The sequence below is a fragment of the Takifugu rubripes genome, chromosome 21, assembly GCF_901000725.2.
Source record: "Takifugu rubripes chromosome 21, fTakRub1.2, whole genome shotgun sequence".
Classification (NCBI taxonomy): Eukaryota; Metazoa; Chordata; class Actinopteri; order Tetraodontiformes; family Tetraodontidae; genus Takifugu; species Takifugu rubripes.
Window position 1 is genome coordinate 17,183,501 of NC_042305.1, and position 256,250 is coordinate 17,439,750.

Genomic DNA, 256,250 nt, shown 5'->3' on the forward strand with positions numbered 1-256,250 from the left:
GTCTCTGTGATGTTAAGCAGAGGGTCTCTTGTCTTGTCTCATTTACTGGCTCTGTTTGAACGTGTGTGTGAGAAATGGGACTGTTTTTTTCTCTGATATCTTTTTTTGATGAATGAGTTCAAACCATCTGTGCAAAAGCATTGGATGACTTTATCAAAAGAAGTCTAGAAGCTGTTGGGGGAAAACCCCACGCATTTTATTTTTAGTCTGAGTAGTTCAAAGTTTACAACCACACGGTTGAGTCTGGGGGTGTTTGGACAATGATCCAGTTATGTGCTAATTTGACTCAATTGCTCATTGTTTATGAGAAAAACCAAACAAAATGTCGGTTTCCCCTGAAATTTATGAGGTTTTACAACTATTACATTTAGCAATAAACCATTTTATTTGCACTCAAAATCAAATCATTTTCAGTAACTGCAGGGAGCAAAAACAGTAACATTTCTGTGACATTTTAAATTTAAATTCCTCATTGAAGGTGTTTTTTTTAGCTCTTTGCTGTAGCCACATTCAACTAAAAGGAATTAAAAAGGACACAATCTGCAATTTGACAACTTTTGGGTTATTTTATTTCAGATCCAAATTACCCAGAACCATTACTGTTAAGTACCAGTAACAGTAGTGCAAAATGGTAAAAAATAAAATCAGGTTTATGGCCCCCAGCAGTTTCGTGGCTTCAAAGGCTTTTAAAAATCTTATTATTAGTATAAGAGGTAATAAGAATAATACAAAGCTCTCATGTGGAAAAAGACCCCTTCTTCAGTATTTAATGATACAACACAATATCTTTAAGATTATGGAAATAAACACCAATTTCCTGATGTCGTGTGCTTTGACAGAAGTCTAAATTAATTTGAAAGTTTAGCAGGTTACGACAGGCATCAAAGCATTAATGAGGATGGGATAATAACCTTCCTTATATTAGCACATGTTGAATGAAACCAGATATATTGAGCAATATTAACAATTCCTGCATATGAGCTCGTAAGGCGTAAGATGGTTCAGCAGGTTGGTTTTATTGGTTTAGTAGCTTTACCTACATTTGTATTTAAGCTACTGCATAAGATAGACCTGCACCCTCCACTTCTGTGCAAACCTTTCATGTAAAATTTGTATTCCTGAACATGACGTGTTTGCGCTTGTTTCAGCACTTCATTGTAGGTCTCACTGAGTGAAATATTCATCTCCTGTGGGTATGAGCGATGCTTGGCAGCGCGTTGCTTATGAAGACACTAGAGGATTGAGACATATGCATTTTCATTACCTGGAGCGTTTCTGTATCTGCTTCCCCCCCCCGCACAGCGATCAGCTTGAGATCAGCAGAAATCACCAAAAAGACAAAGTTATTATTCAGTTGGTCCAAAGTTACCAGCAGATTGAAGGCTGTCCTCCAGAGAATGAACCATCCATGAGAGGAATTTATGTATTCTGATCATGTGTGCGCATAACGCCGATGTTTTGATGCGCATCAATTATTAACAATGTGTCGAAATCCATTCCTCGGAGACCCGGCCTGCCTGTGCAGCCCTTAAGATGCTGCTCTTGTAGATGCCAGGAAATGCTGCTTCTCAGCTGCTTTCTGCCAGCACCCGGTCCATCCCTGGTTCAAACAGTTTGTACTTTCTTTTTATTTGCATTATTTCCTCCCTCTACCTCTGCCCGTGGGGGCCGTTCCCTCTCTCCATGTGGTAAAGCGTCTTCTCCTCCCCCTTCCTTTGGAAGGGCTGCAGAGGATTCCATCCCACCAGGCAGAGATGCACTGGCACAAAGGTGTAATGCTGCAGGCAATGTATATCCACCACATCCATTTGTGTAAGCTTTCATTGATTTTTGTGAGTGTGCAGTATATACAAGATATTGCTTTACCCTTTTTTATTCATTATTTCGGCACGCCAACATACAGATGTTTCCCTGACAGCAGCGGTCTCGTGATGGCGCAGTACAAGGATTCACTCACTTCATCAATAACCCATCAATATTGATGGTAGCTGAGCGCACTCTGGCCATCGATATCTGATCTGAAATTCAGTGGATTTGCTCATGGAGCTCTGAGTGGGGGCTCCAAGGCCAAAATGGACACATATGGACATAAAATCCATTCAATATACAATCTTGATCTCATGAGTTGGACAAACTTGCCCTTTACCAACGCAAACTGCCTCAATAAACAGATCCAGGTGCAGTTTAGGCTCTTCTTTCGGCTTAAAATGATACAATACCTGTGTGTGCCTCCTCCTTTCAGCCCTTTTCTTACCCTCCCGCTCAAGAAATTCATCTGTTCTGTCTCTTTTGTGTTCTTCTGTATTCTTTATTTCATGAGGACTCAGCCTCAACTGAACCTGGGCTGCTGACTCACAGAGCGGCGTACGGTGAAAGGCAGAGAAAGGGAGACGAGGGAGCGGGAGAAAGAACTCGGCAGGTGGTGGGCACTGCAACAGCTTCGGGCCACGGAGCCTTTTCAGCTGGCACACAACTGCTCTCCTGCCACAGAGGCCCTGCTTTCCATCAGAATATTCCCCCTCTCTTTGCCCCTCTTTAAACCATAAACGAGGAGAACAGGCTTGGGCTGGAATAATAGGATCATTTCTTTCTGCCTCTGCCATGTGTAAGGACAGCAACAATGGCAGGGATCGGGAGGGGAAATGATTCAAAGTGCGATTTTCACCTGCTCCCTTCAGCGAAGGCTCTGCTCCTTTCAGAGCATGCTAATGTCCGTCCATTTACAAAGTGGTACTGTAAGCTCTAACACATAGGCCCTCACAGAAAATGCAACCGCTTCTTTTATTCCTCTTGTGATGGACAGTTTAGATTATTGTGCTCCAGCACATCCATTTCCACTAATAATGCTCATTAGCATCATTATCCCAATTTGGTAGCTCAAAAAGAGTTTGAGAGGCCAATATGCTTCTCTTGTTTTCAGTTTCTTTGTTGGGCTAGGATGGCAGTTGAGACTATTTTTTTAAAGGTGAAGTCAAAGTTGCTGTATCCAAAACTTTCTGTCATCTGTAAAGCACTTGGCATGCTGTATGACTTGATCCAAGGACAGTTCACAAGCCCAAAAGTTCTTCACTATAAATTCAGACCCATTTTTCCATCAAGGGGTAATCCCCCGAGGCTGTCTAAAGGACCCTCCCTCACTCTCCTTTACTTATATGGAAACATGACACGTTTGTCTCCATTAATCGTCATCCCTTTTTCTGACAGCTGCTGGGCTCAAGGCCGATGTCATTTCTACTCTTTCACTCCAAACATCAGCTGTTATTTGGTTTAGACGGTTATTGTAGTGAATTTTCAGCAAGATTTCATGATTGAAAGCGTGGAAACATTTGACTTTATTACAGATAGGGATGGAGGAGAGATTTCAAGGACCAACGTGCTCTAATCCACCCAGAGCTGATGAAGCACACACTCAGCCAGAGAGCAGGACCTGCTCTACCACCGAGCGCTCTCCTCATAATGCCTTCCGCTCTCCTCATAATGCCTTCATTAGCATATACTGATAAATGTACGGACCTGGGAATTATACAGGATAAATATCGCAACATAGTCCAATCATAAACAGGCTAATGTATCATGAGAGGAAAGATATATGTGAGAGATTAAGCAGTGTTTCATCTCTTCTGCTTTGGACTAATTTGTTTACATACTCTGTGTGTGTGTGTGTGTGTGTGTGTGTGTGTTTACTTTGCAGCTGTAACTCATTTTTGGCGGTGGGCGAAGTAAAACTGTTGTAATTTATCATTCAACTGACTTTGAGGGTTACTCATTACGATATTGGCGGCGTTTCATCTCAGACATTCACAAACACAGTCGCACAGATAATACGGCGATTAAAGTGTGGGCCTGTGCACGCGCAGCGGAATGTCCCTTTAGCAGCAGCGTGACACGCATTACTCAAATGTCAATACGTCCCTCCACAACACGTCTATGATGAGTAACAGATTACTCCCCATCATGGTAAAATGCCTCTCTGTGTCTCCAATTACTATTTCTGACCCCACATACAGCTCAAACTACGATAGGGGCAAAAAGAGCTCAAGGTAATGATTCTGAGAGCATTGGAAGGAGGAGGCACAGACACCAGAGAAGGGAAAAGCAGCCATTTGACACGAGACGTAAACACGGGCGTGACTAAGCAGAACCGCACAAATGACAACTGACGTTGTGTTTAACGAGAAATGAATTTTCAACTGAATTTATAATCGAGCCACTTTTGAAAGCCTGTCAACACCAATATGGACATGAATGAAAACCTCTAAAATGGATCAGTGTGTTATCTCTTTATTAGTCATTGTCCCCGTTTGTCTCTTGCGACGTTCACTTCGGGTCCAATTACGTTGTGTCCATATATAGAGGAAGACAATGGCCCTGTGGTGAGCAAAAATAAAGGTGTGGCCTGTTAGGTGGTGGGGATAAACCTCCCTCGTGGCAGAGAGCTGCACCCTTTGCCCTGAAGCCACCAAAATGCATTGTGGGAAGCACACCAGTTACAGGCTTACCCCAGGGACCACCTGCTATTATAGACTATTGTCTCCAGAGCAGGAACACTCATGCAGCCATGCATTTCTTTGAATTTTTCCTTTAAATGGATAATCATTGTGCAGACTATGCATCTGTCCCACTCCTGATCTTCTTTATCTGTCTGTCCACTATTATTATCAAGTAGTTGGAAATAAAAGGATTTGCCGTTCTCGACTGGCAGGAAGCCTGTTCTGTTTGTTCTTCTTTATTAGCATGCGGTTGTTGCTCATCGGGGTGGGTGGGTGGTGCCAGCAGCTGAAGCTACCCCATCTGTGATTGGACAAGAGGCAGGTAAACACTCACACTTAAGGGCAGCTCAGAGTCTCCAGTAAGGCTTATGATGATGTCTTTGGGACATGAGAGGAAGCAACAATGCGAGTTCATCACTTCAACAGTGCAGTTACTGCAGTTTGTTGAAATATTGGCCTCGAGGAGGAAATTCTCTTTAGAATAGCAATGAACGAATGCTGCTTTTATGTGAGATGGTGTGTTCTTGCTGCAGAGGCTTCTCCAACAAACACATTTCTTTCATTGTCACATTGTTAACCAAGCAATCATTTCAACCACTGGGAATCAAGCTGGCGGAGCTGCAGGCTCCTGTTTGCGTCCCTTATGTTGCCTTTTTCACACAGCCGCAAATCTGAAATTGTCTCTGCTTACATTAAACATTGCCACTTTGCAGCACCACAGCGGTGCTGATCTACGTGTAATTGCTTACCTGATGAATTCCAGTTATGGGTGTTGTACTGTGGATAATCCTGAAGCTGACGGCACCTACAGAGGCTCTAAAAGCTTAAGAGCCTCGCCCAATGTTCAAGATGCCACTACTACGCTAATGCTGACGCAGCAGTTGAAGCGACTTCCCATAGCATGTGTGTGTTACATGTACATGTTACATATATGTAATGAGGACATGTGGACATGCCCGTGTGTACCATCAGCTCTCAGTGCCTTGTGGAATCAGATACTTCCGGGGCTGCCTTGCAGGAGCTAATGGAGCCCACAGTGTCTGAGTGAGTGGCAGCTTCTTGTGACCCACAGACTCATCACTTCTTTCTTCGCTCCTGAGTTTCTCAATGCCCCCCCCCCCCCCCCCCCCCCTTTTCCCCCATCCAGTCTCTTGCCCTCATTGACAGCTTATGGGGATTGGCTGAGCTGAGAAGATGTTATACTGTATGAATAATTGAGAAGTAGAGAAAGAAAGAGGGAGAGAGATGTGTAAACTGACCCTTCTCTCTTCACCCGGAGCCTCGTTGAAGACTCCACGTTTAACACCGCGCATCAGGGCATCAAGATACACCAAGTTAAGATATAAATAGAGACGGGTGATTGTTCGCAATGCAGAGCTCGAGCCAAGCGGAAACGTGTGCGTGTGTGTGAGAATTCATGCACCTTAACTCAATGAAGGATGAGTTTAAGGTTGAATTGCACTTACCCTCGCTCTCCCATGAGACCACCGCGTTCCACCGCTGCACGTGAGTGCATGTGTGTATGTGTGTTTGAGTGTGCGAGCCAGTGAATGAGTTTTATGCCCTCCTGGTTTCTTTTAAGGATCCCAGTGAGCCACAAAGGAAGGCGAGATTGTTGCCATGCAGGCTTGACCCTATTCATCTTCTGAAAGATGTGGAGTGGCTCCAGTGAGGACCAGTGCACTGATGGGCACTGGGGATCTTTAAAAGCAACTATAACACACCACCCACTCTTGCTATTCCGGGGTTGCCATGGTTTCTGGGGAATGTCGTTGGGCAAGTTGAAGCACATCTTTGGTAATAACTCCCTGCCTGGCAGCAATTCTCTCTCTCTTTCTTTCCATCTCTGTCTGTCTTTGAGTGTGGGCGTGCGTGTGTGTGTGTGTGTGTGTGTGTGTGTGTGTGTGTGTGTGTGTGTGTGTGTGCATTGCAGCCAGGCAGGAAGGGTAAATATGTTAAGGCTTGCAATCTGTAAGTGTTCTCCAGATTTGACACAAGTGACAGAGCACAATCTTATCTCTTTCTTTTCTTTGTTCTGCGGACATCTCGATTTTACCCAGATGTGGATGAACAAAGTGTGGATAAGCCACATCCAGCTGAGCAATTACAACCTAAAGGTGTCCGTGGGGTAATCCAACCAAACAAAACGTTCCCCTTCTTTTTGAGAGGAAGACTTTGAACTGTTGTGTGTAAAATGTTACAGAGCTATTCGTGTTAATGATTATTGATTTGGTGTGGCAGGGAGGGTATCAGTCATAAGATCTTCTACTGTGGTATTTCATCACGTCACGTCATTGGTTAATTCTCCATGAAAGAGCCCTTTTGTCTCTGAAACATTCAGTATGACAGTTCACAGCTGGTGTCTGACAGGGTTTCATTCCACATTTCTACTGTAAACGGTGTCAATGTTCTCCTCTGAGTTGAAACACCTGAGGCTTAAACCAAAAGTTGTAAATGAGCTACAAAATAACAATATTTTGTGATGAAAACATTATCCATCTGTCCTCCTGTTGGGAAAAAATGAAATGCTTCAACCTTTTCACGTGTAAAAGTGTTCTGCAGAAACAACGGTCCAAACTGGAGTGGTTCATGTTGAACACTTGTTTGGTGGAAGATAACAGGCTCTGCAGGACAGCTGAAGAGATACATGTATCCTGTGTTGAATGACTATGGGATGTTCCTGAATGCTGAGATAAAACACTGCAATAAAGTAGTGCAAACTCATCTGCTAGTTCCTGGAAAAGGTGAGTTCCAGCGTAGAGTACAGTTAAAAAGCTCAGCACCGGCTGTGCCAGTGTGCACGTGTGAGTTGTCTCCTTGCTGCAAGAGAATTAACATTGTCTGCTTTTGTTATCAGATGCCTCCTGTGTATAATTGTCAGCAGAGAATTCACATGACACCACCCGTCCATCATCTACTGCTTTATACGGGAGGATACGGGAGGGCTGGAGCCTTTGGGTGAGAAGTTGGGGATTGGGCCCAGCTCATAGCCTGTAAGGCGCATTACCACTGCTGGAACTTTTACGGGGGCCGGGGCCATTGGTGCGTCTCCACTGCAGAAACCTCCCCCGAACGGTAATTTACAGGAACGTTTATGGGACCTAACCAACTCAAGTACTTAAATCAGCCCAAAAAAACTCCTGGGTGGGGCTTGAAATTTACTCGGCACCGATTGGTTCAACCAAGAGCAGGATGTGACTTGGAACCCAGCAGAACATGAGCATTAGCCTAACAGCCATCACTTCTCCTCTCATTTACAGCAGCCACCACCATGTACACAAACCAGAAACTCAGCAACCGTCAGTCCGGTTTTGTATTTTAAAAGCATCGCAACACAACACACGCTGTTTAATATTTATTAACACCCTAGATGGGTCCTACCCCGCAGTGGAGACAACCACATCCCAGAATACTGCCCTCCAATATTCAGCAGGAACTCCTGCAGTGGAAACGCACCTACAGAAACAAAACCGTTCACACTCACATTCACACCTAAGGCCAATTTACATTGGGCAGATTGCCTATTCACCAAAAGTAATGGAGTGTGGGAGGAAGCCAGAGGACCTGGAGAGAGCTCAGGCAGACACAGGGAGAATGTGCACAGTCCACACTCCCTGGCCCCAGGGGGGCTGGAACCCAGGCCCTTCTTGCTGTGAAGTGACAGTGTTAATTCCACCAGTGAAATGCCTTAAGTGTAACCCTGCTGCTTGTTGTTTCATTACCAGCACAAACAGGATTTGCTCATATTTATATGGTTTGCACTCGCAAAGTTTTCCTTCTGGGCCCGCATGCTTTTATACAACAACACACACGGATCTGTGCCTGCAATGGGTTGTCAGCCCAATAAAAGTCTATCCTGCAGCAGCTGGACAACTACACCACGACAATTAGCCGACAAGAAATAAAGTCAAAAGATACCTCAAGGGGAAAGAAGAGTACACACACAGATGCACATAAATGGATTTTATTAATCCCAGCATCATGGAAACGCATGTCAGCCCTCAGGTGAGATCAGCATCTTTCCAGTGTTTCCTCTACTAAAGCATATTCTGCTATTGTTTCTCCTGCATTCTGTTGAGCGTCTTCCCCTCAAGACTTGACTCTGTGACCCTGAACACGCACACAGTGGCAGCATACCCTCTAAGTCTCGTCTCCCCAGCCTTCAAAAGAACTCATACTCTGTATCATTGACTGACGTCTCATTAGCAAGTCCTTCCTCTGACATAAAAGTGCTTTAATGAGGTTTTCCATGTGGGAACGCAGGCACGACTCTGAGCCGAGGAAGCAGGCGTTTTCGTGGGGAATGCTTTTCCTGGGTCCACCTCAGCAGTTGGGGGTCTCAGTGGCCCTCTCACCTTCACTCTCCCGTCCACAACACCCACCTTCCCTTTCACTTAATCATAGTGACCCAGCCCACCTTGAGCCGATGTGCTTTAGCATGCTCAGCAGTACTGCGGTAATCAGTAATCAGCCTATATGTGTAAGCCTCTCTCCACACCAGCGGCCTGCGCTCCTCCTCATCTCAGCCCGGTAAGGGAGGCGCAGGCATCAGGCTGCCTGGGAAAGAGACAGAAATGTTGCTTTGTTCATCTGGAGCTCTCCGAGTTGTGTTTGTTTTACATACGTCATTTACATTCTATAGGCTCTCATGCATTTACTCCAGACAGACGCCCGAAACATTGAGTAAACAAGCGCAGCGCGACCAAAACCGTGACCTAGAAGCAGAATTTCTGAATTTATATTGGTCTGTAATGTAGACAATCAGACATATCTGTTTACTTTCTATAATTGGCAGTGTTATTCAGGTTCAGATTATCAGTGTTCAAAGCTTTTAAATACAGTGTTGTGATAGAAATGAACATAATCAATGCAGAAAAGCCTTTTAAATTGCCTTTATATTTGAAACAATGTGAAATAAGAGGGAGGAATTTAACTTTTGACACATCTCATCAGGGTCATACACACTGTTTGCTTCTATAGTTGGACTGCAGTAAATCAAATAATAAGAACAGGCTTAGTGGTAATGAGTCACTTGGATTGTTTTTACTCAAGCTTAACTAAAAACCAGCGAGATCTTGTCCTGTGATTTGTTTGGCTGCAGACTAAGAATACAAATCCTAGAGGAGAAATTAAAGTCTCCGCTGGATTTTTTTTTTTTGAGTCACCAAACATCACTGCACATAACCTGAACATTGGATCAAATCTTTTTTGAAAAGGATTTGAGCTACTAGTGTAAATGAAATGGCCAGTAAAGGTGTTGCTAGTACTGGAGCTGGGTGCTGGGTGTCATTAGCGCTGCCATAGCAACCTCCATCACCCCCACTCCTTTATGAATTTCCCTCAGTAATCTAGCCCAGATAGGAGGAAGCTGCAGTCAATGATTTATTAATAAGGTGATGGAATTATTCCTAATCATCCTTCATGGATATTAATTCTCAAAGTGCTCAAATGTGACATTGAACATCCACCCGCTTGCTGCACAAATAGACGTTTACTGGTTGGATGATCACAGAGGCCATAATTACACTCTCACCACGGTTCTTTTAATTTAGGAGAGAATACAGGAGCACGGCGTCTGCAACACTATTGAATCTGCAGGCTTTATCATCTCAACAGTGCGTGCTGATCCCAGCTAAAGCATAGACTGAACAAACATGTACCGGTACTAAAATAATGTATTTAATTATAATTTATTTGATTTCCACCTAATTAACTTATTGCTTCAAGGACTTGTGTGCTGCTTTTCACGCCCAGGCTACCGTGTCAGTGTGTCTCACTGTCTGTCCACACCTATAATGCAAAGACAGACTTATTCTCTGCTGTCACACAGTGATGCCTCACGCCATCTGACGACCATTAAAAGACTCAGCAGTGGTCATCTTGCCTCCAAAAGTGTGTTTCATTGCCTCGGATAAGGCAAAAACAAGGCTGAAAATAATGCACGATTATTGATAAAATGTTGATTATGCTCCAAGAATCCAGCAGCATTTAATCACAGACACATCTTTTCCTCCTGTCCTGAGAGGCCAGAGTGGAATGGACTTTATCACGTTTTCTCCGCCACAGGGCCAAGATGAGCTCAGCGCTCTGCTCATATACCTCATCGTATTGATCTGATGGCTGATTACTTCAGCTCTGGTCCCTTTCTGTCACCTCTGCTCTCACTTGTTCCCCTTGTTAATATCCTCTCTCACATCTTGCAATCTCTGATGCTGCATCTTTTCATAAACACTCTTTTTTCTCTTGTGCTCTTTCTTTATCTGCTCTCTGGCAAGTTCATTAGTCTGAAAGAGTGTTGTTAATCGTGGGGAGTGGAGGAGAGCGATGGCTCAAGGTCCATTATGGCAACCAGCATGGTGTATAAGGTAAATAAACACATCAATGCTGTCTGTCTGCAGAAGACTGGAACAAAGAGAGTATCTCCTGCAAAACAACCATTATTGTTGCCGGTAGCACGTACGCACACGACTGAGATCTGCCTACAGAGATATTTGTTCTGGGCAATATAGATATTTACTGAAATAATCTGCAGCTCCATACATAATCAGCAGAAGTGACCTTGTTTTAGTCTCCCTCCATTTTAAAGCGAGGTCAAATGTATGCTTCATTATTTAAGATATTATTATATACACATTATGTATATTTTGTGTTTGTTTTTCTTCGTGTTTGGGGTGAGGCCACCAAAAAGGTCGCTGCTTCATCTTTGACCTTTTATTTTACGTGCCTGCAGCCATTTACACTCATGCACGGAGGTGACCTGACAGGGCGTCACCCGCTCTTCAGGAGGATTTAGCTCTTGTTCAGGTTTGAGAAAGCACAAATTCCCCTCTTAGGCCCCTCATGTGAGAGCTCTTTGATCACCATTGATGGGAGCCTTGTTCACCTTTTCCTATTTATTTATTCTTTCCTGTCTCATTTTATTGCCCTTGTTATACCAGTCAATCTCTTGCCCTTATTATTAGTATTATTATGTCAGAGTTTCTGTCAAACATGTTGAAATAGAAAATGGCCAAATAAACAAACATCTATGAACAAAACGAGCGCCCAACAAAGGCTGCAGGTTTTGTGCTATAAATGTCTTGTCTTTGTAATCCCCCCACTTTCACCTCCATACAGATGCATTTGCAATGAAAATTGGGGGATACCTCCCCTCCTCCCTACCCATTTCAACACCTGCATCCACTCCTCCCCTCTCTGGCTCTCCCCTCACATTATCTCTCTCTCCTTCCATCCTCTCGCTCCTGCCTCCCCCTCCGCTCCCTTTTCCTTCCTTACCTACCTGGTCTCCATCTTGTCTCTCCTTGGGTTTTCTATGCAGATAGCTGCCTCCACTCGCTCACTGGATCCCATGTTGCTGCTGAAACATTGCGATCCAGCTCCATTCATCTCTGTCAGACTGCATTAGTGCCACAAGGAGCATGCACACACACACACCACACACACACTTCCCTGGTCTGGTCTGCCATGGGGGGTAGAAAGGCCATGACAGCAGGCCACTCCAAAGCTGGCCAATGAATATAGATCACCTCGCTGTTCTCAACAACTGGGGCCTCAACGGCCCTCTGGGAGCCTCCGCACACAGAATGAGTCAGGCCTGCTCTATATGGACGCACACATCATCAAAATAGCAACAACAGTCTACAACCACCAGTCCTACCAACAGTTATACCGGTTTACCTCACCTTATTCTGTTTTGTCTAAGAATGAAATGAGCAAGCATGAGGTTGACATTTCCGTGAACCGTGTTTGATGCGGTCGCCTTTACAATGTTTGTAATGTAAAGAGCGGTGTTAATCTTCCCTCTATGGAAAGATTACCGTCAGATGATCCGGTCCTGTGTGCTGGCATGTGCTCGCATGCGTGCATGTTCATGTCGGCGGGCGCGCACGTGCACCTCCTTTTGTGCGCGGGGGTTATATAACTGATCTAGTGTGTGTTTATAGATGCATGAGTGGTTTTACCAACCAGCACTGGGCTAATAAGTCTTTTCAGCTGCTGTGGCGATTCGTGTGCCACAGCGGATCCGTAATCTGTCTTATGGCTGTGCAGTGGGACTCGGTGCTTGTGCCCAATCCCCTGCAAGCATGCAGTAGGTATCTTAATCTGCTTGGTCAATTTCCTAAACCAGCTCTAAGCTGCTGTTTCTTGAAAAATAACGAAGGGTCAGAGAAGGCCCGAGCGCTCTGACCCTCGCTGAAAACTCCTGTCAGTGGCTGAAACTTCACTTATTTAGTATTTTATCCGGCAGATCTGTCCTAACATTTCATTGCACCCCCTTTACCTTAGATTACGGGACACATTCACATTGTTGTCATAAGCTTCTGCGATGTCACAAGATTTATTTCTGTCCAGTGTTTCATTAAATTCTCTCAAAGATCTCGTACCGATGACGGATGAGCTGGACCCCTGTGCCAAGCCGTCTCTCGCACATCCCAAAAACCTTGTTGGGGTTAAAGTCTGGACTGTGTGGTGGCCAATCCATGGGTGAAAATGACGTCTCATGCTCCCTGAACCACTCTTTATCAATTTGAGACTGATGAATCCTGATATTGTCACTATGCGCAGGCCATAAGGGAGGAAAACACCCACTGGTGGAATAATCTGATTATTCACTATATTCAGGAAGTCAGCTGACCTCTTTCTTCGGGACACATTTTGCTGAACCTGACCCTGACCAAACGGGAGTTTCTTCCAACTACATTTCTTCCTCAAAGACAATGTTCTCCACTATCATCCATTTATTAATAAGGAGTTGATCAGTAATTTTAGTCGTTTCTGCAATCTTAGACGCTTTCTCTGCTTGATTCTGCCGATGCTTTGATTCTCTCAAACAGACGACCATCTGTTCATCAACCCCAGGGTGTGTCTTTCGACGTGCTGGTTTCAGAAAAGAGAAGCTCCTCATTGCATCAGTTGGGGTTAAAGAACTTGTTGCCAGCTGAAAGATAATAACCCTTGCAGTGATTACGCAACAGGAGGCTCGTGTCTATTTGCTTGGTTACATTCGGGCGTATAAAAGGCAGTTTCTGTGATCATAAAAGAGTGACCCATCATTCTCTGATCTCATTAGGGGCACATGACCCAAATGGTGTAATCAGATTGCTCATGTGACTAAATGCCAGCAGCGTAAAACCAGGCCAAAGTACTGGCGGGACAAGGAAGCTTTTCTTTCTCTCATTTTTTCAGTTTGGGGTTGTGTCAACCAGGGAGCTTTCTGCCATCAAAATGAACATTTACAATGAAATTGAAGTAAAATGATTCATTATTGAAGCACTGAAGTGAGATGTTGACACGAGACGTCTCCAGTCTGTTGAGAAATGACCTCAGACGGTTCCCTGCACACGGAAACTCCCCGGAAACTTTGCATTTCATGTTAAGAACATAAACACAAATGTTATGAAGCTGATTTTTGGAGACGGTCCCAGTCGTTAAATGTTGCAAGACAGCAACCGTGTGTCTCACACATGATGAATGCAGACAAGTACCCAAAAGACTGCACGCATTCTGGCAGGAACCAGTTGTACCGCTGGTCCGTACACACACTGAGATCAGTCACCAGCATGGTGGAAACAAAGAGATGGGGAAATTGTGTTTGGGCAGTCCCATAGGTGTCACATTTAAAGGTGGTGTATTATGTCTTCTAAAGCAGTATAATTGCCATCTTCACATGAGCAGTGTATCCCTGGGCTGTTTGAGATTCAAACAGACAGTTCAACTGCTTACACACCCACCTCTGACATGCAAATATAAAGGGACTGGCCCACACACCCTCCAGGTGAATTGCAGCGGGTAGCTATTAGAGAGCAACGAGGATGGGGGGATCACGAAAAGAAAACAGACAGAACCAGAAAGAGATGAAGCTGCATTCCTTTGTTCCTCATCAGTGTGAGGAATTCAAAGAGGCAAACACTTTGTCATGCCTGTCAGTCTGAGCAAGTGAAATGGCACATTAGAACCTGTGGTGCAGGTCGCCCTGCCAACGGCCCCTTCGGAGCAGCAGAAAGTAGCATTTGCATTTAAATTTGCAATGCAATGCAGACCCTGCATCACGTTCTGTTGACACAGAAGCTTTGAGGGGACACGTCTCTGTGTTGCTGTCGGTCCAACGGAGGGAGGCAAAATAGCCAAAAACGCTCGAGACAAGCTAGCACAGCAACGGGACGTTCTGACGTGAGCTGTGTGTTGACTACTGAGGAATCTGTCTGACAAGAGTAAGACGTAAACGTGCACTTTCTCCAACTCCCTCCCCTCCGTGCTCCCATGTGTGCGTCTATAAGTATATATGTGTTTTTGAAGGGGGGGTGAAGAGGGAGAGTTGTTGCCTGCTCTGTGACCCCTCTCATGTAAACACGGACACAGTCAGGCGAGGTGCTGAATGGCAGTGATTATGAGAAGAACACACACACACACACACACACACACACACACACACACACACACACACACACACACACACACACACACCCTGGGAGCTGTGCCAAGAAGGGAAGACCTGCAGAGCAAGGCTTCCCCTGGCTCACTGCCATCAGTCCATTAACAAACTGAGGAGATGAAGGGAGCACGAGGGGGAAGAGGAGGCGAGGAAGAAAAAGAGGGAAACTCAAAAGCAGAGGGGAAGGGATGGGAGGGGAAGGCGAGGATAGAATAAACCTCTCTCAGTAGCTTTATATTCCTTTGTAATCTGAGGATTAGAGCTGAGTTTATAGGATAACGTTAATGGAGCAAATGACTTTAATGAGATTAAAGTACAGTTGAAATGTGTTTGTCCTGAGCTTACATACAGAAATTGATAATATTTTTTCCCAAAAATTTCAGTTTTATAAGGTCATCCTTGCAGGAAGAAAACTAATCATTGTTTTGAAGAGACAGATCCGCGCAACCCTGAGCTTCTGCAGCGGAGACGTTCATCACCATCCTCAAAGGAGCCTGACACAAAAATAACACGGTTAAACAAGGAGAGAAAAGCGAGATAGCTGTCCGGGTCATGTGATGTTTGCCAAGTCATGCTCTCCTTGTCCTTTGCCCGTCTGGCCTGTTATCATACTGTGGCCTGTCAGCTGACTACACACATGTTTGTGTGTGTGTGTGTGTGTGTGTGTGTGTGTGTGTGTGTGTGTGTGTGTGTCTGTGTGTGTTGCCCCCTTCAAACCCCTCAATCAAATCATATGATTGTGTCATTTGCCCCTCAGGACTGCGGGCTGGACGCATCAACCGCCACAAGAACGTAAGAATCCTCAAACACAATAAAACAAACGCAGCTTCTGGTAATTTTAAATAAAAGAAAAAAAAGGAAATAAAACTAAAATAAAAAGTTAAACCAGGGTACCAGCCGCCAGTGTTTATGGATTAAAGCAAATGCTACTGGTCCTCATTGATCTTCGATAAAGGTTTGATCTTTGAGGACCACCTCGAACAGAATGGGGGTGTCTGGGTAGTAAATGCGTCTCACGTGTGGGTCTTCTCAGAACCTTTCCATTTCTTGAAAACGACGTAATATCCTACGCTCCGTCTCTTTTGACCTGTGGTAAAACTGTTGCGCGCACCCAATGGATTCAAAGCTCAATTTTCTTTGATGCTTGCGAACTGAATCAGCAAACTGCAAAATGGAATTTGACCCCTCCTAATGTCCTTTTTAATCAGAAGTAATTGACACAGATGGACCTTCATCATGCCGGGATGTCCTTGCCCGTCATGCTGCAGCGCAGCATCGCCCCGGCTCTGTGGCACTTACAGCAGATTGGCTGAATAAATTCAAAGAGATGAAGGCGCCGGCCTTTTATCCCCTCAGACAAATAACTTTGATGACAGAAAAAGATGTCTTTAACCCAACTAGGTTCTTTGTGCATCGTTTTAATCTGGAATGACCTCTCACCGTTTCTCCCTGCGTGTGGAAATGTGCTGCTTTTCTCTTGAAGCCCACTTTTTTATGGGCTGTTGCTGTGGGAACTTTGTGCCACTGGATGTTTCAATTAATATACAGTAACCAGTTTCTCCTTTTTACCCTCCATTCTCCTCCCTCCCCTGCTGAGGGGAAAAATGTGTCTCATTCCAATTTAATGCATGGCCAATTCCCACCTCGACAGAGCGGTAATTAAAATCCACACGCAAAGGCCCATTCATCAGCGCATATGACAGGAAAGGGGGGGGGCTACAGTAGATCTCCAGGGTTGTACCCTTGAATTTAGGAAGAGGGAGAGACGGATGAAATTTTACTTCTGCAGGACTGTGATCCTGTGTGTTTTTAATCTGGAATAAACACCCCTCCAGCGGGTTCCTTCTAATAAATTCTTGCACTCATCACTGTTAATGCGGATGTGCTTATTATGTGCAGCAACGACAGGACCCTCCTGTTTAGGCTCCGCCCCCTTGGTATTTACTGAACACCTTTCGCAGCTGATGGAAGATTTTGTTTTGACAGGAGTCCTGTTGTGTTGAATTGACTTTTTGGGCTGTAATACCTTCCCCAGCTCCTTAACCTTAACCATCAGGACTAACCCTGACCCTAACCAGCTACTAACCCTAACCCAATACTAACCACACCCTTAAAACCATGTCGGGACTCCCAAACAGTCCTTTGAAGTTCTGAAGACCAAACTTCCCACTTCCCCAAAATAACCTCACTTTGCTAGTAGAATGCGATTTTTGAAACACAACTGTTATGAAATTCCAAAATATTTTTGGAATATGAAGCCAGTACTAGAACACACACACACACACACACACACACACACACACACACACACACACACACACACACACACACACACACACACACAAGATCTTAAACTCTCTTGTATCCCAAAACAATGTGTGTGTTGCCTTTCAAGTTAACGTACTTACTGATGGCAACTTTAATGTTCGTTAAGGGCAGTTAAAGAGAGGGCAACTAAAAGGAGAACCGACTCCTTCTCAGCAGCGGCGGCATATGTCCGGGGCCTCTTCCACTCCCCGTCACACCCTCGGCTCACAGCCTCCTAGCTCTCTCTCTCTCTCTCTCTCTCTCTCTCTCTCTCTCTCTCTCTCTCTCTCTCTCTCTCTCTCTCTCTCTCTCTCTCTCTCTCTCTGTCTGTCTGTCCGTCTGCCTGCCTGTGTCTGTGACTGCACTTGAGCCTGAATGGCAGGAGTTGGACAGACTGCGGCTCTGTGCTGCAGACAGAGGAGAATGGGGGGGGCACACATTTTTAATGAGATGCACAGTGTCAATGGCCACTCTCTCTGAAGAGGGCAAGAAGAAAAGGGTGCTCTCCCCCATTTTCTCCACTCCCCTCTTCTCTGTGCCCCTTTCTCTCTCTCTTCTGCCCTCCTTCCCAGCTGGCGAGGGGCTTTGTTCGACGCCAGATGATACCCCAGATGCCCCAGCCCAGCCGCCCCTTTTGGCTACATTCACCAGGCTCCCATCGGGTCAGAGGTCACCACCGGGCATCTGAATGGGTCTCCGTGGCAACAGTGTCCATAGCGGTTGAGAGAGTGGCAGAGTTTTCGCCTGGTTGTCATGGACGGTGCTAATTTAACTATAAGCAGGGTTATAAAAAGAACCTCAAACTCACAGAAAACACAACAGCTAAAACTTTAACTATTATTGAGTAGGTAAATATTAAAGTCTAAACTTTTTCTGCTTTAAAAAGTACAGAAAATGTGATAAAGGAGACTAATTCCTCTGCCAACCATATCAAGAAGCCTGAAGAAATAGTCAAAATGTGTTTTTTATACAAGCTAGGGAGCAATAACAGAACAAGTGCATATTACAAGTGGAGAAAAACATGTTTTAAGGAGTCACAAAGCAGTTATCATTAAATAAATGTGGACAGTAAAAAGAATAAGGATGAGCGACATGCGTCAAGCCTGACCACCGGACCACAACGATCACAAGACTCTCCTGTTTCTGGATGAGTCTGGATGGACGGCGCTAATAAAACACAGAGGTATAACTGAAGATAAGATGATGACGAGTGGACGGCAGAAAGGCAGGAAGATCAAACAGCTGAGAGGGGAAACGGCTGAGTAGCATCGCTGAACAATAATTACACGTGTGACATGTGACTTGTCATACGAGCCACACAAATGTCCACTCGAGTGTTGTTACACGCCCCGGATTCAGAGCCTCTGCAGCCGCGCTGTGCCCAGTGTCCTCAGGCCGGACTCGAGTGTCTCCTGGTTCTGCTCTCCTCACAGGCTGAGTTGGTCATGCTGTCCAAACAGATCAAAGGTCACATGATAAGGTGGGGGAGAACAGGGGCCCATTCAGCAGCATGTAACCAGTAGTGTGTCACATGTGGGCACCGAGTGCGTGTGCGTGTGTGTGTGTGTGTGTGTGTGTGTGTGTGTGTGTGTGTGCGTGTGTGTGTGTGTGTGTGTAAGGATTTTTCGTCTTTTTGTTAAATGCTTTTTTGTGGGTTGCAGCAGCAAATGTGATCAACAAGATTCTGGCAGAGTCACAGTTCGCTCGGGAGGTCCTCTCCTGCGGGTTTGTGTGAGTAAATGTGCCGTGTTTGTTTACCATGGCCTTTAGCTCGCAGGTAAACAGCAAACTTATGAGTGCGGCGCCCCGGCCCCACCCTAGAGTCATCACAGCATCAGATAACACAACTGATCAACAGAAGAAGAGCGGCAGACAAGAGGGTGAGGCCCCCGTCGGCCTCCTCCCACAGTCAGCGTACGGAAGAGCACAAGATGGTGTTTCTGGTGTTCCTGATGTTTCTGGTGTTCCTGATGTTTCTGATGTTTCCGATGTTTCCGATGTTTCCGGTGTTTCCGGTGTTCCTGGTGTTCCCGGTGTTTCCGGTGTTTCCGGTGTTCCTGGTGTTTCCGGTGTTTCCGGTGTTTCCGGTGTTCCTGGTGTTTCCGGTGTTTCCGGTGTTCCTGGTGTTTCCGATGTTTCCGGTGTTTCCGGTGTTTCTGATGTTCCTGATGTTCCTGATGTTTCCGGTGTTCCTGGTGTTTCCAGTGTTTCTGGTGTTCCTGATGTTCCTGATGTTTCCGGTGTTCCTGGTGTTTCCGGTGTTTCTGGTGTTCCTGATGTTCCTGATGTTCCTGGTGTTTCCGGTGTTCCTGGTGTTTCCGGTGTTCCTGGTGTTTCCGGTGTTCCTGGTGTTTCCGGTGTTCCTGATGTTTCTGTCTTACTCAGGGGAACTTAGACAACAGTTCAGTGATTTAAGGTGGACTGAGGCACCAAACAACCACAGGGCCCGATCAGGCCGAGCATAGCACCAACAGGCCCGGCTGTCTGCAGCGGCTGAGTGTTCATTATGGCTTGGTGAGGGTTAGGGTTAAGGTTAGGGTTAGGGTTAGGGTTAAGGTTAGGGTTAGGGTTAGGCTTAGGGTTAGGGTTAGGGTTAAGGTTAAGGTTAAGGTTAGGGTTAGGGTTAGGGTTAAGGTTAGGGTTAGGGTTAGGGTTAAGGTTAGGGTTAGGGTTAAGGTTAAGGTTAAGGTTAAGGTTAAGGTTAGGGTTAGGGTTAGGGTTAAGGTTAAGGTTAAGGTTAGGGTTAGGGTTAGGGTTAAGGTTAGGGTTAGGGTTAAGGTTAGGGTTAGGCTTAGGGTTAGGCTTAGGGTTAGGGTTAGGGTTAGGGTTAAGGTTAGGGTTAGGGTTAGGGTTAAGGTTAGGGTTAAGGTTAGGGGTGAGGGTAAGGGGTTATGGGTTAGGGTTAAGGTTAGGGGTTAGGGTTATGGGTTAGGGGTTAAGGGTTAAGGGTTAGGGTTTGGGGTTAGGGGTTAAGAGTTAGGGTTTGGGGTTAGGGGTTAAGGTTAAAGGTTAGGGTCAGGGTTAAGGTTAGGGGTTAGGGTTAAGGTTAGGGGTTAAGGGTTAGGGTTAAGGTTAGGGTTTAAAACTTTGTTGCACTGGCTTACTGATCAGAATAAGTAATTGACTTGGGAAATGAGTACATTAATGTATTCCACCATAAGAGAGTTCTTTAAGCGCATTCCTGTCTGTGGAAACTAAAATAATTTATGCGTCATGTCCTCCGATGAGCTACATGAGTGGGCGAGGCAGGGGATGACATACACTTGTTAATTCATTCAAAAGTTTGTTTCTGTTTTTCTTGCACACTCACACTCGTGCACGTGAGGCTACACGAGGCTCTGTGGACCAAATCAGCCCCTGCAGAAACACATGGGGCAGCCATGACATCCGGTGATCTGGTCTCATCAAAAATACATCAAGATGTTTCCTCCGTATGCAGTGAAGCATTAATTAAACAGAGCGAATCCCCGTGCAGATGACCACCAACACCTTCTTCAACATATGTGCTTTTATTAACACTTCCTATAGATCAGCTGTGAGAGCTGAAGCTCGCTGTGTCCTCGATGAGCAGTTTCAATCTCTCGTTTTTTTCCCCACAACACTTTATGAGATGAACTGTTCTGCCAGAATACTCAGAGCGTGTGACACGTCTGTAGGTTGTGTGTCACCACAAGCAGGCACGCACATGCACGGCCGGGTTGTTGCTGTGGTGCTGTCAAAGGGCAACAGCTCCTTCAAAAGCAGTCACTCAATGCGTCTGCAGAACGCTCCAAGGCTCACTTAAGGCCTTTCTCATTATCTGACAAAACCAATGAGAGAGCAGTAACAGATCTCTTTTTTTTTTCCAAATTCAGCAACCCTGTTGACCAGGTTTTGTTTTTTAACATCTCTTTTAAACAATTTAGGACTCAGAACACTGCAGGTCTGCTTCTTCCCCCCTTCTGCTAGAGGAAAGGTGTTGGCTGGCAGGCTTGGGGGTGTTGCCAGTGGGGGTTTTTTTGGTTTGTTTTTCAAATTTGTACAATTTTCAGTCCCAATTTGGAAACCAGAGCCAGCTGTTAGCAGGACTTCAGATGACTGATAAACATGGTATGTGGTGTTGCAATGCCAACTGTGGCTGTGGAGATTCCACAGTATTCACGAGTTTCTCAACCCAAAACTAAACAAGTCTTAACCTTTCCCAGCGTCCTGACAAGGAGGCTCATACCTGGGATGAATTCACTGCTTGAGTGGTGCTACCTATAAAACTGAATGTGAGAGGGGTCCGGGATTAAGAAGCGATGAGGGATCGGGATTATTTTCAGGAACCTGCCTCATTAACCGTTTAATGCAAACTAGCACGAGTTCTAGTCAGTTGTTGTCTGCTGCCCCCTGCTGGATATGAACTAGAACTTAGAGCCAAATTGTGACAGAAATACGGTTGCTGTCAATTAAAAGTGAAAAGAGGTCTAGAACTCTACGAGTTAAACGTGTATCTAAAAAAAATGTACAAAAAAATATTTAAAGTCTGGTAGTACACGTTATAGATTGTTTTTTTATGGTGCATTAACTTTTTTATGGTGCAATAATCACATTAACTTCCACTGTTCATTTCCAATGTTAATCAGCACAAATAACTTTTAGTTGTCATATCTTTAATTTATATGTACATTCAAAAGGGCATGAGGATAGAAAAGGAGACGGAGAATCATGGATAAAAATATACAAATAAAGGCCATTCTTTTAAACAAATCATTCACATACATAAAGGCCAAAATTATCCATATTAAAATTTTTTACAGCACTTTGGATTACTAAAACAACTTTTACCAAAAGCCATATCACACACAGGCTACATGGTTTATGGTTAACCTCATGCAGCTGGCAAACATTCAATATGCCTCATATTAATAACTGTAATCATGAACAACAGCCTCAGTTTGAGGTGCGTAATGCTGAATACACAAACCTCAATGCTAGCATGTTCCAGTACTGTGTGAAATTTCAAATGACAGCAAATGTTGAAACTCCAAAACACCGACAGCGCGCAGTCTGTCACCACAACTGACGAAAACACAAGCATCATGCTACGGATTGAACACATCTGACTTCAAGTATCCAATTACAGTTCAAACTCCAGTTAAAATGAAAAGCATCCAAAACCCACGTCGACAAACATTACAAATGAGCTATAATTGGCACAGACTGATTTACTGGACGTGCAGCTCGTCACGTATTTCTTCTCTAAGTGCACAGAAGTCAAGATGCTAGTGCAATAGTAATAATAATGCAATTGGTGTCAATGTCAATAAATAAAGGATGCAACTAATTTAAAAAAAAAAAAAACATTTTAGAGGAAACATTAAAGAAATCAAGGACACATCAAAATATCATCAGAGATAAAACCACATTTTCCAGTGGTGAACATTAACAAAAGGCACAAACACACATGTTCATACATCATATACACACAGACACAGGCACGAATCTCTAATATGGGATCTGATTTTGGTAATACTGGATCATGTCATAGGTTTTACTCCTGTAACGGACAAAAAGGAGACAAGGAATAAAGATTAAAAAGGTCTTTTATGGAGATTTTGTCACCAACAATACACAGCTTGTATTTGCTACTGACCTGTTGCTCAAGAAGCAGTTTTGAATCACTTTGATGATGAATGAAGCTGCATCTTTCTCACTTAAACCCGGATTAAATCGCTGTCTACAAATGGCAAAGACATTTCATTCATGAATGGACATCATAAAAACATTTTTGTGGATATTTTTACACATATGCAGACAACTCTGTACTCACTTAAGCAACTTAATGGTCTGGCCTCTGAAGCAGGGGAGGCCAGTGTCCAGCATGAGCGTTACCAAGGAGACCACCGCATCCATGTAGGGTCTGATGCAGCACAAGGATGTTAGGTTGGTTAATGGTTATTCAAAAAATACTGAAACAATTATTTTCAAAAAGAGATTAGCAAAAAAAAGGGAAAGGAAATCAACCAAGAATCCCTGTACTGAGTAGTTAATTTAAATGGGTTAATGTTGCATCACTATCATTACCATCATCACCATCTGTAGAACTGCTAGTGAATATATACCGGTGCATAGTCATAACTACACATATGCACGTTAGGTAAATATATACCTAATAATACCATACACCAGCTGCTATACCTACGAATGATAATTTCTTTGTATTTTTTTTAAAGCTTATTCTCTCAGTTCCACTTCTAGACTGTCCCATAGTTTCACCACCAACAACAGAAAAGCAAAGCTTGTTTCTGGCTCTGCTGATCTGAAATCCCACCAGATCAGCAAACCTCAGTAGATTAGAATGGATTTGAATGATCCCTGTACGCTGCATTATGGAGGTTGCGAATTGCTTTTATTCTGAGGAATAAACAATGGCCGTATTGTGGATTTGTTATATGACTTAAGTATACTCACCGCACAGCCAGATACCCCCTCACACACATCTCCATGAACCATTTGAAGGGAGTCGCCTCCATTTTCCCACCCATGATCATCACCATCTCGTCCGTTAGTTTGATGTCCGGCTCCCAGCCAAGGTTCCCACCAGGGGAGCTTTCAAACATGAAGCCAAAGTCTGGAAACACAGACACCAGCAAAATGACTCAAACCGCGAGGATGAAGCGCTCCGAGTCAACCTTGCACCTCTTCAGTTCATAAAAACCACTTGAGACGTGGTCAGGAACGCTCCTGGTAGGAGTCATTGATGATCTGAGACATCCAAACAATGATGGAGCATGATGAGATTCCTAAAAAGAGACCAGAGGTAAACAGAGAGAGGAGTCTACGCACCGATGTGGATGAGGTGGCCCTGGCTGTCCAGCATGATGTTTCCATTGTGTCTGTCTTTGATCTGCAGCAGGAAGAGCAGCAGGCTGTAAGCCGCCATGCTGCGGATGAAGTTGTATCGCGCCTGGAGTTTGGAAAGACGGGCGAAATTTTGAGCCCCGACAGAAACGGTTCAAAGCCTTCGTGTTGCTGGCGCGGCCTTTACCTTCTGGAAGGCTAACGTGGATTCGTCTCCGTACTGGTTCCTGAAATAGTCGTACATGCCGAAGTCTGTCTGCCGCCCCAGCTGGTCGCGGGACTTGCAGTCTGGGATGCACTCGATCACTCCGCACTGCAGGGACCAGTTGGATCAGTTGTGGTTCGCTCTCGTTTTTGGATAAAGCTTATGAAATAGGAATAATGGAAGGAACATACTCCCGGAGCCGTAGCCACCACCCTGTATGGGAAGACGTAGAGATCCAGACCCACCAACTGGAAGATGTTTTTAAACAGGCTGATGATCTGAAGAGCCAGCATGTCCTGGGAACAGGCAAAAGCAATTGAGTGAACAATGTGACGATCATAAATCATAGACACCATAAACTACGGCTGAGGAGGGCGAGGCTCAGACCTGTCTACAGTCATCTCCCACTTTAAAGATGGCCGCCTGCCAGCAGATCTTCTTGGCCTCCTCTTCACCTTTAACCTCCTCTATGGAATCTGAGTGACACTGCAGACCTGAGGGGAGGATGCCATTATGAACCATTCTGTCTCTGCACACGAACTCTCACTTTTACTGCAGTCACTGTTAGCAGTACCTTCTTTTTCCAGCTCGCTGACTCCACACCTCTTTACTTTAAACTTAGCCAGGTAGGGAGCTTTAGCAGCACTACGCGCAGGCACAGACAGTATTTTAACAACAGCTTCTTAAAACTAGCTTTATTTGTGAATCTCTAAGTGTAACAAACATGACAGAAGACCCACCTCTGCATGGGGGTCCCAGATTTGTAGTCTATATCCAAAACAATGGCCTCTGGGTTACTGGGAAGATAGCACCCAGGCTGGACTTGGATCTGTGACAAGGTTTCCAGGCAGGCCCTCTTCCTCTCCTCCCCTTTGGGAAAAGGTCTAATTAAGACAAACAAAAAACAACATGAAAACACCTCTGTAAGTGACATTAGTGGGAATATTATGCACCGGCATCTGACTGAATGACTTCAGACCCAAAGTGACATTCAGTCCCGCCTGTTATTCACAGAGGGAAGTCGCGGGGGAACGGAATGATGAAGTGAAAGCCGGGGGACACAGCGCTTCTCCCCTGGATAAATGCAATTAGCGCTGTAATGAGCGCTGAGGAGAATACTTTGTGTCTCTGGCGAGCAGATAAAGCGGCTGGTGGAAGAGACGGCCATAATGGGAGCAGACGGTAACATAGACGCAGGATGATTTTCCAGACCGGTGCATAATCACAGAGACAAGACAACGGCCAAAAGTCAAAACAAAGGAACAGCAAAGGGATCTGGAGGGCAGGCCGCCGGTGGCGCATTACTGGAAGAGAACAAAACATCAGGCCTCAGGAGAGGCCTTGTTATCTCTTCGTTAACACCTTCGGTGCTTCCAAAAGGGTTGTGTTTAATTGTAGTGCTTTTTTTGGACAAGTTAATTATCTAGTTTTTGTGCTTTGCTCACCCGAGAGGGCAGTTTTTAAGCAATTGGTGTTTTTGACCCCTTATCAATGCGTCTAATTTAAAATTTCACAGCCAGGCACATTTCAGAAACAAACTAAAAACAAAGATTATGTTGTTAGTTTACATAGTGACCTATGTAAACTAGAGTCATACTTAATAATAGCAGAGACGTTGGTGATCTTGTTGAAGAAGTCAAATTCCCTCTGGTAGAAGTCTTTGGCTGGTCCGGACAGAGAACCCGTGATCTCCTCCACCATTTGTTCAAGCAACTCGCCGATATCAGCTGCAGGGAGAGAAGATCTGGAGCTGTTACAAACATCCGGCGCGTGTCCGAGCGAGGAGATAGAAAATCTCACGGTCTTTCTGGCTTCCTTCCTCATCCAGGAAGATGTTAGTCTTCATGTTCCAGATGAACTGGTGAGCAAGAAGCTGAGACTTCTGAGCAGCCCACAGGATGTACTCTCTCACGTAACCCATCTACACAGATGGGACAGAAAAAGACAGAAAGCTGACAAAGCTCATGTCTGAATGCTTGTGTCAATCCATTCTGAGATCTACCTTGTCGTATCGCAGTGCCTGGACAATCTGAGGAATGTAAAACAAGATGGCATCCTAGAGATGGAAAGAAACCAAAACTACTAAGGATTTGATACTAAAGAGACAGATGACACCTTTAACCTAAAACACACTTTCTGTTTGATCGACAAGCAAAACTGTCACTGAAAATATTCTCTCATTTAAAGGGAATGTCCAGAGTAGATGCGCATACCGGTGGAAAGGAACGCAGAACTTTGACCCCATACTGGGCTGTGAGGGGGTGAGGAGGATACAGAGAGGAGAAGTAGGATAGACCTGTCGGGGGATCTGCTGGCGCCCAGCAAAGGATGTAACTCAGCTCCGGAGAGTCGGCGTCGATCGTGTGCCAAGTCACCAGGAACTGTGGAACAAAGAATGACAAAAAAGGAGAAATCTAAAAGATGGATACCAAAATGTTAAACCTAAGACAGCTTCTTTAGTAAAGCTTCACTGAGTACACCAGTGGCTGCCACAGGCATCACAGGATCCATATCTGCATGGACCATGACAGCAGTCTGACCCTAACTCATGGCGCGTTAACAGGACTCCAGAGGAGGTCGCGCTTATTAGCTGCTAAAATGACAGGAAGAAATTACTCCGAGGCGTCGAGAAGATTCATAGCCTGAATTATGGCTGCCTGCGGGGAAGCGTGTGCGCTGCCTCTTTACAGACATTTGACTCATGAAGAGCTCAGGCAGATGAAAAGACTGAAGCGGCTGAAAAGATTCCTCCAACAAGACCACCAATTCTCAGGTGAAAAACAAAATGTCAAACTTCTCGTCCACACTCCACGTGTGCTTTTTACGATAAATGTCTGTGCACGTAACGACAGTACTTGATAATAAGGGCACGTGCCTGCACATAGGGAACTCACCTTGACAGCTTCTGGAACGTCACACACGGCGGCGGGGTCCATGCGTACAAGACGAGTCACCTCAGAGACAATAGCCTCTGTGTTCTTAAATCTGAAATTTAAAAAAAAACAAACAAACAAGCAAATAAGTAAACAAAAATGCAAAGGGGACATTTAGATGTAAGATTACTTAATGGGAAATGCGTGTGTGTATTTTCTGTGAGCCAGAGCACTGTTTTTGAAAATATGTTGGCACACATAGCGCTTCGGGGTGTATTTCATGTTTTTAAATCTCAAACAGTCTTATGTCTTCAATGTCACAGATGATGTCCACAGCAAGAGATTTTGGGTGTCATCTTGGATGGCAGCAGTTTGGGCATCTCCTAAAATGTTATACTTTCTGCAGTAATTCTGACTCAAAGTGCCTCTTTTTATTAACTGATGGTTTTTGGTTAGTTTTTAAAAAAATATATGGCTACTTATTTTTCAGTGAGTGGGTCTCCAATGGGTTCCAAAGAGGAGCATAAAAGCTTAAAACCTATGTTCCTTTGGTATCTAAAGCAGATCAACTATATTTTGTCAAATTTGATTGAAGTTGTGCTTCTGTTGAACTAAAGTGTCATATTTCTTTTTGTCCATGTACCTCGCAGGGAGCTGCAGAGCGAGGTAAGGGGCAATGCTCCAGGCCAGGTTGACATTATCTTTCCACTGTTTCTCTGTCAGACTGATGTATTTGGACCTCCAGTTAGCGATGCTGGTCTCCACCGACTGTTCCGTAGCAATAGCGAGCTCCTGGGTGGATAACGGGTTGTACCATATGGTCAGACGCTCGATCTCATTGGTCTGGAGACAAATAGAGTGAACAGGAATCCTCTTCATCATTTGATAAAAACAGACAAAATGTTGCTTAGATTTGTGCTCGTGGTCACTAAAGGCAACAGACAAATGAAAATACCAGTAACGCCAGTAAAAGAGTCCGGCGTTTCATGTAGTACTTGTGAAGCTGAGAACCTCTGTTGCTTTTTTTGGACAATCCTAAAAGAGAACATGAACAGGTGAACAATTATGACCTTTTTCCTTTTAGTCTGAGAATCCTTGCTTTATTCCACACATTTAACAAGCGTGTTTAACACATTAAGCTAATGTGAATTTAACACGCATGTTGTACCTGATTTTTTAGATATGGTGGACATCCCAGAAGACAGCGGGTAGGTGTTAATCCATCCTTGTGTGACCTGCTGTCTCTGGCCCACAGCTGCATCAAGACTGCTTCTGCTCTCCGTCACTGCTACTACAGACAGGCTGTTCACCGACATGTCTTGGGGGTCTAGAAGAGAAAAAGTGCCCTTACTCCATCATTTTTTCCTTGTTTACATTAAACTTTGAGTACATTTAGGACTTTTCAGGACATGCAAAATATTCTGGCTTCTACAAAGGTTTGATGGTCAGATATATGAAGGTGTTATTGAGTAAACATACTGTAAAAAATAAGGCTGCCATTGTATTTGGTTTGTACCTGGGGGAACGAGCTGGTGGGCATTCAGATACCTCTTGTCCGACTGTAGACTGGTGTAGAACTTGATCATTATACTGATGTCTTCTCTCAGCCTCTTATCTGTCTGAGTGGGGAATTTGGGAGTGGTACTACACACGTGACAAAGAGGAAAGAGCTAAATAGCTAGCAAGATGGCCCAAAATTGTTTACATTTTGTTTAAGATTTTTTCCCCTCTACCTGAAGTAGTCAAATGCCGTGGAATAGATCTTTTCTCTGAGCACATTTCTGATGGTTGCATTTGTGACAACATCAGCATGGAGGAGAGTGAGGCCGAGAGTTAGCAGTCTGAAAATGAAGCAAAGCGGTAACAAAACGGCGTTAGTGTCTCTGTGGTGATTAAAAATATTTGAACAACAAAGCCTTCAAACAATAAAATGCTGATTGTTTTTTAACAGAGCCTGTAACATCATCAGTAACTCCAGGGGTCCAATGCCTCTGATCTGGCCTGATGTCTAAATCTAGGCCTGGTTTTTAATGCTGTAGCTGATCTTTGCACAAAATTAAACTAAAGTTCTGTTCACGGTACCTGAATCTTGGTCCAATGGCAGCGACGTGCCTGTTCAGGCTACCTTTAGGGCCTCCGACACTCAAAGACAGAGATCTCTGCAAAATGGCCGTGAAAATCTCCACCTGGTCAGCACTGCTATACTTGGCAATCTCAAATCTCTGCACCAGAAACTGGAAGGTACAAAGATGGAATAAAAACACTTTCCAACCTCTTTATTCATAAATGATTATCCCAGCTTTGATGAAAATATATCAAGTGAAATAACCAGTGATAGGAATTTTTTTTAACAACAGTTAATTTCTGCAATGACATCCTGAACTGAGCGCAATAAACGGACCTCTATCCAAAGCAAGTGAGGGATGATGTCCGGTGCACAAGGCGTCGGCTGGCTCTCCTCTGAGACGGCCAGAGGTCCCGCCTCAACCTTGGTCTCTGAAAACAATCCCATCTTCAGCTCCACTGTCATCTGCCACGCTCCCGCCATCTCACGCATAAACTGCGCAGGTTGGAACAGAAAACAGCAAACGAGTTTTTGGACATTCATTTGACAACTCAGTGGCGTGAGGGTGCGGAGTGATCGAAACCTACCGGCACTTCCACCCCGTTGTGTGCAGCCAGCAGCCATTCCCAGCAGGCAATAGCGGTTTCCATACTGTGTTCTGTAAACATCTTCAGAGGAGACCAGCAGAGGTGGTGCAAGAGTAGAGGATCGCAGTCTGAAAACATACGGTTGTGAATTTAAAGGGACACTAATAACGTCTTCATTTTACCACGTTGCACTTATTCTCACTTTTGGTAGTTATGAGCAAAGCAGCCATCTTGAACATGGCCTGGGTAAAGGCCTCGGGGTCTTTTTTGTCCAGCACACTGGCCATCTGATAGATCATAAGCCTGCTGAGATCTGAACGGGTCTGAGTCGCCTCTGAGAACTGGATCATACCTGCCACCTGTACAGCACCCATCAAAGACAATAACGAACGCAGCCTTTTCAAAGGGACTCGTGCAGGTTGCGTCTCAGTTCATATAATCAATGTTTCACCTCTCCTGTGTAGCGGTTGCGCAGATTGAGTGACGCCATGAAGTTGGAGTAGTCTTTCTTCACACACGCCGGTCTCTCTGTCAGCTGAGTGGCCTGAAGATACAAAGTTTAAGGTCAAATTAAAGCTGCACAAACACAGCTAGAGGTTTAACATGGGATTATCTCTGAGCAATGACTCTGTTCCCTGTTCAGACCAACCTGAGGGAAAGCAGGCTATGGTTGGACACATGGCGGAGGACAGCATTACAGGTTAGCCAAATGGACAACCAGAACCAACCCACAATTCCAATGCAGGTAAGTAACCAGGTAACAGCAAATCCATAAATCAGCCAAGCAACCAGGATGATGCAGTTTTAAGACAAACATAAATGAAGCAAATGAAGGATGGACAGTAGTACAACGCAGTCGGAAGCACGAGGTAAATGCATAGGAAGCAAAAAAAAAAAAAAAAAGTCAACATGCACAACAGTAAACAGCAAAGCACCCACTTATAACACAATTCTATCATGCATATGGAAGAAAGTACAAAACACAGATCGTAAGTGAACAAAGGAGAAAGCACTCAACAATCACACTGCTCGGTCTACAACATGCTTCTTTGTCTAATTTTTGGTCCAACTGCAGATTACTTCCTCAGTAAGTGTGTATGGAATGCACAAATGTTCACCGAGCGTCTGATACTCACTCCTAGAGTGGTACTCTGTCTGTTGTAGCCGGCAAAGTGCAGTATGCTCTCCGTGGCCATGGCAAGGCCGGTGTGCTGCGAAAGGCCCGAAACCCAGTTCTGGTGCTTGTTTAAGTACTCCTACACAACATCAATTTAAGATAAAAAGGTTGACACAATAAAAAAAATGGTTGTTTTATGACAATGTTAAATATTAGATCGATCATTTAGATATTATTAACCGTAGTTAGATTCTGGGGAATGACAGAGGTAAAGAAATTTACCTGTAAGTGTGACTTTGTGACAGAAGGAGCCCATTTCATGGCCTCCTTCAGGATTTCTCCACAGCGAGCAGCAAAGTCCTTCACGATATTCTGCGGGTTGATGCACATCATAAACGTAATTAAATACATAGATTTTTTTTTCAAAGATGGATAAAAATGCCACTGAACTGAGCAAGAGACCTACAACATTTTAAAATCAGTGCTGTATTGCCCTCTAGTGGTGATGCATGTAACAAGCTCACCTCTCGAGCCTCATATGTGTCAGGAACAGTGATCCTGTAGGGAGTGTCTGGAATATCGTAGTATGGCTGATCCTTGTGAATATCCTAAATGGCAGAGGATACAAAGACCATAACTTCTAACTGCCCTAAAGGAAAAACTCATGGATTGGACAACAGTAACTTAAAGCAAAAAACAAAGCAGAAAAAAACAATGAAAAAAACCCAAACTGGGATGTACACTAGTCCTACACTGCAGTGATACATACGGCACTTAAGGAGAGGGAAAGGGTCTGTAAGATGTCCAGCATGGTTTTCAAAACACGACCACTCCAGAGGAGGTGAGGAAATCTAGAAGAGAAATGGGATCCATACAATTCAGATCATAATGAGGAATACAGGCAGACGAGGTTTTCAACTAGTTAATACCCACGTGTCAGCCAAGCCAGAGAGGTATTTGTCGGCCACTCTGCGTATTCTCTTGTGTGTGTGATTAAAGTTGACCAGTAAAAATTGAGCATGCCTCTCCAGTTCTTCCTCATGCTCTTTGGTCTTGGGCTAAAACAAAATAGTGACAAGAATATAATTCTCGGCCTTTCATATGGATGTAAAGTAAACTTTAAAGTCTCCGTGCGACTGAAGCGTTATGAAAACTACCTTTTCTGCCATCATCTGGAGAAAGACATTGAAGACTTTATCACCAACACAAATAATGCACTGCATCATCCCTGTGAAGATAAAGAGAGTATGAGAAAGTGACCTAAGCTGCATTCGTACACATATCTACATTTGTCATGGACATCAGATTCCCACCAGACTTGTCTTTCTGGATGGCTTTGTCCTCAAAGTATCGAAACATGACCTGGAACCTGTCAGGATCATTGGATCGCAGCATCCTGAGATGAAGCAGAGGGGATATTGCAGATATTATCTGCACTAAAGACACAAACGACTATTTTCCACACTATTAAAACAGCTGATAAAAAAAAAAACCTGAGTGATCACTACCAGAAGAGTTATATTTAGTGTAGATAAAATATTGATCAAATAGGGCAGACCTGATGTGTTCTAGTCTGTAGACTGACAGCAGGTATGTAGACATGGCAAAGTCCAGCTTGTTAATGAGGGCAGATACTTCAGGAGTTGGGTCGAGGTGATTGCTAATGGTCGCCCGCAGTTCATTCAGCTCAGCCTGGAGGAAAGTAGAGTTTTAGATCTGAAACTGCGTTTTCTCGCCTATCTTAATTGCTCTTCGGCATGACAAAATTGTGCTTAATGAAAACTTCACCGGTGTGACAGTGTCATTCTTCAGGGCTGAGTTATACTGCAGCTCAGAGCGAAGCGGTTCTCCACTAGGAAATGTGAGGAGAGGAGACTTGGTGGCAATCTCACAGACACCTTCATACCATTCCTCAGGCCAAAGCCCTGCACGAACCAAAGAAATCCTGAGTGATTCATCATTCACTATTGGTTGCAACACCATCAATTAAGCACGGCTGCTCACCTGAACCTTCCACAGCAAAACCCATGACGACAGAGTACAGCCAGAAATCTCTGAACAGCTTCTGGAGGCGAGGCTTGGCTTCTTTGATTGGTGGAAGTCTTCTGGTCAACTAAGGTTCATAAAAGATACAAAAGTGATTAAAAACAGGTGGCGACAGATTTTCTTGTGTCCGTTTATGTTTCAGGTATTCAAGAGAAACCCTCCTGCGACATGGGCTCTAAATCTACCTGGATTTTAGTGGTAAATCGGTCATATTTCTCATTTATCTGTGTAGTTAAGGCATAAATCCATCCAATGAATAGTTTCCAAAGCTGATAAATAAGAAATTAATCATTAAATTGACATTTTAAAGGAGTGATGCAATATAAATTGTTAAAACAGATAATAATCACCTCCGGCCATGCTGTTATGCACATAACAGCTATACAATATGAAATCTACTTAACAGATAAGTGGAAATGTGATGAGTTAATGATTTCAGTCAGTCACAGCACTTTTTGGTCTGTTTGATCAGGTCTATTTGCTCAGGAAGAGCCCACATCAAAGTTCAGTTTTGTATTCAATCCTTTGCTCTTAGCCCTGTAAACAAGCGGCGACATCACAAGTCGCACCAGCACACAGCAAAGGTAAGACCGTTTACTCACAGTTTCTATACTTCACATGGGACTGGCCTGATTTGGTTCCTATCTGTAATTCACACATTTTTTCTGTCCAGGAATTAGCGACCAGCCGATTAATGAGGCCGGGCTAACGTTCCATTCTGTTTTCTCTAGCCTCGACAATGTGGGTCATCTCCCTCGTATGTGTGGCCTGTCTGATGGTCAGCCCATCTCTGGCTGGGAACATAGACCTCAGCTCCGCTTTCAGTGATCCCAAACCGGATCCCAGAGGATTCGAGGGGGCAGCAGTCGATATAGAAGCCATCCCCTTGGAGTTCCACAAAGAAAATACTGTCACGACAGAAATTCTTTTTGATGGCTTTGAAGATGAAGATTATATTGATTTTGATAAGATCCTGAGCAGCGACGAATACTTGTGAGTGGTAACTGTTTTACTTCTGGTACAAGATTTAAAGCAAACACTATTTCTAGACCTGACGGCAGTTTCTCTATTCCGTGTTCTGAGTTTAAACATGCAGCGATTAAGGGCAGAACTGCTTAGCAGCGATTCAATATTTTCCTAAACAATGATTTATTTATTTATGAAATGCTTGTGACATGTTGCAGCGAGGGAGATAATATCGATGACATCGCCACACCGGCTCCAGACATCGACATCTTTGCTGAACCCTCGGATCCAAAGATCCGCCGTGCGAGACTCCTGAGGCTCTTCCAGGGCCAGTCCCGTCTCCAACGCCTCAACATCATTAACGCCCGCTTCGGCTTCAACCTGTACCGGAGTCTCCGCAACACCGTCAACCAGAGCGACAACATCCTCCTGGCTCCTGCTGGGATCTCCATAGCAATAGGGATGATGTCTTTGGGGACAGGGGCTGGAACCCACGATCAGATCTACAAAGCTATGGGATTCTCCGAGTTTGTCAACGCCAGCCATCACTATGACAACACAACAGTGCACAAGCTTTTCAGAAAGCTGACGCACAGGCTCTTCAGGAGGAACTTTGGTTACAAACTCCGCGCTGTGAACGACGTGTATGTAAAGAAGGATGTCGCCGTGAAAGATGTCTTTCGCGCAGAGACAAAAGCTTATTATTTTGCTGAGCCCCAGTCGGTGAACTTCAGGGATCCTGGCTTTTTGGACAAGGCCAACAGTCGCATCCTAAAGCTGACCAAGGGTCTAATCAGACAACCACTAAAGAGCATTGACCCAAATATGGTCCTGATGTTGCTCAACTACCTGTACTTCAAAGGTGAGTGAAAGCATTGACACACAGTCCTGACTTCTATAGTAAACATGGGTTGTTGTTTTTTTTACATACCAACAGGTACATGGGAACAGAAATTCCCCAAAGAAAACACTCACTATCGCAATTTTAGAGTTAATGAGAAGACGAGTGTTCGTGTGCCAATGATGATCAACAAAGGGAATTACCTGGCTGCTGCCGATCATGAACTGGAGTGCGACATCCTACAGGTGGGAAGATTCACATTTGGCATTCTAACGCTTGACTGGATGGGGACTGATGGGCCTTAACGTTCTTATTTTCAGCTCCCATATACAGGAAACATCAGCATGCTTATCGCCTTACCAAGGAAGATCACCGGCATGAGAACCTTGGAGCAGGAGATTTCCCCGACTGTTGTCAGCAAGTGGTTCAAAAACATGACCAACAGGTCAGCCGGACCCTCCTAGTGAATAAATCGCTTGTAAACGCAACATTGCTGAACCCATCTGCCTTCAGGACAAGAGAGGTGGTGATACCCCGATTTAAACTGGAGCAGAGTTACGATTTGATTGAAAACCTGCAGGAGCTCGGCCTCACTGACATGTTCAAGGACAGTGGAGACTTCTCTGAAATGACCTCTGAAAAGGTTTCAATGAATTGGGTAAGCCTAAAACCCTCAAGTTCAGCCTTGACAGGCAGTGCAGCAGTGTTTGAAACGCCTGCCTCATGTTCTCCCTCCACAGCTGAAACACCAGGGAACCATCACAGTGAACGAGGAGGGGACAGAGGCTGCTGCCCTGACGCAGGTGGGCTTCATGCCGCTCTCCTCTCAGATCCGCTTCACTGTGGACCATCCCTTCCTCTTCCTGATCTATGAACACCGTACAGATTGCCTGGTGTTCATTGGTCGGGTTTCTAACCCTTCACAGAGTTAAAACCTGATCAGGAATCCTTCAGAAAAGAGTTAAATAATCTATTTAAATTCCAGCTTCAGCTTGAAGATCCAACTAAAATATCTGTAGGTTTCAAATGCAACCACTGATGGTTTTATGGTACAATATGTACATGTGACCATAAGTAATGCAGGAATGTGCACGTAGTCTCTTAATGAATAGTCAAGCTTCTCCTTTCTAGTTCTAAATGAGTTGTAAGTGAGTCGATCCAAGAAATTTTGAAGAGATTGTTTGTTATTTCTGTATCACTGTTGTATTTTATGCAGCAAACATCTAAACTAAAATACAGGCTGTATGCATGAAGTTTGTGCTGCATGGCACAAACATGGTAAATATTTGTAGATAAAGTTAAATGCTAACCAACCACCAGATTCATAACAAACACTCAAGTAGATGATTATCCTGTGCTCTAGGGCACTATTTTAACACAAGTTCCTGTCTTCTCTGAGTGGACACATACTATGAAGTGCTACAATATACTCACCACTGCAATTACGGGAATGAGCACGCCAAGATTTCCAGCACTACTTGACGCCTGGTGGGAAATAAAGAGCGGTCAAAATTTTCCCAGGATTAGCATCTTATTCATTTTATTGTTGCGTTTATATGTTATTATGGTCATTTGCACACCTTCAAAGCTGGTCCCTTTTCAGAGGCTCTCTCACTCGCTCGCTTTCCTTCCAGACCCAGTTGGACAAACAGTTCCAAAAGGTTCACCATTAACTCGTCCACAAGTTGCTCCCCCTGTAGGTTTGCAGCTATATTCGCCAGAGCGTTTATCACTGCCAGAGAGCAATGCCTGCACGCCACAGAGGGAACACGTATATAGAGGCAGCGAGGACTCACACATACACGAGACACATTTGAAGTGGATAAAAGCTCAAAAAGTAAAAAGTAAAACAAACACTTATGATCCGTCATCTACATCCTCTTGTGTAAACTGGGTAGTGAACAGTAAGATCAGATGCTGACCTGTAGCCGTAATCTCTGTAGTCTCTGGTAGCTGAATAGACCACAGAACTAGCCTTCACACTAATCTGCTGGAACAGGTTCCAAACCTCCTGATAGATGTATTGCTGAAAATAAAGAAAAAAATGTGCAAGAGTTTAAGAATTTTTACTGTAAGAACAGTTATTACTGGAACATATGATAGATCTTTATCAGGGCATAGCTCAAGACTCCCTCCCCCCGGTTCTTTGTTAATTGTAGCCTCTCACTTCCAGGCGATGCTCACTGTAACACTGCAGATGGGTTTCAACTGCAAGGCTGAAAACTAGAAATTATACACAGTGAACTGAGCAGTGATCCAATAATTACAGCTGGCAAGCCCCTCCGAGTTCGAAAGGGGGTTAATTGATCCTATCTGATGATGTCACAGTAAATTCATTGTCATTGGGATGCTGCCTGCCTTGGCCGATACACCCTTGAAAATTTTTCCATTCGCGATGGTGACTGCCCTGGTTAAATAAAACTAAATCAATTGGATTTATGCAGCTGAACATTGTAACCATGGGTTTAAATCCTGAGGGAGAGCGTGAACATGTGATCGGTGTATTTGCGAACCCACATTTCCCGTGATGACCATGCAGCCGAGCTGATCGATGATGAGAACGTCCAGCTGGGAGGGAGGTTGGCAGAACTTCTGCTGAAGGATTTGCAGGATGTGCTCCATGACTTTGGGCGTGTCTCTAAGAGCCACAGCGATGTGACCCAGTGATCGGATGGTGTGATCTGGGATCAGATGGGCATCCCTACCAGAGGCAGGTTTGGGTTGTGATTAAATATTGACCAGCGATAAAAGTAAATTGTTTGAGCTGAAAGAAAAAACTCACTTGTCATTCTCCTGTGAAATATATAAACGGTTGGACAGACTGGCGAGAAAGGCTTCCACTATCACATTGTCCAGTGTCAGACCAGCTTTCAGGCACCTGCACGACAATAGACATGCTGGGATTTGTGCTTCAAATATAAAAAAACATATAAAAGAAATATTAAAACTGTATTTTCTTGTTACAGTGGTGCTTGCTATACGTTTCTGACCTGCATATGTTATCGATGGAAATGTCTCTGAGCTGCTCGTACATGGACGGCTGGTCCTTCCTGGACGACTGGAGGCTTAACGTAGGCTGGGAGTGCTCATTAGTGACATTAATCCTGATTTCTCCAGTCCCTTGAAAGCACAGAATCAGACACAATTAGACAGAAGCACTTTAGAAGCAGTTAAGAAATCATTAACAATTTATCTCAGAAAATGGAAATCTTTAAAAACAGGCCAGCACGGAAGCAGATCAACAGACAGAATCTGTAAGGATAATTATGGTTCCAAGTGTCAACTCAATTATCAAGATCAATTCGGGATGAGAGACGAATGCGACAATGACCTTAAATAGATGCGGATTTGCGCTATCAGCACCATTCCACACTTAGCTTTTGGTTTTCCATGTAAGTGTTGATTTCACGGTTACAGCTGGTTAAACAGTGTCTCACATTTGGCCTTTTGGGCGCTTCAGAAACATTTTTTAGGGTGTCTACCTGTGCCGTATTGGTTGTGGTATTTGTAGAGTTTAAGAAGAACGGGGGATGGAACCACCAAGAAATCCCTGAGAGAGGCTGTGGCAGAATGAGCAACGACTGGAAACCTCTCGCACAGGCGGCCAAGCCCCTGAAGCAAAGGAACACCTCGTCACACAAAAATGCCCAGTACAGTTTCGATTTTGGCTCAAAATTCCCCATTTCTATCATATAGGCTCATACCTGCAAGCAACAGATCAGCAGGGGCATGTGAGCAATGATGATTTTACTAGACGTTTTTGACTGGAGCTTCTCTGATAGTTTGGTACATAAATTCTCCGCTCCTGAAATGAGACACCCAGGAGGTTATCAGTGCATCCTGCAAACAGGATGAACTAAAAACAGCCTGCCCGATCCTATTGAACTCAGTGCGACGGATCATTACCTTGCTCATCCTTGACGGTCCACACCATTAGATCCACGCACGCAGCATTTGCCTGGCAACGGAGCTTGAGGGGGCTCTGCTCCAGCGACAACCCCGTGGACTCATGAAGCACGCGCTGCAGCTCTGACTGGCTGCTGCTGAACTGCTCTAGCACAAAGTCGTGCACTTCCCGCACAAATGACAGCTGCAGGGCTAAGAAAAAAACAAGAGGATGATCAAAATCGCTGGTCAAAATCGCACCCGCGCGTGGCTTTGATAAGGAGTAAACCGATGCCCGTTTTACCTTTCATGTAGTACAGAGTGTCCCTCAGCATTTTAAACACACACACGTAGAGGGGGTCACTGAATGTTTTGTAGTACAGGTTGATTCCAGGATTAGCCTTAACAAGAAAGAGAAAAAGCCTAGAGACCAACTTATTTATATTAAGCCATTTCCAATTTAATTAGTTACCTCAATCACTTCTGTCAGAGTTGCATCCAGACTTTTCAAGAAAGAGTCAGAAACAAATTTTTTCACCTAGAAAGAAAGAAAAAGCACACAAGGATGGGTAATGGTGATGACGCAGTGTCTTAAGAGACTCATTGCATGCGGATGGTGGACTCCTGTACCATGGCAAGGAGCTTTCGGAGCAGATCAACTGGAACCTCCAGCTCGTTCTCTCCTTCTCCCACGAAGAGAGGGGACACTGAGAAGCTAGAGCTGATTGTAGAGAAATAGTAATCGGGATCTACAGTGGTGCTATCTGGAAGGTAGGCACCTGGAATCAAGGAGAACAGGGGACATGACGGCCAAAGTTTGAGACATTTCAATAGCCTCTGTGAAGTGAGAAAGGACCTCTGGTTAGAGAGGCAAGCACAAAGCTAATGAAGCGTTTTACCCTCAAAGTAATGTGGGCCTGGGGCTGTAGGAGAGCAAGGTGAGTGGCCTCCAACATCTGCGCAACCCTGTTGCAAAGTACAACAAAATGGCGGTCCTGTAAACTCTAAATTTCATCACGTATGCTACTTAATAATTCACTACTACACACCTGTGCAGAGGCCTCTAGGTTGGTCCCAGTGCTTCTACGCAGAGAGTCACTCTGACACACAGTTAGCAGTGAGGATGGCAGGATCGAGCGAAAGTCATTGAAGGACCTTCGCCGCACACCCTCCGTTTCCTCCGTGACATAGTGGGCCTGGGGAGAGTCTTTGGGGAACAACTTAGACAGAAGAGCTTCTTCTGTGTTGCTGTACCGGCCAAAAGCTCGAGTCATGCCAAGCAGGCTGGGGACAATATACCTGCACAGGTGGACTAGAAAAATGAAGGAAATTTAAAAGTTTTGACACACCTTTGTTAAACAAGCGTATCGTTACCTTTGTCATGATTATCAGGTGTTTGGCACATGTCCTGCAATGCTTGCATGACCTCCATTATAGTGTTCAAGATCTGGAAAATAAACAGTAAAAACAAGCAATCAAATGTGAAGAATCCTATTAATAGGATATTTTAGTGTCATTATGAAGCAAACCTCTTGTCTGGAGTCCAGATCTCGCTGAGCTACATCTGCTAAAAAAGTCACTAGACAGAAGCTGAAGTTTTCTGCAACTGGGAGAAGTTCTGAATGGGAAGAAATTAAAATATGTAACAAGATATACAAAACTCACTGGAATCAAACACAGTAATGTAATATTAGGATTATCTAATAAAAAAAAACAAAAGCTCCCTCTATAAGAGGATTGTTTTTACCCTTTCCTTTCTTTCCTGAGCTCTCTTCGATCCACTGAACCCGTGGTAACCCTCGCAAAAGGCTCAGTAAATAGGAAACAAGAGTGTCTTTGTGCTGCCAAAGTAAAGCATATCATTACACACTCAACATAAAAAAATGCACTTGAGAAGCATGTCGGTTAACTCTGACAGGTGCCTAATTCAGAGATATGGAGGGATAGGTTTGTTTTGAAATAGAATCAAATCCGGCTCAAAAATAATAGATCAAACATCACTGCAACTCAAATGAAGTTCATCACTTTGCTCTTTTAATTGACACACCACATAATGAGGTTAAAGGCTTATAAGGCTACCTGTATGTGCAATCACCACTTTAAATCGGATTAGGAGAATAAGCTTATCACTGGGATATGTGGAGACTCGTGAGAAACCTGGCAGCAGGTCTCTAATCCAACTATTTCTCTCTATATCAAACTCTGTAGATTAGATGACCCGCAATAAATATGTGCTGTCAAGACATCTTAAGCTTTTCTTTCGGTCACACGCACCTGTAATCCAGATTCCACCAGAAACACAGCCAAAGCTATAACTGCATCTCTCCGACGTACATCTAGAGTATACACACCTCGAGCTTCCACTGGACACATACATTGTAGCTTCCGGACCTTCAAGAGAACAAAAGACCAACTTGAATGCAGTTTTTGGGATTGAAAACATACATACTTAAAGCCATTATATTTGCAAGAGGTTAGTAAATATGTCACGCAGAGGAGCTCAACCTCTCCCCTATCAAACATAAACCCGTTTACCTGCAGTGCTAATCAACTCGGACTAGTTTCATGTGTACTAACTAATGCAATAAAAGCCAGGGCATAAATGGTGAGGATACTTTTCCCCCTTTTCTCTTGTAGAATAATACTTAGAGGAAAATAGAAGTGATTCAAACTTCAGTGAGTTATGGATACAACTGTTAGCCTTGCCTGTTAAATCAAGCCACCGACAGTGCGGAAGCGGATTTGACCGCCCTGTTGCTCCACGTATCTAATTAACGCAAATTTCCCCTTTGGAGCGTTTGGATCATGCGGCTTCTTATACCTCACCTTCTCGATGGGTGCGAAACGGTGGGCAGCCAAAGAGCGGGCCAGCGAGAGGACTGTGTTGAAGTAAAATCCCCTCGTACCACCACCCATGACAGACATGTTTACCCCTACATGAAACGAACCTGTCAATAGCTCTATTCCGCGAGCAGAAGAAGAAACATGCAAATACGGCAACAGGCGCTGACAAAGCCGCAGTACGGCAAGCGAAATGGGACAAAACTGCTAATAAGAACTTGTTGGTGCTTCTCGAGGACTTTGACAATCTATCAAATCAGCATCACTGGATACTGCGTTAGTAATATAAGAGTAAAGCAAAGAAACTAAAAAAAGTTATGAGTTATGTTTTTATTGTTCCAAAATGTTGCGTTTACTTTGCGTTTTTTTGGCGCAGCACTGACTATTGCTACAACAGGCGACAACGTCACCAACTTGACAGGAAGTGTGTGATTCCGAGTCAGCTGATCAGAGGAGACCGTCCGCTGTTTCCGTGGTTAAAGGTTTGTTCAATAAATCCCTTTTATTTGTGGCTAGATCCAAATGACCAATCTTTCTGCGGGAGCCAACATCAGCGTTAGCACAGGCAGCTGTTTATGACTTGCGTTTCCATTGCTGGAGCAACTTACGTCAATTATTAGCCAACACCCTGGCTAACCTTATCTCTTACGGAGGATCATGGTCTGCATCGACGATATTGTTTTAATATTAACCTTATATTAAGCCTAAAAAAACTTAGTGTGTTAACACTAGATCTTTTTTTTACCCCCCACTGGCTGAGAAATTATTTTATGAACGTTGTATCTAAACTAACCTATTCAACTAGATTAAATTAATGTTGTCCGATGTAATCGGAAAATGTGTTTTCAAGCTTTATTAGAATTATACGTATTGTTTTTGACTCTCTTTTTTTTTGTTGTGTTTCTGCAAATTTATCAAATGCAACCATCTGTTGAGCTGTCATATTCCTTGCTCCACAGATGGCCTACCCCAAATCCCACAACCCATTTGCAGATGATGATGAAGACGAGGGGGATTTCCAGCCTCGAAGTAGAGGGTTTGATGAAGACCCTGACACAGGGTTAAGTGACGCAGAAAGGAGACAAAGATACTTTCAGCAGGAGGTGATGCGCACGGCCCAGTCTGCCGTGGACAGCAGTTACCGTTCCCTTGGTCTCATCTATGAGTCGGAGAAGATAGGTGTGGAGACCGCAGAGGTGTGTTGGACCCCACTACACAGACAATCTTTTTGTGTCAAGCGCTAATTCAATTCCTGTGTCTCTGTAGGAGCTGATGCGACAAGGAGAGGCTCTGAAGAGGACAGACAAGATGTTGGACAACATGGATCAGGACCTTAAGACCAGCCAGAGACACATTACTAGTATCAAGAGTGTATGGGGTGGTCTTGTGAATTACTTCAGAACAAAGCCAGAGACCAAGACGCCAACTGAGCAGCCAAATACCTACCAGGGCAGTGACGCGTAGGTTTTATATACTTATTATAAAAAGCATCACAGTTAGACCAAACTGTGCTTGTTAATACAAAATGAAAAGATTTATTCCAATGTAGATTTATCCATACGTATGTAAAAACAAACATGCCACTCTTCCCAGTTCTTGAATAACCCTATAATGTAATTTATCCTCTACACTGAAGAGCATTGTCTTATTTTGAGGATCATTATTTATGGCCATTGTTTATGGTATGTGTGGGCCCTCTCTGGATTTCTGACCACTAGTGTTTCTGCATGTAAAATGATCCTGCAGTGTGTAAAGATAATTTTATGCGTGTCCCCACAATACTGATTTGGTGTCTTCTGCACTGTTCTCTACAGAGCAACATTTAGAGAGAGAAAGTTACATTAAAAACTTTGCCCAAATGTGACAAACCACCTGTAATGTCTGTGTGTGACGCTCATTGTTCTGTGTTCTGGAAGATTGCAGGGTGCCATCTCTAGCAGCAGAGAACACGAAGATAAATATCAAGCTAGTCACCCCAACCTGAGGAAGCTGGATACCGGAGGTAAGCATGCTCGTATGGACGGCAGTGACACCGTTGACAACAAACTGGTATAATTTCCTTATCTTTTGTGTTCTAGGATTTGGAACTGCGTCAAAAGAGGACGGCTCATCAGGGCAGAACGGATACTCGCAGAACAGACACCTCAGGGAGGCTCACCAGACCCTTGACAAAAACCTGGGTAAACCAAATTCACTTATAAAATGGTCTGCTTTAGTGTTAATTCCCCCCAGATGGTGGCGTTTTCTTGAATAACAACGTTTTTGTATCATTTAGATGAGATGTGTGATGGCTTGAGCAGGTTAAAGAGCCTCGGTCTCGGTCTCCAGTCTGAGATTAACAACCAGGAAGACCCCCTCGATTCTCTGCTGAACAAAGTGGACAAGATGGACAGCAAAATCCAAAACACCAATCAGCAGATGAAAAACCTGAAGTAAAAACAAAGACTTGGACTCACAAAGGTTCTTAATGGCTCTTTCTGATTACTGGACAAATGCTACTACTCAGACATTTCACTCAGATTTACTTTTGTGGCTTTTAAAAGAATGTCCTATTGTATATAAAATATAAAGAGCACTCACTATCCAGATAAAAGCTGGCCACCATCAAACTGCACGGCCCTTTTGTTTGAATGTAATTCTGCTGAATTTGCATATTGAGCAGCTCGTCAGCGGGGAACGCCAAATTTATCACTTGGATTTTGGGTATTTCATGTCAGTTATTCTTGCATTAGTCTAAAAGCTGCATACATCTATATAAAAAAACAAACACTTTGTGCATTTTTTCAATTCACTTATGCCTTATACTTGTTTAAATTTCTTTCCTCGAAATGTGACCGTGTGAAAGCCCTTCCAATTGTGGTCCTGGAAGACGTCTGTGATCATCCTTGAGAATCCTTGATCCTCATCTAGATAAAACATAAATTTCATATTAGTAGCCAGTTAACAATTTATTATTTACATGTAAGTCATCATCTAAATGCAAAGAATTTCTAGCTTGGTTAAAAAATAAATTCAGTTTAACAGGAAGTCAGAAGGGCCACGAGGTGGCGCAAGACCTCGCGTTATCTGATCATCAGACCTAGTTTATGCTGTTTCTTTTTTTTATGGCCTGAAATAAAGCATCTGCTTGTGATTTTAACGTTTAAGGTATCAAACTGTCCAATACGCAGCCACCCACCTGTTCACGATGCACTCAGATGCGTCTCATTTGCATTTATGCACATTGTTCACTACAGTTGTGTGCGTGATTGTCGCAGGATGCATGTGTCTGCGTTTACCTGCAGCCGTTGTGCTCCAGCTGTGCTGCTGTGTGGCGCTCGCGGTGTCTATTCATTAGCATTCCACTGAGTCGGACCAGCTGCTGCGATGGAGGCCCTCATTAGGGCGACATGCTAATTACAGTGCACGCGTCCACTGAGTAGATTTAGTTTTGGATGCTCTCAAGGAGCTGCTTATAAAACTTACCTTTGTTTTTCATTGGGGGGAAAATACCTTAAAGAATTGAAAAAGTAGCAACTGTGACTTGAAACAATGTTAAACCTCCAGAACCCTGTTCAGGAAAGTCCCGCAGGAGGTCGCTTATTGCAGTAATCAGTTGTGATTTGCAGTCATGCTCTCAATCCTGCATTGGAACACAGCTAAGGTGACCCCCTCCCTCGCCACCCAGAGACGTGTAGGCATGAAAACAAGGTGGAGAAGAGGAAAAGAGGTAGATATAAAGCACTCACACCCAGTTTGCTGGAGACAACTAAAGTACGGCGTGACCTCAGGTGGACGCTGCACTGACACCCCTGCTAATCGGAAGTCAAGTTCCTTCCTTTAACCGCGCCCGTGGGGGCCGGGAGGGCTTTGAACAGCTGTCTTGTCAAAAGCAAACAGTGACCGTGTCAAACAAAAGTCCCCGGCGATGGAATGCCCCCCTTTTCAGCGGGCGTAATCCCAGAACACACTGCTGTCCGAGCCCATCAGGCACTGGGCCAGAGAGGGGCCTTCCTGCCCTTTGGTAAGCGGGTCTGCAGAAGGGTAGCTGGGTGGATCTGTGTGTGTGTGTGTGTGTGTGTGTGTGTGGGGTGGGGGGGTCGGGGTGACCGCACTGCTACTGCCACTGTTGTAGGAAGAGAAAATAAAGAGTTGTGCTGACGGAGGGAGGTTTGTTAGGGAGGGAGGGAGGAGAGCAGAGAACTGAGGGAAGAGAAGTTTAAGTGCTTGGGAGACTAAACTCAGCGATGTTTGGAACTGGAGTTGTGACGAGCGCTCCTCTTTCTGCTAAATAATGCGGCCTATTTTTGGATGTGTGGATCCCGATACGCACGTCCACCCTCCTGCACTCACACATACACAAAACACTGCGTTTCACGGGGACGTTGCACACAAGTATTATTACAGACATCACTTGTCTTCAGCGGTCATCATCTCACATCACATCAAAGGGTCAACGCTGCAAAAAAAAATGCCAGGAATGCAGCATAAAAATATTTATGGGTACAAGTGCTACATGCAAATACCGTTCAACGCCAGAGATATATTTAGCTCAGGCTCCAGGACAGTAATTGTAGAGAGAAGTCAAAAATGTTAATGATGGTCTGGTGATAAAAGTGTTATTTTAACGCAATGAAGTGATGAAATGAATACGACAAGAGAAAGAAGCTTTACTGCAGTTGTTTATTTCCGCTAATGGACAGTGTACAGAATACGCAGTGCTGCTCTAATAAAATGATCGCTTATTTTGTAATAAATAAACAAAAAAAGAGACAAACATACAAGCGTGTGCACCAATAGGACCTTTGAGAGGTCCTCGGATATAATTGTGCTCCTTGATCCTCTTGTTTTAATTTAATCTGTTTAAAGGATTGTTGGTATTAGCCAGAAAAACGCACCGTTATCTGGAAGTCCAAATTCTTTTTCGACTAGTCAGGAGTGGAAGTGCTGAGGATTGAGAAAAGATCAGTCGAGGAGGATTACAGATCATGACTAATCAATTGGGTGATACGTTGCAGATTTAACTCCCTGGGAAGAGACAAGGTCAAGAAAACATGCTGCAGAAACAACACCAGGAAACTCTACACAGACGGGAGAGGATTCTTGAAGTTAGCTTGAACTACATGTGTGATTGGTCACCAGGAGAAGAGAGGAGTTGTGACGGGAGACGAAGACAAAGCATCTCAGCACCTGAGAATCAACCTCCCGACAGTCTCGCTGGTAAAAGTGTCTTAAGGGACGAGTGTAGATACGCTGACTTTAGCCACGAATCCAGTATAGAAGAGCCAACCAGCAGGTGACACGAACGGACACGATACATCGAACACAAAAAGTAGAAAATGTATAAAGCAAAATAATATCTTTAGATATTTATACATTATGCATTAGCAAATTTGCAATGATGGAGGTAGATAGCAAAGACGTGGAGGTAAAAAAAATAATGCTGTTGCTTTGGAGCGTGTGGCGATGGAATAAAAATGCAGTGATTATTACTGTTTAGCTTAGCAATTGTGTATACAGTACAGATTATGAGGTGAAAGGGGGAAAAAAATCAAAAGTGGCAGGATGTCACAGATCTCTGAGTTACCCGTCGGTCGGAGTTTGGCTTGGCCGGTAGCGCTCTCCACATTAGCGGGAGGAGTTGAGCGAGATCTTGTCTCTGCGTCGTTTTGTGGAGGTTATGCGGCGCCTCACACAAAGAGCACGGAGCGGGGGGGGCACCGGCAAACCTCCGAAGATGCCTCCCGCACCCAGGACCCGTGGCAGCCCGGAACTGAGGCTGCTGACCAGAAGGTCCTGGGAAAAAGAAGGGATTCGTTGTAAAGTTTACAACTAGATACTTTACAGTGTAAACTATCCACTGATGTTATGGGCTATGACACTGAAGTGGGTGCTATGTGTGTTAATGTATGGATGCTGGATTCACACTGTGATGTCCAACCAACATGTTACATCACCCAACAACAAATGTAAGAATGCTTTCCCACCACATTCACTCAGAAGCCGTTTATATTGCTCTGCACATTGTTTCTTTTAAGTGCATGTGAACAACTTAGTTCTTATCAGTCACTTAGAGTGACGGGTCACTGATGCAGCACATAGAAGCGAACCCCGTAGATCTGCCCGTGCGGCTCACCTGCTGCTCTGCATGCCGTCGCCTCCGCAGCGGTCCGACTTGGACATGGCGTCGCTCTGACACTCGGCACAGATCAGCTGCTCCCTCACCAGGTGTGCGCTCCACAGTCGGAGTTTACACGGCGGGCTGGCCTGTTTCACCCTCAGGTACACACAGTAACTGAAAACAAGCAAAGGAAAGCGATGATGAGCGATGATGCTTCTGTTGGGATCAACAGCTTTCCAAGACAGCTCAGCCTCTGATCATTTAGGATTTGTTTTTCCCCAAGCTTTTGGGTTCCTCTCACGCCACGAACACCAATATAAACAGTCAAAAACATGAAACTGGTTGGATATTTAAAGATTTAGACAGTTTTTAGATGCCTCTCTGCCTACAAGGGTTAAAAACAGTAAAATCTGCACTTGTAGAAACCAGGAGCTCCGCCTGAGCAAGGCTGCCATGTTTGATTACAGACTCCAAAATGAACAAAGGCAAATTAAACAGCCAAAATGAGAGATTTGCTGATGGCCGGCGTCCCCGTGGCCTGAACCGTTGCCGTATCAACAGGGCTCCCTCAGCGTTCTGGAAGCAACAATGTTTCTTTGTTCTCTGGGTTCTCTGGCAGGTCCTTTGAGCGGCCGAGCTATTTTTTTAGTGTCTGATTCATTCAAAACAGCGTCCCCGGTGGGGCGGCTTGTCAAGAAAACATCAAGCTTTTCCACGTCAAGCTACTTTTCCCAGAATTCTTTGCACATCTGAGTCTGTTTGTTTTTTCCCTTGGTGTCATTTTATTAGTCTTCTTTGGAGGGTTCTTCTTTCCAGCAAAGCCCCTTTAAGTACAGTAAATACCGACCTGCCCCGTCAAAACTTGCATCACATGTTCAACAACATGTTACTTTAACCCCTCATTTCCGAGGTCAGCTTTTACAAAAACGCCAGGGACCCGTCACGTCACCAGATGTCTGCCTAGCATCGACCCCGCGCTGGGACACTCGTGCTGATTGGCTCCCAATCATGAGCGGCGTGCCCTCCGTCCCCCGGCGCTTCGTCTTCCAGTCAAAACAACAGCGTCTGACATCCATTTTAATCAGAGCTGAAAAGGCAGCTGTGTGAGCAGTTCAGGTCGGAGACGAGCAAATCGCAGGGCTGATTTGTCTTTGACTTGGATTATGGCGGCCTTGTGGGCCAAGGCCAGCAGCCCGTGATGCAAATATTCAGTGACCCCTGTTAGTGTGTAACAGTCAAAGCAATTTACAGGCTCTGCGTACAGTTCAGCCTTGGCCTTGGCGTGCTGGCTAATCTTTTAGAGCACAAAGTTGACTTAAAAAGACCTTTGAAACCACGTTTAAGAGCAGCAGGTTGGAATGCAGCTCGGAGCTGAAAATAGAACAAGCTGAAATTCCTCTGACAATCAGACACTGAGCAAACCTGGAATAACTGCCTTTAAAACCCAAAAGGCCCGGCCGACTGGGTGGAAAGCCGCCGGTTGATGGGTGTTTGCAGTGGAAGCTCTTACCTTTCCTTCTTCTCCTTCATCAGCATGTGTGGTCGTCTCCAAGGGTCCTTGAAGTTCCTCTTGAAAGAATCGGGCAGGATCTTCGCCACCTCTGCAGGTCAGGTGTGAGGGTTAAAAGATTAAAAACAACCCCCCAAAAAACCCTCATCCCACGAATACCTCCGACAGCTGATGTCATGAGTCAAAAATTAACCTCAGATTGTTTTCTTAGAAGCATATATCTGTGTTCAGCTGTGTTTTCTGGGAAAAGCCCAACTGGGAATTTGGAGAAAGTGCAGCTGGAAAGGGCTTGAGCACAGATGTGTTACCTCAGAGCCTGCGAGGACCCCCGGAGAATATTAAAACACCACATTAGGTCCCGACAACAGCGTGTCCGGGAACGAACGCACGTTCTCACCTTTCCCGCTGCTGCACACTGCGTCGTTTCCGAAGCACCCTCGACGCTGTTTGAGGTCGGGGCACGGTCGTCCTCCGTTCCTGGGTGGAACCGACACCTGGCGGCTGCGCTCCGTGCTGCCGACGCCACATGACGACGTGCAGGGCGACCAGGGCCCCCACGAACCCACCACGCAGTCGATGGCTGCTGGGAAAACCGTCAGATCAGCGGGAGGCTTCAGCAGCAAGGACGACAAAAACATTTCCACCTCATATGAAAGCATTAATAATGGTGATAAAACCTGAAAAATCCAACCTTTGATTTTGAGTTTTAGGCGGTAACAATGTTTCCACAGCGTCTCCACTGTTTCTGTGGTGGTTAAAGAGGGTTTTTTTCTTTCTATGGCTGCTTTTAACGATGTGTAAGCTGAAGGAATTAGTCACTGCCGTCGTTCTGTCGAGAGTCGAGATAAATAAAAGGGTGATTCAAATCTCTATATGGATTTGATTTTGGAGGTTGTCATCGGTGGATTCCATTGATGGATGGGGCAAACTACAGCCAAAGAAATGACTCCAAGTAATGCAAAACAGAAATAAATCACCCAAGTTGGGTGACTGACCTCAAACCAGGCAGGGCAGGCTTGGGAAGCCAGCCCTCCAAGAAAAGTTTTAGGAAGAAGAGGCTAATTTTGCATCCTGCTGCCTTACAAATAAACACACACACACACACACACACACACTCAGCCCTCCACATAAACACAGCAGCAGCAACAATCAGGCTTCCCCTTCAACTCAAGCTGATTTAGCCAATTATATCAGGCTAAGAGGAAGCTGTATTAGTGAGATGGCTGCTCTGATCAAAGCATCCAGCCTCAAACGGTAATCAAGGCGTGTTGAACACCGACATTTATCAGAGCCAGACATTTTACGGCTTTGCGGGCGGAAGTGCCGACTCCATAAGTACATAAACAAATGAGAGACACCAGATTAATACAAGCACCAATAAAAAATAACAGAATCTTCAACAACTTTAACTAACTTTTATTAATATTAAAGGCAGATGATCACAGATCACAGTGTGTTCTTGGTTTATTTGGAACTACATAGAGGAGAAGGTTAAATATAATATAAAATAACTGAATGTTATTGTCCCTTACCATCTAAACACGGTCTTTATAAGACACACCCTGCACACTGCACAACACAGGAGGAAAAGAGAGCTTTTAAAGTGCCGCCTCTTAGGTTCATTCCCAGGGTCCAGTTAGACTTTGGAGTGGAATGGCAGCGTGTGTGTATGTGGTGTGTGTGAGTGAGTGAGTGTGTGTGTGTGGTGTGTGTGAGTTAGGGAGCAGTGACACAAAGCCACACTGGAATCTCTGCATTCCTGCACATTAGTGCTGCCCACCTGACACTCGATTTTCCCAGATTAATGCACACACACGCACACACGCACACAAGCACATCAAACGCAATATCTGTCAAATTAACCCACCCACTGTTCCACCTTCAGTCATCACCCTAAAATACACAGGCGTATACATTACACTGTCGCCCAACTTCCCAGTCTCGCCGTGCCTCCTCTTCTCATCCTCGCTCCTGCTCCGCACCTTTCATTCCCTCCTCGACGTTCTCCGTTGCACGGGTTTTGATGTGGCTGATGCTTTTTTTAATAATTGTAATAAAGAGCAGCGCAGCAGAGTAGCTGAGGTTGCTGCAGCGGAGGGAAGTTTCAAGGTTTAGGAGGGAATTTCTGACCAGGAGCCTCCCACCACCCACCAGCGGCAGGACCGCCACCCACACGATAACCCTCCTGACAGACAGTCTGACACAGCTTGACCCGTTGAGCTTAAAACCGCCGTCGTTCTCCCTGCCCATTGTCACGGGGAGAGTCCCCAGTTTGAAACACGACATCCCCTCTGACCCCTGACCCCTATACAGGAAACAAGTGCTGCGTGTTGTCAGGATGTTCGGCTTCATTCTCCATGATGCGTTTTTATAACAATAGAAATGATCGTGTCGCACACCAACGGCAACAGTCTGCAAAGCTTAAAATGCAACTGCAGCGATGCAGCTCTACTGAAATGGGAAAAGCATTTTCAATGCTGAAGGGAGAAACGTCTACCTGGCCACATGTCAATCAAATGTAAATGAAGGAGGTTTTGATAATTGGGAATATACCTTCGTACGAAGCCACCTGTAGGAGCTTCTGCCCTCTGAACCACAGCATATCTGCCTGTATCAGCACTCTTATCACTTAACTTGTCACGCAATTTTCTGTTCACACTTGTTGCCCCCAGATAAATGCTCCCTATCTGCTGTTTCGCCCTTTTCTTGTGCTCTCCCTGAGCACTACTTCCATGTTAGGGTTTCACAACAAAAGAGACCTGACTGCCTACTTTGCTTTATCTTCTCCTTTATCACAGTGTTCCGGCAGTCTCTTTTTTTCCTGCCGCATTTGTCTCCTTTATTTAGCTTTCCTTATAACCCCCCCGTCCACCGCGTGCAAATCCTCCCCCTGCTTCTCTCTGATAGGACCCAGATGTCCAACTGTTCTGAAGGACCACTGCACCCCAAACCTCAGCCCGACAATCGTCCCTCCCATGCAGAGAGCTGGGCCTCTGTCCCCTCAGACAGGCCTAATAATGTTTGGCAACACAGGGAGGGGAAAGACACAAGTCTGCTAATAGGGCTGAAGGAAACAGGTCTCAGCACTAATAACAGTTTAGCACATAAACGCTTCCTGTGGAGACTTAGAAGGACGAACTGGAGAACGTTGTAAGCAAACAGATCTGATGAAGATCTGTGTTTAAAATTCAAATCTGTGTGTGTGAAACACGTTCCCACGGCTAAGAGGGGGGAAAAACTTTTTTGGGACATGTAGGGAATAGAAGCAGATGTGTGGACTCTTGCTCAACAACACTGACTCAGTCTTTACGGGTTTAGCCAGAGATCATCTCCGCAACCTCTCAAGTGTCAAATAGCGAGGCTAATGAAGATGTCTGTGTGCTAATGGTACGTTTACTGGCAGGGTAGCAGCAGCTAGCTAGCCCATGCAAGTGAATGGAAGCGCTAAAATAAACACAAATGAACTCCTCGCTTGAAAATCCAATTTCGTCACTTTTTAACGAACATTTGTAATCAGAAAGTGTTCAGACAGTTTGTTTTACAATCATAAATGGAGGACATGAAGCATATGAAGGGAGCACCCGTTTTGTTACGCTAAGTCCATCAGGTGGATGTAGGTGTGAACCGCCTCAACCTGCACGTTTCGGCCATAGAATTGTGAAAGAATGCGTGGGGAGGGCAAGAACTGGGGGGGGGGGCTCTGGTGTTGAAAACAACCAGGCAGCGAGACAGGAGAGGAGCTGCCTCCTCAGGGAGGGATCACCAATTAGAGGCTGTCTGCGGGACGACATGATAGTTATGTGGCGTGCCAAATTTACTCCTACAGCAGGAAGAAACACCCTGATTTAAAGTTGGAATATTGCAATGACAATTGATGCTTCCTTAATATCTAATCCAAGTCGTGGTGATGTAGCGCCAGAATAAAAACCTCTGCTAGTCTATCATAACCTAAGGTGCACAGGTTTTGAGTGTTTTGTAGCATTTTTGTAGACCATATTCTTAGAATCTAACGAAATTTGATTTAATGTATCGCTGCATCGGCTATAAAAGACTTACAGACTCTCTGATTGGCAACTTGCAACAAGTGGATTTAAATGAGCCTGGGAATGCTGGGAAGATCAGTTTGAGCTCTCTTCAGACATTCCTCCATCAAACGCACCTCTTTGAAGCCGATGCTGTACAGCTGTTCAACAGAGAGATATAAATATGAGGTAAGAATCCTCCCATCGCATCGCTGGGAGAAGGGCGCCACACCTGAAAGGCTTCGTTCCCGTCTCTCTCCCGTGATGTCACTCTGAGCTCTTGCTGATGCCTAAATTACAGAGTGTGACAGAGTCCCTGATGTGGTCCAGAGCTCTCCAGTGAGCGGTTTGACTGGGATTCTGACTGATGTTTCCTGTCCAGCCTGTAACACCTGAAGCTGGCCCGTGGGCCTGCTCAGGACCTCCCCTGTCACGCAGGTGAGCCCATGCAGATGGTGGACTTGGTGTGTCCAGCTGCTTTTCTGCAGCGGAGCGATGACTCAGTGCTGACCTGAGGTGCTTTCCCATGATTGTTCTGTTTGGCAGACGGACAGGATGGATGGAGTGATGCAGGATGGCACCCGGCTGGCGGATGGATGCTGCCTCTACGCGCCTGCCAGGGGACGTTAATACCGCCGAGCTTTGCCCAGAATGTAATCACATTTATCAAACACCGACATGCAGAACTGCAGTTCTGTAATGGCAAGTTTTTAAAATGCTTAAGCTCTTTAGTGGATGACTTCATCTCTCTGCAGAAAGTAGCACCCTTTGTTAGGAAGATTGTGAGCTTGTTTAATGCAGGACCTCAAAATAGCATTTTTAAAGTAATTAAAACAGAAGTGATCCATTTTAAGGCCTCACTTTAATTAGAGTCGGTATACTGTTAACGTTAAAGGGGCTTATAAAATCATGGCCGTGTGCTTTTAAAAGTTCCACGCTAATTGTGAAGCTAAACTATGTTCCCCTCTTCAGTGGGCTGCTGGTAGGCAGTGGTTAACTGGTGGTGCAGCTATCAACTCCAACAATCGGTACTTCTGACCAATACATGTTTTTAAGTGATTTAGTCCTGTCAGGACAAAGCAGCCCGTCAAAATCGCAGCATGGAAACAAAGAACGAGTCACTATGTATACACTCAATGTGCCTAAATAAAGGGATCGCTGCAGTATTTTAAGTGCTCTTTGACTGGACAGAACGACCCCACAGGTGCTTGTTAGCGTGCATTTAAGGCGCAGGTCACCCTGCGAGTGTATCTGTACACAGATAATCACTCCTTTGCAAACTGGTGATGGTTCAGAGCTGTTCCTGTCTCATCTCTCACACACTAATCCTGACCATCTTTGGCAGTCCGTTCCCATGGTATCCATTCCTTCATTTCTCCTTATATAGCAGGAAAGATTGAGGGGAAAGTGTTACACAAAGTCTTATTTTTAAAGTTCTCTCAGCAGTCTCGATCTCAGTTAAGCAGAGCCGCTCATTGTTGTGTGTTTTCCCAGATTGGGGTCCTTGTTTTCAGCCCTCACTCCGCTTCCAACCACTTAGTCGGCTGGGTCATGGGTCGCCCTATAAACATGCAGGCGCGCACGCACGCACGGGCACACAACACGCTGCTGAAAAGACCACCATGAGGACAAGAGATGCCTCAAGTGCCCCTGCATTAATGGCCAACTGTGTCTGGGCTCTGAAGACAAACAGCATTGATGGGCGCACTTGAGACAGCTATGTGCAGTATGTCTCACTGTCTCCGCGTCACCTCTCTGCCAACAGCGTCCCCACCTGACATCTGACGCCTCACTTCTAATTAATTCACTCATTTCGAGCCTTTCCAGTTGAGGCTACAGCCCCGTTTCGATGCGCAGAGTGAACCAAAGCACTCACCTGAGACTTGGCACACGCGTTGGTAGTCCTCGCAGCAGTCTCCTGTCTTCTGACAGTAGGTATCGCAGTAACACACCGTTTTCCTCCTCGTGTACTCGAAACAGTCGTTGTTCCGGCCCGTGCAGCAGTTTGGGTTCTCCCTCTCCCTGCAGCCCGCCTCGGCTCCGGGAAACAGTTCCCCGCAGAAAAACGCAACATATCCACAAACCATTAAGCCCAAATGCACTGAGCTCCATCCGTGCGCGCCCATGATGGAAACTTTTTTTTCTCCCACCACGCACTCCCGCCGGTGTATGCTGGATTCCCCCGGATGGTGCTTAATCCCTATTAACACAGAATATTCTGGTGCTATTCTGTGCGTAAAATCCAAATCTGGAGTAACAACAGCATTGAGTCTGACGAACAACTGGTGCGTAAAAGTGGAGCCTGTGCGCGCACCACCTCTCGTGTGTCGGACACCGCCCCTCGGCGCTGCCTCCGGGTTATTAGGTAAGACCTCTGCTTCCACACCCTCTCCCACCAATAGTTGTGAAAATTGCCCCCAAATGTGCACTTTTATTTGTTTAGTTTTACGTGTTTGCAACAGGCATCACAGTCGCGCCAAAAAAAATATTTGGGGCGTTTTAAAGTCTCACTAACAGGCAAAGGCAAACATGACCAAATGTGGGGGGAGGAAAAACAATCTTTGCTATTTAGGGTTCAAATCGGATAAAATTCAGCACCGCGGACAGCGGCGCGGCCTGTCGATATCAAAATACGTTAAACCCGGAAAAATACAGGCTGAGGGGAAAATTACAGTTTATGTGTGTGATCCTGGCGCGCCTGCACCAACAAAGTAATCCTGCAGAACAAAGCGCAGCCCCCCCACAAGAACAATGACATTAGTGATCCTTCACTGGACTTGAGTGCATGGAGAATCTGAGCTATAGGCAGTAAAACAAAAACCAAACAAAATGCAACAGGAAAAAGAACAAATTTCACTGAAAATAGCAACATTTAAAAAGAAGCTTCAAATGGAATGCCCATTATTACACTATTATTATTACATATTATTATTACACTGATGTCTGTTCGAATTTCTAAATTGTGTTTCTGGTACTACTTTTGTACAGTTGAATTACATCTAAGTGACACAAAGGTGTGATTAAAGTTGGGTTTACTTAGATAAAGTAGCAAATTAGTAGAAAAATTAGAAAAAATAGCAATTACAGGAAACTGGTTTGATCATAAAAGATTAAAGCAGAAGTACAGCAACAACAACGGGTGACGCTTGAAAACAACAGGGAAATGTAGGAGCCAAACACACCTTCTTCACTTTGATTTATATAGTGGCATTAGTGTGTCTATATTATCTGGAGACACAAACATTTAATTATTTCAAAAGCTGAGGGAATGTCTGGAGTTTCTACAAAAGCAGTAAAGGAGGAGGAGGAGGAGGAGGAAGAGGAAGAGGAGGAAGAGGAGGAGGAGGAGGAGGAGGAGGAGGAGGAGGAGGACGCAGGGGTGTTGATGTTAGGATGAAGGGAGGTTCGTAGGTTCTTTGGCCTTTCTAATAAAGCTCTATTGTGCAGGTCTAAAGAGAGATGAGACCTCTCTCATCACCCCGTGTGTGCACGCGCATGTACGAGGGAGAGAGAGACAGACAGACAGAGAGAGAGAGAGAGAGAGAGAGACAGAGAGACAGACAGAGAGAGAGAGAGAGGGAGAAACACCAAATGAATGTACACTGAAACTCTCTGATGGTTCACATTCAAACACCTACACAAAGTGAGTCTGGTACTATCCATTAAAAAGCCTCTAACTAGAGACTTTAGAGGGAGACCCCTCATCAGGTAGCAGAGAAGGAGCTGCATCACCAGCTGTCGACTCTACCAAGACCTCAGAGACGCCTCCGTCCCCCAGATCACACCATCGCAAAGACTTTGAGACCCTGAACAACCACAACAAACTCCCATAGCTGCTGGGTAAACTGCAGCAGTATGCAAAAACAAGGTGTGTGAGCTCTTGTGAGGGCAAAGGAACAGCCCACGGACTACAACTACCATCTGACGGACTACAACTACCATCTGATGGACTACAACTACCATCTGATGGACTACAACTACCATCTGACAACTACCATCTGATGGACTACAACTACTATCTGATGGACTACAACCACCCTGAGCAGGACTGTGAGTCTGGCACCTACTTCCTCCTGTTCCACAATCCTGTGACGACACTTTAAGAAAACCAGACACTTTAGTTTATATTCAACACAGCAAAGATAATTGCATGTGATCTTCCTCTCTCTCTCTTTTTCTCTCTCTCTCTCTAAATAATCCTTAATTTTTAAATAAAAAACAATGTTGTATTCCATCCTATTTCATTTTTTCATTATCTATTTGGTACTTCTGTGTAGTTTTGTTTGCATTTTTACCATTTTCCATGCTTTATTATATTGTTTTGGCGTTTAAACAATAGTTTTCAATACCAATAAATCTCTTTGATTTTGATTGACCAGAGCGAGAGAGAGAGAGATTACTTAGACTCTGGCAACAGCTCCACCTACTGGAACACTGAGCTGTATGTTTGATATCTGCCTTCCATATTTACAACTCAATCTGTGATGTAACATCATCTTCATCATCATCATCATCAACAACAATAACAACAACAAAAGGCTCCATGGTTTCACAGTTGCACATTTAATGTCTTTAAATATCTCTTAAATAAAGAGCTTTTGACCATGAGCGACAGTGTTAGTGTACAAGTTATAGAATAATGAAGTACACACACACACATGCACACACAAAGTAACAACATATTTCCATGGCAACCTGTTGTATTCCTTCCAGAACAACAGCAGCAGTGTGTTTGGCCAAACAGAAAAATAACTAACACTATGACATAAATCCACACTGTAAACCCGTCTATATTCCAAACATATTTAAATGTTTGCAGTAACACACACTTATGCACATCTGTACATCACTATAGCGATCAGACATTGAAAGAAATTGGAAAAAGGCACATGAGTTACAATCAAAAACAAAAGCCCGACCAGGAAATGGCACCGTAAATCAGAACTGCACAAAGATATAGATTAAAAAAACTCATTGGAGGTGTGAAAGGGACTCACACACACACACTCACACACACACACACACACACACACACACACACACACACACACACACACACACACGCCCCTGCTGAAATCACAGTGAAATACAACAATTAAATACAACCTTTTAGAACATTTTCAGTCCCTTGGAGGAATAAAAACTATTATATACCAGCACCAGTAAAATCAACTCTCTCCACATTCAAGGTTAAAGAAAGACACTTAACTGTTCTCTTCATGCTGTTCAGCTACTTCTGCATATTTCTCTGGTTTGGCATTCGGCACAGGAATGAAATATATAATATCTTAAATTGAATCATAAAAAATAAAGTGGAAAAAAATGTCATCTCTACAGTATAAAAATAACGAATATATTCTGAACTAAAATCCTTCTACTGAAGACACGATCATGGAGTCGATGTGTTGGGCAGGGCTGCGGCCAGCTGCGATCTGGCTCTCCCTGCAGCTCAGTCGGTCTTCCAGACCACGTTTAGGACCTTGACCACCTCCTCGTAGATGATGAAAACTATGGCAACATCCAAGCACACACGGCCCAGACGTGGGACTGTTCCCTTATAGAAGCTAGAGATCGACACAAGGAGGGAAAGTAATGAGGGGAAAAAATGTATCAGTAATAATGAAACACATGCAGCTTCTCATCAGTGCAGGAGTAATAACTGTGTTTACTATTCATACTCACGCTGCCAAGCCTTCATATTTCATTATCTTTAATGCGCAATCCCACGTGTTTTTATATTTATGTGCTTCCAGACCCTTTGGGGGAAAAAACACACTTTCAGTAAAATGTGGACAACTTGAAGAAAATTAACTAAGACCGGAAGATTTTGTGCCATATTATATCATGTACCTGCATCCTGGTCTTGATTACATCGAGAGGAGTGTTGCCAAACACACTGGCTGCTCCTGCTATGGCTCCAAAGGTCCCTGTCACCAGTGGATTGATGGATTTATTGGGGTCATCACCTGGTGACAGAACACATAGAATACGTCAGGAGCCGTGAGAACATACATGTAGACACAGATGTGGCACTGGATGCAGTCTGACCTTTGTACCAGTTCTTGAGAGAGGTCATCACGAAGAAGCGGATAGCTTGATTTGACCCCTGTTTAAGGACTGTGGCAGTGAGACCCTGGTATGTGCCTCTTATACCTAATAAGATGAACAGGGATATCTTAGGAATAATGTCAGATGCAGTACCCCATTTCACCAGTAGATGTCAGGCATGCACAGAAACTGGCCATTACCTTGTTCCCTTATGATTTCTCTGACTCCATGGAAGAAGCCCCTGTATCTGGGGTTAGCTGAGGTCTGGTCATGGATAAATTTCACCTTGAAAGACAAGGAGACGGAAGAAATGCAAATGTTTTGTCTCTCTCAAGAAGTTCAGCTAATACGAAGACAAAATACTGAAACATTTTACTTAGAATGTTCAATGCTTGTGGACAACACGGGAAACTTTGGTTTGGAACTAGCGAGTATTTGCCAACACTTGTGAAATGAGACAGGAGTACCGGTTCAAACTTATTGACCCAGTAATCTGTAGTTAGCATACCTTGACAGTCTCCATTGGACACACCACCAAAACAGCCTCCATCACTCCGGCACCAAGCCCGCACAGCAGACCCCTGGTGCTATTCAGGTGTCCCGACTTGTCCTTCGCGTGGTTGCTGAGGTATTCAAACATCCCAAACCTGAGGAAGGACGAAAGAGCCAGCAGAAGATATGAAGAAGGTATTATTTCAGTATTTCAGTTATATAGATGAGTGATGGGAACTAAAACTGGAAAGAAACAGTTGCCTATCTTTAGAAGATATCTACACACCACAGTTCACAGAGCACAAAAGCAGAACTCCGCTGCACCTCAAGATAACCAACTTCCTTAAGACAGTTGCCATTTACAAAAAAAAAAAAAGAGAAGACACAAATGGCTCAAAGTGAACAATGAGCGTCGGGGTTTCATTTTACAGTCGCGTCTGCATGGTCATAAAACTGCAGCAGCTCGGTAGCCAATAAATGACCGGCAACAGCTGCCATGGCAGCCTCTCCACTGTTTGTGTGTGTTATGTATGTGTGTGTGTGTGTGTGTGTGTGCGTGTGTGTGTGTGTGCGTGTGTGTGTGTGTGTGTGTGTGTGTGTGTGTGTGTGTGTGTGTGTCCCCACAATTTGATATTGTGCCAGTGAATCCTTAACAAGAAAGGATATTTATAGATGCAATTGAATTGTGGAGAAGGCAAGACGCTGCCCAGTACATTAGGCAAAGAGGTGGTGGTTTGGGGGGGTTCTTGGCCTTGATGGATGTTTTCTCCTCTGTCTTTCCTCAGTCTGCCTGGACTCTTTCCATGGTGTCCTCCTTCTTTCCTTCTTTGTTTAGATTTGACTTATTAGAGATGTTTTCCATGGCGTTGCTCTGCTCTGCTCGTCATTCATGCACATCTGCTCCTGTCTCGCTCCTCAGAGAGAAGCTGGGTGCCGCAATTAACAAACATCCCATAAACATAAACCCACCTGACACCGTCTGGGCTCACCTCTCCAAAGGGGTGTGTGTAAAGTTAAAAATAAAAAAGAGGGAAAGAAACAAAAGAAATATGCGTAATTAGCTGTGTGGCGTCATCAGGACCCGTCATGACGAGGGGGGGGGAAATAAATGCTACTAATTAAAACGACGGAGGAGAGAAATATGTCACTGGCAGGTCGAGTCCATTTAACGGGTGGAATAAACTTCACAGAATATGACATATGGTGTTTTGGCTGCCCTCCCTAGTCCGAGATGAATTACTCTGGACGTCTGAGTGCTGCCCAATCGTCATTAATAGATTTTTCTACAAGGTCAGAGTGAGGAGACGAGCCAAAGAAGAGAAAATGAAGGAAACTGGAAACACAGAGGGGGAGATGTAGAGTTGGGTGAGCGGGTTCAGGCGGTAGTAAGGTCAGAAGCGCTCGTGTGTCGTGTCTCCCCTGGCAGTTTGTGTGATGCCTAGAGTGCAATTAGTTAATGGAAGGGGGGTGAGGAAGGGGGAGGGAAGGACAGAGGAGGCAATAAAAGGATGGAGATGCAGGAGAAGCAGCGGTCAGAGGAAAATGTGATGATGTAGGATTGAAACTGTCACTATCAGGGTTGGAAAATGAGAACTTCCCTGGGCTCTTAGATGATTTAGTTCAGCAGGGAAATCTGAGAAAAAACAATTTATAAAAGTCTGTAAAAGAACTAGAAATATCAATGTCACATAGCTAGCTGTCATTGGTCTGTAAGGAAAACTGTTTGCAATGCAGAAACTCTCTCTCTCACACACACACACACACACACACACACACACACACACACACACACACACACACACATCTGCCAACCCCTATGAGACATAGAACGTGTGTGAATGGCATTTTGCGCTGCCTGGATAAACCTGTCGCTCAAGCAAACAGATGGATGAGTCTTCTAAAACACAAAGAAAGCAAGAAAGAAAAAAAGAAAAAAGAAAGAAGGTGTTTGTGAGGGAGAGAAGTGTCAGAAGGAAAATGTCACTGCTGTGAAGAGAATAACATAATTACAGTGAGGGGGAACATGGCATTCTGGGTAATGGAGCAGAGCAGCCACAGCCTGAGAGGCTCCAGTGGAAATCACCGAAACAGGAAGGCGATGGTTGGACAGGGCTGAAACCACGTACCTAACAGCAGACTTTGGTATGGATCCATACAGCAGAGAGCTGAGTCCTCTGTACAGGCCTTTCACCCCATGATGCTGGACTGTCTGTTTCACGCAGTCACCTGAAGGACGACAGTTCAGAGCTTAGCTCCACCTGTCAAGCTGGTATCTGCCTATTATAATTCATATTCAATATCTAGTTACAAGGCTACAGCACAACAACCGTCTTTGCTTTATTTGTGCTGTAAAATCAAAGTTCTGGCTCTCGGAGGCATCCCAACGAAGAGCAGGAAAATAGCAACAGCTGGTTTGAGTGCTCATTAGCATCATCTCAGAGCCTTCGCCTATAGTAACAGATCCTAGAGAGCGTGTGCGTGTGTGTGTGTATGTGTGTGTGTGTGTGTGTGTGTGTGTGTGTGTGTGTGTAAGGAAGTAAACACATGCACACTGGTCCGTTACAATAACAGCAAATGCAGTGACAGCCTGCTAGAATCCCTAATGTACACAGGGACGATGGGTGATTCGATAATGAGCTCCTGAGAGGCGAACACGCAGACGAATGGGTGGATGCTTGATATCAAACGAACCCGTCTCAAATCATTTCTAAATAACAGCTGTGAGCAGAGTCGGGCTCCTTCACACTCACCTATGCCTCTGTATTTGGGCGGATTCGCTTTCTCGTCCAGCTGCAGCTGAGTCTTAACATACTCTGTTGGGAAGGTGATGCAGATCTCTATGCCACCGGCGAGTCCACCTACACACACACACACACACACACACGGGTGGTTAATCGACTTTAAGATATCCAAAGAAATGGTGGCGTCTGAGGTTTAAGCGACATTTCAGATGCAGCATCTTTCTCTGGAGCGCAGGGAGCAGTCGTTACATCACGGCTCATTAGAGGAACCTCGTAAATGGCTCTCCCTTCGTCAACATTAAAGGCTCCCGAGAAGACACGAGCGATGAGCCAGCAGAGGATAAATCAAGCATCGCTGCTGCTAAAGAGATTCAGCCGTCTGAGGGACTGAAGAGGTGGAGGTCTGACATGGAAAGAGGACCAAAAGGGGAATTAAGATAATGAATATGGGGGGCGGGAGAGGATGAGTGTCCAAAATTGGACACCATTGTCAGGAGGAGGCGGCGGGAGGATGATGCCAGAGCTGACAGTAATGAAATGATCCCCTCAGTCTGCAGGGAGGGGCTCCAGCACCCGGGCCAAGACCCTCCATTAAGCAAAGGAGTCGCACGTGTCGTGGGGTTACAAAGAAACGCTCGTCCCTAAACCAGTCAGAGAAGACCGATGCTGCTGGCTCATTTACGATGAGGCACATTTGGAGGGGAGTCCAAACCCAAGCGTTAGTAATTTTATATATTTATGGAATGTCAATGTCAAAACTCCACTCCACTAACAATCCTGTGGTTAAATAAGCACATTTCACAGGGGCACCGTCAGAAGCTGAGTCATGTCTTTAATTACTTGGCCCGTTGTGCTGTCACTGATGCTTAGACAGGAATCACATGAGATTTATAAACTCCATTCCAGCCTGGCCTGGGATCAGTGGGTCAGTGAGGCTCAGGGAGAGGAGAAACAATAAAGCACATTCATCCGTTTCCCTCCCCAAGAGTCGCCAGTCTCTCATGTGACAACCAGCCGACACCAGCTCGGTACCCACAGCCAGCAAATGCGCCCATTTATCACCGCGCCTCCCGTGGATTCTTTATCTTCTTCTCCATTTTCCAGTCTGCTTTCAAGGGAACGCAGCTTGTTCTGCACACGACAGCAGAAATGACCCCAACGTAGCTTCCATGAGCAAACCCGCCATTAATCTCCATTCCTGTCAATGTTTTGCCCCCTCTAATGTCAGGGCTCTTTTCCAGATTGGGCCATATAACAAATGCAGCCGAATCGAACTCCGACACCGTCTGTTCCAAGAACCCAGGAGGGAAATGGAACAAAACCAATAAGTGTTATTTTGTTGTCCTTATGTGTGTATTTTAAGTAGCTTTTAGTAGGAACAAATGAGCCAGGTGCCTCCCACCACTGGCCTCTCCTGAGCATGAAACACCGCTGGTCCAGGCAAATGTTGGAAAAATCAGAGATCCTTTCAACACTCTTGGACCCTGCATCCATGTTGTTGTGGAGTTTTGTTATGTTGATCACCTAAAACTGCCCTCATCAGTAATCCCATTTGTGCCCTAAAGAAAGCAGCTAATTAATTAGCAGAATCAATTATTCATCCAAATGTTCCTTATTTAGATTCTCCGTTTGCCGGTCTGGCATGAAAAGCACCGATGAGTCCGGTTCCAGAGGCCTTCCAACTTTAAATGTCTTATTAACAGCACGGCAATGTGTGTTTTTTATTTTGTGTCTTCGGCTTCAGCAAAACATAAAAAGAATAATTCATCTGAAGTCTGGCATCCGCTGTCCTGCCCGACGCTCCTGCGTGTTGATTACAGGACGGATGCTGATGAATCTGACCCTGCTCTCGCTCCCCACGAGGAGGGAAGCGTGTTGCAGGCTGTTCCGGCCGTGTGCGCAACACCTGATTATTTGATTGATTACAGCAATTAGCTCACTCAAGTAGCAACTTGCCGCTAAACCTGAATCCGTTTCGTTCCCAAACATCACAAAGGCTTTTTTTTTTGTCTCGAGTCAGTATTTTTTGGGCCAACCTGAGATAAACGTATCTGTCTTCGTTGTTCTTGAGTTCTCTCGAGATTCTTGGGATTCTGTATCATAAAGGAGTGAAATAAACGCCAGTAGAAGGCAGACTGAACCACAGCAGCAATGACAAGCTGCTTCCTAGGTGGGTTCTGGGAGTTGGATATTGGAGTCTGCTGTGATTTATTATTATGCCTCCAGCGAGGGGGGGGGGGGGGGGGATGCACGTGTCATCCGTGACGGGACGTGCGGGGGGAGTAAGTGCACAGTTTGACAAGCCCTCTGAGCCTGAGAGGAGACAAGCATCCCCACAGTTTAACAGGCTGCCCAGAGGCTGGAGACAGAGCACAATGGAGGGAGGGGAGGAAAGCTGAAGTCACGTGAAATCCAGGTTCCCGATCAATCAAACCGCCGTCAACTCTGTTCGCATATTCAGTGATGCGCAGCTCTAAGTGACCTTTCAACAGTGAGAGGCAGCAGGAGAACTGGAACAAAAACAACAAAGGACCAAGGACCCATTTAGACCCCGTCTCTGTGCCGGAGGCTTCTTCCTGGTGAAAGCCTCCCTCCTCACTGCTCCACTTCAGCCCTCAGCAGAGGCCACTGCCAGCAGACCTGAGCGAGCCAATGAGAGGCAGCTAAAAGCTTTGGATCAGTGTCCATGTGAACCCCCCCCCATCCATTATGCTGCAACCTTCCACTTCTTGCTTTGTCTACCTAGAGGCCTGAGCCACTGTCCAAGGCAGATGTGGGTCTCTCTGGACCTATGGGCCCAGAACCATCGTGATAAAGAGGCAAAAGAACCATTCGCACCATGCTGTGGTCACTGATTAAGGCCTGTAATCAGCAGCAGGTGCTGGAGCATCGCTGAGGGGGCTCTTCATCAACGGTGCTGCTGCTCGGTGCAGCCTCCTCATCAGCGGACAGGAGCCTCTCGTGGAATCCCCCCCTCCCCTACTCTGACTGATGTGTGGCCCTGCGCGCTGTCATCCAGAACCAGCCTGTGCTGGTACAGGGCTGCAGCTCCAGCACAGATTGTCCCCCCCCCTGTGTTTGGTGTCACTATGATAAACTGGGAGAGAGGCTGCTGGCTGGATGTTGATTAAACAGAGAGAAGAGGGTGGCTTTGGTGGCGCCTTTCTAATGTGATTCGTGTGGCTGGAAAAATAACTGGATATAAAAAAAAATGACAGGCTGGATAAATATTAGAGCAGATCAATCACAGCCTGTCGGAACGTCGTGATTAGGTTCGACTAAATTAAATCTCAAGACGTCACAATGAGCGGATCATTTGCCTCATATAGGGAAAAAAATTTCACATTTAACCACCTGGGGAAACATGTCGGCTTTGCTTCGTTGCATCTTATCTTCTCAGACCCTTCACTTTAGATTCTGATGGACAAACTTTTGCCTACGTGCATCCATCAGTGCCGCTCTAATAACATTAGTGGAGCGCAGAGATAAAATCACATCAGGACACATCAGGACAGGAGGACAGGACAGAGGAGGAGAGATGGAGCTGTTCTCCCGTCTAAAAACCAATTTCTGCTCCACAGTTTAGGGAACGGGGTCAGGTTTTGCCACTATTTAATCAGTTCTACGAAATACACGCAAATTAAAATCGCTCAATCTCTTGAAATACATGAATCAGGAGACATCCATTAGAACTGGATCATTAATCCTCGTCTATACTCGCTCATTTGGTGCAACAAACACCCAAATCATCTGGCTGATTTATAGCAAAACTGCACCTCAGTGCTCCGGTACTGGGAGTGGCATCCTGTTCTGACCGGTCCATCAGGTTAGTTGAGCCCTCAAACTTTATTTTCTTATTTTCTCAGCTTTGACTCCATTGGTTTGAACAGATTCAGATTGTAATACTTTGTGTCAATATATGTCACCCATCCTCCAACAACGTTAAATCAACAACTCACCGGCCAGAATCGCCTTTCCCGGGTGGGTAAGTTTGGCTTTCCCCGCCGGCGCCGCCGCCGCCGCCAGACACCGAGGTCTGACAAATGCGCCTTTTTCCTGCATAACCACAAATCTCCTGGCGTCTCTCCTCTCCAAGTGTGGACCGCAGCGCGGCGCGCAAGCTCTGGTGCGCCTTCGGTGCGCGGGTGATGCCTGTCAGACGCGCACGGAGGTTCCAGCCGCTCCGTTTCCTGACAGCGAGCGAACACCGGCGCCTTCGAGGAAGTTCGGATGTTCTATGTGCGACGTCTGTTGCCGGTCACCATGGCAACGCCGTGACGCGACAGAGGGAGGACGACGTGGCCTGGGTAGGGCGCCTCCAGGAAACACGGGAGGTTTTATGCGCGCACGGAGCGAGAGGGCGGAGCGCAGCGCTCCCGTCTGTATTCTGATGAAAATGCCTCAGCGGCCCGGATTATGACCTGTAGCTGAAGCAGCCACACCCTCCACCAACACAACAGAAACCAGCCATCTGTTGTAAAGCGTCGACCCGGTTCCTGTGGAGAAGGTAGGACCGGGTGTCCCGGTGATAGGTGCAATTACAAAGGAAGAGTTTCCACTTCATTTGCTCTTCAGTGAACAGTTGTGAGGGGAAAAAAGGGATGCAGAGAATCAAGTGTCGGCTGTGAGCACACAGTTGCAGCTAAAGATCCCCCTCAATTTTATTAACTTGTTTTTTCATTTTTTTGTTACAAAAATCAATGTTTTTTTTTAAAGACTACAACACACTATAGACAATACATAACAATAATCCACATTTGATTAGTTTGGTAATTTCATATCTGATACTTTTAAGTACAATAAGGATTTTTCTTCTGTTTTTTTTTCCACCCTCTGGATTCTGGTTGAACTTCATCACTGTGTTGTTAGTTTGGTGAGAACATTTCATTGAACACACTGGTTATGTATGTATACTTGAGTGTAACATGAAAATTGTGCTCCTGTTTGCAGCTCTATAGTTTTGCAAGGCATGCAGACTACAGCATATAGCATTTTCTTAATTCAGCCACCTCTGAGTCTTTTCTTTTAATCCTGAAACTCCAGATGTCCATGTCAAGAGTCCCAAAGTCGCCCTTCTGATCAAACCGGGTGCAACTGTAAGGGAGTTTTCACTGAGTGTCTTGTGGTTTCGCAATGCATCTCTTCAAGGCTTCAGAGGCTACAATCGCATGTACACACACGCGCACACACAGCAGATACAGTATCAAGACAAGTGTTATCAGTCCACATACAGCAAACACTTTGTACCTGTTGTGAGAGGACACTATTGCACAGAAACTGTCCTAATCGGAGCAGGAGACAGTCGTGAAATGAAAACAAGAAATGAGCCCGTTTTTTTTTTTACACCTCCACAAAGTACGTAAGGCTGTAGCAGTGCTTTACGGCGGAGGGGGGAGCCCCACACACACACACACACACACACACACACACACACACACACACAGATACACACGCGCGTGTGCGCCCCTCTGATTTTCGGTAATAAGTCTCTTGTCTATTCAACAAAGGCTCTATGTCTATTCAAGTCTACGTTGAACAGCAACAGTGGTTCCGTGTCGCTAAGGTAGTTCTCTAAGAGCTGACTTCATGCTGTTACGATCAATGATGACAAGTCGAAAAGGGTGCGGGGATGTCCACCAGCCTCGATACCATCCTGAGCGCGCACGTGGAGAAAGTAGAGGCGGCGGGTTTCTATTGCAGTTTCAGTGCTGAGCGGAGTCTCGCCAGGTGATGGAGGGCCTGGGTGTGTTTCAGGTACAGTCGTTGGCCAGTTGAGAGCCAGAGCAGCAACAGTTCGGTGTGAGTTTGAGTGTGTGAGTGTGCGTGTCAAGGAGAAATGGTGGAAATGGGTAGAAGAGGAACTGTCAGGCCTTTACATGTTGAAGCCGTATGCTGGGGGTTGAGGGGGGTAGCCAGCAGCGGGGGCGGCAGGGTAACCTGCGGGGGGGTAGGCATAGCTCGGGTAGCCCGTCTGGGGGGTCACTGGAGCAGGTGAGGCGGTCAACATCAGCTGCTGGCCTGAAACACATATGCAGTCACTGTTGGGCTGTTTGCTACCGAGACATGTATTCTGTAGATAGCAAAAGACGAGCGAGAGCACCCCCTGGTGGTGAATTGAAGAAACTACGGATAAACAGTATTTTAAAATTGATTTTTTTTTTTTTTAAATGCTAAATAACATAACATAATGGACAGCTGAAGCGCTATTCCAAGTTTCACTTGACTGCTGTACAGCTCAACCTACCAAACACCATCGGCTGAGGTTCTGTCACCTCCTCCTCCGTTTTTCTCTGGCTCTCTGCCTCCTCCAGTTTGTCCACCTGAGGGCAACAGAGATAAGAACACAGATGAGGCAGGGTTGCATACATAAATCAAATGTTTTACACTGTTGTCTTGACACTTAAAACCACATACTGACTTTACAGAAGCTGGAAAACAGCGTAAACTGCTCTATCTCTTAGTTTTGCTGGACACCTACCACAGTTTGTAGATTTGACTACAAATTAATAAACCAAACCTTTGAGCTTTATTTGTAGAATGCAGCATTGTTATTTCATATGAAACAAGTATTCATGGAAGGGTAGCACAAAGGATTTATCAAAACAGTTTCCTTAAGACAACTAAGTGACAGAATAGCTAATGTTACCTTAGACAAGATGCCATGCTGGTTGTTGGAAAACTTCCAGTTAAGTTTCAAGTAAAATGGTTACGTGGACAATTCAAGGGTCCCATCACCCACATGACAGAACACAGAACAGTACGCTCAGGCCTCGGTGGTATCGTTTCCTGCAGGCAGTGTCTGCTGACTGTTTAGTTTTACTATCAGCAACTACGTGAGCGTTAAAATGCGCCTTTAATCTGGACAGATGTCACTGATGAAAAACAGACAATAGTCACACAGTGAAACCTGCTGATGTCAAGAGCTGATTCCACCGAGGGCGAATTTACTGTTTCTTTACTGAGGTTAAAGAAATATTATTAAGGTAAAGAATAATCTACACATGCCTATATTATGGTTCTACAGTTCCACACATTCACGCCAAAATAATTGTCACGTGCAGCCAGTTCAAGGCTGTGAGCAGGAGCTCCAGCACAATCACTGTGTTTCTGATCTACGCCGGCTGTATGGAGCTCAGAGTTTATGCTCATCTCGGCTGTTCGGCAAATTGGTCACCTGGTCAACTGTCCTGGATTTGAACTATTCCACAAAATGTGAATAAAAATGAATTCAGATGTGAACGGATCGTCCTCGCTTTCATATCGGAGCAGGGCATCGGTCTAATGTCTATGAAATGTTGTGTGATGTTTAAACCTGGAGTTAGAGACATGATCCAGCGCGTCTCCTCTCCCCATTAAAATTCTTGTGTTTGCGAATGCAGACGGATGCATTTTGAATTTCATGTAATAAATAAATCTGCTGCACCTTAAAAACGACACGAGACACGGCCCTGAGGGAGTGGCGTTAGCAAGCGAGAGGATTCTGTTAGACCCAGAGAGGATAACTCCGGTCCTGAAGAACTAGCTAGTGCACAGGCTTAAGCTCCAGCCACCCAGAAAACAATTAAAGTCATCGGGAATTACACAGCGATGGCCCGAACTATAAGATCTCAGTATTCCAATATTAGGAAATCCCCATTTAATTCCAATGAGGCACGTGTTGGTGCTGACGTGAACAAAAGCCTGAGCGTACTACGGCAGTTCTTGAAGGCCAGAACTCAGAGGCCCGCTGGTTCTACAGCCCATGCTAGGCTCCTACATCAGAGATAAGTAACAAGAACAGACAGGACACATAAAAGGAATAAGAAAAGAGGGCCAGAGACCGTCACCTTTGCTGCAAACGCATCGACCTGGAAAAGAACCCAGAGAGATGACCCCCAGTGACCTCACAAGTCTACAGGGCAACATTTTCAGGGAATTGCCAGGCACTTTATTGTATGACTACAGAAAGTTTTCTTCTTTTACCTTTTCATGTCAGCGTGTCTGTGTGAATCAAATCAGCCAGAAAAATCGTAAAATACAGTTGCAGGGTACAGCATCTGCTTTGCTTTCTGCTGGCGTACTGACCTTTGTGAGGTACTCCCTCATGACCTGGATGAAGTACGGCATGGCGAAGTCCATGATATTGTGCCTCCAGGCCAGCTCCAGCACTACGTCGGGATGCAGCAGGTCATAGGATGCAAAGAGGCAAGCAGCAAAGCACTCTTTCCTGCCTTCCTCCAGGAACCACTGAAGCAGATTTTCTGCCAGCTCAGCATCCTTCGACTCTGCAGCGTACAGCATGGCATCCTGGGAAAGACAGAAACTCATACATGAATTATCCCCCATCCGGAGAAACAGTCTTTTATTACAAGTGAAGTCTCCACAGTATGTTAGATACAAGCCAACTCCATCCTCGGGAACAGTGAAAGAGTTTGTTGTCCGCGTCCCAAATATTTTACCTTGTAGAGTTTGTCCTTCTTGCAGAGCTCAACACTCTGTCTCCAGCGGTTGTTACCCTTATAAAGATAAGCAGCAATGCGTCTGAACTCGATCAGGTCGTGCTTCTCTAATCTCTGCGCCAGGCCAATGGTATCAAAGTTGTCGTAGGCATCGATGGACGCTCTCAGACCCTGTGGAATAACACGTTCACATGAAGACACGTTCCGATTCCAAACCCGGTGACACGAATCACTGCAGAACATTGTGAACATCATATACATCTTCTCATCACCGTCTTTGATGTTGGTAGCTATTTGACATTGTTCTAAATTACATACAGTGATTAGATTCTAAGCTCCACCTGAATTCATTGTGTTCTTCCTCATCGGAGGTCAACACACAACATTGGGAAAGACCCAACATTTAAAGTTATCCAATAATATTTGCCAACGCGCATGAAAAAGTGTCGCACCCACCTGATAGTCTTCCTCCTCTGTCAACAGGTTGTTGAGTGCCTCGTTGACAGACTTGTTGTTGTGGTTCTGGACTGATCTCAGGTAAGGCTTAACCAGCTTCAGCTGGTTCATCTGGAGACACACAGGCAAACACTCGATGTCCACGTTTGGCAGCGCACGTTACAGACGAAGGAGGATTCGCACTGGTTACCTTTGAGAAAAACGAGACCGCTCGGCTGTGATCAAGCCGTGGAGACAAGATGGTCAGCAGGTCGTTGAGTAGGAGCGGTTTATAGTCCAGATAGAAGGAGAGGGATTTATAGTACAGTTCCACATTGGCCACCTAAAAAAAAAAAATACATAGAATTAGAACATAAAGGTGAAGAAGCCTGAAAAGGAACCAAAAGATCCAAAAGCTCCTTTTTGATTACTTTTGGGATAATGTCTTTGAACAGCCCTTCTTTCCAAGCTTCAGTCGGATGAGACATCATCGTGAGGACTGCGTTGTCGTACTCCTCGTATTTATCGTAAAGGAAAACCAGCTCTGCCCAGAGGTGAGACTGCTCTGCTGCACGGAGGACCTGTCACATCACAGGGCATCAAAAGACTGTTGTTCACGAGTGCACCCCACAAAAACAGCATTTGTAAAATCTGGGAATGTCCGACACAACATAAACATGGAGAACGGGGGCTAATTAATGTTAGCGTCATCTTTTGAGATGATGGAGAATTATCCCTAATATATATTATTTTTAAAAAAGGGTCTCCTGGCACACAACCTTTGGAATATTGACTCTGGACCAGAAGAGCTCCAAGTGTTCCCTCATCTTCTGAGGTTTGAACTTGGAGTAGAGGATGGCGAGCTCTGTGAACATGCCCATGTGAGCCCGCTCCAAACCCAGCGCCGCCTCCAGCAGCGCAATGAGTTCCTCGAAGTATCCGCGGTCCTGATAGTAGCTGATCAGGTCTTCCAGCTCGTCAGCGTGGATGACGATGTGGAGGCCGCAGATTTGCGCCAGACGGAACTCCTCCCCATCCACGCACGCAAAGCAGACCTTGTGATCAGAGACGGTTTTAAGTTAGCGCGCAACTTTCATTCGGAGACACAGTTTCAGCATTTCTTAACATCCCTAAGTCAGTAGTGAATATCATTATATCATATAGAGATCAGTAGATGTTTCACAGCATCAGATTTAGCTGTTGGATAATCTGAATAACCTCCTACCTCCTTCCATGTCCGTGTGCTGTTGGCTTTCCTGGCACTGTCCACGGCCGCCTGGTACTCCCCGAGATGTACGAGTGTCGAGGCGAGACGAGCAAAGTTGGAAACGTTGTTATACAAGAGCTTCGCTGCCTCGTACATGCCTTCCTCGTAGCATCTATCGCCCACCTGAAAAAGCGGGGAAGCACAAAGATCAGATACAATAACACAAAATCCCGTTCATGTATTCCTTAGATGAGTCCTACCTGCTGGATGTGAGCATTGTTGGGTCCACTGACGAACTCCTCCAGTTCGGCCAGACGGTTTGTTTTAGCCAAGGCGAAGATGAGCTCCGTCTCCACGTAGGACTCTCTGGCTTTCTTTCGAGCCATCTGGAGGAATTTCACCAGATCTTCCCAATTATCTGCAAACCACAAAAGACAGAAGATCAACCTGCACCGGGAGACTGCTGGAGTGAGGGAGGAATCCGAAGCTTACTGTTCTTGCTGGCTGCATTGACCACCTCCATGTACGCAGAAGGGTCGACAGCTTTGATGTACGAGTCGATGGCCTCCTTGACGAGGCCTCGGTGCAGCTGAGCTCTGCCCAACTGGCTCCACACCGCAGGTTCGTTACAGCGCTCTGCAAACTCGTAGGCTCGGTCCAGGTTCCCTATGTGCTCTATCAATACCTACAGATGTAATGATGCACACAGGTGGGAATTTGTATTTAGGACGCTGATATTAATGTTTTTATCTGTCAAAACTAAATCACACACTTAGGATACCTGTATTGCAGAGGTGTTGACATCAAACTTCTTGAAAATGGCAAACGCTTCTTCAAATAGCTCATTGCTGATGGCGATATTAGCAATGTCCGGAGCGTCGTAGTTGTCTAGTCTGTTAATGTACTCCATCACCCGAGTACGGTCGGCCTTGATGGCAGTCAGAATGAGCAGGTTCTGGAGGTTTCTGGAAAAAACAGCCACACCAGAGGGTCTCACGTAAATAGAATCTTGGGGTTTGTAACTTAAGAGTCCTACTAATTCCTGCTCTACCTGTGCTCGCTAAAGACAGAGTTGTCGAGTACGATCTTTTCCAGCAGTTCAATCAGCTCATTGGGAAGGTCTGCAGTCATGAAGGCCTTGACGGTTACTGAAACCTCCTCTGGGTCCTGGGTCTCTGACAGGGCTGTCTGCACCACCTAGAGTGAGGTTAAAAAAAAAAAGTTTGGTTTGGCAATATTCTAAAAGAGTCTTTATTAATTAAAAATTCAAAAACAAAGTGAAGCATTTAAGAAAAAGTAACCTGATCGATAAGTTGTCGTCTGAATGGGTTGTTTTCTTCAAGCACATTTGCCCAAAGCTCTGGGTCTTTCCGATGGACCAGATATCTAGCCTCACTCTTGAATAAGGAGTTTTCATTGCACACCTAAGAAACACAAAAAGGAAAATTCATATATTTTTTTAATCAGAAAAATGGCTTAAAGCTATACTGTTGCAATTAGCTCACCTTTATAAGGTCCAGGTCACATTGTCCTCTCTCATAAGCTACACAGGCCAGGTGAGGGTCTCTCTTCTCACAGTATTTTCCAACAACAGCGCTGTCGTAGAATGGGTTCTCTTTCAGGAAACGCTCGGGCGTATTGTTGCTATCAATATAGATCTTGGCCAGCGCATTGTGAGTGGCCGGTTCCTCGCACCCTTCATGGATGCGAGACTCAAGCCATGGTAACAACAGCTTTAACCTGAGAGGATAATGGAAAGACTGAAAAGTGACCTTCATAAAAAATCACATGCAAAATTATTTGTTTTTCCTACACACCTTAGGTGTGTAAATTGTAATATGGTAACACCTCCGCTAGGTGGCAGTGATGTAAGTAAAGCTTTTCCACGATATATTTCTGTTCACATTTCTGACTTGGCCACATTAATGTTTGTGCCAGGGTGATCTTCCCAATCACATTTTTTTCCCCCAACATTTTAATTCAATTGTCTGAGAGTCTGTTAATAATCTAATAAAACAAGGTATTAAACCACTAATCAAATACCTGTTCCTCTTTTCTACTTCCTCTACTAGCTCATCAGTGGAAAACTGCCCTCTGACCACAATGATCAGGTTCTTGATCACATCCTCAGCACAGTCGACATCCAACAGTCCACCTATAACCACCGGTAAACGACTGGGATTCACCTGAACAGGACAGCAACATATTCTTAAATGAAGATGTCACCGTGGAGCAAAAATAAGGTGGATAGTGATGGTATCTACTTATTAAGCCTAATTCAGAGACTGTTACCTTTTGCACGTAGATTTCAATGTATTTCTGGAGATTGTTGCGGTAGAGATAGAGCACCAAGTCGTGAACAAAGTCAAAGCGATCACACACGATGATCAGAGGGAGCTGATCTGTAAGCTTGGCCTCCTACAAAAGGGAAAATTAGAATCAAATGCATTAAATGTGTCATGTTGTGGAAAACGTCCAGTGAGACGCATCATAACTGCAAGTCTTTTTACCTTGAGGAAGTTTTTGACTCTCTCTGGGTCGTAGCAGTTGCTCTCTCGACAGATTCTCTCCACTTCCTTGATCTGACCTGTTTTGCAGGCAGCCTGGATGTACTTAAAGTGAACATCAGGCTCCTGACTGAAATTCACAATCGATCCAAGGAAGTAAAACAAACCTTTGATCAAGACATCAGAGGAGAACAGCAAAAAAGGTTAGCCCAATCTCCCATGAATAAGAATTTCTTTGGCTTTAATCCAAATCTGCACACTGAAGCCTGAGCAGGCGTGACACCTACCCTCATAACTCTTGAAGGATTCAAAGAGTTCCACTAAAGACTGAGTCCCCAGCTGCTCGTGATACTTCGATGCTACCTGGACGCAGAGCTGCAGGTTCTGCCTGATGTTAGCTGACAACATGGCTCTCAGACATTCCAAAGAGTCTTCAACTGACAACGAGCCAAAAAAGTTCACCAGCCACTAAAAGAAGAACCGAAGCAAAGAAGAAATAACACAGAGGATGAGGAGGGTAAAGAGACGGGAGGGAGGACAACGGTCCCAGGCGGGAGAGAACACCCGCAGGCGTACCTCAGGGTTGAGCAGATGCGTGTGCACCACTGCCCGTTTGATGTCGTACAGATCTGTGTAGTGTTCAAGAGCTCTTTGCAGGAGACCTGCCTTCTCGCACAGCTGGGCCACATGGGCCCGGTCATAATGGGTGAACATCTGGTTCCCAAGGATGGCATCCGCGACCTTAAAAAAGTATTCACACACAAGTGGGGGCACAAGTCTCGTTTTAAATGATTCCACCTGAATACTCCGAATACTGCGAGTGTTTACCTGGGGGGCATGTATGAGGTTCATCTCAAGCAGGCGAGTCTGTAAGTGTCCTTCGGCGGGACGGTTGTTCTTCAGAGCGTCCAACAGGAAGGACGTGCACTGCTGGATCAGATTTCCCTCCATGAAGACGTCAACAATCTAGCAAAGAGGGCAAGACAAAAAAGAAATGAAAAAGTAGTTTTGATTCCCACCATTATAGGAGACAAATACAAAGTCAGACAGGAACAATTAGGAATCAAAGCCACGGCAGCATGTTGCATGACTGTAATCGTTTAAATCCAGAAGTTCTCTGCTTGTGATTAGAACTGAGAAGAGTGATGATGTGGCTTTAAAAGGGGGGGGGGGAAGTCACTGACTTAGTAAATTCTTTGCATTGCTGGCACATCTGGAACAACACAGATGGAGGCTCCCACACTGGGCACTTTGTGCTCAAGTGAGTGTGTGAGGGTAAACTCGCAGCTCTTAAAAGGGGAACATGTGGACCTGTTGAGTGAGCCCATTTGTGCATTACCTGGTTTATGTTGGCCAGCGGCTCCTCGTCCTGGACAAGCATCTGGGCGAACTGCAGGCCCTGGTCTGGATTTACACGCATCACGTTTCTCAGGAGGAAAACCCAGTCAGGGGTGTAGCCCACCTACAAACGTCAAATTGGAGAAAAATGCAGTTGACTAGTCGAAGTTTTACTTCCCTAAATCCTAATGAAGAATCGACCATAAAGGCTGACCAAGCATTGTTTTGCAAAGTAATAAACTTCACAGCAGTTTTTATTTTAAGTTCTAACCTTTTTGGCATAAAGCACAATCTTCTGGAACTGGCCAGTTTCAGCAAAACACTGGATGACCTTGTTGGGGACGTTAGCTCTGAGGTACACGCTAAGAGCTAAAGTGGGATCCGATGCCTTCACCAGGTCTCCCAGCTCTTCTGAGCACTCCAACTACACACAAACAAACACAGGTCTTACTCAGGAATTGTGATGGTGGAGCCGGTGGGAAAGTTCAGTGTCTTGATGTCCAGCATCATGCTGATTAGAAGCACTGCTGCAGTGTCCTGATCCAGCAGGCCTACCTTGTCCTCCTTCAGCCATTTCTCCAGCAGTTGCTTGCGGCCCTGCTGCAGGACAGGCCGGCACAGCTCCAAAGACTCAAACTTGTTGAGCTGACCCTGGTCCAGCAGAATACCAAAGTACTGCAACAATGGGGAGGCCTGACCTGGCTGAGCTGGGACGCTCTGGAACTTACGAATGGTCTCTGCAGTGCGGAGAATTCCCTGAGAGGGGGAAAAGATGGCAAGAAGAATTCCTTCAGATATCTTCAGACTACAGAACGGTCATGGTAACTTGGTGGTAAAAAAAAACAAAAACATACCTTAGGTGCCGAGGCAGCAACCTTTGCAGCCTCTGAATAATTTCCCTGGGAGAACAGTGTGTTGAACTTCCTCGCAAAAATCTCCTCCGCCCCAGCGAGATTGGACCTTAAAGCTATCCTCAACGCCAGGTCTGGGTTCTGTAAAACGTTGGTGGCGTAGTTGACGATGTTTTCCTCTTCAACGCAGACTGAGAGGACCTGGAGCAAAAATAAACAAGAGAAATCTTGTTTTAATATGCAACCTAAAAATGGCCGCTGAGCCATAACTGGTAGCTCCTCACCTGACCCTTCTTGTTCACCCCAATGATTCCTGAGGTGGCTTCATGTGGAGCCGTGACAAAAATGGTCTCCGCGCTAATTCGATTCATGTAGATGCAAACTCCAGACTCCAGGTCGTACAAGTGAATGTAACCATACTTTGTGATCAAATATATGACTCCATGTTTACTTCCGATCTGTAAAAAAAAATCAACCAGAGAGAGAAAACGTTAACACAAAGAAGTGACTATTAGTTTAATAATAGCAACAATGCCAACAGCTGTTTCCTCACCTGCATGGCTACGGGAAAGTCTGTCTGCGCCTCTGGAGGGAAAAACACATCAACGGCTTTCTTAGCAAAGGGCTGGTTCCCTGCAGCTGGCTGACCGACTTCAATGATGTGCAACTGTATGAAGAGCGTCAGCATATAAGGGATGAATTATGCTTCTGCGTAACACCAACAATACACTACACTAACCCAAAAGACTCTCTACAGACAACAGCCACCAAGGAAAGCAACTCGTTTATGATGTAATTCCACTTAGGTCTTTTCTTTTTTTAGGTCAACAATTACTAATTACCTACAGTTAACAGTCTATAGTTTGTTCAGTTTTGCTCCTGATACAGGATATATGAACGGGAAATAATGCTGGGACTAGTTTCTTTGCGAGGACATGACTTAGACGTAGCACCATCACCTTTCCCCCAGCTTGCGAGCGCACGGCGAAGCAAAAGAGGGTGGAAGGTTTGGTGTTCCCCTCCACTTTGAAGTCTCCAAAGGCAGCAGCGTGTCCCTCGATGGGCTGGGACACTTTCCTGTCGACTGAATACAGCTGCATGGCTCCAACCACGCGGTTTTGCTGTGGGGCACAAAGTTTGGAAAACGGATTTGCTTTCTGTTTCCGTGGTGCCAGAATGAGCAGTCCTTTAATACGGTGCATTTGTGCACGGACATGTTTTCATACCTGCGCGGAGATCCCGATCAAAAGCAGCCACTTCTGTTGCTGATCAGTTCTGTAGTTGATGATCTGACAGCCTGCCAGACTGGCGTGCCGGTCGAAAACCTTAGCGGGCTGAGAGTCTCCCTCCATGCTCCAGTGATAGACGGCTGAATCAGTCACCAGGGCGACGGTGTTCACCGATATCCACTTCCAGAACATCACATCTTCTGTCATGGTGTGAGCCTTTAGTTTACTTTTCATCTCAATGTTAAAGATCTGCAGGGTCTTGGCAGCTAAGTGGAGGCATGAAAAGAAGTGAGAGAAGCAAAGAGAAATACAGATCACAGCCAGGAAATGTAAAACAGTATTATAGTATTCATGTGAGAGGAAAAGCAAAGTACTTTGTCCTTCAATTTACACTGATTATTCCTCATAAAAAGATAATAAATTGCTGGATGCAGTAAAAGAAACAATGGAGATTAAAACCAGATGCTTAAAAAAATACTGTATATCTCTATAAGCAAGTTTTTGAATGCAAATGAGGCTCAAATGAATGTGGAATGTTGAATGAATGTAAAAACACAAGTGTGCTGTATTTTTAACAGCAAACATAACATCCCACTCACCTCCACTATAATGAGGAACCTTGGGAAATCTCAAATATAACAGATGCAAATAACATGAAGAATGTGCCGAGCTAAGTGCACAGGAAGCACTGATGAATGCTACATTCTTTGAGGAGATGTGAACTGCCAAGAATGTCTGCTTTTTTAAAAAGAAAGCTGGAAAACGATTCCTAAAACCGGTCACTTGGATCTAAAGTGATATTTCACAGCTGTAGAAGAGAAGAATTAAAGGTGTGGCTGCACACACTTAGTGTCTCCGTCATTTTTTAGAGTAATATCTGATGAAGCAAACCACACACACACTCTACCAGCACACAAGTCATGCCGACACATGTATAGTTCTCATAAAAGTACGATGGCTTCCAGTTTGTTGGCGCATGGCTGGAGAAGTGCCGCTAACAGATTTGTAGCTGGAATTTCAATTGATTGATGACTGGCCAAAATCGTTGGACATACTTGAGATGCAGGAAGCTTTTATGAGAGAGACATGGCTGCTATGTCACCACAACAGAGGGCCAGATGGGCAGACAGACACAAGGAAACTCACCGTCTGAGAAATGATGAAGCAAGGGAGAAAAAGCAAAGTGTCAATCAGGTGAGTATAAGGAGAGAAAGCCGAACCAGAGTGGAACGGCGTCGTGTTAAGGGGGAGAGAGAAGCATTAAAAGAGAACCGTCGTGATCAGCACTTGCTCTTTGTGGGCTGAGTAGAAGCCATTTAGTAGATTCAGCTACACACCCGGTGTAGCCACACAGCACTGACATCGTGGCTCTGAACCAAACGTGCTGTTACCTTTCAGTGCGATGACTTTGCTGGCAGGGTTCATGATGGCGCTGTCGGCAGAGATGGGCCTCCTGATGGGGTTGGTGGGGTCGGACATGTCCACAATCACCACCTGGTTCTGGTCCCCCACCTTTTCTCTGATGCAGATAAACTTGTCCGACTCCATGGTGAGATAGCTGAACCCGATGTTGGCGGGGTTCACGCCCATGTTCTGCAACTGAAAAGGGTCCAGCATTAAACCAGATGTGATCAGATGTCATCTGGATTAGTTACTGTTAAATATGCAAGGAATGACATGTAATCCTCCCATGTAATTCTTCATCTCGTGATGTCAATTCATGATTTGGTTTCATTTGAACTATTTATGAAACAGCATTTTTTTTTTTTTAAATCATGAATTACAGCTGCAGCGATACAGCAAGCATCCACCCAGATTTGAAGCCCAGGCTACAAAAACCTCCCTACATGTTTGAAATTCCTCTTTTAAATATTTTCTAGCTGCGTATATCCCAGCTACAGATATGAAAAAACATATAGCAGTAAAGTTAGCAACATCTGATCAGGAATATTCCAACTTTTTGAAGCATCCACGTTGCCTCGACAGGGTAAGATATAAAACACAACCTTGCAGTGAGAGAAAATAAGTGGCAGGTAGATGAAGCTGTGTTTTAATTTAAATAGCAGCAGGTCTGCCCTAATTTTCCCAGAATCTCTGTAAAGGTTGTTTTCCCAGACAGGAGGTCTGGCAGATCATGGAGCCAGGGGACGAGCGTGGGTAAACCTCAGGCAACAGTTAACATTAACAGACTCCTATTTTATACCCCTGTAACAGCATTTAATCTCCTGAATTTACTGTAGCTTTTTAATCATCTAAACCACAATGCTGCATTTAATTCTCCCTCTCAGCAGCCAGCTGTGAAGAAGTTTAAGTATCACTGGATTATAGCCTTAAAAAAAATCTATTACTGCTTAATAAATAAAATCAGGGCCACCGACAGTACAAACTTCGATTCATTATTCAGTTAAATCTAGTTTGTGATCATGACAAAAACTACAAAACAAGAAATTTAAGGATACACACACACACACACACACACACACACAGATGACTGAACCCATTTAATTATGCAGTCTGAGACCAGCAGGCATCCACAGACAGAGAACAAATCATAACCGAGGAGTTATCGGGATCCAAAGCATCAAAACAGGAAGGAATCTTCAGTGAGAGATTGACTGAGGGCGTCCAGTGAATCTATTGTGCATGTACATCGAGCTGCGCCTCGCTGCCAACTCGCTGCAGCGCGTGTGCCAGATAAAGACAGCATTAAAGCCAGAGAGAAGACCTGAGGGAGGACTGGAGCCATCTGCTGCACTTCCGCAAGACTGCCAAATCTATCAGTGTAAGGAGAGGGTTGGGAGTCCGCAGTCAAGACAGCGGAGGTGCAGACACAGACAGGACATGCTGCAGCATCCTGCTAAAGAAGAGTCCTCCATGAACGGGCCATTGTGGAGGACAGAGGCCGTTCTGATAAATATGACTGTTAGATGGGAATAGAGGAGGAGGAGGGATGATTGTCGGTCTGTACTGAGCAGTTCCAGTAAATCCAGGCCTGTTTGGCTTCAGTAAAAGGTTGTGCAACCGACGTCTCCCACCACTTTATCGCAGATAAAGACCGTAAATAACCGAGTAAAATCAGACAGACACCTCCAGTGAGTTACCGCCGCGTGCACGGTTTGCTCGCCATCGTCTCGGCACCTACGGGAAGGGCGGACACGGGAAGCCGCATCTTGGTGACAAAGGCGGCGCAACTTCTCTGATGATACAGAGCTGACGGTATTTGGTGAGTCACAGACGGGGCGGTTGTTCTGCTCAAGCATGTTCCAGCAACAGCTGAAGGATACCTCGGAAATGCAGGGGAAGAAAAGGCAGCGAAAGGCCCGGAGCGCGTGGCCTGTAGTCGATACTCCTAGATGATGACGTAACAAGGTGAAATTGGTAAGGGGGGGGAGGGAAATAATTCAATCATTTCATCTTATCTAAAAAATAAAGTCCCAGTTGTACCACACAATGGTGCAGAATGTATGCGAATATATTGTTATTGCATTTCCATGAGCGAACGCAGATGCGGCCTGTTAGCGTTCTGCCGCCCCCCCCCCCATTATTGTGTCCTATCGTAATGACATTTGCAGGACGCAAATAGGGCCTGCTTCCCTCATCAATCTGGCACATCTGCTCGCCTGAAGTGGTGGCATCATTTCATCAGGCCAGATGCAGCAGAGCACCAGGGCGCTGTTCATAGTGTCGAGGCAGGTCGGCCTCTCAAATGGAGTCAGCAGGACAGCGTTTTTGAGCTCTGGGGCTGCAGCACAAGCTGTTCAAACACTCGGTCGCAGAGATACTGTCGCTCCAACATGAGTCAACAACATCTTTTTCCTCCCCTCATCTTCCAAGCATCCTGACTGCAGCTCATATCCCCCATATCCCTCGCGACCCACTCATTCCACGTGAGCACTGATGAATGAGAAACTGACATGACCATACGCGTCCCTGACCTCGTCAGATAAATCAAAACAGAAGCAAACACGCGCATGAGGACAGAGAGTAATGTCAGGAGGGGGACCTTCCCACACGGGTCACCGTTCGTGATGGTGTCATGTAGCCATGGCTACAGGGGTTATGTCTGGAAATGAATAAGCCTGAATTCTATAGCAGCTCTCAGAAAATCCAGAAAATATCCTCCTTATTGGAGAGGAAGAATGAAGATGTCTGGGACAAATGATCTGCTGTTGTCACGCACAATCGCTAGTTTGTAATGGCCCTTCATCATCTGGGTACATTATACTCTTAAATCCTGGCCCAGACTACAAACACTGAGCTGTAAAAACAAGGCCAAGGGGGGAAAAAATGAAATGCTACACAACTTGAGGCCCAAAGTCCTTGGATTGCAAATTCCAGGCATTTTTCACTCTGCTGGAACCACCTTGATTCACAGAGGGGATAGCTGGCGTTTCATGGTAGAGGCGGAACATAAAGCGGTCTGCTGCTTATCACCACCTCCAGCTTTTTTCCTCAGCGCAGAAGAAAGAGGTATGTACAGCGGAGTGACATTTCAACTAATGACCCAGACATCGTCTGGTACTGCACTGGCCTCCATCAAAGCAGCAACAGCGCGCAAGTCTTGTCAGTGAGAGGCGTCTTGCAGCCTGCAAGCTCACAACAGTGTGGTAGATAAAGGATCTTTGGCTGGCAAAAGTGGGGCTTCTGGTCGGAGGAAGGGAGCGGGGAGAGTGGGGGTGGACTACTTTTTTCCTCTGAGTGAAAGGCCGTTTCACTGCCTGATGTTACCATAACAACAAGCTACAGACCCAAAAAAAGGGTGCAGGGGTGTGTCACCAAAGTTTTTTAGGGATGCAGGTCATGGAGGTGCTGTGGGATGATCTGTATCAAAAAAAAAAAAAAACAGAGTGGGAAGGGAGGGGGGGCAAACATGGAAAGAATCCTTCCACAGATGACCACATAACTGGCTGTTTGTTTCCTTTGTAGTCGCAGTGTGTAAAAGGACATTTTGTGCTGCCAACCAAAGACTGCAGGGCCTTTTGAAACTCCCCACACCATAAACAGAGCCTCTGCAGCATAAAAAAACCCAAACAAAATACAGTCTGCAACTAGATTAAGGTACTTTTGGTCCCACCTCTAATGCATTGCAGCTGAACGATGACCAAAGAGGACGTTGGGAGACATGTTTCCAGCACAACAACATTGCAACCACAGAGCTCATGTGCAAGAGTCAGAGAGTCAAAAAAAAATCAGCTGTGTGTGTAGGGGGGGGGGGGGACCGAGTTAAAAACCCGCCGGTGTCAGACGAGCAGGTTGCAAATGACAGCAGCGTTTTCCATCTGAAACAGGCTGGAAAGAAACTGCGGCGTATCCGAACTCTGCTGGTCCGCATTGGGGCTGTGTATGATCTGACTGGTCAATTTCTACAAGTCATCATCTGCCCGGCAGGAGAAAACTAGGCCTGTAGCTATATTGAGCACCACCCTGCAGCCGGATTTCAGATTCCATTTAAATGCGACATGTGCTGTTTGTGCCGGCCCACACAGGCAAGCAGACCGTGGAAAGCGAATAGTCTGGAATGATTTTGGAAGTCTTTATTTCCCCCCGATGGCTGCTTACCTGCAGATGTTCCTGAAATCGTATCGGCAGTATCTGAGCCATTTCTGCGGGGGGGAATTTCTCTGTTTTGAAGAATCCGTCAGGAAGGAGAGGGGAAAGGGAGAGCAGGAGGAATGTATGTGTTGTCCTTTCTGGCCTCAAATTTCCCCCAAAAGTCAAAAATGTGATGGGCAGTACCGGCGTACTCCGGTGTCTTGCGTTGTTATCACACGAATCCGGCGTCTGCTCCCATTCAGAAGCCCCCCAACACAGTCCTGAGTCCAAAACTCCGCGCCTCCGCTAGGAAAACTAGTCCACTGGAACTACTCCACAGGCAAACGCGTAAACCGTTTTCTCTCCGGATCATGCAAAGACACGGGGCCGCCCCAAACTCCTCTGCTGGGTTACGGTAAGACGCCTCCCTCAGAAGAAGCACCGTGGGGGGGGGGAGTTAACTGAGCTGGTAATGGAAGCAGTCGGACGTCTGCTTTGTACCCCTCCGCCGAAGCCCCTTCCCCCTTCCTCTCCACCAACTTCGAAATCAGGGCTCGTGACACGCGCCCCACCTTTGCACGGTTTTTTGCGCGCGCACGCCCATAAATAATTCTTCCAAGTGATGATCAGAAGATTAATAGATTTGACAAATATGAGCGACTACTTTAAAGTCAAACATTCACCCTGTATTAACCGTGTGACGTCTCCACCGTGGTGGTTAAACTTCACATTGATATGTATTATATTCAGTGATATATTCATTTAAAATGCATTAGAATGTTTGGGTGCATTAAAATGTAGTTTTTGTTAGTTGGTTTCCATGATTGCACCAGTGTCAGACACCTGAGGAGAAGCGATGCCCTAATTGCCCCGAATGCATGGGCAGCATCATTCAGTCCAGCTCTTTCTGAACCTTGATTCTGTCATGGAAAGTTCAGTTTTTTAAGATTTGATCCAATGTGGTGGCGAGATTGCAGAGTCGTCATTCACTGGATCTGTCAGTAGAACTTGAAACGCTGACTTTGTCATTTAAAAGTGATTCATGATGATGTTGTATTCAGTACAAACTTAGCATCCACATTTATTCCAATATCATCGTCCACATGAATAGAAGCACAGTGATTGCCATCCTAAGGTAATTGCACTTTGTAAACACATGATTATCTGCGCTTAAATGTTTCTAAGAAAACTCTACTGGACCTTTAAATCATACTTGAATTGGCTCTGCTTTGTTGCAGGATTAGGATGGGGCTTCGCAAAACAGACATTATTTTACAGACAGGAAGCAAATGTACCCAGAATCATCTGATCAAGAAACAGCATAAACACACACCCACACCCACACACACACCCAAAAGAGACCAAAAATCCAGACCTTGGTCTCTAACGGGCAATTATCAGGCTTGTTAACAATGTTAGCGCCCCAAGCATGATGTCACATGTTTCATCAAACTCAAACTGATCAAATTAGCAAAAGGAAACACATGAAAGAACACGACAAAGTTTAATTCGTATACGTGGCTCCTCCCATAACGCACAGGGTTGAAATCTGCGCCAGTCTTCTGTCTCAAAACCTTCTAACATTAGAGGAAGCGGACTGAAGAAAATATATGTGCTTTACATCATTTTGAATTAAATCATTTTCAGTGTCTAATGCAACAAGAAAATAGAGGTTCTTCAGTAAACTAGATAGTGTCACTCAGGTGGGAAACCTTTACAGCGGTTTCCTTATCTTTAATGACTCTGGTGCTCCTGACTCTGCAGTGGGATTTCATGGGCAGGCAGGATGGGTTAAAAATGTGGTGTGCTTGGCCTGACTCTGGCTGTTTATCAGAAGCAGCCGGTTCTGTTGGTGGTGTGAAATCATCTCGTCAAGCGTGCAGAAAATCTGAGACAGCAAAAAAGACATGAAGACGTTACGTTAAACAAACACAGTTTAAATTTCTCCGTTTCTGTCTTTCCGTCTTCAGGGAGGCTCTTTTCACCTCTTCATTCGTCTTTCCCTCTTTTCCCAGGGCATACCCTCGGAGCTCCTCCAGGAAGCGAATGGGAATGTTGTAGACCTTGTTCTCGTAGAGCACGGCCAGGGTGTACGGCTGCCGGCTGCTCTGGGCTGAACTGTGTCGAATGAGAAAAGCGCCGTCCTGCAAGAACAAATGAACACAAAAAGGCAGGAAATCCCAGCAAATTTCAAAGAACGACTAGAAAATTGAAAAAGAGAAAAACTAAAATGAGTGGTCTCTTCCGTTTAAACAAAAAGCCCCCCTGCTAAACCTTCAGTTCCTTGGTGTTTTTGTTTAAAATGAAACATGTTTTGTACCTTTTTGACCCTCAATAAAAGTGCTTCCGCCGTCTTCCTGTTGCAGTCTCCAGCAAACCACTCTTTGCCCTGACATGACATCTACATATCAATAACTGGGAAAATGGTCACAAACTCAGGCGAGATGCCTCCTCCAGGTGGACCACGTACCTCAGTCCCAGACTGTTTGGTTGTTCTCACACCGCTAGGTAAAACTTTAGACAAGTACAAGTTGTGTAAAAGTTTAACTCCTGCAATATTAGCAATGAAAAATAAACCTCAGTCTCACCCGCAGTCCTCGTGTCTGCCACAGGGATCGGAGAGCTGCAACCAAGACAGAACGCTGATGTTAAACGCTGAATTGAACTGTACTGGCATCAGCTGCAACACCAAAACAAACACTGGACCTCTCCAGCCTCTCCTCCCTGACTTTGGCCTCCATGTTTACAGGCGGAGGGGGTCTCACGCTGGGGGCTGGCGGTGGAGGGAGGGTGGCGGCCAACGTAGCGCGCCTCATTTCAGCTGTGGGTTCAGAGACGAGGGAACGCCATCAAAATGGTCTCGCCGATGTGATTGGCGGGAACATTTATGCATCAAGTGGAGGGTTCTGGTAAACGAGCGCACGTGTACCTGTTTTTTCCACATTTAAGGAGGGCAGGGTGGAATGCTAAAACAAAGAAAAGGAAAGGAACGTTAAATGGAAATGCTCGGCACCAGCGATCGCGAGGCCTCGTCAGGGAAAGGAAAACACTGAGCTCAGCAGACGGACTCACAGACTTTGCCCTGGGAACCGGAGGCTTCACCCTGCTGAGAGAGAACGCTGATTTATCATGTGTGTTCGAGGGGATTCAGCCTGAAATGACTGTTCATCCAAGACGGATGAGATGTGGACGTGTTACAGTTTAGTCCAGGTTAATCTGTGTCATCACACACTGGTGGCATCAGGATGGAAGCACTCACATGGGTGCGGCAGGCGCCCCGAAGTGTGTCTGTGGAGATGGAGTGGTCCTCATTGGCCTGTGAGGAGCAGGACTGCAGGCTGATGGTGAGGAAGAGGAAGGGAATTGTCTTTCACAACATATGCAGCCGTTATGGAAAATGCTGATCTCTGATTTTCATGATCAGAGACGGTTCTCCTGAAGTCTGGTGCAACTTACCCTCAGTGGGCTCTAAATACACGTCATCTTCCTCCTGGAGCAATAAAATGGACCAAAGTGCGTTTAATATAACTGGAGATGGTCAGTGTGGCTTCTGTACTTAACCCATCTCGTTGGGGCTACATAAGTGTGTTGCAATTAAAAAAAGATTCAATCTATGGTTAGATGTACCTGTTCTTCATTTGGGTCCAAGTAGACATCTGAAATGCAGACGCATGAAGTGATTTTTGTAGCATTTGTGTCACACAGCCAATCAAAACACAACACCGAGTGGCAGAAACAACAGGGCCTGTGTGTCAAGTGCTATAAAGTGTCATTGTGATTTCACAAACATGCACACACGTTGTATCTGACGTTTGTGTGGGATGCTCGTGTAGCTCAGGATTTTTGGCAGACTTGTGCATCTCCGTGCAACCGTTCGGTCCATTCAACGTGCAGTTCACGGGTTTTACACAAGGTGGCGATCGCTTTCTTCCAAAAAAGAACCCTGTTTCTGCATTTGGCCCGGTTCTTTCTTATGATTTTTCCAGTTTTAATTGATAAATAAGTCATTGTAGGCTGTAAATAAACTTTGTAGGCTAGAAATTTTGTGTTTCTGGGGTTTCTGCACCTTCCTCAACTGGAGGGGGTGGGAGACTCTGCACCGGCGGAAGCAACAGCCTCTTTTTCCCAGGCTTTTCATTTCTGTCTATTGCAGGTGCTGCGACAAAGAAAAGGTAAAGGTTAAATTATTTATGCATGCAGACGGTGAAGTGAGAGTAAGCACAGGTGAATAACCCACGTTTCCTGCCGTTGGGGTCATTAAATGGATCCTCGGCTTGTTGGTGGGATTTCTACAAGACAAGTCCCATTATTTTAATTCTTTTGACATCTTTAAGAAAGCCTTCAGTATTGGGATGGTGGGGGAGGGGTCATCTGCTGTTACCACAAATCTGCCAGATGTGGGTGGAGGTGGCGCCTGCCTCTGTGGAACAGCAGGTTTGGCCACTGACCTTTCTGAGGAAAGCAGCATAACAACGTTTGAGATTTGACTGTTGCTCAGGTTATGTCCCAGCCTCGGCTGCAGTAATGAATGTTACCCAGATAAACATTGTCTGCCAACTGCCTCTGGGGCACTTTTACAGCAGCACGCTGACACGGAGGCGCTTCATACGTGTCGCCGTCTTCGTGACCCTGGCATCACAGAAGTCAGATTTTACCCTCAATCTCAATCATTTACCATTAGAAATCGTCAAAAGAAACAATTGCATGTAGGAAACAGCAATTTCAGAATACATTTGGGAAAATACCATGTAATTAAAGAATAAATAAAGGGAACGTGCTGCCTCTCAACTTACATAATCGCCCTGCGGCCATCCCACATTGTTTTCTGGAAGAGATGATTCAGTAAACGCACTGATGACAGTAAGTTGATCAACTAATGAGGAAGTAGAGAGGAAAAACGCTACATTCGCACTCTAACCTGTCCTTCTGGCTGGTGCTGGAGGTCCACTGTGCCTCACAGAAAGAGAACAGTTAGGATGCTGCAGTGCAGTTTGATTGCAGGAACTAATGCATGAACTGAAACTTACGAGCCCTTCAGCTTTCCAAAGAATCCCTGCAAAACACAGAAACCAGACAAGGGCTCAGCCTTTCATCAGTAAACACAACCACATTCCTGGCCGATAGCCATTTACTTTTAGTCATTGATCATCTGAACCTCGCGAATGAGGAAGTACGCTGTCAGGCACAAGGCTTTTATTTCATGGGTAATCTCCAAGTGCAGATTCAAAGGTGCTTTTTGCTCCACAACTTTTATCAAAACACAGAATACAACATAGTCTAGCTATAAATGTGCTGTCATTTCCTCAAGTTACTAATATTAACATATTAATGAAGCATGTCTACAACCATAGATTGTCAGAACAGATGTATACGACCCAACATAATCAGGAAATGCATCAATGCACAGTATTGAAACAGTTGCCCTTTTTTTAAATAGCAGTAATTGACACCCGATTCTTGCACAAACAGCTACGTTCATCAACACCGTTGATTGCAGCAAAATTGGGAAGTGGGGATGCAGCGTCTGTTTTCTCACAGTGGTGCTGCCATAGAGGAAGTGGTGATGCACAGGTTACTAAATAACATCTATGTAAAGAACGATGGAGGTGGCGAGAGGTCGCACAGCTTCCGCTTCTTTATCAGGTTGCTGTTCACAAATTAGAGCAGATGATAAGGACAAAGACAGCTACCCTTTTGTTTGTGTAGTGTCGAGTTTCTTTTTATAACAAAAGAAACACGTTTTGAATGATAACTGCATTCAAAACCTGCTTTTGGTGAAAACTTTGGTTCTTTTCCTTGTGAAATTTGAATCTCATCCTAAAATCAAATGATCAGAAAGCCAACAGGAGGAAAAATGAAGAGAATTCTGATGCAAAACAGGACTAAAAGAACACCTTTCAAATGTTTGGGTGCTTTGCCGATGAAGGGGAGGCAATCATGAGATTTGATATATTAACAGAATATATAAATCCATCAAATAAACTCAAGCAGCACAAAGCACACATGACTTTTGCCATAATACCAAACATCTAAGTATCACACCTTAACTACAGAAGGAATTATGTTGGTTCAGTTCAAATGAATGAAATGTAAACTATCTAAAAATAAAGCGGTAAAAGAGGATGCATGATACGTACTGGGAGAGGTCGAAACAAAAGTGAAAGCCAACAAATTCAAGCAAAGTCTCACAGAAAAACCAACATCGCTCATTTCTTCACTTCCCTTTTAATCCTCCCAAAGTGATCCAAAAGCTAAGAATCCCCAACAGTACTTTACCATGGCCATGATGTCAGGACGGGTCTCCCGGCTCAACTCATTATTTTCTTGGATGTGAGAGGTTGAGAAGTTGGAAAGTGCGTGAGCGAATGAGTGAACATGAGCGGCAGCTCTCACCCTCTCATTTGCATTTCCGACCTGTGTGACTAACCTACTATTGTTCACCTCTTCCAGATCCTCAAACATGCCTCTAAATGTCCCGCATCCAGATCTTCTGTGCCCTTAGCTCACTCATCATGTGAAGTAAAGTAGTATCACATTGACTCAAAAACAACGGTGAAAGGATATAAAAGCACCATAAACACTCGCTGCATATATAGAGATCAATGTCGATGAAATAGGACCGTGTTGGGAACGATTCCCTCCACAGATTTAAGGAGAAAAGGATGTAACTATGATGGAGAAACTTACAAGTTGTAAGGAAAATGTGTTGTTTTCGGGATTAATTCCAGCAGGACAACAGTGAGACCTTGTGTTTGTTGGTGCGAGTGCGTTTGCATGCTGGCTCACTGATGATATTGAGACGTGCACATACAAACATGCAAACATGTGCAAATGTGATGTGTTTGATAGCGTGTTCCTCCATGTGCTGGTGTACATGTTTCCTATATAACTGATGTGTGGGTTTGCAAACGTTGTTGAGAAGAAAGAACCAAAGAACTTCTGTTTCTTCCTTTACAAAATACAGTACGAAACATTGTTTGTTTGTTTGTTTGTTTTTCCTGCTTAAGTAAAGGTTTAACAGCTGATTTGGAATCAGCAAAACCGTATAAGTGATCTATCCATAAATTGTTTTAGAGGATGAAAAAGTCAAAAAACTTTTCAATAAAAAAGTTTACTGGCTCAGAAAGATGATGGTAGATGGATTCAAATGACAATTATTTGTTTAAGTTATTTTACACACAGTACAATATTAGTTACTCCAAAAATGGACAGAAATATTTGATAATTATTTAAGAATTTAAATAAAAATTCTAATGAGTTTCCTGTTACATTCTAGGGTCAACCCAGGGTTTATATATGCAAGAAAGAAAAACAGGGGAAAATGGGAGATATTAGCTTCCCCAATAACGAGGCTCCATCACACCTGCATCCATCTTTGGGGCTAGAATGTAAAAAGAAACCTTAAAATAAGCAAATCCAGAATATGTGATGTTTACAGTGACATGACATCACCCACATTCCTGTTCTGAGAGAACTATGTGCTTGTGTTTGGTGAACAGCTGCTGACGGAGAGTCAGTTAGAAGATATTTCCTATTTTTCCTGCCTGAACCCTCAGAACACGGAGGAAAACATGGCTCAAATTAACGAGGGGTAAAGTACAGACATATCAGCATGTCCAAGGTTTTCGTGTTTAAAACCTCCAAATGAAAGGGGCGAGTGTCCTGCAGTCTTCCTGGTTTATCTTATCTTACCATCAATTTTCAACGTGTCCCCCAGACAGTGGACACTCCTGTTTTCTAGTCCAAGCTTCCTGTAAAGAATTCCTTCCTCCGCAGAGTTCCTTGTTCTTTGATACTGACGATTCTCCAGAGATCACTCATTAGAAACTTTTAAGGCGTTTATATGTGGGCAAATTATAGCACATCCACCTTAAAGAAGGCAGAAAAGTGAAGTTGGGGGCAAATTTACAATTTATATGCGTCAGCTCCAAGCCCTCTTCTCTATAAAGAACACCTTCAGCTTCGGTCCAAATAGGATTTATTCTCCAAAAGGAAAACACAGATGCAGTTATTTCTTGCTAAACGATATTTCTTTAAAGGCTGGGGATAATGTGGGAAGGTTGTTAGCACGTTCCGGTACCCAGATTAGGTCACATTATCTCAGATCCAATGAATAACCTATTTAGTTGCCTGCTACTTTTCACATCTTTGCACTGTTTGCATCTTAATATTGGACTTACATTGAGAACTGTTCCCTTTCGGGTGAGGTGGAATTAGGGGAGGCATAAAAAGTCCTCTCTGTTACCTTACACCTTCGTGTTGCTACCAGTGAAATTGCTCTGTATCGGAATTTGCATGGATTTTACCCTCATGGTCACCAAACAATACTCGCTTTGTGGTCTCTCTTTACGTTACACCCAGTTGGCTTCAGACCCCGGATAAGCGGTAGAGGATGGATGGATGGATGGATTTTTGAAAGAGAGGGATTTATATTAAATTTTCACTAATCATTCTCCATAGTTTTGATGCCAGAATGGCAAATACTTTACTGCAAAATGCAATAAAAGAACGTACAAATAATTTTCTTGATTAATTCAGTATCTTCTTACAGTCTATACCAGCATGTATTTACAGAAATAATCTTTATTAAGCATCTTCTCTTCCCCATATGCTTTAAAAATGTGTTTATTTTTACAGGCTAAATAGTAACTAATATTAAATAGAGTTTTTTTCTCATTCTATTTTTGGACACCATTGTGGTGTCTGTAAACTGTGATGGTCTCACCTGTCCTACCTCATTCAGGCCTCAGGTATCACCTGCACAAGACAGCATATGAGGTTCCTGTGGCAACACATCAGGTGCACAGCGATCGTTGGACCACAGGCGAACACGGACCTGTCTGAACCCGCTCAGAATACTCTGCAGAACCTGGATGGAACGTACAGTATGATTATTTCCCCTTCGGGCCTAAAGTATGGAGAAACAGTGCCCTCTGCTGGACAGCTCTATGAGTACCAGCAAGGGTGGAACTGCGTTACCTAATCTATTAAGTAGTTATAGCAAATAGTGAGTTAGGATAAACATTTAAAGTGAAAATATTTCAATCACTGGCTAATGAGGTACGTTTTAATTTCTATATCAAAGTGATATCATGATCTTTTACGCTGAGTAAAATACACAAAATCGAATAGTGATAATGGTGAAGTGAGCAAATTTACTCTTTCTCTCTCTTGAAAGTGTGTATGCACTCAGGTAAGTGATCAAGACCAAGAGAGTGTAGATTTGAGCAAGATTGATATTAAGGACTTTAACCCTCATTAACTATGCTTTAAATTAGCTGTGGCCTTTAAAAATGTTTATATTACCGGTATTTAGATATATTTAACATGTCAGCTGATGCAGCAGTATAGCATCTGAATCAAGTAACTGGTGCAGCGCCAGTAAAGGAAACTGGACTTTAGAGAGGGTGACAAGTCCTGGTATTGTGGCCATTGGTGACGTAGCTATTTTATAGATTTAAAACCACCAAAAACAAAACATAAAAACAAACCCAATCTAGTCTCCAGGCCTCTGTAGTGAAAAATGATGGAATAATCTTATGAAAGTGCACAATCGTAACCTCCTGTAGCCATAATGACGTTTTTGACATACACATTAAAAATGACCTTAAACACCTTTTTGAACACCTTTTTGAAACCATTTCAAAAACATTATAATCAGTGTGTACCTGGTCTATTTCGAGTGCTTTTGCGTGCATGCTCTGTTGTGCACACCTTTCCCTGCTACCTTCATCCCTCTCTGTCATGTGCTATTCATAGATGTGTGCACAATTCCATTATGATGCTATTGTGGTTCAGGGCTACAGTGAGCTGAGTCATCTCCCTTGAGAACTCAGCAACTTTGGACAGAGCTGGTGTGTTGCCAACCTGTTAGTTAACCTTCTGTCGATTACCTTTATCATAAATGTGTGACACACGATGAGATGTACACTCATGTAAAGCTAGTTATCTTTAGATGTTCTCTGAAAGGTATGAAAATGTGGGACAACATGGCTCTTCTTACCCCTGAAAGGACACTTATTTTTGGCATTAATGGGAAATGAAGGCATTTTTCCTGACTCTTTATTGACCATGGCTAAAATCCAGAAATATTACCAAAATAAAACAACAAAATCAGCTTTGGATCCCTTCAAAGTGATTAAACCAGGATGTTTATCCTGCCCCATGTATTTAAGTGCCCCACCACCCGGTTTAGTGACGAGTGAGGTCTCTTGGATGCCAGAAAAAGCACGCACGTGTGGGCACAGCTCCCCCACTTCAGCCGCAATGCAGTGCACGTTCAGCATTGTCGGCTTGAGCCTCATTCCCCCCCCCCGGCGGGGAAGATTCCAGCAATTTAAACAAGTGAGAGAAGATTTTGTGCATTTGATTTTTCTATCTTTATTCAGTGGTTTCTTATTGCATATTCTCAGCAGTTCATACATGACGGACTGGAATAGGGACTCGCTACAGCTCAGGTCAGGGGAAGCTCCAGTAATGTGCACAAAAGCAAATAGCTCTTTATACCAGAATACCACATCTGCTTAAATATATTTATTCTTTATTATCTGTCACAATCCTTAGCTGTACATGGTTTTGACACCTGGGTGAAGGCTTGTGTAGGCACCGCAGGTCCCTGTGGTGTCCGTCAGCAGGCTTCGGATTAAATGCACTTGTTATGTCATTATTATGGTCACATTCAGATACAGAGTTTGGAGGATTCTGTGTTAGTCAGACATCCCAAGTGTCAGAGATTTGTAATCTTCGCAGGGTTTCTTTGCTCCACAATCACGATATCCACTCCCTCGTGTTTCTTTGGCATCGCTCCTCTTGCTCTCATTTGCAGCGAATCACTCTTACTTGCTTGTTTTCTCCTCCTTAAACTCCTTTGACTCGGTGCCAGAAGATTTTTCTGCTTTCTCAGCCTTCACCTCTTTACTCTCGTCTTTAATGGTGTCCTTTTTCTCTTCTTTCTTGTTCTCTGTCTGCTCAGGTTTGGCCTTTTCAGACTTCTCCTCCAACTTCTGGTCGTCCATCTTATCTGTTTTCTTAGACTCAACCTTTGGTGTAGGTTCCACAGCTGAATCTGCCTTTGAATTCAGATTCACTTCAGGCTCTTCCTTTGCTGCAGGTTTTGTTTCAGGCTCTTCTTTTGGTGCAGGTTTTGTCTCAGGCTCTTCTTTTGGTGCAGGTTTTGTCTCAGGCTCTTCTTTTGGTGCAGGTTTTGTCTCAGGCTCTTCCTTTGGTGCAGGTTTTGTTTCAGGCTCTTCCTTTGGTGCAGGTTTTGTCTCAGGCTCTTCTTTTGGTGCAGGTTTTGTCTCAGGCTCTTCCTTTGCTGCAGGTTTTTTTTCAGGCTCTTCCTTTGCTGCAGGTTTTGTCTCAGGCTCTTCCTTTGCTGCAGGTTTTTTTTCAGGCTCTTCCTTTGCTGCAGGTTTTGTCTCAGGCTCTTCCTTTACTGCAGGTTTTGTCTCAGGCTCTTCCTTTACTGCAGGTTTTGTCTCAGGCTCTTCCTTTACTGCAGGTTTTGTCTCAGGCTCTTCCTTTACTGCAGGTTTTGTCTCAGGCTCTTCCTTTGCTGCAGGTTTTGTCTCAGGCTCTTCCTTTACTGCAGGTTTTGTCTCAGGCTCTTCCTTTACTGCAGGTTTTGTCTCAGGCTCTTCCTTTGCTGCAGGTTTTGTCTCAGGCTCTTCCTTTGCTGCAGGTTTTGTCTCAGGCTCTTCCTTTACTGCAGGTTTTGTCTCAGGCTCTTCCTTTGCTGCAGGTTTTGTCTCAGGCTCTTCCTTTGCTGCAGGTTTTGTCTCAGGCTCTTCCTTTACTGCAGGTTTTGTCTCAGGCTCTTCCTTTACTGCAGGTTTTGTTTCAGGCTCTTCCTTTGCTGCAGGTTTTTTTTCAGGCTCTTCCTTTGGTGCAGGTTTTGTCTCAGGCTCTTCCTTTGCTGCAGGCCTTTCTTCAGCCTCACTTTTTGCCTTGTTATTGTTAGTTTCAGACTTTGGAGCAGATTTTTTCACATCTAGTGTATCTGTTTTCTCTGGCTCTTGCTTCTTTACCTCCTCGACGGGTTTCTCATCCTCATTTATTTCATCCTTGTCAGGTTTAGACCTTTCCTCATTTTCCACCTCTTTAGGAGGGCCTTTGACATTGGGAGACTGGACCTTCTCTTTTTCTGGAGACCCTGGTTCGGGGGTCTTCAGACGGGATGATTTCGACTCATCGCCTGCTGGGGAGTTGAGAACTGGTGAGTTTGGAGGTGATGTAGACTTTTCTGGATTTTTGAGATTTTCTTCTTTTTTTGCATGATTTTCTTCTTCTTGTTCTCCAATCTCTTCAGTTTCATCACCTTTCTCTTCTTCTTCTTTTTCTTCTTGCTCCTGATCTTCCTCCTCTTCCTCTGCCTCCTCTGTCACCTCGGTCACCTGTGTCTCATCTGTCTGTTCCTCCACAATAACTGTATCAGAGATCTCCTCCCCTTTTACTTTATAGTGGGTGGAGATTCTGTGTAGGGGGTAAGAGTACAGACCTCCTCCTGAAACAATGCGGTTCTCCTCCCCTTCTAGAAGCTTCCTGTTTTGAAGATACAACCACACATTCAGTGAAACATTAGATACTAAGAAGCCAGGGAGCAGCAGGAATTTGCATTTCTTTTAAACCATTGACTCACCTATAAGCAGCAATCTCAATATCCAGAGCCATCTTCACATTCAGCAGCTCCTGGTAGTCTCTCAGCTGGTTAGCCATTTCCCATTTGGTAGCTTTCAGCTCGTGGTCCAGCTGATTGATAGTTTCCTACAAAATGTCTTGCAGCTCATGTGTCGTGCATGTGACTTGTACAATTCCTCCTATGAATGACATATGGATTATGCTGATTTTCTACCTGAAGCGAGTTGAGTTCATCATGGTTTCTTTCTTCATACTCCACACGCTGCCGCTCTAGTGACTCCTTGGTTCCATGGAGAGTCTCTAGTTCAATGGTGCGGCTCTGGAGCTGGCGCCGATACTCCCCGATCTCCTCCTGGGTCTTGTTAAGCGCATGCTGGTTCGACCTCGCAGCATCGGACAGATGCTCCACACGCACTGCGGGAATAATTGATAGCTAGTTTAGGAAGCTGCTGTGCCACAGCACTGACCAGAACATACGCAGTCAGACGTTTTATAGTGACGCACATGACCTGCGTCAGAGAATCACTGGGAGTAACCTTGATAGTGTCCACCTGTCAGTCAGCCTGACTCAGCACCGTCCCACTGCTGCAGCCAGCATGACACTGGAAGGTCATCTTTCTGGCACCTTCCAATGAATACAATGAAGCCGCACATCTTGGGGCGATCTGTGGATCATTCTGTACTATGCATACCATAGATATGCAACAAAAAATGTGCACAACTTAGCACAAATGTCAGAACTGTGAATTTTCTTGTGTGAAAACTGATAAAGGTGTTGTCTGGTTTTGGCAAAAATCTATCCGACATTTGCATTTGAGCCATATCCACTTCTGATCGTGCCATTTGGAACAGCACGAAGCAAACGCAGGACCTCAGTGAAATAACAGACTGAGCTCAGTGTTGAAGCATCATCTGTCTGGTCTCTGTGACCTTGAAAGGAAGATTCTAGTTGTAGTGTCAGGTATATGAAGGAGCCAAAAAGCCAGGAAACACCCACTGTGAACCTGCAGGAGTGGAAATGAACAATGCAGTGTTCTTGGCCCTTGTAGCACAAAAAAACATTGCAACATTCCTAAAGGTTTATAGCCATTTCATAGCTCTGACATGCGTCTTTATGGACAGTAGAACTTTGAATATGTTACAAAAATGCCAATTAATAACCTACAGCTTTACTCAACTCACATGACCCAACTTGACCAGCAACAGAATCATTGTTAAATGGCATATTTGATTTTTCTGTAATGTTTTGAACTTTATTGCGCGATTTGAGCTTATTGTAACTTAACAGACCTTTGAACCATTCTTCGGCTTGCGTGGAACTCCCAGTTGCGTGAGAGTCCAGCTGCGCGCGGATTTCTCGGAGCGCCCCGGTGATGTCTGCCCTCTGCACGCCGCGTACGTCGAAACTCATTTGCACGCCTTGAATCTGTGCCAGGAGCTCGGACACTTCTTCCTCGTGGTTCTTCTTCAGGAAACTTTCTTCCTCTTCCAGGGCGCTCATCTTCTTGTCCAGCTCCAGCCGCGCCAGCCGACACTCCTCCACGTACTTTTTCATGGCACGGGCGGCAGCCTCAAGTTCTTCCCTGTTGCGCAGCTCATCCTCCAGTCTGGCCGTCAGCTGCTGGATGTTCTCCTCTCGGTGATCGTGCTCCAGTGCCAGACCGGCCTTCTCCCCGGTCAGCTGCACTAGGAGACCCCTCAAATCTTCCAGCTCTCGCTCATACTGCTCGTCAACAGATGCGCGCCCTGCCTGGTTCTGCCGCAGAGCCTCCGCCTCCGCCTCCAGGTTGCGGTTGTGCATCTCCAGGTGCCGCACCTTGTCAATGTAGCCGGCGAACCGGTCGTTGAGAGCCTGCAATATCTCCTTCTCGGTCCTCCGCGACATGTCACCGTTGATGGGTCCCAGGTCCATGGAGGACGGCTGGCTGCCGGTGAGATGGCGGCGCTGGGCGTGAAAGCCGCTGGAGGGCATAGCGACGGGCCGAGCCTTGCGGTACGAGGTCGGGCCAAAAAGATGGTGCTCCACTGAGAAACTCATTCTGTGGCCGGACGAGCACTGACTACAGCAGGATGGGGGGGTGCCGGGCTTATAAAGCGGAGAGTGAAAAGCCACTAGTCAGCACCGGCGCACCACTTAAAGAGACATCTTTCCTCAGGCAGCCTGCGCACGAATATATTAGCACCTTGTTGATTCATTCTGTTAATATGTTAGTGATTGCAAGGAAGCAAAAAGAGTTTATGTAATTAAAATTAAGCATCACTCTTCTTTTAGTACATTTATGGGAGATGCTGGGAACGCACCTGAGGGACTGGAACAAAGAAGATCTTCACAAAAAGCCTTTATTTTTATTTCTTAAAGTCACATCATTGTGTATGCATGTAGTTTTTACGTGTGTTTGCGCGTGTGCGTGCGCCTGCAGTCTTGCTGCAGTGTGAGTTTGCAGATCCATGCGCCTCTCCTGGGACTTTGCTGGGCCATTGACAGATTCTCTTCTCTCGCACTTATCCTTCGGGTTTTGCATCAATACTTCACGCAGATTGGATCTCGTTTCTCGAATGATTCCTTTCCCCCCTCAAGTGTGTCGATGGTGCAGCATGGCCAAATGTGACAACGGAGGCAATATGACACAGAAAAAAACTGCAGGATGCACAGAGTTGAAAGAACTGGACCTGACCTGTGAAGACACCCCTCCCCAAAATGAACTTACAGCATTTATTGATTACTCAGACGGGGTGAACGAGTTGACTCTTAAAGGAACAGAAGGTGTCTCTTTCTGTCTTTTGAGATGTTGATGGATAGAGAAATGACCATGCAGATGCTTTTTTTGTATGTACTTATCAGTGTCAGCCATTTTTTGGCACCGTGAGCAAAGTCTTGTAAGCCAATGATGCCCAGGGGGTTTGACACAAGCGGTTATCCTCCTCCGCATCAATTGCCTTAGATGTGTCTGTTTTGGCAGAGAAGCTCAGAACAGAAACAACTGGTATCATTCTTTCAAATAGAATGTGTTCTCAAGACCTTTTTTAAAATGTCAGTACATCTCTTACCATGTGTTCCATGTTTGCACATTGAAGGCATACATGACAGGGATAACATGTGTCCCCTCCCTCCTTCAACATCATGTTTTATAAATGAGGCTAAAGCAGCAGAATGCAGCAGAATTCCTACTTAGGTTTCGTGTTAAAGTATCCTGCTGCTACTGCTGCAATTTCTGGCTATTTAAGCATATTTGAAGCAATAGTGTGTGGTTTGGATTTGAGAGTTTGTGGGCTTCAGAGAACACGCAATAAAGTTTAAATCAAATCTGAAACATTTTTTTCCTCGCAGTTTGGGCTGGAATATAACTAATCAGCAGTAGTGTCTATGGTTAAATCTGAGCATCTATTTACATTTTCTATCTATTTTTGGATCTGTGGATGTCCAAAAATTGTCTTGAGAACACAGAATTGAGAAGCAAGGAGGCTGCAATGAAGGCAAGGTTATTGATGACAGCTACACAGAAGGGTGACATGGCCGCAAAGGAGAAATAGGGTGGCACCATAAGAGGGGGAAAAAGGGAATCACCTTGGGAGGGACATTTACAAAATGGATGTACTGGCAGACTCAAGAATGACTCAGCTATAACACAATTAAGGCACCGAATTGTGTTTGCTTGCAACAACCGTGCGTGCGTTCATGCATCTGTTTGTGTGTAAATATCAATTTTGTTTTTTCCTGTAATAAAAACTAACAAATAGCGTTTCACAACCTGATAAGTAAAAATAAGAATGAAGCTTCCAGAACACTGCTTACATGTTGACCTTGCCACCATCTTCTGTATGATTGTCAGAGTGTAGTTGTAGTTCCCAAGTTCCTTCACTAGGGGGCGGTAACGTTTTTACTAACCCATCTTTGTCTATTTTCGGTGTGAGGTCACATCCGCTGTTCACAACCGAGGGAAGGTTTAAAGAAAACACAGCTAATAAATGCTACCATGCACGAACAAATGTCTTTTATAAACGGGTGGATCCAAGACAACAACGAACTTGCAGATAAATGCAGGGTAAGGATGTTAAATATTTGGTACGGTCAGAGAAAACCATTAACCCGTGACACTTTGGTTTGCTGTTGAGTGTGATTTTACTTAAGAAAAGTCCATGTTATACTTTAACTTAGTTGCAAATCGGATTGTACTTTCGACAAACGACCTCCCACTAAACCAATGCATTGTAAATATTAAGTTACAAATTAATTAAACTATGACTTTTCTGCACCTGGACGTTGCATTATTACCCGCAAATTCCAATGTATTCGATTTACTTAACTGTCCACTTCATGTTGATTCTTTTTCTTTCAGCAGCTAAAAGGAGTGAGCCAAGGCCAGAACCATCGCCGAGATTGTTCTTTTGAGTTTCATAAACTTTTAAGAATAATTCAAGGTGCTTTTCATAATACAACCTCATAATTCGACAAGGTGATGACCCCACCTCAGACATTGTGATCACAGTATATCCTTTTCACTTATATCCTACAGGAATTCCTCCTCTTGTCGATCATGCAGAAGTGGAGCTGACAGTAGTCTACAATGCCTGTTTATGCTCTTTTGCAAACTCTCGATTCTCAGAAGCGGAGCTGGTCCTGAAACAAGCTGCAGAGAGAGGTAGACCCATGGGACACCATGTTGATGCAAATTTACAATATTTGTTCAATACGTCAGTCCAGGGAAACTGGAATTCTATTTCCATTGTGTGAAAACCTTGGGGATGTGGACTTAAATGCCCTAAAGGAAGAAAAGTCCAGTTGCCCTCATTGTAGCACTAAGTCATAGGACATGAGGATTTTGTTGCCACACGTGTTACCTGAACTCTGCCTCTGTTGTTGCTTTCATTTACTGTAGTTCTTCAGATGACTGGAGCTGACCCTGAAGCGTCAGAGCTTTGGAAATCAGTTCTGGAATCAGCCAGAAGCACAGCGCTCACACCTTCTGTGCAGTGTGTTGTTGGTCTGCAGTGGGCTGTGTGGCTGGCTAACTGCCAGCTGGAAACCATTCAGGAATATCAGGTACACTGCTGTCTGCATCCTGCGTTTGTGTGTTTGGTGTGTTACTGCACAAATATGTTCATCATTTGTGTGTATCTTTGTGTTGTCGTGTCTCAGGGTAACGTAAAGATTACAGTGTGTATGTTGTGGTAATATTGGGCTTTTTTGTGTTGTGGGATAGGAGGAGCTCTTCTCTTTGAGTGAAGGATTTTCTGCTGGAGATGGGAATGAACAAAACTGTGGGAAGGACCCTGCCGTTCCCCTACCGGTGATGGATCCCAGACATCTCTTTGAGCTGTTGCTCATCTGCACTTTGATTGCTCAAGGTCAGAAATAATGAAGCAGAATGAGTACAGTTTTTAATAACTGCCTTGGCAGCGTTTCTATTGCAGCAGAAAGATTTTCCTAATCAGAGTAAAACTAGACGACGGATGTATTAATAGGCTTCCTGTGTTTTGCGGAGTGATTTGCATCTGTGTGTGTTTCACAAAGCTGCAGAGATGTTGAGTGAGGCCCAGAGCTCAAAGGCGCTCGCCGTCCTACAGAGAGCTTCATCCCTGCCGGCTCCCAGGACACTAGTCGCACACACGCACATTCTGTCAGGAGCCTGTTTCAGCTCAATGGTGTGTATTTAAAGCATAAATAGAGAGATGACGTGGAGCCATTGCAGGCCTGGCCAGACAGTTCTGTCCTATTCAAATATCCAGGCAAATGCATGTTTGCGTTTATCCACAGAACTGTCCTCAAATGGCACTTAATTGTTACAAGGAGGCTCTGGAGACAGACCCCCGGTGTGTGTGTGCCTTGTACCAAAGCATCCTCGTCTACAGAGAGCTGGACAACACACAGGCTGAGATTCAAGCTCTTCGGCTTCTGCACTCAGTGAGTAACACAACAGTCAGTAGGAGGTGGAAGATGCCAAATGTGCAGATAATTTTCGACTTCTTTCTAAAGTATTAAAGATCTCTTGTCCCACAGATGATGTCTTCTAACGCAGAATCCAGACCGGCTGCGACTCCTTTCTTGTCTCCAACCTCACTGTTGCCCAGCCGATCGCTGAACCGCCTGCTCTCGGTTCCACCTGCCCTCTCTGTCCTTCACTGTCTGGCTCAGAAGAGTGTACTCCACGGGAGGTGAGGAGAGCCATGTGGAGCTCCGAGTTTGTGCTGCCTATTGAAGTTACTATCAAATTTTAAAAAAAAACCTATGTGAGGCAACAAATATGAAACTCCGGACTCGTGTTTTTCAAGGGTCCTGGAAGGAGTGGAATATTTTTTGGACCTGCTGGCGAGTCTCCACTCTGATGATCAACACGGAGTAAGACTCCACACCCCGACAGGAATAAACATCTCATTGTTTTGGTCTGATACAGTCGTCTCCTCGCTGTATTTCAGGTACATGCTGAACTCTCTCCCCTCCCGAGGTTGCCTGAGCTCTACCTGGAGGCGGGCGCTGCCTTGCTCATGGCCCAGAGGCCTGCTGATTGCATGGCGCTGTGCGACGAGGTCATCGGTTTGACGCTGGAGCTGCTGCCAGAGAAGCTGGTGCTGGAGGAAGAAGAGGAACGGGGTGAAGCTGGAGCTGTTAATCCAAATGAGGAGAGGATGAGGATGATACTGTGGGCTGGAGCTGCCTACCTGCTCCAGGGTCACTGTCACACACATATGAGAGACTGGAAACAGGCTGTGACTCACTACACGAGGTGTGTGGCAGGAAATCGGTGTTTTTATGCTTCATATCTAATTGGAAACTCAGGGTTGTGCTCTGCCGTCCAGGTGTATCAACCTCCTGGTCAGGGTGTTCTTTAAACACAGAGGTGAGCATTTCGCTGACTCGCTCCCCATTTGACACCAGGTACCATGACTGTTGATTGTAGGTTCTTGATTTCATCGTGTACAGGCTGCCCTCCGCAGGTCCCGGATGCAGATGTGGTTGCCAAGTGTGGAACATCTGTGTGTGTCCTACAGAGGCTGAAGGGGCTTTCGTTAGCTGGGAGGGGCATCAGTTTCTCACAGACGGAGCGACTGAAGGAGGCACTGAGAGACTTGCAGCACAGCCTACATGTCCTACCAGGTACATCAGCGCTTCAGTTTTACGTTGTTTTAGACACAACTACAGAGTTAGCATGCTAGCCAGCTAGTCCCAAGCCGACCTCCCCTCCTTCCTCTGGAGGAAAGAGTCCACCTGATGTTTGACCTGCGGTGTTCTGTGGTTCTAGTATTTAGTGCGACTTGTTGTCAAGTGTCTCCAACTCTCTCCGTGTACCATGTTTGGTTTGGTGTAACGTGTCTTTTTATGGGGGCCGTGTCAGACTGTGTGGGGGCAGGACTGTGGTGTGGCGAGGTGCTGCGGAGGCTCGGCAGGAAGCAAGACGCAGCCGCCTGTTGGGAGAAGACGCGGAGCTCCGCCACACCATCCTCAACCGAGTAAGAGAGCCATTCTGAGAAATCAGCCCTCATTCGTAACAAATAACGATCTTCTTGTGTTGCAGAAGTGTCTCTTTGTACCTCCTGGAACCACAATCTGGCCCCGTCTGGGATTCAGAAGAGCTCCGCCACAGAATCGGATCGGAACAAAAGGGTTCCGAAGAGGATGAGCAACTCCCAGATGTGGCAAAGATGTGTTGAGGACAAGAACGTGAAGAATCTGAAATATTGATGCACATGTGTATCGTTGAATGTGATTAAATTAATTTATTGCTGATAAAGTACAACAGTGTGTTTGTCTGTGAACTTAAGTTCTGGGTGGATCTTAATGGAATTTTCAGGAAACAGCAACAACGTTCTGAATTCCGCAGTGTCTTTGGTCTTCCAAAGATCAAAGCCCGGATCATTTATTTCACGTAAATGACCTGTATCGATCCGAAAGGCTCGGATCAAATTAAGAGATTCTGTCGGTTCGAAGTGAGGCGGATTTTAAAGGAACAACGCGGTGCGCGTTCATTGGCTGAGAGAAGCTTGGCGACGTGTCAAGCCGACCAATTACAGCGAAGCACCAAAAACTGCAACGCCCACCGCGTCTGTGACCGGTCGGACTTCCAGAACAGTCGCGTGGAGGTCAACTCCTGTGAGTTTTGATTGGCTGCTGGCATTGACGGACAGCTTTCCAGCCAATCAGAAAGAAGTGTTCGTCCAGCTCGCGGCGTGGGCATAAAGAGTGCACGGAACTGCTGCTTTTTAATGTGTTAACGCACAACGTCCATTAACCAGAACCGGTTCAATCGCTGAGTACTAGCTAGAATTTTCTTTATTTATTATTTGTAATCCATTCGGGACGACCATGGCATCCGGAGGGGAGTAAGTACAATCCCTTTCATTTTCTAAAACCAGAACAGTACAGTAGGAAAATCTATTTTAATGGCCGTTCGAAACATTTGACGTTAGTTCACCGAAGTTAGCAAGATTGCTAATTCATTTTTTTGCTGGTCAACGTGCTAGCGGAGAAGCTTAATCAACAAATTAAGAACATTTCTTATTTTGCTACTTTGACAATTTAGTCGAATATTAATCCTGCGCCATAGTGGAAAACAAACAATTGCCATTATCTACACTGTCGTCTTTGTTCAGTTTACCTTTTAGCCTGCTACATGACAGCGAATTGACAAAACCTAGTCATTCCCGTGCGCAAATGCTAACATTTACATAGCAACCGTATCAAGGCCAAAGCTAACATACAGTCAAGTTGGCCTATACCCCGGCTCTTATACCGTGTTTCGAAAGCGTGCCGATGAATAAATTAGTCGATGTTGAATGGCTTAATGGTCATTATTAAATGTGAATAATTCACTTGACTAATCTGGACGCATGATGTGTAAACTAGACGGGTCGCTGACTCTAGCAGTTTCAAGCTAACTGGCTAATTGGAGAAGTCTATTCATTCTGTTGACAATTAGCATGAATTTGGCTATCGTGATATATAAATATTTTTTTGCGCAATTACCCAAATTTCACACGCAGTGTTTAGCCCTAGTATTATATGGGATAAATGTTAAAATATGTCCCGCAGCCGCAATCTTCATGTTGAAGAGGCTAGCTAACAAAGTTTTTTTCTAATTCTTTGCTGTGTCATCCGGGATCGCTTGCTCGCCAGTCAGTTAGCGGAATATTAGCCTTAGCATGCTAAGGCCATAAAAAGAGAGCTAGTAGAGCACTACCAGAGAATTCTAGAAACTTGTGGCCAACAACATGAAAGTTATCGGTTCGTTAACGGTGTATTCTTGGCTCAGTAGTCACTGTTATGTATGTGACATTTACCAATCTTAATAGGCCCGTTGAAACCGTCTGCTCGCTCGAAATCTAGAGCCACGCATGTGTTTTTGTTTTATGCTAATACCGATTACTTTGACCCGGTGACACACAAATGGGTAATAATGTGTCGTTCCGATTGGTGGGAAGAATTGGACCACATAAATGAATCTATTAAATACTACAGAAAAGAAAAGACTTCTGATTCCAATTGTGAAGTTGTCAGACAATCTCAACCAACATCAAACCCATTTTCTGCATCTCGTTGTCATTTATTGTCAAAAACAGCCTCTTATGGGCATTTAATTCACAGAATATATTGTTTCACTTTGTCTGGAGATCCATCCATATTAATTATATCTCAAACCAACTGACTTTCTCCACTTGAATAAAGATGTTTGTTACCATCTCAGTTTGTTAACCACGTTTTTCCTGTTCTTATAGTATATCTTGGATTGATAAATTCATGGTATTTGTCCATAATTGTCATGTCCTGACTTTTATTTTCTGTTCTTAGATCTAAAAATGATGACTTATCCACTGCGATTCTGAAACAAAAGAACAGACCCAACAGACTCATCGTAGATGAATCCATCAATGAAGACAACAGTGTGGTCTCTCTCTCACAGGTAGAATGGAAGTGGTGTCTTAAAACGCATGTTTGTTGTTGATCTTCTGCTCCTAAGTGTGTGAAATAACCGGTGTTGTGTCTAGACCAAGATGGATGAACTTCAGCTCTTTCGTGGCGACACAGTGCTGATGAAGGGGAAGAAGAGGCGGGAGACTGTGTGTATCGTGCTGTCCGACGACACCTGCTCCGATGAAAAGGTCCGCATGAACAGGGTGGTTCGCAACAATCTGAGGGTGCGGCTGGGTGACGTCATCAGGTGAGCGGACGCTCCGACGTCAATCGGACCTTTAAGAGCTGCTGTTAAATCCGACGTGTCCTTCAGTATTCAGCCGTGTCCCGATGTGAAGTACGGAAAAAGGATTCACGTCCTTCCCATAGACGACACAGTAGAGGGAATCACTGGCAACCTGTTTGAAGTCTACCTAAAGCCATACTTCCTGGAGGCCTACAGGCCGATCCGCAAAGGTGGGCTCACTCACACTCACGTTTTATAAACCCAAATCTTCAAATGTGAAATTGTCTTTTTGTTTTCCCCTGCGAAGGCGACATTTTCCTGGTGAGAGGGGGCATGCGTGCCGTGGAGTTCAAAGTGGTGGAGACCGATCCTTCTCCTTACTGCATCGTGGCTCCTGATACCGTCATTCACTGTGAGGGAGAGCCCATCAGGAGGGAGGTGTGTAACGGTGCACGGGCACGCTTTCAATCAGGATAATCTGGAATCAAGGAAACGAGCCGCTTTCTTCTTGGTGATGCAGGATGAGGAAGAGTCGCTGAACGAGGTGGGCTATGATGACATTGGAGGAGTGAGGAAGCAGCTGGCTCAGATTAAAGAGATGGTGGAGCTGCCGCTGCGACACCCCGCTCTGTTCAAGGCCATCGGAGTGAAGGTACGGCAGGAAGTTCCTCTAACGCTCGTGTGAGCCTAAGAACGGCCACACCTGCGTGTCCATTCTACTATTGCAGCTCCTCTTTCTGGCCATGCGGCAGATCCCATCGAGACTGATTCAGCTAAATTAGCTCAGGTTTCTTCCTGGTTTTGACCTTCAAAAAAAAGAGTGATTAAAAAAGCTCGAAGCTGGAGTTTATTTTTACCCCTGGTCAGAAGGGGGTTAATTTAACTACCTAAACCTCCCAATAGAAACAAAGGCAGAAGTTTAGGAAGGTTCAGATGTAAATCTGCTCTTTTTTGCTGCCCCAGCCTCCTCGTGGAATCCTCCTGTACGGACCTCCTGGAACTGGGAAGACTCTGATTGCCAGAGCTGTTGCTAATGAAACGGGAGCTTTCTTCTTCCTGATTAACGGTATGAAGAGTTTTTATTAAGGATTCTTGTTGTCACTTCACCTGCTGTGTACTTTAGTCTGGAATCTTTACAGTTTTCCTGCCAATCCTTTGTTTCACTTTCATTCCGTTTATTTCAGGAAAGAGCTGCGTCATTCCCGATAACACCGGCTTTAGCCTGAGCTCAGATTTACCTAAAGTGCTGTTGTCTAAAGGTCCAGTCTGCCTTTATTTCAGGCCCTGAGATCATGAGCAAGCTGGCCGGAGAGAGCGAGAGTAACCTGAGAAAGGCCTTTGAAGAAGCAGAGAAGAATGCCCCTGCCATCATCTTTATTGATGAGCTGGATGCTATTGCTCCTAAAAGGGAGAAGGTGGGTGTCTTCTGGGTCGATGTCAGCTTCCAGACAGACCTGAACCACTTCTGTTGCTGGATCAACATGTCGTTCATGTTTTATGTCTGATAACTAAAAGCTTTCATAGTGAGTTTCAACCGAGGCTCCTGTTCATACGTCAAGATTTTATATTTGCTTTCTGGCTCCTGTGGTGATGTGATGGGATTTAGCCTCAATGCAGCATGAATATGTGGTTGAAAGAAAGCCAAGTGAACCTGCGCAGCCAGTTAGCAGCAGCAGCAGCACTGCAACCTGAGCTAATATGTATTTCTGGATGTGCTAAAAGTACCAGATGGAAATGATGCAGTCGCTGGCTCCCAGCTGGAGTCAAATCAAATCAATATTTATTTATATAGCGTCTTATATAATCCAAATTGTTTCAAGGCGCTTTCCAGAATCCCAGGGCCTGACCCCAGACAAGCAACAGTGGCAAGGAAAAACTCCCCTTTAACAGGAAGAAACCTTGAGCAGGACCAGGCTCATGTAGGGGGTCCCTCCTGCTGATGGGGGGGGTGGGTAGAGAGAGAGGAGAGGGAGAGTAAAGCCCATCTCTTTGGAAAGAGGGATTTGTGATTAAACGTAGTGTTCTAGTAATTGATGACTGAACTCCCAGTGAAGGACTAAAAGCCTCCCAAGACCTTTAAAGCTAATGTTGAGTGTGTTTTTAGACCCACGGAGAGGTTGAGAGGCGCATTGTCTCCCAGCTGCTGACTCTGATGGATGGTCTGAAACAGAGAGCCCACGTCATCGTCATGGCTGCCACTAACAGACCCAACAGCATCGATCCAGCACTCAGGAGATTTGGTGAGTTACTTTATCACTCGGTACTAGTCGTGTGTTCTGTTTGGGCCAGAATCCGGCGTTAAAGGAGCTGGAGATCAAGTCCTGTGTGTCTGAATCTCACCTCCTCCACACGCAGGCCGTTTTGACAGGGAAGTGGACATCGGCATCCCCGACGCCACCGGGAGATTAGAGATTCTTCAGATCCACACCAAGAACATGAAACTGGCTGACGACGTTGACTTGGAGCAGGTCGGTGGAAACGTTCTCTGGCAGCTTCAGCAGGCTCCCAGGTTATCCTGGCGGGCTGCACGCCAGGAGCTGCCGATTAAGCCTCTTTATTGCTTCTAATCCTGCATCTGTAGGTCGCTAACGAGACCCACGGCCATGTCGGTGCAGATCTGGCTGCTCTCTGCTCCGAGGCTGCGCTGCAGGCCATCAGGAAGAAGATGGACCTGATTGACCTTGAGGATGAGACCATCGATGCTGAAGTCATGAACTCGCTCGCCGTCACTATGGATGACTTCAAGGTGAGAGCAGCGCCGACGGCCTGAAGCCTGACGTTTGCTAGCGCCCCCCTCCTTTAAATAACCACCCCCCTTGTGGATGTGCAGTGGGCCCTGAGCCAGAGCAACCCATCTGCCCTGAGGGAGACGGTCGTGGAGGTGCCCAACATCACCTGGGATGATATCGGAGGTCTGGATGATGTCAAGAGAGAGCTCCAGGAGCTGGTTCAGGTACAGATCTGTTTTGGGTTTTAGGCCCAAACGCTTTGCATTGGTTCCACTACTTTAACGTCGACGTCCTCATTACTCACTAGTACCCAGTGGAGCATCCAGACAAGTTCCTCAAGTTTGGAATGACGCCCTCCAAAGGCGTGCTGTTCTACGGGCCACCTGGTTGTGGTAAGACTCTTCTGGCCAAAGCCATTGCCAACGAGTGCCAGGCCAACTTCATCTCCATCAAAGGCCCCGAGCTGCTCACCATGTGGTTTGGAGAGTCGGAGGCCAACGTCAGAGAGATCTTTGACAAGGCAAGAACGTCGCGTTCAAAGAGGGAGTCTTGGCTCCGCCGTTGGTAAACGGCTTCATCTTGTTTTCTCTGGCCTCCAGGCTCGCCAGGCGGCGCCCTGCGTTCTCTTCTTCGATGAGCTGGACTCCATAGCTAAAGCCCGTGGCGGCAACGTGGGAGACGGCGGCGGAGCGGCCGACCGTGTCATCAACCAGATCCTGACTGAGATGGATGGAATGTCCAGTAAGAAGAACGTCTTCATCATCGGCGCCACAAACAGACCAGACATCATCGACCCCGCCATTTTGAGACCCGGCCGCCTGGACCAGCTCATCTACATCCCCCTGCCCGACGAGAAGAGCAGGATAAGCATCCTGAAAGCCAACCTCCGCAAGAGCCCCATCAGCCAGGTGACCCTCCTGCTCTCCCAGCACTGTGCATCACCTTTTGTCTTCCCTCCTCCCGTCACAACGTTCAAACGTCTGCTCAGATTTAACGGCCACGGACGCCGTTTCTGAGGAAAACGTTCGTTTTCTCCTCAATCTTTCCAAACATTGTGAAACCCTTTTTCTTTTTTAATAGGACGTGGACCTGGACTTCCTGGCAAAGATGACCAATGGCTTTTCTGGAGCCGATCTCACAGAGATCTGCCAGCGAGCGTGTAAGCTGGCGATCAGAGAAAGCATCGAGAGCGAGATCCGCAGAGAGAGGGAGCGGCAGACCAACCCGTCGGCCATGGTCGGTGGCGCTCCGCCCCACAAAACTCCTTGGTTCCCTTTGAACGTCCTGCCTTTCACACACATCTATTCCTTCTTGTAGGAGGTGGAAGAGGACGATCCCGTTCCCGAGATCAGGAAGGATCACTTTGAGGAGGCGATGCGTTTTGCCCGTCGCTCAGTCAGCGACAACGACATCCGCAAATACGAGATGTTTGCACAGACGCTGCAGCAGAGCCGAGGCTTCGGCAGTTTCAGGTACCTTTTTTAGTTCCCGTTCTTATAAAAAGGCCAAACAGGAACTCCGTCGACAAATGTTTATGCAAATTTCTGGGCTGTTTTTGAGCTGCTGTGAGATGCGTCGTGGCCTCATCACGTCACTCCGCTCCGGTGCAGCTGGGGAACACGAGACCTGTGGGAATAACGAGCCTTTTTCCTCATTCCAGGTTTCCCTCCAGCACCGCAGGGGCCAGTGGTCCAAGTCATGGCACTGGTGGAACTGGGAGCGGCCCAGTCTTTAATGAGGATAATGACGACGACCTTTACGCTTAATCTAACCGTGCACCATAGTGGTCAGTTTGGGGATCACGACCTGTTCAAATTTTCATCCGATTCCATGTTTTAGGACTTTTGTGTTCTTGTCATGTGTTTTTTGTTTTCTTTCTTTCTTTTATTTTTTTTTTTCTTTTCTTTTTTTAAACTTCCCTCAGAGAAGCATGTAGCCTGTTGGTGAGAACCAAAGCGGACTCTAGTTCTGGACGTAGGATAGCTATGATCGGGTTGCATCAGGACGACATTCTGTGCACAGTTGAGGAGTTTCCACTGAGCACGTCGGGTGTGCTCTGCTAATCACAAAAAATAAACAGTGTTACAAAACACTTTTCCTAACTAACACGAGTGATTTTAGCTTATTTGAGTTCCTATACGAAGATAATTCCTAGACACAGTAACGTAGAGCATCGGTCAAACCACCCTCGCTTTTCAGAACTGACCGAGCTGAAATGTCACTCATGGAAAGCAAATTCTTTTCCTCCCTTTTGTTTGAAATAAGCAGCCGTTCAAGTCTGATTACCGGGTTTGTCCCGTCATTCCACCACTGGAAGGTGAGGGCGGTAGCGTTCACACCAAGATGCACCACCAACGACCCGACCAGCTGAAGATTAAAGTGAAACTCCAAATCAACCTGGGCTGAACTGCTGTGGGCGGAGCTACACAAACACACACACACACACACACACAAACACACCCATACCAAATGGCAACAGTTTAAAGAACGGCCATTTTAATTGTACATACTTGTCATGCCCAGAACAATAAAAATGACTGTAGCTTGTAAAGGGTTGGAATCATAACTGGAGCTCAAATTGAAACCCGAACACCAGCATTAAAGAGCTGCTTCTCACTGCACGAGGAGGTTTCTACAGCACACACACACTCTCTCACACACACACACACACACACACACAGACGTGACCCTCACTGGATTTACCTCGCTGATGGCCACTGGTGGTTGATAACTGAACAAACTGAGCTGCCGTTTCCATTGAGCCCGATAGGGGAGCAGCTTCGTTATGGCCCCAGCCTTTTGTACATAGCTGCCTTGTTTGGCCTGACCTTAATGTTAGTGGGGGGGGGGGTTAGGGACCTGGAAGGTTGGTGAGTGGAGCTGATAAGGAGGGAGGGTGGAAAGGTTACTGAGAGGCCTCATTCTAAATATATCATAACCAACTTCAATGGCTTTAGTGGTGCGATTATATGCTAGACTATAAGAAAGGAGAGATCTCTGCTGATGACTTCCTCTTTTTGAAGTATAAACATTGCATTTAATGTATTGTCAAGGATATGTTGAAAATAAAGTTTTCCAAAATTCAAATGTTACCACAGCCTGAAATGTGTTTTTGGTTCAACATTAAGGACGGATTTAAGTTTGGATGAAACCATCTGTGTTACATGCAGATGAGGCTGATGCTCATGAGCAGGTGGGGAATCAACACTCCAGTGGGCTGAAAAGGTCAAAGGTCAAAACCAGGTTCTATTATTCTGGATACAATGGGCCAGTTTTTGCAAGTACAGTATTGAAGGTAAAGAAATCTTGAGCTCTTTCTAATCAAATGGCTTCCATGATTGAACGTTTTCTCTAAGAACATCAGACAAACGGGCGCCAGTTTGATCCAAACTGCTTTAATGTTTAGAGCTTTGAAAGCTTTAATGTTAAATCCTTCAGGCGTTGCCTCAGTAAGCGTCATGGAAGGGGAAATGAGGATGTTCTGCGTCTCTCCACACTCGTCTCCCGTCTCTCTGTTAAAACAAAGCAGACTCCAGGCAGTTCCAGGGTTGATGTTTCAGCCATGGGGGGTCACCAGTGAGTCCAGCTCACCTCCACCGTGGGAATGATGAAGCGCTCGCTGCGGTTGAAGGACGAAATCAGCCTCACGTCGTCATCTGACAGGGAAAAGTCGAACACCTGGAGGTTCTCCTGGATCCTGGAGGGGGTCACGCTCTTTGGGACGCACACCACACCCCTCTGCACGTGCCACCTTCCAAAGGGAATAAAAGCCCTCACCCCATCTATGCGACGCCCGAGGGGGTGCTCTGACCTACCTGAGTATGACCTGCGCGGGGGTTTTCTGGTATCTCTGTGCGATGGCGCCCAGTCGGGGGTCCTGCAGCAGGCGGGGGTCGTGGGCAGAGGCCCAGGGTCTGTCTCCACTGCCCAGAGGACTGTAGGCCGTCACACACACGGACACTGACCTGAAGCACAGCAGCACGTGCGGTCAAGCACATCTGAGGCAGGTAAGAGTGAAAAAACAACAACACTGTTTTACTTACTGACAGTAAGACAAAAGGTCTGTTTGGGTCAGATAAGGATGACACTCCACCTGTGGGACAGTAAAAAACACACACACAACTGACAAAAAAGCCACTTAAATCTTGTTGTTGTGTTCCAGAACGTCACGCTCCACCTGGTTGACGACAGGTTTGTGCTTGGCTATGCTGATGATGTCACCGGTTTGCCTGGCGTTGAAGTTGGACAGTCCAATCGCTCTGACCAGGCCTTTGTCCACTAGTGTCTCCATGGCAACCCAAGTATCTCTGTAGTGCGTGTCTGAGTAACAGATACTTCCATCCTCCCGACGGGGCATCAGCTCCTTCCCTCGCCTAAACAAAAGAGACTTGGAGCAGCGGCCGCGGGTATAAAAGGAGAGGATTGTGCACAGACGCTCACTGGAACGCCATGGGCCAGTGCATGAGGTACAGGTCCAAATGGGACAGGCCCAGATGGGTCAGGCTGGTCCTGCACGCTTCCTCAACATCCTCCGGGTGGTGTTTGGTGTTCCACAGTTTGGATGTCACAAACACCTCCTCGCGGCGGAGACTCTGGAGGAGAGACGTCGCACCAAAATGCTGGAGTCCCTATTGAACCCAAGGTCGCCTCACTCGACCGGCTCCTCACCTTCCCGGGTCCGACCCTCAGAGCCAGGGCCTCTCCCACCTCCCGCTCGTTGCCGTACGCGGCCGCGCAGTCGACGTGTCTGTAACCGCAGTCCAAAGCTGCCAGCACCGCCTGCTTCACCTGACAACACAGGGACACACACTCTGTCCTTCGACCCTGTCCTGAAACATTCTGGTCCCGGGACAAAGCCCGCGGCTCAAACCTGTCCGGGCGCGCTCTTCCAGGTCCCGAGCCCGACCGTGGGCATCCTCCGACCCGTCGACAGAGTGACGAAGGCACTCATGCTTCAGCGGGGAAGTCCTGACGGGCGACAGAAAGTGGCAGAGACGCCTGTCAGGTGGCTCCATTTAACCCTGCAGCAGTGGACCGGTCACCATGGTAATGGAGTCCTGGTTATTGATTTACACTCGTGTCTGAATTCATTAACCGCTGAACTGACGTGCGCAAAAGCCACGGTCGTCGTGTCTGCAGGCGGGACGTTTGTCTGTCCAGCAACAAAAACGGCGGAATCTTAGCTCGCATGTCAATAAGAGCACGAAACTCCAGAGACATAAAAACAATAAAAAGAGTGATGTTGCCAGTTTAACCCTGGTGGGCAACTTTTTTGGATGGATGCTGGAGCAACCGTCCCTTGTTTCACCTGTGCACAAGGCAAATTGTCCAAACGTGGGGACAACTGCACATGACAGGGCTGGACAGTAAAGTAGGTCACTTGTCTTTGTCAACCCAACGCACGCGGAGTCCGTGACCTGTGGTCTCGGAAGCTGTCTCGCCTGTTTACTGCTGCAGCTCTGAACCTGCGCAGGCCTGACACACGTGCACGTACAGTGTTCACCAACGTGGGTTCGATTAAACCTCTCTCAGCCCTGAAGTCCACGGTCACCTGGTTGATTTGGTGATATTCAGGACCTGATTGCTGTCCCAGATCAGTCACCTACTATATATATATGTATATATGTGTGTGTGTGTGTGTGTGTGTGTGTGTGTGTGTGTGTGTGTCCATATTACATCAATGTTAAACCTCTTAAAGTTGGTAATTAAATGCTGCGTCGAATGTTCTGATTTTTTGATTCTGTCTTACCTGTGTCCACTCTGCTCGTCACGCTGGTTCTAAGCTGCAGGGTTCTGCACATCTGCATTTTAACAGGCTGAAGTCAAAGTCTGCTGTCTTTTTTTTCCCTTTTTTTTGGCAAGTCATACTGATGGAAACTGTCCAAAGTCCGCCCAGTAAAGTTCGGCACAGCTCGACACATTCTATCCGGATTCTGACAAGCATTTCCCCCTCTTATTAATCATTATTCACGCAGCCGCAAATGAGCAGCTGGATGATATCAGTGACCAACCGTCATGATTTCACGTGAGAAATATGATCCTCGCCATCAATAAAAGGAAAAGTCTGGCAGGAAGCAGATGCGTTCCAGACAATTGGACTTTTTTGTAACCCCAAATGATTACTCATACAAAAATGTTGGATGTAGAGGATAAATCTGTCCTTGTTCTTATCTCCTGTTCAGAGTTGTCAGACTTATATGTCGAAGTACCAGATTTCAGACACTTAAAGACTTCACACATTTGGTTTATTTGTTGCGATTATGGAAATAAAAACCCATAAATACTGAAAGACACGTGTGCGCACTGGTTTTAGCCACAGTCCAGCATCCCCACGGGCTCGAAAGATGCTTCACCACCTTTTACGGCCTAAAAGTGCATTTAGAATCAGGTGGCGTTCAAAGGCTTTCCTTCGTGTGGGATAAACCAGTGACGACCGGGGCCGTCCGCACAAACCAAGCTCATATGTACAGTACGTCGTTTATCTGCTGCAAAACTACAAAACCTGTTTCCTAAACAGGGTTCTTCTACGGATAAAACTGCTGTAAATTACAAGTTACAGAAGCACTGTTCAATCATAAAATGAGGACCCCAAAGAGCCCCCCCGCCAGAGGTTTACTGTTGGCACTGGTCACAGTAGCACCGAGACGTTGCCTTCACGCGGCACAGGAGAAAGCAGAAGAGAAGGAACAAAGCTAGTTCTCCCAGAGAATTTCATTAACTCCTCCTCTGGGATGTTTAACCTGTGCTTGTTTGGCACTTAACAGGAGAATATAGACACGGTTGTTTTTGTTTTTTCTTTTAAAAAAAACGTTCACATGCAGAACGCCAGGATTAGGGATTTTCTATTGCTTTCCAAGAGTCCCACCCTGAATGCCGGGTGAATGTTGCACATGATCGTATGGCTGGTACAATTTTTTTTAAATCTGGGCGAAGGCACCTGTGTGTTCCTCCAGTCCGGAGGAGCAGCACAGCTCAGAGAAGGAAAGCACCCATCTTATTTGCACTATTACAGCACCTGATTGTCATTTCCAGATTTCCCCCGCGCAGCTAAAATGTGCCGTCGTTGTGGAGGGTGAAGGTGAGACGAGTGTGCACGCAGCGACTTTAGGGGGACGGGTCTGTCCGAGCCGGGAACAGCGGGAAGGCGGTGGTTTAACGGCGGCGTGAGCCAGCGGCGAATGCTCCAAAAGCTGCTGGCCCGCTCCACGCCTCCATTTGTCATTAGCTTTTTTTTTCAGACTTCATTTTTATCATGACAGCGTATAACAACTACTGATAAATCCGTAAAAAAAACAAAAAACATTAAGAAACGAGCCCAAAACACTTGGATTCCGGGCGCTTCTTAGTGTTTTTGGGTCGAAAGACCTTTTTAGGAATAACATCTGTCCTGAAACGAGCGCTGATTGTGGAAATCTTCATCCGCTTCCCACTGAAAAGTTCACAGAAACGAGTGTGTTCGACGCTGCATGCATCAACATACAGGAAATTCTACATGGACGCGTCTCAGCTGGCAGCTTTCTGGTCTGGGTCCAGAGTCTGTGACAGCAGAGGGCCTGGGGAGGGTCACCCTACGACTGGGGGAGGTGCTGTCTGATGATCTCCCTGGACTGAGGAGGGATCCTGTCGGGGAAGTGGACGGAAAACTCCACGATGAGGTCACCTCGCTGTGACGGGTTCTTGGGAAAAGGCAGGCCTTCCCCCCTGAGTCGCTTCACCATCCCCGGCTTGATGATGTCGTGGCAGGGGAGGGAGATGACGCGGTTTTCCAGTGTGGGAATGCTAACGGTGCAGCCACACAGAGCCTGGAGAGGAGAGGGGGAGCGTTAATATCTTAAATGGCAAAGCTGTGAATAGGTCAGTGACTTCATGTTCCTGTCAGCTAAAAACATGAAGTTTATCAGCCCCCAGCCAGTCATCTGACTTCTATATGTTGGTTCAGTCTGAGCACGCTTTACACGTGTGTGTGTGTGTGTGTGTGTGTGTGTGTGTGTGTGTGTGTGTGTGTGTGTGTCGCTCAGTGGACTAATCTTAGCAACAGTCGCATTCCCGGGGCTAACGAAGAGAGGCAGGAATTGGCTAAGCTCATAAATATTTGGAGGGCTTGTCAAATCAGCTGGCAAGTGAAAGCTGACGCGCGCGCACACACACACACACACACACACACACAGACACAGACACACAGAGCGAGCCTCATCCCTTTATCACAGCGCCTGATGAATCAACTGTGAGTGTACATGGCACTAAATTAAACCCGCCGCCCTATCACGACCTATTGTTCCACTCTCCAGGATCACTGCGGACAGTAAAATCCTCTCAACTGTGAATGAAGCTCCCAATGAATGGAACTCGTTATATTTATTATCAAAGACGAACTGGTTGTGTCATAAATTGCTCAATGGAATAACACCACCAAGCAACGGGAAGACACAGAGGCAGAACCTAGAAGGGAAAGAGTCACAAAACTCCACGTTAGCGCGACGGTGCTCACAGGAAGGACCAACACTTGCCTTCTCGTCTTCTCTGGTCTCTTTTTTTAAGGAACACACACGGACAGATGACCGGTGCAGCTGTTTCGGAGAACGGACACAGTTTTCCAGTCATGACATCAGCCTCCTCTTATCCACAACACACAGACATTAGAGGGTGATTTAGCCCGTGACTGTGATACGGGCTATAACGATCACTTCCCTTCACCAACACTGGTCCTACACACACAGAGATGGGTTGCCATGACGCTGGATACACAACGCCAGCTGATCTGAGGTCCCACTGATTACATAAGCCTGACAAGAAGAAACGCACACCGAGAGCAGCTTAAGTGTCCCTGCATACTGGAGGTGTTACAATAACTGTTCTAGGCACCAAATGTTAGAACTCTGGACAAACCTGACCAGCAATAAAGCCCAATGTGTCAGCGACCTTCAGCATCTGGGCCTGAGCCATATTTTTTATGAGTAATCTGTAAACTCACTTGGGAAAATACGGATTAAAAAGTGCAAAATTTGGCTGTATGAGGCGGCAGAAGGTGAAGGATGTGGTCACCGATACTGAGGTGACGGCTGAGCTGAGGGGGGCTTGGAGCATCCATGGAAAAGAGCCGCTCAAAGCCTACCAAAAATAAACCCCTGGGAACAAAGGAGACGCAGGTGAAAAGCAGAGCACTCGGCTCGGCTGTGCTGAACTACTGTCGCAGGCTCCTGAAGCTGGCGCTGCTTTTACGCCTCTTCGGGGAACCAGGAGGCAGCGGTAAAATACGAGCTCGCATTTGCTTTGGATCCCGAATCATCTGACCCACTTCCCTACTATCCCCCAGATAACAACCCCCCCCCCCCCCATCCTGGTCTCAGCTTTACTTTAGCTGCATCAGAGTCTTATCATCTGGTTCCTCTTATAGAGCCGAGCCGTGGGAGGTGTGCAGAGCAGCATTAATCACTGCAGCCCCACGTCGTGCTCAACTCCGCCGTGTTGACAGCTGTTTGTGCTGCATTTGGTCAAGAGCTCCTAAACTGCTCGAATCAAACGTCCCCCCGCCCACCCACGCCACATCGAGTCGTGGACCCGTTGCCCTCCCGGGAAAGGTCGATAATAACAGACGTTCTAAACGGGCCCGCTGGCACGTGATGACCCCTCGCTGTCAGATCCCTGAATGCCGCGTGCACTCCTGAACTCGGGGAGCTTTGTTCCTGCCTGACTGCGCGCGCTCGTTTATGGGTGTGAGTAAAGCAGCCACGAGCACGTCCAGGCTGCTGGGTCGCACCAGGACACCATATTCCTGCTGCCTCTTTCACGCTGCGGTGAAGTATGTTCACACACACACACACTCACACACACACAGCTACAGCAGTGAAACCGGCTACTGGAATGAGACAGTATGGAGAAGTTCAAAGGAAAAAAGGGGATCGACGCACCTCTTTTAACGTGATCTTGCATTTATAGATAATGTTGGAACCATCTCTCTTGAAGTGGGGATGTCCCTTGTCCTTCAGCACGAAGGCTATGTCGGCAGGAATGTTCTCGGGGGTCTCGTCGCCCTCTTTTGGGAAGGTGATCTTGGTACCTTCCTTCCAGCCCTTTTTGATGACAATGTTGAGGATCTTGTCTTCTGTCCTCATGCTCCGTCCATCGGGGTTCAGCCGGCGGCGTGTGATCTTAATGCGCTTGGTGCAGCCGTGGAAGATCTCCTCCAGGGAGACCTTCAACTCGTGGACCACCGGGGGGTCCTGGTGCTTTGGTACAGTCCCCAGGCGCTCCGACGGCACGCCTCTCCTCCTGCGGGCGTCCCCGTTATTCACCCCCCCTGGGAAGCCAAAGTGTCTCCCGAAATGAGCAAAGGGGTCTTCCTCGTCCATGTCCAGGTCTGTGTCATGGTCAGTGTGGAATGAGAACCCATTGGAGCGGCCGTGGCCGCGGTTAGAGCCAAAAAACATGTCGAAAGGGTTGGACCCGCCGAAGAAGGTCGCAAAGGTGGCATGGGGGTCTCCATGGAAGGTGTAGTGGTGTGTGGTGCTGCCTGGAGCACCAGAAGAGCTGCTGCCTCCTGTCTTTAAACCTGGAAGACAAAAAAGGGAACATCTCACCTTCCGCGTCACCTGTACTGAGTATGAGAGCCAGCGTTTCCCTGTTTTCCTTCTTTTTGGATGAACATTGCGTTGTAGCCTGCCCATGATAGCCCCACAGTATAATCTGGTCAATGATACAGTATGAACACCCTGTAGACCCCCCACGTGGATGACAACAGAGGGGAGCTCGCGTAGGTGGGAAGAATCCCACAGCATTGTTGATTTTCCAACCGTGCTGCTGCAGGAAGTCATAACATGCCAGGTTACTCCATCCAACACACAAACAAACACCAAAAAACACCTTCACAGCTGCTGTATATGAACAACACCCCACTAAACTAAAGCAGCCCCTGCTACTTATATGGCACACTAGAAAGATGGTTTAAATAGTCCTAGCCGCTAACACAAACACACGGAGACACACGTCAGCTAAGCTAGCAGCTGTTGGGGCCACACCTATCAACCTTTGTCCACCCTAAAGAAAACCCGTTAGATGCTGGGATGCTACTGAATGACTTTAGGTGAATTCAGCCGTCTCAACCCTCTTCCTCCCTCCCTCCCTCCCGTCTCACCTTCCTCTCCCAGCTGGTCATAGACGGCCCTCTTCTTGGGGTCGCTCAGCACCTCGTAGGCCTCCGCGATCTCTTTGAACTTCTCCTCGGCGTTGGCGTCCTTGTTCTTGTCGGGGTGGAAGCGCAGCGCCATGCGCCGGTACGCCTTCTTGATCTCCTCCTCGTTGGCACCCTTGGGGATGCCCAGCGTCTTATAGTAGTCCTTCCCCATCTTCGCGCACAATCACACACCTCTCTGGACTGGGACCCCCCCCCTTCCCTGCCCTTGTGAGCTCCAGCTGTGGTCAGTCACTGGTGAGAATGGGGAAGCACAGGGCCACAGTTAGGGGGGGGGGGGGGGGGGGGTGTCTTATAATACAGTCGCTGACCACAGCAACAGACTATATCCGCCCTGGCAGAGCAGCAGACCGCTCGGTGGATTCCTGTGCAGACCGTTAAAGCTGGAAACTGATTTAAATAAAGTGTTGCTATGGTGACGTGCTTTCCTGCACTGAGGTAGAGTCAGACAGGATGCAGAGGAATCCCCTCCATCAGTAAAGCCACGGGGCTGCACCAGCAACTCTTGGGATGATTTGAAATGAGAAACTGTGGCGTGAAAGTGTCTGATCAGTGGTGCAAATGGTCAAAGCAGCTGAGGGAGTCAGACAGCAGAGACACTGCAGTGGTCCGGAACACCATCCAAACTGACACCGCTTCTCGAGCAGCACCCCTCCAGTAGGGAAATCTCCTATTATTATAGTAGTCGTTATTATTCTAGGGTTCCCACAACAGATTAAAAAAAAAAGACATGTAAATTCCGGGGTTAGACATCTTGGGCCAGTGATCGGACAAAGCGAGTCGACGGCACAAGCAAATCAAAACCCAGAAAATCCTACCGGAATGACGAGGAGCAGCCGGATTCATGGATTCATGGTCGTGCTCGTCGCTGCTGCTCTCCCACGGCCATCGTGGATGTGTCCGCCTCTCCGCCACCGCCGGCTCCTTATAAACGTGACGTCAGGACGCGGCGAGGATCACGGATCGGAAATAACCGGTGAGCGCACCGATGACGTTGCATCGGAAAACGTCGGGCAGGAATCCGTGCGCGCAACCTGCAGCTGTCGCTTCAGTCACGGATCCGCCGGGAAAGTTGGGAATGTCGGTCCACGTCGGCGCGTATTGGAAACTGTGGTTTGAAAGAGTGTGGGATTGCGGATCGGACGGGTTAACCCCTCACAAACCCACGTTCAGTTGACACTAAATACCTAATCTTGTAAATATAATAACATAAAGTAAATAACAGAAGAAATAAAATCCCAAAATAATCCAACATACCCCTGACCTGCAGCCACCAAGGCTGTGGTGCCTTCAAGTGGCAAATGAGGCAACAAAGCCTAAAGTGGCCTAATGAGCAATTCTGAATCACCATTTCCATAACACACTGTGGGCTCTTGCTTCTCTGCAAAGGCCTCATCTTCAAGACGCACGACATTTATGTCGCCACTTGAGGTCTGAGTCACTGTTGATGTTTAACTGCACAAAACTGTACTTTTGGAAAGTGGCAAAGCGCTCCGGTTTTAATGTGAGAAGCGGGGAAAAAAAGACAAATGAAGACTCATTTTAGGCCTGAGTCACCATCCCTACCGACCCGGTGAAGAGGTGTGAGAGACGTGGGTGTTCTCAGTGGAGGAAGCTGTCTGACACACACACACAACACACACACATGCTCTCCTGCGTGCACACGAAAGGTTCAAAACAATGGGATTGTGCAGCGAAGTCCCAGAGAAGGAGAATGCACGGGGACATTCCCGTGTGTCCAGCTGAGCGCGTGGTTTTGGCAGCAGGGTGGAACAAGTGCAGCTGTCCCAGAAGAGCAACTGGTCAGCAGTGAGGTGTTACCCCCAACCAGACTGTGATACACTCAGGAACAACAGCCATTACTGCTCCAAAAGTCAGGCTAAAACAGTCTTAAACTGGGCTCAGTAAACTAAATGTATCTGCATCTATATGAAGCAGACTGGAAGATTAGAGTTGAGCGGCTCGTAATTACCCCGACAGACAGGTCAAAATAATGACAATCAGTCTGGAAACGGGTAGAATTGGGTCTTTTTCTACAAAGACGTCTGAACACACACACACACACACACGCACACACACACACACACACACACACACACACACACACACACACACACACACACACACACACACACACACACACACACACACACACCTACAGCAGTCAGACATGTGAAACCGGCTGCTGAAGGGAGACAGTACAGAAACATCAGATGCGACACCAGTGCTGGATTGGATCATTTCTTATTCTAAAGCCACTCTAACCAACAGTGATTTGTGATTTGTGGGTGTATCTACAACCCTGTCAGTCAATAAAAAATCTCATGATTGTAAATGAGCCTTCTGACTGGGACGTGTATGCAAGAGTACGTCGCCCTCCTACTGGCCTCCCAAAGCTTTAGTATTCATTTTTAAAAATTGTATTATTGTGCAGTTATTGCATCTTTACTAGCTTTTGTATTGGTTTTTATGCTCTTCTGCTAGTTGCTTATTATTTTCAGCTCTTAGGCTGACTGGGTTGTATTTATATACAACATAAATGAATATGTATTGGACTGGATTAGAATATAATCCCTTAATTAACTATGATACCTATTAACTATGCACTAAAATGTGTCTGAAGAGGGCAAACTGGGAGATTGTTGGTGACGGCTGATCCACGACACGGCTCCACGTTCTAATAACCTTGAAACAACTATTTCTGACCTGATGATTGGTTACCATAACAACAATGGGACCTGCCAGACACTGATGTGTCTGACACAGTAATCCAAGCATGGAGACGAGATTACTGTGCTGGTGGTCTGTAAGGCAGTTGTGTTCCGCCTCAGGGTCCGAGATGGCGGGAGAAGGGAAGGTTGATTGGGTGACAGACGGGACGGTGTGTGTGTGTGTGCGGGGTTCAGAAAATAAACCAGACATTGTTGGTGCTTAGGCGTGAGGAACAGGCAGGCAGTCACGTCTGCGAGCGTCTCCCGCCGCCTCCTCTCGAACAGGCGGAACATTTCGTTCTTTCCTCCTCTCTCGCTTCTATCCGTCCGGTAACCATAGAGACCACCGTTACCTTAAGTGAGGTTGTCTCCCAGATGGACGAGGTGTCAAATGAGGATAATGGGTTTGTGTTACGTGAGCACACTATTGTTGCAGCTTCAAACTTCCACCCTTCCTTCCCTCAAGTCCATGAAAAAACTGTCACACACACACAAACACACACAATGAATAACACACAGGTGACAACTGCTTGTCATAACAGGCTTTAAGTTCAGTTTGACCCTCTGCAACATCATGTATGAAGAATGTGAGGGTTTGTATTTCTTTAGCTCTCATGTTTCGACCTGTCCTGCAATCAGAGGCGCCGCGGGTTCGACGCTGGGCGGAAATGGTCAACTCCAGCTGGGAGACATTTAGCTCCTTCTATTGAACAAAGTCTCTTGCTATGTTCTGTACTCCAGCAGAGCCCCCATTCCTGATCACTGAGAGAAGGGGTTTGACATTTAAGCCTCAGAACAGAGGCAACAGCTTCAGGCTGCAGGTTATTACTGTGATGGCACAGAGCAACTCGAGTAATCAACCAGCGGCCATAAAATCAAACCCACAAACTATATTGAATCGTGTTGTTCGGATTAGTGGTGGGTTTTACAGTTCTGGTAACATCAACCACACTGGAGTACACATGACTTTATAAGGAAGCCAAGTGATGCGGCCCATTGCATGTGGTATTTAGCCGGGCCTCTAGTGCCTGTTTATTTTCCAACGGCAGCTTCTGAGTCAAAACAGTGACGGATGGAACAAGCACGCAGGCGAAAATATGCAAAACAAAAAAGCTGAACAAATGATAATACACATCTTTGGCGGAAAGAAGGAGAGCACTTAAGGCTGGACATAAAAATAATACTTGCAGTTGTTGTTCTATTAGGCAGCCTGTGTGTTACTCTAAAAATCAACTTGGATTTCATGTTGTAACTATCCCGTACGGCAGCAAAGCACGTTTTTTTGGTTTTTATTTTCTCTATGGACCCTTCAAATCTTACTTTTCATACTGATATTGATTGATATAATTTGAGCATCAATAAATATGTGCAACATCCTCTTCATTTGAGAATCAAACCAAAAAGGCAACTGACATGAAAAAACACAAAGGCAAAGACTTTTGAGATGAGAAGAGAGTCAAATGTCACCACAGATCAGCCTATTTTATAGACACTTGCTAACAAATCCCGTATTTTCACCCCAACCATCATTGCTCACACAATCCACACCGCTGATAATAAAAAGGTAAAAACGATTCACCACTGGCAAAAGAATTGTGCTCCAGCAAGATTGTTTTTTTGTGTGCATAAAGTTATTTTCTGGGTCACTGAAGGCAGACATCCTCTGATCTCCAGTCGAACAAGTAAAGTCGCATTAATGAATAATGTGCAGGTATCTGAGGTCGGGGTACAGGAGATTGGCCAACAAGGCCAGCAGTCGGGGTCCATCTCTGAGACAGTGTCCTGGGTACCGGATGAACTGGGCCGCTTTAGTCACAGACTCCTCGAACTCGGCGTACTGCTTGCTGCTGGCCATGGCCTCCAGCATCCCCAAGGTCTGCAACAAAGAGCGGTTATTTTTAGATAATAATTGCAGGCTATAAACTGGAGAGACCTTATTTGCAGATATTGTTACATACTTGCTGTGCTTTTGCGGAGAGCTGCAAGTCACTGGTGGGCTGGAGTCTAATCTCCTTCTCTGATGGAACCTGAATGGACAGGAATGCTGCCAGACTGCGCACAACCACCCTGAAACTGCACATATACCAAACATACGTTAATTAGTGGTTGAGCTGTCAACATCGCCCCCTATATCACATAAGCTTTCCGATCTAATGTACCTATTAGAAACGGGAGACCTCTTTCCCAGGCCTATGGCTCCCAGTAGCCCCGAGTTCAGTCTTTCTTCTCCCAGTTGCAGCAGCCTGGTTTCCAGCTTCTGTAGGCCCATGACGACTCCTGAAACTTCAGTCTGGCCCGACTGTGGCTGCAGCTGCTCTGCTGACAAATTCAGCGCCTTGTGCCACCACAGAAACAGTTTGGCTTCATCACCTGGACCGCTGGACACCCAAAAACCCCACAAATAGTCACAATACAGCCACACACCGTAGACACCAACATGCTTACTGGATGTAGCGTGGTAGACTGTATGATGAGAGAATGATTACACCAAAGTAATGAAGCCAAGTAAAGAGACAAGGAGGTTCCAACCTGGGAAAGACCTGATTGGTCCATGTGTTGATCAGGGCCAGGATTCTTCTCTCATTGGCTGCTGTGTATTCAGTGTTGAGGCGCTGCAGAATGAAGGCATAGAGCGTCAAGAAGCTGCCTCCCGACTGGCTTTCCGACAGGAAGTCCTCCACGGTGAGCTCGGGCACCTGCAACGACGCCAACACAGGCCCCCAACCTAAAGACTCCTGCTCAACTGAAATAAAAAGAGACATAAAAACACCCCACTTACATGTTTCAGTCAAAAATAACTGAACGCAACGTTTGTTCTATAGAAGAATTAAGAAAAAGATTGATATTGTTCTGTTTGAATAAACGGAGGCTAACAAAGCTACCGTGGTCGAAGTACGCTGTGATGCATGCCTCCATGATGCGCGTCATATGCCGCACTGAAGCAAGGCAGCGGGAGCAAGCTGTGAGGAGAGGCAGGATTGGAAAGCCTCTCCCCTTCCGATCCAGCCAGGTAATAACATGGGCAGCAAGTGCCTCTCCAGTGGAGACCCCGACGCCATTCAATAGTGCCAGAGTGTCGCTGAACAGGCCGCAGAACGCCATGTGCCTCCGCTCCAGTTCAGTCTCTGCGGAGGAAGAACGCCGGAACCATTAAAAGTCGAGCATAGAGGCGTTGCCGTGATGGTGGGCGAGGTAAATCACCTGGCGGGTTGAAGGTGACGATCCCCTCCAGCAGCGTCTCCAGCTGAGCCTCCAGACTGTTGAGGCTGATGTTGCCTCCCTGTTCCAGAGTCACCAAAGACTGGACGCACCAGCGCACCAACGCTCCAGCCTTCAGAGTCTCTTCCTGTCCAAAGCAAAGTAGCAAATCAGGTTTGATTCAGGCATTTCTAAAATACTGCACAACTTTGTCGTGATCTCACAATGCACAGGAAAAGGTTTCCTCAAATTGAAAGACATTACTTCATTAAAGGCTATTTTTGAGAATGACATAGTAGCAGAAAATATAATGTGGCATCACAGACTGGTTCTGTTTATTATACAGCCCAACTATCTTAAAACTGAAACACTCTCGTCATCTCCTCTAGGATATATATATTGGCTGAGTACTAAAGAACCAGGAAATAACACTAAATTGTTTAATCCCACGTGTACACATGAGGTAACCACTAAGAGCTCTTGCACGTGCAGATGCTGTGTCTGTGTATTTCCCGGCCTACAAAATAATCACAGCTGGGAGATGTTAATGTTAATGTTCTGCTGAAATCTAAAAGGGACATTAATAAACCTGTGATCTGACTTGCAAAAGAAGCAGCACTGCGTTTTCTCACTGTGTTTGGAACTTCATTAGCGCTGTGTTGAAGCCCAGCAGCGCAACGCAGCACTTTCAGAAGCAGCTGAGGTGCAGAATCACCAGCGAGCAACAAAGACGCGGGATAGTGGGTGCTGACATAGCCCAGAATGCCCTGGTAGGAGGTTAAGTCCACTTGGTAGCAGGGAAGAGAAGTGGACTGGACCAAAAGACTGAATAGAGGGGAGTCCTGGAGGTTGAGGAGGAATAAAAAGTCATCACTAATCAATGAATGAAAACAAAAGGATGAATCCCAGATTCAGGAATTGTGGACTTACCTTTTGACTCAGCATTTGTTCCTCCTTGGCTAGAAAGACAAGCATGTACAGAAGGTAGACCAACATCCTGTGTGACTCATTGTGGGTGTCTGGTGGAGCTGGACATGCTGCTGACACGGGAGTTGCTCGAAAGTGGTCACTCAGCACGCTGAGCCAGTTAACCTCACATAACACCTCTCCCAGATAGAGAAAACAGCTTTTGGGACTTCCTCTCTCCACCTGGAGACACGGGACAAGTCATCTCATGTAATCACACTTAGTAACAGATCTCCATTTGCTTGTCACAAATAAATATATAACCCGTTCTTCTTGCTTAACGTCCCCTCACTTGCCAGTTCAGTTAGCATACAAGGATACAAAAAGTTCAGATATTTTATGTTTCTTGTATCCATCTGGGTGTAGAGGAGACAGTTTACTTCCAGGAATAGGATGTTGGGACTTTTTGTACAGGAAGCTGAGCTAATAATAGAAACTGGCAGGCAGGGATCCAAGCTTCAAATCAACAGGCTCGCCTGGGCGCTGCATGTCTAGACCAGTGTGCAGTGCTGGGGGTGCCAGGGTTTAAGGTGATGCAGGGCCTCACTTTGAAAAGCTGCTCCATTAGCAGAGTGTCGGGGTGCAGGTGCCTCCAGGGCAGGCTGCGGAGGTGTGTGTGGTACAGGTATAGGAGGTACTCGGGCGTTCGTGGAGCGGTGCAGCTCTCACAGTACTGCATCAAACACAGCCACAGCACACCTCTCTGACCAGGCAGCAGACGTTCTGCAACACACGAGCACAGTTCAAACCCCAGCAGCGCTTATATGAAGCCGGAGGCGCTGGCCTCACCCCCACCTCTGAATTTGTGATGCAGCGTTTCAGTGAGTTGAGCGTACAGGCTGACCAGCTCCCCTGCTGCGCTCGCTTCAGTCTCCAGCCACGGGTAACACTTCAGGTCACTGAAACAGACTCTTCCCCTCATAAACAAGCCTGTCAACCGTGATCACGCTAGCATCTGCTGCTCAAAGTTGCTTACCTGCTATCGCTGGTGTCCAGAGGAAAGATCCAGGGTTTAAATAATCTCACAATCTTGCTGTGGAGGTCGTGTAGAGCTGCGATGAAATAATAGCTCCATCAGTTGAACTAACTTTCGTCATCAAACATGAGGTGTTGCCCGTACCCTTAGTTATTTTGCTGCTGCCCACAGACTCCCTGGCACAGCTGCTGAGCTGCACGTTAATCAGACGGCCGATTAAATGCTCCCAAAGGGAAACCACCTCGTTCACGTACGGAGTCCAGGCCGAGTACAGGCCGAAGCTGCGAAGCTCTGGATTACCAAGACGACTCCGGAGAAAGTAATCACTCAGCCAATCAATGGTCTCATCCACCTGTTAGCAACATATAACAGTACTTCAGAATTAAACCTTTTAATTAGAGAGAATATGTGTTTGAGGTTAGGTGATTACTTGTTGAGGGGAGAGACTGATGGGGGATCTGTAAGGAGGAACAAAGGGTCCGACTGCACATCCCGTGACATCAGAGACGGAATGTGTCTGTTCAGCTTTGATCTTGGTTTGATGGGTGGGTGGTAAACACCCAAGCACTTGTAGGGTCACCTTCCAGCACTCTGGACTCAGTAACTGGTTTGATGAACCTGAGGATGTTAGAATACTTGGTTAAAACACTCACAAGTGATGAGCACAAGATAAATATATTTGATAAGTATGAAAGATGAGACCTATACCCCCCACCCAAACACACACACACACACACACACACACACAAACATACTTGTCATTAGGAGACGTAGGCAATCACTGTAATGGTCAGGAAAGTGGTAGCGTAAAAGGCCCGTCCAGTGTTTTGTAAACAGGTGAAAAGGTATAAGAAGTTCAGGCTCGGGGTCTTGACCGCAGACACAGAGAGCTCCGTGAACCAACTCCAGCAAACGCGTTCTCTCCGAAAACACGGGGTGAGTTTCATTCAACCACTGTGACAAATCAAACTATAAGGACAGAGAGATGCCATTACTGAACTGGGTAGTCAAATTCTGTTAGTTCATTATATATACTTGGCTGTATGAGTCCTCTCTCACCTTTGTAAGCAGTAGGAATACAACATCAGCACTGCTGAGGTCTAAAGACATCACTATATCTTGATAAAGGAAGACAAGCTGACTGGGTGCAGCATTGGGAGTGAAGAAGGGAGCCACGAGTGGACAAAGGCGTCTTTGATCCAGGATGGTCCTCAGGACACGGCTGCATTCATCAGCATTGCCCTGTATGAACACCTTGGTACAAAATATGAAAGTAGTAGAAATGTAAGAAAACTGCTATGTGCACTTTACTGCCTAAAACGGGGTTGACGACACAGTGAGGACCAAAATATACATTTGCATGTGTGTACCTGGCCGAGAATCTCCACACACGAAGAGAGGTACTGGCGGGTTGGGGGATGTCTCAAAGTGTCCTCACAAACATAAGCAACGATTAAGTGGAAGGCTGTCACACCAACATGCTGCGCTACTGGGGATCTCTGCGCCTTGTACATATTCACCAGGGTACTATGTAGAAAGCAAATGTTTTGGTCAAAATGGTCGATTTTTAATTCATTTTGACACATTGCGTAATGTTTATACTGATACTGACGTGATAAAGTTTTCTGTGTGGACAGCAGCCTGGGCCAGGCTTTGTGGTGGGGGAGCCACTGCGTCTGTTTGGAGCTTCTTAATGTCCCGACACAGTGATGTTATCTGAGTCTGCACGGCCTCCTGCCTCTGGACCCGCTCACACTAGAAAAACACGGATCGAAGACAGAAAGGACATTATGACAAGCACAGTCAGGGACTATATTTCGCTTTTCTCTGGCATACAGTGACACTGATGTTTGCTGCTCCCTGGCATGGCTGTCCTCCTTTCCCTTTACATTCCAGAGCCATTGTGACCTGTTCTGATTGGTTCTTATATAGCAGTGGAAGGCTTTCCAGCAACTCCTGCTCTAGTGCCACCTGCTGGGCTTCGCGTGCCACTGCAATCCTAGAAAACAAAGCATTAGATACATTTTAGTGCATGTATAAATAGACTGTCTGCAGCTGATGATATAGACATATACCTAGCCTGCTCCTGGAGGATACTGAGGTCTGTCTGTATTAGATCAGTAGCGGCTTTAGAGTCAGTGAGGCACACAGAAGGGATTTCAGCAACAGGAGCCTTTTGCTTTTGCAGCTCTGGAGCAGGATGAGGTACTGGATGGTTCTGCAGGTTGGAGAGGATGCGGTCCTTTGCTGCACACCACAGTATACACTAGATGTCAATAAAGCAGTAACAAAAAAGAAACCTCTATACAGATTTCAGATCTGTTGTGTTTCCTTACCATTGGTCCGGTTGGTTTTCTCAGTGAGATCCAAGTTTTTAGGCTGTAAAAAAGCCGGTTCACTCCGCACTTTTTCCCACAGTGACAAAACCTCTTTCACATCATACAGCAGTCGCTCCTGATCCATAAATTCCAGCCATAGTTCCTAAAGTAAAACATGGCAAAAAAAAATGTAATTGTGTGGGCTCCATGTTGTTCAAATGTTGAGTTTATCAAATTAATGCAAATATGAATGAAAATAGAAAATGAAAATAGAAAAATGAAATAGAAACCCACTTGCTGTCGCTGCATGACCTGTGCCAGCCTGTGGGGATCATACTCAGGAGGAAGAGAGGGAAGGTACACTTCCTGCTTTTGCAGAATCTCATCATCCAACCACAAAGCAAATACACCAAACAACCTGTAGACATCAGTCAGGTGAGTACTGAGATATGTTTAACCCACAATAAAGGCTGATGCTGTCTGTCAGGAAGGAGAATACAGTGTGTTAAAGATACCTGACCAACTCTGTGTGCAGCTGTGGAGAAGTCAAATAAGGCTGGAGTGGATTGTCAGGACTTCCCTGGCTGTCTGATGAAGGTGCATGTGGCAGAGGTACCCTGAGAGCCTGGCTGGCAGCATGGTGGAAGTTAGACACCTCCTGTATTCGCTGTCTGAGGTCTCTGAGTAGAGCAGCCTGAGAAGAGGCTTGGAAAAACCTTCGGCCAATACATCCACCTGCAGCCAGCCTAATGGACAACACACGTGCTGATGTGGTGACATGAAATCATTTCTTTTGACCATTATCAGAAATACCAAGTGTACATACCCATATTCAGGTCCTGGCTGTCTGAGATAGAGCTGTAAGAACTTCTGCCAAACCAGGGGAAGCAGGGGGTGATCAAGAGGTGTGGCTAAAGCCTGACAAGCCCAGCGATACACCTGCATCCTCAGCAGAGATGGTGCTACTGGCAATTTCAGCTTCTGCTGTGCCTTCTAACTCACACACAAACAAAATGTTAACACTAAATGCAGTACATAGGATCATGAACGATACAATTCCACAATAAGATGTATTAATCTGCTCTTTGAACTACCTTTACCACCATGAATTAATAGAGTAAGGAATTTTTCTGTATACCTTTAAAGCTTGGTCTGGAGAAATGTTTGTGTCCGAGAGGAGCTCATTTTCTACACAACGTCTCAGCTGAGACTCATCCTCAAACACGCCCTCCATATTCATCACCAGCCAAGCGAACCAAACCTACAGACGTGACATTTACAAAACCGTTTATTAAAATATTTGGATGCAAAGCTGATGCTTTGAGAGCACGTACCTCTGCACTGAGGGATGGGCCCTCGATAAATGAGGGTGTGGCATTTCCAGCAATCCAGTCAACCAGAGAGGAGAGCAGACCCCGATCTCCATGATAACCTAAGGCATTCTACATGGAAATTGAAATCAATACAAAATCTTTATTAGCTCTCTAAAATTTTCCAAGCAGTGGAGGGACCTGTTTGCATTTAAAAGTGAAACCTATAAGATAAGATATGATTGCTAAATTATTATTAAAATCTGATAAGACTGTGTGAAAACCTTGTGTTCATGGTAGAGAAGTCTCTGCACACATTCTTCTTGGTGGTGTTGGAATGCAGCACAGCAGAGCTGATCCATGAGGAACAGGACTGTTTTGTCCCTGAACCAGAAGTTCTGCTGAATCAAAATCCTGACCCAAAACTCCAGGACAGCTGCCACGCCAACTCGACTGGGAAGAGAGCTCTCCACAACGTGATTCTGGAAAATCCCAATTTTTCATTGGTTACTGCTTTGAAGAATAAAAACGTTTTCTCAAAAGTTTAAATAGGGTTATTTATTGTGGTAAATAAGGCGTTGACAAAAAGTTCAGTTCAAAGTGGCACACCTGAATGACGCTATTCAGCAGTCGAATATTGTCTCCATAGGTGGCTCCTGTGAGGAGCGGTGCCACCCGATGAGTGACTTGCTGTGTCACACCTTGAGGACACACACTGTCATACTGCAAAAACAGCTGGATGCAACTTACAAACCTGGAACGATCAAGAGTTGGAGACATTGCCCATGCTATAATTAACCTTTCTTGTATACATCCTTTGTTTAGGTTTCTGTCTTACTGAGAGTTGTTGAGCAGGTAGAAGCTGAGAGGGTACGTTGGTGGGAGAATGTTGTCCAAAAGGTGCACAGCAGCTTTCAGGTGGCGCGACTGAATCAGGCTCTTCAACAAGTCAACACCATCCGAGCAAAAGTGCTCAAGACTAGAAAATTATAGAGGAATTAAATTCACAGATTAACTTAATTTGAATTTTATACATGTGATCAACTGTAATTAACAGTGTGTGAGAGTACAAACCTATGGCCCACTGTTGTCATGGCGATAGACAAGTAACACCCAATCGGAATGCCTGCTTTTACAGCCCTGATGACAGAGTGCATGCTGGGAGAGTGTGTAAGCTCTTGAGGGGGGTTAGATGTTAAAGCAGGGACTGACCAGGCCCCTTTGGGGTTCTGGGCATTGGCGTGAAGCTTTAACCTTAGCAACAGTTGCCACGCCCATTGGTTAAAGGATGCTTCAGGTGATACACCCAAACGAAGGACACTGGCAAGGTAGGACACCTGAAGGACAAAGAACATTGGTGAAACAGGGATAAGATATGTCAAAAGAAGATGAGGCAGCTGGAAGCAAAGAGTGTGCTTGGTACCTGTTTGAGTCCCTCTGATATGAGGCCACTGTAGGGTTTGTCAGTAAGGTACTTCTGATAGGCTTCAGCCACCAGCAGCGCTACTTCACTGTGGAGTGATGGAGACAAGGCCAAGGAGCCATCCTGCAGGAGACACAAGACATCTTTAACAGGAAATGGATGACAACACTGAAGACATCTGAACTAAAGCATTTATAATCACCTGAGTGTAACCCCAGTTCAGGCCCTCGAGTATGACACAAGCCAGGCGGTTCTCCACCGCAGCCAGGGGGTGCTGCAGCAACCAGGCTCCGATCACACAGATCTCCTCATGTGTCGGCCTCCACAAACTGAGAGGAAGCTCTTTGCATAAGTACAGAGCCACCTACCAAACACACAGGTGCACATTTCTTTATGATTGAGATATCAATTTTTAAAAAGCGGCACTCTCCATTCACAATAACTTTGTAAACATGTAGGTTGAGTTTTAAAGGAATAATAAAACCAACCATTCCTACTGTCTTTATAGTCTCCCTCAGTCTTTCCAAGAGCACAGAGATAATGTAGGGATGAACTGTTGCAATGGATGCCAGCAGCTCTCGCCCCACTTTCGAATAAGTTTCTCTTGTAGACACACTGACATAAGACACCTGAAACATAGAGGTGGCAAAAACAATATAATAATATAATAATAATACCCCATATTTGTTAACTTGTGGAGCAAGGTGATGAAAACCGTGCCCTCATCGGGTTGACCCAAACCAATACCCCGGCGTACCTGGTAAATCAGCAAACTTATGGTTGCGATGAATGAGGGGTCAGAGTGCCGAGTGGGCGTGGCCATTTGTGCTAGGGCGGTGAGTAGGGAGATGCCATCGGAGCTGTTCACTTCACACAGCCAGTGCTCGAACCTCTGCTGGTGCTGGGGGTCTGTAGCAAGTACACAAGTCTAGATGAGACCGAAAACCTTTAGACTGCTGTGGTTGGTTTTAAATTATTTTTAATGTTCTGTTATTTTTGAACCTTAGCAAAAATTCCAGGCATGTTTTCAGACGACAGGTAAGACAATTTCAGTATAAGTCGGGCATTGATACCTCTAAGGCCCATCATGCAGGAGTGCGTATCACATGTGTTGCTCAGAGTTTCCAGCTCAGCTGTCTCTGCACACTGCATGACATAAAGCACCTTCCACAGCATGGAGCTGGACAGAGTTCCATATGGCATCTCAGACATAAACAACCAAATGCCCAACCTGTGAGAGGACCACAAATCATTCATAGTGAAATCACTTTTTATCAAAATAGAAACTAGGGCTGATTTCTTACCTTTTGTTTCGGAGCACGTGCAAAACAGCTCTGAGAAAGAAATAATCGTACTCCAGCTGTAGTTTTTCCAAAGACAGGGAGTGTAAGCCGCTTACGTCAGCACCAGTTAAGCTCACATACTCAGCCCAGTGATCGCTGACATAGCACACTGTCATTCTAGGGAAGAATATGCTTTGATTATTCATGTCGTGCTCCGTATACTGGATTTGACAGTATGTATTGTCAGTGTACTAGCCTTATCATGCGCCCAATCCGTTTCACTAGCTGTCTGTAGCGTGCCCTGTTATAGGCTTGTAGTCCAAGAGCCAGAACTTCAATCAGTGACGATGCAAAACCAAAAACACGCATCATCTTCTGACTGGAGCCTGTCTGTGCCTCATACCCACCTGCAGGGACAGGGACAACCATTTAGGCTTATTAGTATTGACACATGTATGCATAGTGAGTAAATCACCTACCCCTCGTGTTAATCCCCAACATGTGTGAATACAGCTGCTGGAATGGGAACTGGGTTAACAGAGAGATCAGATCCTCCTCACAGAGCAATAACCAGCTACTCTCTGGGTCTTCATCCTAAACAGACATCAAGAAGGTAAGAGCTTCAATTGGTCTTTTTTTATCCACATAAAAGTGGACAAAAACAATTACATATAACAAGCAAGTTCTTCAGTTTAGTATTTGACACCCTTTATTCATCTTTTGGATCGAAATATCTAAATTTGGTTATTATCCAGGCTATTAAGTTTAAGGTTAAAATGCATCCATTGCCTTGCTACACATACTTCCTCTCCCCCTTCGTCCACTAGCGTCCAGTTGCCAGATCCAGGTCCAGAAGCTGTTGAGCTCTGGCTCTCGCATGGTTTCAGATGTCCCAATAACTCGGCACGGTGTCTTAGAAAAAACAGACAGACGCTTTTTAGACAGCAGAAACCATATTTTTGCAATTTAAGGAAAACCTATTTATTGGAATCACACAGTCACCTGACAGGAGACATTAAGATGGTAAGAGCCTGCATGAATTGCTGTACTCCGCAGCTGGTCCCCCAAACCTGGATCGGAGACAAAGATTTTCAATAAAACTCTTCACGATTATTTACATGACAACAGTCGCTGGCAGCCAGCGTTCCTATCTGACCTGGAGGAAGTGTGCGGCCCACTTGCCAACTCCGGCAGGACAGCACAGAAGATGGCAGAGGAGGAAGAGACGCTCATCTGATCCTCCACTGTGCAGGAGGACGGCCACCTGCAACCACAGAGTAAATAAAAATCTAAAATACGATGACCTATGGAAAGCAGAGTAAGCAAAGTGCGATAGTGAACATGTGGATTTACCAATCTTTCAAGCCAGTGATGGACATCTGTTTGAAACTGTGTGTCATCCAGGACTCTGCGAGTGAAGCTGAAGAGGACGCTGATGGCCTCCTTCAGGGGCTGGAGGGAACAAGGCTGTGTTTGGCTGCCAGAGTAATCTGATGCCCAAAGTAAGCAATGCTTTAAATTTCACGTGTTTCTTACTCAGCATTCCTGAATTAAAGGTTCATAATTATTGGATGTAACAGTTAATGAAGTAATGCATCACAGTACTCCGGTAATTATCTCTCCTAATTAATCAATCGTATTGACTAATTTCACAAATTCGCTTTGCTCAAGAAAATATTATTAAGTGTTTTCCGTATCAAAAACATGACAGCCACACCAAGGCAAGAATTCAAAAGTCCATCACCTTTGAGTAAATGATACAGGTATGACTCCACTTGCAGCCGAGACAGCTGAGCAGTATAAGCATGCAGCGCCACCTTCTGATGGAGCAGCTCACTGCGGGCTTCAAACAGCTTCCTCAGCTCAGTCAGTACTCCCTCACTGAAGTCTGCCTGCTGGAAGCGGTGGTAGCCACACACCTTAGACTGATCTGCACATACACCCTGTATTGATGAGACACATGCATAGATAACTGACATGAACCACTGGTTAAATGCTTAATCTGCAGACCATAAATAGTGTAGAATCAGTCAAAAGTCTGGATACACCTTCTCATTCAGTGACTTTTATTTCTGTTCTATCAAAACTATGAAGGAACACATGTAGAATCACATATAAAGTTATAAATAAACCAAAATATGCTTAATATCTTAGATGGTTTGACTTTGATGTAATTTTTGCACAAATTAGGCCGGATTCACGCTGTCTCCTCTGAGGATTTTGAGATGTGTCTGCTACCTATACTCTGTGAAGTGCTGCTGTGGGCTGTAATCTGAGGCGCTTAAGGTGAACCTGGACTCCTCTTTACTTTGCTGAGTGCCAAAATATGGGTAATAATAGTAATGACAGGGCTGATAACTGTGGATCAACCCTTCTCATGCACAGTGCAAGTGATGGTCCTAAAACACAATAAGAAGGCAAAATTTCCAGAAATTAACTTATGACAAGGCAAAACTGTTATTTGAAACCAATTCCAGGTGAATTCCTCACTAAGCTGATGCAAGAATGTGCAAAGCTGTCATGAAAGCAAAAAAACAACTACTTTGAAAAATCTAAATTTGAACAATATTTGACACCATTTTGTTCACTGTGAGGTCCCATGTGTGTTGCCTCACAGTTTTGATGCCTTTATTATGAATCTACAATGTAGAAGGTGACAGAGATGAAGATAAAGTCCACACATTGAGAAGGTGTGTGCAAACTTTTAACTTGGTGTAGCTTCTGTTTTGGTCAAACCCCCACCTGAAGTGTAAGCTGTTCCTCCCTGAAGCTCCAGAGGCGATTCTGCGTGCTCTTGCATTCAGAGGACTGTGTATGAAGCTGTGTGTGTGACTGGGTTAGCTGTCTACGACAGCGCCAGTAGTTTTGCAGCAGTTCGGTCAGTTCGTGGTTTTCCTGCCGCGCTAAAGCGTAGAACTGTGTCGCACAAACCTCGACACTTTCAAACCAGGTCCGTAAACCACCGGCGGGCTCCCAGATGCTCAGCTGCTCTGGGGTGAACGGCTGTAGATGGTAACATTAATATGGGACAGAATAAGCTAGACGTGAGTAAAGAAGCATAGGCTAAGTTTCAGTTTGAGACCACCGTGACTAACTTTCACAAAAATGTAAATGTCCATGTCAGTCATCTGATCTCAAATTGAACAGAGCATCTTTTTATAAGAGAGGACAGGCAGATGCAGTCCTAAAAACTACAATTCTAAGGTTAGCTTGCGTAAGTAACTTCACAAAATTGGGATAATTAAAACACATGTACTGCAATTTCCGATTTTATTTCAAATCCCCTGTGGTGTTTTGTAGAACCAAAAGGTTATTTTACACACAAATAGTGCCTAACTAATTCATGTGTTGACTATACCAGTAAAAGGCTGTTGTCATTAATCACTAGTTAAAGTTACCTGCATTTCTGGAGCAGTCTTGGGTAATTGGGGGTAGAGTTTAGACCTTGAAATTTCAGCTACAGACTCCAGCTGCAAACTCGGAGGTGAGGATTCCTGTTCTGGAAGTGATAATACTGCAGGTTCCCACTCTGGGTTTTTCACATTTGCGTCACATAGATGAATCTCAGAGCTCTCCTCCAGTGTTGCAAGACAAGGATACAGCGCAGGGGCCGTAGGTGCATTTGGGATCTGAAACTGAACCAGATTCCAACGCTGTGTGTCTTTTACTAGGTTGGTGGTCTCATCTGTAGCTTTGTGCTCCTCGTCCTGTCTCGCCGCTCCTTCATCTCTGCTTGATTCTGTCAAATCACCTGGGTTGGGTTTAGTCTGCTTTGACTGTAAAGCTACATTTGACAGTGATGCGGCTAACGTATGTGATGACGAGGCTTCCAGTTCCTCAGAAAGCTCATCTGATGGATGTGTTGTAGTCTCAAGTTGGGCATCGGGCTCGTGTCTCTCCTCTTCTGGGCTCTGATATGGTGAACTTAGAGGGATTTCAGTGAACTCCGAGGAGGTGGCATCATCCGGGGCGGCTGGAGGAGCGGTGGATCTTGAGTTAACCTCCGCTGGCTTTCGCTGAAACCATTTAACAGACAAGATCGATTATATATGGTTTAAGCACGTGTCATGCTATACAATTCTGAAATCCTGATGAATGCAAAAAGCATCAGATGCTAGTTTTCTAGGTAAACGACTGTTGGGTTGACTAACCTTTGATTTTACGACGGGTTTTGCCTTTGTTTTCTTCGGTCGAACTGCCTCCATGATGATCAATGACGGTCCCACCAGCTTTTTACACAGCTTGAATCATCTCGACAAGCAATCCGACCGTGTCAACTGGTATAAACGATGCAGATGAGCTGAAAACGAGCAGCTCACATGCGTAAACCAGTTGTGTTTAAGCAATAATCAATAGCTGGAGCAGTCCGAGAGGTGGATCGGGGGTCAACAGCGAGGCTGTGGTTTCAAGATAAACACGGTGCAAACTAAAAACTCTCGTAAGGTCTGTGGAGATAAAACACTGGCAATATCCGAGACAAAAACAAGCATGTCCTTAACGTCATTACATCCAAAGGAGAATTTTCTGGAAAAAACAACCACTCCTTCCTGATAAAAGTCCAGTTGGCGACATATCAGAAGGCGAGCTAGGCTAAAGGAACGCGTAGCTCTTGATACGCGACGGTCTATTTTCCTCTTTAAATGTCTTCTGAGAGCCAGTGGACAATCTTCTATGTACTGTGTTTCCAAAACATTACAAACGCGATTTCACTGTCCAAGAAAGCGACGCGACGGAGCAGCTCACTAGCTGTCATTCGGTTTGTTTATTAGAGGAACTCAGGGACGCGATCTTGGTCCACGTGACCACTCCACCTCTCTACGGGAAGCCAGGGAGTCCAAACTACTGTCACACTTCAAAGATGGCGCTTCTAATGTAATCTCGTTACAATTTATGTGTACGTAAATTACAACTTTTTATATTTTTTTTTAGAGCTTCTATTAATGTTATATGCATGTTTATTACATTATTGATGTAACACTTGCAATAGCAGTCACCTTTGAGCATTTTGGTTTTTGCTTTTGTTATGTTTATTAAGTTTCAAAGATGAAATAAAAGGAATTCACAGGGGAGGAATGTCTATATATTACAAGCAGCATAAGCACACATTACAATTTTGGTTTTAGTCTTTCCCTTTAAAGAGTGAAAACTGTCATGACCATTACTATTCAAAAAAAGAGGAGTGTATTTGATCACAGAGAGCAAAATGCAGTTATAATTGCTGTCTCTTTGCAGTTGATCAGACCAGCCATTTTTAACACTACACAAAAGAGGAAGGAAAAAAATGTTACTTTATACATATCAGCAAAACATTTGTTTTTTATGCGCAACTTTTTACTACAAGTCCTCATGCAGATCTCAGTTTCTTCTAGATGTAGACTAAATTTGTAGTTAGATTTACAGCTCTACAATTCTAAGAAAGATGATATATATTCAGTATTTTTCAAATAAGACAAACATTTTATAAGAAGAGAATGACAAAAACCATAACAAAATAAATGAATAAAGTAAAAAAAACAAACAGATTTGATGAAACCCCTCGTTAAATTGTGTAAATAGTGTTATTAATGTTATTCCTTGTAAATGACGCAAATACAGACCTGTCTTTAAATCTTATTTCTCTATGGACAAGCATTAATGGGATTAGATGACTCTTAAAATCCTGTGAAGGCAGAACATGAAGAGCTTTTAGCCAATTCACAGACACCAGAAGCAATTTTCATAATTCATTTTTAATTTTCGGCTTCAGTCTATTTTTCTAAAAGTACAAAGGTCTGCTCTGTGTACACTGGGGGACTCCCCGAAGGTCTGTGCTTGTCAGAGGTTTGAAAGAGTGTTTCCCTTGAGTTTTTACGGAGGGTCGATGAAAGACTGCAGGGTGGGGTTACCTGGACTGCTGTGTCCTGGTGATACAGTCTGTGTAAAGGTAGCTGTTCTTGTTGGTCTGTGGGAACTGGTGTTTGGCTGAATGCATCAGGCATGTGGTGAATATAGGTCTGACTGAGAGCCAGGCTCAGGATGTCAGTTTTTTCCTTGTAGAAGCGCAACTCGATGCCTCGTCGCCGTGCCAGCACCAGTTCCCTCTGCGCCACCTGCAGTTCTTCTCCGAGTCGGCCAGGTGATCTCTGCTCACGTCCGAGCCAGTCCAGAGCCAAGCTGCTGCGCATGTGCTCATCTAACCCTCGCTGAGAGTAATAGCTGATCACACTCTGATGGAGGAGACAGGCAATAATCAATTGTCACAGTGAGGCTTAATCAAAGGCACAAATCAGATTTGGTGAACTCTTTACCTGACGGGAATATTGTCGTTTTCTCAAAGCTTTCAGAGTCCCGTTCCAGTGCAACAACTGAAATACAGTCATCATCTCCTAAAAGCAGGAGACAGAGAGAAAGAGGAGAGGTCCTAAAAGAGAGACTTAGATAATAAAGGTCAACATCCATCTCTGCTGGTGTGACGATGGAAACATATTCTGTTGACATTGGTGAAACACACACAAGTGATGTTTGGTTTGGGCAGGAATTATAGCGTAGTGTTTACCCACCAGGTAGGCTTTACCCCGATTTATACGGCACTATGTGGCTGAAGAGCTGCCACGTGTTAAGAGCTGTGGCATTATGGGTTTACAAAAACAGTCGAATGATACTGATGTACTGCTACAGAAATGGAAAATGTAACACGTAGTTTGGGGCGATGTTGTACATGGTCTACCTAATATATAGGGATATTTTGCCCGTCCACCAAACTCTGACATCTCCAGCATTGACTGCATGGGGAAAGTGAAACAATTATATACAATATTGACTTTTTAATAACACTTCTCTCTAGGTCCTTGTGAGAGTAAAGTGGCATGTTAATAATCAAAGGTATAACAGTGAGGACTGATCACGGTTAGATTGTTTAAAACATTTTAAATGCTGTGCAACTGAAGATATTTTGTGAATCACAAGGTGCACCTTCTTTGTCACATGCGTCACACTTTCAGTGACTCCTGTGACAAAAGAAAGAAAAGCTTTCTGCGAAACAAATGCCATGTTTTACCTGAAACTCCAGCATGGTTCTCCCAATGTAGGAGTGGAGTAACAAACTGTAGGTTCCTAAACTGGTACTGGAGTCGCACACATCTTCCACCGAGACCTTTACAAACGACAACGAGCATAAAAAGCATTCCTCCTCATCTGCATTATAATGAGCAGTGTGCTGCACTCACAGCACAGTGGGTGGCCGCCTGCTGCAAACTCTGAGTGATGAACTGAGCGTCGATGCATCGACACGGCAGCTCGTTCACGAGGGAGTTCATCAGAGCCACGCGGGCCGCGTCCCGCCGAGCCTCAGCTTGACTGTCACACACCTGCAGATGCGATGAATGAGGGGTGAGAGGAAAAGGGTGAGAAAAGGCGCCACTTACAACAGAAGCGCTCAGATATTATTTGCGTGACGCTAGAGCTGATTCGAACACACATCCTTAGTTCTGTTTCAGCGATTTCACACTTGATTAAAGCTACAGGATCAAAGCTAAAAGCAGCAGTGTGATTAAAACATTTGAGGCATCCAATCACATGCCTTCTTTGAGCTGGGGGCTGTTTTTTGAGTCACAATGAGCCCATTCACTGGAATTGTGAGGTTTGAACAACACATATGTGTCAAACAAACCTTATAGTTCCCGAAACAGCTTCCGCCAGGCAGGGTAACATAACAGACGTATGGGGGGCCCGGGGTTGGGGCGGACTCATACAAAATCAGGCTCTCCGCACGGACGTCCCCGTCTCCAAGCGACCCATTGGAATCACCAGAGGAACCCTTTGAGCGCTGCACCTGCTTCTGCCCCCAGTAATGATGGAGCATGGCCACCACATTCACTGTGCACATTAGAAATAAAACACAACTATACTGAACGCACATGGTGGAGTTACTCATTGACAGGAATAAAGATTATAGCCAACCATTTGAGCTTGAGCTGATCTCCAAACAGGTAAACATGGACTTCCTTTATCTTTGTGTGCCAACTCAAATGCAACTAAGGCTTTAACAGCACTATAAAAGTAAGGTGAACACCTTCTACACCCCTGGCCCCACTCGTAAGATGGTAAGACCGGTTACCCACTCTGCAAAAGGTCAGAAACACAGTGCAACAATTGGAATTTGATGTCGGTTTACTCACAGTCTTTGGTGCTGCTATCAGTCTCAGTCTGCAACAGGTATGACATGATGCTCTCCTCTCCTTTCACTTCCTCTTTACTCATATTATTCACACTGCAGTCCACTGTTTTCCCCCACTCAAATTGTCCATCAAAATATCATTCATGATCCTGGACATAAGCAAAAGCCACCATCATCAAAACTCTGAATGGGAACCTCGTCAGTTACAACCTCAAAATCTGAAAGCCACTCCTCATCTCTGTCTCCACCTACTTAACTCCTCCTCCTTTTGCATCAACATCTCACCAGGCTTTGGCTTTTGAAGTGGACCACCTTTGTCACCCTTGCTGCCAATTAGCTTACGAGGCCCCTTCCACCCACCCACACCCACCCACCCACACACACACACACACACACACACACACACACACACACAGAGGTGCAGAGCTGGAATGCCGAGTCCCTCCCCTCTGGCTGTGCAGCTGGCTAATCCTTGAACACATTTTGACAGTTAAAGACCTGACCCAAGTAAGCAAGTTGAACTGGACGGCACAATTCACCTTCATCAGTGAGGAAAATGAGACCCTTTCATTTGAAGTTGTGTGATACATTGTGAAATGCTCACCATGTGGCGATTTTTGTGTGTGTTTTTTAAAAAATGCAGTGTCGTGGGCAAATGGGGGCGGGACATTTCACACTAATTTGAAGCCACAGAGCTCAGGGCCTGAGCTCCATTCACACTTCAACATGAATAGCTATTGTTCATGTCTGAATTCATCTACTCTTTCAAAGCTTCTTACATAGAAATGAACAAAAATCTGATAGCATTTTTAACCAAATTTCTGTGCTGTGAAACAAAACTACTTTGACTTCCAGTATCTCTGCACATTGGAAGCACCGGTGTACCCCGGTGTGTACATCCTTCCACATTTGTGTCCATCATTAGATTTTTGACTGGTTGCTAGGGGAATGGGGGTGGCAACCCATTGAAATTATAAGAGTCAAAGAACTGAAATTCCTTGAGACTGTATAAATTAACATCACACACACTTTTTTCTGAACAACACATGCAGACCTCCAATCAATGGGAAATATGAGATGATAATAAAGATGCTGCTGTGTTATGCTTGAAATCAGTTTTATTACTGATGGTGACATAATTGTATTACCTTTTATAAGGTTTCAGAAGTTTAAATTGTCCATATTTACATTAAAGAAATGTTGGATTCAAGCTCTCGATGAATCTTTCCACCAAAACTCATAAATGTCCAGAGAGAAGAATTAGGCAACTTTCCAGTAAATGGTGATCAAACAGGAGACACGTTGTCCTAATATTGTTTGTCCCTGAAGTTTCTTTCATCCCCAGAAGGAGGCGCTCTCCACGCTAGACTTGATCGTGCTCTGGTTCTCTCTCCTGGATTTCGTCACCAAGTTGGCTTCTCCTTTCTGCAGGCGTCTTCTCTGTGCTGCCTTCTGCTGTTTGGTGAGCTGCCTGCGTACCTTCTGACGCACCACATCCTGCAGGAAACACAGAAACGACAACAGACGAAGGCAAATGCTGTCAGTCACACGACAGACACGACAGACAGCAACAGAACGTAGCCTTGCAGCTTCAGCTACAGACCAACTGTTCTTAAGCAAATTTTGACACCTTGAGGACAATGTTGAGTCACACATACAGATGGCACATGTGATAACACATTTGTCCTGTTGTACGCTGCTACCTGAACTGACTTGTGTGTTTATATTTTAACAGTCTCTTGCTATAAGCCTGTCTCTTCTATAGCTGTATTGAATAACAAACTGATTTATTACCGGTGGTATGGTGGAACAGCTCCCCACACTGCCCATTGTGGCCTCACTGTCTGTCCGCATCCTCCTGTGTTCTGCTACGTGCAGAAGGCTGCTTGAGTCTCTGCAAGAGACAAATCATATAGGAAAGTCTGTGAGCTTGAGTCAAAAAAAGCTGAATTATAGTAGGAATTTCCATACCTGAATGGCTTAAAGTCTTTATTGGAGGTAGACAGGTCAAACAACTCTGGACACTCATCCTCTGCCTCTTTAAACTCTTCATCATGACCGTTGTCTGCCTCATCATCACTTCCAGTAGGTGCTATCCCAGGTTCCTCTTCATCACCTTCACTCTCCTCGTCCTCATCCTGCGTGCGTGTGTGCGAGTCACTGACTTTCAGACCTTCCAACTCCAGAATTGCAGCCTTATATTCTTCTATGTCTAAGCTCTCTTCATCTTCTTTTTCTCCCTTCTCCTCTCTCAAATGTTTGTCCAGCTCCTCATCTTCATCTTCATCATCATCATCGTCATCCTCTTCTTCTCCATCAGGTCCAGCTGGATGTAGCAACGCTCCATCTCTCTCCAGATCTTTGGTGAAACCGCTGGCTGAGACTTCAACGTCGAGAGAGTAAGATCGTCTATGAAAACAAACAACAACCTTTTACATCATCAACTTTTAGATCAATTTTCACAACTTGCAACAGAGGTATATAAAAGTATTCTTTGACAATGTAAACAGTAAGACAGAATTTCTTAGGGCTGAATTATAAAAACTTACCTGATGTCCTTGAACGTTGGAAACAGTTCACTCTCGTAATTGAATCGCCTGGCAAAGAAATCTCGGATACATTTGACATCTCTGTCAAAATACCTAGGAAGGATATTTTGAAAAAAGACAACCGATAACATGACTGAATGGATGGTTTTGGCCCTCATTCATTATTAAAAATGAGACACCAACCATTCCGCATTAGGATGTGAAGTGGACACCATCTGTGGGAAGTCGATCATCGTTATGTGGTCCTGGTTGTCCATCATTAGGTTGAACTCATTAAAGTCTCCGTGGATTAAGCCATGATTAGCTAGTTTGACTATAAGATCCATGAATTCACTGTAAAGAGCTGATGGGTCCTGCAGTTCATGCACTTGACACCTGAGGGATGGAGAGAATCCACTGTGACTGTGGACAGAAACCAAGAGCAGAATGTGTCACATTCAGTTGTTCACATACAGCGGATATCCATTGATTAGCTCCATCACCACAGCATGTCTGTTATAGTCCACAGGTTTGGGAACAGGAAAGCCTTGATCGTACAAAGCCTGGAAAAAGAAAAGAGAACAGTCAAATCTGCACCAGCCTGAAGTCTTCCTGCGAGACACACCTCATCCGATTGGTGTTTGTACCTTCATGTAGGCAAACTCCTTCGTGGCAGAAAGACGAGAAAGGTAGAGCCAGGACATGTTCTTCCGGTGTTTGTGATAATCTCTCTTGTTCTTCAGATTTCTGAAGGAGGTGCGACCCAATCTGTGAAGTTTCAGAGCATACTGCTCCCCATCTGGACTTGCAACAATATAGATGTCTGCAGGAGGTAAACACAGGTCTCCTTTTTAAAAACAATGCGTTGTTGAGGTTTTCAAAGCAGCACAGAAATCGGTACTTTATAACTTAACTGCAGAGTACAAATTAGATCCGTGTGCTTTCTCACCTGACTCTTTACCAACCCCCATCTGGTTCCCAACAGAAATAATGACTTCTCTTGAGCACAAGGTCTTCAGAGCTAAGTAGTCATACCCTCCGTAATTCAGCCTGTAACCCTGCACCGCTGAAATAATCATAAATATTAGGAAAACATCTCCAAAACAAACCCTCAAAAGAACAACTAAAATGATTCTTACTCTTGGTGCGTTCATAGGCCACAAGTTTATGTTTGACGAGCTCTCTGAGGACTTTGTTGCAGCCACCATGTCTGAGGCTAGCGATGGAGGACAGAAGACTCACCGGAACAATCTCATGGTTCTTCATCCCCATTTCAACCTATGAAGTTTTGGGTAGAGTCGTAGAAGAACAGTGTGAGCATAAGCATGCCAAGTGAAAAACAGTTTACAGAAACAGATTGACGATATCAATACTAATGAACTACAGTGCGATTGAAAACACAGTGATGACACCATTACAAGCTTACTGTGTTAGCATGACAAATATATTCAACGGAAGCAAAAACCTCTACCATAACAGATGAAATTACATCAGTTACTACATTGTCTGTCATAAAAAAACATGATTCTAGACTAGTAATTGAGAGTGGCGAACTACCATAGCAAAGGCTAACTGCAGTGGTGACTCTTAGCTTAGCTACTTAGTCGCTACTTACTGCTGTCAGGACCCGAAAGTCATCACGAGATAAATATCGCAGCACAACGACATTCAGTTTTCCCATCTTTTAACCGCAGCACAACCTCTGACGGTGGATTTTAGGACAATAATCAGCCCTCAGATTTAGACGTCTGCACCACTGTAAACACACGTGCAAGCCGGAAGTTCTGTCGACAGAGAAGAACGTCACTGCAGTTTAACGTCGGCGTTAAATGACATCATCAGGGCACGACATCACCCTTTGTGTTTTGCGTTGGAAATCTTGGATGGATAATTTTAGCAAAAAAACAAACTTAAAACATCTTGATAAATAAAAAAAAGCAACAATTTGCGGCTCTATAGACTACATAATGAGATTCCTAGATTGGTAACAGCAACTTTCCCAGATGCAAATTTAGTTACTGAATAATTCATCATAATATTTGATTGCTATTCTGTGTAGCTGATCTTTATTCCTTGTGTGTTGAATTAATTTAGGAAATTATGCACTTGTAGATAAAAATGAAGACAAAAAGACTTAACAAATACAAAAATTATTCAAAGCCTTCAGTCAAGAGACACTGTGTGCGTGTGCGTGCATCCGTGCATGAGCGAAATTAAAGAGATTTACTTGCAGTTTTTTTGTTGCCATAGCAGCTGGATTTTGTGCATTCCGTGAACAGGAAGGTGTGTGTTTTCAGGACTGCCCTGTGACAGACACCACACTGTTCTGCTATACACGCGCGTGCACACGCACACCGGGCTTTCCACATGTTCAGGTTATGTTGACATAGTGGAATTCTTTCACTGGTTTATTTAACATTCTGTGGTTCAGAAAGTGCCTGTGTCCAAACAGAGGCCTGGCAACTTAGCTATGTGACTCTCTGTGTGTGTGTGGGTGTGTGTGTGTGGGGTCTCGATTACTCTGATCTATCTATCTATCTATCTATCTATCTATCTATCTATCTATCTATCTATCTATCTATCTATCTATCTATCTATCTATCTATCTATCTATCTATCTATCTATCTATCTATCTATCTATCTATCTATCTATCTATCTATCTATCTATCTATCTATTGCATCTTTAATAACAACTGCAGAGTTCGTGACACTGAACGCATTTTAACGTATAGATAGCTATGAACTCTTAATTGTGGTGATTCAGCTTACTTTCTGTCATCCACTCACTGGGCAAAAGCTTTCAAAAGGAAACTGGTGCTATTTTATTTCATACGCTAGGTGGTGCTATAACACCACCAGAATGCGAAAAGATGTAAAGAACAACTTTTGTCCCAAATAGTGGATTAACAGCTCCATCCATGCGACTTGACAGTGATGTTACTCCAATATCTGTATCTGGTTGGAGCGACAGCAGAATACAAACTGATGGGGAGAACACGCAGCCTAACATCAGATGGCGGTGCCATGCTCCATATGTGACACATACAGCATGTTGATTAGACTTAACTATTTTTTGACAATAAGAATTTTATCCTATGGAGATGTGCAGCCAAGCTGTAGCAATACATTGGGAAATTAAACAGTTTTTAAAGAAATAGACCAGAGGCACAATAAATGTAGTATTATACAGCAAATTGACTGCACATAACAGTTAATGTAATAAAATACAAACTGTGATTTTCATTAGGTTATCAAGCCATTCCACGAGCCAATCCTTCACATTAAGTGCTTTAATTGTGCTTTTACTCCAGCGTGACTTTGGATTTATATTTAATGGTCTTGGATGAGTATTTCTCAATGATAAATCTACTGCAGTCAGGATGATATAGAGTCGGGAGGCAACATTTCTTCTTAAACAGTGCAGGACAGACAGACGGACGCAATTGCTTGGTTCAGTGAGCCTGGGCAAGCACAGGAAGGGGGGGGGGGGGCAGAGAGAGAGAGAGAGAGCAAGATGGGGAGTGTTGAGGGAGAGTGTTGACCACCTGTGTGAGGAATTAGCTGGAACATGGCTGAACAGCCTCATGCACGCACAGTGAGATTGTGTCTTCTGTCTGCGCGTGCGTGTGTGTGTGTGTTTCTTCTTTTGCTACGCTTCAACAGAAAGCAGCTTTCTTTCCAGCCTTCAAACCCTCACCTCTGCTTTCCAACAATTTCACCTTTTTCTCCTTCTGTGCAGGTTTGGCTGCGTAAAATCGAACCCATCTTTTTAATAACCGACCAGTATAACCACAGACGGTGCACTGTTCTAAATGTGATGACCCATTCCATTTTCTTTATGGTGAGGGCCTCAACAGGCCCAGCAGGATCCTTTGATTAGAAATTAATGAGCCTTTTCTTGTGCAGGATGAAAGTGTGCGCCAGATAGGTCAACGTGATGAAAGGACCTTTGCACCACTGAAGTGAAGTACACATATGCATCAAAGCAAACAACGTCTCCCCCTATTATTTCATTCTCATCGAAATTGAAATAAGATATGAAAACGGGTTGAATTATGCATAAAACTCCGATAGAGGCCCCGCTCACAAATATGTGACGTGGTTATAAATCTCAGATGTTACAATACGTAGGAAACACCAAGTTCTCACGTGATTCTTTTAATGCTTGAAGTCAGCATAAGGCAGCCGTAAAAAGAAAGAAAAATGTAAATATATGGCACAAACATGTCGGCACTTCAGTAAGGGACAGGAGAAAGCCCCATGCCATAAGGTCTCAACTTCTATGGAAATATTATGAGAAAAATATCAGTTTAGTTGTTGCTTTGGGTCGCACAGCCCATAAAATATGTTGGAGAAAAGGCCAGGACAAGATTTAATAGACAACAGAGGACAACCATGATTCTCAATGCCAAACAAGGATTCTTTCAGCCCCTTTCTGAATCTTTGCGTCACTGCTTCAGCCTTTGTGAAAATGCCAGCAAAGTCCTCCGGGAGACAATTAATGAGGGGGGTGTCAGCAATTATTCCTACTGCAGACAATGCAAATGAATTTTGTTATTGTCTCTAGACACAGGAAGACTTTCCATTGAAATTCACTTGTGATATTCAAAAACACGTGTGGGATTTTACAAAAGGAAGGAGGAAGACTTCTCTCCTGACAACAGTTTCAGTGTGCGACCAGCCTGCAGCCTTCAACATCTTGAGTAACTGTTGCCACAAGAGCTCTTGGCTGTGGCTACTGAAAAGGATCACAGATGAAATAACAGTTATATAAGAAAAGAAAGAGTTGGCTTTCCTTCTTTAGTTTTGACGTAATACTTCAGAATCCAGAGTCCAAAACTGTCCTTGAGTGCTCTAAGTTCTGCATGAGGTGTTGCTTTGAGATAAGAAGCAGGCACACACACACGCGCACACACACACACACACACACACACACACACACACACACACACACACACACACACACACACAGTGAATCACAGTAATCACACTGCAAGGGATGCTGGGTAATTCAGTTAAAGATGTCAGGAACGTAAATCACCTCCAATCAGTGCTGCTGGGCCATTGGTCAGCCTTCCCTCCTCCTGGAGAGCTGAAAAACTTTGATGTACACTCCTTCAGCTTGACTGTTATGTTATTCATATGTTGTGTCTGACAAGCGACATTTCCTGGACTCCATTTAGGATGTAACCAGGGGTCAGGGTGAATTCAGAGAAGCAGTGTATCACTGTAAGCTCTTGTCTTTTACTCCTGTCACTCCTCTTTGCTGTTTGACTACGCATCATTGGACCGCCAGATGAACCTTTATGTTTTCCTTCACTGTTTACCTCAAATTTCTGACCACAAATGCAGCAGAAGCCTCCATAATGCACGAAGCATGTGCTTGAAATTCACTCCACATTTCAGCTATAGCCGCATGCACGTACGCACGCGCGCAGGCACACTGGCCTGAGCTAATTCTGAAAGCTTTTTCCATTCGGTCTCTCTCCCCCCCCCGAGGCAAGAACCTTCACCACTGACCATTACAGCTGCTGATACACATATATGCATTGACAGACACACGCGGGCATATCTGTACATGGGGGACATTACAGATCCTTTCAAATTTACCTGCCAAACCTACTAATTTTCCCAGTCCTGTGGTCGCGAGTGTTTGCTTTTGTGGATGGTAGCAGCGGAGGTGATGGGCAGTGAAAGCAGCATACAAATGAACAGCCACCCACGGGGTAAGTCAACCCACCCTGGATGTTTCATGCACAGGAGCTGCTCTGTGTGAGACTACGGTTGTCAGTAAATATTCCTGGTATGTCTGTCTGTACATAGTGGTGTTCGCTCTCAGGAGACTCTGCCGTGTTGAGTGTTAGCAATGCAGCCAAATAAGAAATGCAATATATAGTCACACACAGACACGCGGCGCACGCGCGCACACACACACACACACACACACACACACACACACACACACACACACACAGATATTGTAGGTTTGGCTTGAACCAGATCGATGTGGTTCTATGCTTCTAATCTTGGTTAGTTTGATGTGATTGAGTACCTCATAATCCAAGACAGTACACAAAGCCCACTGAGTGTGATGGACTTGCACACACACACACACACACACACACACACACACACACACACACACACACACACACACAAAGATGATAGAACCATGCTTTTTGATGAATGAAACATATCTTAACTTCAAAAAATGCAATATCTGTCAGTGCAGGTTGCAATGATTCTCCTTTGTGTTTGTCGCACATCGTCCAATATTAAGTGAGCAACATCTCAGTGCTTTTACGTTCATGTGAGGGTGACTGATTGCGCAACGCGGATGAGAAGTTTTACCCTGTAAAGCTGTTGAAAGGCGTCAGCCTAAGGAGTTTGTCATCCACATGTGGCGGCGTTCTGCCCGACTCTCCATATTTAAAAGGTTAATAACACCTGCAGCTCCAATCCCTCTGTACTATTGTTAATCATAACCACACAATTCTCCACTCAAACACACTAATGAGTTCTTAAAATACATATCCAACTATTTAACTAATTCAGTTATTTCGAGTAATAGCCTCAACTCAAATGTGCCGTGAGGGTTAGCTTTACAGTCCTCTTAGGACCTTTGTTTTCTCTTTATTTGGATTTGTTTTTGTAATCCTCTTTGGTTTCTTCCATTGTGTTTCCTGCATTTTTGAGTCCTCCCATCTCCGTTCCACCCGTGCTGAGTGTCGGCCTCCTCCTGACTGCCTAACCTCCTCCTGCTGGTTGTCCTGACTGCTCCCACCTGTCTGAGTTGCTCCCTATGTTTCCACTCCAGCTTCTCCCTCTCTAATCTCTGCCCTATTGGATTGAATTTTCATCCTGTATTGTGACTATTACCTTTAAGTCTGTACAACTCTGATACAAAGAATATCTTCAGGTCCTCACTTGTGTGGGTCTCCAGAACAGCTCAGATTGCCCAGCCTCTGGCTGCGTCTTCTTGTCTGGGTGTCGTCTGACCTGCCGCCTCACGCAGGGACACAATCGCCACGCAATCAAACACAAAAACACCACTCTGACTGACCACTCTGCTGGATTTATCACAGCTCGTTTTACTCACCAAACGCACAAATCTCTCCCCGTCTTTCCCCTCAGCACTGCCCCCCACCGCCCCCACCCCCCCGTTTGGACCTGTCTCGCATGCTCCATATTGTCTTTTTAATCTCTCTCCCAGTTTTTCCCCATCCCATCCATCAGTCTGCCTGCCTTGCACCGTGGGACAGAGGATGATCCTTCATGTTTTGCCCAGGTCTGCCTCTATGAAGCGACTGTGTAGCGGCATGAAAGAGAGAACCCAAGCAAAACACGCCATTACAGAGCAGGTGTCCCTCCATCTGTGCAGATCACAGTTAACTTTTTGTGTCCGTCCCTTCTATCTCTCTCTCTCTCTCTGTGTTTTTTTTCATCATCCCACTTAGTGTTTCTCTTGTGACATACATCTACACAACAATGATGGCTGCATTGCATTACCTGCTGACAAAGAGCAGCAGCAAAGGAAAAAAGAGAGAAAGAACAGGAAGACAAGGTGAGAAATAGGAGGCAGAAGGTGTGAAGCAAAAAGAAAGAAGTAAAAAACTGATGCTGCAGAGACATAAAACGCAGGTACATGTGAAAACCTAAGATAGACCACAGTGGAGGGTTTTACCTGAGAATGCATGTAATTTAATGCAGTCTGACGTGAATTCATGCGTGTGCGGGTGTGTGTGAGTTCACAGAAGAGAAAGCAGGAGATATACAGTGCAGACTCTTCATTAAACCATGTGTGAGCGCAGCAGGAAGCAGCTGAGCCCGTCCCATGGGAGAACGGCTCCTGCATGCATGGATTCTATAAACGTTCACACGGGCGTTAGCATGGATGAATAAACATCAGACAGATGCAGGAATACAGATGCCTACCTGAAGGGGAGGGTGAGGTACTGAAAGGAACCTCTGTATTACAGAGTGATGGGGTTTTTACCACCAATAATCCTTCACATGATTTATAAGAGCACAACAATGATGATTTATGCTTTTTTTATGAACTGTGACCAGACCTGTGACAGCTATTATGTGAAAGATGTATTGATGATGACTAATATTTGTAAAGCTGCTCTAGTTTTATTTGGAGATGTAAATCAGACCAGTTGTGACCTCAACCTGTGCAGTCAGAATTTTCCCTCTTTAATAGACATAATAAAAAATGCAGCTTTGGTCCCAATTATGAAGCACGTGCTAAATATAGCATCACAATTATCATTGTCATCAAAGTAATAAATCCCCCAACAAAAGAAAAATCCCATTTACGCCTCCATTTTTCAACATACGATGAAAACAAAACCCGGTCTTTCTAATCAGCTCTATCCAGACACGACCTGCTTTGACCATTTTTAATGTCATCAATCATCATCAGTATCCTCGAAGAATCTAATCTTTTATATTGACGTTACTTCAGTCCGGGTTGTCTGCGTTGGTAAATCTGTGATTTACTGTGGACCCCCTTGGCAATACTGCTTCAGCTGAAACCCTACAAACACAATATCAATAATAAAGATAACTTGTTGTGTTTATCATTGGAGTGTTGGCGAGCGTGTGTGGCTGTTGGGAGCCCTTCAAACTGGTTCAGGCAGTCAAACGAGGACAAGCAGTAGGTGCGCAAATCAGCACTGGTGTGCCGGCAAGTGCTGGGATTTAAGGGCACTCTGCAAGTGCACGTTGGCCTGCACTACAGTGGCTTTTCCTGAGCACTTGACCCATATTTTTGTGCATTTGCCAAAGCGTCGTCAACAAACCGCCCATCCAGACACCGCTCACCCCACAGCATCATGGAGCTGCACGCGCCGCAGCGCTCCTCAGAATCACGTCTGACATCTCAAGACTTCCAGCAGCTCCGGGTCACCAAAGGGCCAACCAATCACAGGCTTGGAGTCGAGTCCTTGCCACCCCCCCCCACCCCCTTCCTGGCAGAACCAAGCAGCATAACAGTGTATCATCTTAATCAGACAGACATCTGGAGAGTCTGGGGCTGCATTCATTTGTCCTGCCTTTGTGGTTTATGTGCGCTGTAAATATCTGTTCAGCACAACACATTATTTGATCTAAATTAGTCCGTCCTCAGAGGAGCAACTAAAGACTCGCTGTTGTTCCACCTAGGAGATGATTTGAGGGAAAGATCAGCACTCAAAATACGGGTTGAGGAGTCAGACGTCTGGAGGCCTCGGCTCAACCATGCGTGTGTGTTGCGCGTTCTATGTTCATCAGTATGTGTGACTGAGTGTGTAATCCCGTGTGCTGTAGCAGGCACCTGCTGGCGCACATTTATGGGCTTGACCTCACAGACACACTCGCGGCGTGCACATTTAATGAACCCAGTCGGCTGGTGGTAGCGAGACGGAAAAAACGGGCCCACACTGCCTGCTGCAGCCGAGCAGGTTGATTTTCAGCTTTTCTGTCTGGATACCAAACTCCAGGGAGGAGAAGCTTATTACCATGTTGTAAAGTGTTACTTGCTCAGTTGTAGCGCCATCCATCCTTTTTATAGGCCTTGGTTACAATATGAAAAAATGTATTTTATAAGCGGCGTTTGCCAGCTGCACATAGTTTTTCCCCCGCCTTTTTTTTTCTGAATTCTTGAAACATTTTTCTGCCGTTCTGTTTCTGTTTTTACAGGCCAGATGACCAAAGATTTGGCCTGCGCATTGTTTAACCGTAATTAACTGGCGGACTCTTATGGGAATTTTAATTGATTGCAAACTTTTATTGGTGCAAAATGGGCAAAATGCTCTTGAAATAAACACATTGTTAAAAGTCTGATAGTTGCTTTATGGAAAACAAGCTAACGCAAACTGATTTATTCGTAGAAAATGGTCGAAAAATGTGTCGAGAGTCGACTGCAACGCAGTTTTAATTGTAAATGCATAAATATTTTCTCCTCTCAGGTCTGTAATGTTTCAGATAAGAGCACAGTTCTATAACTGACTTCTCCAACTCCACCACGCAGATTTCAAATCACGGTGTGATGTTTCCAATGGCGACGGCAGTATTTTTCTGATATTAAAGGTCAGAACCCAGGAAACAGGAACCTGCACTCGATTGCCTTCACTTTCAGAGAGGTGAAGAACCTCGGTGTCAACAAACTAAACTGTTGCATCCTCACATTTGCAGATATTTCCAGTCCATTTGTCATTGTAGAACCATTCAGAAATTAGGCCCGTAATTTTCTTTTTAGCTCTTGTTCAGCCAAGTCAAATCACGTGACTGAATGTTCTATAAAAGGACCTCCAGTAAGAAAATGGGGATTGATGAGACAGAAAAGACTTTAAAAACCTGCCTGCGTAATGAACATTTAAATAAAAGGGAAAAGTCTACAATTGAGTTATATATATTAGGTTGGCCATTGTCCAGATGTTTATGAAGTTTTTGCATTTAAAAACCTTGTAAAAGTTTCTCTGTGTCTCAGCTGTGATTCCGTCCTTTAAATGGAAACAAAAGGGAGCCGATAGAAGAAGCACTGAGATATAAAGCTGCAAAAAGCACAGTAAGTCATACGCCACAGCTCCCTTTTATTTTTCTACCCAATTCTTCTTTACTTTAGCGTTCTCCATTTTGCTTAATGTTTGAGAGAGCTTTTATTCCACAAATTCTCTCCCCTCTCATGAATAACACATGAGCATCAATGGCAAACCCACATTCACCTCATTCTGCACACACACACACACGCACGCACACACACACACACCCACACACACACACACACACACACACACACACACGCACACACGCACACACACACACACACTCCACTCACAGATGGCCTGGTCCAGGTCATTTCCTCTATGGATGCAGGATAACTGGATTTACCAGTCTGTTGTGTTCAGTCGCTCTTACAGATTTGTGTACTGACAGAAAAGGGCAAAACCCAGTCACCTAATAGTGTGTCCTGTGCACGGTTTTGTAGCTGCATCAATCCTTGCAGACTTTCCTGCCCGCAGCAGCAGAACCCCACTGATGATCACATCGCTCCGGTTGTCTGGTAACAGTGGTTGAATCAGTATATGAACCACCTTGGGACAGGATAATGTCGAGTTAATGTGTTTAGCAGATTATTTCATCGGGGGCCATTGATGATGTTGTTTCTCCCTCTGCTACAGTATCAGTCGTCTGTGCAGGTTATATCACGCTAAAGCTACTAATCCTTCACTGTAAAAATAGTTTCCAACATAATGGCTGCCAGTGTTCAAATCTGTCTTCTTCCACCAGAAATGTGTGAAACTCTTAAAGTCAAATTCCCGATATATCTGTAAAGCTGCATTAAGGAAGAGTTTAAGTCCTGGAGACGCTGGTGGGTCCTAATCCTCATTTCCTGTCTCTTTCAGTCTGCATGTGCAGTAAAAGGGTGACATTTTATCACATATTTGGGTGAATATGTCTGGCCTGGCTTTAGGTTTGGTTTGAAGCAGGTGTGTGTTTCTGTAGATTATATTTTTGCATGTTCCCGATTAAATTCTGGCATAAAAATAATGAAGCCTTTAATTGGGCTTGAAGTCACCAGCCCACACAGCCCCACCTGCAAATTTAATGGCCCCTAAAATAGCGAAAAAATAACCCACCCACACACCCACAGACACGCGAACGCGTTTAAACAAATCATTAAAGTTAGCCATCCTTCCAAAGGGTGCTGTCTGCTGGGTGAGCAGAAACACAGCAGGTTTCATGCGTTTTGATTGATTTATTTACTTTACATAAGCTTCAACATTCCCGTCTGAGTCCTCCCGACATGAAGACAAAGATACGCAGAGCTGGAGCGTTTTCCATTTCATGATTCAGATATAGAAGGAGACATGCTGTGAAAGAATAATTTAGAGCTCATAACATCACTACCTTTCATTTAGTGGTGATAGGAGAGGCTGGCATTTAGTCATCACAGCCTGTCTCCTTTTGTCATTTGCACTCCACAGTTCAATGGATGTTGTACAAAAACGGATCTGATATCTGCCCGGAATGCTTGGCTGGTCTGTCAATAAGTTGTGTGTCAGGTGGGAAAGTGGACTGGTTGAATCAAAATGATTATTTTTGGACCTCCAAGCACCTGCTTACACACACACGCGCACGCACGCACACACACTCGTGTGGTATGTGAATCCCCCGTCCTGTGTTTGACTGTTATTACAAATGCATACATTGTGTTTCGGCAGCACAGAGCTCCATTCATATGGAGATGCATCTGATGAGTTGAGGCGTTGACCTGCCACTACCTACCTACTGCAGCATATCCCCCACAGCTGCCCCTCTTTAATCCACCCCCCTTTGCCCACCTCTGCCTTTACGCTCTTCTTTTCTATGTCGGCTCTCTGTCTAACAATAGGCCTTAACTATATGCGCTGACAGGAACTTGGATTAAAAGTAATGCACTAATGCTGTCCCGGTTGTTTGCCTTTGTTGGATGTCGGATGTATAAATGATGCTAAATTCAGAGCCAGTGAAAAGCACCAAGATTGGATGAAATATAAATGCATGGTGCAGCGAAAATGGCACGAGCTCCCAGATAGGAGGGTCCCCTGCATTTTTCTCCCCTGCCAGCAGATAAATATGACAGAAATGAATGTCAGAGAGGCTCATTGTTCAGCAGCCACGGGAGGGATAAGCAACACATCATCTCTCTCTCTCTGTCTGCCTGTCTCTCTCTCTCTCTCTGCTAATTTTATGCACGCTCTGAGCTGATGTGCACGCACCTTTATGATCGTGGGGTGCAGATGAAGAGGAGAAACAAAGACTGAACTCAGAGCCTGAATGAGGCTCTTTTCTCACTTTTGTCGGCGATGAGTGCGTGACTTTGTCGAAACAAAGTAGAAACCTTACCATCACAGCGCACCCGTTGCTTAGCAGGTGCAGCCTGACCTGCCAAACTTCCTCCCACCACCCCCACCTGCATCGTCCCCCTTTCTGTTCCATCTCCCTCCCAAACAAAGGCACGGACGTCTGATTTCACTGACGTGCGGGCGGAACAAAGGCTCCTCATCTATAGCGTCGCCTTTTATCTGCTCTCCGCTTCAAAACATGCTCCATGGCAGCACCATCATTGTCTATCATTCCTGTTTCCACGCAGGGCAGAAAGAAAGTATGTGCTGCTTATTATAGCGCATCGGCGACAACACTGCTGGCATTTCAGCCCAATCTATGCTGATGCGGACAGTTGCTATGTATATTTGTTCTACTTCCACCCCTCGCAGCACAAAGAAACACGCAAACTTGCTTAAAGATCAGTCATTGATCTTGTCTCTCTCCCGGGCCTGGGCAATTATCTCCCTAATTATTCAGAATCCATCTTCTGCTCAGTTTAGGCCATCAACCAAGAAATTATGAGTGTGTCTGTGTGTGTGCACATATGTTGCTGTGCGAGGATGTGTCACAGGGTGTGACAGAGACGGTTTCCCTAATTGCTTTTAAAAAAAAGAGAGGGAGCCTGCTCTGGTTGACATTTGCTTGCAGCCTGCAAACAGCAGCATGCAGTCTAAATCGGACACCGTTGGTTGCACACACACACACACACGCACACACACACACACACGCACACACACGCACGCGCGCGCGCTGCCACATGGGCAATGTGTCAAAGGTGTCATGCTCAGGGAGTTATTATAGAAGAGTCAGCACATTGGCTGTTATTAACGTTATCTCTGTGGTCAGTATACGGTATTAATGATGTCAGAGCAAGGAGTGAGTTACAGCAGCAGGCATTTTTCAGCCTGTGTGTGTGTGTGTGTGTGTGTGTGTGTGTGTGTGTGTGTGTGTGTGTGTGTGTGTGTGTGTAAAAGTGGAGCAGCGCTTGAAACATGGTCCGACCTTGATGCCAGGGAGTGAACAATGGGGGAGGGGAGGAGGAGGATGAGGAAGAGGAGGAAGGGAGAGGTGTAACGTCTCTTTGTCATCACTCTCCTGTGGTTTTCCACTCGGCCCTGACGCTCTGTTCCGTGGTGCTTAAAGCGGCACAGCATTGCTTTGTCAGAGCCGTTGTCCTTGGCTTTCCATGTGCGGAGTGTGTGTACAAAGGCTCAGACACTAGAGCAACACCGGAACATTCCTCCAACCTCAATAGGATTACATCATGCAGTCACACAGAGCGGGATGTTGGGGGTGAAAAAAGCACATGTGGAAGAAGCATCCCAGCATGTGAGAGGACGCTGAAGTGGCGTGACTGCTATTCTGGCCTCCAAAAGCTGATGTAAGAGCTTTACGTGAAATTGATGTCAGTCCAGAGGAGTTTCAGAGGACACAGGTCAGGTTACGGTGTGTGTATGCGCTCGTATGCGTGTGTGTGTGTGTGTGTGTGGACCCATAGATGCTGACTGCACTGTTCTCCTATACTCGAAGGATTAGTGTGAACAAACACAATTTACAGTGATTTATGTCTTGATTCACGAGGACAAGGTTACTGAGAGGGCTCTCTTTGTTGCTTTGTACAGGCTGGACAATAGATGTGTGCACAATTTCACTATTTCTCCACCTCCCCTTCACCTTGCCTTTTTCATCCCCCCCCCCCCCCCCCCCCCCCTCCTTTTATAAAAATTCAATATCCGACAGTTGTACTGGGTGGGAGAAATGCGATGCTCTGCCTACTGCGCTTTCTGTGATTGCCTCGGAACCTCAGTGGGGTCCGAAAACCCCTCCCGGCAGCGTTATTAACATCTGGAAATCTGGATGTATCTCAGGTTGTGGCTCCTGCAGCTGCAGACTAATGATGCTTTTGACCTGCTCTTTGTCTGGAAACAAAGAGAGGCTTGTGGCCCCGCTCCTCTCTGTCCCACATCGCGCGCAGTCACTAAAAGAAGCTCTTATTTGTGTGAGTGCATAATATGTGTGCGTATGTTTTTGACAGCTGCGTCTATGTGGAGGACTCTTCACTGAAATCCACTGAAATTACTGTCGTTGGGTGTGTGTCTGAATGGGCTCTTCAAACCAGCACAACTCTTGACAAATCAGAGAGGGACGGAGAGAGAGATGAGAGAGCCAGAGTCTGCATTTACTGTATGTAATATGTAGCACTGGCTATAATATATTTAAACAAATGTGCGTAGGACTCTTTTAAAACCTGCAAAAATACAAACCATTCCTCATTCACAATTAACCCGCTTCGCATCTGTGCCTCGGGGTTTCCTTTAATTTCCTTTTCCTAAATTACTTTATTGAAACCAATTTTACCCCAATGCGGGGGCAATTTATGGAGCTAACATACAGTGTTTTAGGAAGCAGTGAGATTAATGGTGCCTTTCACCTGTCCTTGAAAAATACAATTTTTTGTAATAGAGTGCACGTGTTGTGTGCACGGTCCTGTTGCAGTGTAAAGTGATTCCACGCAGCAAAGTTAGGATGCACCTGAAGTGAAATGTCAAAAAGGGCCGATCTGGCTTTTTAAAAGAGTACATTCAAGAGTTTATCATTGCTTTTAATGTATATTCCTCACAAATAAAAATGTAAAGGAGAACTGCCATTCTTAGAGACGCACGTCTTATCAGCACATCAGTTCCAGAACGTCAATCCTCTTTAATCATAAAACAGCTTAAATTAATTGGTATTTTGCTTGACATTACTTTGCACAGTTCAGCTTAACAGATGGGTGACTATAGGAAAAGCATGCATTATGTGACCCCCCCCCCTTCCTCCACATCCCATTGGCCATCTCCAACAGACTGCACTGGCGAGCACTGGCCGTGCGCAGCTCTGCAGAAGTCTGTGTCTATATGTGTAGTCAGGGTTAGCTATGGGAAAGGATTAGGACAGCTTTAGACAGGCTTTGTTTTCTGAGCAGCACAACGGCTGCTCCGGATGGGAAACCACCCAACTACACACACACACATGCACACACTGATGCTGGAATATAAATATTGTAAAAGAAAAACAACCAAAAAAACAACGAAACAAACAACCCACTTGGCCCTTTGATTTAGGTTGTTGCAAAAAAATAAAAAAGAAAAGCTAACAGCAAGTGTGTGTGGGTGTCTGTGTGTATTTGTGGTTTTTAGGAGTCTCGATTTTCTGTTCCGGGGATTGGGGCTCCTGACTCCAGTAACGGGACCGATGAAGCAGCAAGCGAGGGATGAATCCGGGGATAAAGGATGGATAAATGGAAGGATGAAATGCAGATTGCCTTAGGAGCGTTGCACTGATTGGCTCTCCGTGACCCCCGTGAGTGTGTGAGCGTCTGCAGATGTGAACAGCTTAGTGAGTATCTCAGCGGACCAATTAGATGAAGGCAGTTTGGTCCCCATATATGAAGGGTTCCTACGGAAAATACAAGGTTGATTAGTGAACGCATTAACTGTATTATTCTTTGGGAAAAAGTGTGTGTGTATCTGCAGGGTTGAATGCTTTTCGCTCCCTTTTTCAACTCATTTCCTTTGGCTGTTTGGGAAATCTGACTCCAGTCTGGGGTGTGATGCTAATTCTGGTAAATCCTCCCTCCCCTCTTAATACATGCAGACAGATTTTGGTTTCCGGAGACTCTCTTCAGGCTGATTTCACGACATTGTTCCTCAATTAGGTCAGTGGGATCAGGCGGGCGAGGATTAGGAACTCAAGGCAAAGAGAGAATTAACACCAGTGTATCGCTGCCACAGCAGGCGTGGGGGTGTCCCGTTCCCAACAACTGTCCGGATGGAATGTGATGGGAATGAGTGACAGGAGAGCATGATCAGAGCTAGAGGAGTGAGGTAAGGCCTACTTCTGAGCGCCACTCCAGGGAGCCTAAATGCTTCCTCATAAGTAAACAGTGAATAATTCATCTAGTTACCATACAGAGCACACTCATTCGTGCGCATGCATGTGTATGAGCGCCGACACACGCGTCCACACTCTTGGCAGAATCTCATATTCATGTTGGAGGCAGACCGGCAGCCAGCCATCCAGCTCCACCGTGGATCTTTTATTATTCACTACCTCATGAACTCTGCAGGACCCTTCACTTTTTGACTGTCTGCACATCTGTATGTGTGTGTGCGTGTGTGTGTGTGTGTGTACGTCAGAGTTTCATTTTTTATGCCTCATCAAGGGTGAACGGGAGGACAGAGAAAAAGATGCACGCAATATTCCCTTGTCCACACCCCTGGGGCGCATGCACACGCACACATGAATGCACGGAAACACAAATCACAAAATCTGTGCTGTTTGATGGCCTAAGAAAAAGTACAGGTGGCAGCGTTCTGTCACCATAAGTGACATAAACAGTGGGGCCATCCGTGGTAAACTATTTAAAGCACTTCGGTGCCATTTCTTTACTCACTGATGGCTTTTTTTTTAGATTAAATCAAATATGAAGCAGCCGGTTGAACTATAATATTAAGCTGGGAGTGCTAGAAGGAAATACTAGGTTTGGTGTCTTGTGTATCTGTTGTGTGAGATGACTGAAGCACCGGACCCTAACCTTTGCCCCAGAATGCTGTGGACACCTGTCTTGATCCTCTCAGACCCGCCCAGTCGATGCAGGCCTGATTTATTGGGCCCAGAGGTCTCTCTTCTATTTTTCCCTGCCTCAGCCTCTGACACACACTCTCATACATGCAGAGAATCCTCATCCTGAAGGGCTGCAGAGAGAAAGAGAGAAATGGCTCCTGTCATTTCTCCTCTTTTAACTGGGACTCTGCAGCACTCTCTGTCACAGAGCCCCCGAGGGGACAACATCAAACAAAGGAAAAAACCTTTCACATTTTATTGTCTTTTACCACAGAGAGCTCATATCTCTTTTCTCACCCTGTCTTCTTCTTTTTTATAGACTTCTCACATATTCTTCCTATTTATCCTTCCCTCAGTCTCTGTAGTCTGCTCCTCTTTCTGTAGTTTATAAAGTTTGACATTTTGACAACACTCTTTAAGTAACACAAACACAGACACCCCCCCCCCCATCCCCCCTTTGTGTATCTTTGGGTCAAAGATGAAAATAAAAGCAGAGAAGCAAAGGCCACAGAGCCCCCCCCCCCCCCCCCATCCAATCTGATCAGCAGACTATCTTATGGCAAATATGGTAAAAGATCTGCTGTTTTATGCAGCATGAGTCTTCACTTAAGGTGCTTTAGTCTGGTTACTTCTGGTTTTGATTGTTTTTTTTTTACAGTTTAGTAATTTGATCCCATATAGATGATTGACAGCTGACCTGAATCATCAATATCACAACCAGTGCAAAATTACAACCTAACTTTTGAACAATTGCAGCCAGTTGAAAGGTATCACCACAACACAACTGGTTGCATTCTCATTACAGCGAGACCGATTAATCACATGACATCACTCAGGCAGGCACATGAGAACACGCGCAGCAAGATCGCAGTTGAGGTTGAAACAAATCGCTTGAGGTGACCTTCACTGGAGTAACTGGCTCCCTGTGGACATTCTGCCCTTTTGCGGGATGGAGAATTTCTGTGAGCAGAGTGGCCTGCAGCATCATTATTTTCATCTTCCATGCAGAGGCAAAGTGCTCCCGGAAGCAAAAGTCTTGACACAGCTGGTGTCTTATAATCTGAGTTGGGGGTGTAGGCTAATCAATATCACCGAGGGGATCAGCCGTGCTGCGTCTCTTAGTAGTTTTCACACTCCGTGTGTGTGTGTGTGTGTGCATATGTAATTTCCCAGGTGGTCCTGGTGTCATCCCTAAAGGTGGACTTTCCTACAATTACTGTTGCTCATGGTTTCTATCTATCTATCTATCTATCTATCTATCTATCTATCTATCTATCTATCTATCTATCTATCTATCTATCTATCTATCTCTCTAAACTTTATACAACAGATTATATAGAGTTCAAATATATAGATATATAGAGCATAGAGTATCTATATTAACATTGTACCCAGGTGCACTGCCTGAAGGCTGATCTGTGTGTGTGTGTGTGTGTGTGTGTGTGAGAGAGAGAGAGAGAGAGAGAGGATTCTGACAGGGTGTGTCAGGAGGATTGTGCTCCCAGTGTCCCTGAACTGGAAATAAGGTCAAATTTAAAATATTGTGTCAGAAGAACAAAGGGAACGAAGCTGCTGGGAGGTATTTTATGTAAATCAACATTCTCTGTTGAATTAGAAAAACTAGAAATGTCAGTTAAGACCTTTGGAGTTGATTGTCGCGTGAAAACTCTTCCCATTGTGCTTTAAGGATGGAAGCTGGGGGAAAACATTTGTACTGCGGTGATGAACACAGCTGCATCTGCTTGTCTGGAGGGATTCTTGGACTAATGAGAGCCAAGCGTGCGTGGAAAAAAGAGTTTAACAGAGTTCACACGTTTGCTTTATTTTGCTCATTTGACTTTATGAATGAAGACACCCTTAAAAGGACCTGGCCTGATTTCCCCCCACTGTTGTCTTTTATTTGCTGCTAAACTGAAAAGAAAAATTTACATTAAATTGCAGCTGAACATGGGAATTTAAATGTATATTTATCATTATTCTTGCTTAGATGGAACAACTCTACTTTTAGACCCATAAATGAGGTAGAAAGACACAAAGAGACAGCGAGCAGGCACCTGAGAGGCACCTCACTCCTTCGGCTCCCTTATTTTCTGTAGCCTCAGGAGACTGGGCGCGGGCGTGCATGGGAGTTGGACAATAACGAGGGAATCGCTCTGCGCACACACATGCCCTCATGTACACATGTAGGTATAATGATGACTGAACATGTCGCCATATTTGGCCTTGAGAAAAAGCACAATCGCTCATGCGTGCAAACGTTTTGGTGGGCAGCCCGAGGTTCCTTCAGAGTAAACCATCAGCTGGAGCTGATGTGAGCAGGTCTGTTGGGTCTTCTGTTGTTACATCAAACAACTCATTATAATCTATAGTAAGTAATTTGGGAGCTCTGAAGAAGAGGAGTGGGATGAGAGTGGGAGCGTATTCTGTCATTCTGTCATCAGTCACTGTGGGGTAAGAGATTTTGCCTTTGGCTTTTCCTCATCCCTGTTGTTGACCTCAGCTGTTAAACATCTTTAAATTTAATAGGGATTACATATTAGTCTCGATTAATTAGAGCTCCTTTTCATTGGCAATGCATCATGATGATTAATGGCCGACCACCATGCAAATTTCTTTGGCTTTTTTATTATTAAATAAGAAAACCTGACATGGGAATCACCTCTGATGGATGATGTCTATCTAACTTTGAATTTGGAGCCCTCTGCAGCCATCGTCAAACTGGAGCACAACCATTCATTTTATGGAAAGAACTAAAAATAAATAGATAAATAAATAATAACAATCGCTTCACTGCTGTGAAGAAAACCATCTGAAATAATCACTTCAGAATCTCCCCGTTCCTGCTGACGTGTTCATTTAAACAAAGTTATTTCCATATTCTGCTTCTAAACCATTAAAAAAATATGTATTATTACTATTTCAAACGCGGTTTTATCACACAGATATTATATTTTAAGGGCCGATTCTCGTTTGCTCAAGAGGAAACACTGACCTAGATTATACCACATTCATTTCCATGATGTTTATGTAGAATCAGTGCAACCAGACTGTTGCTAAAGAGATTTTGGACAGCACACGGCACCGTCCTCCCAGCCAGGGTGGGCCGGCCCCTCCGCAGGGTGCCAAGCAGGGGGTCTGTGTCCAGTGATGTGGATTGACGTGCTGCTTAAATGTGGATCCGTCTAAATTATTCAGTCTGTTATTTCAGTGTCAGCATTCGATGGCGATGTCTGGTTGTCACGGAAACATAGTCCCATGATAGAGCGTGCACAGCTGAGTCCTCAGAATTGAGTGTGCAACAAAAAAAAAAGAAGCGCGAGTAAACACTGTCCCTACAAGCTGAAATCTGCTCAAATGAAACGGGGAGAGAGCGTGCTAGATGCGAGATATAAGACAGGGATTGAAAATGATATAATATATTGTGGCCTGCGCTGCCAGCTTAGATGAAGTGCACGCCAAGAAAAGAGACAGACTGTTCTTTGGCTTTGTCCTTCTTTCTCTTTAAAAGAAACCCACGTACACACACGCACAAGCACACAAAGGATGTATTCCAGGCTGCGTCAGTCAAGATTTATGGCTCGCCACTGAGAGATGAACACATGGAACAGTCATCTAACTTCCAGCTGCTTTTGTGGAGTTTCTCTTTGTCTCCCACCAGGATCCTCCGCGTGATGTGAGGCTGCTTTCAGCGCCGGCCGTGGCTCTCTGGACGCTTGGCTGCGGAGCAGAGCTCTTCAGCAGGCTGCGCTTCTTTGACTGCCTGGAAGTCAGAGCGGTAAACATGTCTTTGTGAGCAGCAACGCTGTCAAGACAGAGGAAGGCTGCGCGAACAGCTGGGGAAACCGACAATGATCTCTTCCACCTGAGAGCAGGGATTTATGTGCTGCCCCGAGACCAGACGCACAGGCCTCCTCTGCCAAGATGAACATGCATATGTATGTAATCATGCTCTCATGCACAAAGGACTTCCAGTTACAGCGATTGCATCATGCATTTCAGGTCGTTTTATCATCTGTTAGTCATTTCTCGTGCTCTTTCAACCTAAACAAACTGCCATGATAATTTAGTTTCCGTCTGAGCACTTTGGTGTAACACACCACCTCCTGCTTCAATTCATTACACAAATTAACAAACACAAGGTGTTCTTTTTCCTTCATAATTGGGATATCAAGAGAGTTCAAGCAGGGAGAAAAAAAACTCTTCTGGACATGCGTCAAAGTGTAGCGGTAGCACTCGTGTTTATCTATAAACTGCTGCAGTAGAGAGAAAATAAATGTTTCACTCATCGCTTGATAAGTGTGAAAGCTATGTAGCACACACACACACACACACACACACACACACACACACACACACACACACACACACACACACACACGCACGCACGCACAAACATACTCAAGGGGGAAATAATGGCTGTCAGAATATTGCCTCCCGCCGCAGCTATTTGGACACACACAACCTGCTGTTGTCACAGCATGACTCCAAATCCCAACGTCCCTCACTGCGCTCCTCCCAACCTGTCAGCGGAGGAGAACTCCACACACCTGCAGCAGCCCACGTTCCAGCCTCTGTGTTAGTGTTTAGCGCGTTCCCCACCGAGGAACTTGCTGCACAAGCACATTCGAGAGCCGAATTGTTGACGAGTCTAATGAAACTCTGGAGAGTTGCCGTGTGCCAGTTTATTCTTGTTCGGTCTTGTCTATGTTCTTCTCTATGTCTGCGCTATTGTTTCCCTCTTCTGGGCTCAGCACATCCCGTGAAGAGCCAGGAAACACAAATCCAGGAGTCCTTTCTCTTCGTCTTGTACACTGGAACTTTTCTAAGAACAATAGCAACTGATTAACAGATTTTTTTCCTTCGAGCTGTGAAAGGGAACCCCTTTCCAGACAGGAGGCTTTAATTACGCTCACTAGTTCCATATTAGTTATGCTTCATCTCAGCTTGTCTTTTTCAAAATCCATTACTTATGCCTGAAAAGGCCTTGTTAGTTCACAATTGAGTGCTAATTACGCAACATTATGATACATAGGCCTCATCCTGGTGTAATCACAGTAATTAGGGAAGTAAAGTCAGCCTACAAAGAGGAGGGGGGATGGGGGCTGGGGGGCACAACTGTGCAGAACAAAAGACCCAGATTCAGTCATCAAACTACGCCAAGCACGCACATATATATACATACGTCTCAGACGTGGACTGGAAAGTTGTGACTGCGTCATTGATCTGTTGCCTCACATGAACCGAGGGGGATCGTGGGTAATGAAACGCTTCACACTCATTTGGCTTTTGCACTTCAAATGCGATTGGCACGGCACAGCGTCTAAAACACCGCCATTAGATCTATAATGACTCTACAGCCTACTCCCCCAGGATTTAGCACGCACACACGCATGCACGTACACCCCCCACCCCAAAATAGTCTATGTATTATGCATTCCGCCCATCTGGCACTCTGTGAGCACTCTTTCCCAGGGGGAAGATGGGGGATCGACGAGGGAGGAGAAAGGAGAGAAGCACTCACAGCTGGATGGAGGGAAGACAGGGGTGGAGGACTTTCTCTCTCTTGCTAGCCCCCCCCCCCCCTCCCATCTGTAATGTCTGACAAGTTGCATGAATTCTGGAAACCTCACCTGTGTTTCAGCGATATCCTCGTAGACAGGTACGAGCATATGGCTCAGTAGTTTGACTGATTTATAGATGCACAGTTGTTCTTTCTGTCTGGTTGCTGCTGTGTGTTTGTGAGTGTAATCGGGGGTTGGGGGGGGTGTAGCCCTCTTGGAGGATGTAGCCCAGCAGGAGATAAAAGGTGACCATCTGTACTCCGAAACATCAATGCGGCAGCGGTGTGTACATGCGAGGGAAGCTAAAGCGTGTGCACGTGAGCGAGAAAGAGAGGTGTGTGTTACGTGATCACAGAAACCACACATCCATTATCAACCCCATTGGCTTCGTGATGGATCAGACTTGACTATGGTCCAGTTTTAGCCAGTAAATCACTCAGCGGTTCACGGAAATATGCATCTACTGACACGGGCAATGAATCATAAAGTTTCCCTTCCTTCATGTCGGCAGGTCAACGAGCAAAACAAGTTCTCTAGTGTGTGAGGCCAGGGGCAAGAAACAAGCAGCTATGATAGCACGTCTTTGTCTCGTACACGGCAAATATTCACTGTGACCTAAATCAAACAACAACCCCGTGATCCTCATCTGCCCCATTACATCCTTCAGCTGTTTCCGTCCTCATCTGTGTGTGCGTGTGTGTGTGTGTGTGTGTGTGTGTGTGTGTGTGTGTTGACCTGCAGAAAACAGAGGCCGTGTTGTCAGAATGTTGTCCGTTGCAGCTGTGCAGCACTTCAGATGTTTTCACGACTATGATGAAACAGGCTGATGGGGGGAAACGGAGAGGGGACGGAGAAGTTCTCGGAATCAAATGTCAAGTCTTCGTAATGCCGCATTTCTTCACCTCTCACTTGCTACATGCTCTTTTATGCATTCTTTTTTCGCCATTGCAGCAGCTCGTCCAGGTAAACACACTCCCACCAGTCACGCTTCACAGACGTTCTGAATTACATGTACATAGAGAGTGTGTATGAAATATTCATTTCCTTTCACAAACAAGCCCCCCCCCCCACAGCACAAATGAAAAATATAACCAAGTCACATTCAAGATTGGGCATTCTGTGTACTCATAAACTCATATTCAGCACAGCTACTCATGAGCGCCTGAAGCCATATTTATTAGCAACAGAGGCGGCTGTAATCATGAATTCCATAAAAACCCTGACTCTAATGCTTAAATATTGTTTTTGCAGAGCCTGAACACAAAGCAATATTGGGATTCTATTTCGTTTCAGTACAGTCGATTGACATCGATGGTGCGCGCTGGGGAGCCTGCTGATGCTGGGGGGGGGGGTGAGAAGAGAAGGAGCGCTGTGCTGAGCCTGTGTTAAAGGAATCCTCACCCACTGATCAGAGCGCTCTGATCACACCGGCCCCTCCTTTTAGATTTCTTTTTAAAGATAAACTGACCTTAACATGAGCTCACCAGCTTTCCTCTCTCAAAGGACGCACCTGAAACCAATCTGGGTCTTTATCACGCCTTTGTAATGGTGAGGTGAATTAATAGACTCGTGGGGGTCGGATGAGGTAATTTTAAGAAAGATACAACGTGGGTTTGGGGGGAAACAGTTATCGCAGCTCTTGAGGGGGTTAGGTATCTCCTCACATTACAAAAGGCTGCGATAGCTGGATTGTTATCTTTTTGTCTCCCATCAGGAATATAAATACACACCTGCAGCCCTGGCTCACCTTTACCGCTCAGCTGGGATGACGCACTTGTGCACGTTGTTTGGTGAAGAGGAAGAGCGACTAAATAATGAGCGCACTTGCCTGGATTGTTGCCTTTTAATGCTTTTCTCCAGCACAAATCCAAAATTCCTTTCACTCACACCAATCAATTAGTCATAAGCAGGGTATATAATATTAATTATCATTAAAGGGATTTTCCCCCAAGGCCAGAATAATAAATACTATAAAATTGGAATTTTATGTTCAACTTATGCAGTTTTTTAAGATCGTTTTCCAGCTGACGTTTGTGTGAGTTTGCTCAATGCATATTCATGTCAGAGATTCATTACAGCCCTTTTCTTATGAGCGCAGCAAGAGTAATGCGAACCCTCAGCGTGCACATGCGCTGACACGCTGCATGCACAGGTGTATGTGAAGCAGCCAGAGCCATTTGTTGAATGATGGACTGTTTGGAGTCGGGGTGTGTTGAGAGGAAGAAGTGGGGAGGAGAGCCAGAGGTGTGGAGGTGAAGACAAGCTAACGTACCGAAACAGACGGCCTTTGTGCCTTCGGCTCAGGAAGTGGATGTGTGTGCATGTGCGTGTGCATGTGCATGTGCATGTGCATGTGCATGTGCATGTGCATGTGAGTGCCCGAGACATTGGGGGAGAGAGCAAAAGAACGCCTCAGCTGTGGTGTAACTGATTAAATTAATTAGTATCAAATAAGAAATCATTCCATATAAAAAGAGTCACATGTTTCCCTCATGCCTCATGCGACGGGAATCAAATATGAAATTATTCAGGATGAACAGAACAGAACGCGCTCGTGTTATTGAGTCAAGCATTCTGTGTACGGATCGTTAGCAGTAATTAAATGATTACCAGTCATGTGGATCAGAAAGGTCTTTTACTCAGTACACATGTTCTGCTTTGCCCACCAAATATAGCCCATGTTCTAAGAACGTAGGGCTATATGGGGAATATGAGGGGAAACATGCACAGAACGTGCCCCCGAGGGACTGAACATTAGTCTTGCACCATGTGACTTTATGGATAAGAAATGAAAAAGAAGGAAGGACAGAGAAGAGAGAAATTAAATGGATTATGCATCAAAGGGCCCTGGTGTGAAGCATGGATTCATGGCCGCGAGGAGGATCCAAAAAAACAACAAAAACACATTTTATTTATTTTATTTATGTGCCCGGCTTTATATTTACTGGCCCAGTGCTCATTAATAATCAATGTCTGAAATCAGCCAGACTATCCATTGCTTCATTAAAACAACGTCAACTATGTTTTGTTTAAAAAAAAAAAAAATCAAAACACACAGACTAAAGAAAATGGGATTAAGACATGCAGTCAGACACTTGATCCCCAGGATTTCAGGCTGATTTTAAATCAGTGTCACCGTTTCTGGTTATTACTGGTGAAGAGTTCTGTGAAGGCTGCGCTCATTGAAAATGCAGATTTCCTCGCAGGTGTGATGCAGTCCCCTCTGCCTATGAAATTGCTCCTGTAATAAATCTCCTCATACATCTCTCCTCAAACGGTGCACTATCTCTATCACACACCTGTCTTGAGGGTTCATCCCAAGCTTCAGTCCCGTCCAGCATTAGTGTCCCCACCGGGAAACTCCTCTCAGTGAAATTGACGAGTTGGCAATATGACACCCCGCAATATGGAATGGAAACGAAAAACCTGAGACCCCAACACGCACCTGTGTGCATGTGCCGCATCGGGAGGCATTTGGAGTCTCTGCACAGTCGTATTTAAAGAGTCTGTATATCCAAAGCAGGAAAGAAAGCACAGTTCTGCTGAGCTGAGCTTCACTATCAGCAGCACAGTTGAGACTCTACATTACATGTGGCTTATTTATATATTTATCTTATATATTACGCAAATTATCTAAGGACATATTTGGACATGACACCATTGTAAGCACAAGATGATACCAAATGAAGCGACTTCCTGACTGTTAGACAGCCACACACACATCCAGCATTCCTCAATGGTGAGATCAGCGGCTTCTGGGACAAACAGGAAGCTAAAATAATCTAATAGTTGAGCCAATTTCTGTTGCTTACATTTTAATCTCTGACCACATTACATCAACGTCTCATGAGCTTCACAGTGACAGCCTGCGTGTGTGTGAGTGTGCGTGTGTTTATTTTGCAGCCACCTGGGGTCTGTGAGAGGTCGTGTTTTAAGAAAGACGCAGTAAATCACAATGTTCTCCTAAAAAAGCTGCCAACTTTCAACATCTCTCCCCACACTTGTCTCAAAGGGGGAAAACTGAGAGTCCAGAGAAATGAAGAATTATCTTCTGGCCTCTGATGTGTGCGCCACAGGGATCCGTTTTGAAGCCTCTGCTGTTTAGCTTTTACATAAATCATTTCCCTGAGGCATGCAGCGGCGCTGACATCCAAATATATGCAGATGACACTTCATTTATGCACATGCAATGACCAAACAACAAGCTGCATCTAAGCTAACAGCAGTAAAGTCCCACAGGTCAGAATCAGAGAGCAGTTTATATGATTTTTTTTGTCTAACTGCTGACTGAAAATGTCATGACTGATGTTAATGCTGCTGGTTGACCCCCGACTACAAACACCTTGTTTGCCCGTTAAAGCTGCCAGGCTGTTTTCACAAACGGTCGTGTCCCACTTATCCCACTGCAGCCAGATGGATCTCATCATACCTGTGAGGAGATCTGCCGTTGGACCATTCACACTCCCCTTCAGAGCAGCGCGCTCATCACCTCAGCAGTAACAATCAGGAGCTGCGTTCTTAGAAAACCCAGATTCTAATCTCACTTATGTCTCCCTGTTTTTAGTGTTGCTATTGTTTCTCTAAAATACATACGTCCTTACACACACACACACACACACACACACACACACACTTATACTTACATAACGTGACCAGTGTGCATGTGCTGTAGTTGAGTCATCTCCAGGTGAAATGACACGTATGTTATGACATGCAGCACATAAAATGTCCCCTCTGTCTGCTGCACCTCCGTCTCACACACGCACACACACACACACACACACACACACACACACAGAGCATATCATATTGACACATATACACATGCAAACAAGGTGAGCCGGGGTGGCACACTGTCAAAATGCATCAAGCAGCAGAGGATTACAGCCTGTGCGCGTGCAAACAGCCCTGTGCACACGTGCACACCTTCTGCACATTTACTACCTTAGCGGAGCACAAACCGAGTGCTAAAAGAACAAAGATTAGATTTGTGCACTTGTAAAAGATTATCTACAGCTGTGGCTTCGGCACTTGCTTTGAAATCCTCCCAGCTCTGACCACTTGTCAGAAGGGAGAATTTGTATCTGGTTCAATAAAACTTTTAGAATTGCCCGGAGTAGCCTCCAGAAACTGGGCCTGAGTTATTCATTTATGAAGGCACAGACATGGAGGGAACAACAGAGATAGGAAAAAACAAGCTTTCGGCTTTATTTGGGTTTTTTGTGTGGATTTTACTTTGCTGGATGGAGTTTTATGTGCTCACTTTGCAACAGAATTGTTGCTTGACTGTAAAAGTTTAAAGGTGTAAATGTTTACAAGTCTGATGATCTGTTTTTGGGATCCATTTGGAATGTGAAGGATTTGGGAGAGTTAAGAATTTGCAATGTTGGAATAATTACTTACTTTGTTGATGTTAGAGCAACTTCAATTTAGATCAACAAGTCAGCACCAGTAAGGAAAAAAGATGTAGGGGCACAGAACATATAGATACTAATTTCTTCTCCTCCTCCTTTGCCTTCTTCATTTTACTATTTTTAATGGTGCTTGGAAGCAAGAAAATAACACTCAGCAGTCTCAGAGGATCATTCCTCACAAATAATCTACTTGGCAGGCCCTCAAGGAAAACCCAATATTGTCTTCGATTTACAGTGATTTAATGGCCAGTTATCATACTTTTATAACTTTTATCGCTGGCTTCTTTATTGTGTTTAGTCTCTCTCTCTTTCTGTTGGTGCGAGTGTGTGTGCGTGTGCGTGGGGCGGGTTTTCCTACAGCAGCAGGGTTTGGTTGATTCTGTATTGATTTGTTGAGGGGGCAAGGAGGAGAAGGAGGAGAAAGTGAAGGGGGAGGAGTGGAGGGGAAGTCCGTGGATGGGGAGGAAGAGAGAGGGAGATGTGATTGTGCGTGTTTGTCAGAAGAGCGCATAGGGAACAGTCCGGTCGCGGAGGGAGCGCACGTAAAATCACGTGGTCCGCGGATTTGTACCTGGGGAAAGTAAAAGTGTCGCCAGATTGACTTGTACTTTATTCCCCTCCAGTCTTTGGCGTCCCGCTACCTCCGCCCTGCATTCCGCGCAGCAGCTGTGTTTTAATGCCCCTGCGCACCCGAGGTGGAGAGGAAGGCGAGAAGAGTGAGGAAGAAGAGGCAGACGAAGGAGAAGTGAGGAGGCCCGGACACTTCTCCTCCTTGCCTTTTGGAAGTTTGTCCTCTCTCCCCTCCTGGACCTGCATGGACGGGCATGGGGAGAGCTGGATGCTGTTGCCGCGGGGCTGAGCGCCTCGCCTCCCCGTCTCTGGTGCGTCGCTTCCGGCCACTGCTGCTGCTGATCATCGCTCTCTGCTGCGGTGCTCACATAGGTAACCACCGGCACTTCTACTGCCTCATGACTACAGTGTTGCAATTTTACCAACTCTGACAACTTCATCAACATGTTCCTCTGTGTTGCACGGGTGTAATCAGAAAGATTTGACTAGTAACGAAGCATTTGTGATCATTTTGCGGCCGAGTCTTGGCCCAGCGCTGCCTCACAATGGCTCTCCCTTCAGCGGCAGTGCAGCAGTCTGAGCCCGGATCGAGTTTCTCCTCCTCTCTCCTGGGCCGTCATTCTCCCGTCTGCCGTTTAATGGCTCATGGAGGAAGGGGAGTGAAATCACAAGAGGCTGACGACCTCTCCCCGTGTGTACAAAAGATTTGCGCTTGAGTTTTCCAAGCTTAATGAAAAGTCTAATTTATCACAGTCCAGATCGTGGGATCAGGGCCAAACTCTGTTGTAATTCTTTTCAACCTTCCTTGGGATTTCTTTTATCAGTTAAATGATAAAATATTAAGACGATGCATTAGTGCCATACAGAAAGATAGACTTAGAGGGAAGATTCATCCTTTCAAGTGTTTCAGGCTGTGTTGTTTGATTAAGCAACATTTACATAATCCCACTTACTAATAACGCCGGAGAGACAGAAGAACAAAAGATGAGAGTTCCCTGAAAGACGCTGCATCAAACTGTTGACCAAAAAAATTACAGGGTTCTTTCTGAGGGGAACTAAAGCTCGTCGCAACTCCTTTATTCACTGCGCCACCATCTTTTTGTTTAGTTTTGTGGAGACGTGCACGAATTTCCCATCATGAAGCTTCGTTTATTTCAAAGAAAACCCTCTGAAATTCCCGTTTGCCTGCACGAAGGCTGTTGTCTGCAGGAGGTCAAGGGTTTGTGGCAGCTGTCTGGTGAACAGTCACACCTCTACTAATTAGTTTAGGACATGTCAAGCAGCCAGAGGAGCTGTTTCTGCACACACACACACACACACACACACACACACACACACACACACACACACACACACACACACACACGTTCCTCTGAATCACTTGGAAAAAAAACCCTGCTTATTATCTTTTATTTGCTCCGGCTTCTAAACATGTAATGCGGAAATGTCTGAATTGTTGTTCTTTTATGGTGAGCTTAGGGGCCCGGCTCTATGATCTGAGCTCATTGTGGCACGGAGTGCACACAGCGAGGTGATCAATAAGCACTTCCCAGGCCTTTCCACTGGATGAGAGATGATCCCAGTAGATCCTATTCTGATCTTTAGAGATCAAAGATGCTTACGAGAGGGGAAACAAAGAATTGCTCGACCTGGGAGATTCAGAGAGAGGATCCTTTGACCTCTGAGAGTAGAGACGGTGCCTCGGGGAAGGGATTTGACCAGAGGGTGCAGAAACCCAGTTGGCTGATCAAACTGGAAGAGAATAGACGACTGTCAGAAGAGAACAATGTTGAGGGAAGGTAATGAGTGAGCAGAGATGGGACTCTGAGATGGTAACGAGGGGGATGGAGTGAAAAATAGAGGTTAATATTGTGGAAGGACGGGGAAGAAGTTGTGCTTTATTGGCTGCGTCCTTTACTTTGAGTGGAGATACCAACGAGGAAGGGCCGCAAACGTCATCCATTTTAAATTCTTTTTGAGGGATTCGGTTCAGTATCGGCAGCTCGACCGACTTGAGACTCAATGTTTGGTATTTCGTATTTATACGCGTAGATTCTCTTTTAAGAACAGCGGTATTTGCTGGATGCTGAAAGAGCGTGTTTGTCCCAAAGAAAGATCACAGGCTCAGGAAGAACAAAAGTGAAAAGTGCAGCCGTTAAAATGTTCAAATCCTACAGAACTGCTGTCAAACTTAAGCAAATGCTCGATGTCAGAGATCTTTTGAGCGTCGCTCCGCAGTTCCAGGCTCGACTTGCTACAGAAGTGTCCATGAATGGCTGCTTTTGTCTGTTTTTACAGCAGCTCATGAGTGCGATACCTCTTGAAAGAGAATAAACCCACTTTGATTAGATTTGGAGCAGCATTCAGGGCTGACGGGGGTGATGTAAGGATGCAGTTGAGGACGCATGCCCCCGGTGGTCAGGGGGCTGTCAGCATAGACGGATGTGCGTCTCTGGGGTTGGTGTCAATACCTAACAGGCAGTACAGACATTCCGAAGCCTCGTGTGAGTGACGGTATTGTGAGGTGGGGGGTTTCTGTACCTGCACTTCTCCAAAATGCAGAGCTCTACTGCCCCCAAATGGTGGTCCCTGATCTCCCCCATGCCCCCAAATTAAGTCAATGCAGTCAGAAGAGCTGTATGTGATGTGTTAAGACCCAGGGGGGAAATTGACAGGAAGCTTTTGAGTAGAGCCAAAACTGTGTCACATTTGTTATTGGAAGATCTTCTGCAGACCGCGGGAGTTTTGCAGACGACCGACCGACATTCTTTCCAAGGTTCTGTAGCTATTAGTGTGCTAGCATAAGTGTGCGTTTGTGCATAGCCGTCCATACTCTGCCGAGCCTCTCCGGCCTAATCTAATAGGGCCACAGTGTGACAGATGCATTAGGTCTGGGCTCTAATCTCTCACTCTCACTCTATCTCCCTCTCTCTGTTGGTCTGTGATATACAACGTTGACCCTTGTTATGTTCAGAAAGGTAGCGATAGATAAACATCAGCGACTATTACAGACTTTTGCCCCTCCAATGAGGGTTTGTTGATGCAGTTCTTCTTGTGAAATGCCCTTTACAGTTGAGAACTGTGCATGTTTAATGTTTATTATCTTATCTGCTTATGAAGAAGCTGCATGAATCACAGCTTTAAACCGTGTATTATACCAGTTCTTCTGTCTGTGATAGGACGACATGCTGTGTTCTTCCAGCCTGAAGAGGATTAATCATCTCACTTCTTGTGGGGGAAACATTCTTTATCTTTTTTTCCATATCTGCTCTTTGGTTTATTACGTTCAGGTTTATTAGACTCACGGTGGTTGGACTGATTGATCAAACTGCGGCTTGTTCTTTATCCGCTTTTATTGGGTTGAATTGTAACAAGTCGGTGGCTTTATGTGCTTAACTTCAAACCTGTTTACAGGCCTGAGAAGCCTTTTATAAAAATCTGGCTCTTTCCGGCTGATTCCGCGTATGTTTACTGTGTGACTGGCGATTGCGAAGGAATTTTCCTAAAATTCTCTGTCCTCTTCAGGTCAGTGTCAGGTGGCCACCCCCCAGTGTCGTATCCAGAAGTGCACGACCGACTTTGTCTCCCTGACGGCACACCTGACCCCGGCGGTGGATGGTTTCCACACTGAATTCTGCAAGGCTCTACGCGCGTACTCTGCCTGCACTCAAAGGACGGCCAAGTCCTGTCGGGGAAACCTGGTCTTCCACTCGGCTGTGCTGGGCATCTCTGACCTTATGATCCAGAGGAATTGTTCCAGGGATGGCCCGACGTCCTCCACACATCCCGAGGTCCAGCACGAGCCCTGCAACTACCGCAGCCGCACCCAGCACGCACACTCCCATGTGCACGCACACGCGCATTCACATGGCCACGGCCACTCCAAGCCTGGTTACCTGTTCTGCGGCCTGTTCGGAGACCCTCACCTGAGGACATTTAAGGACAGCTTCCAGACCTGCAAGGTGGAAGGGGCGTGGCCTCTTATTGATAATGACTATCTGTCGGTCCAGGTCACCAATGTCCCCGTGGTCCCTGGTTCCAGTGCTACAGCAACTAATAAGGTGAGTAAAGTTTTAACTTAAGCTTAGAGAAATTTGATTCGTGCTGTTAATCTTTTATGATAAACAATGAATGAGTGGGTTTTAATTAGGGCTGCTGCAAATATGATACTAAACATTATGAGTAAAATGTCAAATTTGTACAACAGTGACAGCAACTGTATATTTAAACCACCGTATAGATCATTTCACGAAGCATTTGATGATGACAGTGAAAAAACAGCCATTTCCAACCAGGAAATAATGTTACAATTCTCAGCATATTAAAAAAAAATGTTTTTTGACTCATATCTCCGCTCTCTGTGCCCCACTTTCCTCCAATACATGAGTGTGAGGCAAACAGGCTGTTGTTATTTATCTCTTTGACTGAAGGAGTGTAGGAAACCTAAGTCGGTTAATGGCTGTGCAGCCCGACCTCCAATAATATGGCAGGAAATGTGTGAATGGACCTACTGTTTACTTATGTATGTGTTGGCAAGTGTTTGTGTGTGTGTCTCGTGTGCCACTCCTTGCACTCAGCTTAAAGCGCTGTGTGTAAAAGGTCCTTATCCGTTAATGACAAAAAGAGACGTGCGCGCACACACACGCACAATGCACACACTATACACACAGTATGCATACCGCTAAATGGATGACATCCCACACAAGGTGATCTTTGTGGTGTTAAAGAAGGTATGTTGATATTTCCCCCGATAATATGCCCTCTCAAGCTTAGTCAATAGCTTTAATTATTAAAACACCTACACACCCATGCAAACACTTTAGTCATGCACACGCTGGTGGAAACACACAGGAAGCAAATAGCGCGGTTGCTACGCTGTGGAGCTGAAGGTCTGACCTTGTGTCAGAGGTGGGGCAAGTTATTAGTCATGATTATTAGGGGTGCACACACACACAGGCTTCCAGCCTTAATGGTCTGCAAGGCCTCATTCTTCACAGCTGTCACATGAACAAAGCAGCCATTCACCGGAACTATGATGCTGGTGCTAACCGTCATGCTCACAAACACACTCTGTATCCAGGGCTAATTCCACTTACCACTAAAACTTCTGGTTTTTTTCCCTGTTGGGTGTGTTGGAGAGTGAAGGACGCGCACCTTTTATTTTACTTTCTAGTGCTGTGATCACTGCTAATTTTTAGTCATTAATGTCTGTGATTTGATTAAGAGAAATAAATAAAGACTGATGGTGCTATTGATTCTGATTTTGCCCATTAAATGCTCACCAAGAAATATCAAATTTGAATCCAGATTGCAATGTTTTTATCACCTAATTGGTGTTAAATTGTTTTAAAATGCTGAAAATGTAATTTTTTTCTTTACAATTCCTCCTACGTGGAGTGTAAAATGCATTTTCGTAACATAATTCATCCTAAAAATCTTTGTTTCTGACTGTATCTCTCTCCAGATCACCATCATCTTCAAGCCATATGAGGGTTGTACAGACCAGAAGGTCTACCAGGCAGGCACGGACAACCTTCCCGCAGCCTTTGACGATGGAACAGTGAGCAGCGGAGACCCCATCCAGCTGTCCGTTGACTCCGACAGTGCAGCTGGAAAAGTCCGGGCTTTGTGGATCTCTGAAAGGAGCCCGGGTCGCCACGTGGAACTGTATGCTGGCTACATTGGTGTAACTGTAATTGTTCGCCAGCTGGGTCGATACCTGACGCTGGCGGTGCGGATCCCCGAGGAGCTTGCTCAGGCCTACGACGCCACCCAGGATCTGCAGCTCTGTCTGAACGGCTGCCCGAGCGGAGAGCGCATTGACCAGGCAGGACATCTTCCACTGCCTTCTTCTCCTCCTGCACTTGGGCTGCAGCTTCAGCAGCCGCGCCGGCCCAGCAGTTCCCCACAGACACAGGCATCTCCGCACGGCGCCATCCGGGTTTTTGGGGTACAGGGGGCGAAGGAGCGCTGCAAGGAGCAGCTGGAGGTGCAGGACATCTATTTCCACTCTTGTGTTTTTGATCTCCTGACCACTGGGGATGCTAACTTTACCGTGGCAGCGTATAGCGCCTTGAAAGACATGGAAAGCCTCCACCCACATCGAGCCAAGTGGAGGATCTACCCTCGCGTCTCTTCCAGTCCCACCTTAGTCTTCGCTTCTCAGTGGGTCAAACAGCTGGTTCTGCTCCTGCTGTGTGCCACCACAGTGGTGTTGATTTAAGAGCAGCAGTCCACGTGTGGGCCTGCGTGTGCGCACTTGCATTCACTAGAAAGGTTTTTTTTTAGCTGAGCACTGATACTGAAGTGTGGTTCTGCTGCCATGTGGAGAGTCGGACAGTTAATGGAACCAGTGTTTTTGTAAAAGAGGCAGAGTTCGGAATGCTGACCACGCAAGAGATTCTCTTGGAACTCACTCCAAAGTGTAAATAGCTTTTCTTCAGTGCACATTGTAATGCTGTAAATATTCTTGTGTCATTTAATGTGATTTTTCTTTAATGCCTAAGACAGAGGATGTTTGTTTTAACAAATGCACTTTATTTCCTTTTTTTTTTTAACAATTCCACATCAGTGTTTTCTTCCTCTCACTTAATATTTTGCCAGAATCACAACAAGGTTTTTATAATGTGATTTCTGAGACTTAAGTGGTCGAAGGAGCTGCCGTGTACAAATGCTTTTTTCTTCCGTCAGCTGATTTAACTCATGATGTTTGAAATCAGTCAGTGTGATTTCTGCTCTTCTGAATCTTCTGTCTCAGCTGATCCGTCAGTACCGTTGGTTTGCTGGAAGAATTTGTTGATGTTTTTTTTCCCTTGGTCCTGATTTCAAATGTGTGCATGTGTTAACATCCACGTGAACATGCAGGATGCTGCGTCAGTCATTTGCAGATGTAATTTCCGGTGTTTCTCCCGTACATAGTTTTAGCACTACTGAACTTCAATTGCCTCGACTTTACTTGGCTTCTGTCGTTTTTCCATTACAACTATTAATTAAAAATGGCGTTTGTGTCTCGTGAACACGTCATTCTCATGACTCATCCAGCGATGTCTTTCCCAGGCCAATCAGCAGCCTGCAGGCTGTTGATCGCTGGTTTTCAGCTCGACCCGGCTCGTGTGGAACCCCGGCTAAGTGAGGGCACCTGTAAAGACTGAGTACAAGTGAGTCGCTGCTAGTGGAAAAGCTCCATTACAGAATTACAGAGATATTTCCACCCTCATGATAAAAGACTGTGACAATAATGGCTCCTGTAGGTTGCTCACTGTATTTCTTTGCTGTCTTAGTTTGAGCCAAAGTCAGATTTTCATGTACAAAGAAACTTACTCTCCACCAAACCAGCACTGTTTTCCCACTGTTGCTACTGTGTTCTTCTCATTGCTGCCCAGCGGCTGAACTCCATTTAAGATATTAAAGTGGACAAAAACGCTGCTAAGGCAAGAAAATGAAACAATGTGCTCGTCAGTTTTATTTCATTTGGTCATTTGATCATTTGGTACCTGACTGAAATGTCAACGTTCATGACCCAGTTGGTTTAACTTATTCTCTTTTATTCCCCTCTCTCCCACCACTTGTTAGTGTCACTGTGGTGAATAATGGCTGGTCGGCGTTAACATAACTTATTTATGAACGTAGTGTCCCTTAGTGGAAGTTGAGCTCCATGTCGTTGCTGTTGGATAATGGTTTAATGTCAGATGTGATTGTACTGCCACTTAGTGGTGCTATGTCCGTGTGTTACTCAAGGCTCTGAAAAATATCACAAAAAAACTCTGTGCAAGTGTTTTATTTAAGAAAACAATAAAGAGGAAATGTCCCAATCTCACATTCTGTTAAGTGATGTTTTCATTCATTCACTGACGTTAATGTCAAAGATAAAGCAAAAAAAAGTCTTTCTAACTTTAATACAAAGTCAGAATTGAGCTGCCATGCTCACAGATCGTCTCGTAGGTACACATGAACAATCCCGTCTGTGTGTGGTTAGGTTTTGATCAGATAACTTAAAAACGCACAGTTGTGTGTTTTCAACTGTCTGCAGCACCTGGAAGCTGTCGGAGACGGAGGTTGAAAGTGGCGCCACATCCAACAAGACTTCTAGTAATTCAGAGCCTCTATATCATCGGCTATAAGTCCATTCCAGCCATATGTTCAGTGTAAAGACATCATCGCAGAAGAACCACAGCCTCTTTAGAGTGTAGAAATCCTCACCCGCGGGGGGAAAAAATAAAGGAGTTTCCATTTTTGTTGATGAACCAGAAACTGCTGATCTGATCGGTAAAAAAACAACACAATTGGAATCTTTAAAGCACACAACGACATTTGTGTAAGATTTCTTCTCTTACCATTTAATAACGGCATGAATGGTCATTATAGTGTTGAAGGCAATGATCTTCACGAGAAGCAGCCTCAGAAGTGCAACGGTCACTGCGTTTGTCCACACTACAACATCTGGAGAGCACATCAAACAGCCAAAAATAAGGACAGTTTGCAGTTTTTTGTTTTTTTAAAAGATGCAAACTATTAAAATGTACCCTGTGCTGCTTCATCTTCACTGCAGATCTGCTCTTCGTGACCTAAAAAGAGGATTCAACATGCTTTAAAGTCTGCAAAATCCAAACTTCTGCTTCGGTGGAGCAGTAAAGTCCCGGTGGGTGTCAGACCTACCCGGTGGGCTGCTCTGGTGCCTCCTGGTGACTCTTTTGTGCCGTCTGTGACTCGCAGAGCACCTGTAAGATGGCCAGTCTGTCGTTGCCACCGTGATGACGGCCACAGCCCTGTGGCCACGATGTTTCCTGTCTGTGTCAACAATGTATGGGAGCATGGAAATGTGGCCTTCTGATGCTGAGCTCCAGCTGACCTCCAGGTGACCCCTCCTCAAATCAGCCACCATACACACCAGCAGGGTCCAGCCCAGTTTCTCTCCTGATAGATGGACAGGAGGGGCCAGAGATGCCAACACATCAGCGTCCACCCTTCCTGAAAATAGAGAAGAGATTAAAAACAGAAATGCAAGACACCTGTTCTTGGAGAATAATGTTTTTTTTTTCACTTAAATGTGTGTCAAGCAGTCTTTATTCATTTAATTTGGCATTTATCTAATGAGAAGAGGACTCAGCATAAATGAATAGGTTTGGTTGATATAAGTCTCTGATATAAGTCTTTCTCTGTGCATACACTTAATTTCCAAATTGAAGCGCCCTTAAATATTGACCCCCCTTTTCTTCGTGTATCCAGGAAATAGTTTATTACTTGCTTTGAACATTACTTGGGCAGTTTTAAGTTCAACCAGTTTGAAAAGACAATAAGCAATAAAACAAAACATTTAGGAAGCAAAATAAGAATAAATAGCATTAAAAGTCCCTTACCTGTCCAGAAACAGATGATTGGGAGGTAAAATAGACCCCTGCGTGGCTCAGTCATGTGTACAGCTTCTGTGATCACTGTTGTCAGTGTGTATCGGTGTGTGTGTATGAAGTGGGGGCAGACCATTAGGCTTTGCCAAGAGCAATGCATCATGGGAGACCAACATATCTCACTGTTATGACCTTATACCAACAATGCCCCCCCCCCAGCACCTGTCACCCAAATACCGAGGCAAAGCCACACGTGCACAAAGGGTGCGACAGAGAGGTGAGCTCTGTGCTCTGTATCAGTAATAAGGGGAACAGCGAGATCTGGGCTGTAATGGGGACAGTCTAAAGTCTGGGATGCGTCCTTCCTTCTCCACCTGACACACCTGCATATGGCTGTTTCAGTTGAGGTAAGAAGCTGATCGTATCAACATGGCCAAACAACATAGGGTACACCTGCACACACACACACGCACACACACACGCCACTTGCACTTTTAGGTCTCAATGACTTTTAATTAACACTCCTTATACTCACAGCTAAATGCCTAACCCTAACCCTAAACCTAACCCAAACCTTGACCTAAACCCAACTCTTGGTGGCTCAGGCTGTTGGGGACCCTTGAGCAAGGTAACCCCCCCCCCCCCCCCCCCCCCCCCCCCCCAAAGGCTAAAGGCACCAGTCTGGGACATCTCACTCATTCTGTCGCCTCTCCCTTGATGACTGTGTGCATGTGTTCGCTGTAGGTTTAAATAAAACTGAGTTTCTCCTGTCTATTAAAAGAAAAAACACAACTGTAATTTCCCCTCTTGTTTTCCTAAATTAATTCTTTTAAAACCCAGCCTGAACCAATAAACAGACTTTACAAATTGTGAGGACCACACGGAATGTCCTCACTTTATTAGTAAAATGGTAGAAAAGAGAGAGAGAGAGAGAGAGAGAGAGAGAGAGAGAGAGAGAGTTTTGTTTTCCCCAGAAGAGGGGGAGGATCCTTGAATGTAAAAGTGAAAGTAATCTACAAGTGCATGAAGGAAGGAAGCATGGTGAAATGAAAGTCATCGAGGTAAAGCTTTTTGATATTCAACTAAAGCCAAATAATTTCCAGCAAAAGCACCTTTAAACAAGCGCGCGCTCCCCTCTGCGCGGTACCTGCACGGTATTTTAACAGGGATGTTCTGTTAATGGGGACGCTCTTTATTTTGACACCACGCTGCTGCATGGCTTCAGCCTGCGCTTCCTGGTTTGAAATGCAGTTGTAGTCTCTCACAGCTGTTGTCACCTTACGGTTTTAGCTGTGTCCTCAGCTTGTTTTGTCTGCATGGAAAATCACATGCTGTGCTAAACCACGTCTGAATCTCCCCTTCTAGAATCACAAAGTGAGGAAGCAACACTGAAACACTCCGTTTAGGATACACCTGAAGTAGAAAAGACGTACAATCAAATATAAACATGCCATTATAATAGCCATTAGCAACAGAGGATGGTTTTTAGACTTTGTAACGAGTGCCAAAGAAAGCGTGTTATAGATTATTGCTGTGTGCAGCGTCCGTCCCAACGCCTGTGTTCATGTCTTTCAGGTTTAAGAGAAACGGCCCTGAGAGATTTGTGAGTCCTCCACATTCTGGGGGTTCGGCCTGGACAATCAGCCTGATCACATTACATGGTCGCCTGCTGTCTCACGCTGTCCATGAGGGATTATGCTAAAATATTGCCCTAGTCTTTCACACAGTTAGCTCTCTGCCTTGAAGGAGGCTCCCCGCGCGATGGCTTTGGCGTGGCTGTCGGTGCTGTCCCTTTTCTTTATGTCACTGGTTCTTTCTCAGCCAGTGGACGAAAATGGAGTGCAGTCTACTCCAGCTACAAGTGGTCTGTCCTTTCCCTGGAGCCGTCTACGTCTCCCAAGGTAACATTCAGTACTTTTTAAAAAATACACAAAGATGAAATTACAAAATAAATAAAAGCCAGTGAATGAGCAGCACTTTTGTGTCCTTATTTGTCACCCTCACCCCATCTCATTACTTTTCTCTAGGTACATTGTCCCTCATCACTATCGTCTCCTTCTGCATCCTAACCTCACAGAGCTCAGTTTTAAAGGCTCTGTACAGATTCAGATTGATGTCCAGAACAGCACAAACTGGGTTGTATTGCACAGCAAGGATTTAAAGATCCTGCAGGCCACAGTACTGGATCCAAATTTTTCACATCTCTCTGACAAGGTAGCAGTAAAACTTGTGCATACATTCCCTATTTGCATTGTTCTACATGTAAATCTCTCCTGTTCCTCCTCTTCTAGACACTACCAGTTCTTCATAACCCTTCCCATGAACAAATTGGTATTTTCTCTCCCCGAGTGCTCACAAGTGGTCATAAGTACTTTCTCTATATTGAGTTCTGGGGAGAACTTTCAGAAGGCTTCAGTGGTTTCTATAAGAGCACCTACCGAACCAGCACAGGAGAGAGCAGGTAAGCCCGGATTTGCTCTTAACCTTTGTACTCATGCTCATACTCGTGAAGGTGAGCAGTTAGCACACGTCACTTTTCAGAACCTTGGCTTCGACCCACTTTGAACCTACAAGTGCACGGATGGCATTCCCCTGTTTTGATGAGCCGAGCTTTAAAGCCAACTTCTCCGTGAGGATCAGGAGAACCTCAGAGCACATTTCGTTGTCCAACATGCCTGTGGTGAGTGTCGCACGTAGGCTTCTCACTGCACGTGCACAGATGCGTGTGTTGGGAAAAGCACTACCCTGTTTTATTTGGGACTTTCAGGCCAAGACAGTTGAACTTCACAGGGGCCTCTTTGAGGACCGCTTTCATCCAAGCGTAAAGATGAGCACCTACCTGGTAGCTTTCATCATCTGTGACTTCAAATCTGTCACGACGACCACATCTTCAGGCGTGCAGGTCTTCCTCACAAAATTCTCCCGCCTGCGTCTTACACCCCTCGTGCACTGGCGCACGTGCGTGAACCGATGTGTGTCTGCAGGTGTCCATCTACGCCAGTGCTGAGAAGTGGCCGCAAACCACCTACGCTCTGGAAGTGGCTGTCAAAATGATGGATTTTTATGAGAAATACTTCGATATCCCCTATCCTCTACCAAAGCAAGGTACAGTTTTAGTGCGTGTTTGTCTCAGTAAACCACACAGCATTTCCTCCTCTTTCACTTGTCCATCACAGATCTGATCGCCATCCCTGACTTCCAGAGTGGCGCCATGGAAAACTGGGGTCTGACCACCTACAGGGAGACAAGCCTTCTTGTTGATCCGCTCACGTCCTGCATTGCCGATAAAGTCTGGGTTACTATGGTGATTGGCCACGAGCTTGCGCATCAGGTGAGAGACCTGCATTAGTCGATATGAACAGAGCCGACGACGCCTCTGAATCTGAAGCTCATTCATTTCAACCTGAACACGCCTGCAGTGGTTTGGTAACTTGGTGACCATGGAGTGGTGGAACGACATCTGGCTGAATGAAGGATTCGCCAAATACATGGAGTTCATTTCAGTGGAGGCCACCTACCCCGAACTCAGAGTAGTACGTGTTTATTATTTGCAATTGATGTAAATGTTTAAAAGCGACGGGGAGAATATTGAAGATCTCATTCTGTGCACCCTCCAACAGGATGAATACCTGCTGGACACGTGTTTTGCTGCCTTCGGTTATGATTCGATGAACTCCTCTCGGCCCATATGCAGCCCAGCAGAGACCCCCACTCAGATCGAGCAGATGTTTGACACCATCTCCTATGAGAAGGTGTGCAAAATGATCCTGTCAGTGTAGCTACTACGTGGAAACCTCGGGTCTTTTCTCATTTTGATATCACACAGCTGTTCAAGCTGCAGCAGCAAATGTCACAATCATTTCCTGACCTTTAATATTTAATCGGTTCAATGAACCTTTGCTCTCCCGACAGGGAGCGTGTGTGCTTCACATGCTGCGACACTTCCTAACAGATGAAGTTTTCCAGAGTGGGATTGTGCGATACCTTCGCAAATTCAGCTACAGAAACACACACAACCAGGACCTATGGGACAGCCTATCCAACGTAAAGATATATATATATATATTAAAGTGCATTTAATCATGCTTTAATGTGTAAGGGTGTGGAGTGTTTCCTCTGATTTTCATAGCATAACGAGTCTGTATGAATGTGTTTAAAGTAGACGTTGATTAACATTAACCTGAGTTTTGTTTTCAATTGCAACAATGAATTTCGCTGTTTCGTGGGCCACGTCACTTTGGTGAGCATGCGCTGCTGCAGAAATTGCAAATTTAGTTGGTGATTTCTCTCTCTAGACGTGTTCGGAGGAAGACTTCCTCCGTAATGAATACTGTTACAGCGGGAGAGAGGCGTTCAGGAACGCTGTGAGTAAATGTTTAACCAACATCTCTTCGGGAACCGGTTTGATTCTTTTGTGACTGCTTGTTTGGTTTCTAACCCTGTGTGTGTTGGTGTGTCTGAAATGACCTCCAATGGTTTCCCTGCAGTATCTGTTTTCGGGGGATCACCTGGACCTGGCGGCCATGATGAACACTTGGACCCTGCAGAAAGGCATTCCTCTAGTGACTGTATCCAGGAAGGGGCCTTATCTGCTGCTCAGACAGGAGAGGTTCCTGACCACAGTGATGCCCACTGACCCCCTGTGGTCCACACTTCAACAAGGGTAGGTTCTTTTCAGTACTTTCCACACAGTTAATGGTTCATGATGGTTTCCATAGTTTCCATAGACTTGAAACACAATCAATCCCTTTATAGTTTCCTGTGGCACATCCCCCTGACATTTACAACAGACACTTCAAGCACCATCCGTAGACACCTGATGACAGCACCCACAGGTAACAGCTACACTTTTCTATTACTCCCCAGCTGCTTTTTATAATTGCCACAAACTTTGTTGTCTGTTCTCCCTGTTGTTTGTCTCCTTGTCTGTTTTAGACAGCATATATATTGGCTCGGAGGTCAACTGGGTCAAAGTGAACACTGACATGACAGGTTACTATGTCGTTCACTATGAGGATGACGGTTGGGAGAAGATGGCCAAAGTTCTTTTGGAAAACCACACTGCTCTGAGTTACAAAGACAGGACTCATTTGATACACAACGCATTTCAATTAGTCACGTAAGCTTGTCTGGAAGAGATAACAAGAGACAGTATAGTCAACCCTGAGTGCATATAAACTATGTGTGTTATTCTTGCATGTTTCAAAAGGGCAGGCCATCTGCCGCTCAATAAAGCCTTGGATCTGATCGGCTACCTCCGGTTGGAGACACACACGGTGCCTCTCCTCAAGGGTTTGGGCTACCTGGAGCTTTTCTACCGCAATGTTGAGAGAAGGAAAGAGACTGTCCTAACAAAAAAACTGGGTGTACGTAGCCAATAATGCAGTTTTAATTTACAATCAATGTCAAAATGAGTGTGAAATGTAACCGAGGTTCATGTCGAGGGTTTCCCCCCCCCCCCCCCCCCCCCCCCATTTTGGTGCAGTTGTACATCCTTCGGTTTTTCCGTGCTGTCATTGACCAGCAAACGTGGACTGATTTGGGCTCGGTGTCAGAGCGACGGCTGAGGTCAGAGGTCTTGTCCCTGGCTTGTCACCTGAACGACCCTGTCTGTGTGCAGCGGGCACGTCAGACCTTCAACGACTGGCTCCTCTCCAATTATACACTCAAGTATGTCTGAACGGTGGCACAAATTTAGTCACCAACTGCGATATTTACAAAGACTATAGCTATTGCCTGCATCTCGGAATTTCATAACTCTAATGTGCATTTTGATATGTGTGTTTACCTTAGCTTGCCCACCGATGTTGCAGAGATGGTGTATTCGGTTGGAGCTAGAGATGACCGTGGTTGGGCTTCACTCTTTCACTTATACAACATCTCTCTCTCTGAAGCTCAGAAGAATCGAATAATGTTTGCGCTGACCTGCAGCACAGACCCAAATAAACTAAAGAGGTGAATAGTCTCTCTGTCAAATGTTTCAAAACGCTGGTGCTGTCACCAAGTGGTAAATATGGAGTGTTGCAGCAGTTACCTTTTTTCATGCTACATTTCGTGCCATGCTACATGTTCCATGTAACAACCACCTTCCTCCTTTTATGGCAAGTTATAGATGTCAGTAATCATATTTCATCTGAAAAATCAAATTATGAGGTAATGATGAATACATGACATCATCACAATCGTTCCATTTGAAGAGAAAAAAATTGATGCCAGTTTCAATGGCACACACACACACACACACACACATGTAAAGATATGTTCTGAAAAGTCACTTTACTCTGTGTTTCCTGCAGTCTCCTGGAGTTGAGTCTGGAGGGGAAGGTGATTCGATCTCAGGACCTGTCCAGTGTTATTTTAATGGTAGCCAGGAATCCACAAGGATCCCATCTAGCCTGGAATTTTGTCATAAAGAACTGGGATGCACTGGTTCAAAAGTTTGTATAACCTTTTAAAGAAGCTCTGCTAATGGTGCAAAGACATATTTAGATAATCTGCTGTCTTTCTGCTCAACAGGCTTCAGTTGGCATCAAATAGTATTAGAAACATCATCATCGGTACCACAAGGCAGTTTTCATCTCGAGAAGATCTTGCTAACGTAAATGTGCACTTCTAAAATATAGATTATCCGTCAGTCTTTTTTTTGTAAACATAATTGTTTTTATCCTCAGGTGCAGTTGTTCTTTGAGTCCATTAAAGATCAGGCTAATCAACTGAGTGCCACTCAGTTAGCTCTGGACAACTTGGAGAAAAATATCCGTTGGTGTGAGAGGAACTTAGAGACTCTGAGAGCCTGGTTGGACGAGCAAAGAAACTGATGCCCGAGAGGGCATTTTACCACAAGCATGACACTCCACAAACACCGAGCATTTTAAAAATCCATGTTGTAAAGTTTCATATGTTGACATCAAGCAATAAAACTGTGAGTGAATCGTGCAGTGCGATTGTGAGACATCACTTTTCATCAAACACTTTGTATACATTATTTTTGGAGGTAGTAAAAAAAAAAATTTCACTAATTTAAAAATGTTCTTCTACAGCAGTCATCTAGCCATGATTGTATTTCCGTTTGCTTAACAATTATTTGCTCACGTTCATCAAAACGGTTTTATAAGCTTTGACATTGCGCCATGTAAAACAGGATTATGGTTTATCGATACGAGTACATTTATCTGTCTCAGTCTAAACAATAAGGTCCTCGCGCAAACGGCGCAAGCTATTGGACGGATCCTGGCCCCGCCCCCTTCACGTATCGTCCAATAGGAGATCAGTATTATAATACAATGGGCGGGTGTCAACAACTGTTCAAGGAAGAAATTGATTTGTGTATCGAATTGTTTACATGCACTATAACAGGCTTTTATTAAGGTCTAGCTCGTTAGTTTTATATTTTACGCGTATTTTGCTTCTATAAAACCGCAATATGACTTAAAGTTTTGACAGCGACGAAACCTTTCAAATCGGAATCTGTGCCTGTCCGTTACAATTGAGCATTTGGCAGAAGTTGGCTAGTTGACGCTAGCTGCGCAGCTAACGTCAGGTCAGCGGCTGCTGTTTGTTGGGGCTGCTTTAGCCTTTGGTGGTTTGTGACCTGGCCAGGATTTGTGTCGTTTCCTCTGGACACCATCGCTGTATTTGCAGGGATCCCATTGTTTTGGATGCGGAGGGCTGTTTGAGTTTTCCGAAATGGACGTATTTGACATCAACAGCACAGGTAAGGATTTAACTTTACCAACGCCGACCTGTCAGCGAGCTAATAGCAGCAGGCCAGCTAGTAACTAACAGGGCGAAAGCGGAAGCTCAGCGGGAGTGACATTCACCCGAGGGCGCATCTTTCAGGGTTGTTGGACATCTGACAGGCTTGACTAAATCTGGCTTTGCGGCTTTATTTGTCAGTTTCTGTTTTCTCTTAAAGAGTTGAAGCTGATTCAATCGCAGTCCTTCTGTAGGTTCCTGGTCAACATGGTGAGGTTTTACCACATGAACATGGAGAGTAACTGTAGACGAACCCAACAGCAACTGCTCATTTAATAACTCCAATGGCCCGTTGGTTTTGGTTTGTATCTAAACTACAATGGCTCTAATCTATCCTGCAACATTAATAGACAAGTAAATATAGCACTGACATAGTCACAGTGGCAGCTATTACAGCTATTAAAATATTTTCCAGACCCTATTCTGACTGGAGTTTGATGTCACTTTATGTTTTTCTGTCAACACATTTAACCACCAACTTTTAATTTGTATGTAGGTTAATTCAAATAGACCACAGCCCGGATTGTGTTAACCCTGCAAATGGATAACAGGAATGCAAAGGGAAGCGAGAAACCTGCAGTGCAAAGATTTTTACCATCTAAATTTAATTAAATGAGGAAGGAAGAACTCGTGACAGATTTTTTTCAAGAACTGCTGACTGGAAAACATCTGCCTGCCACCAAATTATGTGGTTACAGATTTGCACCTTGTTTTCATTATCGTGTGGACTTAAGATGATGCTCTGGCAAAATGAGTTGTATTTTTATACTATTATTATTATTAATGTATAGTATTCTTATTATAGTACTGCTAAAAGGGATTTTTATCAAGATCCTTTCTGAACTGGTTTTACAAGATTTGTACACTAAGAATAGTTGTCATACCAGATAAAGTTGCCCATTGTGTGGTTGTGAATAAACCAGGAAATAAGTTAGGTTTGTTATGGACGTGTCATTAGTGTCAGCAAACATGTTGGAAAAGACCCTCAGTCAGCAAATGTATAAAAGGTCTAACATCTAGATGACACTAATGTGTATGTGTGAGTAGATGCAATATATTGATTTAAGAGCATCTGTCTTTTCTTTGTGTTACAGATCGAGTCAGCCTGCCGAGGAACATGATTGAGAACAGCATGTTTGAAGAGGAGCCCGACGTTGTGGATTTGGCCAAAGACTCCTCAGCATTTCCTGTATATTCGTCCTCTCTTATATCAATTTATCCTGCTTAGTATTATATTTGGGCATCATTTGAGGGACCAACTTGTCGTTCTACTTTTTTTACAGAGGATTTTAAGCATCATATTTAAGCGCTCTTTGCACTGGATCTATTATTCCTGGTGTTCGTCTTCCAAAGTTGCCTAAGAATGTGCATTAGTTGCGCTGCTCTGCTCATCTAACCATAATACCCATACATGCATATGCTCTCTCTCTAGACATTTCCCCCTTTTGACCCGGATGAGGTTGGGTTTGAGCCCCGCAGCTCACGGCTGCTGGTGCGAGGCCTAGGGGAGAATGACATGGACGAAGATGAGGAGGACTGCGAGTCTTCAGCGCGGCTGCTGGGCATGTCCTTCATGAACCGTAGCTCCGCTCATACATCCCACTCGTCTCCATACATCAGACATGCTCCTCCCAGGTAATGCAGACTAAAAATGTCATTATCTCTTACAGGGTTTTCAAATCATGAAAAACACATGGAAGAATAACGGATGTATTTTTGAAACATTCGTTGAAGGGAAGTAAAGTTGATCTATGTTGATAGTTGTTAATGGGGATCTTAACGGGCCTATTATCAATGTAATTTACAGTCTCGAACGTTTTAAAAATTAAAATCTACATGCTCAAATAAGAATTGTGTAACAAACTGTTCAAAAACAGACTATTCAAACATGAATAATAATTGTCTTTGTCATAAACCCAAATCTTCTTTCAAGAACTACCCTCCCATCAGCTTGGTTTTAATCAGCCTCTGTAAACTAGTTAAAGCCTGAAAAGCTCTTCTGGTTTTGCCGGTAGATCATGTTTTAGACCCTCAGCACGCACGATGGCGGTGTCTGTCCTGTTCCTGGTGATCGCTGCATCTGGAACCATGGTTCTGTACTTCTTACCTGGATGCACTTTTACCAAGGTAAGAAATACACACATTTATGTATTTAACTGATACATGACTGCTGTTGATGCATAATGCGGTGTGATATTGTTTTGTACTTTAGCTACAATGAGCTTTATTCTTTTACAGATGGGATGTCCTAAGCCAAATGAGACATCTCCCATTGAGCCAGTTTACCCTGTGTCTACAAATGGAGAGCTTTTCCCATGGGCCCAGTACCGCCTACCTCATAGCATACAGCCTCTTAGTTATAATTTGACCTTGAACCCTGATCTTGTCACTATGACCTTCACTGGTCAAACCACCATAAGCATGCTTGTGCTTCATGATACCAAAGTCATCGTCCTACATAGTTCAGACCTCAATATTTCCAAAGCTTCCTTCAAGGTGGGATTTCAATGAAAATTTATTTAATTTGCATCGAGACAAAGTCTTCAACTTTGTTGCTTTTATCATTTATTTTATTTTTGCAGCTGGGTGAGGAAGATGTCAGCGATGTGACCGTCCTGGAGTACAAACCCAGAGATCAAATAGCCATTAAGTTCTCAAAGAACCTGAAAGCGGGCCAGAAATGCAACTTGATCCTGGAATACTCTGCCAGCCTCTCAAACAACTATAATGGCTTCTACAACAGTTCATACACCGATAAAGATGGAATCAAAAGGTACAAATGAAAAGAAGCAAGCGCCATGAATGGGAAAATAAACAAAACTTTCATAGTTGAACTTGTTCCGTGCAAAGAAATTTGAATGAACAATGACATCCCACAGATGATTAACTGTAATTATGGTTGCACACAGGTTAATGTATTATACTGGTATTCCATAGAAGTAAAATATTAGACCATGCTTCGCCATAAATGGATGGCCAAATATTCTTCATATCTATTTCTTTCTCTGCATTGGCATTGCTTTCATCTATATTTTCATTTAGAAGAAATTGCTGACATTGTAGGTTCTAATTTTAGAAATGAGAAAAGATATTTGGAACATTTAATTTTGCTCTAAAACTTGACAGCACCCTTGTGCGTCATCACAACTAGTCTAAGGAGACAATTTTACAACACTAATCCATCTAACAGCTCAGTAAAAAACAAAAACAATTATGTATTCAACGTGAAAGCGGATTTTTACATTTGTTCCCTCCCCTCGCTCTGTGACTTCCCTTCAGGGTCCTGGCTGCCACTCAGTTTGAACCCCTGTCGGCCCGGAAGGCCTTTCCTTGCTTTGATGAACCAGTATTCAAAGCCAAGTTCCTCATTAAAATCAGCAGACAACCAAACTACATTACCCTTTCAAACATGCCCAAGGTATTTGCTCTTAATTTCCTTTGTTTTCTTTTGCTTGGACTTGATACTAAATCTCTGTTAGGTCAATTCAGGTTACGAGTAGTCTCTCGTTTAATAGGCCACAAAAAGATCTTGACTGTGCTCGATGATTGAGGTTATCTCGTGCAGAATTTTATTACATTGTAATGGAGCTTTTATGTATCGGCCTCATGACAAGCTGGCGGCAAATACTTGGGTGCCTGCATTGCTCTGCTATATTGTTTTTATCATTTAAAATCTCTGTAATGTCTTAATGCTGTATTCTTCAGGCGCAAACCACTGTACTTCCCAATGGCCTCATGCAGGATGAGTTTGAAAAGACGAGTGTCAACATGAGCACGTATCTGGTGGCCTTTGTTGTTGCTGAGTTTGCCTCCATCACGCAAAATGTTTCAGGAACTCTGGTTTGTCCAACACAGATCTGATGCTTTCATTTCATTTAGGCTTGTTCTGATGGTGGGACGTGCCTGACCGTGATCTTGTGTTTAGGTGTCTGTGTACTCTGTGACAGAGAAGAAGAACCACACCGACTATGCTCTGGCTACCGCATCTAAATTTCTGGAGTTCTACAATAATTACTTTGAAATTAAATATCCACTCGAAAAATTAGGTGAGGACAAAATCATGCTGCTCTAATACTCTAATTTCTTCTTTCTCTTGACTAGTCTGATGTTTGAGCTGATGTTTTGCTTGCTTCTTCTGCTTTTTTCAGACCTGGTAGCCATCCCAGACTTCCTGGCAGGAGCCATGGAAAACTGGGGACTCATTACTTTCAGAGAGACCAGCCTCCTGGTGGGCAAGCAGTCGTCTCTTCTGGAAAAGCAAGTAGTCGCGTCTGTCATAGCCCACGAGCTTGCACATCAGGTGAGTTCATTGTGTTGGTTAGGAAAAGTAGAAGAAACCATCAATCAGGATGCAGGTGGGGGGAAAATCCAAATATTGCTTCATACCAATGAGCTACTTTACTGTCCTGCGGTGACCTCAGCCAATATTTAAGGGACTTTTTGTTTCAAGAGCTGGACTGGAGACCTTGAAACTCGCCTAACTCCACCAGAATGTACTAATCTTTCTCTGTCGTGGTGTCTCAGTGGTTTGGAAACCTGGTGACTATGAGGTGGTGGAATGACCTGTGGCTCAATGAAGGCTTCGCCACCTACATGCAGTACATGTCACTGCAGAAGGTTTTGCCCCAGATGGATATTGTAAGTGAATCACTTCATGTTAGAAAAACTCCTTGTCACATGTGAGTTTATTTCTTTTCAGTAAATCTTGTCTGTTTACAGGGTAATTCGTTCCTGGCAGTCAGATTCAGAGTCTTGGACAAAGATGCACTGAACTCTTCGCATGCTGTGTCGACAGAGGTTGATACTTCTGAACAAGTGGAAGAGATGTTTGACTCTGTCTCCTATGAAAAGGTAAACGTTTATATCAACTCTTCATCAATCCTTCCCATTCAGGTAGTTTAGATCATCTCTGCCGCTCCCTGTCTGTGACTGGAGTTCCTGACAGCAAATCATTCACCATATTTGTGTCCACCAGTTCTGACACTACATTATAGCTATATTACCCTTTCTTCTGTATGTTGAGATAAAGTGCTGCCTAAAATACAGATTGACCATTTTCATTGGGTTTCAGCTTTGGTGGAAACATCAAACAAATGACGTAACTTGTCATTGAGTTGTGAAGATATAGACACTAGAATATAGACTTTTTTATTGAATTGATCACAGATGCTCTATGCTTCTGTTTTACAGGGTGCCTCCATTCTGCTGATGCTGTGTACTTCCCTGCTTGGTGAGCAACAGTTCAGGAAGGGGCTCATTCAGTACTTAAAGCAATACAAGGGGTTAAACACCAACACGGAAGACCTCTGGAACAGCCTCACACAGGTGACAGCAGTACAGTTCCTGCAGGAATGCTTGTGTTATGTGTCAGCCTGCCACTAAATGATACTGCAGTTGCAAAGACATCTGCTCCTCAATGCAAAATGATATAGTCATTTAATCATTTGCATAAAGTGTTAAAGTAGAGGAGATTAGAGAAATAAGCAGAGCAAAAGTTTTTGAACCACTATGTTTTTACTTGAATACCAAGTCAGTATCGCCTCCTCCTGTCGGGGTATTTCAATGACCATTTATTACATAAACATCAGGACAGCTGGAACAATGGTGCCAAGTGTGAGAGAGGATTTTTGTAGGTTTTGTGTCCTTTAGTCCCCTTTAATCGGGCTGCAGGCTTTCAGATCAACTGGACAAACCCTAAATACATTTATCTGTCGACAGGTCGAGCTCTCTACACAGTACTGGAATGTCTCGGAGATGATGACCTCATGGACATCGCAAAAAGGATTCCCATTGGTCACCATGAGCCGCAAGGGGAACCAGGTGACACTCACCCAGGAGCACTTCCTGCTCAGCTCTGACGGCACTACGAATGCTTCAAGGTGGGGGTTCCAGTGACACGCAAAGTGCTGCCGCAGGAAAACACGCAGTCCTTAACTAAACATACCGTGTGTTGTGTACAGCTTGTGGAATATCCCAGTCACATATGTCAACGACAGCTGTAGTTTGGACCCTACATGCACGCAGGTTTTCAATTTCAAGACCAAGTCAGGTAAAGTATCCTATTAACTCCCATCATCAACCATTTAAGGCTGCTATTCTGTTAGGTGTTGATTTCCTCCCCCCATGTGTGTACACTTTTGTGTTTTCAGCAACTTTTAAGGTGCCAGAAAATGTGAAGTGGCTGAAGTTGAACTATAAAAACACAGGCTTCTACGCCGTCCATTATAAAGACGAGAGCTGGGCTGCACTGGGAGAGGCTTTATCCCATAATGTCAGCGTGCTCACACAGGAGGACCGCGCCTCGCTCATACACAACGTCTTTGCTCTGTCAAAGTCAGTATATGTGGTTTATCAGGCTATGTTTTATTCTCCTGTTTCATATTTACTGGCGAGTTTCGAGGAGTATTCTCCAATTCATGACTCCCCCGTGGCATCAACAGATTTGGACGTGTTTCCTTCCTTCATGTGCTAAACCTTTTGGATTATCTGGTCAATGAAACTGAAACATCCCCTGTGAAAGAAGCCTTGTTACAGCTCAACACAATCTACAGGCTACTGGACAAACGACAGGAGCACGGGCTCGTGGCCCGCATGAAGGTACAGTTAGACACAGCAGTGCAAGCTTCCGATGTGTAGCCCGATTCCTCCTAACACAAAAACCTCTCATCCCTCTTATGACAGGATTATATGCTGCGCCAATTTGGTCCTTTGATAAACAGCCAAACATGGAAAGAGGAGGAACGTGTGTCCAAACAGGAGCTGCGAGCAGCCCTGCTGGAGACGGCCTGTCGACTGGATGAAGAAAGCTGTACTGCACAAGCAAAAACCATGTTTGTAAAGTACAAGGAGTCCAACGGGACATTTAGGTGTGTGTGTGTGTGTGTGTGCATTGTTGACTGTTGAGGTGTAAAAAGAAAGTCTTTTACTGTTTGAATTGCTTTGATGCACAGGATTCCAGGTGATCTCCAACAAGTGGTGTTTAACGTTGCTGCTCAGTCAAGTGAGCACTGGACGAGTCTGCTGGAAATGTACACGCACGTCCCGTACGATGCGGAGAAGCGGAAGATGCTGCTGGCCTTGGCGTCCACGCCAGACGTGAAGCATATATCATGGTAGAGTCTTTGATCTGCTTCCGCCTTCATTTTTGCTTTGACGATGTTTTTATCTGACCTTGTTTGGATGTTATTAACATGTAGAAAACTCAATCTGACCCAAACATGAATTTTAATGGTGGTGTCCAGGGTTCTAGCTGCAGGGCTGCAGGGTGACATCATCCAGACCCAGGAGCTGCCCCTGGTCATCAACAGGGTGTCAAGCGGCTTCGCTGGCTACTTGTTTGCCTGGGATTTTATACAACAGAACTGGGATCGCCTTATACAGAAGTAAGAGGCCTTTCTCAGAGCCTTGTCTCCTCTCCCCTTCGGTCACGACATCCCTGTAGAATCGGTGTTTCTGCTCCTTTAACGTGAGTCGAGACAACGGAGCACAGCCAAATTACATTTGTAATCGCAGACGTGTTTTCAGGTTCCCTGTGGGATCCGGTGCCATCCAGAGCATCATCAAGTCTGTCACCTCCCAATTCTCAACACAGTCGCACCTCGAACAAGTGAGTTTTTAGTTTTTTATGAGGCCATTTCTTCACATTTTGCACATTTTCAGTAGTTGGATGATGAACTGATTTTGATTTGTTGTTCAAAGGATTTTAATATTTTCAGTTTAGATCAAAACAATGACTCAAATAACAAAATAAATAATAATCGCAGTTCAGAAATTGGCCTAAATTCCATTTTGTTGAATTGATTGTGGAATGTTTGGAAAGGAGAGCCTCAAAGGGGCGATATACATTTATCCTGGAGATGTTGAAGAACCTGAATCCTTGACAGGCACAAATGTAGTGCAAGACAGGGAGACATCTTTATGCATCCCCAAAGGGCAGTTCAGGTTCTACAGGAGACTACATCATCATAGAGCTATCCATACAACGTATATTCATAAAAAATATCCACGGAGATATCATCCATCAAGAATATAGAAACACATAAAACAAAACGCAATTTTCTACATTCGTTAACCAAAATAGCCGAGGGAGTCAAAGATTTGCTAAGTGATTACACAATTATTACAGCTTCTCTCTCTGAGTTTCTGTTGTGCATCACTCAGCTTAGTTCTGCGCTGCCCATTAGCCTGATAGGTTGTGCCCGAGTCCCAAAGAAAAGAATGCTGAGGGTGTGATAGAAGTGAAAAAATCCAGAGCTTTTGAAAGCTTCATTTTTGAATAATGACCCTCCATCAGGGGATTATTCCTACAGCATGTAGCAAAAGCACCTGGGCCAGATATGGAAACTTTCATGCTTTTATCCCAGTCAAACGGTCAAATTTGGTGATTACTTTAACATGTAGTTGTGTGTTGATGCCACTAACATTGGTTTTTTTCACAGGCGCAGGATTTCTTCTCCAGGCTGAAGGATCGCGGCTCACAGATGAGGAGTGTGCAAGAAGCTTTGGAAACCATCAGACTGAACCAGCGCTGGATGGACACCAACCTGCCTACACTCAAAAAATGGCTCTAACACTTTTAGCTATTTAGTTTTTTAAACTAGCCTCTAAACGTGAGGCAGCCAGGGTGATTCAGAAAGATGTCAGCAGAGTTTCCACTCTGTAGGACGGACCGTCTAACTCCTTTTCTGTAAGTCAAAGTACAGCTCAAAGGGATTTTCTTTTCCTTGTTGGACAGGGGATTCGATTTTGAGTTTGGTCCTGCTAGTTGTATTTCCTAGCTCAGGGTGGCTGAGGTGGCGACGCACACACACTCCACACGCACATACACTGTTGACCAAGCCCCTCATCTGCATCTCTAATTGAAACCTCAGCTGTGAGTAGACAATCTTGCTTGACACACACTCCTTTGGCTCAGCCTTGTGGTCTGATAGCCGCCTATAGGTCAGCTGTGAAGCATTTGGTGTACATAGATGTATGTCTTTTGGGAAGGTTCCTCAATAGGTTTTATTTTATTTTATATATATATATTATATTTTAGAAGTGATGCAGGAGTGCATACGGTATTGACAGATATTCAAGGTCACCAAAGCTGATGCCTTGCAAAATCCAAATTTTAGCAGAAATCCAAAGCACAAGTGTGAAGGTCGGTCATTTAAAATGTAATATTACACCGGGAGAGCCTGGTGAAGTGGAGATTTTCAGCCTTGGCCGAGCTGCGTTGGCTCCCAGTTCCTGGTACCAGAAGTAAACTAATCCATTAATTGCTATTTTATGAAGGATGTCCATAAAATAGAGTGTCTTGCAGCTAACTTATGTCACCTAACGCATTAAAGCATTACACATTATCCTTATATCATTAAGCATTTGTTTGTTGCCAGTTTTGTGGCTTTAGTTGAATGTACTGAAACTTAATTTATGCGCAGGATCGTGCTCAGTGCACATTTCCACGTGTCCTGGGTGTGAGTGGTCAGTGCCCTTGGGCAGGTGTAAATAAGCATTTTCCATTTGCATTGTGTGATATAAATAGATTGTAAAGAAGAGGCTTATACATAGAATTCACTGAGAATCTGCTCAAGTATTTGTATTCTTTGATAATGATGACCTCATTTGCTGATGAATGTGGTTTAAGGGCTACTGTGCATATAAATAGGGCAGCAATATTAAAGAAGCGCATTCATTTGCATTCGTGCTGCAGAATTCTGTCCACTAAAGTGTCGGTGGTGCAGCCAGCTTTAAATGGTGGAGGCGTTCACACTCCGCAGACCTTGAAACTCCTGACCAGATGTCAGTCGCCCCGTGTGAAGAGCACGGAGACCCGGCGTCTCTGAACGCCGTTTAGTCTAAACAAGGCAAAAAGTGACAAAAAGAAGACGATGGGTGTGTTTTCTGATCGTCTGCACGTCTGACAACGTTCACGCTGATGATGTCCGGGGTGAACGTCTAAATCTGCAGCTTGGTTTATTTTCTTGCGACCCCCGTCTGCCTCAGTGGTATCCACGTGTGCCACCTTCTCCTGGGTGGCGGGGACATTGTGTCATGGTTCAGCCTGGACTGTTGCCTCACGGCATTGTTTATTCTCTGTCGTCTGTCGGATTTTGTGAAGGAATGATGTGTTCATTGGCTCGTCAGTGCACATCTGGTGGAGAAAAAAACCTCTTCAGCAGCTGCCAATTAAATAAATAAATGTATCGGCTTCTTTGGTCCGTACTTGGGTTTCTCACAATGTTTGGATTAGAACATTTTTCAAGTCTTTTGCAATCCTCTTTTTGACGGAAGCACTGTTGATGTCATTCTAAACTGTTGAATTGGCAACAAAAAGCCCAAATCTGTGGAAAATGAAGTGTGTGTTGTCGACCCTGTCAGATTCTTTGCTTTTGCACTGGAATGAAATGCTGCAGATGTTTGCAGATGCTTTCAAAACTAATCTTTATGTGAATAAAATGTAGTTCAAATCTTGTCTTTTTTTTTAATGGTTATTCAAAAAAGGTGAAAAGCCTACACCTGTGGCTAAAGAAACGGAACGAAATTGTCCTTTTAAAGTTCAAAACCTCCAAACCACTGTTGCTGAAACTGCTTAGTAACGACCAAGACAAAGTTCTGAAAGAAACCGGCGCATCATTTTATCTTGTACTTCCAAAGATCGCCACTAGATGGCGGCCTGATTCTTAACTTAATACGCTGCTCGTGTTTTATGGATCATTTTACGCCAAAATTCCACACAGCTGTTAAACATTAGGAGCCTTCTGCAGCATCACCCTCATGCGCCTTTTGCACAGTTTGGTTACAGTTTTTAAACGATTTTGTGGGATTTATTTTTTACTGGGATAAAAACTAACTCAAACCAAGCGCAAGGATGAATCAGGCTGACGGACAATGTCCTGACAAGCTGACGTTTTATAGCTCTGAATTATGGAAATTTGCAATTTATGTATATATATATATATTTTTTTTTTTTTTTTAAATGTTCAAGCAATAATTATGTTTCTTTCCTTGCCCACTGAGCTTGCTCAGCCTGACTGGAAAGGAACACTGAGCACCCACCGTCTCCACAGGGTAAAATGAACTGGGATGTCAAACATCTGGTAGAAATGGAACTGGGCAGATGTGGTCTATGTCAGTGGGTACCTACCAGATAGAGCTGGAAGCACCCCAACACAGTTTGTGACATTTGCCCATGACCTCGGAGGGACGCTCGGAGGAGTTGACACCTTCTTGTGAAGGCCTCCATCAGGGGACGAGTCTGTTCGTCAGACCAAAGCAACAATGCAAATTTCATCCTGGACACAGAAGAATGTAGCAGCTCTATACGTATCTATAGATAAACTAGTCCTTTCAGATTCCCACAACAGTGGGAATCACCTGAACTGTTCTCCACCTGTGTGTGATGCAGCTGGGCTAACTTTCTTCTAATTACTGTTAGTTTCAAACCCTTGATTGAAGAGCACCCCAATACTTGAGTTAAGGCACTTAAGCTACAACCTCATTCTTTTGGTGTATTTATTACAAAATTATGTAATCCAGGAAACTGGGTGTGTGTTACATAAACCAGTATTTAAATTTTTTAATATCTCTTCTTCTTTAAATACTCTTTTCCCTGATATTTGGGAGTGAGCGGGTTAGTTAAATGGGGCATGTAACCTGTACCCATTGTAAGATTTAAAGATTTAATTCGATTTCACGTCATCAGCGTATCAGATGTTTTTGTTTTGTTGGAAAGGCAGCAACTATTCCAGCCATGTGAGATCACCTCAGCAGGCGTCAGATCGATCGGCACGTCCCATCATCCCTAACCTGGTGTAACGAACGGCTGCGCGACGCCTGATGATTGATATGAAAAACAACTGTGAACTGTCAGAACGTGTCACCATGGAGGACGGGTTCTTCTCCCAAAGAGGTTGACGGCATCCAAATTCGACTTCAGCGGGCATGGGGAGATTAGTTTAAAATGCATTTAGAGGAATCACAGTGGTTTCTCCTGGAGAACCGTGTAGGCAAATGCTGCCTTTTCCATAACTTTGCATCTTGAATTTTACATTTCAAGCATTTCTTCAGACTAAGACAAGAATAAATGGCCAGAATAAACAAGACCTTGGGATGTCTGAGACCTCTTAGATGGTCTAATGAGCAATAGTCCATCGTGTTCAGTAAAGCACTAGAGTTAAAATAGGCCTATTTATGATCAGTGGGAAGAAGTAGGGATACTATTCACTCTCCCAATATGCCGAAGCTCAGAGTTACCAATGGTCATATTTCCCAGGCAGAGCCATCATGCCACACCGCTACCAGGCTGAAAGCTGCAAAGAGCACAAACAAATATGTCCAATCAGGATGGATAAACAATGCTACCATTTGGGAGGGTAAAGAACAAGGTGAGTATTAATGTAGCAACATGTGGACTCAGTGTTACTGATGTAGTCTGAGTACCTTTGATAGCGCCGATCCACAGGTTCCTCCTGTCTGTTGTCCTTATCAAAAGGAATATGATCAATGCATATATACATATGTGTCATACTAATGATGTGAGAATTCTTGAATGTGTGGAAACATTTTGGCCATGTAGGAAGGCTGGTCGTGCGTCTCTGATGAAATGCCTTCCTAAAACCATTGTTCCGAGATTCCCAGTCTCTTCCAGGTGACCAGCTGAGCTTCCCAGAACGACCTCACAGTTCTGCTCACCATGAACATTGCAGTCACAGTTTGGATCCACACCTCCCTCTGCAGAACTTCTCTTCGCCTGTGGGCCGTCTTCCACCCCCATCCGTAGCTTAGAGATTTCTGGGGACCCCCCATTGGGACCTTAATCCAGGAAGGACAGTAGCAGAGGAACAAAAACCATTCCAAGAGGAAGGATGGCGGGGATGGGGCCTTCGTGTACATGGGGAAGACGGCCCACCTGTCACACACAGACTGGGCGGCGCCACCTGCACGTAAGCTGACACGGATGGTGGCTGGGAGCAGCCCCAACCCCGCCTCTCTTAGGTTGTGGGTGCAGATGATGTTGACCTCTGATGATGTTGGCGTGGTCCATGACTCCCTGTGACACCTGCTGCACTTAAGCTGCACCATAAACTAGACACGTGTTAATACAAACACCTGCAGACACAAAGCTGGTTTTATATGCGCCGATAACCTGCGTGTAACAGCGTTGTCTGCACACCACCCCCCAGAATCAACCATAATGAGAGTGGGACCTTTACTTACGAATTTAATTCATTCCAGAAGTTGCTTCGTAACCTGAAAATTACGTAAGTAGAGACGCGTTTTCCATGTAAATGCCCTAATCCGTTCCAAGCCCCCAAAAATTCGGACATAATTTTTTTTTATAAATCATAAAAATTCATCAAAACATGTAACAAATACATGTTACAATTAGATTACCGCATAATAAATGTAGGAATTCAGTGCAAGGCTTTTTCAGGAACAAAATGAACTTTATTACAGGCTAATCTTACATTAGCCGTCACTACTAGCAACGAACGTTAACACTTGTGGTAACACCGCCATCTAATGGACAAACATACGAACACCCACAACAAATAAAAGTTAAACGAAGGCAACGCTGGGATACACACAAACTTGTACAGATTGACGTCCCTCCTAGCCAATAGGATGACAGGAAGATGCTAGGCGATAGCCAATAGCAGAGCAGCTACAAGCAAGTTTGTGTGCGCTAAACTCCGCGAGCTGCGAGTAGCAGCGCTAGCGTATTTTTGACCTTCGTATCCTGAAATTTCTTTCGTAACAAGAGGAAATATTTTCCCGTTGAGACGCTTCGTAACCTGAAAAATGTAGAGACGCATGTAGAGACGTTCGTAAGTAGAGGCCCACTGAAGTTTCAAATGAAGGCTTCAAACATCACACGTGCACTGTTTTTCTAAGTCAAAGCACCGATTTTTGTTCTGTTTGTCCTTCTTTTTAATGAATCATGAACACATTTGGAATGCATCAGCTCAGCACACGCCTAGCCTCACAGGAGGGTACGAGGTTAAAAACAAATCAGTAAAAGGTCCTTTTTTTAGAGAAAAGGTGAAATAATCACGAGAAAACATAATTTCATAAAAGTGGCCGACGTCAACATCAATTCAGGACAACTTTATCTGAGCCGCTGCTCGACATTTCAATCGCACGATCCTCATTATTGCGCGTTCCGACGCCACTATTGTGTCATCGTTGTTTTTCTTGGTTTTGGCTGCTCCTGCATGTTTGGCCTAAGGATTGAGGAAGGTCAACGCCGGCCATCTGTAATCTGTCATCTGAGTTACTCTGTGAAATGCATCATGTCTAATCTTGACTGCACAACTTTGAGTTCATCCAAACAACTAAAATTTGTGACTCAGTTTGTTTACCAGTTACGGTACGATGGGACTAAAGCAGGCTAGTCGCACGTTGTGACAGGTGTTCCGGGTACTCTACACGTAAAAACAGGCTGTTATCTCATAGTTGTCATAATTTATGACACTGGCTAATTTAGACTTTGATGGATTAATAATAACCAAACAGATTTTCTTCCTTTTTACTCTTTTGCTTTGTTGTGCTCATAAAACCAGCATTAACCTCACTGGTATCTCTTTTGCTTTTGGGATCCAGTTAGTGGGTTTTTCTTGGAGCGTGTCGCTCCTGTCTCTCTCCATAAATCAAACATTAACATGTAGATCAAACATTAACACATACATTACAAAAGTATACATAATCGGCTCACCCTCGCCTGCCTGACCCTTTGCGGCCTCCTGAAAGAACACCTTGAACGGAACAACAGCTCGCAGCGATTGGTTGGGTTTCCAACTGCATCAGAATATCTGACAAATGTGTTTTTCATTCTCTGCATTCCACACCAACGGCTACGATTGTCAAACCGCTTGGAACACATGACGACAAATGTACCCTTAAAAGACCGTGAGCTGTATGCGGGCGGGCAGCAGGTTATGATAAAATCACCTTTGAATCCATGTCAGTACTGAACCTGGTCACAAGCAAACACAAGCCGCTGTTGGACGGACCGATGGAACCCAAAATAGATTCACACACCCGTCTTATGCAAACATGTGGATGTTTTTAGTGTGTTACTGATGGCGTTGGAAGGTGATCAGTTCAGTTTGTTGAGTATTGAGGTCATAGTGGGAGATGGTGTATTGAGGGTTTCAGTGTTCTTTGCTGCTCCGATTGCTCGCAGGGACTCGGACCCAACCAACAGGAACCTTTGGAGCGGAGGAGAAGCGGGTTTGGGCTGAAGGACAGTTCTGCTACACACAGATGTCCCAGTACAACTCTCATACATCTCCAGTTGAGGGTCTGACAAGGCTCATCCTCTATCGCCATGGAGATGGAGGAACAGATGGCAGATTTCAATGAAAGTTATTTAGCTGAATAGTTTATCAGAGATAAGCAGCAACAGCTCGCCCAGACATCACGTACAACAGCTTCTGCTTGTTTTTGATAGTTTTTTATTCAAACATTTTACAGGGAATATGTTGAACTCAAGAGTTCTTTATCAGTTTACTAAACTGTACAAGTAATCAGATGTTAATCCTCAACCTCTTTTACTGTGAATAAATCCTGGCGTTTGCATTAAACAAGATGTTTTGTTCAAAAATCATATTTTAGAGCAGCAATGTTCAAATACAATTAAACAAGTCCCAGAAAACATCGAGCCATTTTTATTTCTATAAAATTTATTGAACAAAAATAACATCAATACTTAATATTCAAATTCCAAGACATCGTTCAGGACCCCATATTGGAACAATTTGAGAATGCTGCCGATTTGTGAAAAGCGTGTTTGATTTAGTGTTGCAGACATGTTAAAACAGCACACACACCTCAAGGGGGCTGTTCCAGCTGTTCTCGTTCTTAGAGGTGAACTATAGATTTAAAATATATATTTATTTTCAGACCTGACCAGTAGTTACAACATTCCGTTACATTCATGTACCCCACACACACCCACCCACACACACACACAAATCAGTCTCGTTCTCCGGCAACGCTCATCTCTCCATCATTGTTGCCGGCGTTTTCACTGTCCTGCTTCTCCACTTTGGATTCTGTGATGCACGACAGCTCGTTTTTACATTCTGCCGCCTTGTTTTGCACTTTGCCCTCCTCCATGAGTTCGAGCTCTAACCTCAGTTGCTCCTTCTCATTAAAAACATTTTCCTCGTCGACGATTCTCTGTTTCTCCTTCTCCAGCCGCTCCTTCTCCGCCTTTTCCTGCCTCTTCATCTTCCAATAGAAGCCCAGGTTCTTCTCTGGATAGTTGACTTTGGCCAGGGGCAGCTTGAAGATCTTGTTGGTCTCTGTGGTCAAGAGCAGGAAGGTGAGGGCAGAGAGGCAGAAGGGCCACGTGCACGCTGGAAGACCAAACTGGGGATAAAAACAATCCACCACATGGCAGTTATTAACTTTTAATTTTACATCTTAACAGCCTATATATAACATACATAAATGCAGGATGTGGACTTACCGTGGACATAATATTGGCGATTGCCGAGCCCAGGTATGCACAGAAGAAGGCTGAAGAGGTGAAGACAATTAGACGCAATTAGACAAGTGTCCTCTTCTGATCTGATGACCCTCTGATTTATCACGGCCACGTTCACTCACCGCACGTGAGCGCCAGCAGGTGCACCTGCCAGGTGAGGGCGTAGAACATCCCTCCGATGGCGATGCAGGCCAAGACACAGTTGTAGCCCCACAGACCAAAGTAGATGTCTCCAAACGGTGCTGCCAGAGCCAGACCTGCAAAAACAACCGGTTTAAATAGAATTCTACATTCTACAGCTGCTTGAGCTGCTATTCATGCTCGATTTGCATAAAACCTACAGATTTTTCTCATTCAGGATCCGTTTCTCTTACCAGACACCATCCCTACAGCAGACCCCAAAACAGCATGAGCACAAGTGATGGGTGAGGAGATGAAGAGCGAGATGATGAAAATTCCTCCCGTCCAAGGGTTGTCACAGCCGTAGACCTGACCGATTCCCACAGGCACCGACATAAATAGCTGTGTACGTGTTGGGGGGGGTAAGCAGAGACAGGGATATGAGGTGTAACGCACAGAAGAACAAACAGAACATTTTGGAGGTTAATCTGCAGCCTCTCTCATCCTGGAACCACGTTGGGCGCGAGGCGCGTCGCCCACCTTTGCTACGTCCAGTTCAGACCAGGTGATGTTGGGCAACTCGGAGCGAGGCTGGATGAGGACTTGTGGGAAGTGGTGGTTGTAATGGCCCGTGGCCACCATGTGGAGACACACCAGGATGTTGAAGGGGAGGGTGAACACCGGCAAATCCCAGCGGCTGTTTATGGACGCCAGGGCGCTGGACACTATTGGACTGAAAGAATGTCACTTTTAGATGCACTTGCGTATTCTATGTGCTCTCAAAACTATAGACATTAAAACAGTGATCACTCACCACATCATGGACATGAAAATGTTGGGCAAAAGGAGCCACCAGTACCAGTCCCCCTTATTGGAGAACACAGCCATCAGCAGTCCCACCAGGATGCCATTGTAACCATACAGACCCGCAGCTATGGCGCCCCTGAAGAAAGAGGCCACTTATCACGTCGCGTCGGGTCAGCATGTCAAAGCTTTTTGAATGTCTGTGCTCCAACCGGTTCTGTTGCAGAATAAGGGCGGAAATGGTGGCAAACAGCGTCCCCACGAAGCCATTGAGAGCCCACCAGTAATTCTGCAGGATGAGCCCAGCGAAGATGATGAGGCCACTCAGAGGGTTGTTGACAAACATCACTTGGGAGGCGCCGCGCAGAACCCAATCCAGCAGCTTCAGCAGAATGAACTGCCCTGGAAGAGAGAGGCGGAGGTGACTCGGGCCCGCTTCCTCGCTCCACTGCAAACTAAAAACCACCTGACACCGTCGTCCGCTTTCACGTCGTAGAAGCGGAATGTTTACGTACTCTCCATCCATTTCCCAAATGGCGCCATGTCCCCAGCGAAGTAGGAGAGGAATTTTCGGAAGCGGGCCCGGGACGTCTGCGTGGCGGGGCCGCCTGACCCTTCCTCGGGCTTGTCCTCCTGTTCGGTTGGCAGCTCAGACTTCATTATTAAGGGTTTGAGTTCCTTTAATCGGCATTAAAAGCAGAGTTACTTCATAATTAGATCACAGTATGTAAATTACACACTGAAACTTGTAAAGCCGCAGCAGCGTGCAGCAGGAGTCCAGTTGCCATTTCTCTGAATTTTCCCCTGAGATAAAAATACAGCAGGCTCAGCCCCCTGACCTTATTATTCCCTTAAATCCACTTCTGTTTGCCTTCTGATCACGCTCTAAACTTGACCTTCAGAATACAGTAAGTACGTCAGGGCTCCATTCCACATTATGCAACAATGTAAAATAATCATTATGATCCATTTTCTGTATGAACAGAACCAGAAGTGGCGTGAGCGCCGCCATAGGTTCAAACTAACCCCAGGGCCAAAGGAGGTTTTTATTAAAATGTTACACTAAAAAAAACAAAAAACACTTTAAATAAATGGTGACCAAACTGGGACACGTGCCCAGCTGGAGCCAACACAGTGGTGGAGACAACCGAGAACAGAAGGGCTGGGGTTTACCACCTAGGTAACTTCTGTGTGTGTGTGTGTGTGTGTGTGTGTGTATGTGTGTGTGTGTGTGTGTGGCTACAGAAACGGTGTAAAACCAATTTCTGTGTGTGCTTGTTGATATTCACCAATTGAGGAACAGGAAAAAAAAAGGGGGGGGGGGGGGGGGGGGGGGGGGGGGCAAAGCAGTGTGGAGGCCCCTGGGCCATCATCAGTTAATGTAGCAACAAGAGAAACAAAACCAAATAGAATTAAATTCCTATAACACAAACAAAGAAAAGAACAAATTCAAGGTTCAATGACTTTGAAAAATAGACAAACCAAAGAACCAACTTAAACTAAATGAGGTTAATCAATTAAACTAAATAACGCAAACTTAATCCAACTTCAACTCAACTAACGCAACAGGTCGGGGGAAAAACTAATTATTATATAGAAATAAATGATTTACTAAAGGAAGTAATGGTTTTAAAGAAGAGAAGGACCGGTGTGACCACCCTGTTTGACTCGTCACAACTAAACGGCAGCCAGAACAGAAGCAACCATGTGGACCTATGCTCCAATTCAACAACCCCGGGGCCCATTAGGCCCGGGGGCCACCGCCCGCTCCATCAGGCCCCCGGGACTCTCAGCACTGCAACGGCAGGTCGCAAGCCCGGAGTACGGTTCCAAAAGGAAAATGCAATTAATACCAGGATGCCTATCTCAATTAGACCGCAGGGAGACACGGACGTGCACGTTGAGCGCCGCCCAACGGGCGTAACTGGCACAGTGCCAGACAGTGACCCGGTGGGAGATGGAACACCGTGCAAGCTTATTAAGAGGCCAGCAGCGCTTCTCAAATAGTGGGGCGCGCCCCCCTGGGGGGGCGCGTGTGACCCCGGAGAACATGTTTATTTTTTATTTTTTTGCCGTACTAGAATAAAGTGTAATTGCACATCCCGCGCGCACACACCACAGAGCAAGAGATAGGAAGAGCAGTGAACAAACCACCAAGAGACGGCATGAAAAAATACTTAACAGTGATGAAAAGAAAGGCGGAGAGAGACGGAGATAATGAGACATACGAAAGCTAAGACGAGGAAATATGACGAAGCATTTATAGCGCTTGGCTTCACTGTGACTAAAGTGGGAAACGAGGAAAGACCGGTCTGTTTACTGTGTCTAAAAATGTTGGCAGGACAGCATGAAGCCAAATAAATGAAGGCGTCACTTAAAGACATTACATCCCTGTCACGTTGATAACCCTAACCCTGGTTAACCCTAACCCTGGTTAACCCTAACCCTGGTTAACCCTAACCCTCACTTAAAGACATTACACCCCTGTCACGTTGATAACCCTAACCCTGGTTAACCCTAACCCTGGTTAACCCTAACCCTGGTTAACCCTAACCCTCACTTAAAGACATTACACCCCTGTCACGTTGATAACCCTAACCCTGGTTAACCCTAACCCTGGTTAACCCTAACCCTCACTTAAAGACATTACACCCCAGTCACGCTGATCAGCCGCTTGAGTTTTTTCGGCAAAAACGTGCCGAATATTGGCAACAATCATCCCGCTTTGGTCTATATTTCTTTCTTTTTTTGATTTCTTTAATATTAATAAGGATACAATGTTATGCAGAGGTGTACTTATAACAATTTCATAGGCAAATGATACTAATTATAGTCACGGCGGGGGGCGCAAAATGTTTTCTTCTTCCTAGGGGGGGGCGTAACAGAAAATAATTGAGAAGCACTGGGCTAAAGCATTACAATGTAGGCCTCCACTTATCCTTCAATCGGTTTAATCATCACATTAGTGGACGTTAAAAGTTTGAGAGTGCTTACCTTTGTGTAGTGTGACGCAGACATATGTCCCTAATTCCTTTTAGGCTTCTGACGAACCTCTTCTTCTGCACAGCTTTTAAAGGGCGACAACTCCACCGAAACTCCGCCTCTCTCAACTTTTCCGAGGCTTCATCTCCAGAGGAATCAGTGGAGGAAGCCACTGATAATATTCGCTACAGCCCTGGTCCTGTAACATGCGCAGATCTTGTGATCACAGATGCAGCGATGCGCAGTGCACGGATCCTTCAGGACCTCTGGTGGAAACAGCCAAAGTGCCCTTTTCACTTGAGTAACAACTTACAACTTTTGGAAATGGGTGACAGCTCGCCCATGTGTCCCTACTCCCCCCCCCCCCCGCCCTTTATTTGTCGTTATTAAGGCAGCAGATTATAAAGGAAGCATATTGTTGTGACTCCTACTCTGGCCCCACCTCCTCCTGGGCAATCAGCTCAACCACCACCACCTGGGCCCTCTCCTGCAGCTGCACCCAATCCGCCCAAACGACTCTGCACCCATAAAAGGCCCCTATGCACTCAGGCCAGTGCTTGATCTTACTGATGTTTTTGGCAACACGTCCCGTGGACCCAGCATCTCTCCAGGCTCCCCAGCGACTCCCTGCGTCTCCCTGCGTCTTCCAGAGACTCCTCTGCAACCTTCCTAGCCCCTCTTCCTCTGACCTCTTCCTCTTCCCCTTCCTCGGACGGATTTCTCCTATCCTCTGGACACTTGGACTCCCCCACAGACTCTCGCCCCTGGATCTCGAACTTGGTTCGTCTGCCGCATCACGCACCTATAGTTTGTCTCGGCCTCTCTCATTTTGTTTCTTCCCTCCTGGTTTTTTTTGCTTCATTAAACCTTCAGAGTTTACTTTTTTAATTCCCGTGTCTGTCTGCCTTCTTTGGGGTTCCGCCACACTTGACCGCCAGTCCTCTCGAGCGTAACACATATTCTCAGGTGCCGTCTGAAAGATGAACAATATCCACGAAGTACATTGAAAATGTAAGTACGTTTTGGACACGTTCTTAATTCTAACTGTAATATACATTTTTATTAACTTCCTGAAAAGAGGCACTCGGGCAGCAAACCATGGATGCCGTTGACAGCCGTTGACAGCCGTTGAAAGCCGAACTGCACAAGAATCAATACCAGGAAATGATTGATTAAGGTGAAAACACAATGTTTTTTCGTTCCAGAACATTAAACATGGATCTGATAACAGAGTGAGGGTTAGGGCAGCGCTTCTCAAAGGTGCGGTGTCAGGGGGGGCGCGTGTGACCCCGGAGAACATGTTTATTTTTATTTTTTTGCCGTACTAGAATAAAGTGTAATTGCACATCCCGCGCGCACACACCACAGAGCAAGAGATAGGAAGAGCAGTGAACAAACCACCAAGAGACGGCATGAAAAAATACTTAACAGTGATGAAAAGAAAGGCGGAGAGAGACAGATAATGAGACATACGAAAGTCTCCCGAAAGCTAAGACGAGGAAATATGACGAAGCATTTATAGCGCTTGGCTTCACTGTGACTACAGTGGGAGACGAGGAAAGACCGGTGTGTTTACTGTGTCTAAAAATGTTGGCAGGACAGCATGGAGCCAAATAAATGAAGGCGTCACTTAAAGACATTACACCCCTGTCACGCTGATAACCCTAACCCTGGTTAACCCTAACCCTGGTTAACCCTAACCCTGGTTAACCCTAACCCTGGTTAACCCTAACCCTCACTTAAAGACATTACACCCCTGTCACGTTGATAACCCTAACCCTGGTTAACCCTAACCCTGGTTAACCCTAACCCTCACTTAAAGACATTACACCCCAGTCACGCTGATCAGCCGCTTGAGTTTTTTCGGCAAAAACGTGCCGAATATTGGCAACAATCATCCCGCTTTGGTCTATATTTCTTTCTTTTTTTGTTTTCTTTAATATTAATAAGGATACAATGTTATGCAGAGGTGTACTTATAACAATTTAATAGACAAATGATACTAATTATAGTCACGGCGGGGGGCGCAAAATGTTTTCTTCTTCCTAGGGGGGGCGTAACAGAAAATAATTGAGAAGCACTGGGTTAGGGGAACACGTCCGGGACATCCTTTCGGTTCACTTGGCTGCCCCCTGGTGAGCTGCTGCTGCAGCTGTCGGTAGTTTCCCAAAGCAGCTCCTGCAGGAACGTTTAGGAAAAGAGTTCAAGCTCGGGCCTGCGGTTAAACCGGAGGCTGCTGGGTCACTGCAGGCACTTCTGCCACTTTCTGCTCAGAACATCCCAATGTTGGCAGTTGCCATGAGAACTTTTTCTGCATACCAAAGAACAGGAAAGGGTTTTTCCAGTATATATATTTTCTGGCTTGCAATTGTTTGGTCTTTTACCAACCCAAAGTGCTCACACGAGCGCCAGTGCCAGTGACAGCACAGGGTTTTATGACGCTGAAGACCGAGGCCTCACATGTCATGGAAAACCACTAATGTTGCTAATTGGAAGCAAAACTCCTGGCTTTTTGGAAACTGGGACATTGTCAACAGCCACAGAGAATGGCCCGACGCCCCGGTTAGATGGGTTATTAATGGTCCAGAACCTGCAGGGAACAATGTCGACTAACCAGTATATGAGTACCAAGACATGCTCAGAGAGGATTCTTTGATAATCTGATAATCAACATTCTCTGCCGGGCATAACAACACAAAACTGCCTGTTTTTGTTGCTGGACCTCCAAAACCAGCTGTGTGCACGCTGGACACCATCAGATCCTCTCAGCACAGGCCACAGACAGGGCCCACAAGGAAAGAAGGGAGGACAGAGGAAGAAGCCAAAGCTGAGGGAGCCAAGATGTTCCTTCGGTAATTATATTGTCATTAAACCCTATTATGATTGTGTAGCCGATGAGCAGCAGTGATTACTGCTGCAGACATCTGGTCATCGCTGGAGAAGGACGCTGGCAGGCCGAGGCTATGGCCAACAAGACAGAAACAAAATAAACGCGATGTTTTAGTCAAACTAAAGCAAACTTAAAGCCACTTTATTGTTCATCCCTTCTGCATCATTCCGGCAAAGATTAAACTTGTAATACTGAACACTATTGGAGACTGTGCAACAAGTAGTGGCTGAATTTAAGCTATTTTACTTTTGGGAGAGATGTAAACAAAGATCACTTCCAAGTGAACATGGAACCCGCCAGGACTTTTGACTGGCAACCACGTTCCCGGGATTTATCGACAGAAACTGGCAGGAGTTCTGGCATCTGTGTCCACAAACGAAGCACATTTATCACACTTTATGCACATCGTGGCGACTGTGTTTAACAGCTGGAGCTGTTCTGTTTGTAGGCAACTGGACCCACAGTCCTTTCACATTTTTCATTTTCTTTCAAAGGATCCTGCGCACGACAATACTGTTTTTCATGTTAACCAGCAGTTGTTGCAGCGGCAGCGTTACCTTGGTAACAGGCTCTTCCAGCACTTTGTCCTGAATATCAGACCTACTGTACAACTGTCACTGTGCCGATGACGTGAGCTTCGTTTCCAAGACAGTTGGAAACATAAAGCAATCCATACATTTTAAAAATAAACTCCGCCCAGGGGATTCGAACCCACGACCCCCTGGATGTGAGCGCTCACACCCGCATCGCTGTTTCACCCTGGCATATCGTATATAGAATAAGTTTACTGATATTCACGAGGACACATCTTATTACAATTTCCTTTTAGACCACAAAGACCGGTTGGTTGATTTCCTTTCCTCTCCCAATGTCCAGAAAATGAGAGCCCTGATCAGTGACACAGGTTGAGAGGGACATCTAGTGGTGGTGATAGGAAACTGCACCTCCGCGTTTATTCCACTATTCTATGCACAGCAGTACGACCTGCAGACCTGAGCATTCCAGGTTCTTCTTCCATCTATCTTAATGAATCATTAATTATGACGTGTTTTGCATTGGACTGAGGAGGCTTAAATGGGCACCCCCCCCCTTCCAAAAACACTGAATAAAATAAATCAGACCATGTGGAGTGAGAAACATCCACCTTTGGGCTTATATAAACAGATTTATCTAGATCTGATTAGAAAAGACAGTGAGTGTGTGTGTGTGTGTGTGTGTGTGTGTGTGTGTGTGTGTGTGTGTGTGTGTGTGCAATTGAGGGGGGGGGGTTGTTCGTCAGGGATGGAGTGGAACCTGATACTTGATGACTCCCCATCACAAGAATGTTTCCTTCTCTTGAAGCATCTGGCCCAAAGCCGAACCACATCTCTGTGTGTGTGTGTATGTGTGTGTGTGTGTGTGTGCGCGCTTGTTGATATTTGCCCCTTTTTCAGAATGAGCGGCCTCTTTCAGCACAGCGAGACACTTTTTAAATGGAGGTTGCCTGATTTGTTTTCTCAAGATCATTTTCTGCACTTTCTGCCTGCAATGTTTCCTCCCAGTTTTATAAAGTTTTCTTTTTTTTAAAAAAAATGAATGCATGCATTAAAAAATACTTTTAGCCTTTTAAGTTTTCTTTGCACTTTCTTCTTCTTCGGTAACTTTGCTTCCTCTGTCCTGACAAGATTCCTCTTTTTTCCAAGTTGTCCCCTTGGACTGACTTCCTGATGTTCTCTGCCCCGACGCTGCTGCCAGGATCAGTCAGCATCAGTCATGGAATGCACATTTATCCTCATCTAGGACGGACCTCTGTACCCCGGCTCTCCATTTCTCCATCATTCCATCTGCCTTCTGGTGCCACATCACCTATTAATGCCACTTCTGGAGCTTATACATTTTCTGTCCCAGATCTCTGCACTATCAAACTGTGTGTGTGATGATGCCAAACGTGCTGCAGGATTATGTCTATTAAGAATGCTGCCCAGACTTGACTGGTTTTATGGTATAATATGCATCACCAAACGCTCGGCTTTGGTATTGGATGAGGGCTTCAAGTTCTGTTCTCATTTAATCAGCAGAAATGATGCTTGTGTGAAATATTTTCTGCATGTAAGTTATACAAGTGGAAATAATTACATTGTAATTTCTCCCTGGTGTGTTCCACCTGAATCTGAACCCGCAAATGAACTGCACCCACATCAGCCATGTCTAAATTGGCTTCACCTACTCTGCTTTACTGTGTGTGCGTGTGTGTGTGCGTGTGTGTGTGTGTGTGTGTGTGAGAGAGAGAGAGAGAGAGAGAGAGAAAGAGAGAGTAGGTATGTATGAAGACAAAGGCTCACTTGTTCACGGTGGTGTTTTAGCCTCATTACACTCTTCATTTGTTTATACAGTTAACTCTCTCACTTCCTCTATCATTCATTGCCCCCCCCACCCCACCCCACCCCCACCCCCACCCCACCTGTAATTACTGTTTATATGCTCGTTGCCCTTCAGTCACAACACAACACAACTGCAAGCTTAAGAGGTTACACGTCGAAGGGGTTTAAACGCTGCTCTGGAAGGACACACGGGGTTGCACAGCCCAGCACGGCGGGCGTGATGAGGAGGTATCATGAGGGGGCTGAAACGGACGAGGCCAAAGGCGGGATGTGACGGGATCTTTTCGGGAACAGTGAGTTGCATGCCTCGACGCAAAGACGCGAAGGGTTAACGGTGAAGCAAGGCTGGGGCTCAACAAAGAGACAGGTCTGCGTAATTAAAATCAGACAGAGAGAGAAGAATAGGAGGAGAAGAAAGAGATGTAGGGAACAACAGGGAGAGAGAGAGAGAGAGAGAGAGAAGGGGGAAGAATGAGGGAGCGAAAAAAGGAGAGCAAAAGACAGAACGTAATTGGTTCTGTGATGGCTTCCAGCTGCATGGCCCTCAGCCAAACCAGCTCTTCATGACACGCAAAACACGCTCTCTGCCTCTCTGTCTCCCTTCTGTAGTCAACCAGAGAAGATCTTAGTTTCTGATGTGTTTGCAGCTGTGACGCGCTCAGTGGAGGAAAAAAATCAATATCCCCCCCCCCCCAAATCATGTTTTGATTAAAATAATGATGTGTTATTTCCGGGACTTTATTTATGTTCTGGTGGCCGACTGTGTGTAACGTAAATACAAATGGCCGCACTAGCTGCACATGGGTGGGGGTTGGGGGGGGGGGGGGGGGCGCTATAGGTGCAACAGTGCACACGCCTGGATTCTTTAACAAGAGGACCTCAGTTCAGCCAAAGAGCTCGGGAGTGACTCCGGTTATTAAGGATCCCGGTAAACACTCATCTGCAAACATGATCCCATGTCAGAAAAGTTATTACCGCTGATTTAAGCACACACACAGGCCGATGAGGCTGAGTTTGACTATGACATATTATCGTGTGTGTGTGTGTGTGTTTGTATGTGTGTGTGTGTGTGTGAGTGAACACAGGAGGCGTTATTTGGCAACTGTTTGGGAGGCGGTAAATTAGCGGGGAAAACTGCGAGGAGTGTCACTCAAAACATATTACACTTTTTCACGTGAGCCTGCACACACACACACACACACACACACACACACACACACACACACACACGATAACATAACCACACATTCATCGCCCCACAGCTTTTGTAAACATTACAGTGGAAACATGATTAATAGCTCAGGGACAAATTGAGGCCGTGTATTGAGAGTGAGGCAGATTAAGAGCCGTGTTCAGATTTATGACTTACAAACACCGTCAACAAACAAGCAATTAAAATGAATTGCAATAATGGAGAGAACACAGGGAGTGTAACCTAAAGCAGGAAGGGAAAAAAGCCAAATTAAAAAAAAAAAAAATCATGTAATCAGTAATAAAGGAGTTATTACACGCATCCAATGCTCCCAATATGTTCCCTGCACTGACTTATTTTGCACTTGTGGACTTTGGGGAGGTGGGAAAGATTCTGAGAAAAAAACGTGTGAAATTAAATAAAGATCACCTCGGAGGGGTGTGCGATTCCTCCTGGATCCGCTGGTGTTTTCGCTGGTGCTCACTGGGCTTCAGCTGCAAATGAGACGCTACAGGTTCGGAAAAGACACAATGAAGGAGTTTATCACATGTATCTAATACTCACTCATTCCCCTGCGGTCTAAAGGGGGAGGAACGGTGGTGGGGCCGCAGACAAATACCCCTGAAGTCTGACAAAACATACAGAAATGGCCGTCTTTAAAGCACAGCCTCACTTTTTGTGACACAACTGAGCTCAGCTGGAGCATGATGGAGGACAAAGACGGGCTTTGCAGGTCAGTTTCAGCCCTAATTTCTCCGAATTGAATGAAGCTGGACACTTTGTTTTTCACTATAGGTTAATCGTGGGCTGTTCAGTGATACTATAAGCAATAATAGGAGCCTTCAGAAGGCTAATCCGTGTGTAGGGTCGGTGTAGCTGCCTGCTGCTTGACATTCTCACAGCCTCTTGCCTGGAGGCTTTATCCACTAAGTCAAAACACTGGCATCTCCAAGAGTTTAATTCTTTTCTGAAAACTGATTTTCCCTTATGGCTCAAGCTCATCTGTTTTTTATGTGGCCGTGACCAAGAAATTAATGTTCTTAGACTCCAAGAAAAGACAAGAGCCCTGTTTGGATCGGATCGAGCTTAATGAGGGCTGTAAAGAGCAACCTCCGTGCATCTTTGTGGCACGCCAAACTTCTCCCTCTCCCCGACTCGCACTGATGGACGTCCTGGGCTCTGCTCGCAAACAGATGGTTGCGGCATTAGTAATGGGATCTTTAGAAACGGTATTTGCGCGCGCGTGTGTATGTCTATGTGTGTGTTGGTGGAGAGAAGTTAAATTATTTTCTCTGACATTTGAATAAAGTCTTCAGTCTGAGATTGCGCAAGAGCTTTCAAATCCATTCAAGCTAATCTAGACCCCTCTTCACTCAGCTTATCCCTCTCGTGGCTCTTCCTCTTTAAGCCCTTTGGATCACCACTCGTCAAAATCATCTCAACCAAATTACGGCGTGTAAAACATAAAGGCCCCGTCTCGTAATGACATTTAAGCCATCAGATAGCGACTGCAAGTAACATTTCCCTTTCTCTCTGTGTTTACGCCCTCAGCAGGAGCCCTGGCGACTGCGCGCTTCACTTCTGCAGCAACATTTGCAGTTATCACAGTCACACTGGAGGTCTGATTATGCATGCTAGCAAATGACTAATCTTTAATGAGACACATTTAACCTTCTAATGGCTCTTTATTAGGCTAACAAGCTATGCCTCGTGTGTGTGTGCGTTATATGTGGAAATGAGAAAATGTGTGGGTACTCTGTGAGAGTGCAACAGTGAAACCCTAATTAAGCTGTCGGATGGCGGGGCAGATTAGGCAGGACCCCTGCAGACTCTTCAGCCCCGGTAGGCAAACATGTTTCATCCCTCAGCCAGCCAACCCAAATACATCTCAGCCCAGCCCCTGCGAGAAAAATGAGTAAAAAAACAAGTGTCAGTCCAGCAAAACATCTCCAGCCTGGCGAGACTTGATCATTTTCCTGTCAGAACCAACAACCTAATCGCCTTGGCAACGCAGAGAGACAGGTGGACAGAGGTGTTTTAGACTCTGAGGAAAAGATTAGTAGCTCTTCTCACAGTGCTTGTTAGGTAGGCTGATCCTCAGCTTTTACATTAATCATAGTTGAAGCCATGGGGTGCACATAAAATACTTATTTCTATTATTCATTATTTATTCTCCACTCATTACTATTTTCTTTTACAGCCAGTATGTCACCACATCTTACTTCACCCTAACCCTTGGTGAAGGTGAATTTGAGATTCAAGCATTGACCTTTGACACCTTTGCATTGTTTGTTTGGTAGTTGTGTGGTTGAAGCTGTTGTGACTCTTTAAAAAGGATTAAATCACCGTCTGCAGGCAGGGAGGGATGCAGCTCAGTTTAATAAAGCTGCACCTTTGATTAATCTGAGCAAAGCCGCTCTCTGTCCATTGGCTAACAGCTCTGGGGCCAAGGCAGGGACCCCGTCATACTTACACGCACGCACACACGTGCGCGCGAGCAGACACACACACAAAAGCACTGCCAGTGAGTGTTGACACAGTCCAGATGTTGGCAGCTCTGTTCCAAATGAAAGCAGGGCAGCCAGCCAACAACCTGAACCACTCTCCCCATCAGATGATATGTTTACAATAATACTGCTCTGAGACACACACACACACACACACACACACACACATGCGTGCGTGCGTGCGCGCACACACAAAATCACATACTCAAAGCAGAGGAAATGAACTAATGGAAACCCACCATACCACATTGGGTGCAAAAGCAAACCAACTTATGATGAACGAGGTAGAAAAAGAGAGAGAGAGGGAGAGAGAGAGAGGGGGAATCAGACCGAGACAGAGAGAAACAGAGTTTAGACAGACATTGTGACAAATAGACTTATCAAAAGAGGGGAGCAGGTCATTATCATTGCCTTGTTTGGAACTGTATTTCTCCGCCCGTATCTGTCAGGCAAAGAGAGACAGGCGATGGAAAAATAAAAGTGCACTTATGTAATGTGCCTTGGAGGCCAGGATCTGAAGGGGGAGGGGGGGGGGCACCAGTGGTTCCACACAGAGGTGCAGCAGAGGTCAGACTGTACTTTTTAACACTACCCCTCAAGCATTTTATACTTTTAGGCCCCCCCAAAGCAACGCAACCCACTTATGTAGGGCTGGAAGCTAAATTCTGATGTCTGTGACACCGACAAGTATCCAAAACTTCTCCAACGGAATTCCGAAATGGCTCAGCGTCAAGTTTGTTGTGATTCAGTGTAAATCGTGTGTATGTGACACACGCACGCTACTGTCGCTGTAAAGCATCTGCACAGGTGTCTGCATCGTGGGTTTTTTTGCCTCACGCAGGCACAGAAGGTTGCACCAAGAGGTGCCAAACGAACCATCCACTCCCTTTCTGTCCCCCCGCTTTAATTACTCGTTTGTTCTCAGCACGTTCGCCTCGACTGTCACGCCGTGTCAGAACTTCAAGTGTAGCTGACAGCTCAAAGCAAAGCAACTCTTCATTATGTGGATGCGCGCTGACACGTTCATCCAGGGACAGATGTTCGGCATGGGAACATATGCCGCCGCTCTTTATGTATTTACATATTTCCTGAAGAACATTTCACATGTTAGCACCAGAGTGGAGGTTGAAATAATGCGGGTATCTTCCAAACGCCGGTTCCTGCAATGTGCCCTGGAGAGGTGCACTTCTGACGCCTGACATCGCTGAGGCATGTGGGCTGAATTAACAGCACGATGAAGAAAAACCAACGTTTAACTCAAGCACTCGCGTCCTTTCCTTCTGCCCTTTCCGGCCTCCCAGGCCGCGCGCTTCCACCCTGTTGCCAGACTGAAGGAGGTGCAATGAAATGGAGACCAACAGCCGAAGGTTCTCCCCTCAAGCCCGGTGCTGACGGCCGATAACTGGTGCTGATGAAAACCAACTGAAGAGTGGAAATCGTTTTTTAACGCAGAGCCACGTCCCCTGCATAATCTCACCCACAAAGGTGGGGGGCGCGCGCTGTGGGGGTCCATTAATAAAATATGACTGTATCATATAATAGACTTGTCTGCCAAATTACAAGAGACAGAGAGACAGCTTATTAGGAGGACTGAGAGGGAGGTGTGTGCACGAGAGAGCGAGAGGAACCTGAATAGAGAGATTAAGTGGCCTACGTCCATCAAAAGGCGCATTACCTAAGTGTTGGCATCATTAATACGTCTGAGGCAGAGCGCTGCTAACAAAGGCTCTAACTGTGAACGAGGAGTGCGTGAATACACAATTACTCTATTTCCGTGCAGGGGAAATCCCCCCTGAGCTTTCGTTTCTTCTGTCGTCCCACCATTTTATTGTTTTTGAGCCGCCAAGTGTGTGCGTGCATTCAAACACGTACATTTTTGCACATGCACTCACGCGCCACCAGCACAGCTCTAAAATCCAAATCAAACTGCTGTGAGTCACACTGTCACCGTGGCAACAGTGGCCGGCTCCACACACAGCACAGTCTGTCATATCTGGTCCCCCCCCACCCTTCCCCATTGCACCACACTCAGATATAAACAACTTCCAGATATAACCCTGCTCTTGCATGCAGAGGTTCAACTTCCCCAGGATGATCATTTTACGATTTAAAGACATAAATGTGCTTAAGCTCCATTTATAGATTGTTAAAAAAGCACATCTAGGCATGTCGTGTTTATAGCTTGGACCAGGAGGAGTTGGCGACAGCGTCTTGAGGATGAGACGTGAGGTTTTCCTGAGCTGCAGTGACAGATCCGACCGCCAGGTGGTGTCTTCCGTGGCTACTGTCGCTGTGCTGACGATAATGGGAGGGGGGGGGGCTCCTGTGGTGGCCGCTCCATCCATCTTCATAAACATGCAATAGTCATCCTCTGAAAACACCAACAGAGATGGATTGAGGACATTCTCGGTTGCATGGCAGATTTCCTGCTTAGTTGGCCTGGACTGCAGGACTGTCTTCTTTTTTTGGCTTGACATTTGTGGGTTTTTTTTTTCTTTTTCTTTGCTAACGGCCTGTTTAGATGTGGCTCAAACCTGCGGGATAATCAATACTGCACACTGAGAGCTCCTGATTCAGATTTTATTCACAAGTTACTGCTGATCAAATTCTCATCAGATTTCCCAGTTTTGCAGAAAGATTAAGAACAATCCAAGGAGTCCTACAAGAAGAGCCCTTTAACCTTTTTTTTCTGGGGGGAGGTCATCAAAGGCAACTCAGAAAATGTAATATTCTATAGTTAATTCAAATGTCCTGCAGCTGTTAACATGAGGAAACTGAGTCTAACAGAAGGCTCAGCTGGTGTCCTCCAAATGTCCCCGTGTAGGTTTGACTTTGGGAGGGAAGGTGGACTGAAAATTAAAGTATAATTACCGGGTTACAGGTTAGGTTAGATGTTAGATGTTCAAAGGGGAACGCACTATGTGTATGAAAGTCCTCATAAAGATAGAAGTGCAAGGAGGTGTGTGGTCGTGTCTTTGGGGGAAAGCATTTTGCAGGCTGTTTGAAGGCTGATGGACATCGGTAAAACTCTCCTCTGAGTGATGGTGCGCACGGACACACGCGCGCGTTCTCTAGCGCCGCTGTGTTAAGCAACATCTCAATATGACAAGAAGCTAATCTGGGTGTTCTGTGGGAGGTTCTCTGCTTTTCTAAAATACTCGCAGGTTCTCACCGTCAGGTTCCTTCTGCATTCCAGGCGAGGCTCGTCTGCAGACGGTGAAGATCCTCCCAAAGTATCCTGGAACAGTTGCCTTAAAAGCAGCCTGTTAAGTTTGGAACCAGTAAACATACCCTCCACATCTGAGCACCACATTTGAACAGCACCGCGCTACACTTTCACTAAAGCCCTTGTTTACAAGTCCTATAAGCTTTCAGCAGTGTTTGTTCTTTTGAAAAGGTTTTGCACATATGTGGTGAATCAAGAAAGAAAAACTAAAGAAACGGGCCAGTTTAAGGACTCAGGACAGGGCGCTAATAATTAAATAGTGACAAATAATGACCTTTTTTTTTGCAACCACTGTTTTCATCTCAATCTGTAATTGTCACTGGATCTGACTTAAAGAACATTAGCTGGGAAGAAACTATGTGACTATGTAAAAGAAAAAACCCAAAGAAATCCACACGTGGCGCACCAGATTAATGATGCTATATTTCCTAATGAGCCCGTGTAGCTCCGCGTCCAGGATGTGCTGTGCTGTTTCATCATTCATGATCACAGCCCTGGTGATCCATCTCATCTTCTCTGTGGTGCTGGATGTGGAGTGGGGCCATGTGAGCTCATTTACAGGCATCAGTAGCGAGTGATCTGAGCGCAGCGCCACTGCAGCCCTGACGTCTGTGAGGAGAGGAGGGGGGATTTTTTTTTCTCTCCAGGATAACACCAGCGATGCCAACAGTTCCATCAGAGCCACTAGATGCACGGAGACACTTTTGGGCAGCTCACCCTGCAACCATGGTAACAGAGGAATTTTACTAGTTGGCAGCAGCCAATAGAGGGGTACTACCCACTCAGCTCTGTCCAATAATAGAGCAGCCTGCAGCCCAGCCCACTTAAAATCAACAGCGACGGGCCGGTGGGTGCAGGATTTAGAGATGGAGGCCCGGTTAATGAACAGCAGTAAAGAGCATGTGGGCACGTCTGCAGCAGTGTGTGAGGGGAGGATTCCCTGGCACGCGTTTTAAAGGCTATAAGAAAAACATATACCACCATCAGCTCTCAATAAATTCATTTATTATTTCACACAATGGATAACATGAACAACTTCAACTGTAGTTCTTCTTAATAAGTGCTCAATGCTGCCAGCCAACAGAAGGGTAGCAAAAGAATGAGCCTTTCTTTCTCAGGAAAGAGAAATTTAAAAAAAAATATGAACCTACGAGATCATGAAAGATAAACATGACCAAAAGCATGCCAGCGGACATGGATATACATATATATTGCATGTATGTATGTGCTTGAGACATATATCTGTATGCCGGCAAATGCAAATACAAAATCTATGTGTACGTCTACACATACATACTGAAAGGATATATGCATATGCACGCGCATCTAGTATTTACTCTATATGTCAAATATTTGCAGTTTTTAATATTCATACAATATACAAAAATGCTTCATGAATTAAAAAATCCATTACAAAAAGAAACATATCAAACAATGTACAATTCTTGCTCCAAATTCAAATTGAAATTTAACTTTCAGTTTGTCTAAAATATTTTTTTATGCATACAATCAAATTGAGCATGCAAATAAAGGAAACCCACTCTAGAAAAAGGTTCAAATACACTATGTATAGAAACTGAAATATGCCCACATTATTTGAAGAGCGGATGTTGTGCTCTGAAGAAGTACATTTATTGGTTTTTCTCCGTGCTTAAATCTGCACGTTTAGTCTTGAAGATGATAGCTGAGCTGCGACTGCGTATGCTGTGAGGATGGCTACATGTACACCTGTGAGGCTCTGTCTCACGTGACCCTTCACTCCAAATACAGGACACTCGTTACAGCATGCTACAAAGAGAATGGAGGGATGATGAAAATGTAGGGACCATTAACACCCCGTCCTAACTGCTGTAGTCAACGGCTGGGGGCGGATGACAGTTAACTCGCCTCCCACCCAGCGACCAATCGCAGGTCAAACTCTGTTGCGCTACCCTTGATGAGGAACAAAGACCAGATTAAAGATGCTTCGTCGTTGCTCGGGGTCTTAATGTGGCCACAACAACAGTGACCTTAACTCCAGGTCACCGCCAACATCCTCTATGCAGCCTCTGTGAAGAGTGAAAGCTCTGGATTAGGACAATACTTGTCAGTGTTAAAAGGCACCGGAGCACTGGCTGGTAGGAGAGACAGACAAGACAGACAACACCTGGGCTCTGGAACTCTTACAGCCGAGACCACTGACTAACCACAGGATGGAGAAGTAAGCTGCCAAGTGTATCGTCACCGCGCCTCAAAAACCACATCTCGACCTCCATTTCGCCAGAACAGACTGCAGACGGACTTAAAGTCACCTGTCGATGCGAGGTTAAGCTCACAAAAGTGAGGATGAAAACACACAAACACGCACACACACACACACATACACAAAAATTACGCTTCGTGCTGCACTGGTCCATCTGGCTGCAGGCGAAATCGCTGCAAGCCAATAGGGATTTCCTATTTTTGGTTGAGAACACAACAGTCTGCTTGGATGCGCTGTTGTGGTAAGGCAAATCTTCTCGGTCTTCAGCAAAATTTCACCAATGGCTGCCAGAGAGAGCGAATCAATTCGGCTTGTGTCAAATACAGGTACTGTTCAGGTCTGGGGCAGTCTTCACAGCAGGAGAAGAACACGTGTGGTTGCAGGACGTCTTTATGGAGCCTCGCCCACCCAAACTGGTGTCCATGCAGGTTGGACATACTAATACTATTATACTATACAACAAACACTGGAATTTTACATCTGCTTAAGGCTGTACTGCATAGAGCTGCAGTAACTATATTTTTTTATGAAATGATAGTCACTTTCTGCACAACTTAATACAAAATTATGGTATTATTCACAATTCTAGTTAGAAGAATTAATTGTATTTAGTAAATAAGACCACTTATTTTTCTTTGTTGGGTGGACCAAGAACAGAAATCCCTTTTAAGGTCATTACCAGGTCATTGCCTGATGCATAGCGAATAATAATGTATGAGAACGTGGTGTCCATGACAACCTCCTCTGTCCTTCATTTGCAAGGTATATAATCAATCACAAATACTCAGCAGGATAAACGATCGTCGCCATGAATTTTATCGTTAATCAATGATGAAAACACAACGGGCCTTTCAGTTAACGGGCCGACGGATGACGCGTATTTAACGGCGCGTCACCAAATTAAGTGGAATGTGTCGGTCCCGATGCAACAACAGCTATAATGAATGAAACTGTCAGATGCGTAGATGTCGACAGAGGACGTTGCCAGTGGAGGCTGTAATGGGACACAGGCAGTGTCTGGTAGGGTTCTTCCAACTAACGCACACGTCATCTGCACAGTCGTGAAGGGTTTGGGTCAACGTCTGGGGCGAGTTTCGCTGCGCGGTATTTCTTTTTTCTTTTTTTCTTTTTTTTTTTCTCAGTTCAAATGTAAATTGGCGAGAGAAATAAAAATAAGGCACAAGTTGAACTGCTGCAACTGAGAATCCCACCCAACGCAAAGAAGAAGACCAAGAAGAAGAAGAAGAAGAAGAAGAAATCTCCTGGAACAAAATGTAGATGTCAGAGAAGGTCTGATCCATTGCTTATATTCTAAAATCCCAGAAACCACCATCCAAAGCCATGTATACTTTCAATCAAGTCCAACAAAGGCTCCTCATACAGACACAACACAAATCCAAGATGGCTACATTCTAGAGTGCACATAGGAATGCTGTACATTGGTGCCAACATTGCAGAGTCTCTGTCAAACTCTGATCCAGATGATTTTAAATAATGCATCCTTACACGTAATACTGAGACTTTGGTTTCTAAATCTAAATACTGGATTTCTTTTCAAAAAAATATTTCCAAATATATGGTTCGAAAAGTGTGTTACGTAGAAAGACTGGGATTAGCTTTTCAAAAACACTGCCTGTGAGCCCCGTCCAGTCAGGATTCAGACTCGGGCTTCCTTTTGGCGCTTTTGGCTGCGCAGCCTGCATATACAAATTGATTAAAATAATGCATGCTCTCTGGAATGGATATCCACACCATCAAAGGCCAGAACATAAGGCTGGAACAAGCATGTTAAGTGCTGCATTTGATTGATGCAAGTGTATGGTTTTTCATAGTGCATTTAACCAATTTTAGGGTTTTCCAAACACACACCTGATAGTTTCCTCCTGTATGCAAAGTCCCCTGGATATAAACGCAATAATGAGGGGATGAATGAATATATATGGTTCTTTCCGTCTGAAAACAAACTTGTCTTGAGTCACAACCATGTCTGTTTTTGGTTATAAACAATACACAACTGTCAGTCTATGGTACAACAATTCTATTTGATATATGTATGCCTGTACAAGTCTACGAGCTGGTTTCTCAATGTACATGGCAGGTAACAGTGGATCTTGTTTCTATATACAGTCTACGAGAGTCTTGTCCACTATTCTGCTGGGATAAGCAGAGGGAACGCAAGCAGAAAGAAGATGGCAAACATGACTGGGACTACTTGGGAGGACAAAGGGAAATGAAGTTGAGTGGCAGGCACCAGAGAGGTCTTTAGAAAATGGAGTGAGTGCCATACAGATGTGGAAACCAGGGGTTCGGAGCTGCCTGCAAGTGTTCTTCACTGCTCAGGGGGTAAGGAAACGCAAGGAGGTACAGATGAGCGTAGGAGCAAAGAGCAGGGAGCGAGCAATGGGGTAAGGTGGCTTATTTACTGCTTTGTTATCCCATATTTCTTAGACAAACTTCCTCACAAAGGCAAAAATAATCAGAGCTGCACAGTTTAATGTGAACCATTCCCCCTCCCATTGCTGGTAAATATATGGCTAAAGCCACATTCATATATCATTAAGTACCATACACATCACTGTATCAGATACATAAAGAATCACATAATGTCCTATACTATCATGAGTATCACACATATTTATAGCATCGGTATCAATTAGTACCATATAGTGCCATTTTGAATGAAGGTCCTTGAAAGACTTTAGTCTGGCTTGTTTTATCAAAACCAGGGGATGACACTCATAGTCCTCCATCCTCTGGCTCCTCCACTGCCACGCTGTACTCTCCACTGATCAGAGAGGAGGAACAAGTAAAAGTGCAACAAGGGTTTCCAGGATTAAGGACACTGGAACTGAAAGGGCTCCAGTTGCTGCTCTGGGTTTGGTTATGCAGTTGCTTGTTCATACATTTACTGACAAGAGGGAGACCATAACTCATCCCTGCTGCCCCTGCCTCTGCGTTTTCCACCTTTGGCCAGTGGAGGCACAGATCGGGCTCTGTGGACCACGTTTTCAATCGTCGCAGAGATGGAATCGGGATTAGAGAATTCTAGAGGCTCCGGGGTCAAGCCTGGCCTGACGCTCTGCCTTCCTGGTAGTTCATCGCACCTCTCCAGCACAGGCATTCCCAGAGTCCTCCCGTCCCCTCTTCTACTGGACAGAAGGTCCAACCCACGGACTTCAGCCAAGTCCTCCTCCAGGCCGTGGCCCTCCTCTGGGAACTCTATGGGCTGCTTTCGGGGCCGGCCGGGCCGTCTTTTGATGACGTTGTTCCCTGTTTTGGCTTGTCGCTGCAGCCTTTTGGCACGGAGGATTTTCTGCACATGCTCAAAGTTCAAAGATCGCATCCTCCTCACGTCCTTCTGGATCTGTTCCACCTCGCGCCGTTTATACCTCCGCTTACTCGGAACACCTGAGAGAAGCCAGAGTGAACAATTAGAGAAGATTGGTGAGATAAGACATATAGTAAACTAATAGCGAAGCAAGGCTAATTTTGTGGTTTTCAGCTTCCAAAAAAAAAGAGCAGCCTCAGAAAAGCCAGGAAAGACATCGTGCCAGATTAATTCATGAAAGCTCTTGCTTCGAGAGCTTCCTGCTAATTTTGACGCATTCATGTGAGCTTTTCAAAGCCCAGCTGAGCAAGAAGAGCAAATCCTCTTCTGTATCCTGTTGTCTGCTTGAGAAAAGAGGGAAGAGGGAAACGGAGGAATTGCTATTCTGCTAGCAGGAAACCCACAGAAATGTCTTCTTCTACCATTTATGATGGCGCTACACAACAACAAAAGAAAAAACAACCATACGTCTTTAGCACAGGCTGCTGCTCACTAATTTAAACATGTATTTGCTGATTTGTCCCCAAGTGCACACGTGGAAAACACATAGACAGAAAAAACATCCACATGCATCTGTTGCAATGCACACGGGCGTATTTAGAATTGATTTTGTATTTCAACACGTCAGTACTACACACTAGTGAAGTTGGTGCTATGACCTTTCTAAACACTTTCATCCATCACTGCCTTTTTTACTCTACTGTTCATGTGTGGCAATATATTACAATATATTCTTTCAAGTCAACGACTCACGCAGCACCATTTCCTATCCCTCACTATTTCACTGACTGGACAACAACAGCAGCAATAATGATAATACAGCCATTATTTTTGTTGTTATTTATGTCCTCCATAAACTATTACAGATAGAAAATGTATTCACGGACCACAGCAGTGTCGGCTTTGTTTGGTTTCTTAGGTGCGAAGCATAAAGGGTGAAGCACAATAGCCTGAGTAAATCTCATCCTTCATTAAATGGGCATTTAAGTCGTCTTTGTTTGGAAACCTGAAGTGCCACTGCAACCATATAATGTACAATATATACCTGGTGGAATGTGCTTAACTGTTACAAAAAATAAACAGAATGGGAAAATGTTTTAATATGATTTCAGTGGAGCAGAGCAGAGATGAATTCTAATGAAGGGTTTGTGAATAGGAGTTAGGACAGACAAGGTCCAGCGTTACCAGCCTCAAATCCAAACTCAACGGAACATCCCACATCACGTTTGATTTTCGGGAACATCTGAAATTAGGCTAGTGTAGAAAGCACCGAAATGCCGGTACTTCATTAGGTTGACGCACGCACATGCACACCCAGACTACAAAGTAGCCGAAATTTACGAGCTGCATACACGGAACATAAAACCCGTGACCTTCCGCAGTGTGAAAGGCCGTGTGGCACGGAAGAGCTGCTTCTCTGTGGAGCAAGAACTCCCTACTTCACAGAAATGGAAACTGGCTCAGAGCGTCTAAGTTGTGTTTGTACGTTATTCCCTAAAATGACTACGTTGAAATCATTTACCTGTCTTAGTTTGAGTGTATTATTTTGTGTGCAACTCAGAAGGAGGGGCTCTAATGACAGAAATGGCTCTTACAGCAGCATAAAACCACATCATCATCACATGCGTTTCTCACACACATGCAAGAATCTGACTCATGTTATTATATATCAAGGATCACTTGATCCCTTTAGGTACCTGCAGCGACAGTGAACGAGAAAAGTGGGAATTTTCGTGCGTTGGAAACATTCGGCATCCGTTATCCGCACATGCACCTCTGCTTTAATTGGACTAAAGCCGTGATGTGAGACGGCAAGTCATGTTTGAGGAGGGGCGGCAGGACTGGGGGAAAGAGAGGGTAATGGGGGAACAGGAGGGAGGGGAGACAAGGCAGAACGAGAAAGGAAAGAGAGGTGGGGGAGGGGGAGGAAGAGGTGGAGAATCCAAGGGAAATGTGCAGAAATTGTGCAAGAGAGGCAAATGAGACGCAAGTGCAGAAACAGCACGAAGGGAAAGGGAACCTCTCGTATATAGTATGTAGCAATCGCAGTGCTGTGATGGACTGGAAGGATAACAGAGTGTTATATGCTGCTGTTGTGCATATATGAGTCATCCATCTTGGATCCCCCAGGATGGGGGTGTATTCTAACTGAGCCCCTGGCTTCTCCTCCCCACCACTGGACTAGGCCCCAGTCATTAAACCCCTGGCTGTGTGCCAGCTCTTTTTACACAGACAAGGGCCTTTTACGGCTTGTCTGTAGAAAATAAATCACACGGTGTGAATAATATATCTTTGGCAAAGGCATTGGCAAGAGAGGAGGAAGGGAGGGGAGGAAGGAAAGATTGGTGAATTATAGTCCTCTCCATCCATGCATCACATTCTCCTTCCCCAGCCAGATGTGCACAGAGAAATCAGAATGCACCGATGTTCATTTGGTAATGAAGACTGGAGCAGTCTTTCCTCTTTGTCTGGTTATTAAAAGGATGAATCGCCATGTCTGCGCTGCTGTGCTATATACAATTTAGCACTTGGCCAACACAGTTTTGTAGATGGGACATAAAGTATCTGAAGAAATTATTTAAAGCTAAAGGTGGAAAGAATATGCTATGCATGGCTATGAGTTTTGGGAACTTTCCATATCATGCTGTCCTCCTTAACTGAATAGTATTTCACATATACTATTTCTAATAATAAGTCAAACAAAGGTAATTTGGGAAGATTCCCCTTAATTATTAAAACAGTTGAGAATCACATCAATGACCAATCTTTTATTGATAGCAATTGACAGCCTGTAGTAACGCTAATATGAACTGGAATTTAAGGCTCGTACACGTTAAGGTTCTAAACGGTTGCTAAATGATTTTCTGAATTCACGTTGCCCTGCAGATCTTTAATGATGATCGCTGATGCTTTAAACCACAGACTACAGGTGAATCATGTATGGATACTGGCAAGAAAAACAAGAACAAAAACAAGAAAGCAATGGGAAGTTTGGGTTTTTTGAAAGAGAACCAACAAATGGAGAGCAAACATCCGTAAACACAGCGTTAAGTCGAATTTACTTGATTCTTACCAGCGAGGGAGGAACTGGTGCACTTGTTCACCTGACCTGGGTCCTGCCTGGCAGTTTGGAAAGACTGTAGGCCCTGATCTCCAAACACAGAATGTCTTGTCTTCATGGTCCTACTGTCACTCGCTTCCTCCTGTGTGCCCATGAAGAGGTTAGGAGCTGAATCTGACTGCTTAGACCGGCTACTGTAGTTGCCCATGAAGCTGTTTGCTGGCTGCCGAGTCTGGCGGGAGCGAAACTGGCTGTCAACAAGAGAATGTGAGGACAGCTGGTCTGACTGAAACATCCCCAAGCTGGACGTGAGGCCTGAGCTTCTACCACTGCTCCGCTGCTTCTCCAGATGCTTTGAGGGGTCTTGGCTGCCCAGGTCCCTCCTGTCTCTCAGCGCGGTGAGATGTGCATTGGTCTTAGCTCCACTGAAGAGTCCCCCCAGGTCCTGCCGGTCTCGCAGTGAAAGGAGGGGTTCGTCCTTGTGCTTATGTTTGTGCTTGTGCTTCCTCTTATGAAGACGAACCCCTGCAAGACCGCCTACACTGCCGCTACCTAGGGACCCAAGGCCTTCTCCTCTGACAGTGGGTCCCTGCACTGGGCCACTACTGCTGCGAAGTTTGGCCCCGGGCTGCAGCTTTGAATGTGCACTGGAATGAAACGCTTTGGGAGGAGGGACAGCAGGTCTCATAAAGGGAGATGGAGGTGCAGGTCCTAGTGAGTGATGGGGCAGGTAAAATGGAGGAGCTGGAGGAAAGTAGCCCAGACTAAGAGGAGGTGCATAAGGCATAGCATATGGCGCTGCATAGTAATTTCCTCCAGCCAATGGAAAGCTGTATCCTGGAACAAAAGGCAGTTTGGATGTAACTGGCTCGTTAGACTTGGCTGGACGGCCACGTCTTCGCTTGGCCTTCAAATCAGCACTCCTTCGGAGGTATGAGCCGGAGTCACAGGAATATGAGTCATAGGTAACGGGGTAATAATGATGGAAATTAAGACGGAAAATGGAGGGGTATGGGTGCTGGGGAAAACAGGCATATCGCCTGTGAGAAATTCGCAGCTGCTGGAGCTTTAGCACAACCTGGAGAAAGAGAGAACGTTTAGGGAAACATAAAGACACTGTTGGACATTACACGGTCAAAGGCGTCTTCCTCTCTAACCTCCTCCAGTTCTGAGAGAAAGTGGAGATGATCCCGGCTCTGTAGGCACTTCCTCTTCCGCCGATGATGTTTTTGCTTCTTTTCTTGCTGTGACAGGAAGCTGTTAACAGCCGCAACTTGCCGCTCGCAGCGCGTTCTGCTGCCCCTGCTGGAGGCTTCCAGGGCTGCTGCTTCTGCAGCCTCGAACCCGCACAGATCAAATGAGTACCTGTAAACAGCACACGGTCACATTAAACACCACATTTACTAATACAGTACAACACATGCATGTGACTTGATTAAACGGAAGCCTGGAGGATGGTAGAGAGGTGGCTTGGTTATCACCTGCGGCGAGAGGCGGAGCCTTTCTCGGTTTGATCCGAGGTGCTGTTGTTGTCCGTTCCAATCCCGCTGTCACTTGGGATAGTCTCCTCGCTGTGGGACTCGCTGATGGGGGACAGTGTTGCCTCTTTAACCGATGCTCCTTCTGACAGGTGGGAAGGTGAATTAGCCAAGAGCTGTGGAGGAGATAGTTTCCATCCCCCAGAGAGGAAACTCCTACCTGTTGGTTTGGAGTGCAGGGATGAAATGGGCTGTAAACTGGGCATGGCAGTATCACAATGGTTTGCTCTTAGAGATGAAGCACTAGAGCTGGGCGATGAGGATGTTAAAGGCACTGCAGGGCTCTCATAGAGACCCGACATAGAGACAGACGAAGGCAGTTTTTCCCTAGTGGTTTTGGAAGGGTTGGAGCCCTGGGTTTCTGACCTAGGTTTCCGTCCTCTCTTTTTACCAATGTAGATGGTTCCTCTTTTGCTGACGTTTATCTGTTTTCCTAAGCGGGCCTCAATAGTGGAAGCCATTGCACTCATGGTGGAGTTAACCGGGGCAGAAGATGATTTCAGGGCAAGGGCGCCATTTTGACTGGAACCTGAGAAGAGCTCATTCAGGATGCTCTGCATTTTCCCAAGCTTGACTTTATTCAGCGGCCTGTTATTTCCGCGACCACGTTTTAGAAGTAGACTGTTGGTGCTGGTGGTTGTGGAGGGCATTTGCACGAAGGAGTTCAGCGGATGTGTCTTCCTCCTACGGCTTAGCCCTGCGGAGCATTCCTGTGCCAGTGGGCTTGGAGGTGAAGTGGAGGTTGCCTCGTGAATGGTCTCCACTGTTAGCAGTGGCTGCTTTTTGGGTCGTCCTCGTTTCCGCTTAATGGGCATGTGGACAGTAAGGCTGTCCGTGTTGGTGTAGAGAGGACTGGAGGGGGTGATGGGAAAAGCTGAAGGTGGCTCAGCCAGGGTCGAAGGGCTACCCCGGTTCTCTCTCTGTGGTGATGTGAGGCTGGCATGGCTTTTAGCTTTAAGGTAGGACCACCTGTCCTTTCCCTTATTTGGTCTGGAACTGGCAGTGGAGCTGGCACTGTCACTGGGGCTAGGACTCAGTGCCACTCTATGTCTGGGACTGGGAAGGGGGCTGATATTGGGCCGGGGCTTAGGGCTAGGGCTAGGGCTGATGCTACTCCTGGGACTCGGGCTCGGGTTTGGGCTGGGAAGTCTAGGATTGGCGATGAGATTGCTTTTGCTGATGTGATTTTGAAGAGACTCTCTGTGTTTGATCGCGTCCGTGCTGATCTTCGGATAACCGACAGAATTCTTTTTCATTCTGTGGGTACTCAAAGCCGACTCGATATCAGAAGTGCTCGTAACAATCTGTCCTCTCTCTGCTCTGTCCAACCTCTCCCCTTTATCTCTTCTGTCGCCTTTGTCAGCTCTGTCGACTTTATCCATCTTTTCTCTGCCGACATCGCCCTGACTTGTCAGTCGACAATCAGTTTTGTGAGTGTCCATCTTGTGTGGTACTTTGGGTTCCGGGGGCCCGGATTGGTGCTTCTCTGTAATGGGAGAATCCTGCCATTGCTGTGATTGCTCTTCTCCAGGAAAAGAGGCGTCATAAGAAGGCCTCCTCCGCCTTTTTCTTCCTTTACCCTCCTCTGTCAGCATGGGCATTCCTCTGTCATCTTCATCTCCCCTTTTGCCAGAAAGCACTCGCTCTCTGTCATCTTTCCTTCTTTCCTCTCGTTCCTCATGGAATCGCTCAGCTGCATCCTCTTGCCTGTACTTCTGCCTCTCCTCTGAATTAGTTGGGCTCTCCGATCCTTTCTCTGCCTCCCTTCCCCAAGGTGTATCAGCACCGTGGGGATTGCAAATCATCCTCTGGGAGTCCTTCCTGCCATACTTCCTCTTGATGTTCCCAAAGAGCTGTTCACTAACCTCCTGCAAAACTCTACCCCTGAAGAGAGCAACAGAAAAAAACACACATAAAATGAGTTTTACTTAAATCAATAAACCAATTAAACTTCAACATAATGGTGTTTGGTTTTGTAATGAACAAAGCTTAACCCTTTTTTATTACAAAATGACGTAGAGGGAGCGCTTACGAGAAGAAAATATGATCGAACGTTGCTCATAAATTAATACATTTGTAGATATGAGACAGTGGAGTTCCTTAAAGGTGTGATGAAACACGCGGGATTGTGTGCCATACCTGCTGAGAGAGGTGAGGTTGAGGATGCTAGCATCTGTAACAACTGGCAACTGCAAGTCTGGAGTGAAGGATCTCTGAGGTGAAGGGCTATGCGCCGCTGCTCGCAGGAAAGGTTGATTCGGATCAAGCGAGGCGCCCCTGCCGCCTCCCACAGGTTCTCTGTCTGGATCAAAATCCGCAGGATTGGCAGGGGATGTAGAGGACACTGCAGATGTGATCCAGTCTGTGTTGATTTGATGTTGATGTCCGTGAACGTGCTGGAATTGTTGCGTGAGGCCGTGCTGTGGCTGCTGTGTGAGCGCTGGAGGGAGGGAGCTACGGAGCTGGTGTTTGGGCGAAGTGGGATCTCCCATTATTTGCAGCAGGCCTCCCTCTCTCTGCTCAGACATTCTGAACTGGCGCTCGTAGGTCTGTGGATGACACAAAAGGGAAACAATTCTGGTTACTGTATACAGACCGCATCAGAAAACAGCTTTTTAAAGCACAGAGGAAAAGACCAATGATATGATAATGATAAGCAACAGACATCTTGACAGAAATATATCCAAAACAAAATCCAGTTGCACACTGGAGATCTTTGTCAGTAGATAACTAATGACAGATTTGTTGAGCTCTGACTTTGCAGTTTTCTTTTTCTCAACCGCACTGACACTTTTAATACCTTTGTTAGCGGAGCCAAAGAGTGTGTACAATACACGGGCTTGTTTAGACAAAAATCAGATTTCTGGGGTAAGGCTGTTACATGCTGAGAGAGCTGGGGGCTTAAGTCAAGAGTGTCTTCAGCCTAGTGCTTTAAAAGCACTAGGCTCACTTATCTACTCTCATTTGCGTTCAGAAACGATGTACTGAAATTGTAAAAATCGGATATCCAGCATTAGGCTTCACAGCGCTGCCGGATCATGTAAAATGTAGAGCAGCGGATGGCTTTTGTGGTTGAGCCTGTTATTATCAGATTCAGTGTGATGCAACAAGGCAGCGTTCTCCTGCCTCTCTGCAAGGAGATAGAACTTAACCACAGGCCGTCCCTCTACGTGTACACAGAAGCATGCACGCCTATCCCCACACGCTTACACTAATGCACATGCTTTATTAAGCTGAGCCTTAATAAAGCCCAAAATGCTAATGTAGCGAATACAGTTGAGCAACCGAAGTTCTAGCTGCTGCTCTCTTGTTGTCTGACACGTATGAATACAGAGTAATTAATCATACAGAAGTAAAGAATACAACTTTTGAATTCATCTCCACAAATGCACTCCTAATTTACTCCATACTACTGTACAGTAAAGGTCAATCTCACACCTGTATGGTATTATGCATGGAAGTGCTCATGATTAACACGCACTATCCTTCACGGCTACTGTGTGTGTGCGTGTGTGTGTGTGAAGAGACACGGTGGGTCCAGAGAAGGATAGGGTGGCAGATACATGATCCACATATGCTTTCTCATTTCACCTGCACTGGAATACCTGCTGTTTCAGGTTATAAGAAGGCATATAAAAAGCCAAACAAAGGGTGGGGGGTAGAGTAACACACATGCATTATATATATATAGAGAGAGAGATAAGATGTATCCTCCTTACCACAAACTAACCCCAAGGTGATAAACAAAGGGGCTTGTAGACACCTCATCGGCTACAACCAAAGAGCTCTCTCGTCTTTCTGTTTGTGTTATTGGCACAAGTTCAGCTTTTTGTTCTTAGTTTCCGCCCAAATACCACCCTCTCCTCCCCTCTCCCTCTGTTCTGCTGCATGCAGCACATCCAAGGACAATACACTTAGTATCTAAGGTTCACACAAAGACTAAGTGAGGCGATGCAGCCAACAGTGTGTAGAAACTCATTTATAATTTACCGTATGCTGGTCAGTCGTATAACTACGATAATGAGCATTTATGTATTTACCGTGATTAACAGGAAAGTCATTGGAAGCTATTACATACCATGCTTAATTCAGTTGGGACACTTAATGAATGGCAGAGTGCATGTAAATGTTGTCCAGGCAACATTAATCTGCAGCATAAATAAGGAATATCATCTCCCTGTACTACTGTTGGCCTGCAGCAGGGGGCATTAGTCAGGAAATTAGCACTCACATGGACTCTGACCCTGGGGAGAAACCTACAAGCCCAAGAGCTGAGAGGCTTCGGTCTTTTCCAAACGTTCCTTCCTCTACAAACGAAATCTGTACAAATTTAGCTTAGTCAAAAGCCTGCTACAAAGCAATGTTTCGGCCTCTACCTACACACCCTGCAGGCCGAGGCCTAAACATCATTAAAACCGTCAATGCTGCGCTCAGAGTTTGAGTCATAAAGGAAAACAGCCTCTTCCCGGGATGCCTTCCTGTAGGTGAGCTCTCAAACACCAGAATGCAGGCAAATACATTCCTTCCCACTGGTGATGTAACCATCAGATAACAGCAAAAGGGGGTCATGGATAATATGTGACTAAGTGCTGCAATTGCCCTTAACTGAAAAGCACTTCACAAATGAGTCAGCATATATTAAGGGACAAATCCATGCGTGCGTCTTAATGGAAGCCCGGCTGTAAAAAGCTGCGCTCCTTTCTCCTTCGGTCTGACATGTGGGGAAGTATGTGACAAACCCTCCTTTCCTTTCCTTTTCCACTGCTGAATAAACGGAGTGGAACTTCTCGCTCACACACATACACGCACGCACATGCAGCACCCTGGCTGCAAAATTACACTGGGAAAGAACACCCTAAACAGGCACACCCAAATCTCACAAGCCAGCACACATATACACAAATATAGACCAGCAAACATATACACAACCTCCGTGCACGCAAACACTGGCAGGCGCACACAAACACGTTGCCCTTCAAATCGTTTTTTTTTTTTTTTGGGAGCCTTTTATTTGGCTGCACGCCCAGTGGTTAGAGTGTTTCATTTTTCTCTGTGTATGGAACTGGGCAGCTGTCCAGGCAGACACACAAAGAGAGAGAGAGACAGAGAGGGGGGGTGGAATGAGGAGGGAGAGGGTTAGTGAAAGAATGAGAGCAGTGGCAGAGAGAGAGAGAGAGAGAGAGAGAGAGAGCAGTGCAAAAACAAGAAGAACGGTGCACAGACCCACAGCTCGAACCCCAGTCTAAAAACCTCATGACAGGTATGATCATCCCATTTTTCCTTGTCACACACTCTTCCTTGGCTTTGACACCACCGTGTCTCCCTCGGCCCCTGTGGTCTCGTGCAATGCCCCGCCCACCTTCACACATACTCATCTTATCCCTCCTTTTCTTCTTCCCTCTGGAGCTGACCATTCTCCCCCTGTGGGAACCACCACTACAACCCCCCCCCCCAAAAAAAGTTCCATTCAGAGTGCTGCTTTGCTGTGATCTGTGTTTCTGACAGATCTCTCTCTCTCTCTCTCTCTCTCTCTCTCTCTGTCGCTCTCACTAACACACACACAACTCCTCTGCAAACAAACACTATGAATACTAACACAGTTTTGTGTCCAGAGCACTTAGACTGGGGTTTTGGGGGGGGGGGGGTTAACAAAGAAAAGGAGGCAAAAGCGATGAAGAAGAGAGAAGAGAGGCACTGTGTTGATCTTGTGGCGACTCTCACAGACCTCATCCCTCCCTTCTTCCTCCCTCCCTCCCTCCCTGCTACCCCCCCCCCCCCCCCCCCCCACAACCCCGTTCCTCGTTCTCTCGTTCTTCCCACCAGTTCTCCAGGGAATAAAGACTTCCATTCATGCGCCTGAGGAGACCCACAGCAGGGGAGGGGGGGAAGAGAGAGGGGGGAAGATGAGAAATAGGAGGGGGCATCAAGGTGGGACAGTTTGAGGATCACAGGGATCAGGCGCGCAGCCTCAAATTGTGTTGTTTTTTCCTTCCGCTACAGTTTTTACCGACGGTTTGCCATCTCAGACCCGGTGGAGACCGTGCCACCTAATGCACATTCTGGGAAAGTTTGGTGGGAATGTTTTGGAACTGGCCTCCAGTCAAGACGTCGGCACTGGGACAAACACTCCAGCTCAATACGCGTGGAGCTTAAAGACGCCAGTATTTGCTTCCAAATGTGCTTGACATGCCGGTATATTTCTTCCCTGCTGGGCCTGATCAGCCATTCGGCCTACAGAACATTTATCCTTTAGACTACTGTAAAGCCGGAGCCAGATTTAATGCACAGCAGTAGGTCTCAAGTGAAAGGGTCCCTCCTACATCTACAGCAGTAATCCTTCAGATTGGAGGGTGCATAAGGATAACAGCGCAACACCCGAGAATCTCCTTGTCACACTCTCTTCAGACATGGTCAGACATAAATGACTCAATTCGAACAAAAGCCTGTGATTGGCTGAACCAAAGCATGTTATTAGTGTGCAATTGAAGGTTTTCACACCGTTAGTAATGACAGAGCCATTTACATGCTACACAAAGTGTACATCTAATCCCCTGTATTTGCATTAATGGTACAGATGCAGGCATTTGTGCGCCCTTTATGTGAATAGCACTAAGAGGCACATTAAAAGTGATTATTTCAGTGATTATGTACCAACTGTGACAGTGTTATGCATCACATTCAGCACAGACACTTAAATACGGCCTTTTATGCTCGTATCACACACATCCCCGACAATCTACAGACACGAACAAAGGATCCCAACTCAAAAGAAATATGTAATTTGGTTCAATTAGGCCTTAGCAGCAAATGCCACCCCCACACATTGAGAAAACACACAACACGTAGTATCAAACGAGGATTTTTGCTTTGTTTTTTGTTTTTTTTCTCCCGTACTCTGTTAACAATATGACCAATCGTGCCACTTTCATATAACAGGAAACAATTAACAGCCAGTGGGCTGACCTAAATCCTAAGGGATGACTTCCTGTGTGGAATGATGGGTGATTGGAGACATGAGCTGCACAGAGGGTAAACACTTCCTCTCTCACAAAGCAAAGGAAACAATAACACTGCAACTGTGCTGCTAAAGCAAAGCAAGAGGAGGAATTTAAACACTGAACTTAACATTTGTGTCCTATAAAGTTCTGAGTAGCTAAATAAAACTCAGAGGAAGTGGAGAATGTTTAGCAAAAGTCCAGCGCTGAGCGGGGTTTGTTGCAAAAGTGTGACAATACCATTATGGGTCAGCAGATACTTTGGAGATTCCCCCTTAGAGTCTTTGATTAAGATCATCAATTTAGAACAACGTGCACATTGTGTTGCATCAAAGCACTTTTGTTTCACAGTTCTGTCACTGTACACTGAATAATGCAGCAACAGCAGCCTCTCAAGGGCAGCGCTGGTGTCTACTGAAGTTGGATAAATCAATTTGGTCAAAGACAATGGTCCAACTTCCCTGCGTCTCCATCTGAAGAGTGCCGTCAGCAGGAGAGATGCCCTCGGGAACGACCGCATTTTAGAATTAAACTATAAAAAAATACACTCACCACTTCTGTCGGGGAGCACTAAAAGTCAAGACTGCAGGTGTGAACAGGTAAAACTGGGTTTCTTAGTTACAGAAACAGAAAAATGTGAGAAATGTGATTTCTTTTTTGATTTGCAGCACAGCTATACATGATGGCTGGTAACAGAGATGTGAAGGCTTGGAAATTACAGTCTACACTTTGGGTGCATTAAGTAACCCCTTCACTGCCACGGGCAAAAATATTTTTTCTCAAGCCCTCAAATGAACTCCAACTCTCAAGAGAGAGTTACAGAACCTCCGTAAGGACATCGGCAGCGAGAGAGAAAATGGGCAAAGTGAGACACAATGGTCTTAACCAATCAGACGGCCCACCTCCCTTTAGGCCCCTCGCACCAACAATAATGCCTTTGTATGAGGCTGCACTTCACTCACGCGTTCACACACACACACACACACACACACACACACACACACACACACACACACACACACACACACACACACACACACACACACACACACACAGGCACACCAGGAGGGGACCAAAAGCATCCTACAGGCAGCTAGCTGGGCCTTTGCTTGAGCTACGTCAGAATTAAAGTGTGTGTATTTGAGTTAACAACCTCTGTTCCCTCGCCGACGCAGGCACATGACTGCAGCTGCCCCTTCGCTCTCTTGTCTAAACCGGCACCCCTCCTTGCTGTAGGTGAGAGGTCAGGCAGAGTGGCATTCCTCGCAGTCTGAGAAACAGAACGAGCACGGGGGCCCGAGAGAGCAAGGGACTGAGCGGAGCAGAAAACACAAGGGGCGGGAATGCAACAGAGCGGGGCAGGTAATAGATGAGGAGCACGGGGCATTTGGGAGAGTGCATGTGAACATATGGGTGTGTGTGCTGAAATGGACCACTAAACAGAAGACCCTGGTGGCTCTTCCCTGCTTCATAAACACAGCTGTTTGTTTAGTCTGAGCTACCTCAGGGGACAGAGCCACAGACAGAAGGACAGACAGACACATTTATATAATTTATTCATGTCCGCATCCATACTTAAGAGACAACGGGCATAAACACACAGCAGAACTAGAGGCGGATTACTTTACAAAGCCTCATACAAAGACTAGAAACTCAACAGAAAAGTGGGCAGAATGAAAGAGAAAACTGTCTCAAACGCCACAGTTCCGTTGACCTCTAATGACCTCTAGGATTTTAACATCATTTAATGGCCATTACTGGAAAAAAAAAAACTCTTGGTAAATAAAACAAATTTTTGATATAATCCATCTAAATTTGGGTGAGGGCTGTTGTCACCTTTCTCTCAGCACACACACACGCACGCACACACACTCACACTCCTTCTGACAGGCGTGTCCCAGACAGCTGATGAGGACATCAGATTTCACTGACAAACACACTTACGCTTCAAGTGAGACACAGTGAAAGTCAATACTCTGCGCCTGCTTCTCCTTCCCTTTGACTCTCATCATCCAGTTTCTCCCCCTCCCCATGCTGAACATCACCCTCTGTCCCTGCTGGACCGCTGCTGAAACCACAAAATACACTCCACTGTCTGTCTCACACACACCGGCTCACCACACAGACGCAAGGCAGCCGCCAGAAACACATGATTCTATGACACAATATCAGCTGCAACCGCAAAAGACCTCAACCATGGCTGTTGCTAAATGCATGCGCTTGAATTAAATACAGGTTTACAGTATATTCTATATTGTTATGTCTCCACATTATGGGCTATTATGGAGAACTTATATCTAAATAATTGGCAGTGTGGGTCTTGGTTTCATTGGTTGCCTGACTAGACAAATCTTATAATCTCCCTGCATCTGCCTGGGCCTGAACAGCAGCCCACTGGGACTGGACACAATGGTGAGAGAATAGGTCTTGACCTTTGGGACAGATTGAGAAGATGGTATGTGTGTGTGTCTGATGGAGAAATTAGCTACAGTTCCAACCAAATGGTCAACACACACACACACACACACACAGACACACAGATCCAACCCTGGGGTAAAAAAGCAAAGGCCAGACTCCAGTTGTCTCAACCCTGACCCATTCATACAAACAAACAATTCAGAGACACAGAAATGCACACGCACACACACACTGGAGCTAGCTAAATGGCTATTACCTTGTGCAGCAGGGTCAAAGTTCAGCTGCACTCTTCCTTTGTGTGCATGTGCAGCTGTATGTCTGTCTGTGTGTGTGTGTGTGTGTGTGTGTGTGTGTGTGTGACTAGGAGTGACCTTGCCAAGTCACTCTTTGTGGTTACACGACAGCACCTCCATAATTCTGATAAGGGAGGACTATCTCATGGCTGTGGCCACGTTTGTGTGTGAATGTGTGCTTGATGAGAGAGATGAACAGATTGTGTTCTGTCTAGACTTTCTAAAGATTCGAGAGATACTCAAGAGCAGATCAGAGGTTAGACGCAAAAACATGTGCGTGTGGGTGTCAGTGTGTCATTCTGGGTGTCGGTGTGTGTTTCAAGTGTGTGTGTGTGGGGGTGTGTGCTTGGTTGGGGGGTCAGACACAGATGGACAGCTGGTGTTTCAGTGGTGCTAAATCATTCACCCCTCCCCAGCATTGACAAACACACATACACACACACACGCGCGCACATGCACACACCATCCCCCATCAACCACACAAAAATGCTGCTTAAAGTAGTCCCAGCTCTCACTCATTGCTCAGGCATAATGCCCACATACATACAAACATACCACAAGGACAGGCAAAAAAAGTCAAACATGTCAGTTTGGTGAGGTTATATTAGTGGTGATTATTCCATGGGCACATAAATCAGTCAAGAGTAGCTCTCGGTGGGCAGAATTTAAATCACATACACACTCACTGTCAAACACACAAACACATGCTTCTATTTTATGAGCTCATCAAGTCCTTCAGGTCACCAACCGCCATCTCAGCCAGGCCTAAAAAAGCTCACATCAGAAGGCTATCATGCACACATCTTCGTGCCCGTGCGCATGCACGCACACGCACACACACACAATTCATATGGCAGCATTCATTTCCTTGTGAATGCACTTGACTAACACATAATAATAACAAATAACTGGGGGACCACCAAGCAACACACACACACACACACACACACACACAGACAAACACACAGACAGACAGACACACACACACACAGAGCCAGGGGGCCACCAAGTAGAGAGGCTGTCAAGACAAGATAAGTGTTAGTCTCACATCAAGGTTTTGCATAGACACACAAATGCACATACTAAACAACAGTGACACATAGCCTGGCCTGGACTCCTGGAAAAGCTCTGGCTTATCTCTCCCCACAGATAGTGAAATGGATTAAGAGCCACATTTGGCACGTCCAGAGAACTGGACAGATAACCAGGAAAACGCTCTCTCAAACTGCAATCACTGCTCAACATGATTTGTAAGTGGAGGTTGTGTGTGTATGCATGTGTGTAAGAGAGAGGGAGCGAGAGAGAAGGAGAAATGCATGCTAGCTTGCATATACTCCATCACGTGCAGGCATTGGGCTGATAACTACGTCCATGTGCGTATGTGTGTGTCGTTGTGGAGGAGTGATGCAGTGGTTGACCCAGGACCCAATCTGTTAGAACACACACATTCATCTTCTAAACACACACAGAGTGGCCAGACAAAGAGCTGTGTGTGAGGGGATGTTCAGCATGTGTGTGATGTCAGCTGGAGACAGAGAAGCAGAGCCCATCATATCCCATTTATGCGTGTGGATCTGTCCCCTGACACGAGGCAGCTGCTTATTGTAATTGTAACATCTATAAATACACACAGATCACGTTAGCGGTGACACCGCAGCATTCTTCTCAATGTAGCCATTTCTCTGGCTTTTGTACATTTAATAAGCAGAATTTGAGCTCAAACTGTTTTGATTCACTCCAACTGAAGTGGGAATGCTTCTTTAACGCCCTTTTCTGTCTTATTTATTTTCATTTTCAACTAATGCATCGCTTAATTTCAATAAATAAATGTGGGAAATGGAGTAATTCTCTCTTTGCATCAATCCATACATCTCTCTTTCTCTGTTTATCAGAGTCAAATCCCCGTCTTAATGGGCATCCATTGTGTCCTGTCCCCCCTGCCTCCCCTATTCATCACACTACTAGACGCACATGCACACTCCCTCTGAGGGGGCCCCTTAACCAGGCTCTCCATATGCCTGACCCCCACCTCCTCTCTCCTCCTCTTCTTTCCACTACCCCTTCTCCTCTCCCCATCCCCTGCTCACACTCTGGCTTCAGCTCTGTGGCTGCTGCTGCTGCCCTGCTGCCATCTGCCACAACACAACAGAGAGGGAAAGAGTGGGGAAAAGATGGGTGGAAGAACAAGGGGGACAAACCAGGAAGACACGGAGGAAGGAAAGAATGGAACGGCTGAGAAAGTGAGAAAAAAGATAAGAAAGAAAGAGTACATCTGTACACAATATAGCTGAGGAGAAGCTGTCCATCTGCTCCCCTTCTTGCCTCCCCGCCCCTCCCCACACACTGCCTCGCTCACACTACAAAGAGAGTATTTAACCCCAACACACACACCAAACAGACACACACACACACCAAACAGACACACACACACACACACCAGGATGCAGCGCAGCATTTCTCTTTACTGTGTTCTTCTCCAGTGAACTTGCTTATATTCCACCCTTGAGGTGGCAGGTGATGGTCGGATGGAGGGAAAGCACGCCAGAGGGGGAGGGGGGCAGGTGTGTGTATGTGTGTCTGTGTGTAGGTGGGGGTGGTGAGGTGAGATTGAGAAATGGGGTGGATAGTAGAGGATGAAGGGTTATAACTGATGTGAATCAACACCAATGCATTTTCCCTCTCCTCCCCTCCCCCCCCCATCTCCTCTCCTCTCCTCTCCTCTCCTCTCCTCTCCTCCCCTCCCCCCCTTCCCCGTCTCCGCTCCTCTCCTCTCCCTTCCTCTCCTCTCTCCTCTCTCCTCCTCTCCCCCTCCTCTCCTCTCCTCTCTCCTCCTCTCCCCTCTCCTCTCCTCTCCTCCCCACAACCCCTCTCCTCTTCTCCCCTCCCCCATCTTCTCTCCTCTCCTCTCCTCTTCTCCCCTCCCCCATCTCCCCTGCACTCCTCTCCTCTCTCCCCTCCCCCCTTCTCTCCTCCCCTCCCCCCCTCCTCTCCTCTCCCCCTCTCCTCTCTCCTCTCCTCCCCCCCTCCTCTCCCCTCTCCTCTCCTCCCCTCCCCCCTCCTCTCCTCTCCTCTCCCCTCTCTTCTGCTCTCCTCTCATGCTTTCTTTTACAAGGAGCTAAAAGGTCAGCCACTGAGGTGACACCCCCCCATCAACAAACCAAAAGTGTGGTGTTAGATGTACTCAAAATCTGTTAATGGCAAATCACCGCCCACAGGGTTTCCTTCCAAAGCAGTAGCTAATTTCTGTTTGAGTAATCACTCACGTTGCACCCATCTACCCTCAGTCAAAAATAGTTTGCGTTCTTCACTTTGTTTTCCACATATTATTAGTTTAAACATAAGGTATAAGTGTTAAAATCCATCATTGCCCATTTCGATTGGCTCCAGGAGACACATATTAGCTGATAACTTACGGTGCCTGTCAACACCATCTCGTGGCAGTTTACATGACTAACCTTTTCTTTTTGACTCTATGGCTAATGGAATGTAAATGAGAAAATGAAGCTATAGCTACTTATTCCCATTTAAAAATGTAAAACACCACGAAAACAGCAGCTTTATATTATTAAAGGTAAGCAAAACACTCAATAAGAAAACAGAATTGACTACAATCATGGGGCTGGGCAGGCTAGAAATACTCCATTACCACATGAGCTCAACAAATCTGTCTAAAAATCACAAGACAGACTAAAACACACACACACAAAACAAAAACAAGGATGAGAATCCTGTTGACAACATGAGGCCTTTGTTCCTGCTGAGCCTGATGAGCTCTGTGACACCGAGATGGCTGTCAGGCGTGGACACACACGCCACTGTGTAGGTCAACACACTCTACAAACACTAGATTCCCCAAAGGACATGTAGATACAGAGTGGCACACACATACACACACACACGCACACGTGCACAATGCGTGATGGGGTGACCCACGAGAGATGATTTCAAGAGAGAAGGAGAGGAGAGGTCTGTGTGTATATGACCACAAATGGAGAGAGCAGACACCAGCTGTCACTTGCTTATGTCAGCCCTATTCTAAGCTCCTGTGTGTGTGTGTGTGTGTGTGTGTGTGTGTGTGTGTGTGTGTGTGGGTGTGTGTGTGCGTGTGTGTGGAAAAGAGAGAGAGACAGTTAGAGAGAGATCTCAGTTAGCCATGACTGGTTTCAATTACGCAGCAAACTTTGACCCTGTGTAACCAAGCATGGAAACAGGAAGTACACAAAGAGCTGGAGTCTTTGGCAGAGGGAGCAGTTAGCTCGGAGATAATCAGACAGAACTGACCCAGTGATATTGGATATGCAATGATGGTGCCTTACCCTTTTTCTGGGAGGTCCCCGCTCCTCATCTCTCTGGCCCCGCCCAGAACCCGTCCCTCCTCCTGTTCTGCCCTGACGTGCCCCTTTGCTCTCTCCGACCGGAGGCCTGATGGTCATCCTGATCTCGGGAGGGCAAATGTAGTTCTCCAGGTTCTTCGGGGGCTTCTTGGTACGCTTGGTGGTCTGAATCTTTAGCTTTAGACTTCCTTCCTGGAAACTTGCTTCCTTGATGGAGAACTCCTGCTCCTCCAGAAGCCCCTCGCCCTGTTCATCCAGCCCCTCCCCTTCGCTGATGGTACCAATCACATCATCAATGCGCGTCAAAGTGGTGGCCCCCGCTCCTTCGTGGGCTCGTTCATTTGGCGCCGCCCTGCCTCCCTGTAACTCCGCCTCTTTGGGTCGGGCCGAGCCAACCAAATCCCTTGGCTCCATCCACACTCCCGCCAGAGCCAGCCTGGATGGGGGAAGCTGTGGCAGGCAGCCAACAGGAAGTCAGGGAACAGTTGTCTGTTGAGTTGGTTGATTGATGTCAATCAGCTACTGGGGTTGAGTCGGTAGTTCCACGTGAACACAGAAAACCCAGGGACAGTCTGCAGAGAGAACAGGTGAATGACATGATTAGGAACAGAGGAGTGCAGCCCCTTCCCATTGCTGTCCTCAGTATCTGTCTCCCTGTTACCCATGAAGGCATCACAGCTCAAAACGCCCATTAGCATTTTGCACCTTGCATGAATAAAACTCAAGCCTGACACCCACTGTAACTTCCCTCTCCCCACTCTCTTTGTTGCTCGCTCTTTCATCGCCTCCCCCTCCCTCAGTCGAGCCCGTGCAGACACTGAAGCAATCAGCGCATAATAAGACATTCCTTTTCTCTGCGCTAAAACCAGGCTGAAGTTAGCCTGAGGACACAAGAAAGGGGAAAAAAAAAAACTAGGCTGACTTTTTTTATTTTTTTTTTCACTCTCTTTTCACTAGTGCAAAGGAGGAGGGAGTCACACGTGGGTAAAAGGGAAGGCTGCAGAGAAAGACCGAGGGAAGGAATCTAAATTCTTTCGCCAGATGTGGTTTACGAGCCAGTCTGGAAAAAAAAAGAAAAGGAGCGTCTGACCCGTTTCACACATGTATCTAGTGGCACCTATACACCAGCGCATTAAAAACTGTCACTGCAGCTCTGAGCTGCGCAGAGTTCTGGATGGCAGCCACTTGTTGGAAGATTGGGGCTTTCCTTTTTGGATCATTTCACATGCGGGCACAAATATTACATACTCCCATCAACATATGCACTTACACAGGCAGCTCGCTTATGAGCGGAGCCTGCAAACAGAAAGCAACCAAAACAAACACTGGACTACACTTCTCACTATAGCTCCAGGGAATCCCATAAGTCAATATGACATGAGGCATGACTGAGCTGGAAGTGGGGAATGCTGTCTCACACACTGAATTTGAGCTGACACCATCTTCACTGACGTGAAATGCTGCGTTTCCACAGTTACGACCGGCCCGTGAGCACCAAAGGTTTACAGCATATCAACCAGTGTTTGATATTGTCACCTAACCCTCGCCCTTCGCCATCCCAGGCTCTGACAAATGCATTTTACACCACGTTGGTGCATGTGCTGCTCTGTGGCTTTTCTCCATTCTGTACCAGGCCATTCCACTGTACCAACAGCTGATCCGTCATAATGCTTCACAGCACATTCTTACGGCTACCCGCTTAGCCTTTTAGGTCATGGGGCCTGGGTTCACCCTGGGAAGGGTTCCAGAGAATCACAGAGCTGACAAACAGGCAGGCGATCGCTCTACAACCACACCTACAGGCAAGACGGCGCTACCACTTTGCATCAGATGCTGCCTTCGGACAGTGGGTAGAATACACCGTGAAGATCTAAAATAAAACAAAAAAACAATTTAGCCATCATATAACAATGCCAAATATTGTGGAAGCCCATATATTAAAGAGCAGTTAACTAATCACAGTCCACAGTGTTTTAACGAGCTCGTCAAGGTATGAATTCACGCAAGCATTGTCCACAAGGTTAAAGCCATTTGATAGATATTCGCAACATTTGATGATATGAAAAGCTCTGTTTCAATGAACGCTCTGCTCAGCAGAAAGGCCTGACAGCCTGAAACAATACAGCCTGTCAAAGCTGATTCATTAGGAGCATTTTTGATGTAGGTTCTGGTGGTCCGGCGGTTAAATCTGAAGCTTATGAACTCAAAGTCACTCCGACAGGCTTTCTCCATAATCTGTTTTCCAAAGCGAAACAATATGTCGTAAGATTTATTTCATATCCCGCAGGATGTCTTTGATTTCCATTAATTGCATGAATACCACGCAATTAATGACCTCATTTCACTTTTCACATGGGAAGCTTTTTCCTGAATAGTGGCTCTTCTGAAAACAGTGGTGTCCTGGACAAATATCCCGATGGTGGCTAAAGTTGGTGCAAGGCAAGACACCAATCTCTACAATGGTATTACCTGTCAGATATAGTGTGTAAGCCCCCTTTAATCGTTAGCGCTCCAACTCAGAAGAGGCTTTGAAGGAGAAGGGCTACAACAATCACTGGCTGCACCTTCCCCACGTTGTTACTTTTGATGCCAATAACCAGAAGACAACGTGTCCAAGGTCTGTCCTGTTCTGAGACTACAGTGCCCCCATGACCAAATTTGGTCCTCCAGAAACGTATGTGTCCCTAATGTCAGCTGGGTGACTCGCCCTTGTGGCATGTGTGAAAGCCACCCTGCGTGTCATGTGACTGGGGACAATGACAGGAAAAGACACAGCTGCCAAACACAACATCGCACACGCATGCACACCTAAAAAAAAAAAAAAAAATTAAAAAAAGGAAACTGCAGCTTCGTTTTGAAGATTCAGCGCCCCCACCTCAAAACCCTACACCACATGACGGCGAAATGGCCTTAAACATTGCGCGTAAACTACTTAGCTGGGTCATGACCAATCTTCCTCCCTCCCTGCTTGGTGCCCTAAGCTGTGTTAGTTCTCTGTTTCTGGCAGACGGGCCTGGGAGTTTATGTAAGACTGACCCCTCCTCGGGCCTCCCTCACTCAGCCCGAGCCTCGCTGTCTCCCCTCGCTCTTTACACGCACACGCTGTGGCAAAGACACATGCAAACCTCGCCTCGCCTCAGACAGCGGGGTGATTGTGAGCGACCAGAGTCGCTGCATAAATAGCTTTATTATGTAGCGCTAACCAGCTTCCCTCTTCAATGGCATATGGCTCTGGATGTGGAAGTGCGTGAATCAGACACTCCTCCATCATTTTACCTTGTCCTTTAAAATCAATTACGATAAGGCACGAGTAATGGAGTACAGGGGGGGGGGGGGAGTGAATGATGCAGCCACATGAAAAAGAGAACCTGAATGTGAGTATGGAGCCAAGGGAGGGCGAAAGAAAGAAATGGCAGCAGAAACACAACCTTTTAAGGCTGCATACCCAGCCTGCAGCCCAGAGCCTGAGGTGGACTCGTGCACACATGCAGAGAGATGAGCACACGCACACATGCGTGCAGCCTCAGACGCAACAACACGTCCACAAGTACGCCAAATGCTGTATGATTGCACAGGGTGAAGAGTCCGTGCCCCCCACCCCCCCACCGCTCCCCTGCTCTGACGCGAGTGCAGCAGTCATCTCTGACTGCAGATGAGCGTTTCACAGGAACGATGAACACGGCCCGGTTGCCATTTTTCATTTATCTCCTTTTTGCTTTCATTCCAACTCTCTGGTGAAGGGGCAATCACACAAAACTAGTGCTTCTAGAATGGTCCAATCTTTGGTTGGAAACAAATCAAACGGACGGCCTCAGCCTCCTTCCAAATCCAGGGGGCCAGGACTTTTCAAAGTGCATCGGTGTTCCCGCCTCAGACAAGGTGAAAGAAGCCACATTTCTGATCATGACCATATCACAGAGCACCGTCTGTTTTCTAAGCACGCGTTTTGAACCCCTATTTACCAATGAAATGGAATAAAACACCTAGTTTCACCAGCTCAGCTCTGCTGGCGCGAAGCATGTATTCAACTGGGGCAGCGAGGACAGTCATAAAATACCATGTATGGGACAGCTATAATAGAAAATGATGGCCTTTCATTCTGCGCAGTCCCACGTGCCCGCGCTCCTCAGCGTGAGCCATATGCTAGGTAGCACTAAAGCCATCCTCACCTAACTGCCCTGCACACGCAGATGAACGTTATACCATTTTAACTGCAGCAGAAGCCACAAAATGGCTGTCAGCAAAAACACCTCCCCTTCTCCCCAACTGTCTTCTTTCTTCCCCTCACCTCGCTCTCGTCTTCCCCTCACCTCTGTCCTTCCCCCTCTTCTCCGTGCTACCTCTTTTCCTTTGCCCTCCACCTCGTCCAGCCCCCCCCCCCCACCCCTCCTCTCGCTCCCCTCCCCTCGCTCTTTCTGTGTGTTCTGCCAAAAGGGTGCTCCAGTGCTGATATTCTGTTGAGGGAGCCTGCCAACAGTTAGATTTGTCCTTGGATCCCGTTCACATTCACTCCTCCCCCTCTCTGTGATCCTATTTCGACCCGGGGTACATGGCACAGAACGGGATACACCTAATCGATTTCTCATGCTCTTATTTAAAGATGGCATGGGCACGAAAACGCTGCCAGTTTCAAGTCCTCCGAACCCGTTAATGGGAACGGATAGACGCTGTATCTGGGGCTGAATCGCCTCCATTATCGCCCAGTCACGCACTTTCCTCACAATCCTGTCTTTTTCTATGCCTTCTGCCCAGCGCCCATTTCCACACCTCCGATCTTATCCAGGCCAGAGACCTGGTCTTTTATTCAACACTTGCCTTGACTCATTCAAGTCTGTCTATTTATCTTCTACGGCTGTGCTTCAGCCCGAGCTTTCTGCTGGATGCTGATAATAGTGGCACACTGCCATTCACTTTCAGTCCTCGCCTTCCTTCACACGTCTGAACCCATTACGTTCGACCAGGAGTTCCTGACGCCGCTGTGAAAGTAACAGGTTATTGATAAATGCAGACTGCGCGCAATGTGAAATCACACATTTGTATGCACGCTGCCGTCTCCAGCGCTCCACAGCAAGCGTGGACGTTGTCCGTTTAAAGAAACATGAATCATAATTGAAGCATTGTGGGAAAATAAACAAGGCGCGCAAGTACTGAGTGTGCTTCCTCGGCGCTCCTGGCATCTTCTGGTTTGTCCCTGTCTGGCCCCCACCAGGTCCAACGAGCAGAACCAGTAGGAAAAACCACATTACGAAGGAGTGCACGCAGTTAAATGTGGCATGACTCCTGAAGCAGCAACTGCTGATGGCTGAGTGTCACACACTGCAATGCTATGTGGAACATCAATGTCAAGGAAGGCGCGGGGGGGGGGTGGAGGGGGTCCACCCCTGGGGGGAAAGGCTGATCTCCAGCATGAGCAGCAATTCTTGAACTGCTCATTGTCCAACATGGGGCGGACACTTCATCTCTTTCAGGTTATCAATTTATCACTCTGTTGCACCCCAAGATGCACACAGACTGAGTAATACAGCACCCCCCCACCACCACCATCCCCGACACCCTGGGGGGGAGCTGCGTGTACGTGCAAGAATGCGTGCACGTGTGTTGGTAGAATCTGGTGGCATGTGACGATAAGCAATTTGCCGTATTTCGTGTCAGTGGGGGAACAACATGGCACGAATAGACATGGAAAGCATGTAGCATGCAAATGGGGGGGCGACATAAAGGCGCAGGGGGACGAGAACATAAATAAAGAAAGGTTACACATTTACAGCAGAGGTGTATTCAGGTGTGGAGTGTGGCCGGTCACCCGGAGCTACTTACCCATGTCTAATGTTGTCACACACTCGGCTCAAAGGTGTAAATATTTTATCAAGATCATTTACAATCCGTTTAGGCGCATTTTACACAAACGACGGATGGGTTGACAGCCTCCCGGGGAGCTGTCAAACGGTGCCAGAATATATGGGTATATTTTTTTTTTTGACAGAAAACCCCAAAGAAAATGGCGTCAACGGTGCTTTGGAGAGGGGGGAAAAGGCGAAAATAGGATTTGCAGCCGATCTGATGACAGCCGTAAGGTAGACGATCAAGACGAGGGAAATCCAGTCGGAAACTTGGCCCTTGTGTCCGGTTCCTCGCAAAAATGGGATTTTTCACGGGTCTGGCTCCGGTGGCGGAGAACCGCGGCGGTGCAAAGTGCGTCTCCGATTCTTTGCAGGATCGCTGGTCACTCAGAGAGCTGTGATCCCTCGCAAATCCGCTACTCGGTTGGTGGAGGAGGAGGGGGGAGCAGGACTATTACTGCAGTCAAAACAAGCCCGCATCCGACGAAAGCCCAAATCCAGCGAGATCCAGCCACAGCGTTCAACCGTCAGTACCGTAGAACCGGGGAGCCGACGCAGGAGCGCAGGTTTGGGTCGCTTTCCCTCGCCGTGTGCATCGGACCAGCGGATTCTCTCTGCGTGTCTCGGTCTTTCTCTCTCTCTCTCTCTCTCTCCCTCTCTGTCTCTGCTTTTCCGATCGGTGAATGTCAGGTCCTGGAGCCTGGTGTCTGGTAATGATCTCACCCCGCAGACTGAGAGCTGTGGCCGAGCAGAGCCGAGGCAGGAGGAGAGGAGCGACATCGCCTCCAGCTGGCAGCCTGCGCCATCGCGCGTCTCCTGCTGCAACTTTCCTCTGATATATCCGTCTCCAGTGGGTCAATAACCTACTGGTAAGCATCTGGCAAAACGTTTGTTCTTCTCATTGACTCAGTAAAGTAATTGTCTCCTTTTTCCCCTTCAAAGTGCTAAAGAGCCTTTAAACATTTAAAAGTTCCCATGGAGGCAAACTAGAAGGGAATCAATAGTAATAATTTCATTTATCAATTTTGTTGAATAAGAATAATGAACTGGATATTATTACTATTTTTGTTGTTGTTATTGCTCACCCAAACACTGATAAACATGACTGGAGATGTTCCTCCCCACTTTCTCCAGTGATTACCACTTCACGTTGACTTCGTTGATTGTGATCTATAGCACATCCTCTGAGCAGCGTTACCCATGTGTGAGCGCGTGTGCGTGTGTGTCCTGTTGTTCATCTCTTGCACGTTCCTTTACAACACTCTGGAAAACACACATCAACGCGTCAGTTTGGTTCAGGCTGCGAGCACGTGCCAACTCTGATCTTCCTGAATAAAACAACATGAAACTAAATAGGGTAGCCGTGCAAATCACATCTGACCTTTATGTCAGGCCGTCCCTGTTGCTCGTCTTTCCTCATCCCCGGCACGTGTGAAGCCTTCTGCACAATGCTCCCTGGGATGTATATAATGTGTATATAATGTTTGTGTGCGTCGGTGTTCCGGATATAAATCTGCCGAGCCATCAGTAGTTTGGGTGTTGTTTTCTCGTGTATTGAGCAGATTCATACAGTATGAATATGATGAGTGTTTGAGTAGATCATTGTAGCTCTTTGCCCTGTTTGTCTACGTGTCAGAGCTTTTCTTAATCACACTCAATAAATTAAGGACTAACATTTTCCCCTCGTTGCTTAATACACAGAAAGATTGTGGATTTAACTCTAAAATAAAGAGATCTCACAAATATTTGTGTGTGTGTGTGTGTGTGTGTGTGTGTGTGTGTGTGTGTGTGTGTGTGTATTGATTTAGGATGTGTGCAAGAATACAAAGAGACCCCTGAGACTAAGGGGTCAACAGCTGCTCCCCTACAGCCAATCAATTGTGGTATATCAGTAAACATTACACACACACACACACTCACACACACGGAGGGAGGGAGAGAGAGCGAGCGACTGCACTCTGCTCTTGAATCTGTTGCTATGGATACCAGATACAGGCTGCCAAGAGGGAGCAGTTTTCCAGCTTAAACTGTAAATATTGAATTATGATGGGGAGGA

At 45.5% G+C, this 256,250-nt stretch overlaps 20 protein-coding genes and 1 long non-coding RNA gene across 41 annotated transcripts; 8 read left to right on the plus strand and 13 right to left on the minus strand.

The window, feature by feature from the left end:
* Nucleotides 1-21,846: 21,846 nt before the first annotated feature.
* Nucleotides 21,847-41,629, minus strand: pi4kab (phosphatidylinositol 4-kinase, catalytic, alpha b). Its single transcript, XM_029829713.1, has 54 exons — nt 41,466-41,629; nt 40,914-41,030; nt 40,387-40,480; nt 40,169-40,257; nt 40,014-40,086; nt 39,689-39,951; nt 39,539-39,605; nt 39,270-39,418; nt 39,112-39,177; nt 38,944-39,040; nt 38,661-38,852; nt 38,459-38,559; nt 38,237-38,366; nt 37,745-37,874; nt 37,537-37,632; nt 37,272-37,455; nt 36,677-36,780; nt 36,335-36,503; nt 36,189-36,239; nt 32,906-33,014; nt 32,690-32,826; nt 32,460-32,593; nt 32,215-32,297; nt 32,059-32,129; nt 31,835-31,959; nt 31,671-31,752; nt 31,426-31,509; nt 31,184-31,273; nt 30,921-31,040; nt 30,236-30,328; nt 29,987-30,143; nt 29,785-29,912; nt 29,534-29,692; nt 29,215-29,366; nt 28,866-28,973; nt 28,649-28,776; nt 28,301-28,459; nt 28,088-28,167; nt 27,776-27,975; nt 27,154-27,244; nt 26,473-26,640; nt 26,262-26,315; nt 26,060-26,180; nt 25,857-25,986; nt 25,000-25,143; nt 24,834-24,904; nt 24,647-24,753; nt 24,451-24,555; nt 24,242-24,367; nt 24,040-24,160; nt 23,665-23,824; nt 23,024-23,113; nt 22,847-22,930; nt 21,847-22,750 (listed from the first exon to the last, which is right to left on the minus strand). The coding sequence occupies exons 1-54, from the start codon at nt 41,562-41,564 to the stop codon at nt 22,699-22,701; spliced, it is 6,294 nt and encodes a 2,097-aa protein (XP_029685573.1). The 5' UTR covers nt 41,565-41,629; the 3' UTR covers nt 21,847-22,698.
* On the plus strand, nt 33,448-36,277 carry serpind1 (serpin peptidase inhibitor, clade D (heparin cofactor), member 1). Of its 2 annotated transcripts, none has more exons than XM_029829718.1 (7): nt 33,448-33,531; nt 33,679-33,940; nt 34,132-34,775; nt 34,851-34,999; nt 35,075-35,199; nt 35,268-35,412; nt 35,495-36,277. In XM_029829718.1, exons 2-7 carry the CDS (start codon nt 33,687-33,689, stop codon nt 35,684-35,686), a joined length of 1,509 nt encoding a protein of 502 aa, XP_029685578.1. In that variant the 5' UTR covers nt 33,448-33,531; nt 33,679-33,686; the 3' UTR covers nt 35,687-36,277. The 2 variants fall into 2 exon arrangements, with proteins under 2 accessions (XP_029685578.1, XP_029685579.1); XM_029829719.1 differs by having other exon boundaries at nt 33,488-33,531; nt 33,621-33,940; nt 35,495-35,693.
* A 209-nt stretch (nt 41,630-41,838) lies between the features above and the next one.
* snap29 (synaptosome associated protein 29) lies at nt 41,839-46,948 on the plus strand. 2 transcript variants are annotated; one of them, XM_003975048.3, is made up of 7 exons: nt 41,839-41,962; nt 42,440-42,676; nt 42,747-42,940; nt 43,397-43,482; nt 43,559-43,660; nt 43,756-43,940; nt 46,478-46,948. In XM_003975048.3, the coding sequence occupies exons 2-6, from the start codon at nt 42,440-42,442 to the stop codon at nt 43,914-43,916; spliced, it is 780 nt and encodes a 259-aa protein (XP_003975097.2). In that variant the 5' UTR covers nt 41,839-41,962; the 3' UTR covers nt 43,917-43,940; nt 46,478-46,948. The 2 variants fall into 2 exon arrangements, with proteins under 2 accessions (XP_003975097.2, XP_011614193.2); XM_011615891.2 differs by lacking the exon at nt 46,478-46,948 and having other exon boundaries at nt 43,756-44,626.
* A 96-nt stretch (nt 46,949-47,044) lies between these two features.
* On the minus strand, nt 47,045-55,446 carry LOC105418050 (somatomedin-B and thrombospondin type-1 domain-containing protein). 2 transcript variants are annotated; one of them, XM_011615889.2, is made up of 5 exons: nt 54,989-55,446; nt 49,488-49,673; nt 49,091-49,181; nt 47,596-47,754; nt 47,045-47,255 (listed from the first exon to the last, which is right to left on the minus strand). In XM_011615889.2, the coding sequence occupies exons 1-5, from the start codon at nt 55,236-55,238 to the stop codon at nt 47,150-47,152; spliced, it is 792 nt and encodes a 263-aa protein (XP_011614191.2). In that variant the 5' UTR covers nt 55,239-55,446; the 3' UTR covers nt 47,045-47,149. The 2 variants fall into 2 exon arrangements, with proteins under 2 accessions (XP_011614191.2, XP_011614192.2); XM_011615890.2 differs by having other exon boundaries at nt 49,488-49,670; nt 54,989-55,441.
* Nucleotides 55,447-57,652: 2,206 nt separating this feature from the next.
* On the minus strand, nt 57,653-66,655 carry si:dkey-178e17.1 (tricarboxylate transport protein, mitochondrial). Its single transcript, XM_003975047.3, has 9 exons — nt 66,353-66,655; nt 62,403-62,510; nt 61,779-61,878; nt 59,669-59,807; nt 59,361-59,445; nt 59,161-59,265; nt 58,963-59,078; nt 58,795-58,868; nt 57,653-58,676 (listed from the first exon to the last, which is right to left on the minus strand). The coding sequence occupies exons 1-9, from the start codon at nt 66,453-66,455 to the stop codon at nt 58,562-58,564; spliced, it is 945 nt and encodes a 314-aa protein (XP_003975096.2). The 5' UTR covers nt 66,456-66,655; the 3' UTR covers nt 57,653-58,561.
* A 354-nt stretch (nt 66,656-67,009) lies between these two features.
* Nucleotides 67,010-84,400, minus strand: cltcl1 (clathrin, heavy chain-like 1). Of its 5 annotated transcripts, none has more exons than XM_029829714.1 (33): nt 83,958-84,400; nt 79,790-79,997; nt 79,545-79,547; nt 78,396-78,664; nt 78,129-78,290; nt 77,723-77,836; nt 77,454-77,627; nt 77,173-77,370; nt 76,874-77,074; nt 76,590-76,742; nt 76,320-76,442; nt 75,809-75,946; nt 75,557-75,721; nt 75,268-75,448; nt 74,984-75,147; nt 74,766-74,891; nt 74,517-74,659; nt 73,979-74,213; nt 73,775-73,897; nt 73,525-73,670; nt 73,255-73,438; nt 72,966-73,158; nt 72,734-72,891; nt 72,492-72,656; nt 72,046-72,321; nt 71,698-71,847; nt 71,478-71,609; nt 71,288-71,398; nt 70,832-71,002; nt 70,458-70,679; nt 70,214-70,240; nt 68,638-68,713; nt 67,010-68,411 (listed from the first exon to the last, which is right to left on the minus strand). In XM_029829714.1, the coding sequence occupies exons 1-33, from the start codon at nt 83,997-83,999 to the stop codon at nt 68,266-68,268; spliced, it is 5,079 nt and encodes a 1,692-aa protein (XP_029685574.1). In that variant the 5' UTR covers nt 84,000-84,400; the 3' UTR covers nt 67,010-68,265. The 5 variants fall into 5 exon arrangements, with proteins under 5 accessions (XP_029685574.1, XP_029685575.1, XP_029685576.1 ...); XM_029829717.1 differs by lacking the exon at nt 67,010-68,411 and adding an exon at nt 70,356-70,373 and having other exon boundaries at nt 68,674-68,713; XM_029829715.1 differs by lacking the exon at nt 79,545-79,547.
* Nucleotides 84,401-84,976: 576 nt separating this feature from the next.
* On the minus strand, nt 84,977-90,348 carry LOC101077135 (SH2 domain-containing protein 6). Of its 4 annotated transcripts, none has more exons than XM_011615887.2 (19): nt 90,207-90,348; nt 88,958-88,983; nt 88,849-88,883; nt 88,724-88,755; nt 88,466-88,559; nt 88,312-88,382; nt 88,168-88,219; nt 87,997-88,086; nt 87,558-87,586; nt 87,387-87,420; nt 87,190-87,268; nt 87,003-87,033; nt 86,860-86,896; nt 86,637-86,751; nt 86,519-86,553; nt 86,401-86,444; nt 86,251-86,319; nt 85,916-86,074; nt 84,977-85,818 (listed from the first exon to the last, which is right to left on the minus strand). In XM_011615887.2, the coding sequence occupies exons 1-19, from the start codon at nt 90,213-90,215 to the stop codon at nt 85,702-85,704; spliced, it is 1,158 nt and encodes a 385-aa protein (XP_011614189.2). In that variant the 5' UTR covers nt 90,216-90,348; the 3' UTR covers nt 84,977-85,701. The 4 variants fall into 4 exon arrangements, with proteins under 4 accessions (XP_011614189.2, XP_029685580.1, XP_029685581.1 ...); XM_029829720.1 differs by having other exon boundaries at nt 87,003-87,036; nt 90,207-90,347; XM_029829721.1 differs by having other exon boundaries at nt 87,003-87,036; nt 88,849-88,877; nt 90,207-90,345.
* A 5,326-nt stretch (nt 90,349-95,674) lies between these two features.
* On the minus strand, nt 95,675-100,103 carry LOC101076908 (neurofilament medium polypeptide-like; the record flags this gene model as incomplete). The annotated part of the gene is made up of 4 exons (XM_029829999.1): nt 97,857-100,103; nt 96,781-96,980; nt 96,568-96,692; nt 95,675-96,470 (listed from the first exon to the last, which is right to left on the minus strand). Coding segments are annotated over exons 1-4 (1,869 nt in total), but the record flags the coding sequence as incomplete, so codon positions are not given.
* Nucleotides 100,104-100,447: 344 nt separating this feature from the next.
* fancg (FA complementation group G) lies at nt 100,448-104,303 on the plus strand. Of its 4 annotated transcripts, none has more exons than XM_029830000.1 (14): nt 100,448-100,609; nt 100,904-100,985; nt 101,081-101,206; nt 101,444-101,607; nt 101,768-101,912; nt 102,079-102,209; nt 102,322-102,468; nt 102,565-102,719; nt 102,837-102,903; nt 102,981-103,288; nt 103,362-103,402; nt 103,486-103,659; nt 103,898-104,012; nt 104,078-104,303. In XM_029830000.1, the coding sequence occupies exons 1-14, from the start codon at nt 100,541-100,543 to the stop codon at nt 104,211-104,213; spliced, it is 1,860 nt and encodes a 619-aa protein (XP_029685860.1). In that variant the 5' UTR covers nt 100,448-100,540; the 3' UTR covers nt 104,214-104,303. The 4 variants fall into 4 exon arrangements, with proteins under 4 accessions (XP_029685860.1, XP_029685863.1, XP_029685862.1 ...); XM_029830003.1 differs by having other exon boundaries at nt 103,554-103,659; XM_029830002.1 differs by having other exon boundaries at nt 102,085-102,209.
* A 424-nt stretch (nt 104,304-104,727) lies between these two features.
* On the plus strand, nt 104,728-112,517 carry vcp (valosin containing protein). Its single transcript, XM_029829314.1, has 17 exons — nt 104,728-104,882; nt 106,348-106,459; nt 106,545-106,717; nt 106,784-106,926; nt 107,004-107,134; nt 107,217-107,348; nt 107,660-107,762; nt 107,978-108,111; nt 108,801-108,936; nt 109,052-109,164; nt 109,278-109,442; nt 109,527-109,649; nt 109,733-109,945; nt 110,025-110,333; nt 110,506-110,661; nt 110,743-110,897; nt 111,086-112,517. Exons 1-17 carry the CDS (start codon nt 104,866-104,868, stop codon nt 111,189-111,191), a joined length of 2,421 nt encoding a protein of 806 aa, XP_029685174.1. The 5' UTR covers nt 104,728-104,865; the 3' UTR covers nt 111,192-112,517.
* A 287-nt stretch (nt 112,518-112,804) lies between these two features.
* On the minus strand, nt 112,805-115,309 carry akr1a1a (aldo-keto reductase family 1, member A1a (aldehyde reductase)). The gene is made up of 9 exons (XM_003978908.3): nt 115,175-115,309; nt 114,296-114,393; nt 114,094-114,213; nt 113,866-114,017; nt 113,603-113,798; nt 113,469-113,518; nt 113,241-113,390; nt 113,017-113,176; nt 112,805-112,937 (listed from the first exon to the last, which is right to left on the minus strand). Exons 2-9 carry the CDS (start codon nt 114,374-114,376, stop codon nt 112,872-112,874), a joined length of 975 nt encoding a protein of 324 aa, XP_003978957.1. The 5' UTR covers nt 114,377-114,393; nt 115,175-115,309; the 3' UTR covers nt 112,805-112,871.
* A 215-nt stretch (nt 115,310-115,524) lies between these two features.
* On the minus strand, nt 115,525-121,680 carry dnajb5 (DnaJ heat shock protein family (Hsp40) member B5). Its single transcript, XM_029829315.1, has 4 exons — nt 121,432-121,680; nt 120,557-120,847; nt 119,334-119,974; nt 115,525-117,227 (listed from the first exon to the last, which is right to left on the minus strand). Exons 2-4 carry the CDS (start codon nt 120,765-120,767, stop codon nt 116,994-116,996), a joined length of 1,086 nt encoding a protein of 361 aa, XP_029685175.1. The 5' UTR covers nt 120,768-120,847; nt 121,432-121,680; the 3' UTR covers nt 115,525-116,993.
* A 2,628-nt stretch (nt 121,681-124,308) lies between these two features.
* epg5 (ectopic P-granules autophagy protein 5 homolog (C. elegans)) lies at nt 124,309-139,608 on the minus strand. Its single transcript, XM_011615886.2, has 45 exons — nt 138,950-139,608; nt 138,197-138,814; nt 137,541-137,801; nt 136,543-136,741; nt 136,152-136,288; nt 135,955-136,062; nt 135,801-135,868; nt 135,602-135,710; nt 135,278-135,392; nt 135,055-135,205; nt 134,820-134,975; nt 134,589-134,746; nt 134,273-134,424; nt 134,004-134,144; nt 133,718-133,879; nt 133,516-133,638; nt 133,167-133,429; nt 132,931-133,071; nt 132,702-132,846; nt 132,377-132,574; nt 132,117-132,224; nt 131,921-132,043; nt 131,609-131,775; nt 131,298-131,528; nt 131,077-131,200; nt 130,801-130,945; nt 130,540-130,711; nt 130,301-130,463; nt 130,077-130,219; nt 129,835-129,991; nt 129,524-129,718; nt 129,220-129,433; nt 128,895-129,082; nt 128,609-128,816; nt 128,465-128,540; nt 128,284-128,387; nt 128,036-128,211; nt 127,453-127,671; nt 127,155-127,364; nt 126,526-126,670; nt 126,207-126,449; nt 125,854-126,067; nt 125,484-125,702; nt 125,283-125,397; nt 124,309-125,200 (listed from the first exon to the last, which is right to left on the minus strand). Exons 1-45 carry the CDS (start codon nt 139,001-139,003, stop codon nt 125,018-125,020), a joined length of 7,701 nt encoding a protein of 2,566 aa, XP_011614188.2. The 5' UTR covers nt 139,004-139,608; the 3' UTR covers nt 124,309-125,017.
* A 211-nt stretch (nt 139,609-139,819) lies between these two features.
* Nucleotides 139,820-143,179, minus strand: LOC101075992 (protein limb expression 1). Of its 2 annotated transcripts, none has more exons than XM_003975146.3 (6): nt 142,955-143,179; nt 142,447-142,652; nt 142,004-142,144; nt 141,835-141,930; nt 141,086-141,163; nt 139,820-141,004 (listed from the first exon to the last, which is right to left on the minus strand). In XM_003975146.3, exons 1-6 carry the CDS (start codon nt 143,034-143,036, stop codon nt 140,546-140,548), a joined length of 1,062 nt encoding a protein of 353 aa, XP_003975195.2. In that variant the 5' UTR covers nt 143,037-143,179; the 3' UTR covers nt 139,820-140,545. The 2 variants fall into 2 exon arrangements, with proteins under 2 accessions (XP_003975195.2, XP_029686176.1); XM_029830316.1 differs by lacking the exon at nt 142,955-143,179 and adding an exon at nt 142,737-142,915.
* An 874-nt stretch (nt 143,180-144,053) lies between these two features.
* On the minus strand, nt 144,054-147,289 carry riok2 (RIO kinase 2 (yeast)). The gene is made up of 10 exons (XM_003975046.3): nt 147,097-147,289; nt 146,621-146,759; nt 146,431-146,547; nt 146,129-146,304; nt 145,956-146,044; nt 145,686-145,877; nt 145,503-145,595; nt 144,925-145,362; nt 144,748-144,847; nt 144,054-144,450 (listed from the first exon to the last, which is right to left on the minus strand). The coding sequence occupies exons 1-10, from the start codon at nt 147,160-147,162 to the stop codon at nt 144,289-144,291; spliced, it is 1,572 nt and encodes a 523-aa protein (XP_003975095.2). The 5' UTR covers nt 147,163-147,289; the 3' UTR covers nt 144,054-144,288.
* A 27,069-nt stretch (nt 147,290-174,358) lies between these two features.
* Nucleotides 174,359-182,304, plus strand: rgmb (repulsive guidance molecule BMP co-receptor b). The gene is made up of 3 exons (XM_011615885.2): nt 174,359-174,860; nt 178,014-178,549; nt 179,953-182,304. The coding sequence occupies exons 1-3, from the start codon at nt 174,743-174,745 to the stop codon at nt 180,709-180,711; spliced, it is 1,413 nt and encodes a 470-aa protein (XP_011614187.1). The 5' UTR covers nt 174,359-174,742; the 3' UTR covers nt 180,712-182,304.
* Nucleotides 182,305-184,101: 1,797 nt separating this feature from the next.
* Nucleotides 184,102-190,773, plus strand: erap2 (endoplasmic reticulum aminopeptidase 2). 2 transcript variants are annotated; one of them, XM_029829476.1, is made up of 21 exons: nt 184,102-184,239; nt 185,408-185,733; nt 185,860-186,046; nt 186,124-186,293; nt 186,374-186,512; nt 186,600-186,734; nt 186,817-186,937; nt 187,009-187,163; nt 187,252-187,365; nt 187,453-187,584; nt 187,745-187,876; nt 188,128-188,196; nt 188,320-188,495; nt 188,588-188,667; nt 188,768-188,951; nt 189,042-189,198; nt 189,318-189,502; nt 189,626-189,787; nt 190,129-190,269; nt 190,349-190,430; nt 190,504-190,773. In XM_029829476.1, exons 2-21 carry the CDS (start codon nt 185,594-185,596, stop codon nt 190,648-190,650), a joined length of 2,808 nt encoding a protein of 935 aa, XP_029685336.1. In that variant the 5' UTR covers nt 184,102-184,239; nt 185,408-185,593; the 3' UTR covers nt 190,651-190,773. The 2 variants fall into 2 exon arrangements, with proteins under 2 accessions (XP_029685336.1, XP_003975193.2); XM_003975144.3 differs by lacking the exon at nt 184,102-184,239 and adding an exon at nt 184,783-184,893.
* Nucleotides 190,774-191,120: 347 nt separating this feature from the next.
* lnpep (leucyl/cystinyl aminopeptidase) lies at nt 191,121-202,038 on the plus strand. The gene is made up of 22 exons (XM_011615883.2): nt 191,121-191,546; nt 192,682-192,776; nt 193,020-193,222; nt 193,603-193,714; nt 193,826-194,083; nt 194,170-194,360; nt 194,867-195,005; nt 195,293-195,427; nt 195,513-195,633; nt 195,736-195,887; nt 196,112-196,225; nt 196,307-196,438; nt 196,778-196,912; nt 197,306-197,466; nt 197,548-197,636; nt 197,737-197,920; nt 198,028-198,184; nt 198,269-198,453; nt 198,538-198,699; nt 198,829-198,969; nt 199,112-199,193; nt 200,026-202,038. The coding sequence occupies exons 1-22, from the start codon at nt 191,519-191,521 to the stop codon at nt 200,155-200,157; spliced, it is 3,108 nt and encodes a 1,035-aa protein (XP_011614185.2). The 5' UTR covers nt 191,121-191,518; the 3' UTR covers nt 200,158-202,038.
* Nucleotides 202,039-207,010: 4,972 nt separating this feature from the next.
* slc14a2 (solute carrier family 14 member 2) lies at nt 207,011-212,272 on the minus strand. 3 transcript variants are annotated; one of them, XM_011615827.2, is made up of 9 exons: nt 211,983-212,272; nt 209,504-209,666; nt 209,201-209,390; nt 208,999-209,127; nt 208,725-208,917; nt 208,439-208,586; nt 208,187-208,321; nt 208,047-208,096; nt 207,011-207,946 (listed from the first exon to the last, which is right to left on the minus strand). In XM_011615827.2, exons 1-9 carry the CDS (start codon nt 212,004-212,006, stop codon nt 207,548-207,550), a joined length of 1,431 nt encoding a protein of 476 aa, XP_011614129.2. In that variant the 5' UTR covers nt 212,007-212,272; the 3' UTR covers nt 207,011-207,547.
* Nucleotides 212,273-212,902: 630 nt separating this feature from the next.
* On the plus strand, nt 212,903-217,117 carry LOC115247718 (uncharacterized). Of its 2 annotated transcripts, none has more exons than XR_003886820.1 (3): nt 212,903-213,147; nt 214,705-215,865; nt 216,543-217,117. It is a non-coding gene; the product is annotated as an uncharacterized lncRNA (long non-coding RNA). The 2 variants fall into 2 exon arrangements; XR_003886821.1 differs by lacking the exon at nt 216,543-217,117 and having other exon boundaries at nt 212,926-212,981; nt 213,049-213,147; nt 214,705-215,934.
* Nucleotides 217,118-225,130: 8,013 nt separating this feature from the next.
* setbp1 (SET binding protein 1) lies at nt 225,131-255,868 on the minus strand. 3 transcript variants are annotated; one of them, XM_011615881.2, is made up of 8 exons: nt 254,172-255,867; nt 248,337-248,926; nt 236,454-236,863; nt 234,475-236,198; nt 234,258-234,399; nt 233,934-234,141; nt 232,789-233,854; nt 225,131-229,795 (listed from the first exon to the last, which is right to left on the minus strand). In XM_011615881.2, exons 2-8 carry the CDS (start codon nt 248,766-248,768, stop codon nt 229,293-229,295), a joined length of 4,485 nt encoding a protein of 1,494 aa, XP_011614183.1. In that variant the 5' UTR covers nt 248,769-248,926; nt 254,172-255,867; the 3' UTR covers nt 225,131-229,292. The 3 variants fall into 3 exon arrangements, with proteins under 3 accessions (XP_011614183.1, XP_029685004.1, XP_029685005.1); XM_029829144.1 differs by having other exon boundaries at nt 234,258-236,198; nt 254,172-255,868; XM_029829145.1 differs by lacking the exon at nt 254,172-255,867 and adding an exon at nt 250,155-250,241 and having other exon boundaries at nt 234,258-236,198.
* Between the last annotated feature and the right edge of the window lie 382 nt (nt 255,869-256,250).

Excerpts from the sequence above, each read along its gene's own strand:
- si:dkey-178e17.1 (XM_003975047.3), bottom strand. The coding sequence starts at position 66,455 with ATGCAGGAAAAAGGCGCATTTGTCAGACCTCGGTGTCTGGCGGCGGCG. Across the intron at positions 62,511-66,352 it reads GGGAAAGGCGATTCTGGCCG|GTGGACTCGCCGGTGGCATA; the intron begins GTGAGTTGTTGA and ends GTGTGTGTGTAG. Across the intron at positions 59,808-61,778 it reads ATACCAAAGTCTGCTGTTAG|GTTTGGGATGTTTGAATACC; the intron begins GTACGTGGTTTC and ends GTCCTTCCTCAG.
- rgmb (XM_011615885.2), top strand. The coding sequence starts at position 174,743 with ATGGGGAGAGCTGGATGCTGTTGCCGCGGGGCTGAGCGCCTCGCCTCC. Across the intron at positions 174,861-178,013 it reads CTGCTGCGGTGCTCACATAG|GTCAGTGTCAGGTGGCCACC; the intron begins GTAACCACCGGC and ends TGTCCTCTTCAG. Across the intron at positions 178,550-179,952 it reads GTGCTACAGCAACTAATAAG|ATCACCATCATCTTCAAGCC; the intron begins GTGAGTAAAGTT and ends ATCTCTCTCCAG.
- erap2 (XM_029829476.1), top strand. The coding sequence starts at position 185,594 with ATGGCTTTGGCGTGGCTGTCGGTGCTGTCCCTTTTCTTTATGTCACTG. Across the intron at positions 186,735-186,816 it reads CCACATCTTCAGGCGTGCAG|GTGTCCATCTACGCCAGTGC; the intron begins GTCTTCCTCACA and ends GTGTGTCTGCAG. Across the intron at positions 188,952-189,041 it reads AACGCATTTCAATTAGTCAC|GGCAGGCCATCTGCCGCTCA; the intron begins GTAAGCTTGTCT and ends ATGTTTCAAAAG.
- LOC101075992 (XM_003975146.3), bottom strand. The coding sequence starts at position 143,036 with ATGAGTAAAGAGGAAGTGAAAGGAGAGGAGAGCATCATGTCATACCTG. Across the intron at positions 141,164-141,834 it reads GAACCATGCTGGAGTTTCAG|GAGATGATGACTGTATTTCA; the intron begins GTAAAACATGGC and ends TCCTGCTTTTAG. Across the intron at positions 141,005-141,085 it reads AACGACAATATTCCCGTCAG|AGTGTGATCAGCTATTACTC; the intron begins GTAAAGAGTTCA and ends CTCCTCCATCAG.
- slc14a2 (XM_011615827.2), bottom strand. The coding sequence starts at position 212,006 with ATGTCTGCGTCACACTACACAAAG. Across the intron at positions 209,391-209,503 it reads ATTTGGGAAATGGATGGAGA|GGCAGTTCATTCTGCTGAAG; the intron begins GTACGTAAACAT and ends TCTCTCTTCCAG. Across the intron at positions 208,097-208,186 it reads CCTGCTGGCGCTCACGTGCG|CCTTCTTCTGTGCATACCTG; the intron begins GTGAGTGAACGT and ends TCACCTCTTCAG.
- lnpep (XM_011615883.2), top strand. The coding sequence starts at position 191,519 with ATGGACGTATTTGACATCAACAGCACAG. Across the intron at positions 191,547-192,681 it reads ATTTGACATCAACAGCACAG|ATCGAGTCAGCCTGCCGAGG; the intron begins GTAAGGATTTAA and ends TTTGTGTTACAG. Across the intron at positions 194,084-194,169 it reads TTTCCAAAGCTTCCTTCAAG|CTGGGTGAGGAAGATGTCAG; the intron begins GTGGGATTTCAA and ends TTATTTTTGCAG.
- akr1a1a (XM_003978908.3), bottom strand. The coding sequence starts at position 114,376 with ATGAGTGCCTTCGTCACTCTGTCGACGGGTCGGAGGATGCCCACGGTC. Across the intron at positions 113,799-113,865 it reads CACTGGCCCATGGCGTTCCA|GCGAGGGAAGGAGCTGATGC; the intron begins GTGAGCGTCTGT and ends TCTTTTGTTTAG. Across the intron at positions 113,177-113,240 it reads CCCGCGCAGGTCATACTCAG|GTGGCACGTGCAGAGGGGTG; the intron begins GTAGGTCAGAGC and ends TCCCTTTGGAAG.
- cltcl1 (XM_029829714.1), bottom strand. The coding sequence starts at position 83,999 with ATGGCTCAGATACTGCCGATACGATTTCAGGAACATCTGCAG. Across the intron at positions 75,449-75,556 it reads CGCATCTGCTCAACCCTGAG|TGGCTGGTGAACTTTTTTGG; the intron begins GTACGCCTGCGG and ends TTCTTCTTTTAG. Across the intron at positions 71,610-71,697 it reads TCAAAGACATTATCCCAAAA|GTGGCCAATGTGGAACTGTA; the intron begins GTAATCAAAAAG and ends TTTTTTTTTTAG.
- setbp1 (XM_029829144.1), bottom strand. The coding sequence starts at position 248,768 with ATGGAGCCAAGGGATTTGGTTGGCTCGGCCCGACCCAAAGAGGCGGAG. Across the intron at positions 236,864-248,336 it reads GGGGACCTCCCAGAAAAAGG|ACCTACGAGCGCCAGTTCAG; the intron begins GTAAGGCACCAT and ends TGTCATCCACAG. Across the intron at positions 233,855-233,933 it reads TTCTCTCAGAACTGGAGGAG|GTTGTGCTAAAGCTCCAGCA; the intron begins GTTAGAGAGGAA and ends CTCTTTCTCCAG.
- serpind1 (XM_029829718.1), top strand. The coding sequence starts at position 33,687 with ATGTGGGTCATCTCCCTCGTATGTGTGGCCTGTCTGATGGTCAGCCCA. Across the intron at positions 34,776-34,850 it reads CAACTACCTGTACTTCAAAG|GTACATGGGAACAGAAATTC; the intron begins GTGAGTGAAAGC and ends ACATACCAACAG. Across the intron at positions 35,000-35,074 it reads TGGAGTGCGACATCCTACAG|CTCCCATATACAGGAAACAT; the intron begins GTGGGAAGATTC and ends TCTTATTTTCAG.
- vcp (XM_029829314.1), top strand. Across the intron at positions 109,443-109,526 it reads TCACTATGGATGACTTCAAG|TGGGCCCTGAGCCAGAGCAA; the intron begins GTGAGAGCAGCG and ends GTGGATGTGCAG. Across the intron at positions 109,650-109,732 it reads AGCTCCAGGAGCTGGTTCAG|TACCCAGTGGAGCATCCAGA; the intron begins GTACAGATCTGT and ends ATTACTCACTAG.
- dnajb5 (XM_029829315.1), bottom strand. The coding sequence starts at position 120,767 with ATGGGGAAGGACTACTATAAGACGCTGGGCATCCCCAAGGGTGCCAAC. Across the intron at positions 119,975-120,556 it reads TGACCAGCTGGGAGAGGAAG|GTTTAAAGACAGGAGGCAGC; the intron begins GTGAGACGGGAG and ends TTTGTCTTCCAG. Across the intron at positions 117,228-119,333 it reads GCAAGATCACGTTAAAAGAG|GCTCTGTGTGGCTGCACCGT; the intron begins GTGCGTCGATCC and ends TCTCCTCTCCAG.
- epg5 (XM_011615886.2), bottom strand. The coding sequence starts at position 139,003 with ATGGAGGCAGTTCGACCGAAGAAAACAAAGGCAAAACCCGTCGTAAAA. Across the intron at positions 132,575-132,701 it reads TGCTGAATAGCGTCATTCAG|AATCACGTTGTGGAGAGCTC; the intron begins GTGTGCCACTTT and ends GGGATTTTCCAG. Across the intron at positions 127,672-128,035 it reads TAATGGAGCAGCTTTTCAAA|GTGGAGAGAGGAAGTCCCAA; the intron begins GTGAGGCCCTGC and ends CCGTGTCTCCAG.
- pi4kab (XM_029829713.1), bottom strand. The coding sequence starts at position 41,564 with ATGTCTGTCATGGGTGGTGGTACGAGGGGATTTTACTTCAACACAGTC. Across the intron at positions 40,087-40,168 it reads ATCTGGACTCCAGACAAGAG|ATCTTGAACACTATAATGGA; the intron begins GTTTGCTTCATA and ends TTTATTTTCCAG. Across the intron at positions 36,504-36,676 it reads TACAGAGATTACGGCTACAG|GCATTGCTCTCTGGCAGTGA; the intron begins GTCAGCATCTGA and ends TGTGGCGTGCAG.
- snap29 (XM_003975048.3), top strand. The coding sequence starts at position 42,440 with ATGGCCTACCCCAAATCCCACAACCCATTTGCAGATGATGATGAAGAC. Across the intron at positions 42,941-43,396 it reads ACCTACCAGGGCAGTGACGC|ATTGCAGGGTGCCATCTCTA; the intron begins GTAGGTTTTATA and ends GTGTTCTGGAAG. Across the intron at positions 43,661-43,755 it reads GACCCTTGACAAAAACCTGG|ATGAGATGTGTGATGGCTTG; the intron begins GTAAACCAAATT and ends TGTATCATTTAG.
- riok2 (XM_003975046.3), bottom strand. The coding sequence starts at position 147,162 with ATGGGAAAACTGAATGTCGTTGTGCTGCGATATTTATCTCGTGATGAC. Across the intron at positions 146,305-146,430 it reads GGGGGTTGGTAAAGAGTCAG|ACATCTATATTGTTGCAAGT; the intron begins GTGAGAAAGCAC and ends TACCTCCTGCAG. Across the intron at positions 144,451-144,747 it reads GCTGTTCCACCATACCACCG|GATGTGGTGCGTCAGAAGGT; the intron begins GTAATAAATCAG and ends TGTTTCCTGCAG.
- LOC101077135 (XM_029829720.1), bottom strand. Across the intron at positions 86,752-86,859 it reads CTTAAATGTGGAAAAAACAG|CTGAAATGAGGCGCGCTACG; the intron begins GTACACGTGCGC and ends CTGAACCCACAG. Across the intron at positions 85,819-85,915 it reads AGGGAAAGACGAATGAAGAG|ATTTTCTGCACGCTTGACGA; the intron begins GTGAAAAGAGCC and ends TTGCTGTCTCAG.
- LOC105418050 (XM_011615889.2), bottom strand. The coding sequence starts at position 55,238 with ATGGGCGCGCACGGATGGAGCTCAGTGCATTTGGGCTTAATGGTTTGT. Across the intron at positions 49,674-54,988 it reads ACGCGTGTGCCAAGTCTCAG|CAGCCATCGACTGCGTGGTG; the intron begins GTGAGTGCTTTG and ends CGGTTTTCCCAG. Across the intron at positions 47,755-49,090 it reads ATGAAGGAGAAGAAGGAAAG|TTACTGTGTGTACCTGAGGG; the intron begins GTAAGAGCTTCC and ends GCTTGTTTTCAG.
- fancg (XM_029830000.1), top strand. The coding sequence starts at position 100,541 with ATGCACGAACAAATGTCTTTTATAAACGGGTGGATCCAAGACAACAAC. Across the intron at positions 101,207-101,443 it reads GAAACAAGCTGCAGAGAGAG|TTCTTCAGATGACTGGAGCT; the intron begins GTAGACCCATGG and ends CATTTACTGTAG. Across the intron at positions 103,289-103,361 it reads GCTGTGACTCACTACACGAG|GTGTATCAACCTCCTGGTCA; the intron begins GTGTGTGGCAGG and ends TCTGCCGTCCAG.